We start from the raw sequence: 288,358 nt of genomic DNA on the forward strand, positions 1-288,358 counted from the left end.
AATGAGAAATCCACAGAGTCAGAGCCCTGACAGATGAAGAGGAGGGGGAGCCTGTGTGAAAGACATCTCAAGTTATTACCCGGCTTGTTTGAATGCTTGATTCTGATTGGTCAGTTGCTGAAATAAGCGGTCTGTTATTTCTGGATAACAGACCGCTCCGCTCTATAACAGACCGCTGCCTATCAAAGACTCAGAGCACCTGCTGCAGTAAAGCTGCAATGCGTGAATCTTGTGCTGTATCCAACATGTCAGCCATGTAAACAAACACACAGCGACATTTAGAACTAAACGTTGCTCTCAAGAATGTTTTAAAAAATATTTTAAGCGACCGTGTTGCGCTAGGGGGACGCCGCGTGATTGGAAAGGACACCCGGGCTCCAGGGAAACCCCGCCCACCGAAGCTTTTGATTGGCTGAAGCGGAGCTAGGGAGCGCTCAATTGTAGTCGCTTGGACAGGGCGTTTATCGTGGGCTTGCCCAGGCCTTACGGCCTGGGCATAAATATAACGATTGCATTCACCACGGCTTCGTAACTCGCGCGGCGCTCCGCCGGCCGCGCGGCCCTGGCCCGCTCTTCGCGGCCACTCGCGCCTGCGGCGCTCGGGGGCGAAGAGCAGGACCAAGGTCCGCTGGCCTTCGCGCCGCTTGCAGTGTCGTGGACAATCGAGCGGCTCCGTCTGGAGCCCGGGTGTCATTTCCAAATACGCGGGGACGCCCAGCGCAACACTTGTGGAACACTTCCAGCAGTCTGTAAACAAGGATATACTTTGTTTTGTTTTTAGTTTTGTGTCAAATTATTAATTTTATTTTGTAGCTGGGTAATAAGCAGGATAATGAATGGCTCCTTGGTGAATGACGATATATAACATCCCTTCGGCTGGCGCCTCGGGGAGTTATCAGGCCGTCGGTCTGTTATATATCGACATTCACCGCGGAGCCATTCATTATCCCTTACGTAAAACGCCATTCCCTCTGTTTCTGTTTAATTTCTGATTATCGTACAGATATGTGGTGCGATCATTACACCCAGCACTGGCACGCGCGCGCACACACACACACACACACACACACACACACACACACACACACACACACACACACACACACACACACACACACACACACACACACACACACACACACACACACACACACACACACACACACACACACACACACACACACACACACACACACACACACACACACACACGGTAAACGCAGCCGAGGTGGTTAATGTATTGTAGTTTTATTTTATAATTTATATATGCAAAGTAACAAGTAACTAATGTTTTCAAAATAATTGTAGTGGAGTAAAAGTAGAAAATTGTCCTCAAAGATGTTGTGGAGTAGAAGTAAAAATATTGAAAATTGGATATACTCCAGTAGTAAAAGTACATTTTGTACTTAAATACAGTACTTGAGTAAATGTACTTATAGTTACATTACACCACTGTGCAAAAGGTATCCCGCTGCATGCGAGTTGTGGAGTAAACTAAACTGGCCTGGTTGCAGTCAAACCCCCACCCTCACAACCCCCAGGTAACAGGCCACCTGGGAAAGAAAGAGAGAAAGAAAGAGAGAGAGAAAGAAAGAGAGATACAAGAGAGAGAGAGAAGCTGTCTTAAAGCCAGTGGGAAAAAAACAAACACATAAAAGGGAACAGGAGAGACAATGAAACAAAGAAACAGTGACACATACACACAGTTCACACGCATAGGCTACCCTCTCTCTCACACACATACGCACACACCTGCACTCACTCTCCCCCCACTCTCTCACGTGTGTGTGCATGCGTGAGCGCGCACGCACGCACGCACACACACACGCACACAACAAAGCTCCTTCTGCCCGTTCTCTCACGTAGTAGGGGTGTAACGATACATTCAATGGGGCTTTTAAGCCGTGACATCATTCTGTAGTCAGACCTCCAAGCAGATTTATTATCAATATCTGTCCCTCGCTATTTCAACAGATCCGAGACAAAAATAACGACTAAAGTATAATTACACTTTCCTTTCAACAACAGAGAGAAGAAAAATGTGTAAATAGTAAAAAGATTCACGGGCGCTGGGGCCTTTTGGCCCCAAGAGTTCTCCTCTGCCTACAAAATGATGTCAGACTTAACACCCCTACACATCACGATACATGGTTGACAATACAATACATGAACGATATTGGTTCATTCATGGCGATACGATACGATTCAACGATTTAAAATCGATATAGAAACTATTTAGCAAAGAAATTAAATCTGTGAAACGTGTCAATAGTGCAGGTTTTTAAGGGAAAAATCTATTATTATGGGTATAAATGAGTAAACACTGATTCTCTAGCAAATAGGGCATTATTTTTCAAGTCATACAGTATGGACAAACCCACCTTGACATGAACATAGAGATATTTATCGATTGACCAAGAGTAGCTATATGGAATAGAATTAGTAAAAAAAAAAGTAATTAGACACCTTTTTTATTTTCCCTCTTAAAATTGCTAAATACAAGGCAACATACTAACTTAGTTTCCATACAATGTATTATTTGCATTGCAAAACGATTAGATACCGATTATCTGCATAGTAAAACTATACAAAACGGTACGATATTTTGCTTTTGCATATCGATAAAGTAGATCGTTGCAAATTAAAATTGATTTTTCGATTCAGTTACTATATCGTTACACCCCTATCATGTACACAACTAAACTCCCTCTCCTCCCTCCTTCTCTGTGTCACGCATGCATGTACGTACGCACACCCACCAACACACACACACACACACACACACACACACACACACACACACACACACACACACACACACACACACACACACACACACACACACACACACACACACACACACACACACACACACACACACACACACACACACACACACACACACACACGCCACAGTGGAGGACAGAGCCCACATGCTGCGTATAATCTCTGTGATCCCAGCCTCCTCTCCTTTAATCAACAGCCAGGTGTTCCCTCGCTCCTCTCATCCCTCCCACACCTCCCACTGTCTCTCACCCTCCCTCCCTCGCTCTCTGCCTCTCTCTATCACTCTCACCCTCTTTCCTTCTCCTCTTCTGTTGCAAAAGATCTACATACACACAAACATAAAGACAAAAGTGAAAACATGCACAGCACCTGCACACATACCGTAGATAAAGACACACACACACACACACACACACACACACACACACACACACACACACACACACACACACACACACACACACACACACACACACACACACACACACACACACACACACACACACACACACACACACACACACACACACACACACAGGTGGGCTGGCGTATGACTTCCAACCTGTAATTAAATGCTGTGTCTCCCACCTGCACTACAGAGGCTGATGATCTGAGGCCAGGTAATTACAGACCAGCCAGGGAGCGAAACAACAGAGAAAAACACACATATCCACACACGCACACGCACATACGCACACACACACGCGCGCAAGCACAAAACATCAGCGCTGCAGGGGTTATCGCACTGACAACACGTTGATCAGTGTGTTCTGGATTCAGTATAGCCTACTCTGTGTTGGAGTTTTAGCGTGGATGAAATAGGCTCTCTCTCACTCGCCCTCCACCTCCCTCCCTCTTTCAGCTCTGGTCTGACATCACCCTCCCTCCCTATCCTTTTACACTGATACATACAGCCAATGATCAGTGCGATGACGCACACACACACCTGTTATGAGATACCCACAACAGAAAACCAGGGATGACAAAGCTCACCAAACTCTCACTGCTGCCCATGCATCCTCATTACATCATGTCTTGCCGTCTGCAACTCAAGAACACACAGTGCGTTATGCTGAGGACTCTCAAAACATTATATCAAGGTCCTTGATTTGATAAGATGCGTCCTCAGGGACATCACGTACAGCGAGGCTTTGTTTACCGCAGTGGTTCTCACAGTGGATTCCAGGGACTCTCTGGGTTCCTTTATAGGCGACTGTAAAAATGGAACCAAATGGACCCCAATGGATCCATTTGCACACTGTCAAAGTTAAGGGGAGGCCTTGAAATGTCAAAGTTTGAGAAGCAGTGGTTTATTGGATATAGTCTGGTGCAGATTCAGAATGTACAGTAGGTCTGATACAGAGATACAAAGTCATTATTACTTGCATAAGCAGAGCGTGCAAGTACTGCGATTGGTATGTATCGATGTATGTATGTACAGTATCTATGTAAAGTATGTATGCATGTATATATATATATATATTATATATATATGTGTCCCAGCACCCCCAGCAGCTAGTCATCTCGGGGACTGTCATTATTCCCTGTAGCCAAAATGAATTTTTTTTTTTTTTTTGCTCTTTTTTTTTTTATGCCACAACAGCATCTCATAATATCTAGGCTACATTTCACTTAAACGCCAGAGCTTAACTCTGCATGTAAATAAGACTTTTTTTAATTAATGTGAGAGATCGGTACATAATTCTGTTAGTCCTCCCAGTTTATATTAGCTAAAATGCTAACTAGCCAGCCTTTGTTAGCCGTTTGTAGCCAAATGCGGTAATATCGGGACTCCATTACTTAGCGAAGCAACCCACAGTATTTATCCCATTAATTTAATGCCACGTGTGTTCCAAATGAACAATTATTAACCACGTAATGTATGATTTTGTGTATTATTATTTATTATTCTTCCGCCGTTCTTGACTTCCGCTGTTTCTTCTTCTACGCTGGTGAAATGATCCTGGAGCGGCCTGGAGACGTCTGTGACGTATGCTCCGGTGCGGAAGCTTCCTTTGTCACTGAGTTAGCTTAGCATTGAATAGATCAGTGTCGTCCTAAACTATCTAATTCTAACGTTCAGGGTGTTTGTTTTTTTGGACAATAAATTGACAGCCAAGAAAACATGGATGGAATGCAATCGTTCACTCGCCGTCGGAAAGTTGACTTTAGAGTAGACTATTCTGGTTGACTGGCTATGAGTGGCTAACGGCTAACGCTAGCTAGCGTTAGCTAGCGCTAGCTGCAGCGCTAGCTGCAGGCTATAAACAAATAAAACGTGACCCAACTCTATTGTTGCTCTCTTCTACAAGCTCACAACGCGAGGCGGTTAAGCCTGTAGATTGTGTTTTATTATCAGGTCAAATAATCCTTCTGGCTGAAGTTACACAAACACTGATTATGCTACATTTAGCACAGTTAGCCCTGTTGCACACGTAATAGGTTCACTTCAACCTCGTGTTGAGCAGTTAATCCTATTTGCTACGTACGTCTACAAAAACCTTCATATTTCAAAGATAACGTGCTTACTGAAGTCTCACAGATGTCACAGTATGGTACGCTCAAGCAGAATTACCCGTATCTTTCGTATTGTTTAATAAACTGCATTTTAATCCGATCAGATGCCATTTTCTGTTGTTTTTCAGCCATGCGACCCCATCGGTTGCGAGGTGTACTGCACTTAGATACATTAATACCTTTTTAAGGAAACGACGACCGATCGGATTAAAATGCTCCTCATTAAATAATACGATCATTACGGGACATTCTGCTGGAGCGTACCCTATGGTGACATCTGTGAGCCTTCACTAAGCAATTTATCTTTGTAATCTGACCGTTTGTGTAGACGTATGTAGCAAATTGGTTAAACTGCTTCACGGTTGGCGCACTGTAGCGTCTTTACATTTAGCCCAATAATGCTTGAGATGCTGTTGTGGCATTATCTTTTTAGAGAGCAATAACTAAAGTTTAAAACATACATAAACCACTTTAGCCCTATGTTATACCAAGGCTATTTGAAAATAGACGATCTACAAGCTCACAACGCATTGCGGTGCGACGCGTTGTGAGCTTGTAGATCTGCTATTTTCAAACATTTTGTACTTTTACTTTTGGTACTTTAAGTACATTTGGATACCAATACTTTTGTACTTTTACTCAAGTACATTTTTTATTCTGGACTTTTACTTGTAACAGAGTGATTCTACATTGCAGAATTGATACTTTACTTTATTATAAAATGTTGGTACTTTTTCCACCACTGTGTAAACGTTTGTGTTCTCATGCCAATAAAGCTTCTTTGAATTGAAGATTGAATTGAAGATTGCTCCCCATGTGGCGGAGTCAGGTCATTGCAGGTTAGAAATTTATTTAAAACTTGAATATCTCAAAAGTACTATTTCAGCATGGCATCATTCTATAAGCCATATCTTCAAAACTGTTGGGTCAATCTCCACAACCAATATATCATTTTGTAGCTATGATCCCCAGCTTTCAAATGAAATGAAAAAATGAAAATGAAAAAAATTGCAATGACTGGCTCCTGGGGAGATTGGGACACATATGTACATGCATACATACATACATATACAGTATATAATATATATGTATGTATATATATATGCATGTACAGTATGCATGTATGCCGGTGTCCTCTCTTGTTTAAGACCACAGCCCAATCAGGGCCCAGCATCTCTGGCAACGTCATCATTAACAGCCAATGAGGGACCAGTATTCCTGGTGATGCCAGTGGTGATGTCACTGGCATACAAATGCCCATGCATCCTCATTACACCTCATGTGCACAAGTAGGCCTACAAGACGCAAGTTGGAACATCGACAGAGTGCATTTCTAGTTATACAATTTATCATGGGGTTGATTCTGATTCGATTAAATCACGTCGAATGCAATGGCGCAGCTTGCTTGAATGCATAATAGCAGCTCGTTGACCCATTGCTCCAATGGACAGCAGCAGTGATTTTTGTATTCCGACCTTTCCTTTAACGACCAAGTAACAAGAGTTGTTCATTCGTGTTACTTCCAGTTGAAGAGTATTGCCACAATTAAATTCTTTCCTGTCCACCACAGACCTTGAAAAGGTCATTCAATGCCTTTTATCTCATCAAGCTTAGATTACTGTAATTGCCTTTACTCTGGCCGTAGCAGAATGAGCTATAGTCCCAGTTACACACGTCGGACGTTCTGGTCCTCTATAGCGGCTATTCCCAAACCTTTCAGGTTGAGACCCAAAAGAGATGTTTGCCCGGGTCCCAAACTAGTGAAAATAGCAGATCTACAAGCACACAACACGGCTAATTATAACTAATTTTTATTTATGGAATCTCTTAGATTTCTTTGTTTGTTTTTGTATGTATATATATTTTTTATAATTATTTAAAAAATAAAATCTTTTGAAATACAGATCCATCCCATAAAATTAGAATATGGTCTAAAAAAAAGCATTGCAGATGCCATAGCACCCCAAATCATAACTGACTGTGGAAACCTCCACTGGAATTCAAGCAACTCTGACTTCATTAGGTTGACATTTCTCTATTATAAATCCTTGTTTTGAGTGGTCTTGTGTAATACTGTAATATTTTGAAATATTGACTTTTGATTTTCATGAGCTGTAGGGCATAAAGAAATCTAACTTTGAAAAAAAAAGGTTTGGAAAAAGTCACTGAATGTATCTAGAAATTTCAAGAAATATATGAATGTTTCAAGAATATTTGCTTTTACAAAATATTCAATTCTTTTTTTAGATGGATCTCTATATCAAAATTGGTCCGTGACCCCAAAAACGGGTCCCGGCCCACTGTTTGGGAAACAGTGGGAAACAGAAACTCTATGTGCCTGTGCTTAGCCTTAGCTCCTCAGGTAGGGTCCTCCTGGATGCTCACTCGCCTTGTTACCCAGGCCGGGGTGATCTAGCTTTTGCAGCCCGGGCACCTGCAGCAGTGGTTTTCAACCTTTTCAGGCCGCGACCCCCAAAATACTCATATTTCAACTGGGGACCCCAGCCTGACTAGCACTACTTGGAGTTGGAAGAGTTGAGGCATTATTACATTTAGTTCAACATTTGTCCTATTGTGAAAATAGTAGATCTAGCGCGAGGCGTAGTGAGCATGTAGATCGGCTATTTTCAACATTTCTGCCTCTAATATTTGACAATTCGGCCAATGTTTAGAGGCTTTAAGAAGGTCTTAAAAATCCTTAAATTGTCACTTTAGAAACGTGCAGATACCCTCTATAAACTTACACTGTATGTTGGTTTGTTTACTGCTGAGTGAGAAAACAATGTTGCACAATAATAAGTTAATCATCTGGGACCCCCACAAATAATTTGGGGACCCCCCCCCCAGGTTGAGAACCACTGACTTACAGTAGTCTCTGGATCCCCTGCCTGAGGATCTATGCCTATGTGCTTGCTAATTCAGTGCCTTCTTTTTCGCTTCTAAAAACACACTTTAAAGGGCTCTATTATGATCCAGGTCTTATGCCTTATGCCTTAACTTCTTTGCCTTTTTTTTTTACTACATATTCTTTTAATATTTCAAATAGCTGGTCTGCAAGCTCACAACATGCAGATGTAGATCAGCATTTGAAGTATTTAAAAATGTTTTTCAAAATAGTAAGAAAAAAAAAGGCAAAGAAGTTAAGGCATAAGGCAGGGGTCTTCAACGTTTTCAGGCCGGGGACCCCCAAACTGATGGGGAGATGGAGCAGGGACCCCCTACCACCTTGTAGGGTGGGGGGGTCGGGGCTACGACATATTTTTTATTTTAAACATGTACAAGTTACAGCGAACAGGGTGGGCCGTACCACTACCATTTCTAAACATACTACTTATTAACTGAGAACCAGTGTCAATAATATCAACAATCTGTCAATTGCATAGTAATCATGTATATAAGCTATTCAAAATGGATAGAATCATGATTTATTTTTTTACATAAATGTGAAGAAAAAAAAGAAAAAGAAAAAAAAACATTTTTTGAAATCTTTTTTTTTTTTTTTTTTTTTAAGCAATAATTTCGCGGACCCCCTGCAGTACCTCCGCGGACCCCCTAGGGGTCGCGGACCCCCTGTTGAAGACCCCTGGCATAAGGCATAAGACCTGGATCATAATAGCGCCCTTCCTGTGTTGTGTTTAGCTAAGATTCAGATCAGCTCAGCTCTAACTTTAATCGTTTTATCTGTCCGACTATGAACGCATTCAGATTTTTGCTTTGTTTGCCATATTCTATATCACGTTACAGAACATGTTAAAATCCGCAATGCAAATGAATTAATTATCATAATCATTACTTTGTGTGTGTACAGTACAGTATGTACTGTAATGCTTGTGCATGCCTGGATGACTCCGTCCGTGCGCAAGCATATGGCCCCATGTGACCGTGTCTGTGGGTGCTTGCATTCCTCTGTGTATGTGTACACTACTGCGTGTGTGCTGTGCATTAATGAATCCCTACATGGATGCCACCAGGGACGTGCAGAGAATGTTAGAGAGGCAGGGGCTGACATTTCAAAAGGAGCCTTTTGGTGTCAATATCGAAAATAGCAGAGCTCCAAGCTCAAAACGCATCGCAACGCGTTGTGAGCTTGGAGGTTGGCTATTTTCACTGCTTGATTTCTACACCGAGAGTCCAATTCTTTCAACATAAGATGCTGCATTCAAGTTCAGGAGTTTGGACAAGGCGAATCTCTTGAATGCTGCCTTCAGGTATGTAAAGTAGTAAAAAATCACACCCAATGTGAAGTGAGCGGTGGTCGTGCTTGCATAACGTCTTCAATTGGTAATTGGCTACACACACACACATTGCTATGGCAAAACGCTGAGGAAAACACATTGCTATGGCAAAACGCTGAGGAAAGGTGGCTACAGATAGTGGCTACAGATAATTGGTGATGTAATATGATGTAATATGGCTACGCACACACACATATTGCTATGGCAAAACGCTGAGGAAAACACATTGCTATGGCAAAACGCTGAGGAAAGGTGGCTACAGATAGTGGCTACAGATAATTGGTGATGTAATATGATGTAATATGGCTACGCACACACACATATTGCTATGGCAAAACGCTGAGGAAAACACATTGCTATGGCAAAACGCTGAGGAAAAGTAGCTACAGACACACGCACAGCCACTCTTAGGAGCGGTTTACCACCGCTCAAAAACTGCATTCATGGTCTGGAGAGGGCACTTTTTAACAGATTCAAGCCCCCTTTGATGTCTATATGTGCACGTGCCTGGATGCCACTGTGCACTTGCATTAGCGTGTGTGCTTCTGTGTCTGTGTATTGCGTCTGTACACTGTACAGTATGAGATTTGTATATCAGTGTCTGTACAGTATGATAATGCCTGTTATGAGTTTCGGGCGGCAGTGGGACTTGTCCTCCACAGATGGGGGCGGGTGGGGGGGTTTCTAGCGCAGTAATTCCTTAATGAATTCAATTACAGCAATGGGACAGTATAGATCAAACTGGAGCTCAGAGACAAACAGGGGGGAGAAAAAAGCTCATCGGTGGCCGCGGAGAAACAATTTGGAGCCTCTCGGCTCGTCTCTGGTGTGGTGTTTACTGAAGCACGCGCCCCGCCAGAAAACTTAAAGGATTTATGTCTGGGAACGGCCACAGAACTCTGGGGTGGAACCAGCTCTAGAGCAGGAAAAAAAAAGAAACACAGTAAAATCCTCAGTGTTCATTTCACACCGAGCAGGGGTGTCGCACCAAATTCTGGGCCCTGGGTACGAGGGTTCACTTCGGGCCCCCCATGAATGCTCTTCATAGGGGGTGGGGGTTTAACCCATTTAGACTGGGAACGCATTATTAGGCATTGTTTTGTGGTTCAACTATTGAAAAATAGCAGATCTACAAGCTCACAGCGTGGCACCGAGTGCAGTGCTGCGAGCTTGTAGATCTGCTATTTTTGAAAATCTTTGAATATATCAAAATCAAAAGGTTTTTTGAAAAACCTATGTTTCTATGTCAGTGGTCCTCAAACCTTTTCATGTGAAGGACCCCCAAAATGATATGTATTTGGCCACGGACCCCCATCTCAAAATATTTAGTTCCAGGGATCCCCCAGAAGCAAAGTTTGAGTTACAAATGTTCGCTTAAAAAATACGTACGGTATATACAAAGATTTGCACACATTTTCACGACTTTTCAAAAATAACAGATCTACAAGCTTGCAAGATGGCTTGTATATCTGCTGTTTTTCAATAGCTAAAGTATAGCTTAATAAGGCAACTCCACCTTGGGCCCTAGTAACCCAGTCCCACTTTCCCCACCACTTGTGACGCACCTGACACCAAGTGTACAAATGACACTCTCAGAGTTACACATGGATACATTAACACTAAGGATTTCACTGTTGTGCAGATACACTCGAGCCAAGAGTCATTTCTGTATTTTCTCAGCTTCTTCACTGCGAACGGGTTCAGTGAGCGACTTGTTTATTTTTACAGGCAAGACTCAGAAAGACTTTAATGCCAAGTAGGGAGGTTCATAAAAGGGATTATGTTCATCTTACTGTGCAGTGACAGCCGGCGATAAAAAATGGCACAACAAAAATCCTGTGTTCGTTTGATATATAAGGGATCTTATTTTTTTAATAGGCCTACTGCGTATTAGAGATGGGACGATATGAAAATGTCATATCACGATTATTATGACAAAAGAAATCGCGATTTACGATTATCCTGGGGTGGAACATTTGCCAAAAAATTGCAGATCTACAAGCTCACAACGTGTCGCGAGATTGTAGATTGTCTGTTTTTTTGCAAAAACATTTGATGGAGAGTACGGTAAAACAAAGACTGTATCAAGTACGTATATTATAAGTACCTTTTACCAATTTTAGAGGGTTTAAGAGGCTCGGCAAATAAAAGGTGAATTGATCCTAGTGCATGGCGGAGTACGATATCACGATAAATGAAATCTCCACCAGTGTTGATTTCGTCGACTAAAACTATGACGGAAAAAATGTTTGTCGACTGCGTTTTTTTCACTGACGGAAACTAAATAAAAACTAAGCTGTGATGACTAAAACTAAGACTAAATATATTAACAGTTTCGTCAACATAATAAAAACGAGTTGCTCTCAGGTGTTGCGTGCTGAAAATAGCAGATCTACAAGCTCACAACGCGTCGCGCTGCGACACGTTGTGAGCTTGTAGATCGTCTATTTTCAGCACGCAACCAAGTGTAAAATCAGTCATTATGATGCCATCAAGGCCTGCCAAAATACATAAAACTAAAGACTAAAACTTTTAAGATGACTAAATTATGACCAAAACTAAATGACATTTTATTCAAAAGACTATGACTGAAACTAAATCAAAATTTGCTGTCAAAAACAACACTGATCTCCACGATACGATTATCGTTTTTTAATCACAATAAACGATAATATCGCTTATCGTCCCATCCCTACTGCGTATTACCGCAGGACTGCCAACATGATAAATGGACGCACAAGACTGACACGAAGTGCCGATGACACACTGCAGAGCCTCCAGACAGTAGACTATACATTACACACCAGCAGGGGCGTCACACCAAATTCTGGGCCCTGGGTACAAGGATTTACTGCGGGCCCCCCATGAATGTTAACTATTGAAAAATAGCAGATATACAAGCTCACAGCGCGGCACCGAGTGCCGCGCTGCGAGCTTGTAGATCTGCTATTTTTGAAAAATCGTGAAAATGTGTGCAAGAAACCTGTCAAGGACCCCCAAGATGATATGTATTTGGCCATGGACCTCGATCTCAAAATATTTAGTTCCAGGGACCCCCCAGAAGCAAAATTTGAGTTAGAAATGTTCGCTTAAAAAATACATACATTCAAAGATTTTCACACATTTTCACAACTTTTCAAAAATAGCAGATCTACAAGCTCGCAGCGCGGCACTCGGTGCCGCGCTGTGAGCTTGTATATCTGCTATTTTTCAATAGCCAAAGCTACTAGGGCCCCTCCACCTTGGGCCCCAGTAACTCAGTCCCACTTTCCTACCCCTTGTGACGCCCCTGCACACCAGACTTGGTTCAGCAGCGAGTGTCACCGGATAGACCTGGCTGTCGACATGGCTGCGGAACATCACAAACCCACTGAAGCTGTCCTTGTCATTTTTCTGTATTCCCATGTACTGGTTCTCTGTCCCTGCCTTCATGGACTGGACCGATCGGGTGCTCTCGTCAGGCTTTAGCTACAACTCCTGAGGACAGGTACTGTCAGAAAATCTTCAAAGTGAAGGCTTTTCCCCCCCCTTCTTTCTTTTTTTGCGGCAAGTCACCAAAATAATAGTTGAAAAGTCACACAGTTCTAAGCCTCAAATTCAAAGTTGGATACGAACGATGTGACAACTGACAAAAATGGTTACTTTATCTCAGAAGGCAACGCATTTTCTGCCATTCACTTAGATGTTTTAGCAAGTTTGGCCACACATTTGGAATGTTCAACCCATTGACCTGCAAAGGGAATGGAACTACTAAAGCTCGGCACATTGTCTGCGATTCACTTTCGGCAGCCTTAGTTATTATTTTTCTGTATTCGGTGACGAGATAAGATGTCCCAGTTTGTACAGGACAAACTGGGACACCCAAGTTTGGGACACGCAGGTCTCAAGCTGGGTGTATAACACTAATGTCCAGGAGGTTTTCAACATTAACTACCAAAGAACCATCAATGGCACTAAGCACTAAATGAAATATAGCACTAAATTAAATGGTCCCCTATCTTGATGAAAAAGGTGTGTGGCGTAGTATACGTTGGTGCGCATACTGTACTTGTACACGTGCATTAACCCATTTACTGAAGGCCTACAGCGCGGCACCGAGTGCCGGTCTGCGAACTTGTAGATCTGCTATTTTTGGAATATATCTTTTAAAGTGAACATTTCTAACTCAAATATTTGCTTCTGGGTGGTCCCTGGAACAACATATTTTGAGATTGGCGGTCTGTGGCCAAATACATGTAATTTTGGGGCTCCTTGACAGGAAAAGTTTTGAGAACCACTGATTTAGAAGAAGGATTTACATGACATTTATAGAATCGGGTCAAAGATATTCAAAGACTTGCACAAAATGTTCAAGATTTTTTTAAAATAGCAGATCTACAAGGTCGCAGCGCGGCACGTATATCTGCTATTTTTTTAATAGTCAAAGCATCCAATAATGGTTAAAGTGGTTCAAATCTAAAGTGACACAGCTTTGAGTTCAGGCCTAAACGGCTTAAGCTGCAGTTCTTTTACAGGTCTCAGGTTTTGGGGGGGTTTTAATGAAAATATGATTAAACTGTGCATTAATGTGCTGCTTCCACTCACTGTACCACAGGCCATGCAGATGTATAATGCACTGAGGTGTGATACCACATCAGCCTGAAATGGGGATGGGTGAACACACTCACGCGCACACAAATCAAAAGTTGGGCAAAGTGACTTCACCCTCCGCTACCTTCACATCGCCGTACGCGCTGTCCAGGAACAACGCCCCGCCACTCCTGTCACAGACATCCATTCTGATGACAGCGCAGAGAACAGAATACCTCCATATCGTTATTACACAATGGAGCCCTGTAGCCCACAGCGGTGGGGGGTGGGGGGGTTTAACATGGTGCTGCAGAGAGACTATACAAAGAGGAACGGGGGGTGACAGAATCCCTCTAAGCCAAGGTCCCAGGAAATAATTGGGGTGAGGGGGGCTGGTAGCAGGGAGGGAGGGCGGGTGGGTTGGTGGGTACAAGCAGGGGGTAAAGAGGGAGAGAGGAGGGGCCTCGATACGCTGATGTAGGCAAAATATAGTGCGGAGAAAGGGAAGGGGAGTTGGGGGGCAAGCAGGCAGTGGTGGAGAAAAGTACAAACATGTTGTACTTAAGTACAAGTATCAATACTGCAATGTAGAAATATGTAGAAGTAAACGCCTGGAATTCAAAAATGACTTAAGTAAAATAACAAAAGTATTGGTATCAAAATGTACCAAAAGTAAAAGTACTAACATGTTTGAAAATAGTCTACAAGCTCGTAGATCTGCTATTTTCAAATGGCCTATGTAAAAAATTGGGCTAAAGTGGTTCATGTACAGTATGTATTTTAATCCATTACAATTATTTGAAAAGTTTTCAAATAATTGTAATGGGGTAAAAGTACAATATTTGCCTCTGTCATGTAGTTGAGAAGTAAAAGTATTGAAAGAAGAGAGAGACACTGGAGCAGCTCAGACAGCTCTAACCTTTTATTCAGGTGCCAGTATAGAGAAAATTGACTAACGTTTCGACGCTAGCTGCATCTTCATCAGAGTCAACATCATGACTCTGAGGAAGATGCATTAGAAACGTTTGTCCATTTTCTCTATACTGGCACCTGAATTAAAGGTTAGAACTGTCTGAGCTACTCCAGTGTCTCTCTCTTCTGCATGCATCCGTCCCTGCTCCTGTGATGCACCAGACTAGCCGTGTAGGCTGAGGCGCGCTGTAGAAACCCTTTGTTCTAAAAGTATTGAAAATTGGAAATACTCAAGTAAAGTACAAATACCTCAAAATTGTACAGTACTCGAGTGAATTTACTTTGGTACTTTACACCGCTGCAAGCAGGGTGGGATTATTAGGGAAATGGCTCTGGCGGTGAGGCAGGCAGAGAGAAAGAGAGAGAGAGAGAGAGAGAGAGACAGAGCGAGGTCTGAGAACTAAGGAGAGGCGAGCAAGGTGCCTTTGTGCCAGGCAGGCCCTAGGGTGGCATTAGCACCCTGGGGTGGCATTAGCACCCTGGGGTGGCGTCAGCACCCTGGCTAAACCACTGCTGTCAGAGAGAGGGAGAGCAATGGAGGAGAGGAAGGGCAGGCAAGAGAGAGAGAGAGAGAGAGAGAGAGAGAGAGAGAGAGAGAGAGAGAGAGATGGAAGACGGGAGTGAGAGAGCGAGGGAAAGGAGTGGAGAACAAGAGGGGAGTAGGAGAACGATAGAGAGGGCAAAAAAGGAGGGAGGAGGATAAGGATAGAGGGGAACAAAAGAAAAGAAAGGAGAAGATAAACGGATGGAAGGACAAAAATCCACTCGTCCCAGACAATTTGCCCTCCTGGCCCCCAAACTGTGGAATAAACTCCCTGTCGCAGTTTAGAACTAGAGATTCACTTCCTAGCTTCCGCCATGGACTGAAGACTCACCTCTTCAGACTCCACCTAAACCCATAGCACTACTGTAACACTCCCCCTTCCCTCAATGACCATACATGAAGCTAGATAGCATTTTTAGGTTTTAGAAACATTTTTTACTGATTAGGTGCGTGGTCTAGCTACTTTCTTGTTTTTCTAGATTGACATTCCTATGCATTTGTTATTGTGGGCTCACCGAAGGCGAGAACACTATGTTATCCTCATTATTTATAGAGTGAGTTCCGCCGCATATTTCCGCCGCATATTTGTGCCGCAGACAGTACAAAGGCAGGGCCCTTAGCCAATGAGGTGGAAACAAATCTGGGAGTGGTGTTAGCTGGAGGATTGGTTGAGCTTCACATGACAGTTAGCACGCTGCAGAATATAATCATGTTGGCAAACATAAGAAATGAAGAACAATTTATTTGATTAAGAGTTTTTATTTTAGTTATTGTTGTGGGTTTCGTAGGAACAGTATTTCTAGTATTGATGTCGATGTACTGACGTGTTATCTTCCTTATTATATTAATGTATTAGGCCTACCTGCTTATTGTCGCTTTGGATTAAAAGTTTCTGCTAAATGCCTAAATTGTGAGGATAATGAAGATGCAGATAAAAACTGCACTGGTACCCTCTTGCCCGGGGAAGATGAGATGAACACAGGAAACAAGAGAGCTGGGGGAAAACAAAACCAGGAAGAAGAGAAATACTTTAAAAACGGGGGAGTAGGGACAGGAAGAGGGGAAGAAGGATTCTCTTTTTTTACTGTGAATTTTCCCTCACAGCGCTGCTCGAGGCCCTGAAAGAAAAAGTCGACTTCAACAAAAGAAAGAAAAAGCCCAACCACTTAAAAAAAAGGCAAAATCCAGAGAGGTTTGTGTTGCCAGTGGTAACTACTGCAAAAGGCCAGTCGGGTCAGAAAAGCACCGCTAAAGCAAAAAACACACATTCTACCACTTTTTCGAGTCACGTGTTCAAATACTGGATTCTGATTGGCTAAATTCCGGAGGTTATGAGAGGACAACTGCCGCAAAGTTGTGTGTCCGAGATCAATGCGCCTCAGTGTACATCCGGGGACTTCAGGAGGTAGTCCCCCAACCAACAAATGAAGGTCGCAGCGGTCCTATGTTTACTAACGTGCGTACTATCGTCGCCGATTTATTTGGATCCAATGCAATCCGCCAACTTTAAAGCCCCTTTTCTCTGAACCTATGCCTTTCTGGAAGCGAACAGCCTCTATTTACGGCCGGAACGGTGCTTTTAACTGACGTTAGCTTAGCTGTAAGCTAGACGCATGGATTAGTATGGAGTTGGCGCCATCTGTTGGTGAGTAGAAGATGTTGTTGGTGGAACTATCTGCTGTCTCGCGGAAGTTTTATAGGCAATAATGATTGTAACTTAAGATCCTTGCAAGTTACAACTATGTGTTTTCTTTCATGTATACGGGAAAAAGTGGTAGAAAAGCTATTTACCACTCGGGGTCGGACATTATGCTCTCATAATGTCCTGAGTGAGTGTGTTATCGGACTCGGCTGCGCCTCGTCCGATAACACCCTCACTGCGGACATTATGAGAGCATAATGTCCTCTCACTCGGGGTAAATTGCTTACTTATTCCTTTATTGTTTCTACTGCGCAAGGGTTGCAGAAGTTTACATCTGTACGAGGGAGATTAAGTTTCAGAACCGCGGCATGACTCTTTGCAGAAGGTTTTTTTTTCGGGGAGGCGAAAACACTGAAAGCTGCGTAGGTACAGAAGCAGAGAGAGCCCCCAAGGGAGAGCGACAACACAGAGAAAAAGAGAGAGGGGGGAGTATGGGTGGAAATACGAGAAGACGGAGCTTACAAAGTTGACCTGACAGCACAATTACAGAGCATCATAAAGCATGAAATTATATTCCCGGCCTGAATTACACCAAAAAGAAAAAAAGTCACCCCGAAAAGAGGAATACTAGCGAAAGGGTTTTACGGCGGGTAATCTAATAGCTTTGAAATCACTGGGTCTCAAAATGCCTGCGGCTCTCTATTCTGTTCCAAGCTGGGGGTCAGAGGGAGAGAAGGAGATAGGGCGAGTGAGGGGGGCCAATAATAATTCTCTAAAATGACTCGAGGATTACTGGTGACATTTCTGTGCCTTCTAACAAGCTATTAATATAGCTAATTTAGTCTCACTTCAAAAGGACTGTGTAAAGCCAAGGGGTCTTCAATAGGAGTCCGGGACCCTTAGAGGGTCCTTAAGAGTTACTACAGGGGGGCCACCACATCCTTGTGTGATATGAATGATAATTATTTTAAATGAACAACTTGAACCCTCACATCCCTATTCCGAGAAGGACTTTAGCCAAAAATGGCAGATCTACAAGCTTTCGTTGAGAGCTTGTAGATCGGCAATTTTCGGCAAATAGGTTTGGTGGAGAGGTAAAAAAGTACATAGTGAGAGGTCAAATTTACAAAATATCGACGATTTAAGTGGTTAAATGTCCAACACAGACCGATGACAGTGCTGTCAAACAAGTCTATGAATCCATCTATGAAATCGATGAAAATCTCCATCACACATTTATACAATATGCAGAGGGGGTCCCTGCTTCATCTCTCTCTCAGCTAAGGGGTCCTTGGTCTGAAAACGTTGAAGACCCCTGGTGTAATCCGACTGCAAAGTGCTATTTTTTTTGGACTGGTAGAGTTTGATTTCCCATCCTCTCTTATATTCTACAACTTTTCTGCGACTGGAACATACAGTGCAAACTGCATACTCAGGGGCGTCACAAGGGGTAGGAAAGTGGGACTGAGTTACCAGGGCCCAAGGTGGAGGGGCCCTAGTAACTTTAGCTATTGAAAAATAGCAGATCTACAAGCTCACAGCGCGGCACCGAGTGCCGCGCTGCGAGCTTGTAGATCTGCTATTCTTGAAAAGTCGTGAAAATGTGCGCAGATCTTTGAATATTTTTTAAGTGAACATTTGTACGTAACTCAAATTTTGCTTCTGGGGGGGGGGGGGGGGGGGGGTCCCTGGAACTAAATATTTTGAGATGGGGGGTCCTTCACATGAAAAAGTTTGAGCATCACTGACATGAAAACATTGGCACACATTTTCACGATTTAAAAAAATAGCAGATCTACAAGCTCGCAGCGCGGCACTCGGTGCCGCGCTGTGAGCTTGTATATCTGCTATTTTTCAATAGTTAACATTCATGGGGGGCCCGCAGTGAATCCTTGTACACAGGGCCCAGAATTTGGTGTGACGCCCCTGAGCATACTAATCGTATCTATACTTTTCCAAAAACATTTTCCCCTCCAGAAAACCCCTAGTTTGACCTCTCACAAACCACTGTCTGGCCATCAACTGCTCACACCTGGGAGACGTGTGTGGCCAAGAATAAGGATTTCTGGCTTTCGGCATGACAGTTTGACAATTTGAGCGGTGGAAAAATATTGAAAGAACAAATTACCATAACTTTACCACCAACTTTTTTTCCTCAACCTTTCCAGGGTGTATAATCCAAATAGGCCAATATTTATGAGTTGAGATTGAGGTAGCTGTCGGACAGAAACCAGCCAACTCCAAAATGTAAATTTTTCAGGAAATGAAAAAGCATCCATCTCAAGTGGAGTTACGAACCAACACACAGACAAAAAGGGTGTTCAATCAAACATATAATTTTCCAAACTCACTCACGCTCTAACGCTCACGCTTATCTACGTTTATCTATTCACTCGCTTCAGCAACTGATCCCAAAGTGCACATGGTATTGGCCATTAGCATTATACCAACGCTGACGGAGCCCGAATTTCATTTCTCCCAAATTAAAGCTGTTTATTAGCGTTTTCTTTGCCTGTTGTCATGGTTACGGTCCATTCCTCCAGGCCATGGGATCTGTAGCCCCACACACACACCCCTCTCTCACAGTTAGGAATGTGCATTCTCTCTCTCTCTCTCTTTCTCTCTCTCTCTCTCTCTCACACCCCTCTCTCTCACAGTTAGGAATGTGCTCTCTCTCTCTCTCTCTCTCTCTCATCTTCCAACGGGTATGAAACTCTCTCTCTCTCTCTCTCTCATCTTCCAACGGGTATGAAAAAACTGTGGATCAAGCGCATACATTATGCCTTACATTATGATGCTCCCACATATTCTCACGCACGCACCAGTTACAGTAACTTTCCCCACAACCCACACTCTGCACATATTTTGGAGCACTGATTCATGAAAACCGAAGAGGGCTAAACTGGTGGGAGTTAGCTGGTTTAGCAGACAGAGTGAGGCTACAGACCAGACACCAATTGACCAATCACAGTCCAGACAGACGTGGGACTAACAGACAAAGCCAAAAATATGGAACCAATGAAAAGTAGTTAAAAAGCACTCCACTTGAGCTGGATGTTTTTTCCATTTACTGAAAAATGAACATTTTGGGAGTCTACAGCAGAGATAATAATAATATGTAGCTATATACTGTCAATGTGTTTATTTAGAGGTCTAAATAAACAGCCTGTTGCCTCTATACCCTGAACACCAGCAAGAAACAATATGAAAAAGCAGTATCTCTATGTTATCATAGCTTCAGCAGCCTGTACAGTTAGTGAACTGCCAGATTAGATAGATACGTATAACGATGATCAGAGCCTGATAACGCTGTTTATCACCATCTTATCGGTGAGATTTCTGTCCGTCTATCGGCCGAGAGAAAGATCATACTAGCCCTCAATCGTTTTGTGAGACATACTGTACTTACTGCCTTGAATGAAAGACATCCCTCACTCACACTTTACTGTACTACTTGCTTTACTATACATGTGAAGCTAGCTACAGCTACAATAGCTTCTACTTTCTCAACTTTATCCCTTATCCTAACTTTGACCATAGCCAAACCCACTAACTCTAAAATGGCTCCATTTCATCCATTTCAAAAGCCCAAACACAATCTCAATTGCATTTGACCACACATATACACACACATTAACAATATATCCTCTATTGCATTTGACCATACACCCACAACCACACACACACACACACACACACACACACACACACACACACACACACACACACACACACACACACACACACACACACACACACACACACACATGTTTGTTAACATCGATTATGGGGACCTGCGCAGGTTTACATCGATTATGGGGACACCACTTTCCTGTGGTCCCACAGGCCTGAAAAACTGACTTGAAGCCAACGTCATTGTATGCAAATATCGGACCTGTGATTGGCTAGTAGTGTGTGAATCTCTCATTCTCCCATTCTCTCACACACTCACACAAAAACTGCAGGGAAAAAAAAAAATTTGGGGGGGTCCCCACTGTGTTAACACACCTGTCATATGACATGAAAACGTGAATTGAGGGACTTGCTTAAAAAAAGCACCAGACACTCAGCAACACTGCCCCCTATCTCCCTGAATGATAATAATTATGGGGACCTACGATTTTGTCCCCACTGTGTCAGACGTCCCCTGCGCGTGGGTGTGTGAACATGCGGTTGGTCCCCATAAGTATAGCTAGACAAACGCACACACACACACACACACACACACACACACACACACACACACACACACACACACGTCATATTACCTCCTGCTTTGAAGAGAATGACTCACACCGTTCAATAGACCCTCACACTCGCTCGCCCCCATCCCCACCTTGAGATATGCAATATCTCTGTTAACCAACACCATCTTACACAATGCATTCATCAAAGTGTAACAGTGTACAGGCACCGACTAGGACAGCTGAAGCTCGTATCTGATCAAAAGCCTTGTTAGCTACGCTATAGGTGTCACCTCTGTCAAGTGTGTTGCCCTTTATCCTGGGAGAGAATCTGAGACAAAAGGGGAGTGAGTGGGGGGGTTCCACGCTGTGTGGCGGTCAGTTCTGTTGAAGGAAAAAAGTCCCAAACACCGAATGAAAAAGTAATTACGTAGGAGGGGGAACAATACAAATCTTTTGTTAGCGATTACAAGGAGACATGAAAGCGAGTTCCTTCTTCAATGTAGTCTTTTCATCTATACTAAATGTGAGAGAGAAAACAAAAAACTTTGATTCATGTGACCGGCATTTCCGTCATAGATATCCTTGAACTAGATTAAAGTTAAAGTAAATGAACGGATAAAAAAAAAAACATCAAACAGGTTTTAATATATTATGTTTGTGTTTGCTTGAGGATTATTTAATAGTAACAGCTACAAATACACAGTGACATGCCGGGTACAAATCCCAAACCTTAAAGTTAGTTGAATGAGAACATTACTGTGTACGCAATTATCAGATGTGTTTGATGTATTTGTAGCTCACGCTCAATTTGTGTAGGAATTGTGTAGCCTGTATATAAATGAAAGTTTGACTCACCTTAAAATTGATATATGAACACTTAACAACAAAAAACAAAGGATACCCAGCACAGATATTGTTTAGAGGAGTCTTTACTGTAGCAGCGAATGCACACATTCAGTGGATGTAACGTGTACGATAGCAGCAAAGTAGAGGTAGTCACGGTCACACACGCTACCTTGTTAAATATAAGCACTTTACATATTGGTCACTGTCGGGGCAGACACCTCGTATGTCAACTTTTTATGTACCGTCATAAATCAATGCCCCATCTTTTACTTTGTCGTATGCCAGTATTGTGAAAAAATAGCAGATCCAAAAGCTCAACAGCGCATTATGAGCTTGTAGGTCTGCCATTTTTTTATATATATATATTTGAAAAATAAGAATTTTGGACATACAAGGTTTCTACCCGCAATGATATGCTCTTACAGTATGTCAGTGTATTGTAACCTGTGTATGCTGCTGTACCCAGACACATCCTCAGTGTTTGATTAACTCAGAGAGTACAAATGGAACCAAATGGACTCTTACGCACCAACTTGGTTTCATTTGAGCACACTCACCGTTACACCGAGGAGTTTGCTGTGCATGAGAAGAACCTACAGTAGCACATAATGTACTTACTGTACCAGGGTTAGCCAGGATACCAGGATACGCTGTAGGTCAAGCAAGTATATCGTTGCTGTCAGGCAGAAACCTCTTATGTCCATATTTTTAACTTTTGATATTTTTGAATTTGAAATCTGAGATGTAACAGTTTTGGACATAATGGGGTTTCCACCCAACGATACAGGTTTAAGTTATTAATGCACTGAAATAAAGGCATTGGAAAAATAAAGTGAACAATCTCACCTCTCCCCCCCAAAAAATGTTTTTCAAACATAAAATGTTTCATACATTAAAAAAAAGAAAAAAATAATAATGATAACACAATTAATCCAGACTGCAATTAAAGCATTCATTTGGAATGGATAAAAATTGCATCGGATCCAAATATTCTTTTACAGCTCAAGGTCTGTGACAATATATTCTGAAGACTATTCTGTAATACTTGACATTTCAATGGCCTTATTTGAATTCAATAAATATTCTATTACCCTACCTAAAACTAAGAAGAAAAAAAAAAGAACAACACTATACTAATACTACAATACGGAAACTGTCCTTGCACTGATCTGATTATCTGAAAGAGATAATCTGCAAGTTACTTGGTTGAAACCCAGCATCCCTATATTCTGGGGGAACTTCACCAAAAATTGCAGATCTACAATTGCGTTCTGATGCGTTGTGAGCTTGCAGCTCGGGTCCGTTTTACTAAGAAGAGCATGTTAGCGTTCTGTTCTAGTGTTCAGCTTTGTTTTCTATCACTTAGTAAGCATGACAAACAAACATGATCATGAAGGCCATTGAAAAGTAAACAGTTCAATACTTTGAAATCATAAGGATAAAATATAACACTATATCAATTCAACAATATTAATGTCAAATGAATTCCCTCAAGAAAACCCTCCACACCATATACTTTAAATAATACCAAGTCATATTCCTATTCTCAGACACAACCATGAAATAAAATCTCTCCATTCAATTCTTCCCCCAGTGAAATGAACTTCCTCTCCCACACCAGCAAATACAAAAACCCTGAGTGTTACTCTGAGAGCAAAAAATACAATATTACAAGTGTAGACTTTCAGAGTAAAAGCAACGCTCTGGGTTTTGCTATGCATGTAACCTTGGGCTGTTCTCATGGTCGGCTGTGTGTGTAAAAGGCAACATTTCAGCAGATAGGCTACTTTGGCTTTCGGCACAAACACAGGAGCAGCAGTTCCACAAGTCTAAGGCCATTAATAAATACTTTAAGGTGGCGAATAAGGCTGTAGTGTAGAGGAATAAACAGTCAGAATCGTTATTGCCATTACAGATGTTACAAAGACTGGCATGTCATTTGTTAAATTATTACCTGGGCTGATTGCGAAGTTTGTTTTACTGTACAGCAGTGTTTCTCGAACGTTCACATTTCAAGGTCTACCCTTAACTCTGACAGTGTACAAATGGAACCAAATGAACCTGTTAGGGTTCATTTGGTTCCATTTGTACACTGTCAGAGTTACAGACTTGTATGGGTCAACTTAGACCCCCATAAAGGAACCCACAGAGTCCCTGGAATCCACTTTGAGAACCACTGCTGTACATGGTAAAAATGGCATAAGGGTGCAGTCATACCAAACTTCGATTCTGCCTATGTGGCGGAATCTGCCAATGCTTTTCAATCGTAACGTAGCAGGTTTTTGCCATTCGCGTATTTCTGCGAAAAAACTAGAAACGTGCCGTTCCTATTGAAAAGCATTGCCAGAATCCGCCGCATAGGCAGAATAGAAGTTCAGTGTGACCCTAAGGGTAAAAACATGGCAGGCTGGTACAGCAACGGCAGCTAATAAAATTAGTAATGGGCATGTTAGATTTAGGTGTGCAAGCATAGACAGCAGTTCAACAGTATTGTCAACGCTTGCACATTGGCACACCTAATCTAACACCCATTATTCATTGTATTAGTGGCAGATGTATCAGGTCAACCTTTTGCAGTCTGCTATGTCTGTACTTCTTCAGTAGTTTCTTTAGTGTTTAACCAGCACCGGAAAACAAACTACTGTAAAAAATAAACCTAGGGTTTCATTCTTTACTAAAATGTCTGACTTCTTCTCTTCAAGTCAAGGCATTTAAGAGTGGCATTTGGCAGAACAACTCAATCAGAATGACATCCATTGTGTACCACCACCATGTCTAATTCCTGTAGATTCGTTGTGTGTGGTGAACAAAGTAACACTGACATAGCTATGATATGTTATTTGATCATTTTAAAAGCTCGTCCTTAAATACTACGTTATGTGATTATGGTATAATCGTTATATTTGACAGTACAGGCAGCAGATCATCGGGCAGGCAGACACGCTACTCGAGTGTCATCGCTGTCAAGTGCAGGTTTAGGTACAATAAGTTAGGCTAAAGCTCGTCTTCCATACCTCTATTTGTTCTGTTTTTAGTTTTTCAACATTAGTTTGCACCAGTGGCTCGCAAACCCTGGTCCTTGAGGTACCCCAGTACCGGTTTTCAATCCCTGCAGAGGGTTAATTGCATTCACCTGATCACCTTGTTACTCTAGTGTCTAATCATTGGATAATGACAGCTGGAATGAGGACAGGTGATGCGATTAACGACAGGATAGGACAGAAAACCAAGGGGACCTGCAGGCCAGGGGTCTCTGAAGCATTAAACCATACGGTACATTAAAACATTCACATCAACAAGGCAGGCACATTTTCTATGTTCCGTCCACTGGGGCCACAGCGGTGTAAACTTAAACATATTAACAAGCAGCTGGCAGGTGGCTAAAAGCTCATTGCCCTGCTTGAATTATGCACCTTTCATGGCCACAGTCAAGAGACAAACTATTCGTACCTTGTTCATTTCACTCTGTCTGGTGGTAAACATCCTAGCAGTTTGTTTTCCACTCCAAGTCCATCTTAACACATGGGATGGATCAACTGGAACACAGCAATGTGATTTCTCCTAGATTTTTCATTCAGTGTTGTCTTTTTTTTTTTTTGGTAAATGAGGCACAACTCCCATTAACTTCTGATAAGATGAACCCCGTTTCCTGCTGATCACATCCCTGATTGGCTCATACGACAACCAATCCGCTTGTTTTTCTTTGATGATGCCCCAACTCCCAGTCGGTAGCCATTTTGCATCCGTGTAGGCGTTCAGTTCCAACTTAAGATGCAAAAACACTGGGGGCTAGAATCCGTCATCATAATCATCATTGCCATAATCTGGAGGGAGAGAGAGAGACTGAATTATTATAGATTATGGTCGATAAATGCCCAATTACAAATGGATAAATTAAGAGATTAGTTTGTGTAGAACGATTATTGAGTGATAGAGATACATTCTAGACTTAAACAAAGGTGTCGCTTGTCATTTTATTTACTGTCACTAGTTTTTATTTTATGGTCACCCTCATCACCTCAGGTGAATGACAGCAACACCTCAGAAACGCACATGCCCTGACCTAAGGGCAAGAAGCTACCTCGCCCTAAAGGGCCACTGTTATCATGGTTATACGACAGCCTCGTTGACGCATTGGCTCCAATGAACAGCCATGGCCAGCGCAGTGACTACAAGTGTGCATCTACATCTATGACCAGAATACATATCAGACTTAGGGCATTCACAATCACGAATAGTGATTTTTAGTATTCAAATTATTAGTCGAATATTCGACAGGACTGGCCAAACTGTCAAATATTAAGTAAGCAAGAGGCGAACATTGTGAAAATAGCAGATCTACATGCTCACATCTGCTATTTTCACAGTATTTATCTGCGGAACCGAGTCACATTAAATGTAATACCTACAATTCCAAGTGCTTGTCAGGGTGGGGGTCCCCAGTTCAAGTATGTTTATTTTGGGGGTCACGGCCTAAAAAGGTTTGAGAACCCCTGGTATAGAGCATTAACAGATTCATCCACCAAGGGCATTGATAACTCATTCTAAACAATACAAAAATAAAAAGAAGCGAATATTGACTTCGGTGAACAACTTCGAATAGTGATTTTGATATTCGAATATTTGGTGAATGCCCTAATCAGACTACAATAAACTAGAACAGACCGTTGCTCCCCATCAGCTCCATGGCGCTGACGCAAGGCTCATCTTCGTCCTCCTCCTCCTCCTCGCCGTCGTCGTAGACCACGGGACCGCTCTCCACCACGGGGCCGCTCTCCACCACCACCGAACTGGGCGGGGCTTCATCGGCCTGAGGCAGCGGGTTGCTGCTGGAGATCTGGAGAAAGGGGGAACCATGGGAAAAAGCTTGTGAGCGAGTGCGTGACGTGTGTTTGACCAAGGGTCTTCAACAGGGGGTTCGGGACCCCTAGGGGGTCCTCAGAGTTGCTACAGGGGGTCCTCCAGATCTTTGTGTGATAGAAACTTCTTTTTGCTCCATTTTTATATTAACCACTTGAACCCTTGCGTCCATATTCTGAGAACTTTAGCCACAAATAGCCGATCTACAAGCTCACAACGCCTCGCAAGAGCTTTTGGTGTAGAGGGGTAAAAGAGCACACTAAGTACAGAGTGAAAGGTCAAGTTTATTAAGTATTGACAGTTCAAGTGGTTAAATATCTGAAAATCCAAAATACATTGATCGTGCTGTCAAACAATGAAACTATATGGAATCTATGAAAAGGTTGTGGGGGTCCCTGCTTCATCTCTCTCTCTCAGCTAAGTGAAAACATAGAAGACCCCTGTGTTTGACTGTATGGCCATGTACAATGTGAGTGTGTTTTAATATCGTTGTGCAGCTCTATAATACAAATTTCCCCGTGGAACTTGACCTGGTAATATCTTTATTAATATTATTATTATTTCCTTTGGGATATAATAAGGATATAATAATAATATTATTATTATGGAGGGACAGGAGGTACATATATTTTATCTCACACTCCAATCTCAAATACAGAACCAAGGACAGCTTTACTTTCCTTTGAAACGGACAGATTCTCCAATGTCTCGTGTCCTGTGTTCCGTGTTCTTTATTGACTTCCTCAAGTCAATAAAGAGCATGGTGTCATTGTGCTGAACCAGAGCTTTGTTTATCTGGTACGTTCCCAGAGATCATGCACAGATGTGACCCGTCCTCACCAATAACCCAACTCATTGGGATGACTTCTCCTCCAGAGTGGGAGAGAGTCAATCTGTAATTGTATCTTTTGTTATATTTTGGAATACACATATCGTCGTTGTCGGATGAAAACCTTGTATGTCCAAAACCGTTCGTTTTGCATTAATCATTTTAAAAATGATTTAAACTAGTGAAAACAGCCGATCTACAAGCACTCAACGTCTCGCGGTGCGAGGCGTTGTGTGCTTGTAGATCTGCTGTTTTCACTACTTTTGTGCGAAGGCCTTGTACGATGAAGCAGGCCTTTACTTTGTAAAAAAACATACAAATTTCAAACTTGGAGATACGAGGTTTCCACCCGACAACGACGATATCATACTGTAGAGTGTAGCATGTTCTGCGCGTGTGTAACCTAAAGGGTCACATAATGATTGCCAAGGAAAACTAAGCAGAGATGAGTCGTTCCCGGGTTCGAATCTCACCCTTGAGCTCTGATATAATATCATGTAATTGCTCGTGTACAGTTAAATTGGTAGAGCCAGGAGGTTTTATTCCATTTAACAGGTAGAGCAAAGCATGAATACTGCCATAGCTTGGGATTCTTCTAGGTATAAGTGTTTCCTCTTCCCTGTTTTACAATCATTTGTGGCACGTTCTTATTATTGTTATATATTATTAGTCCAAAATAGTGATATTAGCTTTTTCCCATACTGTATGTCCCCCATTCCTACAACAGAGGCCGGTGGGAGAGCCTCATTCAGGCACAGTGTGGACTCTAAGCTGGCACTCGTTAAGCAGTCATCTCCCTCTTTGTTTCTGGAGGATTGTATCCTACGAGACCAATAAAACGCAGCGGGGGAGAGAGAGCACTTTCGTTAACACCACGGCCACCGGTAATCCAAAAATAAGCTGTTACTAAGAAAGGAGGGGGGGGGGGGCAGGGGGGCTCAGCCGTTTAGTTTCACAGACCATATGCTCCTAGTGAAAGCGAGGACCAGGGTTCAAATCCGACCCCCGTCTTGTCTCGTATGTCTCTTGGTTTCCTGTCTCTCTACACTGATCTAGCACCCCCCTCAAAAAAGAGAAGAGACTGAACAGGTTTCAGCCCTCAATGTGTCTTCCAACAATTAAATAATAGAAAAATTACTTGTAGTACAGCATTTTTTGGCATATTACATTTCCCATGTATTATTAATCTTAGTTAGCCCTAATAGTGAGAACACTGAGCTCTAAAGGTACCGTACTGTGCTCACCCAAAGTTTCAATCATTTCCATTTTCCTCCTATATAAAAACACAGGAGAGAACATGTTCTGCTCTGAATGGATCTGATCACCCTGCAATAAAATGTAAACTTCAGAAAACTATTTCATAGGACACAGGCTACTGTGTCCTTAGTTTTGACTGTATTGTATCAAGTACTTAAGTGCTTATGCACAGCGATGTTGACAATTATCCAATTTCATTCTTAGCATCCTATTGCTTGCTTGTGTCTGTGAAAAGATCCTGTCAAGTCAAAAGCAAGTAATGCTTGTACACATAGGGATATACCGGTAGTGTATATTTTTATTCACCAGTATCTAAACCAGGAATCTTCAACGTTTTCAGGCCAAGGACCCCTTAGTTGAGAGATGAAACAGGGACCCCCACAACTGTCTCAGAGATTCCATATAGTTTCATTGTTTCACAGCACAATCTTCTGTGTATTTTGGATTCATGTCAATTTGTGTTTTCAGATATTTAACCACTTGAACCGTCAATACTTAATAAACTTGACCTTTCTCTCTGTACTTAGTCTGCTCTTTTTCCCCTCTACACCAAAGCTCTTTGCCGAAAATAGCCAATCTACAAGCTCAAGCTACAAGCTTGTACATCTGCTATGTTTGCCTAAAGTTCTCAGAACATGGACACTAGTGTTTAAGTGGTTAATATAAAAAAGGAGAAAAAAACTTTCTATCACTCAAAGATTTGGAGGACCCCCTGTAGTAACTCTGACTACCCCCTAGGGGTCCTGGACCCCCTGTTGAAGACCCATATGACTTATGTTATCAGGAACAGGAATATGACTGAATTTGTTCCATAATTAACTTTTTTTTCCTCAATGGAATTAATTTAAAAGTATTGCATTTTTCTGATCTGCCATAAGATTTTATCGTCGTTACGATTTATTGTTTCTGAAAATTCATTAACAGTTTGGAACAGCCTCCTCACCGACGTGTGTTCTACATTGAATTAACACAAGATTAGTTTCACTGGTGAGACTAATGGAATAACACAAAACAAATCAACGTCAACACAGAAACCAGATACAAATCTCAAGCAGCTCTACCCGTTCAAATCAAAATTATTGATTGTCTTCATCCAGGGGCGTCACAAGGGGGGACAAGTGGGACTGAGTTACCAGGGCCCAAGGTGGAGGGGCCTTAATTATTTTATACTTTAGCTATTGAAAAATAGCAGATCTACAAGCTCACAGCGCGGCACTGAGTGCTGCGCTGCGAGCCTGTAGATCTGCTATTTTTGAAAAGTCATGAAAATGTGTGCAAATCTTTGAATGTATGTATGTTTTAAGCTGACATTTGTAACTCAAATTTTCGCTTCTGGGGGGTCCCTGGAACTAAATATTTTGAGGTGGGGGGTCCGTGGCCAAATACATATCATTTTGGGGGTCCTTCACACAAAAAGGTTTGAGCACCACTGACATAGTAACATAGGTTTTTTCCAAAAACCTTAGAAGGATTTAGATGCAATACTTTTAAATTAATTCCACTTTCAACCCAGAGTCAAAACCAACAAAGGGTCAAACTCTTTTTTCTGCTATACCACCAAAATGTGGAAAGCCTTACCGAAGGCCACAAAGGAGTGTGGATCACTAGCATCCTTTAAAATTGCCCTGAAAAACCACTTACAGGCAGCAGCCGTTCGAAACTGGTAAAAAAGAATCTAGCCCAACCCTACCCTCCCCTGCCCCTTCTTTGTATATACTGTTTGTTTTTGACTTACTGTCTTCTATTTTGTTTTTCTTTACATATCTACTGCATAGTACTGTGTTCTATTTGTCTGTCATTCAATGTTATATGAGATACTTCAATGGTTTCCAGTGGAAATAAGCTTAGTCTTTTCATGGATCTCCTTTTAGTAGACCTTGTACCAGTGAACTGTACCGTCATGAAACTGTACCTTTTCCTATGCAAACTTCTAATAAAGTCTTCAATCAATCAATCAAAGAAGACTTTATAAAATCTGACTTTTCACCCATTTTTCTAAAATAGCAGATCTACAAGCTTGCAGTGTAGCACTCGGTGCGGCGCTGTGAGCTTGTATATCTCCTATTTGTCAATAGTTAAAGCACAAAATAACGCGCAATAATGCGCTCCCAGTCTAAATGGGTTAAACCCCCTCCCCCTATGAAGAACATTCATGGGGGGCCCGCAGTGAACCCTTGTACCCAGGGCCCAGAATTTGGTGTGACACACCTGTCCATCCATCCACCCGTCCATTTCTTCATCTCTACCACCCAGTGTTGTTTTTGACAGCAAATTTTGATTTAGTTTTAGTCATAGTCTTTTGCATAAAATGTTATTTAGTTATAGTCATAATTTAGTCACCTGACAAGTTTTTGTTTTAGTCTAGTTTTAGTTGACTGAATATCAGAAGAAGATCAGAAGTTTTTAGGTGACTAAATAAGCAGTTGATTTAGTCAACTAAAATGTATTTTGGCAGGCCTTGATGGTATCGTAATGACTGATTTTACACTTGGTTGCGTGCTGAAAATAGCCGATCTACAAGCTCACAACGCGTCGCAGCCGCAACACCGGAGAGCAACCAAACATAAAATGACTCTTCTCCACCAGTCCCTCCCCAACATTTTCGTCTAGTTTTTATTTTGTTGACGGAATTGTCAATATATTTAGTCTTAGTTTTAGTCATCACAGCTTAGTATTTATTTCATTTTATTTAGTTTTCGTCAGTGACAAAAACACAGTCGACAAACATTTTCCGTCATAGTTTTAGTCGACAAAATCAACACTGGTACCACCCCACCCTCTCACATATCCCTCCTCCACCCCTGTCCATCCATCAGTCCCTCCCTCCCTCCCTCCTCTTCCTTCCACTTGCTTCATTATTTCTCCATCCCTCCGTCTCTCCACCCGCTCCATCCATCCATCCTCCCACCCTCCTTCTGCCTTTGTGTCTGAACATGTCTACGGTCTGCTTAATTAACCAGTAAAACAACTAAATGTAAAACCCAGTGTATGAACATGGGAGGGGGAGAGGCTCGTAACTAGGTCAGGATGGAGAGACAAGGGAGAGGGGGCAAGTGGTGTGTGCGCGCGCGTGCGTGCGTGCGTGCGTGTGTGTGTGCATTGCTATACTTGTGAGGACATCAGACTTTTAGGATAGTAATTGTTTTATGTTTTTTTACAACATTTTTGGAACTTAACCCTAAAGCCTGAGTTTTAACCGCCGGTGTGACAAACCCGAATTTAGCAGATCTAAAAAAGCTCAGAAGGCGTCACGCCTTCATGCGTTGTGAGCTTGTAGATCGTAACCATAGATAGCTGTATACTTCATTCATCCTGGAGGAAATGTGTTCTGTTGCCATACATTCATATATATTGGTCTGTAAAAGACGGGTTGATGAGTAGGCTATAAATCAATCCAAAAATGAAAACAATCTTTAACACTCAAACAACCATTTTTCTTGTGATGACCAGGAAAATGGTCCTCACAATGTCTATTTCTCTATAATAATTGTGGGGGACATTTGGCCCTCACAACTATAGTAATACAAGTACACGTGTGTGTGTGTGTGTGTGTGTGTGTGTGTGTGTGTGTGTGTGTGTGTGTGCGCTTGCGTGTAACAGAAAAACAGAGACACACACAGACAGACAGGCAGTCAGACAGACAGACAGAGGGATATGTCAGTCTTTGTGCGATTTTTCTGCTCTCCTCCTTCTCGTGAGCACTAAAGTCCAGGGTATCTAATCCAACAAGCGCACAGATATCTGGGATCAGAGTACAGCCATGGCCTGACTGTGTGCAAAGCTCTAGCCGTGTGGGGGTTCAGTCCTTGCTTTCTGTGGGAACTCCACTTCAAACAGACCAGGTCATTATCTGCCAACGCTGGCACTCAACAACAGCATCGACTCGCACACTCTCTCTGCCGTTCACTCCTTTTAGAGGATGGAGAGAGTAGGTGGTCCAGTCCTCCACTCTCTCTCTCTCTCTCTCTCTCTCTCTGTTCCTTTTCTTCCAACAGTGGAGGAGAGACAAAGAGATGAGAGGGAGACGGTGTAGGAGAGAGACCGGAGAGAATGATGCAGCAGACCCCAGACCAGTGGTGGTCCCCAAACTTTTTAGCCTGTGACCCAAAAGAGAAATCATCAGACATTCGGGCCGGGACCCAAACTATAGTGAAAATAGCAGATCTTTGCACCGCTTTGTGAGCTTGTGGTATTTTCACTACTTCTTAAACAATGAATTTATGGAATTTCTACGATTTTTTTAATTCATGAAAAATGTCGATTTTTTTTTTTTTTTTTTTTTTTTGGGGTGGGGGTGGGGGGGATTTTTCCAAAACATTTTAAAAACAAATGTCATGAATAATAATAATCGAAAGGATATTTTTACTCACAACCTATAAAAATGGACCCACAACCCACACACGGGTCCCAACCCACTCAGTAGAGACCCCTTTTCAGACCACATCACACTGACATCACGCAAGCACGCACGTATACTGTTAGGCAGGTTGCAAAAGAATAGAAAAGAAGTAATGGCACTCCTGCGTAAAAGTGGATCCCATCAAACTTTTGGCTGCGGTTTGCCTCCCAGTGAGGAGGCAGAAGGCCCAGAGTGTGTGCTGTGACCTCTTCTTTAAAACCCATTCAGAACGTTACACATTATTGTGTATCATTATTTTATGCTTTAACTATTGAAAAATAGCAGATATACAAGCTCACAGCGCGGCACCGAGTGCCGCGCTGTGAGCTTGTAGATCTGCTATTTTTGAAAAATTGTGAAAATTTGAATTTTGACCCGATTCTATAAGTGTCTTTTGAATCCTTCTAAGGTTTTTTGAAAAACCCATGTTTCTATGTCAGCAATCTGGCCAGCCATCGTCAAAGAAAGGTCCTTTTCACTTAGCTCAGTTAGTCTGTTCTTGAGAGACTACTATGTCAGTGGTGCTCAAACCTTTTCATGTGAAGGTCCCCCAAACTGATATTTATTTGGCCACGGACCCCACATCTCAAAATATCTAGTTCCAGGGACCCCCCAGAAGCAAAATTTGAGTTACAAACGTTCCCTTTAAAAATACATATATTCAAAGATTTGCACACATTTTCACAACTTTTTCAAAAATAGCATATCTACAAGCTCGCAGCGCGGCACTCGGTGCCGCGCTGTGAGCTTGTAGATCTGCTATTTTTCAATAGTTAAAGCATTCAATAAATCTAGGCCTAAATGGGTTAAATACATGCTCCGTGGTTTACTTCATGTGTAAGTTATTCCCAGACCAGTTGTCCTCAATACCCTGCCCCCGATTGCTGTGACTGACTAAGATGCGCAGAGGGAGCGCATGTCGTCGGCGCACAATGCCATCGGCTGCTCGGTATACAGGCACTTGTTTGCGCCTCAAATATAGCAGATCTACAGCTCAAAACATGTCGTGTAGCAGTACGTTGTGAGCTTGTAGATCGCCATTTTCTTCTTTTTTAAGATTTTTTGGGGGCTTATATGCCTTTATTGATAGGACAGTAGACTGACAGGAAATGGGGGAGAGATGGGGAGTGACACGCGGCAAAGGTCGTCCGGATCGGAAATCTAACGGGCGACGCCGCTAGGCATCCATGCCTATGTGGCAATGCCTAAGTGGCATGCGCCTGGACCAGTAGTCCAGCGGAAGCCCAAGATCGACAATTCTTAAATGTTCTATTTTTTGAAAAACATAATTGAATCAAAATGTTCAAATTGATTAGAATTCATTCAAAACTATTTGATGAAATAATCAGTCAAAACATTGGAAGTTGATAGCCTCAGACTCTGCAAATCTGACATTGGTCGGGGCTCCATTTTGTACACAAAGAATTGGTCTCTCTGGCGCCAAAGTTCAAACCTCTGTCACCGTCCCGTCTGTGCAAAGACATTGTCTTTAGGTTCAAACGATCTCGAGTGAAATCTCTATGCTTCATTCTCTACATGTGAGACTGTCTGTCTGTCTGTCTGTCATTCACTCTGAAGGCTGCGTTGAAAAATGTTCGAATTGATGCCGAGGTCAACGGAGGGGGCCGTGTGAGTGTGTGTGCAGGGGTGACAGACGACCGTACGGAAATGAGGTTCTGCTGAAAGAAGCAAACACGAGATTCAGTGAATGATGACGGCCAACACGCACGCACGCACGCACGCACGCACACACACACACACACACACACACACACACAGGATGTGTGTGTGTGTCTGTCAACTTCGACTCTGACAACATTACATAACAAGGATTCAGAGTGAGGGAGCGGAGCATGCCCAGTGAGCTCTCAGCCAATCGCAGCGCTCGCCCTGTCCCCGTTCCCAGGGGGAGGCGAGGGGGTTGCTAGGTAACTGGGCTTGTTGACCCGGCCCCCATCATGAGCCTGAACTGTTCTCAACAAAACACAGAGAGAGAGAGAGAGAGAGAGAGAGAGAGAGAGAGAGAGAGAGAGAGAGAGAGGGAGAGGGGGCAGTGGAAGAGAGAAAGATAAATGAAAGGTAGAGAAAGAGAGACAGATGTAGCGAGGAGGAGAAAGACAGGGATGGAGGATTGGAGTGGAATTAAGGAGCTAAGAGAAGGAATGTGGAAACAAGGCTAGGTGAAGCCTAGCGTATGGCTGGCTGGACCATGTCTGCATGCCCATGGGCATTGCGCCAAATCGTGGGCAATTTGTCAGAGGGATAGCCAGCGGTAGAGGTAATGTCTTGCACAGAAAAATGGTCCATGGCTCACATTTTATGGCTCTAGTACAGCGTTACTTTTCCTTTCTTAAACCCGTGCTGTTTGTTTTTATATCCACTGATATTATCTCGTATCTACAGGTATATAGCCTAGTGTTACTGTTACTGTTAGCACAGTCTGTGGTGCATGCCACACCAACATTTCACTGCTTATATGAGAGAAAGCTTTCTCTAGATGAAAAGCGCCTATTATTTCAGATAGGACTCATGGGGAAAATGCATTCTCTTTTAAGGCCACTTTCTAATACATTGGGGGTTAGACGGTGACGTCATGACGTTCACGGACAGTTTTCCAAAATCTGTAGGAGTAGTGTCCAAGAATGTGTTTTGCAAAAGTCGGCCTGATGGTGGCGCTAGAAGACGCCAATTTGAGAAATGAGTGGTTGAGAGGTTGTGAGTTGCCATCCAAGGAGTGTGTGTGCAAAGTTTGGCATGGATAGGGGCAACAGTGACGGAGATATGAGTAGGGCAAAAGTGTGACGTAACGGACAGACTGACTGACTGACAGACAGACAGACAGACAGACAGACAGACAGACAGACAGACAGACAGACAGACAGACAGACAGACAGACAGACTCTCTAATTACAATCTATTTTCAAACATGCACAGATTGTATTATGACCTGCACACCATCTTACACTTGCCAATTTCTTTTGTTTATATATTTTATTTAATAAATGTGTCGTTTCGGTCAGCGACCGCATCGTCGTTGACCGAAGCATTGCATTTATTCAATAAAAAGAGTTGTTTTGGCAAGTGTAAGATGGTGTGCGGGTCATATGTACAATCTGTGCATGTTTGAACATACGCTGATCCCTACCTACGCACCCATCTCTAAGCCTATATCAGGTGTGCATAAGACCATTGTGCCTCTAATTACAATCTAAAATATGAACCCTTGTGGTAAAAAAAACAAAGTTGTCTTTTAACTAAAGTTTACCTGATACAGAGTTACAGACAAAACTTTTTAACTTTTTAATTCTGACCCCCCCTCCGGTGCCTATGGAGAGGAATGAAGCCATCAACCTCTTATGGGCCTTTATATCAATATGTGATGTTGACTGAGACCGTTGTTATAATGTGTCTGCAAGTGTAGATACTCCTGTCCATATCTGGCCCTCATTTTCATTTTCGATATTTTCCAACCATAGCAATCGTCTCTGAACACAATTTAATTCAATTCTTTGTTTTACAGTGCTGGCAATGATATTGTCGGCACTGTAAAATGAAGAATGTAATCAAACATAACGTTACGTTGCATTTCATTTGTAAGACTTGCACATGAAATAAATAAGACCAGATGTCTCGATGAAAAGGTGTACTTGTACTATCGTCAGACCAAGCACGATGAATTTGAAAATGACATGGATAATTCAGTGACTGAAAGATAAAGCAGTGTGACATCAATGCATAATGTCTGCAATGCAAGCGTTTCAAGAATATTTGACCTAAACGTCCTTCTTGCACTCCTCCTTGCTGGTTCGCCTGCACACCCTCTATAGTCTATAACAAGGGTCTTCAACAAGGGGTCCGGGACCCCTAGGGGGTCCTCAGAGCTAGCTACAACAGGGGGTCCTCCAAATCTTATTTTTTTCTTCTTTTTATATGAACTACTTGAACCCTTGTGTCCATATTCTGAGAATTCTTGCCAAAAATAGTCGATCTACAAGCTCACAACGCATCACAGCCCAAGACGTTAAGACTGACGATTGTGCTGTCAAACAATGAAACTATGGAATCTATGGAAAGGTTGAGGGGGTCCCTGCTTCATCTGTCAACTAAGGGATCCTTGGCTTGAAAACGTTGAAGACCGCTGCTCTATAACAGTGGTTCTCTATATTTTAAGGCCGCGACCCCCAGAATAATCATATTGTAACTGTGGACCCCCCACCCTGTCGAGCACTAAGTTGAGGCATTACATTTTGTACAACACGGTTCTATTGTGAGCATGTAGATTGTTTTTTCAGTCATTTCATAAAGAAATAAAAAAATAAATCTAAGAAATTCCATCAATTAGAAAACAAATGTTTAAGTAGCAGTGAAAATAGCCGATCTAGAAGCTCTCAACACGGCGCAAAGCGACGTTGTGAGCTTGTTGATCTGCTGTTTTCACTAGTTTGGGCAAACGTCTAATCTCTCTTTTGGGTCTAGAGCTAAAACGCTTGGGAACCACTGCTCAGTAACCTCCATAATGTTCTATAACCCAACCAGAACACCACTGCACGCCTGGTCTTCAACTCTCCACAGGTTTTCTGCTTGCTGCTTACATACAATCCAAAATACTGGTGATGACCTACAAGGCGACCAAGGGCACGGCACCCCATCTACCTCCGGGACATGTTCCACAAACACCCCTCCCCCTTTCTGCAGAACTCAATCAGCAAACACAGGACATCTGTCCCTCCCGTCCCTATGACACCCTGGCCATCACTTCAATAACACACAGATGCCTGAGATGGCTTGGACATGTATTCAGAATGGAACAGGACCACACCACATCATAAAGGTGGCCTTGAGATGGACACCACCAGGCAAAAGAAAACCTGGGAGGCCTAAACCCAACTGGCGCAGAACTGTGACACATGGGCTGCGCCTCATGGGGAGAGGCGCAGCATGTGATCGAGTGTTAGGGATAGAATGCAATGGAGCCTTATGTCCACAGTAGTAAGTAAGTAAGATAGCCAACTAGTTCATGTAATTTGCTCTGATCTCATACTTTCTAAATCGCTCTGGATAAGGCTCTCTGCTAAACGCCTTCACGGTAAATAGAAGGAAGAGAACAGAGCATGATAGAGAGATAGACAAATGAGATAGAGCATGATGAAGATCTCTCTTTATCTCACTCCTCCGGGGGGATGGACAGAGACAGACAGACAAGACGGAGAGAGATGGATAGACAGACAGGCTGAGATGGACAGACAGACAGACAGACAGACAGACAGACAGACAGAGATGGAGAGACAGACAGAGTCTGAGATGGACAGATGGACAGACAGACATGAGTAATGGATGTTACCTGATCCAGGGCCATTCTCTTAGCAGGTTGTCCTGTAATGAACGGCTTCAACCTGAAAGACAGAGAGAATATGCTCATTACAGGTCAGCAACACACACACACACACACACACACACACACACACACACACACACACACACACACACACACACACACACACACACACACACACACACACACACACACACACACACACACACACACACACACACACACACACACACACACACACACACACACACACACCTGTGTCTCTCGAGTCTAGTGTACTAAAAGCAGAAATGCCTTACAAGAATAATAATTTGAATGAAATAAACCCTCTGGTGGTGTTATTGAATAAAGATACAGTTATTTGCTGTGAATCCATTTGTTGTTTTCCAGGAATGTACAGTAAGTTTCATCAGACTGTGTTTTTGGAGCTGTGTGGAACACAAGCTCCCTATACGTGGCCGTGTGTGTAGGTATGTTTGTATGTGGGTCTGTCTGTATGTAGCCTCAAGAATGTGGTGTAGTACCTTTTATGACCACACATGTTAAGGGAGGGGCGCTGTTTTCAACTGCAATACACACACACACACACACACACACACACACACACACACACACACACACACACACACACACACACACACACACACACACACACACACACACACACACACACACACACACACACACACACAGCTCCACTTTGAACAGAGGTTCGATTTTTATTAACTATTGAAGCCACAGAGACTGATCATTACGATTACAAAGACATCTTTACATTCTGCTGCTGCTTTCTTCGACCCGAGGCTACACAACTCCAAGAACTGAAGACAACTGACAAATCAGACAGTGTGTGTGTGTATGTGTGTGTGTGTGTGTGTGTGTGTGTGTGTGTGTGTGTTGAGGGAATCTCTTCCCAGACAAGAGATAAAACACTGTACCACATCTCCTCCAGCACTGATTCCTAAACAGAAATCTCTTCTCTTTTCAACATCCCAGTGGTTGAAATTAGCATGGTTCCCTTCTCCTCTCCTCTCTTCTCCTTCTACCCCCCCCCCCCCCCCTCCCTGGGGGTTTACTGTAAGTACTCAACTCTCACTGATAAGGGAGAGGAGAAGAGCCAGTGAGCTTTTAATTAATCGCCTTTAAGCAGAGGAAAAGAGGGGTGGAGGAGTTTGGAGAGGAAGAAAGAGAGAGAGAGAGAGAGAGAGAGAGGGGAGTGGGACGATGGGATTGTGCCACATTAAGCAAGACATCTTCACACACGCACGCACACGTACACACACAGACTTTTTGTTGGAAGGTCATTGCAAAGTATAAGTCATCGGCTAGCCGTGCAACCTGCCTGGAGAACGGCTCCGTGCTGAGAGACGTCGTTAAACAGACCGAGGGTCTGTATGACAAACTAGACTGGACCTGACCCCAGGGAGAAGAAGAGGAATGGACCTGACCCCAAGGTACTGAGGGAGAAGAGAGATGGCTGGACGGAGGGGTGGAGCACAGGCTCGTACCCAGTGTCGGAAAAACTACTCACGTAGTTTACTTGATGCGGGACGATCAGTCTTACACACCACTAATCACAAAGTCAAAGTATCACTACTGCAACATAGAAATACTCTGTCAAAACTACAACTAAAAGTCTGTAATTCAAAATGTACTTGAGTTACAGTATGAACGTGTTGGCATCAAAATGTACTTTACGTACCAAGAGTAAAAGTACAAAATGTTTGAAAATAGCACATCTACAAGCTCACAACGCGTCGCCATGCGACGCGTTGTGAGCTTGTAGATCGGCTATTTTCAAATAGCCACGGTATAAAATAGGGCTAAAGTGGTTTATGTATGTTTTATAATATTATAATTGTATCCGCAAAGTAACTAGTAACTCCATTTTCCAATTAAATGTAGTGGAGTAAAAGTACAATATTTGGATCCGAGATGTAGTGGAGTAGAAGTAAACATATTGGAAATTGGAAATACTCAAGTAAAGTACAAATACCTCCACATTGTACTTAACTCTTATTGTGCCTATCCCGAACTAGTTAGGCTTTATTTGGACCTTATCAGGGTGCCGATCCCGAACTAGTTCGGCTTTAAAAATAAAAAAATAAAAATATATATATATATAAAATATCGGCGGCCCGCGAGAGCGTCGCGCCGCCGATATTTACCATCCACTCCAATGCAATCCATGATCTTTAGAGCTCATTTTCTCTGTTCCATGCATATCCATGAGGTGTGCAAGGTTTAATCATGGCTAAATCGCCGAAAATAGGGCTTCTAAAATGCTTGGTAGCCAATAGCTAACTTCAAGCTAACTTCATCCTGTTCCTGTCCATGCACAAAGGAAAGTGTTCAGGCGAGGCACGTCATGGCTGCGCACAGCTTGTGCATATACAGCGCTTGTCTATGGTGGATTCTATGGCCATTGGGCGCCCTCTAGTGGTGAAAAGGTGGCACTGAAAGGGTTAAGTACAGTACTTAAGTAAATATACTTAGTTACTTTACACCACTGGAAGGAGAGAAGAGAGATGGAAGGGAGGAAGGGGAGCAGGGATGACAGAGAGAGAGAGAGAGAGAGAGAGAGGGAGAGAGAGAGAGAGAGAGAGAGAGAGAGAGAGAGGAACCACTCTGACCCAAGGTGTAGGACACGGTGTCAGAGCATGATGATGGAGAGCGGGAGTATGGAGAGATGGTGGGGTGGAGGAAGAAACGGTAAAGGGTGACAAGACAGATACAGGGTTAGGGCACAGGGAGAGAGGGGTAGAGAACGAGCGAGGCACATGCAGTAGCAGCCCTCCATACCTCCAGAACCTGATCAACCCCTACAACCCCACCCGTTCACTCAGATCAGCCAACGCAGGGATGCTGACACAGAACCCTCGCTAAAATCCCCAGGACAAAAATCCACTCGTCCCAGACAATTTGCCCTCCTGGCCCCCAAACTGTGGAATAAACTCCCTGTCGCACTTAGAACTACAGACTCACTCCCTAGCTTCCGCCGTGGACTGAAGACTCACCTCCTTCTGACTCCACCTAAACCCATAGCACTACTGTAACACTCCCCTTCCCTCAATGACCACACATGAAGCTAGATAGCATTTTTAGGATTTAGAAACTTTTTTTACTGGTTAGGTTTGTGGTCTACCTATGTCATTGTTTTTCTAGATTGATATTCCTATGCATTGTTATATTGCTGTTGATGTACTGACATATTATCTTGGTTATTATATTGATGTATTACCTGCTTATTGTAAGTCGCTTTGGATTAAAAGTGTCTGCTAAATGCCTAAACTGTAAACTGTAAACCGTATAGAGCGAGTAGGGGAGGAAGAAATCGAGGAAACAGTCACACCAGAGAGGGAGTGGATAGACAGAGAGAATATGTCCTCTGGGTAAGGGTTTTACACGCTTGTGAAGGCACTTGGTAAATGTTAGTGTTATACAACTGAAAGCTATTCATCATAAATCATTAGATTCTTTCCCCCCGCTAAACCACATTATCCGTCCGAAACGTGTGAGCTTGCAGCTATTTTAGTTATTATTTTTTTTAAACAGTGAAAAGTGGCATGGAGAAATGACTCAATTATCCACAATAATCCTTTCAAGGATGAAGGCAACGAGACAGAGGTGAGGCAGGAAGGGAGAAAGAAGGAAGGTCAAAGAAAAGGGAGAGAGAGAAATACTGTATGACAGAGGTCTTCAACAGGGGGTCCGGGACCCCTAGGGGGTCCTCAGAGTTACTACAGGGGGTCCTCCAAATCTTTGTGTGATAGAAACTTTTTTCCTTCTTTTTTATATTAACCACTTGAACCCTAGCATTCGTAATCTGAGAACTTTAGCCAAAAATGGCAGATCTAAAAGCTCACAACGCCTCGCAGAAGAGCTTTGTTGTAGAGGGGAAAAAGAAGTACAGAGCGAAAGGTCAAGTTTATTAAAGGCCCACTTCACCTCTGGGACAACCAGATCTTATTTTATTGTTGTTTGGGACACGATCAACACAATCCTGAGTTATTTTTTGTGTTCAATCTGTGTTTTTAGATATTTTGGTATTTCAGCATGTACTAGTGATGCATTTTGCATCATCAGTGATGCGTTTTGCATCATATGATGCAAAATGCATCACTAGTACATGCTGAAATACTAAAATATAAAAAAAAAAACAGATTGAACACAAAAAATTACTCAGGATTGTGTTGACCGTGTCCCAAACAACAATAAAATAAGATCGGGTTGTCCCAGAGGTGAAGTGGCCCTTTAAGTATTGACGGTTCAAGTGGATAAATATATGAAAACACAAATGGACATGAATCCAAAATACACTGATGATTGTGCTGTCAAATGACGAAACTATGGAATCTATGAAAAGGTTGTGGGGGTCCCTGCTTCATCTCTCTCTCAACTAAGGGGTCCTTGGCCTGAAAACGTTGAAGATCCCTGATAGATGGAGGGAGGGAGGAGGGGGGCGGGAAATGGGGAGGGTAGACGGATAGGTAGGTAGAGAGAGAGAGAGAGAGAGAGAGAGAGAGAGAGAGAGAGAGAGAGAGAGAGAGAGGGAGAGAGAGAGAGAGAGAGAGAGAGATGCAGACAGATAAAGGAGCAATATGCAAATTGGATTGTGGATAAAATTAGTTCCACGAGGACCAATGATATGAATAAATGATGATAATAATCTGGAGCTTCAAACTTGATTTTCCAGCTGGAGACGACGGTCTCTGAGGTAAAGCAACGTCCCAGCGCCGTGCACCCAAAACCCCCGGTGTTCTCACAATCCAATCATGCATAATCACAAATATACGGGAAAAGTGGGACTGAGTTACTAGGGCCCATGGTGGAGGGGCCTCAATTATTTTATACTTTAGCTATTGAAAAATAGCAGATCTACAAGCTCACAGCGCGGCACCGAGTGCCGCGCAGCGAGCTTGTAGATCTGCTATTTTTGAAAAGTCGTGAAAATGTGTGCAAATCTTTGAATACATTTATTTTTTTAAGCAAACATTTGCAACCCAAATTTGCTTCTGGGGGGTCCCTGTACTAAATATTTTGAGATGGGGGTCCATGGCCAAATACATATCATTTTGGGGGTCCCTCACATGAAAAGGTTTGTGCACCACTATGTAGAAACATGTTTTTTTTCCAAAAAATAAAAAACTTAAGAAGGATTTGATATATTCAAAGACATTTTCAAGATTTTTCCAAAGTAGCAGATCTACAAGCTCGTAGCGCGGCACTTGGTGCCGCGCTGTGAGCTTGTATATCTGCTATTTTTTCAATAGTTAAAGTACCCAGGGCCCAGAATCTAGTGCGACACCCCTGACAGCTACACACATACAATGTCACTATGGTGGCCCCTGCTGCCCACACACTTTCCCAAACGGGCACAACAGAGGCCAGTGTGTGTCCAGTTAGACACACAAAGGACGGGGAAAAAAAGTACACAAACAAACACATACAGTACATACGCACGCACGACTATCTCTCTCTCTCACGTGTTTGTACAATCCAGACTGGAATGCACATGGCATGTGAGCGTACACACACACAAATATGCACAAATACACACACATAAACACACACACACGCACGCACACATACACGCGTGCACTTGGGCTGAGTTCTGTCTATTCAGCATCACTGCATTGTGGGTTGTGCGTGGAGCTAGGCAATAAAAACTGATGTAGCCAAAGAGCTGATTGTGTTTCCTCTTTCTCCCAGACGCTACTGAGACACACACACACACACACACACACACACACACAGAGACAGACACACAGACACACACACACACACACACACACACACACACACACACACACACACACACACACACACACACACACACACACACACACACACACACACACACACACACACACACACACACACACACACACAGTACAATGTCAACATGGACAACACGTGTTGGGGGGGGATTTATGCTTAGTTGCATGCCAGTGTCGTGCACTCTGACAATAGCCGATCTATACGTTCGCAAACATGTTACAGTGCGATGGGTTGTGAGCTGGTAGATCGATTATTTTCAATTTTCAGTGTGCAACCAAGTGTAGTGGGGTATACAAATAAGGAGATGTCTACGCGCCTCAGCCAACAGTCGTTAGGACTCGGTGCTCAACAAGGACAAACTGTATCAAAAAGCATACCATCTGGGAACTTCATAAAAGACATCCCAAATAAAATAATGGAGCACTCGACTGGTCTGCACGTTCTAATTGCAGGGCGGGTGACTGGTGTTTCGATGTTTAACACATCTTCCTAATCAGTTTGACTCGGAGGAAGATTTGTTATATTGAAACGTCAGTCACCCACCCTGCAAGTATAGTGGGGCCTTTCCTGCCAGACTACATCAGGCTTTTCAAAGCTTGTGAAGTCGTGCGCGTGTGAGTAACGCGAGCCCCGCATACGCGGTCATTAAAATAGGACTGGATCTATAAGTGTTCCCACTACTCCAGCGACAGTTCAGATATCGTCGTTGTCGGGTGAAAATCTTGTATGTCCAAAACCGTTTGTTTTGCATTTATCATTTAAAAAATGATTTAAACTAGTGAAATAGCCGATCTACAAGCACACAACGCCTCGCATTGCGAGGCGTTGTGTGCTTGTAGATCTGCTGTTTTCACTACTTTTGTGCGACGGCCTTGTTTGATGAAGCAGGGCTTTACTTTGCGAAAGAACATACAAATTTGGAGATACGGGTTTTCCACCCAACAATGACGATATACTAGTGTTGCTGCTCTTATACCACCATTATTACTGGGGTTGGTGGGGGCATGACAGTAGCCCCCCGCGGGCCGGAAATGGCCTGCGGGCCGCCTATTGGGGAACCCTGCTGTACTGTCAAGAGACACAACAGAACAGTTACCTTACATACAAACCCACCACAATGGGGGCGGCAGTGGCTCAGGGGTAGAGTGGCCAGTAGAGCGGCCGGATTTAGAAGCCCAAGGTTCGATCCCGGGCTCCCCCAGAGTTTGTGTCGAAGTGCCCTTGAGCAAGATGCTTAACCCCTTGCTCCTGATGTGCTGGTTGGTGGCTTGCATGGTTTCCTCCGCCATTGGTCTACGAATGTATGTGATTGTGTGAATGTAATGCACAATCTATGGAAAACGTTTTGGAATAAAGCGCTATATAGATGCACCATTTACCACAATGGAAATGTATGCACAGGTTACACTCACGTCATGTTTAACTCAACGCAATTATTTGGAAGAGGAAAATATGTTGTACACATAAAACATGACACACACACACACGCACACACACACACAGTTTACTTTCAAGGGTATTCCACTGACCTATATATAACCCATAACGGCTGCATTTGCTGCTTTAAATTTAGGCCTAATGCTAAATTTGACAAAGAAATGGCCTCTTTTCAAACGGAATGGACAAAATGTCCTTACTTTGGGCCATTTGGACTCGCAAGGACAAGAAGACATGCTGGGATGAACGAACACACGCGCGCACACGCACACACACACACACACACACACACACACATACACACGAACTGAATAACCCAACTAGATGGAATATGATGACAGTACAAATGCGTGCACACTCACACAAACACTTTTAACCACTTATCCAACCAGACAATCCAACCACTTTCTCTCCCTTTCTCTCTCCCTCTCCCACACACACACACACACACACACACACACACACACACACACACACACACACACACACACACCCCAAGTTTAACAACCCAGATAACTCATCCATTTGGTCTGATGAGAGATGTGACATTTCACCGCATGCTAGGGATTTTCTGGGTCAGTTAGCTGCTTGCACACATGCACAGTTGCACACGCACGAACACAGAGCTGGAACCTGTCTCAGGGAAGATATTTTGGGTAAAGTGATGGGAGCCGTGGACACAGATTAGCGGTCCGTTCCCATGGGAGTACTGCCCTCAAAATGCCCCCCTCCCTCCTCCACATACACATTAAAGGGAGTGTGTGTGTGTGTGAGAGAGCGAGAGAGAGAGATAGACAGGGTGGGAGAGTAGCAATGAGATAGAGAGACACACAGAGAGATGGAGAGAGATAGTGAGAGAGTGCAATAAAGAGGTTCATAGCGTGACATCGCTGGGATGATCAGTCTTACACACCACTAATCACAAAGTAGAAGGATCAGATGTATTAAAACACACGCACACACGCACACGCACACACACACACACACACACACACACACACACACACCTTACCCCTGACGGATCAGAGAGCACAGCAGCGCAGGAGATGAAAGAGTTAACATCCCACACACGCCACAGGCCTACATCACAGCTACAACTTCAACAACATCAAACATGACTCCATGGCCACCCCTCTCTGCACCAGTCAACATGTCTACTGGAACGCTACTAGAGTCGGAGACCAACATGAACCAGTACGCATCACACCCAACACCAGTACGCATCACACCCAACACCAGTACGCATCACACCCAACACCAGTACGCATCACACCCAACACCAGTACGCATCACACCCAACACCAGTACGCATCACACCCAAACATGAGAACTTAAGACAACTTTCTCAGGTCACTGTAGATCGGGGGTTCTCAAACTGTTTAAGGCCGTGACCCCCAAAATAAACATATTTGAACTGGGGACCCTCACCCTGACAAGCACTTGGAATTGTAGGTATTACAATGTGACTCGGTTCCTCAGATAAATATTGTGGAAATAGCCGAACTACATGCTCACAACGCCTCGCACTGCGAGGCGTTGTGAGCATGTAGATCGTCTATTTTCACAATGTCCGCCTCTTGCTTACTGAATATTTAACAGTTTGGCCAGTTTGGTATTGGTATTGGTCTTGAAAGTCCTTAAATTATCACTTTATAAATGTGCAGATACCCTGTATACACTTATACTGTGTGTTGGTTTGTTTAACGTTGAGTGAGAAAAAAACATTACATTAAGCTAATCATCTGGGTCCCAACAAAATAATTTGGGGACCCCACTTGTGGTCCCGGCCCAAGTTTGAGAACCACTGCTGTAGATCATTAAAGAATGCGTTGTTCTTTCTACGTGGACGGGAAGGTGTTTGCTTTGTAATGGACTCAGTACTAATGCAGGATGGATGCAGCATGGAAGCATCCAGCGGACCTTTAAACCACTTACAGTAGGCTGCATTCACACTGGCAGCTACAAAGATGGAGAAATGATATAGCTGCTTATATCTAACCTTTATATTTTACCATCCCTTATAATACTTCTACAATAAATTATGATATTTGGTAGCTTGGACGAGCCAATAGGTGTTTCCACTAGGCCTGATCTTTTCATTTGCCCTTGAAGCAGCTACAGTTTAAAGGGCCAGTTCACCTCTGGGGCAACCATATCTTATTTTATTGTTGTTTGGGACACGATCAACACAATCCTGAGTTATTTTTTGTGTTCAATCTGTGTTTTGAGATATTTTAGTATTTCAGCATGAATGATGATGCATTTTGCATCATATGATGCAGCATGATGACTCATATGATGCAAAATTGCCCAAAATTGCCCTTTGCCCTGTGTTATTGTACTTCTCTCCATGATATCACAGACACAAAGCATAACCATCATCACCTAGAATATCGTCTCGACTCCTATTTGCCTCATCAATTGCTGGTTGATCCAGAATTCCACAACGCTACCTTTCTGTTTCAAGTGAACAAGGCAGCCATGTAAACAAGCAATGACATGTTACAGCTAAACAGCACACTAAAGAGATTTTTTTTGAAAACATCCAAAGCGAAAAACATTAATAAAAAAAAGGGTATAGAATATTGATTAATACATGCATAATCAACACTTCATACCAGAGGTTTGCTAGCCGGCCTGTTCGGCTAGATGCGCCTGGCATAATCTTTCTTTACCGTAAGCAATCAAATCTTTATAAAACTAATTACGTTGTTTTGTTGTTACATTTTCTGTCAATGTATTAATTGCTTCATAAAGTAGCCATGTCATAATCATATAATGAATGGATAGCAGGTGATTGTTTAGAAATAAACCCCTTCAGGGTGATAAGACCCTGATCACCCTTTATTACTCAACAATGACCTGCTATGCATTCATTATCTCTTGTATGTATAATGAACAGAGGGAGACACTGCTACACACACACACGTTGGTGATGTAAAAAAGACAAAACAAATCCCACATCTCCAGTCTGTCAGGTGCCATGGTAACAAAACATTGTTTTAGGACAGAGAATATCGCTACCTACCTCCTGGCCTCTCTGGATATCTTTCAAGACACACGCACGCACATGCACACACGCACAGCTCCCTCTCTCTCTCTCCACTGTTTCTCTGCGCCCCCCTCCCCTCCCCGACACCAAATCTCTCCTGAAACATCCACCGAGGGAGAATAAATCCTAACTGCCTCATCCAGATTAGGCATTGATCACTTCTAATCCTCAATAAATATTCAAAATTTCACATTGCCATGGCGATCATCTCCTCACTAGCCGCCTCCCATCCGTAGGACAGCATAGAGACTAAGGCTCTTCTACTGTGTGTGTGTGTGTGTGTGTGTGTGTGTGTGTGTGTGTGTGTGTGTGTGCATGCATCCACCCACATGCACGTGCTACACAGTGAACATATGCACTACCCTGATAGTCATTGATGTGTGTGGTCTGTGTGTGCAGTTGCATGTGTTTATCTTGAAGCACGTGTGTATACCCATGTGTATGTGCTTGACTGCCCTGTTAAATTGTGTGTACACACACAGCTGCATGCGTTTACGCATACAAAGTGTGTGTGTGTGTGTGTGTGTGTGTGTGTGTGTGTGTGTGTGTGTGTGTGTGTGTGTGTGTGTGTGTGTGTGTGTGTGTGTGTGTGCGTGCGTGCACTGAGTGGATGATATGTGGTGCACTACCCTGCATACTTACAAACTGTTGCGTTTGAAATCCTAATATTCACAATTGTAATTCCTATATTGAACTATATCTATGGTGGACAGTTAAAATTATAGTTATCAACCCATATTTGATGTGACCTCTAGGGCAATGGGCTGTAAGGGATATTTTAATAAGTGGTAAATGGCACTATATTCCAAAACAGGGTGTCGCCCCGTCTCTCCAGCTATTTGGTAAACAGAAAATTCATTTTCAGGTCGAGACATCAATTTGATCTAATCAGGAGAGAGAACTCATACGCATAAACAAGTGAAATTGAAAGTGATGAAACAAAACATTAGCAGGCAAAAAGGGGACTGGAACAGCTGAAATTATCCCCTCCCTCTAGGGCTGTCACGATATGACATTTTACATGACGATTAATTGTCACTCAAATAATTGGCGATTAACGATTTAATTGTGTATTTGTCGTTGATAATTACATTTCTGTTTGGCTTTTAGGCTTTGAAGTTGTACATGGTAGATATGACACATAACCTAAATATACAAATAAATTACTGACATATTTGACAACTTACTACTTAAAAAATAACATTGATAGTGGAAATAGCCGATCTACAAGCTCACAACGCGTCGCGATGCGACGCGTTGTGAGCTTGTAGATCTGCTATTTCCACTATTTCTGACATTTTTCAACATTCACGATTATGACAAAATAATTGCGATAATGTCAAATAATTACGATTAGACGATTATGTAATAATTGTGACAGCCCTACTCTCCTCATTGGACCAAATCGATACCCCAACCTGAAAATGTATTTCCTGTTTATTAGAGCTACAGATACGGAATTATTTGATTACTGAATAATCACTCTATTGCAACGATCATGTTTTAACGAAATGTTTTTCTGGTTACAAAAACATGCGAGTTATATGTCATAGTGTTTTTGAGACCCAGTGAGATTGAGACCAGGAGTGCCTGTTTTCTACTGACCATGACGGAGGCACGCCATCTCAGGCGACCTTGAGACACTGCCGAGCAAGCGATAGCGAGAGTGTTGCCTTGTCAAGTGTAGCGAAGGTTGCATGAGCCGACTCAGCGCTGTTAGAATGTGTAAACCAAGGGGAAAGAATAGTAAATATTGTTGTGGCGCAAAGGGAGTAGCTGCACTAGAAAACGTCTCAAAAACACTGTAACATATATATATATATATATATATATATATATATATATATATATATATATATATATATATATAGGGGTTAACTGTGCAGCGTGCAGCTGCGCGCATGTTGTGTTGTCTGTAAAAGACCCTGGTCCATACGTCATACCGTGGCTCGCAGAGAAACAAAATGGATGGTCTAGGCTGCATTGACTTCCATTCTAGGCTGAAACATAAAAACAGCTTCATCTATGAATAAGGTGCAAAGAACGCCAGGGAAGCAGAGATCTGCCTGTTTTCACGGCAACACTTTACCGTGATGGTCGGCCCCGGTTTGGATTTTAGTTTCGCGAGCGTTTGTAAACAAATGGATTATCCTCCTCAATCGTCAGTGGACACTCACGTGCACACGCACAAAGCTTCCGAGGCTCTTCAAAATTAAAGTGTAAGTGAACAACGGCAGCAGCAACAGCTAGAAATGTTAGAAACCTTGGCTTCCCATGTGTTAAGAGAGGAGAGTTGTATGTCAACAGCAAAAATGGAAGATGTACAAGATCACAACGTGTTGTGAGCTTGTAGATTGGCTATTTTTGCCGAACTGGCACATATTTTCAACAAAGGTTCATTCATTTTTGCCAGATGTTTGTCTATTTTCGCCTATTGACATGGCCTGAATAGGGATGCAAGGGGTGTACGTATGTGGCTAAACCCATTGATGTTGTGTGTTGGGCTGTGACTACACGGGACAAACATTAACCAGGCCATCTACAGATGTGTTAATGATTCTCCAACCGGACCGTCTTCATAAAACTGTCTTCATCCATCCTCTAAACCAGGGGTCTTCAACAGGTGGTCCGGGACCCCTAGGGGTACTCAGAGTTCTTCCAATCCTTTTTATATTAACCACTTGTATAAATAACCTAGTGTCCATATTCTGAGAACTGTAGCCAAAAATAGCAGATCTACATCGGCTATTTTCGGCAAAGAGGTTTGGTGTAGAGGGGGAAAAGAGCAGACTAAGTACAGAGTGAAAGGTCAGGTTTATTAGGTAGTGACGGTCTCAAGTGGTTAAATATCTGAAAACACAAATGGACATGAATCCAAAATACACTGATGATTGTGCTGTCAAACAATGAAACTATATGGAATCTATGAAAAGGTTGTGGAGGGTCCCTGCCTCATCTCTCTCTCAACTAAGGGGTCCTTGGCCTGAAAACGTTGAAGACATCTGCTCTAAACCTCACCGTCGGTTCATTCCTTTTTCATTATAAATGAAGACCCACGTGGTACTTTATGGATTGAGTAGGCCAATTTCTCTTCTTAAGACCCACTTCATATGATGGGTGGAGAAAATAGCAGATCTACAAGCTGACAACGCATTGTGATCTGACGCGTTGCGAGGTTGTAGATCCGCTATGCGAATTTCAGAAGAAATTAGTTTATAATGACAAACCCCAAAATAGAGACGGCAGGTTGAAAGTGATTAAGCCTCGAATAGCTGTCTCTTTTTTTTGGACACGCTGCGTTTTAGATCTGACGGCAGCGGATAATGACGTCCCGCCAGGGGAACGCTGGAATGGACTCCTTAGGGGTCGGGGGTCAAACGGGCGTCAATAGTGTACCCCGCGGCTCGCGGCGACAGACTTTTCGGCAGACCCCCCGTTTCCATGGCAATTGTTTACAGCAGCGGGGAGTGGCTCCTGGCCTCTCGTCCGCCGCGGCACCCCCCACCATGTGGCACGATGGCAATGTATAAATCACTCTAGTCTGAAGACAATAGGACCATATGTAGCACGACCACATGTGGCCTGCCTGGGTCACTTCGGTTTTAAAAGAAAACCACAGTCTCCTTCTCTCCGTCTCATTCTCCTGAGTCCCTTCCTGCACGACTTTGCTGTCGTTTCCAGTGCAAAGTAAAATCCTCAAATGTGCACCAAATGGCCACGGTGGATTTGACTGTGTAAGGGTAATGTTCAAACTAGGCTTTTATGAAGAAACTGAATCATCTATAGCGCTTATCTTTTGCTGAAAAAGCAAAAAAAGAAGTGGGGCGAGGGTAAAGGGAATGAGCCTTGTACTGTCGACAGGAACATATGTTCAGTATAACTCTTTGGAAAGAACATAATATTGATAACAAAGTTTTAAACTGGTACGTGCAGATGTGAATAAAGATTGAGAAACATATTTATCAGCTCAAATGTATTGATCTTTAATAGACGAGCTGTCAGACGGACATCGACTGCCTGTGTTTCTCCTAACTTGGCTGTCTCCGGGCTCGCTCCGTACATACAGTAGCAGTGGGCTGACACTGCTATCTTCCTACACATCTGTCTGTCTCTCAGGCAGCTTTATACTCTGTCGGGGGAAGACTGTTCAGCTAGTGTGTGCATTGATTACTGATAATTGCATCTGCGGACAAAGCAAAGCAGCCACATGGGAGACAATCCATATTTTAGGATAAATCCTGAACACACCGAGCATCAGGATTGGCTGCGTTCCAACCTGTTGCCCATTGGAAGGTGAAGTGTCTCCTACGTGTCACTTCCTGTGTTTCCGTGTTTGCTTCCCTCACAGTCGATGGACATGAGGAGGTACGAGGAGCTCAAACAAACATCCACATTGCGTATACACGTGCCTCTGAAATGGTATGCTGTGCAGTGTTCAACCTACTCCTTCACCTCTACACAGTAAAACAGTGCACACATGTAATCAAATGGATTTGTAAGGGTCCATTTGGTCACATTTTGTACACTCTCAGAGTTACAAGTGGACAAACGAACCCTGAGGATTGTACTGTGTACGATGTCACTAGCCTGGTTCCAGCCCCTGAATCGCTAGCCACTCACATTAAAACATTTGTTTAGGCGATTCAGGGGTCTGGTGACTCTCTCAATGCTCGGTTGAAAATCTGTACGGCAAATCAGCGTCGCTTCAACTCGATGACGTCAGGGCTTCTGAGCAGCGTGGGTGGGGTTTTCCAAGAACTCATGTCCAAATAACGCAGCGCCAGACCGTACCGCACATTCCCAAACATAAACAAACGCTGCGTCACCCGCCGCGGTAACATGCGATCCTATCGATCTGGCTATGAAACATCAGTAGCAGACATGTTTTACTGTGTTTGATTACTAGTTAGTAGGGCTCCTATTCTGTCAGATTCTTTGATTAGCACCAATATGAGTCGCTTAACAACGACGTCATCTGCTTTGCTACTGTTGTGATTGATCAGGCGGTGAACCAATCGCAGAAGACTGCAACTTTGGCAACGCCCATCCCAGAAACGGCTGCAGTAGGAAGGGCTTTCAGACTGAATAATGGAGTGAAACGAAATGTAAATTCAGGCTGAGTGTCAGGCTGCAATGTCACCTGAACGAGTTTTCTTTGTGTCTCACACACACCTACAGTAAAGTACAGTACCTCTGCTGTAGCTGCTGTCTTTTGGCCGTGTTTACCTACATTATTTCCTTGTTCTCTTCTAAGAGGTCACGGCAAGGAGGACACTGCTACTGCACCATCTCTCTGCCCCTCTGTTTGTCTCACTCTGTTTACTGGCCTTCCTCCACCGGTGGAGAGGTCAACGTAGTGCGACCATCTTCCTGTCTCTCTCGTTGACCATCTGGCCGAAGGAGTCTCTCTCTCTCTCTCTCTTTCTCTTTCTCATAGCCTGTTTTCCTCTGTCCTCAACTCAGTGAGAGGTCACACTGAGGAAAATGTTGTCACTTCCTTTCCCCGTCTCTCTCTCTTCTTTCCCAGCTGCTAAAGGTCTCTTTCCTTCTTTTTCTTTGTTAAAGGTTTTCTCTCTTGATCTTCCTGCATCTTTATGGAAGATGATAGAAGCACTATCTCTCTCTCTCTTACCACCTGCTATGGCTCCCTCTGTATTCGATCTCACCTTGTTATAGCCTATACCAGGGGTCTTCAACAGGGGGTCCGGGACCCCTAGGGGGTCCTCAGATTTACTTCACGGGGGCCGCCAAATCTTTGTGTGATAGGATCATGTTTTTTACATTAACCATTTGAACCCTAGCATCTCTATTCTGAGTTAAAGCTTACAACTCCTCGCAGCGAGGCGTTGTAAGCTTGTAGATTGGCTATTTTTGGCAAAGAGGTTTGTAGAGGGAAGAGAAGAGCAGACTAAAGTATTTGACGGTTCAAGTGGTTAAATGTCTGAAAATACACATTACTCCAACATGACGACAGTGCTGTTTAACACGTCTAAGCTGTCTACGAAATCAATGTTTTTTCTGCAACACAATTTTATATAATATGTAGTGGGGGTCCCTGCTTCATTTCTATCTCATCTAAGGGGTCCTTGGCCTGAAAACTTTGAAGACCCCTGGCCTATATGGTCTCTTTCAACCAATTAACTTCTAGATTTAAGACATGTATTTGTTACATCTCATATAATACAGTACTGGGAGCGAAGAGTCAAATTCCTTGGTTTTGGCTCCTTGATAAAGGAGGTCACACTAGAAATATGTCCTTCCTTTCTCTCTCCCACGATATTGATCCTTCATTCTCCTTCTGCCTTGTAAAATTTCCATCATTCAGCAGACCTTTTCGTCCAGATGGACTTACCCTGTGGGTACGGGGCTCGGGTGTCTTGCTCAAGGACACTCTCCACAGGGCACGTGGCTGCGGCGGGAGTTGAACAGGGCTGCAGCAATCGATTGTTTCCTTGGTGTGTATTATATCGTTTACTTTTCAATGCGTCGCAATCTTGTAAAGCTTGTAAATCGTCTATTCGCTTTTTTTTTTATAATCAACTAAATCTATTAGTCGAATTACATTTTTGGACCTAAACCTGTTCAATTCATTCAAAACATGAATCTTGTCACTGTGTCCTCCAGCTTCAATCTTATTACTCACAACCCACACCCTTCTTTCCCAATTTGTCTCCACTGGTCTCTCTCTTCAAATCTCTCTCCTAGTCTCCGTCTCTGTGTGCCGCTCTCTCCTCGTCTCATTGATAGGGTAGAATTATGATACATAATTCTCTGGTTTGTGTATGAGGCTCATATGACCATATAAGGATATATTATGAACTGAACTTACAGTATAGGAGACCACATTTTGGTCGGATACTGTAAGCTCAGGCTAATAGATTACAGGTCATAGTAACTTTGGTTGCCATGTTTTGGTTTATACTGTATGTCACTAGTGGAAAGTTACCAACACTACGTGTCACTGTCTTCCTTGTTATGATCTGGGAACGAATGAACGAGTCCCACGACTTATACTGTTATAACTGTACTCTTTATATACATGTTAACTTCCATCTTGGAAGAGAGAGAGATTTAGAAAGCTACCACTATGGTATGCTCACTGTATTGTCTCCTTTTCTGACTCTCTTCAAATACAGCAATCTAAGATATACGTCCTTTGTCTCGTCTCTCTTATTTTGGTTATGGATTTTATCCATATTCCATACTTATTTAACTTTATTAATTATTTACATTTCACTCATCTTCTCATCTCACCTCTCCTAACCCTTTCTCTCCTCATCTCTCCCCCAGTCTATCTCCCTCTCTCCTCCCCTCATCCCCTTCTATCTGTTTCCTTCTCTTCAATCTCTCTCTCTCTGTTAGACCAGAGGTCTTCAACAGGGGGTCCTCATAGTTACTACAGGGGGTCCTTCAAATCTTTGTGTGATAGAAACTTTTTTCTCCTTTTTTATATTAACCATTTGAACCCTAGTGTCCATATTCTGAAAACTTCAGCCAAAAATAGCAGATCTACAAGCGCACAACGCCTCGCAGCGCGAGGCGTTGTGAGCTTGTAGATCGCTATTTTCTGTAAAGAGGTTTGGTGTAGAGGGGAAAAAGAGCAGACTAATTACAGAGTGAAATGTCAAGTATTGATGGTTCAAGTGGTTAAATATCTGAAAACACAAATTGACATGAATCCAAAATACACAGATGAGCGCGTTGTCAAACAATGAAAATATATGGAATCTATGAAAAGGTTGTGGTGGGGGTCCCTGAACCCTGCTTCATCTCTCCCTCTCAACTAATGGGTCCTTGGCCTGAAAATGTTGAAGACCCCTGTGTTAATCTTCATCTCTTAACACTACTACTATCTGTGCATGCGTGTTCACATGCAGGCGAACCCCTGCCACCTGGAAACGTGAGTGCCATTTAAAGTGCTTGTGAGTCTTGCTGGTCTGCTTTCCTGATGGTTACCTTAACGAAAGGTCATAGAAAACGGGCAGTATAACCACAAGTCTCAGGTCAGATGCACCTCAGGGCGCTCTCTCTCTGTTAATCTGCGTTCACCTCAAGAAGAGGTCAACGCTTAGAACCTCAATCTCTGGCACTCTTTCACCTCAATCAACTGCTGTAAGACCGTTTCTCTCTGTTGTCTTCGTTCTGTCTTCGGACTTCACCTCAGTGAAAGGCCAGGGCAGGTATCTATGAGTCACACTTTCACTACTTCAGCCACCTACGGTTATTTGACTCTTTCCTTTACTTTCTCCCCACCTCCCACCTCCTCCTGTCCATGTCTTTGTGTATTTATTGCATCACCACTCCCTTCTCATTCTGTTAGACTGTTAATCTGTCCGTCTTGAATCTTTCAATCGCTCTCCTCACTTCTATCCCCTTTCAATGTCTATCTCCTCTCTCCTCTTTCTCTACCAAGGTTATTCAAGTTTTTGTATTTTTCAATTTAGTTTGGTTTCAGTTTGATTAACAAGTGGGTACATTACTTTCAGTTTAGTTTTAATTGTTTACAATGTTTTGATTTTTATTAGTTTGTCTTCAACGGAGGGTCGTAGTAACCCTAGGGGGTTACTACAGGGGGTCCTCCAAATCTTAGTGTGATAGAAACTTTTTTTTCCCTTTTTTATATTAACCACTTGAACTCTAATGCCCATATTCAGAGAACTTTAGTCAAAATTGTGAGCTTGTAGATCGTCTATTTTCGGCAAAGAGGTTTGGTGTAGAGGGGAAAAACAGCAGAGTGAAAGGTCACATTTATTAAGTATTGACGGTTCAAGTGGTTAAATATCTGAAAACACACATTGACATGAATCCAACAATGAAACATTATGGAAACTATGAAAAGGGCTGTGGGGGTCCCCGCTTCATCTATTTCTCAACCCCTGCTCTACATCCTGTGTTAATTGAACTGAGAGACAAAAACAATGGGCCCAAATGGACATTTGGATAAAATTGTACACTCCCAGAGTTCAATTAACAATGTAGATTTGACTGTACGTCCTCTCTCTCTCCATCTGTATCTCTGTATGTCTCTCTCTCTCATCCTCCCTCCTCCACTGCCCCCCCCCCCCCCCCCCACTCTTTCTCTCTCTCTCTCTCTCTCTCTCTCTCCCCCTCTCTCTCTCTCTCGCTCTGCTGGCCTATCAGTCTCTGCCGGGCTTAACGGCTCGCTGCTAATCAGCTTACCGCAGATGAGAGTGAATGAGAGTGAGCCGAACTGAAAAAGACGATTTGAGGAGACCGTTTAGCCTCTGTCTGACAACTGCCAGTGGCTTGGCAGGGGGAGGGGCAGCCCAAAAATAAAATCTCGCCGAGCGAGGGCTTAAGAGAGTGGAGAGAAAAGACCGGAGAGTCCAGAGAGACGCAGAGGGGACAAAGAGTGGACGACAGAGTCGTTTGTCTCAGTGTCGGGCGGCACAGGGGGAAGTTGTTGGTCGGTCTGCTTGGTTTAAAGGCGGGCGTATTTACATGGTCTAGCAGCAGACAATCCATCCTCGCTGCTCCAGGGAGACCATTCATCCTGCTAAGCTAGGTGCTGCAGCGCCGCAAAGCCGTGATCTCACCCCTCTTTTTTAGTGTCAACAGTTTTAGCGTGCCGTTTGTGTGTGCTTTAACAGTGGACATGTGTGTGTGTGTCTGTGCTTGTGCACGAGTGTGCACAAACATTGCATTCAAAGGTAGTGGTGAATGTGCATGTGTGTTTATGCATGTCTGCAGGTTTTTTGGGGGCCTATACATCTGAGATATACAACGGATGGAATGCATTCTGAATGGCCAAGTTCAGAGCAAGTCTCTCTACTGTTCCATAAGTTAAAGTGAAGGGGAGGAGAGGAGGGCAAAGCTTTGGCCGCTGAAGGCCTTTTGGGAAAGCTATAGCAGAGAGAAAGCCGCCACTGATGTCCACAATGTTTCCTCTGTCTGTAATAAGACGTCCTCAAGCCTGGAGTCCCAGACCACTGCCAGATTTATATTCTACTCGATGGTTAACTGCATTCACCTCATGTCCCAAAGGTGAATGGTTTGAATGGTAAATGGTCTGCGTTTCTATAGCACCTTTTGTCCAAGGCCCTTGGCAATGTGTGCTACATTCACCCATTCACACATGCTCTCCTAGACCAACGGCAGAAGAAAACCTACAAGGCACCGACCTACTGCTCATGGGGGTTTGGGGTTCAGTGCCTTGCTCAGGGACACTTTGGGTTCAGTGTCTTGTACGAGTACCCTTTGACACTAAGCCAGGAGTCTTCAACAGGGGGACCCCTAGGGGGTCCTCAGAGTTACTACAGGGGGGCCACCAATTCTTTGTGTGATAGGATAATTCTTTTAAAGTTAACAACTTGAACCCTCGCATCCCAATTCTGAGGAGAACTTTAGCCAAAAATAGCAGATCTACAAGCTCTCAACGCCGAGAGCTTAGATCGGCTATTTTCGGCAAATAGTTTCGATTTGGAGGTAAAAAAGTACAAAGTCAAAGGTCAAGTTTAGTTTAAGTAACAATGATTTAAGTGGTCAAAAGTCAGAGAAAAAGAACATATTAACACGAACCAAACCCACTGATGACAGTGCTGTGCTGCTGTCAAATAAGTTTATGAATCTATATCTATGAAATCAATGAAAATCTGTATCACACATTTATACAATATGTAGAGGGGGTCCCTGCTTCATGTCTCTCTCAGCTAAGGGGTCCTTGGCCTGAAAATGTTGAAGACCCCTGTTGTACAAGTACCCTTTGACACTAAGCCAAAGTGAGCCGGGTATCGATTCGAAATGGCAACCTTCTGTGACCCAGATGTCCGCTTTACCTCCAGGGTCACTGCTGCCCTATAATTAACGATTAGAATAGGTACTACAGGAAAAGAGCTGAGAACCACTGGTCTATATGTACATGTAGTACCACAATCACAGCTGACTTGAAGGTTCTGAAAGGTTCTTGACAATAGCCATGTTTCCATAAACCTATTCAAATTAGGGAAGCGAATGATCAGAAATGCGTATTAAGACAAAGCAAATTTAGCCTGTTTCCATTTGCGGGTGTCATTCGAATTAGCGACGGTCGCATGGGTTGACAGAGTGCTCATCCTGCAAGTTTCAGCGTCCTCTGGAAGGTGGCTGATCTGCAAGCTCACAGCGTGGCGCGGAGACGCAGGCGCGAGCTGCTGTGAGCTTGTAGATCGGCAACTTTTGGCACGCAACACTGTGTGATGAGGAAGGGTTAGCCACGGATGGCTTGACTCCGGGAGGTGAAAACGGGAGGAATTTACACACAGTCCGTGTCACTCCGTGTGTAACAAACAACTGTTTTGTTTTGTGGGCTATAAACGCTATACAATGGACGTTAAGCGGCAGGGGAAAGTGTTAAGTTGGAGGACGATATGGACCCAGAACGTCATAATGTATTCGCATTTATTGTCTGACCCGTTTCCATTCACAAATGCGCATTTCGTTTATTCGATAAAGCCTCAAAATCCACCTCCTCCAAGCGGATAATTTTTTTTGCGGATAATGAAAGTTTATTCGCATTTTGAAGTGTTTCCATAAAAAGATTTTGCGAATAAGCCTTAAATGCGCATTAAGAGGCTTTATGGAAACGCCACAAACGACTGCAGCTGCAGCCGTTGTTAAGAACACTAAAAACTAAAAGTGAACGCAGATATTTAGCTGAATCTTAACTAGAGCAACTCTATCAGCCATTGAAGGATCTGTGTATTGCTCAAGGGCACTTCAACAGGACACACACTGTAGCTGTAGTCGAGACATTCATAATCCACCCTGCAATGCATTTTGCAATATCGTCTGTTGGAATTTCAGAGCACAATCTCTATAGTTAATTCCTGAAAATCTGTGTCTTTCAGTCAGTCAGCAATATGTGTCACATCACATGGGACAGCTGAGACGGATGGTGGCAGGGCACTGTATACAGTGTGTGTGTGTGTGTGTGTGTGTGTGTGTTTGTGTGTGTACACTGTACGCTCGTGTGTGCACATAAAGGAAAATGGTGTATGCATGTGCATACAGTATATGAAGTTAAGTGTGTGTGTGTATGAGTGTGAGTGTGAGTGTGTGTGTGTGTATGTGTGTGTGTGTGTGTGTGTGTGTGTGTGTGTGTGTGTGTGTGTGTGTGTGTGTGTGTGTGCGTGCGCGCGTGCGTGCGTGCGCTCGCATGTATGTGAGTTTGTTTAGTGGGGAGGGGGGGGGGGGGGGGGATTAGCGGTGACACTTGGGACACGTTTCTCTCTGCGCTAGCTAGCTCCAGTGAGAACGCACCCTGGCCAACCAGCCGTACAAAGGGCTGATTGGTCACAGCGAGGGGAGGAGGGGCGAAGGGTGGGGGGGGAGGGGGGACGACACCACAGACTGAAGGGAGGGGCTCTTCTAAACCACAGACAAATTATACACCCACCCCTAACACAGCTGGCTCTATCAGCAGCAAAAACATCCTCTCAGATCCAAGAGAGAGAGAGAGAGGGACAAGAGCAGGATTTGTGACAGACTCTTTCAGTTACTGTCAAACACTTTGTGGGGGACGGCGTCTGAAATATTTTCTTAGAACAGGGGTCTTCAATGTTTTCAGCCCAAGGACCCCTTGGTTGAGAGAGATATGAAGCAGGGACCCCCACAACCTTCTCATAGATTCCATATAGTTTCATCGTTTGACAGCAGTCATCAGTGTATTTTGGATTCATGTCAATGTGTGTTATCAGATATTTAACCACTTGAGCCGTCATTACCTAATAAACATGACCTTTTACTCTGTACTTAGTCTGCTCTTTTTCCCCTCTACACCAAACCTATTTGCCGAAAATAGCTGATCTACAAGCTCACAACGCCTCGCAGCGTGAGGCGTTGAGAGCTTGTAGATCTGCTATTTTTAGCTCTCAGAATACACTGGACACTAGGGTTAAAGTTGTTAATATGAAAAGGATTGGAAAATTTGGAGGACCCCCTGTAGTAACTCTGTTGTAGTAAACCTGTCTTAGAAAAAAAAAAAATACAAAATAAGAATACAAATAGCAGCCTCTTGCAATATGGATATTGTGTTGATAACGTGAATGTGTCATACCCTCTATGGCAACAACGCCTGTCTATTAGTGCATATGTACGAGTCCTTAAAAGCACACTACATGCCATTATCACATGATATGGTTGCTGAACAGATAGCCAAGTCCAACTCTTATCCTAATTGGCCAATAAAACATTTCAGCAGAAGGAAACAAGTAATTAACATCATTACTAACTGCAAACAGTCTGTTAGTAGGGATGTCACCGAATAATCGATTTTCGAATATTCGTTAGATTAATCAATATTCGATTTTAATATTTCATAATCGAAAATCGTTTTTTTTTTTTTTTTTTTTTTTAATACTATTTTTTGGCTTAGTTAGTTAGTTTCAACCAATATATAGAATATAGGCTAACAATAGTATTAATGATAATAGTAAATGGCCATTGATTTATTATTCACACCAGCACCAACTGTAAACTGTGTAGACAGAGTGAAGGAGCACAGCAGAGTGGCAGCTGCCTGCTACACACTCCCCTCCCCCCCTGTCTCAGACACAGGTGTGATTGATTCAGGCTTGATTGTTTGGTACTTGGTGGCCATCATCAAAGAAAAGGGAAAACAGCGTCCTCTGTATTGTAAAGCATCACAGAATCTGTTCTTGAGAGATTAGGTGAACAGTACACTGGCACACTAAAAAGAAAGATGAAGAGTAGTAGTTAGGCTACCAATTACCTGAAGAGCCATGTTGTACATATGTAAATGTGCATTGAAATCCAGTAAAAAAAAAGAAAAACAGAAGAAAAAAAAATGTTTTTTTTTTTTTTTTTTTTTTATTAAAAAAAAAATAATAATATTTAATTATCGATTTTCGAATAATATTCGATTATTGCTATAGAATAATCGATTTTGATAAAGGTCCATTTTTGACATCCCTATCTGTTAGTAATTTGCTAAAAGTCGAAGATGAGTGCCCGTATAGCCATTTTAGAAGCGAGTTTACGTTCAATGTATGAAAGATGCAATAGATATAAAGTGCATCAATCTAACATATAATTTAGCGAATGTCTGAGTGTCTGAGTGTCTCAGCGTTTCTCCTCGGTGGCTGGAGCAATTGATCTGAAATTGCATCACCATCAGCATATGAACACACCTGACATAACTGTGAAGCCCGTTTGTCACTTTCACAAATCGTATGCTGTATAATAGCATTTTTATGGTGTATCTATATCTATTTAGCCTACAGTACCTTTTGTGACCACACATGTTAAGGGAGGGGCGCTGTTGTTCAGGCCATGCACAATCACACACAAAGGGGGAGTGTGTGTGTGTGCAGGCGGGCAGGCGGGAGGGCGGGCGGGGGGAGGGGGGGGGGGACAGTATCTCTGGAGCCATTAAAAGAAACGGGTTTCTTACATTGATGCTCCTACATCATGCAAGCACCAGTTAAAGTTACTTTCCATCCCTCATATACTGTGTGCACAGTGCACATCCCATAACCCACACACTGCACATCATTTGGGAGCTCATATCTTTGAACGGGTAAGGGCTAGTTATTATAACAAGAAAGACTCATATGGACTCATAAGAGCCATTCTTTAATGTAGTGGTTCTCAAACATTTTCAAGGACCACCAAGTTTTGGTATGCATTAGGCCACGGGCTCCCATAGCTCTGAGAGTGTACAAATGGAACCAAATGGGTCCATTCGCTTCCATTTGTACACCCTTGGAGACACAAGATATCGCGTCAACCTTGCGTCCAGCCCCTCGCACATACATGTACACACATTCACATGTGTTTACCAGCTTGCGAAGCTGTTCTACATCGTCAGCCACTTAGCTGCCACAATATGCCAAGATCTCCTGATTTCTTGACCATGTTATTACCATTTACCATTGGGTAATAATTCAAGAGAACCAGTGTGAATGTATATAGTATTAGATGTCGCGTTACTTTCTCCTCATTGTTCTCGGTGACGTCACCACCTCAGCAAGGCCTGTCCACAAGGCGCGAGCTGGTATAAAAGGACTGTGTCATTTTTCTCCAGTATGGACATGCTGGTGCCTCTTCAGGTTACCTATATGACTGAAACCCTTGTCACACTGCTTACACACAAAGGGTTTTTCTCCTGTGTGGACACGCTGGTGCCTCTTCAGGGTATCTAACACACTGAAACTCTTGTCACACTGTTTACACACAAAGGGTTTTTCTCCACTGTGGACACGCTGATGCTTCTTTAGGCTACTTAACAGACCGAAACTCTTGTCACACTGTTTACACACAAAGAGCTTTTCCCCTGTATGGACACTCTGGTGAATCTTCAGGTTACCTAGATGACTGAAACTCTTGTCACACTGTTTACACACAAAGGGTTCTTCTCCCGTGTGTACACGCTGGTGAATCTTCAGGTTACATAACACACTGAAACTCTTGTCACACTGTTTACACACAAAGGGTTTTTCTCCAGTATGGACACGCTGATGAATCTTCAGAGTCCCTAATTGACTGAAACTCTTGTCACACTGTTTACACACAAAGGGTTGTTCTCCAGTATGGACACGCTGGTGAATCTTCAGAGTCCCTAATTGACTGAAACTCTTGTCACACTGTTTACACACAAAGAGCTTTTCTCCTGTATGGCCACGCTGGTGAATCTTCAGAGTCCCTAATTGACTGAAACTCTTGTCACACTGTTTACACACAAAGGGCTTTTCTCCTGTGTGGACACGCTGGTGCTTCTTTAGGCTACTTAACAGACTGAAACTCTTGTCACATTGTTTACACACAAAGGGTTTTTCTCCAGTGTGTGTACGCTGGTGTGTTTTCAGGCTACCTAGCTGACTGAAGTCCTTGCCACATTGTTTACAGTGGAATGCTTTTTCTTTGGTGTGGACATGCCGGTATTTCTTCAGAGTCAATACCTCAATGAAGCTCTTATCACACATGAGGTTTTCGTTCCTGTGTAAGTCATCAGATGTTTCTGTTCTTCCCCTGGATGAGATGAAGTCCTCACATGATCTTGGTTGGTCTGTGTCTCCTTGTTCCTGGCTGGTTACAAAGGGAGATACTGGGAGCTGTACACTGCTCATCATTTGACAGTAGAGGTTGTTGTGGCTCCTCTTCATGTCCTCATGGAGGAGGACCTGAGATGTGGAGGCGTATCAGAACAGGAGACCTACCTACGTCTTGGAAGATTGGTTCATGGACACCGCTGCCGGTACTTGCACTGTTAATTGGGAGGCGTTTCTTTGTCTATTGTGGGCTGGAAAGATTGGTTTTGAATATACATGTATTCACTGTCAACCTCTGTCTCCCCCTCTAGTCTATATATATCTCTGTCTCACTGACTCTTGCAGTACACTTTCTGTAAATAATCTCTTTTGGTTGTACTCATACTAAATGTGATGTTTAACAATCGTGTCACATCCTATTCAGGCTGACCAGAGCTCTGGTCTGACATCACAAAACACAAACCGTTGCCATCATTCCTAACAACACCGATTTACCCAGACACAGTTGTGATTCATCCATCAGTGACTTTGGCGGCGTACACATTTCTCGCTTAACAATTATGATAATAGAAGCTCGGCCGCCCGAAGTCGGCGACCTGGTCAACTCGGGAAGGATGTAAATAGAGAATGAATGCCCCGCCCTTTAATGCAATCCCCATTATACCTGTTGTCATAGGACCCGTGTTGACCATCTGTTTGACTGTGTCCATGTATGCCCATATATGGAGATATCTGTCTGACTGCGTCCAAGTTATGCCCATATATGGAGATCTCTGTATCTGCCTGACAGTCGGCCGAGCGTCTAGTCAAGGACCGGCCTACTCGGGAACGATGTAAATAGGGAATGAATGCCCCACCCTTTAATGCAAACTCCATTATACCTGTTGTCATAACCTGTTTTGACCTTCTGTTTGCCTGTGTCCATTTATGCCCATATATGTAGATATCTGTATCTGTCTGCCTGCGTCCATTTATGCCCATGTGGGGATCTCTGCAGACACAGTGCCGGTTCTGGAAAACACTAATGTCAGACATTAGCTCCGCATACGGAGATTCCGGGCCTTTCGCTCTGGTTCCGGATAACCGCATATCAGGTCAGGTCGAGGCCGGGCACTGCACTCCCTGCTGCGGTGGGGAACGCATGTGCCGAATTCTGTGTAATGCAAACCCCATTATACCTGTTGTCATAGGATCCATTTTGACCATCTGTTTGCCTGAGTCCATTTATGCCCATATATGGAGATATCTGTATCTGTCTGTCTGCGTCCATTTTATGCCCATATATGGAGATCTCTGCAGACACAGTGCCGATTCCGGAAGACTCTGATGTCAGACAACAGCTCTGCATACAGAGAATCCAAACTTTTTGCGCTGGGTTCCGAAAAATCGCGTATCGGGTCGGGTTGAGGCCGGGCACTGCACTACCTGCTGCGGCAGGGAACAAGCGTGCTGAATTTGAAGCTGGTGGGACGAACGGTTCTCAAGATACGCGGATTACATACATATACAGTATATACATACATACATACACACTCAGAGATTTTTTGTTGACTCATGTGGCGTATGTGATGTCAGAGCCTTTTATGAAGTGATGTCACAATGAGTCAGCGCTTGCTCCGGAACGGCCCGATGTCAGTCATCTCCGCATACGGAGATTCCAAACCTTTCGTGCCGGATCCGAAAAACTGTGTATCGGGTCGGGTCAAGGCCTAGCTAAGAACGTAGGCAAAGGTCTGAGCTATCTGCGTGCGAAATTTGGAGTCCGTAGCACCAACCATGTGCTGTCAGGGCTCTTTCATGCGATTCGGGCCAATTCGGATTTGCGTCCATTGACTTCAATTAGTAGTCAGGACTCTGCATATGGAGATTCCGAACCTTTGGCGTTGGTTCTGGAAAACCACATATAGGGTTGGGTCGAGGCCTAGCTAAGAACGTAGGCAAAGGTCTGAGCTATCTGCGTGCGAAATTTGGAGTCTGTAGAACCAACCATGTGCTGTCAGGGCTCTTTCGTGCAATTCGGCCTCGGCTTCAATTAGTAGTCACGATTATGGTATTCATAGCGAATGTGGGATTAACTTTTGGGTAACCGTCCATTACTGGTTACCAGTGCATTTACCCATGTGGTCACAATAGGGAAGGGACGATAATCGTTATTGTTTATCGTGGTAAAAAAAAACAAAAAACAATAATCGTATTGTGGAGATTTAAATTTATCGTGAAATTATCCTCCGTCATGCACTGGGACCAATTCAACTTTTATTGGCCGAGCTGCATATCTGGTAACGCTTAAACACTATAATTGGTAAACGGGACCTGGAAATAACGTACTTGATTTTTTTCTCCGATCTACAAGCTCTCACATGTGAGCTTGTAGATCGTCTATTTTTGGGCAAATGTTCCGCCCCAGGATATTGCATGTTAGGGATATTTTGATTATTGCGAATCGCGATAAGATAATATCTTAAATTGCAATTTCTTTGGTCACAATAATCGTGACATGACATTTTCTACAAGTTTATAGATAAACTATTTTCAGCATGCAACCAAGTGTAAAATCAGGTATTACGACACCATCAACCACCAAAATAGATTTTAGTCGACAAAATCAACTAGTTTTAGTCAACACAAGTCTTATGTTATTCAGTCGACTAAAACTAAACTAACACTAAAATATGACAAAAGCTAAATGGAATGTTATTCAAAAGATTATGCTAAAACCCAATCAAAACGTGCAGTCAAAATAAACACTACATCGAAACTCCCTGTATAGGAGTTTCAATCCAGGGATCAACCCAAACGCCAAGTTTGCCTACCACCTAGGGGTGGGCGATATGGAAAAAATACATGTTGTTTTTATGGTTATTTTTCAAGTTACTTAACAGTACAACCACCTACAAGGTAACAAAAACTAAAAGAAAAGGGAGTAACAGACCATTTAGACCAGTGGTCCTATGTGGGGTCCAGGGACTCTGTGGGTTCCTTTTGGGAGGTTTAAATTTGACCCTTACAAGTATGTAACTCTGACAGTATACAAATGAAACCAAATGGACCCGTAAGGGTCCATTTGTATACTGTCAGAGTTAAGGGGAGACCTTGACATTTTAAAGTTCGAGAACTATTGATTTAGACAGAAAATGCAGGTTTAAATGAATTCTGCAATGAATCTCTGTATTAACAATACAGAGATTATTATTAGGATCCCTCCTGAAGTTTTAAAACTATGGTATTGATCTGACATTTGGCCAAAAAGTCAGAAATTGGAATGATTGGAAATTGGGTTTATGCTACAACCTACTGCAATAGAATGAGGTTTTATGACTATGGTACATTTATCAGGATATATATACGATATCTCTGAAAAGGCATATCATGGAGACATTATATCGTCTAAATCAGGGGTCTTCAACGTTTTCAGGCCAAGGACCCCTTAGTTGAGAGAGAGATGAAGCAGGGACCCCCACAACCTTAAGTAGATTAGATTCCATATAGTTTCATTGTTTACAGCACAATTGTTGACAGCACAATTGTCAGTGTATTTTAGATTCATGTCAATTTGTGTTTCCAGATATTTAACCACTTGAACCGTCAATACTCACTAAACTTTACATTTCACTGTACTTAGTCTGCTCTTTTTCTCCTCTATACCAAAGTTATTTGCCGAAAATAGCCGATCTACAAGCTCACAAGGCGTTGTGAGCTTGAAGATCTGCTATTTTTGGCTAAAGTTCTCAGAGTATGGACACTAGGGTTCAAGTGGTTAATATATCTATCACTCAAAGATTTGGAGGACCCCCTGTAGTAACTCTGAGGACCCCCTAGGGGTCCCGGACCCCCTGTTGAAGAACCCTGGTCTAAATGATATTCATCACCATATCGCCCACCCCTACTACCACCACCCACGGCAGAAAGCCAACAGGCAGGTGAAATGTCATTCCTCCCCAGGCCAGGACACCTGCTCCCCGACCCAGGCCAGCTGGGTCACCCCGACCCAGGCCAGCTGGGTCACCACCACAGCGGTGGCAGTGGGAACACTGGGCTGGAAAAGTGCTGAGTACTCCGTCTTTCCCAGAGCTGGCAGCGACAAACTCTACAGGGTCAGAGCTACATTTCAGGAAAACCAACACAGACCAAAACTATCGCGCGCGGCTGCGCGCGCACACATACGTACGCCACACGCACGCACGCACGCACGCACGCACGCACACACACACACACACACACACACACACACACACACACACACACACACACACACACACACACACACACACACACACACACACACACACACACACACACACACACACACACACACACACACACACACACACACACACACACACACACACACACACAGCTCCCTCCCACCCGCGCTTTGAGAAAAAATGCAGTCAGGAATTCTCTCTTCCCAAAAAGAAAAAAAATCCTGGAATGAGAGAAAGTTCTTAAAAAGAAAAGGGGAGAAGGACAAACCAAGAGGGACTTGAGGGGAAAGAGACAGAAGAGTATAGAGGAGGAAAATGAACACTGCACATATTATCTCAGCTATTACTGGACGAGTGTTTCTGGAAGGCGAAAAGGAACAGCTAGGAGAGAGAATCTAGCATCTGGATAGAAGGGGAGATGAGGGGAGAGATGGAAAGATGGGGGGAGGAGGGATTAAGAGCGGTAATGATAGACAAATAGAGAGATAGGAGGGGACACAGTTGGCAGAGTATACAGCATAATTATGTACAGTACACTAACTACATCTGACCAATAGCACACTGAATATATCTGTCTGTCCAATAGTACACTGTAGTACACAACACCAAGTACACTCTCCAAATTACAATTTAGGCATTTAGCAGACGCTTTTACCCTACCCGTAACCCCAAAGCGACTCACAATAAGCAGTTAATACATCAATATAATAAGCAAGATAATATGTCAGTACATCAACAACAATATAACAATGCATAAGAATATCAATCTAGAAAAGCAATAACATACAGTAGGTAGACCACGCACCTAATCAGTAAAACAAACGTTTCTAAAACCTAAAAATGTTATCTAGCTTCATGTGTGGTCATCGAGGGAAGGGGAGTGTTACAGTAGTGCTATGGGTTTAGGTGGAGTCTGAAGAGGTGAGTCTTCAGTCCACGGTGGAAGCTAGGGAGTGAGTCTGTAGTTCTAAGTGCAACAGGGAGTTTATTCCACAGTTTGGGGGCCAGGAGGGCAAATTGTCTAGGATGAGTGGATTTTTGTCCTGGGGTTTTTAGCGAGGGTTCTGTCAACATCCCTGTGTTGGCTGATCTGAGTGAACGGGTGGGTTCCAATAGTATACTACTGTAGGTGCACTGTCTAATTGTACACTAAAGATGTGTTCACAATGTCATTTTGTAATACCATAATTTGTAAACTAATGTGTTCTGTATTAGTATGACCTATAAATGAGCTCGTTAGCCAGCTAAAAGGATGATGCAAATGACATAGCCATCAAATTCTGCCATAACTTCTTCTAGTTTGCCGCCATGAAGCCGGGACAAACTGGCTGAGTTCTCCCAGTGAGCAGATCTGCATTTCCACATAACGGCAAAGCACTCCAACGTCCTCTTTACCATACACTCCGCAATTACCACTGTCCAATAGTACAGAGGTTCCAAAACATTTTAGCTTGAGACCCCAAACATACTGTTGGTGTCTTCCCCAGGACCCAAGCGTACAACAATACAGTCAATATAGCCGGAAGCTCACAGTGAGTTTGTAGATCTATTTTCACTTTCACATCTATTCACAACCCATAGAAATGTGTCCCGAACCCAGTGGGACACGCGTTATAATAGGACAATAGGTACACTAAGTAGACTGTCCAAAAGTACACCAAGGACAGTTGACCAACAGTTCACTAAGTACATCGGGGCCTTGGTGACTGTGTGTGAAAGCTGTGAGGAGACAGCTAAAAGCCTGTCCCGTAGGACAGATGAGAGGAGGACGTGAGAAAGTAGGAGAAAGGGAAGAGGGGGAAAAAAATAAAAAGGTCCAGGGAGACGGAGAGAGGACAAAAGGACAAGAGAGAGAGAGAGAGAGAGAGAGAGAGAGAGAGAGAGAGAGAGAGAGAGAGAGAGAGAGAGAGAGAGAGAGAGAGAGAGAGAGACAGAAGGGACTGGGTTTAAGAGAGAATATCCAGAGAGAGAGAACAAGGAGAGGAAGTAGAGAGAGGGTAAAGCCTAATTTATGCTGCGTCGTACGATGGTGTCACCCGCCGAGAATACCAGACTCGTGGAATGAGCAGCACTGCTAAGCGTGTAGGTAGCACTCCCCCAAAGAATGTGCCAAAATGGCCTGCAATACCGTTCTGCTGGCATTCACTATCATTTTGGGCTTCCCTGACACAGAGTGTAAAATTAACTAGAGAAGATGCAATTGGAAATTACAAGTGTGGTTGCTGACGTGACTATATTCTGCAGTATTGATTGATTGATTGATTAATTAATTGATTGATTGAAGTATTTATTAGAAGTTTGCATTAGAAAACGGTACAGTTTCATGACAGCACAAATCACTGGTACAAGGTCTACTAAAAGGAGATCCTAGTAAGCCAAGGCTTATTTCCACAGGAACCACACTTTATGTATCTCATAGAACATTGAAAGACAGACGGATAGAACATAGTACTTTATCTAGGATAACATCAATTTCAAAAGCAGAAAAAGCATAACATCAAAATAAATACAATGGCAGAAAAAAGGGGGGTGGGAGCGTGGGGGCTTAGTCTATTTAAGCCGCCTGAAGGTGACTTTTCATACCAATTTTGAAGGAGTAGGATTACTGTCATGTGAAGCTCGACCAATTGATTCCCTATTAATTCTCACTCCCATTGATTCCTGTATTATGTATTTTAAGCGCGTGTTGGGGGGCCCAGAATGTGTCCACTAAGTAGAGTAAGCTTTCAACTGTGTCCACTGATACTTTTGGTTTGGTGAGAGGCGACAAAGTTTTTGTTATATTTTCGGACCAGACAAGCAGGTTTTCCGGTTTTGCCAAGGAGGTGCGGAGGTAGACGAACAGTAGACGAACATAGCGTTAGGGAGAACTCCACTAACGCTATGGACCAGAGCTAGAGAGCACTGGTAAAGCAGTAGTGGCAGTGCCAGTGGCAGTGCTCGCAGCAGGATTAGCATCGGTAGCTGTAGTGGGAACAGCAGTAGCGCTGGCAGCACAATGCCCCAGTGTAGCCCCCTGAGCGAGGAGGGCCTCAAGACAAGGCACAATGGGCTTACTGTCAATGGCTTCTCTCTCTCTCTCTCTCTCCTACAACTTTCATAGGTCTCCCTGTCACTGTGTCCCCCTCCCCAACCCCCATCCCCTGCTTTTCAATAACCAACACAACAACCTTTTCAGGGGCCCTGAGCAACGGCCCCGTTCCTCTGCCCCGGGACTGAAAGGGGCCATTCTAACCCTCAGCATCCACCGTTGGGACTTTGTGTAAAAAAAAAGAAAGAAATCGTTGCAATGCCACAACCGAGCGAGCTGGTATGAGAGAGAGCGAGAGATTATCACTGTTGTTGCTAACACGGGAGGCTCGGAGGTCCAGAGGTTTCTGTCGTTGTTGTTGTTAATGGATTGGAGTGGAACTATTAAAAATAAAAGACCATCACAAGGGCTGGGAAAGTTTTTGTTGAGCAAGCGATAAGCGCAGAGTGCACCGTTCAGCTTTTCTTTTTATGGTAGATAAATGGATGGAAGGTTTTAAAAGCTGCACTACCTCCTTCCCACTCTCGCTCTCTCTCTTTCTGTTAACGCTGTTCTCCCTCTCCATTGAGGAAAGAAACCAAATTGCTCAGTGTACAATGAATGATTCAAAAAAACAGCAACATGCCATCAATGATTCATTGACCAAAGAACATGAATGCGTTCTTAAAAGATTCCAACGAGGCAGACGTCCATTCTTAAGAAAGTCAGGGAGAGAGGCCTCTTCAGACAGACATCAAACAGAGGCGCAGATGCTCATTCATGTATTCAGCTTCCCATGTTAGAGAGCTGTCAATCTGGCTGCAGCCATGAGCCAACTGGAGCTACGCAAACATGACTAACACACACACATACTGTACATAACAACCCTACTAACATGGTTATTAGAAACAAACGCACACACTGAAACCCATTTCTAACCAACATTAACATAAATGCATGTGTGTATCTATACACAACTGGCCTCTTTGTCTCTCGCACACGCACACACAATTCACCACTTGAACCCTAGCCTCCCTATTCTGGTCATGATGTCATAAGCAAAAATTCCACTAAAATAGACAAACATTTGGGGCGACCGCTGGCCTACTGATCCAGGCGCATACAACTTAGGCATTGCCACATAAGCATTGATGCCTGACGGCGTCGCCGGTTCGATTCCCGATCCGGACGACCTTTGCCGCTTATCACTCCCCATCTCTCCCCCCATTTCCTGTCAGTCCACTGTCCTATCCAATAAAGGCATAAAGCCCTAACAAAATAGACAAACATTTGGTAAACATTCAGCAAAAAGATTTGGTGGAGGGGGGAAAAAATTATGGACCACAGTTGGACTATATAAAGAGGTAAAGTGGTAAAGATGCCAACAGTATGTCCCTTCTCAATATTGCTGGGTTTCAAGAGGCCATGAGTAGAACATTATATTGTTAACAGTGTGAAAATAATTTGCTTTGACACATTTTTTTATCCCGGCAAATCAATCTCCTTTTTCAAAGAATGACCTTGGTCATCTTCTTTAAGGACCATTTGCGGACCTCATCTCCGAAACAAGTTTAGTTCCCCCCCCCCCCCCCCCCCCCCCCTTTTCCATCTACATTTTTGTCATTTGCCACTGGCCTCTGTAGAAGCATTTTTATTAATGTGGAAACATTTTCATGAAAGGATCTTTGTTGATAAATCTCAAAAAGATAATAGCATTGGAGTCAGTGTGTCAGCCTCTGTGTCAGCCTCTGTCCCTGGGTGATGTGTAAATCAGATGACTGGAAATACTCATATTGGGGTGGATTGTGTGTGTTTGTGTGTTAGTAAAGGTATACATAAGATTGTTTAGCGGCCATACTGTAGCTGAATGGCTAGCGAGTGCCTAGGACTCCGGAGGCCCATGAGGTCCCAGCTCCCAGCTCTCAGCAATTTGTTTCCCTGAGCAAGACGCATGTATCTAATACCCATAGGCGATTCTAGCCTCTTCCAGCAGGGGGTGCACAACCTCTATTACCTCATGCACGCGCGCGCGTGCACGACGCTCACGCGCGCGCTTAGCGGTTTTGTAATGTTGTTTTAGCGGATTTCTGCAGTTAATTTTGTACCCAAATGTAACACAATATAAACAAAAAAAGTGTAAAACAGGTGCTTCTTTTTCTAGACACCATGAGCATATGTCTATAGGATTTATTTACTTATTTTGCAGACAGAGGCAGCACAGCCAGGACATATAAAGCCAAACATCAAGTTAATCATCATTCATCAAGCAATCAAGCAGTCATTTACATTGGTGGTGTGGCACAACCACACCACCAAAGATCCATAACCAGCAGCTACCAATATTTACAAGCAAGCATGCTCGCGCGCACGCGCGCGCGCGCGCACACGCACACACACACACACACACACACACACACACACACACACACACACACACACACACACACACACACACACACACACACGGAGGAGAAGAAAACAGGCTGGCTAACTCCACAGTGAACAGATAGTTAAATAAAGCCATGTCTTACCTTAAGAAAATGACAAGAAAATATCCAATGTTATATTGAGGTGCCCAGAAGAAAGTGTTATTCCTTGGAGGCACAGAACACATCGTGTAATCCAGCCTCTTTGAGCAGCGCCGAAAACTTTAGTTCACGTATGGTAAATATAAAAGCTATCCACATGTCCTATGGATGTCTGTAGTTAACCCCAGGTAGCATATTCCACTGTGAAACAACTGTTTAATTCTGTTATTTAGATAAATCTGCAGGTGTCATCATCTGCCGTTTGTTTTTTAGCGGTGCTGTCAGAGACGTTCAGACAGTCACTGTGATTGGTTGAGAAACCAGTAGTCCTATTACCTCCCGCCCCCCATTTGCTGTGATTGGTTTAGAAGTCATGCTATGGGTGCTTCAAAGGGTCAAAAAAGGCGAATTTGAGATGTTCTTCTTCTTAATCATATTGCGTGTTTATTATGATAAAACAAAAACAAAATGGCCGCCTGGCGGGCCAGGGGGTGCACGTGCACCCTAGGACACCCCTTAAAATCGCCTATGCTAATACCCACCAGGACACAGTTAAGATCCACCCCACGGAAGCTTCTGATTGGTTGAATCGGAGGTAGGGAGTGCTCCGTTGTATCCACTTGGACCGCACGTAGGTGCCGAAAGTCAGGGGGGACGAAGATTTACTATTCTGTCTACAGTATATCATGACATATCTCGGACGGCGCTGAGTCGGCTCATGCGACCTTTGCAACGCTCGGCGCGGCGACTCGCTCGCTACTGCTCGCTCAGCGGTGTTTCACGTGGATCAAGGTCGCCTGAGACGGCGCACCTCCGTCATCTCCACTGAAAACAAGCGCTCCGTTACAAGAACCTAACTGAACCCTGGTGGTTATAGGATTCACGTGAGCAAGACACCTAACCCCTAACTGCTCTCCCCTCCGCGCTCCTCTGTGGGTAGCACTCAGCTGGGTGAAGCTAAAGACCAGGGACGTGCTGGGCCCCTGATTCAGCCCGGGAAAAAGAGTTGGAGAGGCCCTCATTGCGCTATAGAGAGAGATCTCTCTATAGCGCTGCTGCTACTCAAATATTTGCCATTTCAGATCATGACAAGTGACAAGCCAGTGGGCCAATTACATGAGTTATATTTCGTAGTTGTCGGGTGGAAACCTTGTATGTCCAAAACCGTTTGTTTTGTATTTATCATTTAAAAAATGATTTAAACTAGTGAAAACAGCCGATCTACAAGCTTGCTTGTAGATCTGCTGTTTTCACTACTTTTGTGCGACGGCCTTGTATGATGAAGCAGGGCTTTGCTTCGCGAAAAAATGTTTCTGCCCGACAGTGGCGATTTACTTTGTTGGCCGCCCAGCCCCCAAAATGGAATGAAGGCCGACATTTTATTATTATTTTTTTCCTAATGGCCGGCCTGGAATGAACCGGCCGTTCGGTAGTTGTCCCGCTTTTCCCAATGGCCAGCACATCCCTGCTAAAGACTGAAGTTCCCCTGTGGGATAAGTTAGGTACTGTATGTAAGATAATGTGCAGATGGTGTATGTGTGTGGTCATGATGTGTATTAATGCGTGTGTGCGTGCATAATTTGTGTTGGCAGTCCTAGAGGTGTGTATGTGTGTGTAGTAGGGTTAGCAATACTGGCAGTGTATTGTATATTTGTGTGTGTGCGCAGTCTGCACACGCACACACACTTGCTTGCATTCCCTTAATCACGCCGCAGATGCTCCTATGCGACTCCCTGTAAAGCTTCAAGATGTCTCCTAAAAGCCAACGTTAAGTCCAAGGAGCTTTAAACGTCCAGAGGAAAACCAATCCCTCCTTCCAGGGAGAAACTCCATTAAAAAAGCTGAAAAGAGATGCTGTGAAAGACTGGCAGGGAATATTAACCAGGATAAGATTCTGCAAGGGAATGGAGGGATATATATACTCTTTGTGTGAGAGTGTGAGTGTGTGTGTGTGTGTGTGTGTGTGTGTGTGTGTGTGTGTGTGTGTGTGTGTGTGTGTGTGTGTACACTACACTATATATACGTATCGACAGACAGAGAGAGAATGAAGGAGAAATGATGGGTTAAGAATAAGAGAAAGTGAGAGTAAGGGAGGAAAGCGAAAGCAAGAGAGAGACCGGGTAAGTTAGATGGGGAAGGACAGAGAGAAGTCTGCAGGTCACCAAAGTGATTGAACACCCAGTTAGTGAAAGATGAGAGGTCTGGCAGGAAGAGAGAGGGAGAGAGAAAAGAGGAAAAGAGATGAAGAGCAGAGACATGGAGAGATTGAGAAAATGAAAAGAAGAGGAGCAGAAATGCAGGGAGAACAAGAGAGCAGAGGAATGGAGAGGAAGCCAGCTTATGCATCTGTGCGGTTGTCACTAAAGATATAAGTCAGTTTTTATCAGCACACCCTGAAATCACACCAACACAAGAAATCAGCATCACCAACAGGAGCACGTTTGCTACTCTGATTGACCTTAAAAGTGGGATCTGTGGACACTTTATTAATGTGTTGGAAAAGAGAGGGATGCAAAGAAGCCAGTTGCTGATGTACTGATTAAGAAGCAAGAACTTCTGTCGAGCGTCTCCCTCTCTTTCTCTCTCTCAGCCTCTACTCGGACAGATCCGTCTTGATCACATGACTGTAGAGATACTGTGTACTGATTTGTGTGATTTTTGGACAAAATCTGTAGGAGTACTGTCAAAAAATGAGTTTGACAAAAGTTGGCCTCATGGTGGCGCTATAAAAGGCCCATGTGAAAAATGTGGGGAAGAGGTTATGAATTGGCATCCAAGGAGTGTGTGTGCTCAGTTTGGCCGAGACTGGGCCAACGGCACCAGAGATTAGCTGGTAAAAGACAGATGGACGGACGGACTCACACACGCATGCACGGACGGACGGAGAGGGGCTAAAACATAGTCTCCCCATGCCTTCGGGCTGGTGGAGACAATAATGGCCAATATAACGGCCAAACCGATCAGTTTACTCTACTCTGCATAACAGTATGTCCTAACTGTGATAAACCTACCTTTTACCCAGGGAGGTGAGAGGGGTGGCCAGGCTGAGGGGCGTGTGGGTGGACCTGGGCTTGCGGACGACTGGTTTCCTCGGTGTCTCGGTTGCTCCTCCCTGTGTCTCGGCGGGCTGGCGTGCAGGGCTGGAGACCCCCAGGTCCTTGAGGACGTCGTAGTTGATTTTGGAGGAGAACTTCTTCTGCTCCAGCAGCTTCTCGATGGCCTCCTGGCCTGTGCTGGCGCGGATCGGAGCCCTGCGCGTGCCCTTCTTCTTTTGCTGCCAGGGGAGAGTTTACACCACACAGGACATCAGTCATTCAGGGTCAAAGGGGGTCAAAAAGGGGCTGTGGGGGTTGACCAGATATTGGAAACATTACAGGTTTGATTTCGGCTTTGACTCATGTCATTCTTCATCTATTCATACTTTTCTGTCTCTCATCGCTGTCATGTCTCTATAAATTAAGAAATTGTGACAGTTATATATATGTAACAGAAAGAGCCCTCTATCTCAATCACTCCTTTACTAAGTGGATAGAACGGGCATTATAACAACCACCAGCCACTTCCATTATTCCAAAACTTTACAAAGTCTGCCCAAGTAGGAAGATAGAGGGGTCCATTTTTACACTCAAGTGTTAACTAACACTGAGGATGTAGCTGCAGCACGGCTGGTCGGGTCGCGTGTCAGACAGACGCTGCCTGGTTGTGAATCTGTTGAGTCCAAACGTCTGAACAGATGTTGGAGCTAACAAAGGACCCTCGCCGTGCCAAAACCTGGGCTGAAGAATGAGAAAACGGGCGTTGGAACACGCGTTGTTGACACAAGGGCTTAGTGCTCTGTCGGTCTGTCTGTGTGATAATCTGACAGGATTGCCTGGCTGTCTGTCTGTCTATCTCAGTGGCGTCAGTTCAGAAAAAGTTAAGGTATGGCAACATGACTGGTGTCTTGCACGCGCGCGAAGGCGCGTGTGCAAGACATCAGTCATGTTACCATACCTTAGCAACAGGCATGATACATTTATTTTAAGAAGTACATTCTATTTTTTTCCCCAAAAAATTTCTATGATTTCTTGGGCTGGATATGGGAGTCTGGAACAGTTGTTCAAGTGCGGCTAAACTTGCCATAATATAGTAAACATGACACAATTAACAATAATGAATTGCACCTGTGCAGCTGACCTGCGGAACCTGGGAATATACTATTGTCAAGATGGGGTGAATAAAAGTGTGGAGAATATAATTAAAATACCTTGTTACATTTTGCATTTGTAGTTATTTTAATGTAATTTAACAACATAACCAGCACAGATAGACAAAGAGACATTCATGGATTTATATTTTAAAGTAACTTGTATTCTCCCCCCTGGACCCAGGTTATGGCAGCTGCATAGTGCATACCCCTGCCATACCCAATTGACGCCCCTGGTCTATCTATCCTGTGAGGGGGATAGATTTGCCTGTCTGTCTGTGTATGATTTTGTCTTGACTGTCTACGGTTGAGACATACAGTGGTTCTGTCGTTGAGACTGCATGTCTGTGTGTTTTTGTCTGTCTGTCTGCTGAGTCTAGCTTTAAGAATCTGGCTTGCTCTCAGGCAGACAGCTGTTACTGTTGAGAAAGGAACTGGCTTTAGTATTTGTTCTTTATCGAGACAGACAGGGAGAAATCTTAAAGGTAGCTAGCGGAGGAAGAGTGGAGGAGAGAAGACTAGTTGGCGCCTTGGCGGGCTGGAACTTTACCCCTGTGCCACCTGAGCACCTCGTAAGTAAGGTTTGTTATTAGTACACATTTATTTGGAGTAAAGCTGATAATTACCAGTACATGACAGGGAATAGAGCTTATAATTACCAGCACACCATGACTGGAAATAAAGTTAATTATTATTACAAGTAAACCATGACTGGGAATAAAGTTGATTATTACTACCGGTAAGTACACCATGTTTGAAAAAATTTAAATAAAAATGTTTTTACCTTCTTTTCTTTGTAGATGCCCAGCTCCTTCTCCTTTGCTATCCTTGCTTCCTTTTCTAAAGGTGGAAACAGGAAATGGTCAGCGATAGGACAGGAAACAGTCATTGTACAACCAACATATGGTGATATAGATAAACCATGTGCAGAACACAAGCATGTTGTATAGAAGACATATTTGGTTAGAAGTCCGAATTCTCCGTGCGTGCAACCTTATTCGTCAATTCAAATTGATTGTGTGTTGAATCTGATGCACATGCATGCACAGTGTGGAGGCCAAATGGTATACTCAGACTTATAATTAGATTCATAATCCATTTTCAGTCCATCACTGTACCTTTCTGCTCTTTCAGGTAATCGGAGTTCTGAGCCATCCAGAGTGCAGTCTTAATCTTAACCTCACTATCGTCGAGAAGATACTGCACAGAGAGGGGGAGAGAGACACGAGACATAACCAAGAATAACTTTATTCTAGTGTGAATTCCAAAGACTTGCATTTCATTTGAATTATTAAGGGAACACCAACTGTAGTCATGCAAACCAGGCATACCCGTTGTCAAAATAACAGTGGCCCGATACATACACACTCAATCTCGTCGTCGTCGATTCCATTCAGGTCCAGTTCGCCGTTGTCAGCACCGGCGCCATCTGTTACAGAGACATGGACATTGTCACAAACTGCTGGCTAATGCACTTGTTCCAGCCAGCAGCTATATCTCCAGAGAGGGAGGGGGACAGAGGAAGCAGATAGCCTTAAATCCCTTTTCTTGGTACGCCGGCAAGTCAGGGCATATTAACCGAGCATGGATGTATTTTTACAGCGACGCCCCGGCTTCACACTTTACCGCTTCCCCTACACATGGGAGCTGCCCCAAGTACAACTACCGTCTCCTCTTGTTGGCCACTTGGAACTGCCAAGTACAACCACAGTGTTTTACTTTTGTCCCCCGAGAGTTGCCCAGTACAACCAGTGTTTTACTGTTTGGCCACTGAGAGTTGCCTAGTACAGTGGTTCCCAAACTTGGGGTCGGGACCTTATTCTGTGGGGTCCCCAGACGATTAGCTTAATGTAAAAAAAATGTCTCACTCAATGGTAAACAACCCAACACACAGTGTAAGTGTATGGGAGAGTGTTTTCTGCTGGTGATTCAGACAGAGTGTATCAAAGGGTGCGTTCGTAAATGCGCAGCGGGTGTGGTTAGGGTTAGGGGTTATGGTTAGGTTTAGGCATAGTTTTACTGAGGTTAAGGTTAGGGTTAGGGTTGGGCATAGTTTTACTGAGGTTAGGGTTGGGATTAGGGTTAGGCTTAGGCACTCACTACACTGAGCACACACCGGTGCGCAGAAAACACCATCCCTTAAGTGTATACTGGCCAAACTGTCAAATATTAAGTAAGCAAGAGGCGAACATTGTGAAAATAGCCGATCTACATGCTCACAACGCCTCGCGTTGCGAGGCGTTGTGAACATGTAGATCTGCTATTTTCATGTGAATTTCAGGTGAATTTCGGAGTGCGTGAATAAATAAATCAACCTCACATTATGTCCTGAAAAACGCATTTCGCAACGAAAAACGCAGCAGTGTGCAACCACCTTTACTGTTGCCACTGGGAGCTGCCCAGCACAAGCTTTCTCTGTTTGGCCACTGATTACATTTCTCATTCATTAATGCTCCTCCTCCTATACAGTTCTATTTTTATTCACAGTGTGGCCTCTGCTGTATTTTTATTCTTCATTCATTTCCCCCCCACCATGATTTGCTCAGCCAGACCAGATCACGGATTCAAGCCCCTTTTCCCCCGTCCTCTGGAGAAGCAATTATTTGCCTGGAAGTTCTAAGTGTTGTGGAACATTTCACGGTGTGGTTCATCAGTAAACACGCGGCGTCTCCTGATAAGATGCTAATAGGCTTAACTGGCATTTAAGACGATCTACCTTAAAACACACCCCTCTTTTTCCAATTACGATACGCTTCCCAGATTGCGGCGCGCTGCTTTTTCACAGACGTGACACCGAAGCGGCAATTTGCATGTTTTTTTTCTTTATCGACTGCAAACCTAGACGGCCTGAGAATCACTTCGGTTTTCCTTTTCCTTATCGCCCTTTCGTCTCAGTGTTTTGAACGGACTGACTGAGTGTGAATCGACAGTTGATAAAAGACACAGAATTCTGTACACTTATGGGAACCATTTACTGTGATTTTGCCTAATCCTAACTTCAAACCTTATGTTAATTTAACACAAGTGGCTCTCAGCCGTCCAATATTCAGGACCCTAACCTGGATATGTCATAGCGCAATTGTGAGCTTGCAGATAGGATTTTTTGTCATTCGACACCAAATCGGGCTGAAAACTGTTTCAACTTGTTGCAAATCTTCTTGGGTCTGAACTAGGCTTAACATTAAACAAACAGGCATCTAGCAAATGCACCACAGGCCTAGTAGTCCTCCCGGACATGCTTGCACCTGTACAAATTCAAATGAGAGAACTTTAGTCGACTGGTAATCTCTGACTGATGATTTGAGGGAGCCCTAATTTCTATTGGCAGTGAATGGCTAGCAAATAGGCATAATTCGTTTTGGGTTAATTGCAATTTAATAGAAATAGGATGGTTAAAAGGTCTTTATAATTATGTAATGTGACACAATTGGGTGACCTGAAAAGGAACCATTACATTTGTTAACACGCTATTGAAATTAGGTGTTGCTTGTGAGTGGGAGTGAGCTGTATGCACCTGCATGCATCAATGCACCCGTTTTATGTGCAACAATATACCATCAATACATTTCAATTAAAACAGATAATGTTTAACCTGGAACAACAAAGAGACATAAAAATGTTGCACTGTTGCAATGATTTTTTTTAAAAATCAATCTCTGTCGAGAAACAATAAAAACGGCACGCATGGTGCTTCCGTGTAAATGATGAACAAGCTCTCAGCCTCGAGCATCAGAAGACGCTCACTCGAAAGATAACGAATGCGCGGCAAAAAAAAACGTGTGTACACGCATGGACGGACTTAGCAGCAAGAGACAACATTGTGTTTATTAAAAATGTCTATGCACGAATACACAGGCACGCATGTCGAGCATGTGCTCTATTATTAGCCTGTCATTTATTTCAGGGAGCTAAATATACAGGAAAAGATACATTTATACAGACAGAAGAAACTCAGGGTAAGGATGGGACGATAATCGTTATTATCGCTTATCGTGATAAAAAAAAAACAATAATCGTATTGTGTGGAGATTAAAATTGGTTGTGTAATTATCCTACGACCTTTGCCATGCACTGGGATCAATTCACCTTTTATTTGCCGAGCTGCATCTCCGGTTCCATTTAAACCCTCTAATAATTGGTAAAATGGACCTGGAAATAACTTGAGTCTTTTTTTTTAGCTTGTAGATGTTTCGCCCCAGGATAATGGATGTTGGGGATATTATGACATCCAAATAATCGCGATAATATCGTAAATCGAATTTTCATTTCTCAAATGAGGTTTTCTGTGTGTTGCAGAGGAGACGAGCTCCCTGTATTTTGAAGCCTGTCGGTGCTCCTGTTTCTGCAGCTGTGTGCTAGTAGCTGTGTGGCTGTAATACCAACATGTCACCTAATATCCTCATCATTTCTTCTACTCCACAGAGGACATCTGGCCCCACAAAGGAGAAGTACGGGAGCGTGTGCATATCGTCGTTGTCGGGTGGAAACCTCGTATCTCCAAGTTTCACATTTGTACATTCTTTCGCAAAGTATAGCCCTGCTTCATCATACAAGGTTGTTGCACAAAAGTAGTGAAAACAGCAGATCTACAAGCACACAACGCCTCGCGGTGCGAGGCGTTGTGTGCTTGTAGATCGGCTGTTTTCACCAGTTTAATCATTTCCAAAATGACAAATGCAAAACGAACGGTTTTGGACATACAAGGTTTTCATCCGACAACGACAATATACTGTACAGTATTCAATTTTGGAAGCACAAAGGGATAAATAGCAGCAGCAAGGCAGATGATTACATTTGATAAAAGGGAGGTAGGTGTGCATGTGTGTGTGTGCGTGCGCGCGCGCTCAAGTGAAAATTAAATCAAACCTCAACAGCTTTCACTCCAAAACATTCCCTGTGTGTTGATTAGTCATTCTCAGGGAGACAAAGCTATGAATGCTGACATAAGGCAGACAATCAAACAGGCAGAGAACGGAGCTGAAGAGTCTTAAAGGAGAGGTGCAACGCGGCAAGATTGCACAGAGGCATTTCCCTTCTGTCAGGCGTTTCTGGCTTTGAGGCATTCAGAGTCGCCACTCACCTTCTCTTTCCTGAGTGCCTCTCTCTCTCTCACACACACACACACACACACACACACACACACACACACACACACACACACACACACACACACACACACACACACACACACACACACACACACACACACACACACACACACACACACACACACACACACACACACACACACACACACACACACACACACACACACACAAAAGGAGCACCAGGTCCACTGGCAGGTTTACTGCTTAATTCAGGAACAGGTGTGCAGAAATGCACATGCAGAAACACACGCACGCAGGTGTGCAACTGTGCGTGATGCGGCTGCAGGCGGGTGATACTGGTGTATCAGAAGCTGTTCCACACTTCGGAACAGTTTTCAGCTGGCCATGAGACTGCTGAACAAGCACAGAGCTGTGTCGCCAGCCAAGTTGTGTTGCTGCCACAGACAGTCCAGCACTCAGGCATATCACTTAGTACACCACACTACACATGACTATGTCTGCACTCTCTGCTGTGGCATTAACACCATCGGTTAGTACGTACATACTTATAGTTGATATCGTGTTGACTCAATACCCGCTGCTATTGTTGGGTTTTTCTTTAGCCGAGCACATGAAACAGTGATTTGAAATGAAGATGATATCTCATTGTTTGTTAACAGGATGGCACTGCAGACTCTAGGCGGAGCCCTCGTTCAGTGCCATCTAGACTATACTTGCACTTTATCGTGCACTAGCATTGCCACAATGCTGAAGACAAGATTGCAGACCTCCCAAAATAAGCTTGCGAGATTGCTACTCATCTTGCTCCCCAGGGCTGTGCATCATCCATTTTTAACTGTTCTTTTAGAAGTTGTCAATAAAATATTTCAATCAATACCTTGTTCTATTTGATCAATTTGACTGTGTCTTCCAGTTATTTGATTGTTTTCTATTCTCTCTTCCCTATTCTAACTCTTCCTATAAGTGGAATGTTGTGAAAGATTTCACCCTCTTGCATTTGATGCAACACTAAAGTTTATTCTGATTCTGCATACCTAAGACCGCACACACAGACAGACACTTGCACTCTTGTTCACTCACTCACACATGTACAAACACAAATAGCCACACACACACACACACCCTACTTTTTCACTGAAGGATCCCCTGCAATGACCCACAGTAATCTAGCCAGCCATTCCCGCTCCTTTTAGGAGATTGTGTACCCCCCCCCCCACCCCTAAAGAAAAGAAAAGAAAAGAAAAAGAACTTCAAGAGTGAAAGAGACAGGTCAGGGCAGCTATCTGCAGGGCCAGCCCCTGTAAGAACTTCCCCCTGTGTGAAGTGTGTGGCAGAAGATAAGAGAGAGAGAGACAAGCCCTGGGAGTGCTCAGGAGAACAGACAGCCTGGGAGAGAGAGAGAGAGAGAGAGAGAGAGCGCGAGAGGTTGGGAGACAAGTGCACTGATAATCTACTCTACCTACCCCCCACCCCCTCAACCCAGAGAGAGAGAGAGAGAGAGAGAGAGAGAGAGAGAGAGAGAGAGGTTGGGAGACAAGTGCACTGATAATATCCCCCCCCCCCCCCCCCACCCAACCCAGAGAGGGGTTGGGAGACAACTTCAACCCAGAGAGATAGAGATGGGCGGCAAATTAAGGGCTTATTCAGTAGCTCGTCTGATATACTGTACATGTCTACATTAACTAATTTGATTGGAAACCACTGAAATGTAGGGAGTTGTGTGTGTGTGTGTGCGCGCGCGCCTGTGAGTATCAAGGTGTTTGAAAGATGTTAAGAGTGGCTTTTAGCTCAGACATGGTCTTCTGCTCTCCCAGTTCATAAATGGTGAAAAACAGAGAGCTGGGTTGTTGCCTGTATCACACACACCTCTCTCCACTGTACTGCCAAAAGGAGAAATTAAAGTGGTGCTGTGTGTGTTTAGGGCCTGTAGCCTCTGGAAAAAACCTTCACCCCTGCTGGCCTGGGTTCAAATCCCACCAGGACCTCCTCTACCGTCTCTTTTTCACTTTGGACCACTTTCGGATTTCCTATTGTCTCAAGTTAACCAAGGGAAGAAAATAAACATGGAGTACTGGCCGCTCAATAAAATAGCCCAAAAGACATCAATTGTGGCAATCCTGGCGTTTCTATCAATAAATAATAATCAATATTAGTAATTTATCGCCAGATTAGCAAAAACACTACATTACCCATAAGCCTCAGCGGTGCTCGCTGTGATGACGCGCGCTGGAGACGCGCATCACGCGCGCAGATCGCTGGTAAACAGAGGCTCATTCTGCTCCCATGTTATGTGAACGGGGCCTGCCCCGCAATGATAGCTCGATCGAGCGACTCGGTTACACAATGAAATGGATTATACAAGACCACGTTAACGTTATGATGCGGGACCATCACCCGAGCCGATGTATGCACGCACGTCGCGCGCACACGCGCCCCGGTGAGTTCCATTAACCCTATGATGGCATCCTATGTGTAAAGAGATTCATAAGAAAAATGAATAAAAACAAGCTAAAAATAAAAGAAAGAAATCTTGTTGTCAACCAACTTCTGTGTTTTCTGGTAACAATGGCCCCTCCAGGCCAGGAGTGGTGACCTGGCTCTTACTGTAGCCTCAGGTCTTTTGGCAAGAGGCTCGCTTACAACGCATATCCCAGCATGCCTTGCTGCATATCAATACGTCCTCCCCCAGGATTCCCCAGGACAAAGGAAACTCCTCTTCTTTTTATGGAAACCCCCACTGGAACCAGATTCCCTGAACTGATAAAGAAGGAAGAGAGGGGGAAGGAGGAAGGGAGAGAGGAAGGGAGAAAATGTTGGGAGTCGCAGATTGAGAGAAGGAAGGTCGGGGGTGGGAAACGTAGGCGAGAGAGAAGGCTGCGTATGCGCCATACATGGGCAACTGGCGGCCCGGTGGCCACATGCGGCCCCCACCTTCACTTAATGCGGCCCACAGGTTAATACCGGAATACTGATATATTATTGATTTCAGCTGTTATAATTTCAAACATGACCTGCTTTAATTCCATAAGTCTATATCAGTAGCTTAATGACTAGTATAGTAGTAATACAATGTTTTTTTTTTTTTTTTTTTTTATGTCCAATGTATTTGTATTTATGTTCATAAAGTTAACATGAGTACCGTATATAACTAAATGCGTTTGAAAATAAATCAAATCGATACATTTCAGGATTCCAATTAAAAAAAGAACAAAAAATTATTCAGGATTCCAATTCAAAAGAAGCAAAAATAGCCGATCTACAAGCTCAAAACGCATCGCAGCGCGATGCGTTTTGAGCTTGTAAATCTGCTATTTTTGCTTCTTTTGTACGAGTTACTAGAATGACAAAGTAGGAAGTAGCAATATGCATTGTGGCCCTCTGGAGTGAAGGTGGAAATATAGTGGCCCTCGCCATCATCAAAGTTGCCCACCCCTGCGCTAGGAGGAAGTGATGGAGGTAGGCAACTGACGACAGAAGATGAAAAACAGGATATGAAAGACAAAAAGGTCAAGGAAAAATTGTAAAATGTGTGAAAAGGGACGGAAAGGGACAGAAGGAGAGGTCCCTCCAGCTCTTGATTAAAACACAATATAGATTTCCAGGTTGGGACACCAATTTGTATCCAATCAGGAGAGAGAACTCACACAGGAACAAGTAAAATTGGAATTGTAACACAATACAATTGAAGCTGATGATTGGCTGAAGATTTGCCACCAATTCCTAACCAAGGAATATCATTTGCCCCACCTTTAGATGGGGTGCCATTAAGGGGTTGATTCTATGATGTGTAATGCTAACTTCATAGCCACATACAAAACAGAAAACAAACAACAAAACTATGGCACCACCTCTTTAAGAAACACAGTGAGACACCTTTGAAAGGTGAAGTGAGACATTATTTCAGATACATCTTTAAGAGACACAGTAAGACTTCCTTTAAGAAGACAGCAAGACAGTACAGCAGCAGTCTGATATATAAGTACACGATACACCCCCAATCTGAACATCTACCAACCCACCAGAACCTCATTACGGAGAGGAAGGAAGTGAAAGGGCCAGAGCTTGGCGGTGAAGGAGGGTTTGGAAGATGAAAGGTGAATGAAAAAATAGATAAAAATCTATGTGTCCCCCCCAAAAAAGGTTTAAATCTACAGGATGGAGGAAAGTGCTATGGATAATACCTCCCATCCCAGCCGGAATAAAATGAAACATTTCCTCCGACATGAAACTGGATTTGATGCTTGGTTTGGGAGGGAGAGAAGGGCGTTTAAGAAGGGGTGAGGATGAGATGCAGGGAGGGGGGGGGACGACATAAGATGAAAAAGAGAGGATTAGAGAGACAGAAGAGGTGAAGGAAGAACTGACGAGAATGTGTTTTAAAGGGACAGAATGGGAGAGAAGATAAGAGGGTGGAGGTGAAGAGGGAAGTATAGAAGGAGAGATAAAAGAGATTTAGGAAAATCTCTTCTATTCACAAATCACTATTTGGACAATGTCTGTCCATCCTGAATGTCCAATATATCTTTAAGACACAGTGAGACATCATTCAGTGAGACAGTGAGACCTGTTTAAGACACACGGTGAGACAACTTTAAGAGATGCAGTGGCTCATCTTTGAGAGACGCAGTGAGACAGCATTAAGAAACGGTGATACAGTACATACTTCAAGAGACACAGTAGGACATCCGTAAGTGAGACAGGGAGACAGCACGATGACAGTACAGCAGCAGTCTTAAGGGGAGCACACACTGAACGTGGACGGCTGCGCAGCGTCGCATCGCGGTATCGACGCGGTAACCCCAACTGGACGCGGCGCGCTGCCACACAGCACATCCATTTCCCCCGGTGGGGAGAAGCATGGGAGAACATGTTCAACGCGCGGCAACACTGGACAAATAGAACAGTGGCGTATCTGCGCGGCAGACGAGGCGGCAGACCCGCGGTTGCGCGCGTCTGACGCCGCCGGTGTGGGTTAGTTCATTGAAAATAACGGGGCCGTATTTTTTGACGTGCCGCTTCCGCGTCCAGTGTGTGTTCCCCTTCATTAAACCCACAAACTGAACATCTACCAACCCATCAGAACCTCATTTACAGAGAGGAAGCAAGTGAAAAGGGCAGAACAGGACTGTGAAGGAGGAGGAGAAGATGAAAGGCAGGATTAAAGTCACCAAAAAAAGTAGATAACAGAGTTTTAATACATCTTTTCCAAAAAAGGTTTAAAATTACAGGGAGGGGAAAGTGCTATGGATGATACCTCCATTACCTCGGTAGGGTTATCTCACCTCAGCTATGCGTATCAGGAGCATGACGTAGCAATAAGGAAACAAAATGCACTTAAGCACACAGGCAGTTAAACACATTTTATTGCAGGCGCAGACTAAAGTTTCGATTATTACATCTTCTAATGAAGATGCAATAATCCAAACATTAATCTGCGCCAGCAATAAAAAAGCATTTAACTGCCTGTGAGCTCTGGCTCATTTTGTCTTCTTGACGATACCTCCCGTCTCAGTAATAAACAGTTCAACAGAATGAATCATTGGAATAAAAACAAACAGAATAAAACATTTCCTCGATTTGCAGACCTGAGAACGTGCCGTTTTCCTAACATTGTAAAAATATATTTTTTTAAAGATATTTAAGCCTCAGTAGAAGTAGCGTACCAACACATCTACTAAGAGTTTGCAACTGACATGCCCTGAAACTACACAGTAGCTCGAGACAGCCACTTCTACCTGGTGAGGTGAAGGCGGGTGAGGGAGAGGAGGGCTAAGACGAAGGAATGAGAGACGAGGAGGAGTAAAAGGATGAAGGAGAGAGTTACAGGGCAAAGCAGAGAAGCAGGCAGAAGTTGGAAATGGTACATGTTCAGGATGCAAGTAGTCACTTATCCAACGCTTTTATCCAGAGACGTGTGTAGTGAGCTGCCGGTACAACTGGCAGATCACCCACATCGGCTGCAGTGATGTGTACAGCGATCCTTGAGGCTCACCTAAACAAGGAAGCATGCTAGTGTGAGAGCAAAGTACATAAGCAGGGATGGGACGATAAGCGCTATTATCGTTTATCGTGATAAAAAACACTCACGATAATCGTATAGTGGAGATTTCATTCATCGTGAAATCGTCCTCCGTCATGCACTGGGATCAATTTTATTTGCCGAGCTGCAAATCTGGTACCATTTAAACCCTCTATTGGTAAAACGTTAATTCTAATATAGGTACTTGATACAGTCTTTTTTCACTCTATCAAATCTCTTTGCCAAAAAATAGCCGATCTACAAGCTCACAACGCAACGCGGTGTGAGCTTGTAGATCGGCTATTTTTTGGCAAATGATCCGCCCCAGGATAATGGATTTTGGGGATATTTTGATTATCGTGATAATATCGTAAATCGAGATTTCTTTGGTCACAATAATCGTGATATGAAACGTTCATATCGTCCCATCCCTATACATAAGGCAGGAGAAAATGCACTCTCTCTCCTCTCAACCGTAGCTCCACCTTTGGCACGGAACAGGGGAAGGGAGGGGGAAGGAGCGAGGGAGCGAGGGGGAGAGCGAGAGAGAGGGGGGGCCGGGGGGAGGGCAAAAAGGTGAAGAAATGAGGTAAGGCAGTTAGAGGAAGGAGAGTAAGTGCAGTAACCGCTTTTGGTGCCCACTAGCTAACACCATTCTACCAGTGTCCCCAGAGAGAGAAGCAGAGAGAGAGAGAGAGAGAGGGCGAGGGGGGGAATGGCCTAACCTTCTAGATTTACACCTCCTCCTATCTCCACCTCTCCCTCCCTCTAGCCTCGCTCTCCTCTCCCTCCCACACACACGGTCCCAGGAGGCTGTGGGCTGCCTGCGTGTGTGTGTGTGTGTGTGTGTGTGTGTGTGTGTGTGTGTGATAGGGATGGGATGATAGGCGATATTATCGTTTATCGTGATAAAAAACACTCACGATAATCATATCGTGGAGATTTAATTTATCGTCATATAGTCCTCCGTCATGGACTGGGATCAATTCACCTCTTATTTGCTGAGCGGCATATCCGGTACCACTTAAACCCTCTATAATTGGTAAAAGGTACTTATAATATACGTACTTGATACAGTCTTTTTTTCATTCTCTATCAAATGTCTTTGCCAATAAATAGCCGATCTACAAGCTGCGACGCGGTGCGACGCGTTGTGAGCTTGTAGATCGGCTATTTTTTGGCATATGTTCCGATAATGGATTGTGATAATCGTGATAATATCGTAAATTGCGATTTCTTTTGTCACAATAATCGTGATATGACATTTTCATATCGTCCCATCCCTAGTGTGTGTGTGTGTGTGTGTGTGTGTGTGTGCGCGCGTGCGTGCGTGCGTGTGCGTGTGTGATGTGGTCAGAGTGGCAGAAGAAGATGAAGATGTGTCTGTAGCGCAGCGGCGGCGGCTCTCTGATGGCTCCCACCAGCATTAGGCTGCTTGTACCTTGTGTGAGTCAGCGACAAATGAAATCCCTCTCCATTCTTCAGAGAGGAGGAGGAAAGGCGACGAGTCTGTGCCCCTAAGCTAGATGCAGAATAGATATTCCAAGACCCAAATCTAGAGTGAACATTTTTAACTAAAATATTTGCTTCTGGGTTCCCTGGAACTTAAAAACTCACTCACTGCCAAAGTAAATGTAAGCAATTTACCCCGAGTGAGAGGACATTATGCTCTCATAATGTCCGCAGTGAGGGTGTTATCGGACGAGGCGCAGCCGAGTCCGATAACACCCTCACTCAGGACATTATGAGAGCATAATGTCCGACCCCGAGTGGTAAATAGCTTTTCTACCACTTTTTCCCGTATACATGAAAGAAAACACATAGTTGTAACTTGCAAGGATCTTAAGTTACAATCATTATTGCCTATAAAACTTCCGCGAGACAGCAGATAGTTCCACAAACATCATCTTCTACTCACCAACAGATGGCGCCAACTCCATACTAATCCATGCGTCTAGCTTACAGCTAAGCTAACGTCAGTTAGAAGTACCGTTCCGGCCGTAAATAGAGGCTGTTCGCTTCCAGAAAGGCATAGGTTCAGAGAAAAGGGGCTTTAAAGTTGGCGGATTGCATTGGATCCAAATAAATCGGCGACTATAGCATGCACGTTAGTAAACATAGGACCGTTGCCACCGTCATTTGTTGGTTGGGGGAAAGGTGTTCCGACTACCTCCTGAAGTCCCCGGATGTACACTGAGGTGCATTGATCTCGGACAAGTCCTCATACAACTTTGCGGCAGTTGTTTTGTCATAACCTCCGGAATTTAGCCAATCAGAATCCAGTATTTGAACACGTGACTAGAAAAAGTGGTAGAAACATAAATAATCCAGCTCCTGCCAGCAAAATCAGCGTTTTCCTTATAGTCCAGGGGAGTTTTTTCCGCAAAAAATATCTAAAAAATTACTTTTTATAAAAAAGTTGATAAAAGTTGATCGGCAGGGAACCCCCTAGTTAAATTGTTGATCAGGCAGTCTTCTAAATACTAACTAAATACTTTATAAATAAATAAAAAACATATGTTGCTATATATTAGTGGTTCTCAAACTTTGTCATGTCAAGGACCCCCAAAATCATAAGTATGTGGCCGCGGACCCCCATCTCAAAATAGTTTGTTCCAGGGACCCCCAGAAGCAAAGATTTGAGTTAAAAATCTAGATTTGTGTCTTGGAATATCTATTCTGCATCTAGCTTAGGGGCACAGACTCGTTGGCAAACGCTAGGTCGCGGAGGAGAGAGAGAGAGACGAAGAAAAGAACCTGCCCCCGGGCAACAAAACCCTACCAGGTGGAGAAGAAGAAAATCTTTTTTGAAGAAGAAGAAGAGAACAAAGAGGAGGAATGGAGGGAGAGAGAGATGAAGAGAGCGACAGAAGTAAAACAAAAAGACACAGAGAAATGAGGTAGTAAAAAATATGAGAGAGAGAGAGAGAGAGAGAGAGAGAGAGAGAGAGAGAGAAAGAGAGAGAAAGAGAGAGGGGGGGGAGGATCTCAGAAGTTCAGTGATCTCTTTAATCCTGAGCGGTATTTAATTTCACTGCACTGGGGGAGGAGAGAGAGGTCTAGGCAAGGAGGAAAGATCAAGATGGATAAATGAAAGACAAACGTTGTGGGCCTTCTTACCCTGACAACCCCCTCCTCTTTCACTCAGACACACACGCATGCACGCACGCACACCTGCATGTGTGTGATCTTCAAAGTGTCTGAAGGCTCAGCCGTCATCTTCACATCAAAAGGTTTCTCCATTAGCCTGATCCAGGATCAGTGCTACACATCACACACTGGGAGATGTTCTGGGCTTTTAGAAGTGTCCTGGTATGAACAGAACACACAATGCTGTATTAAGTTTCAATGTGTTTTGTTTCTTTGTGATGTCACGTGAAGCTTGACCAATCCTCAAGCTCGCACCACTCATCCATTGGAACTCAGGGGACTTTTGGCGTTTTTGGGGTTACTCTTGAAACGAAAATAAAAATCACACCCAGTGTGAAGTGTATCGCTCCAATATCGCATATTGGAGCGATATTAGCACAAAAACGGATATTGGATCTGCTCATAAGGGAGCAGATCTACAAGTTCACAACATGTCATGCTGCACTGCGTTGTGGGCTTGTAGATCGGCTATTTAAAAAGAAATGGAACAACTAGAGGAAAAATAATTAAAAAAAAGTTACAGGTATGGTCAGTGCGATATGAAACGTAAGTTTACCATAATCACAGTAATCCTTAATCATTTTCAATCATATTCAAGGGCTTTTGCCATTTAGAGAGAAATGAGACTTCAGCCACTTTTAGAGCACTGCAGAGGGAAGGTTTGTGTGTGTCTGTGTCCAGCTGATGCTAGTAAGTAGTTGACGCGCTCGTTAACGCATCAAAGGAAGGCAATTATGTCTCTGCACTGTCAACTGGCTGCTCTTATACAGATGCATAGGCCTACTTTTCAAGCAGAGTGGTTAATTGGTTTTTAACTTATTTGTTTTAACTTTAAGGAGTGCATTGGGGAAAACTAATTGGGAAACCCAATACTATAGTGTCAGGTGATTTAATGTGGGCAACCATACTAATGATTGTTCACCAATACGACCCAACTAATAATGCGAGATTAGCTCCAGACCAGACAAACACACACACACACACACACACACACCCCATGACCTTATAGACGGCCAGCCTCCAGCAGATCCATGCCATAAAAATGAAGACGTCAGACGTGTGATGTTTGCTGGTGTTAGGGTCTGATCAAAGGCCGCGCTGATTCATTCCTCATGATGTCAGATTACATTTGAGCCATACATCGCCCCCGATAAATCATCGCTTCGGGTCATCTCAAAACACTAGCACGTCTTCTTAACCATTAAAACGCATCACCAGGTCTTATGACATCAAATTTCATTATTTATTATTATTTTTTTTTCCTCAAGTTTCCTGACCTCAATTACACACACACACACACACACACAAAAGAACTTTCAACATTCAGTGTTTTTTCTGTAATCTGTCGTTTTTTGAATAATTAGGCTTTATTAGAAAGGTGAGTTATTTGTCTCTGGATGTACGCATCATCAACCAGGGGAGGGTGTGGTTGTAGGGGAGGGTGAACTCAACAACCAAAGTGGTGAACGGTAAATGGTATTTGGACAGTGCAAACACAATGTAATGTAACAGCAAAGGTGATACACCCTCCCCTTCAACCACACCCTCCCCTGGATGATGGTGCATACGTCCAGAGACAAATTAACTCACCTTTTGAAGCCTAATTATTAAAAGAAAAAAACTACAGATTACAGAAAAAAAAAATGAATGTTAAAAGGTCGGGTTTCTTTTGGTGTAATTAAGGTCAGGAAACATAAATAAAGTCTAAGAATAAAATAAATAAAAAACTGATGTCACAAGACCTTTAACCCCATTAGACCAACCTGTTAAAAATACACCCAGTCCAGACACTTTTGAGTTATTTGTACTTTACTTGATTATTGACAATTTCTAATACTTTTACTTCTACTCCACTACATCTCAGATCCAAATATTGCACTTTTACTCCACTGCATTTATTTCAAAACTTTAGTTACTAATTACTTTGTAGATTTGGATTATTACAAAACATACATTAACCACTTCAACCCTATATACCGTACATTTCGGCCATTTGAAAATAGCCGATCTACAAGCTCACAATGTGTCGCGATGCGACGCATTGTGAGCTTGTGGACCTGCCATTTTCAAAAGATATTTATACATTTGAAAAATTCAAATGGGACATTCTGCACAATGAGTACGTTTACTTCTAGTTATTTTTAGTACATTTTGATACCAATACTTTTGTACTTTTACTCAAAGTAAATGTTGAATTCTGGACTTTTACTTGTAACGGAGTACCTCTACATTGCAGTATTGATACTTTTACTGTACTTAAGTAACAATTGTGAGTACTTTTCCCACCCACTGGTGCCAGCCCAGCCCAGCCCAGCCTGCTCTGCCCTGCAGGGCTCTGCAGACCCAGCAGGCCAGGCAATAAATAGAGTGTGAGATTCTCGCTGACACGGGCGGCCTGGACCACACCATTAAAACCTGACCCCTGTGACCTCTGGAGGAGCCCAGACACCGTGCACTCCCACACAACCACCTGCTCCTTTAAACGGGCCCTCCCTCCTTCCTCCACAGAGCGGGGGAGTTGGGGGGGGGGGGGGGGGGGGGCATGGGGCATATAGTGGGAGGGAGCGCTTGCTTGGAGGCACAGACAGTGGAGTTCAGTGGTGTAAAGTAACACAAAGTACATTTGCTTAAGTACTGTAGTTAAGTACAGTTTTGAGGTATTTGTACTTTACTTGATTAAATCCAGTTTTTACTTCTACTCCACTACATCTCAGAGGCACTACAATTATTTGAAAACTTGAGTTACTAGTTACTTTGCAGAAATAAATGATTATATTATAAAACATACATTAATCCACTTTAGCACTATTTTATACAGAGGATAATTGAAAATAGCCGATCTACAAGCTCACAACGCGTCTGCTATTTTCAATTTCTTTTTTTTACATGCGATGGTGTCGCTCGCCGAAGACGGACGATCTGCGCGATGTGTTGAGACGAGTTGTGAGCTTGTCGATTGGCCGTTTTCGGGCCGAGTAACACTGTTGGTTTGATTTGATTTGATAACCTTTGTTTTGAACTGACAGATAAAACCAGATAAAACAAACTACAATGAATGCTACAAAATATATTCGTATAAATAAGTAGTTAACTGTAACTATTTAAAAAAAGTGATCGTTGATCCTCCCCAAGATGTTCAAAAAGGAGTAGGAAGAAGTAAAGACTTGTACATGTTTGTACAACAGAGTATAAATTAAGCAATAAACTGTTGAGGTACTGAAAAAAAAAAGTAGAGAGGCTTTGAAGTCTGTGAAGCAGTTTTCATACATGGTTGGAGCTCGGTAAGTGAACAGATCGGCAATAATTGCTTTTATATTAAATTAGAATTTGAAATGTAATTACAACACGATAAGCCAAGTAATCTATCTATAAATGCGAGAAGTCTCTGCGTGTGTGTCTGTCTGTCTGTCTGTCTGTCTGTGTGTCTGTAATCCGCGTATCTCGAGAACCGTTCGTCCCACCGGCTTCAGATTCGGCACGCGCGTTCCCCGCCGCGGCACTGAGTGCAGTGCCGGGTCTCGACCCGACCCGACGCGCGGTTTTCCCGAACTGGCGCGAAACGTTCGGAATCTCCTTATGCGGGGTTGATTGTTGACATCAGGCTGTTCCGGAGGAAATCGGCGAAAGCTCTGACTCATTGTGACATCACTTCATAAAAGGCTCTGACATCACGTACGCCACATGAGTCAACAAAAAATCTCTGAGTGTGTATGTATGTATGTAATCCGCGTATCTCGAGAACCGTTCGTCCCACGGGCACGCGCGTTCTCCATATATGGGCATAAAATGAATGCCCCCATATATGGGCATAAAATGGATTGCAGACACAGATACAGATATCTCCATATATGGACATAAATGGACAGAGGCAAACAGATGGTCAAAGATCTCCATATATGGGCATAAAATGGACGCAGACAGACAGATACAGATATCTCCATATATGGGCATAAATGGACACAGGCAAACAGATGTTCAAAACGGGTCCTATGACAACAGGTATAATGAGGTTTGCATTAAAGGGGGAACCGGCACTGTGTCTGCAACACAGTTGGAGGCACAGACAGATACTCCATATATGGGCATAAAATGGACGCAGATAGACAGATATCTCCATATATGGTTATAAAATGGACCCAGAACTATAACTGCAGTGATCTCCATATATGGACATAAAATGGACGCCGACAGACAGACAGACAGATACAGATATCTCCATATATGGGCATAAATGGACACAGGCAGACAGATGGTCAAAACGGGTCCTATGAAAACAGGTATAATGGGGTTTGCATTAAAGGGCGGGGCATTCATTCCCTATTTACATTGTTCCGAGTTGGCCAGGTCGCCGACTAGACGCTGGGCCGCCCGAAGGCGGCCCAGCTTCTAGTAACGTTAATGAGCCATTAACGTTACTAGAAGGGGGGGGCATGGGGCATATAGTGGGAGGGAGCGCTTGCTTGGAGGCACAGACAGTGGAGTTCAGTGGTGTAAAGTAACACAAAGTACATTTGCTTAAGTACTGTAGTTAAGTACAGTTTTGAGGTATTTGTACTTTACTTGATTAAATCCAGTTTTTACTTCTACTCCACTACATCTCAGAGGCACTACAATTATTTGAAAACTTGAGTTACTAGTTACTTTGCAGAAATAAATGATTATATTATAAAACATACATTAATCCACTTTAGCACTATTTTATACAGAGGATAATTGAAAATAGCCGATCTACAAGCTCACAACGCGTCTGCTATTTTCAATTTCTTTTTTTTACATGCGATGGTGTCGCTCGCCGAAGACGGACGATCTGCGCGATGTGTTGAGACGAGTTGTGAGCTTGTCGATTGGCCGTTTTCGGGCCGAGTAACACTGTTGGTTTGATTTGATTTGATAACCTTTGTTTTGAACTGACAGATAAAACCAGATAAAACAAACTACAATGAATGCTACAAAATATATTCGTATAAATAAGTAGTTAACTGTAACTATTTAAAAAAAGTGATCGTTGATCCTCCCCAAGATGTTCAAAAAGGAGTAGGAAGAAGTAAAGACTTGTACATGTTTGTACAACAGAGTATAAATTAAGCAATAAACTGTTGAGGTACTGAAAAAAAAAAGTAGAGAGGCTTTGAAGTCTGTGAAGCAGTTTTCATACATGGTTGGAGCTCGGTAAGTGAACAGATCGGCAATAATTGCTTTTATATTAAATTAGAATTTGAAATGTAATTACAACACGATAAGCCAAGTAATCTATCTATAAATGCGAGAAGTCTCTGCGTGTGTGTCTGTCTGTCTGTCTGTCTGTCTGTGTGTCTGTAATCCGCGTATCTCGAGAACCGTTCGTCCCACCGGCTTCAGATTCGGCACGCGCGTTCCCCGCCGCGGCACTGAGTGCAGTGCCGGGTCTCGACCCGACCCGACGCGCGGTTTTCCCGAACTGGCGCGAAACGTTCGGAATCTCCTTATGCGGGGTTGATTGTTGACATCAGGCTGTTCCGGAGGAAATCGGCGAAAGCTCTGACTCATTGTGACATCACTTCATAAAAGGCTCTGACATCACGTACGCCACATGAGTCAACAAAAAATCTCTGAGTGTGTATGTATGTATGTAATCCGCGTATCTCGAGAACCGTTCGTCCCACGGGCACGCGCGTTCTCCATATATGGGCATAAAATGAATGCCCCCATATATGGGCATAAAATGGATTGCAGACACAGATACAGATATCTCCATATATGGACATAAATGGACAGAGGCAAACAGATGGTCAAAGATCTCCATATATGGGCATAAAATGGACGCAGACAGACAGATACAGATATCTCCATATATGGGCATAAATGGACACAAGCAAACAGATGTTCAAAACGGGTCCTATGACAACAGGTATAATGAGGTTTGCATTAAAGGGGGAACCGGCACTGTGTCTGCAACACAGTTGGAGGCACAGACAGATACTCCATATATGGGCATAAAATGGACGCAGATAGACAGATATCTCCATATATGGGCATAAAATGGACCCAGAACTATAACTGCAGTGATCTCCATATATGGACATAAAATGGACGCCGACAGACAGACAGACAGATACAGATATCTCCATATATGGGCATAAATGGACACAGGCAGACAGATGGTCAAAACGGGTCCTATGAAAACAGGTATAATGGGGTTTGCATTAAAGGGCGGGGCATTCATTCCCTATTTACATTGTTCCGAGTTGGCCAGGTCGCCGACTAGACGCTGGGCCGCCCGAAGGCGGCCCAGCTTCTAGTAACGTTAATGAGCCATTACTACTAGAACTTGAAATATTAGAAAAAACTAAATAATGGATGATGAAAAAAATAAATCACAATCATTAGGCAGAATACATGTTAAAAGTTAGAAAATATTGAATAATATTGGTTTAATCACGATTTTAAATTCTGGCCTCTGACAGGCAGTGCAATCCATAATCTGTGCACATATTCCAGTCACGAATGACTGCTAATAATTATTTTACAAAGCTGAACGTTACAAAATGTATCCACTTTCAAAATGTACATCTCATCACAGGAGCCCAATAAATTAATCATCATCTTCTCTTGATGGTCTGAATTTCAACCATAAGAGGCTCATGTTACCACGTATTCAGAAGACAGAGAGGCGCATGCCATGCACGACTTCAAAGAACCGAGAACAACCCTTCCTGGTTCATCATGGTAATCCCCTTGTGGTACGCCCAAGATGGCTACCAAAAGAATTCGGACAATGTTGCCGTGGAAATGAGCTTTGTTTAATGTGTGGACGGGCGCATGCAGGGGTGTCTACTGCACCAAATTCTGGGCCCTGGGTACAAGGATGATTCACTGCGGGCCCCCCATGAACGCATTATTATGTGCTTTAACTATTGAAAAATAGCAGATATACAAGCTCACAGCGAGGCACCGAGCGTGTAGATCTGCTATTTTTGAAAAAATCGTTTGAAACCTTTGAATATTTCAAATCGTTATAAGGTTTTTTGAAAAACCTATGTTTCTATGTCAGTGGTGCTCAAACCTTTTCATGTGAAGGACCCCCAAAATGATATGTATTTGACCCACGGACACCCATCTCAAAATAGTTAGTTCCAGGGACCCCCCAGAAGCAAAATTAAAAAAATACATATATTCAAAGTGTTTGCACACATTTTCACGACTTTTCAAAAATAGCAGCTCTACAAGCTCGCAGCACGGCACTCGGTGCCGCGCTCTGAGCTTGTATATCTGCTATTTTTCAATAGCTAAAGTATAAAATAATTAAGGCCCCTCCACCTTGGGCCCTAATAACTCAGTCCCCCCCCCCCCCCCCCCCCCCCCATTGTGACGCCCCTGGGCGCATGAGACCCACACGCTGGGAATGTTAGACACAAGTGCCACAGGAATGCCCGGGCCAAATGTTGCCTTTCACCATGGTAATGAACTGGGACTGCGCATCTCACGCACCAAACCACTGTCCATTTACATGAAAACAGAATCAAACGTTCTATGGGGAGCTGCTTCTAAACAGCACCGGCCAAATTGCCATTCAGGAATGCTGACCTGAGTAGGATCGGCTTTCCAGAGCATTCATTCAAGCCTATTGTGGTCGAGAGAATTTTGTTCAAGGGATAATTAGACGCACGTCAACAGTGAGCTAGATGGGCAACAATGCACGTAGGGGTAAGATCCAGAACGTTTAACCTGGTTTCCCCATTTTGGGCATGCCATTATAGAGCATCGCAGTGGAAGTGGTTTACTGGTCCCACAAAAAAATCTCCCATTCATTTTCCCCATAGACTTTTACAAAAAATATTTATAACGATTATGTTAAGTGGTTAATGTTCCAAAATATACTGTACATTTATATTATTTATTCATTCTTAGACCAAGGGTCTTCAACAGGGGGTCCGCGACCCCTAGGGGGTCCTCAGAGTTACTACAGGGGTCCTCCAAATCTTTGTGATAGAAACTTTTTTCTCCTCTTTTATATTAACCACTTGAACCCTAGCGTCCATATTCGGAGAACTTTAGCCAAAAATAGCAGATTTACAAGCTCACAACGCCTCGCGCTGAGAGGCGTTGTGAGCTTGTAGATCGGCTATTTTCGGGCAAAGAGGTTTGGTGTAGAGGGGGAAAAGAGCAGACTAAGTACATAGTGAAAGGTCAGGTTTATAAAGTATTGACGTTCAAGTGGTTAAATATCTGAAAACACAAATTGACATGAATCCAAAATACACTGATGATCATGCTGTTAAACAATGAAACTGGAATCTATGAAAGGGTTGTGGGGGTCCCTGCTTCATCACTCTCAACTAAGGGGTCCTTGGCCTGAAAACTTTGAAGACCCCCGTCTTATAGACTAATGGTTCAATCTGGGGTCTTTGTCAGGTGTTTTCCGTCTTTCTGTGTGGGTTTGAGAATTATTACCCTCCTCCTGGCAATGCCATGCTGACCGAGACGAGACGGTGATCGAGTTACGAGTGATCCCGTCCTGTGCCAGACACCCGGGCCGTGCATGGCTCCTGCGGCGCGCTGCTGTTTAGGAAGGTCAACTTGACCTGAAGGCTTTGAGGGAAAATGGATTTGAATTGATCCAAGGGCGCTGGGAAAGTCTGATGTGCGGTAAGAAAACATGTCTCTCATGAAATTCAGACCGCCTGCCTACCGCGCACCCGGGGCCCAGGCTAAGCGCCTCCAGCTGCCTGCTTCTAAATCAAATCATTGTAGGAAAAAATGGGTACATCTCTGATCTATGAGACACTAATGGTCGGATGTAATGCGGTGCAACAATTACGAGATAATAGGAAGTATTGCCTGAGAAAATGGAAAGGTTTATCTCAGGGAGTGAAGCACCGACATGCTGGTGACATCATGGGTTTGAACGGGCGCGTATAGCGTTGTTCGAGGCTGGTGAATGCTAACCTGCCGACGCTGGTGAATGCCAACCCTAACCCTAAACTCACTGGGACTAATGGGACCTCAGACTATCGAGATTTTACCCCGTTTGAACCCGAGTCGTGACCAATGTCACATTTCATTCCCCTTCTCGCCGCCTTCTGCGTCAACATCATGGCCTCGTACTCAGCTTCCTCAGCTGTTTGTTAAGAAAAGATACTAATTGTTGAGTTAAAGGAGTAGTTCACCCCCAAAATGCCTTTTTTACTATTGATTACTCATGCCATAGAGACTTGAGTTCAATAATATTTATTTGTATTTGTCGCATTCCTAAGACAAAAATGTGATTATAGTACTTTTTTTTTTTACATATAACACACAAAGACAAAGACATTCACACACATACCACCTGCACATGCCTATTTCTTTTCTTTTTTTTCTCTTTTTTTATAGTACATTTACTGCCATTGATTCTGGATGGGAACCCAAATGCATGGCACTGGATGGGGAAACCGTCAGGGTAAGTTATCAATTTTTTGTCTTAGGAATGCGACAAAAAACAACAAAATATCATTGAACTCAAGTCTCCATGGTGTGAACTACTCCTTTAATTCATCTTTTTTGTAACTCAAGAGTATATCAATGTAAACAAACAGATCAGTCTCCAAGTTATCTTCACGAGGCGAGTGAACCGCTAACAATTACCTGCTCGCTGTAAGTCAATCTGGATAAGGAGGGCCGAGGGATAACATGCTAATGTAAAAAGCATACGAGGTGGGAGGAGGTATAAAGTGGTTGTGTGAGTGACATAACAGCTAGAAGGCCTCGGCCAGTAAACGGTAGCCATCATCTCCAGTCAGGGCTGGAGGAGGTTCTGGAGACTTGGGGGGAGAAAAACGTCTTCCCTTTCCTTCTCAGGCCAGAAGACTCACATCAGCTCCAATCAAAGCCCGCTGCGCTGACAGCTGCCTGCAGACTGGGAGCACAGCAGCCATGTCTGGGTGTCTGGGAAACACACACACACACACAAACACACACACACACACACACACAAGCGGCTGTCTGCCGCGACTGGAGGGATCCGGCAGCATCTATATTGTCCGGGAGACACTGACACTGCAGCTACTGCAGGTTCAGCATTATGATGCAAAAACACACAATTCAATGCACACACTCACGCACACGCACACACACACACACACACACACACACACACACCCCCAGGGAAAAAGCCAGACACCGCTACTGTTGCTGCTTCAGCGATACACATGGAAGCACAAAGCGTACGCGCACACACACCCGACAAAAGTGTGCATGCTCATGTACGTACAGTATGTGCGCGCGCACACACACACACACACACACACACACACACACACACACACACACACACACACACACACACACACACACACACACACAGGCTTTATCTCATATTCTTCTAACACAGTGTGACAGGACACGTTGGGAGACGAGCCCGGGACTGGCAGGGAACATACAACTGTCTGTCCGCGGAGAGAGGGACGCCTTTAAAATAAACATTAGACTGTTGTAGCTGCTGTACCGTCGCGTCAGTGTCACCCATCTTGCGTGTGCTGCTGTCATCGACCTGTCTGTCTGTCTGTCTCCTCCTCTGTCCTCTCTAATCCAAGGGTCTTCAACAGGGGGTCCGGGTCCCGTATGGGGTCCTCAGAGTTACAACAGGGGGTCCTCCAAATCTTCCAATCCTTTTTATATTAACGACTTGAACCCTAGTGTCCATATTCTGAGAACTGTAGCCCAAAATAGCAGATCTAAATGCTCTTAGAGCTTGTAGATCGGCTATTTTCGGCAAAGAGGTTTGGTGTAGAGGGGAAAAAGATCAGACGTAAGTACAGCGTAAAAGGTCAAGTTTTTAATGACGGCTCAAGTGGTTAAATATCTGATAAAAACAAATTGACATGAATCCAAATACACTGACGATTGCGCTGTCAAATAATTAAACAATATGGAATCTACGAAAGGTTGTGGGGGTCCCTGCTTCATCTCTCTCTCTCACAAATAAGGGGTCCTTGGGCTGAAAACGTTGAAGACCCCTGCATCAGACTGCTGTAGCTCCTGTCAGTGTCACCCGTCTCGCGTGCGCTGTCATTGACCTGTCTATCCGTCCGTCTATCCGTCTGTCTCCCTCCTCCCCTGTCCTCCCTAATCACTCATTCACTCTCCTGCTCTCCTGGGACGGGTTAGGTTAGGTCCTATCCTGCCATCTGTCCATCAAGCACCACTGTACCCCCCACACCCCCACCCCACCCATCCCCCCGGGGGAGCTGTAGTAAACATTGCCCCACGCATTTCCTCCTGCTCTCCCGTCTTATCCTCCACCAGCCCTCCTTCTCCTTCTCTCTACCCGTTCTGAGCCTCCCCAGCTGTCCCCAGTTAAAGAGTGTAAATGAGCAGAATGAACCAATGTGTGACGGTGGTGTGAATACAAAAAATACGATCAATTATAAATGAAACTCTGGATTTAATGAGGAAGGGTGGGGTTTTCTTTCTTTTTGTGCATTTTCTTCAAGGTTGCCAAACACTCCTGAATTTGGCAGGGAGTCTACTGGATTTTGACCCCATCTCCGGCCATGCCATGAATTTCTCCTGGATTGGAGGATGTCCGTGGCTTTGCGTGGCAACAACACGTGTCCTTTCTCCTGGATTTGGTATCAAACTCCCAAAAAATCACCAGAACACTGGACATTACATCTACTATGTTCAAAAATAGAACCCCCCCTTAAAGGGCCAGTTCACCTCTGGGGCAACCAAGATCTTATTTTATTGTTGTTTGGGACACGATCAACACAATCCTGAGTTATTTTTTGTGCTCAATCTGTGTTTTGAGATATTTTAGTGTTTCAGCATGAATGATGATGCATTTTGCATCATATGATGCAGCATGATCGTGTTGTGTTGATCGTGTCCCAAACAACAATAAAATAAGATCTGGTTGTCCCAGAGGTGAACTGGCCCTTTAAGGGTTATCAGCAGTGCATGTAATCATAGTGAGATATTCACTAACAGTAAGTAGGAAATATTAGTACAGATGGGTCTTACATTGCTTGAGTTATCAAATCAAATTATGTACACCTACGTTTTGCGTTTTAATTGCTGAAATTGTACCCATCATTTTCCAATTAGAGTAAAGCAAGCCTAATAAAATGATCAAAATCGGAGTTCCATGTCCCCCCAAACTACCCCCCAAAAATCTCCTGAATTTATTCTGACTGTCCAATGTTGGCAACCCTGATTCTCTGCAACATCCTGTATCACGCGTAGAAGTTATATACGTTTTGATTGTTGTGACAGCGAGTGCCTTTGCTCAAGTGTGTCTTGACAGACATCGTTATGGCAGCGTCTGCGCGAGGAGCTTGCAGTGACAGCATGAGTGATGAAGTAAAGAATCACCTTAAACTTTTATCTTGTCCTGAAACAGTCTTTGACTGTTTAGGAAATAAAATGAAAGCGATAATTATATAATTTGTTTGCCTTTATTTCTAGCGTTTCTATTATAGGGCAAACAATCGCCAATGATTGCTGATCTACAAGCTCCGGTTGATCGTGAGCATGTAGATCTTCTATTTTAGGAAAGGAGATTTGGTGTAGATCAAAGGGTCCTCAACAGGGGGTCCGGGACCCCTAGGGGGTCCTCAGAGTTACTACATTGGCTATTTTCGGCAAAGAGGTATTGCCAGTTCAAGTGTTTAAATATCTGAAAACACAAATTGATATGAACCCAAAATACCCTAATGATTGTGCTGGCAAACAATGAAACCATATGGAATCTATGACAAGATTGGGGGGGTCCCTGCTTCATCTCTCTCTCAACTAAGGGGTCCTTGGCCTGAAAACGTTGAAGACCCCTGGTGTAGATGGACAAAACAAGAGGGGTCTAGTAAAGAGCCCTGGGGGACTCGGGTCCACAAAGTACGTATACAGGGTTTAAGTGATTACGTGTATTTTTCACTGAAGCTGATGGGAGACAAAAGTTTCGAGTTCTTCTTCAACCTTGAACGACTCCTCTGTGGGCAGATATCACTTTGCCCCATGACTGAAATACAACGACTGAATCAGCAGAGATGCTGTCAGCGCAGCGATCCGTCAAGCGGAGCTCCCCGCGCCCCACAACGCTTACAGCTAGGATTTACTCCAGTAATTGCAGTTCATGTTCGGAGTTTGAAAGAGAACGGAGGAGGTGTTTTTTTTTTCTTTTGTTATTTTTAGGACAAAGGCTCCTTGATGGGAGAAACAGCGTAGGTAGGGTTTTCAGCCGCGAATCCAACGGCAATAAAATAAGAACAGCTCTTTTCTATCCTGCTTGCTCCACAACATTGATTCCGCACTTTGAAACAGCCATCTTTTCTCCCCGATGCTGTCAGTTCTTGTAAATGAAAAAAAAAAAGGGGGAAATCAGCCAAGAACTGAAGTAGAAAACCGAGAGCTGCGGCTTAGCAGTGGATGCATAGTGAGCCAGTTAAGGTCAGAGCAAAAACCACTGTCATTGATTGAGCTAAGTGCTCCGTTGAAAAACACTGTAACCTCAATCAATGTCGCCTCTAATGGCACAGGGCTGCGCTCCCAGAAGACCTGGGCCGTGGACCAGGGCGGTGTGACAAAGTCATCTGGAGGTGCCGGGAATCACACTCACATACGTTCAGGGGTGTCGCACCAAATTCTGGGCCCTGGGCCTGGGTACAAGGATTCAATGCGGGCCCCCCGCACTATTATTTTGTGCTTTAACTATTGAAAAATAGCAGATATACAAGCTCACAGCGCGGCACCGAGTGCCGCGCTGCGAGCTTGTAGATCTGCTATTTTTTTTTAAATCGTGAAAATGTGTGCAAGTCTTTGAATATTTCAAATCCTTCTAAGGTTTTTTTGAAAAAACCTATGTTATTAGGTCAGTGGTGCTCAAACATTTTCATGTGAAGGACCCCTCAAAATGACATGTATTTAGCCACGGACCCCCATCTCAAAATATAGTTCCAGGGACCCCCCAGAAGCAAAATCTGAGTTAATGTTTGCTTAAAAAATACATATTCAAATATTTGCACACATTTTCACGACTTTTCAAAAAAAATAGCAGATCTACAAGCTCGCAGCCACTGTGAGCTTGTAGATCTGCTATTTTTCAATAGCTAAAGTATAAAATAATTCCAGGCCCCTTCACCTTGGGCCCTAGTAACTCAGTCCCACTTCCCCCCCCCCCATGTGACGCCCCTGCATACAGTACACCACCCTTTTTACAGTACACCACCCTTTTCTGGTGCTGCTAGACTGAGTGCTGGGGAGCAGGCGTGTTTGACAGCCAGGGTAAATGAAAACGCCATCACTCCCAACAGCCCATCGACGTGATTACAAGGTGAAACGGGTTGAAAGGGGACAAGGAAGGAGAAGAAGAAGTATGACATTCAGAACGGGTACACATATTGTGTATCATTATTTTATGCTTTAACTATTGAAAAATAGCAGATATACAAGCTCACAGCGCGGCACCGAGTGCCGCGCTGCAAGCTTGTAGATCTGCTATTTTTGAAAAATCGTGAAAATTTGAATTTTGACCCGATTCCCCAAGTGTCTTTTGAATCCTTCTAAGACTTTTTGAAAAACCTATATTTCTATGTCAGCAATCTGGCCAGCCATCGTCAAAGAAAAGGTCCTTTTCACTTAACTGGAGATCAGTTAGTCTGTTCTTGAGAGACTACTATGTCAGTGGTGCTCAAACTTTTTCATGTGAAGGACCCCCAAATGATATGTATTAGGCCACGGACCCGCATCTCAAAATATCTAGTTCCAGGGACCACCCAGAAGCAAAATTTGAGTTACAAACATTCGCTTTAAAAATACATATAGTCAAAGATTTGCACACATTTTCACGACTTTCTCAAGTCTCTTCGCTGGTTAAAGCTTTCAATAATCCTAGGCCTAAATCACTGCTATTTGCTTTTCCACTGCCAACGCAGCCTCTAAAACGAAACCTTTAACAAAACAAGCACTAGGATACATGTATAATATAGCTGCAAGTACCCTCTAATAGTTTTTACCTTTAGAATTACAGTACATGTGGGTAGGGTACACATTTAGGGTACAACGATTTGTGATAAGGTGGAGGGATTTCTCCAGCTTGACTTACTGCATAGTGCATTAGGGGTGGGCGATATGGTTATACATATCGTTGAAACGATACAATGTCTCCATGATATGCCCTTTCAGAGATATCGTATATATATCGTGATACAATGAGGGAGAAAAATCCTGTTGAATTAAAAAAAAAATCCTGTTGAATTGTTAATACAGAGATTCATTGCAGAATCCATTTAAACCATTTTGGTCTAAATCAGTGGTTCATACTTGTAAGGGTAAAATTTAGACCTCCAAAAAGGAACCCAGAGAGTCCCTGGACCCCACTTTGAGGACCACTGGTCTAAATGGTCTCCTTTTTCTTTTAGTTTGCACTGTTAAGTAACTTGAAAAATAACCATAAAAAACAACGTGAAAAAGAATCGTGATAAGATCGTGTATCGTGATACAGCTTGGGAAAATATTGTGATATTGTATTTTTCCATATTCCCCACCCCCATAGTGCATAGGAACAGAACCCCTAAACCCTCGACGAGATTGAACAGTCTTCCAACTTCAAATCTACACAGGACAAATAATGAGCCGATAAGATTGTTTCACTTCATTTTTGAAGACCAATATCCAACACCAGTATCAGTAGCAGTGACTGATCTCTGTTCATATCTCACAGCTGTCTACCACCACACCATCCACTCTTGAGTTTTGTCTACTTTGAGCTAATGTATGGTCCCCAAACGTCCCTTTTTTCCACTTCATTTGAGTCGTGTACATGCATATCGTCGTTGTCGGGTGGAAACCTTGTATGTCCAAAACCGTTCGTTTTGCATTTATCATTTTGAAAATGATTTAAACTAGTGAAAACTGCCGATCTACAAGCACACAACGCCTCGCACCGCCTCGCACCGCACCGCGAGGCGTTGTGTGCTTGTAGATCTGCTGTTTTCACTACCTTTGTGCGACGGCCTTGTATGGTGAAGCAGGGCTTTGCTTTGCGAAAAAAAACATACAAATTTGAAACTTGGAGATACGAGGTTTCTGCCCGACAGTGACGATATACTTTATGTTGGCTGTTGGGTGGGTGCAAGTAGAAACCACATACCTTCAGCATAAATAGGTGTTTCTGATTTCAGACTTGTCATTTTGTCCAACACATTCACTCTTTTAATTTAACATCAGCTCATTGCTTAAGTTTGTTTTTTCAAATTCTAATTCATACATTGTCGTATGGCAGTGGTCGCTCGCCAAAAATAACTCAACTAATTTCCAAAAGATTTCCTTAAAGCAGGAAATGAAGTTATTTTTGGCAAGCAACACTGTCGCACTCCCAAATTACCCAGAGCCCCCAAGCCCCTGCACTTCCTCCCGCTCCCTGCCCAAAACTAACAATGTCCAAAATTACTCACTCACAGTCACACACACACACACACACACACACACACACACACGGATGAAAGACACAGCCCTAATGACAAGGTACCCTGTTCGCTTAATACTTCAAAGATTGAGCTGGGGGTCCAAATGAACCTCTGCCCCTCCCATATCCACCACAATTAGCCGGGGCTAAAAGCCGACCACAGCCGGCCTGCCTCCCTGCCGGCGTGCGTGCCAGGCTTACTGGCGGACGGACTGACGGACTGACTGACTGGCTGCGCCCACACAAGCCAACATAACCATCTGCATACAGCTCCATGGCAAACTGACCCATACGACAAACACACAGAGGCAGGGAAATGATGAGTGTGCACAGACGTGTATGTATAATAGGGATGGGACGATATGAACACTTCGAAAGAAATCGTGATTTACGATATTATCGTGATAATCGGAATCCATTATCCTGGGGCGTAATATTTGCCAACAAATAGCAGATCTACAAGCTCACAACGCGTCACGTTGCGACGCCTTGCGTCGCCTTGTGAGCTTGTAGATCGGCAATTTTTTTGGCAAAGACATTTGATAGAGTGAAAAAATACGTATATTATTATAAGTATCTTTTACCAATTATAGAGGGTTTAAATGGTACCGGATATGCAGCTCGGCAAATAAAAGGTGAATCGATCCCAGTGCATGGCGGAGGAAGATATCACGATGAATTAAATCTCTACGATACGATTATTGTGAGTGTTTTTTATCACGATAAATATGTATATAATGTATAAATATGTATAATATGTATACACAGCACAGCACACACAAGCTTGCACATCTCGCATTGGTCACGGGAACTTGTGTGTAGACAGACACACACAGGTACTGTGGTTAAGCGCACAAACACAGATGCACTTGCATAGATGAAAGTGCAGACAAACAAACACAGGAGAGACAATACACAGTTTAAATACAAACACGCATACGCGTGTGTGTGTGTGTGTGTGTGTGTGTGTGTGTGTGTGCACGCGCACACACAGAGACAAACAAGCGCATATATAGTGAAGACGAGTGGTTTTGCTAATCATCCTCCCTCGCCAATGACATCATCAGCCTCGATCTTTCATCAACGGACTGAAATGGAAGGGTACGGTGGGGGAGACAAAAGTGCCATTTTCCAGGTTCTAGCTCGCGTTTCTTCGCTGGAGACCACAGGGTCTGTGGTGGTTGATCCATCCACTTATTGAGATGACTCAAGCTCACGTCACTCCGTTAAAGAGAAAGACAGAAAAAGAGAGAAAACTAGACCACTCTGCCCATGATGATTCAGTCTAATCTGGTAATGGCATCTCTTTTCATTGTGTCGCCCCTCTCGTCGTCTCATTCCCCACCCCCTGGGAGTCTGGGACAAATCTAAGGTCAGAGGCCTTCTGGGAAATCTCCGTCACATTTATGGGTGGTTTGGTGACGGTCTGACCACACTGGGGAGGTGCCACGCGGTGGGCCTGGTTGCTCCAGAGACCGGCCTGTGGAGCAAAAGGTTACGTGTAACATCCCGGTCGAACTGCCCTTGAGCAAGACGATTAACCACAACCTGGTGGTCTCCAGGGGCGCCCTTGCAGTCTGACCTCATAATTTGTCTACATGAGCGAGGGGGAGGAGGAGCTCTTTGCATTTGAGGCCTTAAAGGGACTACACCATGAATTTAAAAATGTTCAATTTTTTATAGTTTTTAAGTCTTCCCAGTGTCTCTTCAAGCCCCCCAAAAAAACTATTCATTAACTAAGCCTTGACTTTAGTTTCAGTGATTTTCTGAATGTGCGTGTCTGAACGGGACTCTTTTGAAATCGGCCCCATTCTATGTCACAGGGGACTCATTTCCATAGTACCGCCCTTCCACTTCAGTTTCCTGGCAACTGAAGAGAAGGGGGCGGTACTTTTGGGGTGGATTCTATTGAGACTATGGGTTGGGCGGGGTAAAGTGGTGCTAAACTTGGAACGATACAGGGAAGATTATCATGGTGCCATGCTAAAATTGGAACGATACATTTCTATCGTTCCAATTTTAGCTCAAAGACATCGCCCCGTTGCCAACAAAGGGCATTTTGGTATTCAATTTAAAACGGCTTGGAATTAGAGACAGACAGAACATGAATTTTCAATATCTGAGTGGTTGTTTAGGCTAAAACCTGTATAAAACCGTATTATGGACCAACATGTATATAAAATATATATTTTTAGAAGCATGGTGTGGCCCCTTTAAGCTGTTACTCCTATCCTAAGGGATTGAATTGCAGTGAATTAGACGCTACAGTAGGATTTCACCATCTAGCTCAAGGACACGCCGGCACGGCAGGCCATACGGACATTGATGGACATAAAATGGCTTGTTGCAGGGCTTGGACCTGTAGCCTTTCAGTTACAGGACCGTCCAACCATTAGACATCCTCTCCATCCATCAAAACTCACAGCACCCTCCCAACCCCGTCCTCTTGTGACACATCCCCCAGTCAACCACTCACATATGAAAACACCCATCATCATCCACCAATTGATGGCAATACATCTGTGTTACATACAGGGCTCAAACCCACGACCTTTCTGTTATAGTACGGCCCTTTTAACAATTACAGACACACGCACCCCAACCCACACTCCATCCATCAAAACATACTTCACCTTCCCGACCCTGTCCTCCCGTGACACCCAGTCACCCACTCAAGAGTTATAAAAAGCAGCCATCCTCAGGATAAATGTACCGACATCCTGACACCATTACCTCACGCGCAGCCATCAATACCTCCCGATACCAATAGCAGAGACGGCGAGAGAGAAGTAGGGATGGGACGATATGAAAATTTCATATCACGATTATTGTGACCAAAGAAATCGCGATTTATGATATTATTACGATGATCAAAATATCCTCAACATCCATTATCCTGAGGCGGAACATTTGCCAAAAAATAGCAGATCTAGAAGCTCACAACGCGTCGCGACGCATTGTGAGCTTGTAGATCGGCTATTTTTTTGGCAAAGAGATTTGGTAGAGAGTGAAAAAAAAGACTATCAACTACGTATATTATAAGCACGTTTTACCAATAGAGGGTTTAAGTGGTACCGGATATGCAGCTCGGCAAATAAAAGCTGAATAGATCCCAGTGCATTTCACGATAAATTAAATCTCTTTTTATCACGTCTTTTATCACGATAAACAATAATATCGCGTATAGTCCCATCCCTAGAGAAGAGAGGGAGGGAGTGACTGGAGAGCAGCTTACTGACATAAGGGTGTAATCATGAAAAGGAGTTTATATGTATCTGCCAAACTAAATGAAAACACCTTAGTAAATCATGGAAACAAAGCATACGTCGAAAACCAAGGTGCATGACAAAACTTCACATCCGTCAATGCCTCCGTTAATCACTGCCATTGAGTTTTCCAAGTAGTAGCAGAAGTCCTCTCCCACTTGCACGTTATTCCTTATCGAGAGACAATAGGAAAGGTGAGAGATACAGTGTAGGAGAGACAGACATTAGGGAAGCTGAAAGGAAGACAGTGTATGACACAGACAGTAGAAAAGCTGAGAAGGATACAGTGTATAGCAAGGGTATTCAACAGGGGGTCCTCAGAGTTACTATAGGGGGTCCTCCAAATCTTTGTAGATTGGTTATTTTTTGGCAAAGAGCTTTGGTGTAGAGGCAAAAAAGAACCGACTGTGAAAGGTCAGGTTTATTAAGTATTGACAGTTCAAGTGGTTAAATATCTGAAAACACACATTGACATGTATCCAAAATACACTGATGATTGTGCTGTCAAACAATTAAACTGCAGGAAAGCTGAGAGGGAGACAGTGTAGGAGAGACAGATGGCAGGAAAGCTGAGAGGGAGACAGTCTAGGAGACAGACTGTAGGAAAGCTGAGAGTAAGAAAGCGAAGGAGAGGCTGAGGAGAAAATGCTGTGGAAGGATTCAATCCTTCACATGGAGTGTGTGTGGTTCCAGAGGCAAACGTCTTAACCACTACACTACATAATTACACAGTTGCACGTGACTGTGTAATTATGAGGAAAGTACAGGTCGCTGCCAAAATAAAGTCAATGCCACGGTACATGGGAATTACAAAGTGCACTGAAAGCATGGCTCCTGTAAGTCTTTTAAAAGCAGCATTTGCATTTTCCCAGCATGGCAAATGCCAATAACTAGGATTCTGAGCGCCGACATGCCTCCTTTATGTTCCCTCCATCAAGACTTCTGCACATTAAAGAGTAGGGATCTCCCGATCGGATCGGGAGATCAGGAATCGGGGAGATCGGGGCAGATTTCAAAAGATCGGAATCGGGAGAAAAGGATCGGGAAACACCTTGTCTTAATATATATAAAAAATATATAAGCTGATGAGCTTTATTTTTAATTTGTTTTGAAGAAGCTTGGATAGAATGGATACTGTTATTTAAATTTAAAAAACAACCTTAAGGGACAACATAAAAGCATTTTTTATTTTATTTTTCCTTTATGCAGTGCCAAAAGATCGGATCGGGAAGGATCAGGATCGAATCGGGAGCAAAAATATGTGATCGGGATCGAGAGCAAAACAACTTGATCGGGACATCCCTAATAAAGAGCAAGTGGCCGTTCGTCAAGTCCCGCCTGTGGTTGCGGTTGCTTGCCTGGACAAAAATCCACTTTCTCCATCCACTAACATTGAAAAAATATATATAATAATCTGGAAACACACATTGACATGAATCTAAAATACACAGGCGATTGTGCTGTCAAACGATGAAACTATAAGGAATCTATGAAAAGGTTATGGGGGTCCCTGCTTCCATCTCTCTCTCAACTAAGGGGTCCTTGGCCTGAAAACGTTGAAGACCCCTGCTGTACACATACACTTTAGTCATGGTTATTCTTTAATCCAGACAGCAAAGACAGGGACTTGGCCGTCCTGCCAACAAAAATATGTGAACCAGAAAGTGTTAGTGTTTGCATTATCTTGCACTACCTGCTCAGCGGTGTGTTACACTGTATTTTATGTGCTACAAGAGAACAACATTCTGCCACAGTCAGCACAGAATCCACAGAATAAAGAACATCTTTTCATAATAAGCTGTCATAACTCCCGTTAAGACAAACCACAGCTCACTTTAAACAGGGATATGAAAAAGCCCTGTTTTAACTTGTCTCCTCTGGTAAGGCTATTAGGTTGCCTTCTAGACTGAAGTGAACTCAACAGGTGGAATTGATAAGTGGTTGCAGCTTTCAACCTGGAACCACCTTGCAAGTCACTTCGTGGACACAGCTGTTTGGTCATGATTATGTGTAATTAATTTAGGCAGCTTGTTGAGGGTATAAATGCAGCTGTTTGGTATGCAAGGAGGGGTCCTTGAGATGTCTGACATTTCAGCCCTATATATTATGTCTTAACTAATGAAAATAATAATTGATCTAGACATTCCACAAGTCTCTGTGTATATCTGTCCTCCGAATAACTGGTGAACTGCTCAACAAATCTCATTATTATTGTAGTAGTGCAGTAAACAGTCAAATAAAGTTGGTGAGTTGCCGAATGAAAGGAATGACAGGCAGATCTGAGCCTGAGGGTACTGCACTAGGAAGGTTACACAAAACCCTTCAGACTTTCACAACTCAATAGAACAAAAGGAAAGCACATGAAAATTATTATTTCAGAAAGCCTGGTTTTAAACAAAAATCCGGTGTTGATAAAAAGGTAAAGGTCCCTGTGGTACAAGTGAGCAAGTACTTGAAAAACTCAGCTGCCGCTGCTGCAAGCTTGTATATCTGCTATTTTTCAATAGTTAAAGCATTCAAATAATTCTAGGCCTAAATGGGTTAAAAAGAACTTACCGTTCTCCTCTCCCAGTAGGTCCATGTTCTCTGTGAGCCCCAGGCTGGCCGCCGTGGGCATGGGCCCCAGGATGGACTCCAGCGACGGGCGGCAGATCTCCTGGTCGTCCTCCTCTCCCTTGGCCACCGGCGTCTCCTCCAGCTTCCTCAGAGCCTCCATGGTCAGCTCGCTCATCTCCTTGCCAAAGTGCCGGGCCACGGCCAGCAGCTCCTCGTCCACCTCCGGATCCAGGTCGTCGGACGAGTCGTCGTCGTCGTCTCGGAGCTTGCTTTCTTGGAGCTGGTTTTCAGCGAGCTGGTTTTCAGGGTAGAAAGCGTCTGGGTAGAGAGAGGGGCAATACTTACAGGTTATGTATCGTTGTTGGTGTGGTGTGGAAACTAGGGATGGTCCGATCAGGTTTTTTGGAACCGATCACCGAGCACCGATGACAAAAGTTTGATCACCCGATACCGATCAATCACCGATCCGATCAAGTTATTATTTATATATTATTTATATTTTCTAAATGTTAATGTTTTAACTTTAATTAATTAATTCACTCATGAATTCATTTATATATTTGCCTTACAGTTATTTACCAGCATTACTATGTATTTATTATCATAGCAGTAACTTTTTATTCCTTCAGCACTGTGGAAATCAATACCCCAAAATGGCATCAATACCCCAAAAGTGGGCATACTGAACGGCTGGTTGATCGGATGCACCGATCGGATTGGATCGGTGAATTTACCTTTTGATCTAAACCACCGATTATCGCCGATCACGCTTTGATCGGCCCGATCCGATCCATTGCCGATTGATCGGTAACATCTCTACTGGAAACCTCTTATTTGTATTTATTGAAGACTTAATTAGAAGTTAGCATAGGAAAAGGTAAAGTTTCATGACAGTACAGTTCACAGGTACACGGTCAACTAAATGGAGATCCTGGTAAGCTTTTCGGCTTATTTGTATCTCTGTCTGTCACGCCTGACACTGTGGTTCAATGGGGTTGTCGCTCTGACATCATGCTCTGACGTCACTGTGATGTCAGGGCAACCACTCTTAACAGAATGGGTTTGCCGCTCTGACATCACGCTCTGGCTTCACTGTGATGTCACACTAAGAGAATCACTTTTATGCCCATGAATGGAGTTCCCTGATGTCATCAATATTAAGCCCATATCTAACAGGACCTCAAATGGGAATGCCCATATATGGAGGCCACATACCACACTAACAGAATCCATATATGGCCAAGACAGCCCATAACTGTGCGGCTGGTTCAACAGACAAGGATCTCCATATATGGGCATAAAAGGGTAAGGTGTCAGATGTCAAAGACATCATAGGACTTTCACATAACGAATAACTGAGTAAGCATGTTGGGGCTCTCACAGCATATCTCCATATACAGTACATGGACCTCCATATATGGGTACCAGGGGTCTCCATATATGGGTAACTGGTCCGATATACATCACTGGCCAGATGGGCGAGGTTGCATGTCAGCCTGAGGCGTCTTACTAGTATAGAGACTAGTGTTTAATTTCATAGTTACACAGTGCACAACAACATTCTCCATGGTCAAACTGTGCATGGGAACGTTCTGCACTCTGTCACTCAACATTTCCTGTGTGTCGTGTTGCACACATATTGAACTCACAATACAAACAATACAACACCATGTAAAGGATTTGCAGTGTTCACGTGTGTGGAACAAATCAATTCATTTGGGCGCACACAGAGTGTGTGTGTGTGTGTGTGTGTGTGTGTGTGTGTGTGTGTGTGTGTGTAGGAATGATAAACGCAAGACAAGCATATAATAGCTTTCACACAGTAGTGAAACAAATCACGTCATTGACCCTTCATGCAACTACAGCAAGTGTGTGTGGGAGAGGGGGAGAGAGAGGGGGAAGGAAGGAAATGGAAAATGAAAGGCAAAACAAAAGAAGACTGAGCTGAGAAATTGATAAAGGGAACATCTTGTGTAACAGATATAAAGAGGTGGACACGTGATGTGTGTGTGTGTGTGTGTGTGTGTGTGTGTGTGTGAATGTGTGTGCGACAGCGCGAGTGAGCTAGTACTGACATTAATTCAGAGTGAACGCGTTTCACCCAATGACAGACACTAGAGAGAAATTACATCAGATAAAGTGTCAGCCAGTGACACAACGTCAACAGAATTGTCCCCCGCGTAACTGGGCGTCCCGTCTCAACAATAGACGCTCAAGTGAACGTGGCAGTTCAAAGGAGTTCTTTTGAACTTGCTTTGGGAGATGGGCAGCCCTCCGCACTACAGGAGTCTTGTAGAAGAATGGGTATCATACGATTGCCTATTTAAAGAATATTCGTTCAGCTAAGCCAGTGGTTCAATACCCCTTTTCCTGGATTTCTGAATCCCTATGCGTACCTGAATACATTTTTCATAGAAAACTGCATAACCATAGCTAGCAAATTATGCCATGAATGAAAGATATCCTAATCTCGTCTTTATTGCAAGCACAACGCACTTATTACACAATAAAAATGCTCAGTGTTAATTTATCAGTTTGTAACTCTGAGAGTGTACAAATGTAATGAAACTACATTTGAGTTTACAGTCTATGTGAAGTCCTAGCCTGACACTCAGCCTGAATTGTCATTTCGTATTCAGTCTGAATTTGCTTACATTCACAGCAGTTTCTGGGATGGGCGTTACCAAAGAGGCAGTCTTCTGCGATTGGTTCACCGCCTGACCAATCACAACAGTAGCAAAGCAGATGACGTTATAGGTGTTGTTATGTGGCTGGCTAGTGGCTAGCCTGTTGCTTGCTACTTGTTAACCAAAGAAACAGGCAGAATAGGAGCGCTACAAACTAGTAACCAAACACAACAAAACATGTCTGCTACTGATGTTTCATAGCGAGATCGACACGCTTGCATGTTACCGCGGCGGGCGACGCAATGTTTATGTTTGGGAATGTGTGCTGTGGTCCGGCGGCGGCGCTGGGTTACTTGAAATCGCACATGAGTTCTGGAAAACCCCACCCATGCTGCTCTCAAGCCCAGACGTCATCGAGTTGAAGCGACGCTGATTGACCGTACGGATTTCCAAACGAGGAAAATCTCTTCAATGAGAGCACTGCCAGACCCCTGAATCGCCGAAACAACATTTTAAAGGGGTGTGGCTAGCAATTCAGGGTCTGGAACCAGGCTAATGAAATCCTGATCTCAGTGGCATTTTAAGATTCCAGGTGATTAATTTCTATCCTATTGACCGTCTATATTTCCGTGTTATACCTTCTTTGGTGTATGCAGCGTACACTCCTCTCAGCTTGGGTCTGCACCTCTCCAGTTCTGTCTCAATGGCATCCTGATAGTCCTCAATTTCATCTGTTGAGTCAAGGGAAATGAGAAAAAGACAAACAACAAAACATTAACATGAAATACAGCAGAACTGACAGATCATCTTATATATTTATCTATAAAAGCAGGAATCGTTGAAGTACTTTTGGAGTTGCAGTAAATTCAATTCAGCGTCGGCTGTCAATAGTATTTTGCTGCAAACAAGCATTCCAAACAAGGTATGTCAAAATAGTGTAGACGCCACAGGGTGATTGAGCGTAAACAGAGAAGTTGGTGAGCAGTAAGCACATACTGTACATAAGGATTAGCTGCCATTTCAGGATAGTTCTGTCATCATGCACACCTTCACTAACCAAGAAACCATTTCTCTTTGTCACAGGCTGAACAGGTGGCGTGATCTCGTTTTTGTGACAGCCAGGTCAAATTGTAACCATTAAAAACTTGAACCCTATACTTTAGCGTACAATGAATAGTGGAGCATGGAGCCCTGCCAAGATTGAAAGAGAATAATATCCACTAAGTTAATATGGTGACATGCTATTGCTTCCTGTGCTGTCAATGTAAAAACAGTGGCTGGTCACAATGCTTTCACATTTTTGTTATCATTACATGTTTTATTGTTTTCCACATTATATAAAAAACAATAATAACAACATATATCACATAGTAATCAATGAACTTCAATCCCAACCCACCCCTCCATTGTTTAAATATAACTCACACTTTCGATCCATAGTATTATACTTACAGCAGGTTTTTCAGTTCAGATATCTGGTCCGTCCACAATGTTAATGTTAATATAAATATACAAATACTTTTTAGGTCTTTATCCTTTGCTGAGTTTCTTTTTAAATATTTGTTTCACTTTTATCTATATTTTGTTGTTCCAAATATTCCTAACACTGTATAGTATGTAACCGCTAATTCCTACAGTTGGTCATCGCCAGCCTTCGTGTGATCTTAATTGACTTTAGTTTGAACGCACAGCCAAGTCAGAAGGCAACGCAACAGGTTCATACCTTCCTTTAATGAGTTCCATCAACTGAATTTCCCCTGTATGATGAAGCCGGTCTAATTATCATTATCTAGGAATGAAATGCCCATTGGCAAATGTAGAACGGAGTGAAAACAACGTTCTGATTAACAATCATTCAAGGTCTGACGACTGACAAGTCTTTCAGCATCCAAGAGGTTTTACATAACTTTCCCTTGTACACAGTGAAAGCAAGTCTGGTTCAAATGAAAAGCCAAGTGCCAGTCACCTCGCTTCCACTCCATGTACAATATAAGTGTGGGTTTGGCTGAGACGAAAAAGATGATCACCTTCACACAGAGAAGAGAGAGAAGAGAAAGGAGTCGGGAATTGGAGCTGCCTTTGCAGCAGCAGCGGCGGCAGCAGCAACACAACAAGGATATCACATTCATACCTTGTACATCATCCATCTTCTTCTCCAGCTCAAGCTCCAGCTAGAGAGAAGGGGAAAGAAAAGGGGCAGACAGATAAGGGAGTGGAATTGAATGAAAGGAATGAAAGATAACTTGGTTTCATAATCAAATAGTGACCGCAGGGCAGGGGGTGTTACAAGGTTAAACATGATCTCACAGGAAGGACCAGTATACATCATCACGGACGGGTGGGAGTAAGACAATGGATGCATTTACAGTAAACCTTTCGTCACTCTCATAGAATCAAATGTAATAATCATCACCAAAACTTTATAGAGCAATTTAACACGAAATGTGTTTTCAAGGAAGAATAAAGCAGAATACATGAATACATAAAAGTGAATAAAAAGTGCAAAGACTTCCCCCCAAAAAAACAACGTCTATGTACCGTTTATTTGTGATATAGATTGAGTACATTTCATATTCCATTGCACTAGATAATGTGACTAAGGAATGTTTGGGAAAAAGTGCACAAAAAACGTGATGTATTTTGGTCTGAATGGAACATGTTGAAAAGTATTTTCAAAGAGCAGTTTTTTGTTTTGGACAGATTCACACAGAAGGCTTGAAGGAGAAGACCGGGAATGTTATACTGCTAAAATAGTGTAGGCTGGTGTGTGTATTTTACACCACAAAAACAGTGTAGGCAGGCATTTTGACTGTATATGGGATTACTTTGGATCTTTCTGTTTGTGTAATGAAATGACTGCATGTGTTGAACATACTAAATTGTAGGCTTTACAGGGTCTTATAAGCTCATGTGGGCTGGGTGGGCACTTTTGGTGCAACACACTTTAATGAAACACATCAAATAGACAATAAAAACAGGCCACTAAAACGCATCACAACCAAGTCAGAGAAATAGGCAGTGCAAGGAAGACATCAAATAAATAAAAAAAGCTCAATAAAATGATAGTGCTTTTGCAAGCCTCAGCTACTTGGACACCATCTAAAGTTTAGGAGCCTGGATGGCAAAGTTCCAATACTGGATCGTGTTCTGGCTCATAGGGCATGTGTCTTCAACAGGGGGTCCGGGACCCCTAGGGGGTCCTCAGAGTTACTACAGGGGGTCCTCCAAATCTTTGTGTGATAAAACTTTTTTTCCTCCTTTTTTATATTAACCATTTGAACCCATGGTCCATATTCTGAGAACTTAAGACAAAAATAGCAGATCTACATTTTCAGCAAAGAGGTTTGGTGTAAAGGGGGAAAAGAGCAGACTAAGTACAGAGTGAAAGGTTAAGTTTATTATTGACTGTTCAAGTGGTTAGATGTCTGAAAACACACATTGACATGAATCCAAAATACACTGATGATTGTGCTGTCAAATAATCAAACTATGGAATCTATGAAAAGGTTGTGGGGGTCCCTGCTCCATCTCTCTCTCAAGTAAGGGGTCCTTGGCCTGAAAACGTTGAAGACCCCTGTCATTGGGAGTTTAGCATACAAAGGATGTGTGTGTAACCATGTCTAAATAAAGTATGTCAATGTTTGTATAGATGCACAGTACTAGGTAATGTGCATGTATGTATTCAAACCTCTTGAAGGACAACTTTGAAGGACAAGATTGCATCTTGGGAATGGGCTTATTGTGTCTAAACATACATATTCTACATGCTCACAACGCCTCTGAATATGAATATATTTAGAGGTATTAAAAAGCCCTTAAATTGTCACTTTAGAAATGTGCAGATACCCTCTATAACAGGTCTGGAATTTCGTAATTTGAGGGGCAAGGACTCTTGGACTTTGGTGTTGTCATTTTTTTGGGGCTCAAAGGCCAAATGCCAGGGCAGGAAGGCCATCAAATAAAACAATATTTAAGTCCATTGAAAGAATTTGTTGAATTTAAATGTTAGGGATGATAAACTAATCTGCAGTGAAATAGATAAATGATGGTATTTACAATCTGATGCATGCTCAGCCCTGCACCAATCAAAGTCAGATGGGACTTCAGGGAGTTAAGATTTCAGATTCTCAACAAAAGACACTGGTGTCTACATGACAATGAAGAGACATCGGTGTTTACCGTCTACATATTGACAATAAAGAGAGAGGAGAAATTGGTACAGTCAGCTGGGGCATTAAGGCCACTGTGGCCTCAGGTCATGCCATTGGTTTGAGGGGCAATAGGCCAAACTGACGGGCAACGGCGGCCATGGCCTTCATGGCCTCCATGAAATTCCTGCCCTGCTCTATACACTTAATCTTTATGTTGGTTTGTTTACTGTGGAGTGAGGAAACAATGTTGCACATTAAGTTAATCGTCTGGGGATCCCCCCCAAAATAATTTGGGGACCCTCCTCCCTGGGTCAACCCACAGGTTGAGAACCACTGCAGTACAGTACATCACCTGTCAACCGTACCTGCTTGATCTTCTTCTTCTGCTGTCCCTTTTGGAAGGAGGGAGGGTCACACTCATGGGCCAGTTCTTCTGCATTCAAGAACTCTGCACAGGTCATGGCACTGGTGGGCGTGTCCTCAAACTCTGTCAGTCTAATCCGGGGAAACATAACATAACAGAGCCAAGTTTAACCACTTGAACCCCGGCATCCAAATTCTGGTGGGGGGGGGGGGAGAGAACGCTAGCCATAAAATAGTAGCTCTACAAGCTCAAAGCGCGTTGCAAAGTGGTGAAGTTGTCCTTTAAATTGTTAAAGGGATATTCCACTTTCAACAGGGAAACATCTTATGGGCCTTTCTCCACACACACACCCATTGTAACTTCAAACTTCATTTTAACCATGAAAGATTCATCAAAAACACCCATTATCTTTTCTGGTCATACTACCCTCCTAATATGTGAGCAGGCTGTGTTTTCTCTATAATTTTTTTATTTATTTTTAATAATTATTTGGGAAAATGGAAAAAATGTAATACAAAAAATAATTATCAAAAATAAATGAAAAAAGTAATTGATAAAACACGGCCTGCTGAAAAAATAATGGGTGTTTTTAATGAATCTATCATGGTTAAAATGAAGTTTGAAGTTACAATGGGTGTGTGTGGGGAGAGACCCTGGGCCTGGAGGGCCTGGTAACATTTACATCAAATATCTAAATATTGAATCAAGCAAATTAAAAACTGTTCAGGGTGTTCATGAAAGCCTGATTAGACGATAACATTACAAAACGTTTTTTTGAAAGTGAAATATCCCTTTAATTAAAAAGGAAAGTGATGGGGCGCCCGCTGGCCTGGTGGTCAAGGCGCATACCACATACTAGGCTATGATGCCTGCTGGCGTCGCCGGTTCGATTCCCGATCTGGACGACCTTTGCTACATGTTGTTCCCCCATCTCTCTCCCCATTTCCTGTCAGTCTACTATCCTATCAAATAAAGGCAAAAAAAAGCCCCAAAACAAATCTTAAAAAAAAAAAAAAAAAAAAAAAAAGGAAAGTGATGACATTTGAATGAACGTGTAATGAAATCACAAGTGTTTCAGTGACGTCACCCACCTCTTTCTGAGTGTGGCCTCGCACACCTTCACCACGTTGATTATTTCCTTCATGGTCCGTCGGAAATCATGCATGCGGGCGGCGACCAGCAGAGCTGAGGAGGACATCAAAACATTCCATTCAAAAAATAAATCACACAAAAACACCCTTTTCTTTCCTTCATTCACTACATTTTTCTGTTTGGTCAAAATGTGAGCTTTGCGCCTGTGTCAATGTGTGTGGGTGGATGTACTTGTGCGTGCGAGCGTGCATGCGCATGCATGCACACGGAGTGCAACTGGAGGTCATTTGTCTCTATGGATTATTATTGCTGTTAAGCTGTATTGCTCATATTTCTTTGTTGTTTTGGTTTTCAAATCTGTTTTCTAGTAAAGCACAAGCAGCTGTGCGTGAAAGATGTTTGTAAAAAAAACATTGTTTGAAGGGCATGGGGAACCGGATGGTGCATCTATACCACATGGTTTCGGCGTCCCTAGTTTGGCACTGACCGGAGACTTGTGTTGCATATCGCCCCCCCATCTCTGCCCTCGGCTTCCTGTCTCACTATAATCTCATCATGTACTGTATAAACAAATGAAAAACATGCCCAAATCAACATGTTTGATTTAGGAAATGCGTGAGGATCTGTCTTGATAACACCGATTCTAGAACGCACACGCACGCACGCACGCACGCACGCACGCACGCACACACACACACACACACACACACACACACACACACACACACACACACACACACACACACACACACACACACACACACACACACACACACACACACACACACACACACACACACACACACACACACACACACACACACACACACACACACACACACACATTTTGCTGGGGACCCCTTGTAACCCCCTCAAGGACCCCTGGGGGTGCCCAGACCCCACTTTGAGAACCACTGAAGAACTATTATATAGATCATGTTTTCATTAGGACCGAGTGAGACGAGGGGATCAGGCTGTTATAGCTCAAGTTCACAATGCTTGTAGATCGTCTATTTTAGGCAAAGGGGTTTGGTGCAGAGGGGAAAAAGAGAAGACTAAGTACAGAGTGAAAGGTCAAGTTTATTAAGTATTGTTCAAGTTGTTAAACATCTCAAAACACAAATTGACATGAACCCAAAATACACTGATGATTGTGCTGTCAAACGATGAAACTATATGGTATCTAAGAACAGTTTGTGGGGGTCCCTGCTTCATCTCTCTCTCTCAACTAAGGGGTCCTTGGCCTACAGAAGTCCAACAGAAAACACCCCAACCCCGCATCACTCTTCATCCCCATCATCTGGGGAAAGCACACCCCAGATTAATGCAAGTTTTTTTCCGAGGTGGACTTTTAGTTTTTTTCAGTGCCATGCTCGCAATTATCATGAATTCCCTCTCAGCGGTTATGATCACTCGTACGCAGCCAAAAGGTTGATGCCCAGAAACGGCTCAAACATTAAAAAACAACAAATAAAAGCAGTCTCTGCAGACCCAGACTACAAATGGGCCATTAAGTAATTTGGCTGATTCTGATACGTTTTAGGAATAGTTTATATGCCATTTCAAGGGGTGGTGTAAAATATTTGGAGTGTGTGTGTGTGTGTGTGTGTGGGGGCGGGGGCGGGGAGAAAGTTCCATCTTTCTCTAATGATGATGAGACTGAGCAGAGCAGGCACGGCAACAAAGGCCCTGGACGGGATTTGAACTCACGGCCTCAACAGTACATGGCAAACGCCTTAAGAGCACGAATACAACAGGAACAGAAGCCCAGGATACAGGAACACGAGAGGAGACAGTTTGAAAAAAGGAGAACTACGGGACTGATATGATGGAATACGTTGCACTGTGAGGCTTAAAGCAGAGCGGTTATATAATGGTCATTAGCCTTGCTGCGCTCGACAAGCCTTTTAAAAGATGGATGCGTGCTCCCGCTTCTGCATGCAGTCCTAACAGCCCTCAGGACGGCGGAGGCCTGCTTTTAGTCCAGACGGGCTTTGTCAAACATATACGCTAAAGCTGCAGTTTTCACGGAGGAAACACTTCGCTACAATTTTTATGACTCATTCTTCTTCTTGTAAGTTGAAAGTTTAACCACTTGCTGTTAGCCCTATTTTCCAAAACGTCAAGAAAAGAAATCGAACATTATTGAAGATGTTCGCCTGCTCTATGACGTGACAATCTTTTGTTCAGACAAGCTCACTATGCGTCGCGAAGCTTGTAGATCTTCTATTTTTTTTTTAATTGTGAAATGTTTTGAACACTTTTATGGCATGCCCAAAATAGGGTTAAAGTATGGATCTACTGAGCAGGTTTCATGACACAGCCTTCCTCTCAGCCAGGGACATGCAGAGAATGTTAAAGAGACAGGGGCTGACATTTCTAAAAGGGCCTTTTGGTGAAACAATTGAAAATAGCAGACCTCCAAGCTCACAAGGGGCGGCATAGCTGAATGGTTAGGGAGCCTGCCTGGGGAACAAAAGCCCCTGGATCTCCTTGGTTCGATTCCAGGCCAGGGTAGCAATGTCGATGTGTGTCCCTGAGCAAGACTCTTAACCCCTAATTGCTCACGTGCTCCTTGTGGGCAGCGAATCAGCTGGGTTGGGATTGAAAATGCGTAATTTCCCTTGCGGGACGAAATAGGTATATATTATTATTACAACGCGTGAGCTTGGAGGTCGGCTATTTTCGGTACTCGATACCACACCAAACTAAGCATGATCAAGTGAATACTGGAGATGTGCAACATAACATGCTGCATTCAAGTTCAGGAGAGTTTGGACAAGGCAATTCTCTTGAATGCTGCCTTCAGGTATGGCATGGAAAGGGGGCATTTGCATTTCTTTCACCATAGTAAAAACTGCATTCATGGTCTGCAGAGGGCACTTTTTACGGACGAGTAAAAGGGCTCTGAGATCTTCCTCTGGTTTTGTCCTCACTGTCAGAAAACTTTTAGTTTGCACACGATGGTCCAATGACAACGATACTGCCATCATATAGGGTAACAAACTTTGCCTTCCTCTGATGTGTAAGTGTATCCTCCTCAATAATTTATGATCAATTAATTATTCAGGCAATGCAGCCGAGGGAATAGAGACGAGCCGAAAAGTAACCTGGGCGCACCAGCGGACACGTGGCAGAGGAAGAAAGTTATTTGATTTCAGGACATCGTTGCCAATCGGAAAACATGTCCAAAAGCGTTACTTTGGACACACATTCCAATGGATCCAAGGTAGTCATTATTTAGTCAAAAGCTTGTTAATACTGTTCATCGATTACATATTTATAAAACTCCAGACTTAAGCACAATCATTTAAAAAAGAAATAGTAAAAATTGTGTTGTGAGGCTTTAGATTCAGTAATTTTGTGTGACACACAATTTAGGAGGAAAAAAATACAAATATGGGGATACAAGGTTTCTGCCCAACAGCTGCCTTATGTTTGTTGTATTGTATTGCTGGCAAGATTTCTCCCTGTATCCGGGGAACGTATGATTGGACAGCGATGCCAACGTATTGCAATGGCCTGATTACAATCACGCAGCTTCACCATTTGCCCAGGACAACCGCAGTCTTCCTCCGTTCGCCACTGATGAGCTTCAACTGGAGCAGCTGGGGGTAAACTGCTCAAGGGCACTTCGACAAGAGTTGTTAGGGAGTACAAGGCGACGGGAGACATGGTTACTTAATGACCACCCAAATCTTTTTTTCCCCCAGCCGGCACAGACACTTTAAACCAGCAAATCTCCAGGCACGAGCCACAACTGTTAATTACCCATTACATCCAGTACAGCGCTGTGATTTTTTACCGATCTATGATTGCATGCGTGTTGTTGTTATGTCACAGTCAAGTCACTGTCGCAGCGCGAGGCATTGTGAGCTTGTAGATCGGCTATTTTCGGCAAAGTGGTTTGGTTTAGAGGGGAAAAAGTAGCAGACTAAGTACAGAGTGAAAGGTCAAGTTTATTAGGTATTGACGGTTCAAGTGGTTAAATATCTGAAAACACTGGCTGACATGAATCCAGTCATGGACATCATTCAAAGTAATAGGGCAACGGAATATAACCTGGTGGCTGCGTCTATCGAGTTCAATGGAGTTCAAGTCGTGCCATGTTATATTGTTCCTCAAGCTATAATGGGTTTGGGTGGATAAAATACCTAAATATTTATATTGTGAAGAAATATATTTTGACCATAATATAGTGATATAATTTTTATTTTTATTTAAAAATGGACAATGAATACCCAGAAAAAGTGAGGACATTTTTTGCCGGTCCACACTTCACTGGAAGCTATTTTGAGGCTAGGGACTTAGATTTAGAGTTCAGGTAAGGGTTAGATTAGGCATGCAGCAGAGAGATGCCCTGAGGCAGGGGAACGGGAGTCGATGTGGTGAATGCAAACTAAAGGACGCTTCCTCACAAGTGGAGCCGACTCCACACAAAACCCTCAGAGTGTGTCCGTCATGGTTACCTGCAGGGGCGTCACAAGGGGGGGACAAGTGGGACTGACTTACTAGGGCCCAAGGGTGGAGGGGCCTTCATTATTTTATACTTTAGCTATTGAAAAATAGCAGATATACAAGCTCACAGCGCGGCACCGAGTGCCACGCTGCAAGCTTGCATAGATCCGCTATTTTTGAAAAATCGTAAGAATGTGTGCTTTGAATATATGTATTTTTTAAGCGAACATTTGTAACTCAAATTTTGATTCTGGGGGGGTCCCCGGAACTAAATATTTTGAGATGGGGGTTCGTGGCCAAATACATACCATTTTGGGGGTCCTTCACGTGAAAAGGTTTGAGGACCACTGACATAGAAACACAAAAAAACACAAATCTTCATGATTTTTCATGAAGCTTACAAGCTTGCAGCGCGGCACGCTGTGAGCTTGTAGATCTGCTATTTTTCAATAGTTAAAGTGCAAAATAATGTGTCTAAATGGGTTAAAACCCCTCCCCCTATGAAGAACATTCATGGGAGGCCCGAAGTGAATCCTTGTACCCAGGGCCCAGAATTTGGGGCGACACCCCCTGGTTACCTGCACCACACAGCCGGTTACCTGCACCACACAGCCCAGTCATGGTTACCTACACCACACAGCCCAGTCATGGTTACCTGCACCACACAGCCCAGTCATGGTGACCTGCACCACACAGCCCAGTCATGGTTACCTGCACCACACAGCCCAGTCATGGTTACCTGCACCACACAGCCCAGTCATGGTTACCCCTGCACCACACAGCCCAGTCATGGTTACCTGCACCACACAGCCCAGTCATGGTTACCTGCACCACAGAGCCCAGCAGGCCTGCGTCCCGTGTGCATCCAGTCTCTCTTCATCCTCTGGACCAGCCGCATCGCTGTCATGGTAACCTCGCGGTTTTTATCACCAAACTCCAGCAGCTGGGCGAAGCGGGGAATGTACAGACATGGATCTGGTGTGTGTGGGGGAGACAGGAAGAGTACATGGGTTAGACAGACTGATACACCATACTATAACACAAGGGTCTTCAACAGGGGGTCCTCAGATCTTTGAGCGATAGAAACGTTTTTTTATACTTCTTTTTTATATTAAGCACTTGAACGCTAGTGTCCATATTCTGAGAACTTTAGCCAAAAATAGCAGATCTACAAGCTCACGGCGCCTCGCAGCGCGAGGCGGTGTGAGCTTGTAGATCGGCTATTTTCGGCAAAGAGGTTTGGTTTAGAGGGGAAAAAGTAGCAGACTAAGTACAGAGTGAAAGGTCAAGTTTATTAGGTATTGACGGTTCAAGTGGTTAAATATCTGAAAACACTAGCTGACATGAATCCAAAATACACTGATGATTGTGCTCTCTCTCTCTCGACTAAGGGGTCCTTGGCCTGAAAATGACCCCTGCTATAACATATGGATGTTTCCACTTATATATATATGTCATGACAGACACAGGACAGCTAGTGACAGACTTGTTGGACCGAGTGGGTGGTAATCGTGGATTCACAGTAACGGCAAGGATGGTGCATTGGAAATATGGTATTTGTTATGCTGCTATATGCTCTGCTACCCCTGAACAGAAAATGCATTCAAAAGCAAACGTGTGGAAAAATACTGTCATCCTGCAACAAATGCTACTCAAGGGACAGCTCCACTGAGGGGGAAAAAAAGTATATGTCTCAGACTGTACATTTAACTCTCTGTACATTTAACGTCTGGCCAACAGGATAATCAAACTTAAGTACTTCAGCCACTGCAGCAGAGACTTCCACTGCCTTATGGTGGATGTGATGACCATAACCACTTAAACCTACATACTTAGTTGACTGGGGTCTACCAGGGGTATACTCTACACTACATCCACTCCTTTCCCCTCAACACCAAACCTCCTAGCCCAGGGGTCTTCAACAGGGGGTCTAGGAACCCTAAGGGATCCTCAGAGTTACTACAGGGGGTCCTCAGAGTTACTACAGGGGGTCCTCCAAATCTTCCAATCCTTTTTATATTAACAACTTGAACCCTAGTGTGCATATTCGGAGAATTGCAAGGCGTTGTGAGCTTGTAGATCAGCTAATTTTTAGCAAAGAGCTTTGGTGTAGAGGGGAAAAAAGAGCAGACTAAGAACAGAGAGAAAGGTCAAGTTTATTAAGTATTGATGGTTCAAGTGGTTAAATATCTGAAAACACAAATTGACATGAATCCAAAACACACTGAAGATTGTGCTGTCAAACGATGAAACTATATGGAATCTATGAAAAGGTTGTGGGGGGTCCCTGCTTCATCTCTCTCAACTAAGGGGTCCTTGGCCTGAAAACGTTGAGACCTCTGCCCTAGCCAAAAATAGCCCATCTACAAACTCACAATAGTTTGCGGCATTTGTGGGTTTTGTAGATCTATCATTTTTGCTGAATGTTCGCCTATTTGTTTGACATTGAGGGTTTTACTTTGTAGCAATTCAGTTTTGAAAGGACATGTAGCTATTATTGGACTACAACTGCTTGTTGTAGGGATCAGACCTGTGGACTTTCCAGATTACAGGACAGCCATTTAACCAGTATGGCCCCACGGCACCCCAACGAAACGCTAGCCACCAGCAAAAACCCTGGAAAACTTCTTTTTTTTCCGTCTGTAGCTGAGGCTGGTAAATCTGTCATTTTCTGCTAGACAGATTGGCAGGCAGCCAGCTCAGCTTCTGTCTTTTCTATTATAAAACAAAAAGTACTTGAAACTAAAGCTATGAAACTAAATTGTCTGGTGAAACTGTGAACCCTGCTTGCCATCGGGGGGCCAGTTGACAACAAAGAGATAGGTTTCGTGCACTTGGTTATGAGAGCGGAGTCAAATAACTTTGATCTTAGTGACGGTATTTAAAGAGCCCTCGGTTGCAGAGCTGGTGGAGTCAGCTGGTAATAAGATCCAGCAGGGCCCTTCCCCCCTACGTACCGTGTAATGATACGTCCATGAAAACTAGCAGTCACTGCTCCAGGCTGGCTGCAGTGGACCATCTATAGCACTGGTTCGGGACACATTTGTGGGTCGATCACAGACCAATTTGTATGGGTCACGACTAGATGAAAGAACTTCCATAAATAAAAATGTACAATAATTAGGAAGTAGTGAAAATAGCCGATCTACAAGCTCACAATGCGGCGCGAAGCAACGCATTGTCTGCTTGTAGATTTGCCATTTTCTCTAGTTTGGGTCCCAGGAAAATGTCTATTTTCTCTTTTGCGTTAAAACGTTTTAACAAACCACTGATCTATAACACTGTTTCCCAAATTTCCCAATTTATTTCCTTAATTAAAATAAAAACGTTTGGGAACCACATATCTATAAGGCAGCTGTACGGGTCGGCAACTATCTATTATATCACACGGTCTTCTTCTGCACAGCAAAATCCTGAGAGTTAATTTCACTCAGATGATCTGGACACTGCTCTAGGCTACAGAACAATATCTATGGAACTGCTACAGCGGTCACACTATGCAGTAATTATAATAATAATCAACTTCATTTCTATGGCGCCTTTCATGTGTAGAATGTAGCTCAATGGGTTCAATGATGTTGAGGACAATAAAGAAATGAGTGTAATGCGTGTGCATATGTCCAGCCACTGTCTGTCACTGTCCATGGCTGTGGAAGAGAATCTACGGCATGTAACTAACAGTGTAATATCTACTGAAGTACTAACGATATGTTTTACATTCTCATGTACTGCCTGTGTACTAGCAGCAACCGAGTTGTAATGATGCGTTTAATGAGACCGGTGTAGCATGGTGTCCTATATGAATGACTGTTGAAGTACATTAGTCCTGACGAAGAAGAGTGTATCAATCATTTATCTAATGAAAATTGAAACTCTTGATTGAAAAGTTTCCCTATCGCCAACCCCACCTAGGGTGTGGGCGATAGGGCCTTTCTGTGTGGAGTTTGCATGTTCTCCCCGTGTCTCCTAGGGTTGATACCCTCACAAAAACATGAACAAACTCCCCCCAGAATGACAACAACTAGAATCGTCAGAGAAACGCTGTGGTTGGCCAGATGGTCAAGAATTGGCGCACACCCTCAGGTGTCTTACTAGTAGTATACAGTACATTGTGTCTACTACTGTGGTACAGTATCTTTGATACATGCAGTCACTGTTCTTCAATCAACTATATTATCTGTTATTTAGACGTCACTGTGCTCGGCTGTTAGTCGAGCATAATACACAACTATTCCTCAATGTTCTCTAGAATCTACTGTAGTGCTCAAGGAACTAGACACTTCTAGAAACTTTTGTAGTTTTGTAGGACTTGAACCTAATTTATGTCATCTGCTTAAAATATGATTTAATTGCATAAAATCTGTTCTTGGCAAGCGACACTGTCGTGTGACAAAGAAATTAGGCTTAACACTCATCCGTTCTACAGTCTGATAAGAAACTTCTGTACTATTCACTGTTCTAGGATGCAGCATAGCGTCTTGTCTCGCAAAATAAGTACAAGTTCTACTGAGTGTCTAATCAATGCATATCAAATGTGTAACTGTCAATTTTTATTTTGCTACAAGGACTTCCTTAGCCCCATATAGAACCTCACCCGTCGCTGCATGCTGTTGTGCTCCGAGATGAGGTCCTAAAAAGATGGCGTAGCGATCGCTGGGACTGCCGCAACAACGAGTTGGAAAACACTCAAAACGACATTTTATCCAAAAAGTAAAGGTAGCCATCTTTTTAGGACCTCATCTCGGAGCACAACAGTATGCAGCGACGGGTGAGGTTCTATATGGGGCTAGGACTTCCTATGCTAACAATGCCAGAAATTCTGACGCAGAGAGACACCGGGCAAAGTAGAGGGGCAACCATGCCTGAGGACACTGCTTAGCATTGTTGCTGCATCCACCGCGCAAGGACTTCTGTTTGCCAGGAAAAATATAAATAGACTTTTGACCCAGACTCTCCCATTGTTTCTTGCCAATGGGAAGATTATTACAAAAAATCACACCCGTGTGAAGTGGAGCTGTGTGTGTGTGTGTGTGTGTGTGTGTGTGTGTGTGTGTGTGTGTGTGTGGATCATGTGTACCGATTTTTGTGACATTTGAAGAAAATATGTAGGAAAAGGAGCAAAAAGTGTGTTTTGGAGAAAATTCAAGATGGCGGAAAATCTATCATGGCGCAAATGGGCGTGGCCTGTATGGGGAGATGCGTGATGACCCAAGGAATCCAGGGAAAAAATATTTTTGACCTATGGTTCAAGAGTTACAGGCCAAAACGTAAAGTGGGGTGTTATGGCGCCACCATGCGGCCAAATGACACAATTATTTTTTATTTAATCCTTGAAATCATTATGAACCTCCTCTCCAAGTCTTGAAACTCTAGCCCCTATGGTTTGCGAGAGACAAATAATTGAATGTGAGTTTTTGCGATTCCCATTATAAGTCAATGGGGAAAATTAATTCACTAATAAATTAATATCAATTAAACTATAGAACCTTTCTCTTAGAAAAGTAATAGCCCACGATTCCCGAGTGGCGCGAGTGTGTGGTGGCAAAACTGTGGGACTAGTGGCGTGCCGAAGTTTAGGAAGTTCAGGCTACATACAGACAGACAGACAGACAGACACACAGACAGACCCACCCACACGGCCACGTATAGGGAGCCTGTGCTTCACACAGCTCCAAAAAAGGTTGTGTACGAGTACCATAACATAACCCATGCTAGAGGGTAGATTTCTTTTTTGCAGGTTTTAATTTACTTTTTTGGGAGCAAGATAATGTCAAGAAGCACAATGTGGAGCAAATGGTTGAACGGCAGAGGAGATGGTGAACACGACTCAAACCCATGCCTCAAAAAAGACGATAACTACTGTAAGTAAGTCTGTGCCTGCAGCGTAACGTACAGTAGAATCATAAGGTACAGTATGTGTTCTAAGTTGGCTGAGCCACTAGCAATTATCAATTCAACCCACAGCCTCAACTTGGTTTGTATCCACTGAGGCACCAAGTACAAAGGTAGTGCATTGTGAAATGACCTTTTGTGGAAACAATCTTCTCTTAAACAGTTGACAGATGCCAGAATATGTGCCTAATCTTATACTTAATCACTCTTAAGCTGTGCATATAATCATATAGACAATGTTTTTGCATGTGGACTACTCTCCTTGTCACCAACCTATCAGGGGACAAGCTAACCCAAGGGACAAGCTTGTAGGGGTGAAGGAGGAGAGAAGGAAGCATGTTATGTTGCATTGTTGTGTTGGCATAGTCTCTGCAGAACCTGTCCAACCAATATTTCACTGCTTGTACCCGTACAAGTGACAAATGACTCGACTATTGATTGTTGACATGTCATCTCAAAGTGAAAGTGATGCCCGCCTACTCAAAGTGAAAAATGTATGTACAGTAACAGTGAAAGTGTATACTGAAATACTGAAAGTGAAAGAGTGTTTCGTGCCTCGAGGGTTCTAGGGGTGTATTCTCTCTGGGATTATGGCTGCTGGCTCCAATTGTATCATTATGACATACTAGACTTCCTTCCTGTGCATGTCTATTTTGCAACGGGCCACCCGGCAAAGCTCGTTTGTCCCTCACAGGGACGTGCGGGGCCCCTGATTCGGCCCGGGAATGGGAATTGGAGAGGCCCTCATTGAGTGCGGCCGGTGGTCGCGCACCAGATTTTTCCGCCTTCCGGACGTGCAACGAGGCCCCAAATACTAACCGATGAGCGGTTACTTTTAGGTCTCAACGTTTTTCTGGTATAAAGAGAGTCTAATAATGTTGTTTGTAGACCATCTAGGAGTAGTCAAAGAAGCTAAGAAGTAAGAAGTAGTGGGCCGGTATTCAAATAATAGACAAGCCAGTGGGGCCAATGTGATGGCTCTGTGGGCTGCTGCTACTCAATGATTGGCCATTTCAGAACATGAGAGACAAGCCAGTGGGCCAATTACATGAGTTATATTTACTTTGTGGGCCAGCCATTTTTTTAATGGCCGGCCTGGACCGGCCGGGAATGGACCGGCTGTTCGGGAGTTGTCCTGCTTTTCCCAATGGCCAGCACGTCCCTGTTTTGCCCAACTCAAGCACCTGCTTTCGAATATGTCCTGGGAGGACGGGAGAGAGCTCCCTGTGGTGAGCTCATGACCTCTCCACCTCCCGCAGCACTCGTAGGTCCTGGGAAGAGCTCTTTCCACACTATATGGAGATGGCCCCTAACAGGATGTTCTGGGTTGTAGCAGAGTAGAAAGATTTCAGGACCTTCTCTAACACCTCTAATTTCCTCAGCTGCCTGAGTCTTTGGCTTTGAGTAGCGTAAAGGTGCAGTTTGCATGCCAGATGCCAAGAGTGCAGTTTGAACTGTGTGCTGCATATCATACTGTATTGTCTGTTGCTGTCCCGCCCATCCTTTTTTATTCTAATTTTGTATAATGTGTATATATTCTCTCAGGGGTCTTCAACGTTTTCAGGCCAAGGACCCCTTAGTTGAGAGAGTTGAAGCAGGGACCCCCACAACATTGTCATAAATTATAGTTTCATTGTTTGACACCACGATCATCAGTGTATTTTGAATTCATGTAAATTTGTGTTTTCAGATATTTAACCACTTGAACAGTCAATATTTAATAAACTTGTCCTTTCACTCTGTACTTAGTCTGATCTTTTCCCCCTCTACACCAAACCTCTTTGCCGAAAATAGCCGATCTACAAGCTGCTGGCTAAAGTTCTCAGAATATGGACGCTAGGGTTCAAGTGGTTAATATAAAAAGGGCGATTTTTTTTTTCTATCACACAAAGATTTGGAGGACCCCTTGTAGTAACTCTGAGGACCCCCTGTTGAAGACCCTTGCACTATGTGCTTAATAAACATCGGAGTCTCCAGAGACAAGGCTATGTGGTTGTCATTTTGTTCTCAGAGTGCACCGTTCATTTGCTTACAGAAAGTGTTTCGACTGAATTACCACATGTCACCACCTGTAATAGAATAAAGCTTTTAAAATCCCTGCAGGGATTCTAAATCACAGTACATATTTTTTTCCAGCAGTTTGAAGTTATGTTGAGAGACAGTGGTATTTAATGCAATAATTATTAGAGGTTATATTTAGGGATAAATGAGCTATAATCAGTTGCATTCAGTCTAACTCCAGATTTTGTGAGATGTGTTTATATTGCATTGATTTTTGTCATTGATTCTTGTCACTTTAAATACAGAGGTTATAATGTGGTAATGCAACTGCAAATGTCACTTTCACTGTGATCACAACACAACTTCTGTGATATATTATATCATTTGTCTATATTTGCAACATTTTCTTTTTTTTACCCGTCTGAATGAATAGCCTAATATTCACAATCGTCTGAAAACGAGACGGAGAGAGATACGAGGGGTTGCCCTGAATTCAGAATCATTTCGGAAGCAGCGAACATGAGAACAATTTGCATAGTGTGTATGTGCATGTGTGCGCTGATGCACTGCGTCAGCGACACACACACATGCACACACACACACACACACACACACACACACAGTGGTGTAAACTAAGTAACTAAGTACATTTACTTAAGTACTAGTGCAATTGAGGTATTTGTACTTTACTTAAGTATTTCCAATTTCTGATACTTTTGCTTATACTCCACTACATCTCAGAGGCAAATATTGTACTTTTACTCCACTACATTTATTTGAACACTTTAGTTGTGGATTTTGATTATAATTACAAAACATACATGAACCACTAGCAATGCGACACATTGTGAGCTTGTAGATGTGCTATTTTCCAAAGATTTGTATACATTTGAAAACTTGAAATGGGACCTTCTGCATAATGAATACTTTTACTTTTGGTACTTTAAGTACATTTTGATGAGAATACTTTTGTACTTTTACTCAAGTATATTTTGAATTCCAGGCTTTTACTTGTAACAGCAAGGGTCTTCAACAGGGGGTCCGGGACCCCTAGGGGGTCCTCAGAGTTACTACAGGGGGTCCTCCAAATCTTTTTGTGAGAGAAACCTTTTTTCTCCTTTTTTATATTAACTACTTGAACCCTAGTGTCCATATTCTGAGAACTTTAGCCAAAAATAGCAGATCTACAAGCTCACAGCTTGTAGATCGGCTATTTTCAGCATAGAGGTTTGGCGTAGAGGGGAAAAAAGAGCACGCTAAGTAGCTACAGAGTGAAAGGTAAAGTTTATTAAGTAGTGACGGTTAAAGTGGTTAAATATCAGAAAACACAAATTGTCATGAATCCAAAATACACTGACGATTGTGATGTCAAACGGTTTAATTATAATCTATGAACAGGTTGTGGGCGTCCCTGCTTCATCTCCGTCTCAACTAAGGGGGTCCTTGGCCTGAAAACGTTGAAGCCCCCTAGTGTAACAGAGTATTTCTACTTTGCAGGACTGATACTTTTACTTTGAGTAAAACATGTGAGTACTCTTTCCACCACTGCACACACGGGGGTGGCGCTTAGTGATTCTACTCTGACGTCCGCTCCGTGCGTCAATCTGACTGGTCGACAAAACCAAACTGGGCGTGGAGGAGGAGATTACAGCGAGAGGAGAGGAGAGAGGAGGAGAGAAAAAAAAAAGAAAAGAAAAAAATAGACCCGGACATAAAAAAAGAAAACTCTCCGACAAATTACTATTCACATTATATTCACACGGTGGTCGACACGGCAACAACATCTCCTCCGCCTCGTTTTAGGTCGATAGAAGAAGCTTTTGGAAGGAGGGGGAGAAAAACATCTGCCGGGATTAACGCTGGTTGAGGAGGAGAAAAACGAGGACTATACGATACGGCTCTACCTCTGGATTACACATTCTGTGCTGCTGAAAAAAGGGGGAAAATAAAGCGATTGCTCCGTGGAGTCGTGGACACGTCTCTCCCCCGTCCGAACCCGACGATGACATGAGCACGGAAAACGGGCTGAAAGCGTTCACATATTTGACGCGAGTCAGTCGCGGCGGTGGACGGAGGAGGTCGAAAACGGTTCTCCGAAGCTCCGACACAGCGGGGTTTGTTGATGTCGCTCGAATATAAGCGATCCGCGTTTCGTAAAACTTGAACATTGACCTGCATTTTCTGTGCATCGCATTGAGGGGACCTGGATTGGCAACAACACACAACCCACCACCGAGCAGTAGCACCAGTCATTTGAGTGTTTATTATTAGGGGTTGTTGGGGACAGCAGCAGCCAGGCAGGACCAGCGGCCAAAGCGCTTTGCTTTGCTTGCGGGCGCCGATGCCAACGGCAGACTGCAGGTTGCTTCACCATGGCCGGATCATGAGGTGCCTGACCTATCTGCTCTTACTCCCCGAAACGCTGAAGAAGAACTCCAGGAAGGTCGCCGCCGGGAACAGAGTCTCGGGAGTGGGACTCCCGCTATGCTATGAGATCCTAACTTTGTCCTTGAGCAAAAAGAAGCAGAAGCAGAACATGGCTGCGGAGCTGTACCCTCCCGCCGCCGTAAACAACAGCCAACAGGACCTAGTAGTGGCCGGCGGCGGTGGCAACAACGGCACCACCACCTCCTTGACGACGCCGGGGACCGAGAAGCCGTCGTCGGCCGAGGTGGAGGTCAGTCGGTCCGCGGGCAGCAGCACCGCCACGACCCCGACCTCCTCCACCTCCTCTGGCTCCGCCGCACAGCAGAACATCAACAACAACAACGTCGATCCGCCCAGCTGGCAGAGCAGCCACCCGACGCTACGGGAGAGGTAGGGCTGGCTATTTTACCATTCAGCTGGGGTTGTTGCAGTCACGGTGCCGTTGCACGGTCAAACGACGGCGTTAGCGAGCGGTGCAACGACACTGTGCCTGCAACAAACCCCCCAGCACTGAGCACAGCCGTTGTTGAGCTAAACTCCGAAGAGTTTTTTTCTTTACAAATGTACACATTGTACCCTCCGTGTTGTTGTGGGTTTTTACAGCGTAGGAGGTGGCAGATTGTAATGGTGCAGTCACAGAATTCGACTGGTCACGGGTTTCAGTGCGGTGGTGGCCTTGTCGAATTGATTGTGCGCCTTCAAAGATTTTATTCTGATTTTGGGGACGCACGTTAGGTTGTTCTTTCCAAGGTCTATTCAGCTTAAAAAAAACAACAACATAATAGTGAGTCCCAATGATAAACTAGTACAAAAACAATAACAACAACACTGTAGCCACGAGATGTCCACTTGATAGTAATTGTATATTCTGCAAGTGACTTTAGATATTGTTGTCATATTATGTGTTCGTACAGTGCTGCATACAATGTGATGGGTAAACTATTTCAGAGCCATGACATTGTCGTGTTGATGATCTTTTATCAAGAACTTGTGCAGATCAAATGCAAAAATATAGCCTATCTCGGCGATGCATGGGTACAATAATCTATACAGCAATAAGACCCACTTAGGCCAATTTAATTAGCTTTGCAGTTGTTAAATGACAGGCTGTAATGAAATAAACGACGCGTGATATTTCCTGCACATAAGACAAATTGCGCCGCCTCACGGCTAAGTGATTGTTTTGGGACCTATGGCGTTTTGAGAGCTATAGCGAGAGACTGTTCTGTGCTCACAGATATTACATAACACCAGATGCGTGTACACTGATGGTTAATCGTAAATATTCTTGCTTTCTTAAGGAACGCGTTGATGTTTAACAATGAGCTGATGGCTGATGTCCACTTTATTGTCGGACCCTTGGGGGAGTCTGAAAGAGTTCCAGCACACAAGGTAAATGGGGGGAAAAAACACTTTTCTTTCTTTAACCAACTATTGTTGAACGCATATAGAAAATAAATGTATACGATTTTTTGGGTCAGTGGTCCTACACTGTTACTATGCAAGTTGCTAACATGTCTCGGCACTAACACTACCAGGGCAAATTCCTTTGCATTTATTGCACTTGGCGGAATCAAGTGATTCTGATTGCATGTGTCACTGATGCATCTGCCTTTTTTTGTCCGTCCCTCCTCTCTCCATATCCGTCCGTCCCCCTTCTCTCTCCCTCCCCTCCAGTATGTGCTGGCCGTGGGAAGCTCCGTCTTCTGTGCCATGTTTTATAGCGATCTGGCCGAGGAAGAGTCGGAGATCCATATCCCAGATGTGGAACCTGCTGCATTTCTAATTCTGCTGAAGTAAGCCACTCCGCCATCACTCATCTTAGCGAACCGAGCGAGGGAGGCAGAGAGGAGACGACAAGCCCAGTCTGTCACTTCAAAGGATGTTATTACTCATCCGAAAAGCTTAAACCAGAGTCGAATGCCAGGACGCTAGGAGCGCCAGAAGGAGCATGGTGACAGAAAGCACAGTGCTCTGTAATTGCTGGTTTCTCTGTGCTCTTTGTTCAACTAGAAATGCCCCCCTCTCCCCTCCTCTTGTCTTTGCCTCATCCTCAAGCCTGACAATTTTCTTTGGGGGGGTATATGCATACTGCAGGGATATAAATAGCCTGCCTTTGTTGCTCATTCAATAGCATTGCCTAAGCCGGGCACCATGGATTGTTGTGCTTGTTATCCTGTGTGAGAAATAGGCTAGGATGTGTCAAGTCATTACCCAACCCTCTTTTAGGGAGAGCAGAGCGATCATAATTTACTAAGTTATGGTTTCCTTGTGTTGGTCTGTTAGCAGATGTAGCTACAATTACTAGTGTGACAAATAGAAACATATGGAGAATTTCATTACCCACATTCTATGCATGTCATTAAGTACAATAATACAAAATAAGTTTAATAGTAATAAGTAAATAAAGGGCAATGCTTTTTACTGATCACTCTTTTGTCTCTCTCACAGGTACATGTACAGTGATGAGATAGAGCTGGAAGCAGACACGGTGCTGGCCACCCTGTATGCCGCCAAGAAGTACATAGTTCCAGCTCTGGCCAAGGCTTGCGTTAACTTCCTCGAGACGAGCCTGGAGGCCAAGAACGCTTGCGTCCTGTTGTCTCAGAGCCGCCTGTTCGAGGAGCCAGAGCTGACGCAGCGCTGCTGGGAAGTGATCGATGCCCAGGCGGAGCTGAGTCTGTGCTCCGAGGGCTTCTGTGAGATTGACCTCCAGACGCTGGAGATCATCCTGAGGAGGGAGACGCTCAACACCAAGGAGGTGGTGGTGTTCGATGCCGTCATGAGCTGGGCTGCGGCCGAGTGCAAGAGACAGGGCCTGGGGCCCAACACGTGCAACAAGAGGGAGGTACTGGGCAAGGCCCTGTACTTGGTTCGCATCCCCTCCATGAGCCTGGAGGAGTTCGCGGATGGGGCGGCGCAATCGGACATCCTGACACTCGAGGAGACACACGACGTCTTCCTGTGGTACACGGCGGCCAACAAGCCACAGCTGGGCTTCCCTTTGACCCCCAGGAACGGTCTGAAGCCCCAAAGGTGCCACCGATTCCAGTCCTCGGCCTACCGGAGCAACCAGTGGCGCTACAGGGGCCGCTGCGACAGCATCCAGTTTGCGGTTGACAAGCGGATCTTCATCGCGGGACTGGGGCTGTACGGGTCAAGCGGCGGAAAGGCCGAGTACAGCTGCAAGATCGAACTTAAGAGGCAGGGCACGACGCTGGCGCAGCACGTGACCACATTTGTGTCGGACGGGTCCAGCAGCACCTTCTCTGTGTGGTTCGAACACCCGGTGCAGGTGGAGCAGGATGCATTCTACACAGTCAGTGCCGTGCTGGACGGCAACGAGCTCAGCTACTTTGGACAGGAAGGAATGACAGAGGTGCAGTGTGGGAAAGTGACTTTTCAGTTCCAGTGCTCCTCGGACAGTACCAACGGGACGGGGGTGCAGGGCGGGCAGATCCCAGAACTGGTGTTCTATGCGTAAGCTGCACTGGACTGAACTATTGGTGGAATATAATGTACAACCCCCTGCCCCCCACCCGATGCTCCCCGAGCCTTCAAAGTAATGTAGCATTAAAGACTATAAGGAGAAAATAATGTCACACTAAATGGCCTGATAGTTCGTCAAGAGAGACTTATTTTGAAACAAAGTAAAGGAAACATTAGTTTTTTTATCTTTTATCTTATTTAAGTTAATGTTATTTTTTTAATTTAATTATTTGGTTACATTTAACGTTATTTTTCGTTTTGTTCTTCTGACATCCCGTGTGTGGAGGGCTGCGGCTGCTGTAGGAACAACATTAGCATAGTGCTTTTTGTGGTTATGTAATCAAGCTGAGCTCCATAACTGGAAATCAAGTAGGAGCTGCTTCTAAGTCAGGGTGGGAGCCAGAGAGACACGATGCTGGTACATATTCTGCTGTGGCAGGGGAGTTCTGTCTACGCTAACAGCCACTTTGGCAGACAGACAACCACCATCCGGAGCCTCTATTCTGATCTTAAAAAAATCAAAGTTGGCTTAGTCATACTGCTTCAAGTGGCTGATGAACATTGTGATTTAAGAACCACTGTGGCCTGTTAGTAGAGAGTTTGTTCCATGACCCCTGCTTCGAAATTGTGCGATTGCAAGTCCATACGATCGATGTTGTTGCTATAGTGCAAGCGGCGATGTTACACGAGGAGCAAACTTTATGTATGTATGTTATGATTAACAATGCAAAAAGTAGTAATTGTAAAAAGAAAACAAAAACAAGTCGTTTTGCACTTGAGAGGATGGCCTCCGCAACGTTGTGTCTTTTTTTGTAAAATACAGTTTAACTGTACAGCTTGATGCTGTTGAAACCCAAGAAATGTCCTGTACAAGAATGCTTATGATGAAAAAAAAGAAAGAAAAACAGATAAAAGTTATAATGTGACTGAAGCTTGAAATGTTCAGTTGTTTTGTCATTGCTGTGCCTTGTTCCTGTGAGTGGTCATTTGAGGGATAACAGCACCCTCTAGTCATCCTTAGGAGAAGTGCATGCCGGTCATTATTAAATATAAACCCCAGCCAAAGCTGCTTTAATTATTTACACATACACAAGGATTCATAATAAACCTGAAGTAAATTAAATCCCAGTAATCCGATTCGGTCATGAATTTGCCAAGTGAAAAATCAAGTCACATCTTACATAGGTGCTACAGTTAAATAGGTAGACCTTAGCAATATATCACCCCATTAGAGCTTTATTTACCATAATAGGCTTCATGGGTAGAGCTTGGCTTTAACACTACCAGGGCTAAATGTTCCATTCCCTGTGTAATGGTGAGAGAGCGGCACTAACACAGCCAGAGTTAAGGACTTGCATTTGCTGTGTAGCTCCGAGACTAGACTACAGTATGGCACTAAAACTGCCAGAACGAGTTTTAAAGTCTATATTCCCACTGGGGCCTACCATGCTAAAAATGCATACACTCATGGTATTGTGAGACATTTGGGATAAAAGCATTCTACCCAAATGGCACATACTGTAACTGTAGGGAGCTTGGCAGGAACAGAAACTCCAGAGCTAAATTTAGGTACTCATTTGTTCCACTGAACAAACAGCAGCCTGGCTTACAATCAGAGCTTCTCTGACAGTCTAAGAGTAGACGCACACATAGATTTCAATCCTCGTTCAACCTTAACCCATTTAGGCCAAGGATTACTGAATGCTTTAACTATTGAAAAGTAGCAGATCTACAAGCTCACAGCGCGGCACCCAGTGCCACGCTGCGAGCTTGTAGATCTGCTATTTTTGAAAAAAAGTCGTGAAAATGTGTGCACATCTTTGAATATATGTATTTTTAAAGCGAACGTTTGTAACACAAATATTTGCTTCTGGGGGGGTCCCTGATACAATATTTTTAGATGGGGGTCCGTGGCCAAATACATATCATTTTGGGGGTCCTTCACATGAAAACGTTTGAGAACCACTGACATAGTAGTCTCTCAAGAACAGACTAACTGAGCTCCAGTTAAGTGAAAAGGACCTTTTCTTTGACGATGGCTGGCCAGATTGCTGACATAGAAACATAGGTTTTTCAAAAAACCTTAGAAGGAATCAAAAGACACTTATAGAATCGGGTCAAAATTCTAATTTTCACGATTTTTCAAAAATAGCAGATCTACAAGCTCGCAGCGCAGCACTCGGTGCCGCGCTGTCAGATTGTATATCTGCTATTTTTCAATAGTTAAAACATAAAATAATGATACACAATACAGTGTACCCGTTCTAAAAGTCCCATACAAATTTAGAAAATTAGGGTGAAAATACCGTGCTGTAGTTTTACTCTCCAAGGCTTTCGGACTAAAAAGCTTACTTTGGTCAGCAACAAGCAACATTTAGGGAAATGTACATATGTATCTTCAAAATAATCCATAACGGAAATGGAAGTAGGTATAGTGTTGGTTCGTTGTTACCTATGGCAGGAGCGTTGATGCACAGTTCTCTGGCCAGGACGAGGAATGTTTTCCCCAGAATGTAAACGTTCACCTGATGGAGGAAATCACAGTTGTTGTAATGAGACACAAAAACAACATTTTAAACTTTTTAGCTTTAACTTATAAAGCAAGGGTCTTCAACAGGGGGTCCGGGACCCCTAGGGGGTCCTTAGTTACTACGTCTACAGGGGGACCACCAAATCCTTGTGTGATAAGGTAATTCTTTTAAATTAACAACTTGAACCCTCGCATCCCTATTCCAAGGAGAACTTAAGCCAAAAATAGCAGATCTACAAGCTCTCAACGCCTTGCGCCGCGAGGCGTTGAGAGCTTGTAGATCGGCTATTTTTGGCAAACAGGTTTGGTGTAGAGGTAAAAAAAGAGCTGACCAAGTACATAGTGACAGGTCAAGTTTACAAATATTTAAGTGATTAAATGTCTGAAAATACACATTAACATGAATCCAACAGACTGATGACTGCTGTCAAACAAGTGAATCTATCTATCTATGAATCTATCTATGAAATCGATGCAAATCTCCATCACACATTTATACAATATGTAGTGGGGGTCCCTGCTTCATCTCTCTCTCAGCTAAGTGGTCTTTGGCCTGAAAACGTTGAAGACCCCTGTTATAAAGTATATAACATTGGGCGGGAGACAGTGAAGAGGAAGACAATATGGAGGAAGGTACTGGTGGGATCTAAACGTGGACCCACCAAGGCCATGTGGTCTGAAGGAGGAGGTTTCAACTATCAACGAGTACTTCAATCAAACACTGACATTTACAGAAACATGGCCTTCATTCACCCCTGTAAAACTCAAATGTACCTGCCTGGGCACAGGTTTTAAGTATACATTGTAACGTTTAGCAGACTGAGTGAGGCAGTTCGCCTCCAACCGGTACGCGAACCCCAGCCCCCCACTCAGCAGACAAGGCAAGCAACCCACAACGCCAAGAGAGCTAGCTTGCTTGGCACAGCGAGTTACGGCCCGGTCTCTTGCAGGGTCGTTACAGTATACATTGTGTTATATTAACAAGAGAAATTCTAAGCGAGACTGAGCAGATTGGGAGAGGAACCCGTTACATTACAATCAGGTAGAAGTTCCAGTTACTTATTACATAAGTCATATTGTAAGAAAAACTTCCAAAATATATGTATCTGCTATTTTTGATTGTGAAGTTTTAATCAAATGTTTTATTTAGACAGTTTCCATTTATTCCTCATTATCAAATCAGTAACCCAGTGCCATCTCTCTCAAACACACACACACTTCTTTGAAGCTTCATTATCCCCCTATACCTTGTGCTACCAAGTAAGGGAGAGGGACGGAATGGAAGCATGATTTAGATGATGGGGGAGAGGCGGGAGGGAGGCTGACTGCATGCACGTGATTGATGTCACTTCCACTTGAGCTATTTAGCCCGATTGCCTATGCAGAAGCCTAGTTTAGCAGTAAGGAGAAAGGGGGGGTTGGGTGGATGAAAGAAGATGTCATTGGGGTTATCAAGCCCAGGGAACCTCCCATCACAGATGTTTCATTGTTGTGGTCCCCAGGCCAAGACACCTCCAGAAGGCTCTTCTGCAGTAAACTCTGCTATGGCAGAAGCCAACCCCTCCCTTCCATGAAAAAGACAGGGGGATAGAGTCGGTAATGACTAAGGAACAATGACACCACAAGTAGGGATGCACCATCGGTATCGGACGATATTTGCCATTTTCGGTCAATATCAGTAGCGGTAAATAAAGCTGACATTAACTGATCACAGCACATGGTTGGTTCTACAGATTCCAACCTTCGCACTTGGATAGCTGAGATCTTTGCCTACGTTCTTAGCTACTTCCCCTGCCGTTACTGTACTTTGCATGATGTACAGTTGTACAAAACAACACTGACACGCATGAACTTGGTCCTACTGATGCTGTCAGTGTTCTCCCTATACATGAATCTCCATATATAGCTATCAGGGATCTCCATATATGGGTATAAAAGGGACAAGGATGGGATTAATTTGCAAGTGTGACTATTGATGACATAAGGTATCTCCACATATGGGCATAAAGGGGATTGTATGACGTCAGACATCAGAGGTTTCACATAAATGGCCGTTCATGATCGAATTTACTATCATATGAACATCACAAGCACATTAGATTCAAAAGGACCTACACGTTGATTACAGACACACGCTGAGCAACACCTCACTGTTTCTATGTCCCAAATGCTCACATTGCGGTGCCTTTGTATAGAAAGAGGAGAGAAAGGGTTTCAAGATGTATCTGTTTCCCTGGCACAAAAGGGGGAAATAATATATATATTATATATAAACAAATATCGGTATTAGTATCGGTTACATTTCCATATCGGTGCATCCCTAACCCCAATCATTGGTATCCTCTCTATGTCTGACATACTTTATGTAATGTTCCTCCCCCAGTTATCAAAATCAAAGCAGAGAAAAAACTAGAAGCAGTGCTCTTCCGAGCACAGGTCTCCACCAGGCCACACAAATCGGCCTGTTATAGCGCCACCATGAGGCTGATTTAAAAAATGTGGGGCAGAGGTTCTGAATTAGCATCCAGGGAGTGTGTGTGCTCAGTTTGGCAGCGATCGGGCCAACGGCGCCGGAGATTAGCTGGTAACAACCAGGCCACACAAATCGGCCTGTTATAGCGCCACCATGAGGCTGATTTGAAAAATGTGGGGCAGAGGTTCTAGATTGGCATCCAGGGAGTGTGTGTGCTCAGTTTGGCAGCGATCGGGCCAACGGTGACTGAGATTAGCTGCTCACAAACTGCGAGGACGCACGGACGCACGCACGCACGGACGGACGGACGGACGGACGGACGGAGGGGAAAACATACTCTCCCTCAGCCTTCGGCTGGTGGAGACAACTAGTGGTTTTCACTCTAAAAGACACGGTGGCCATTTGGTGGCTAGAGCAGGGGTGAAAGCTCGGTGACCAGGTCACGATCCCCATGTCAGCTTTCTCCCGTTCCTCTCCGGACCAACCCTTCACATCTCAGGGGGTGGTTTGGTTTGGGGTCCCCACCCGGGTAGACAGACAGTGAGATGGACCATCAGTCAGGCATGGCAGGCAGACAGATGGAGGGACCGACAGACTCTCACTCTCAGCCTCCCGTGGAGCCAGGCCGGCCCGCAGCCTCACCCCGTTCTATTCTGGGAGTCAGATTCCATTCCGGAATTCAGACAGAAAAACAAAAGAGGTGGTACGATATGGAACAGAATGGAACGGATGTTAATCTGGCGTCAGGCTTTGGCAGATTTCATTTGTATAATATCGTTGTTGTCGGGTGAAAACCTTGTATGTCCAAAACCGTTCGTTTTGCATTTATCATTTTAAAAATGATTTAAACTAGTGAAAACAGCTGATCGACAATTACACAACGCCTCGTACCGCGAGGCGTTGTGTGCTTGTAGATCGGCTGTTTTCACTACTTCTGTGCGACGGCCTCGTACGATGAAGCAGGGATTTGCTTTGCGAAAGAACATACAAATTTGAAACTTGGAGATACGAGGTTTCCACCCGACAACGACGATATCAAATCTTTTACTTTCGCAGTTGGTTTCCGAGGATAATAGCATTTTAACGGTATCAACAAGTCAAATTGAAAGGATAAAATGTTGATACGCTATGGAAACTATGAAATGTGAACTGTGGATGGAATGTTAACTACAAGATGCAAGGGCAGCAAAATAACTTTGTTCTCTCCTTATGATTACACGCCATGCAGCAAAACTAATCAACTAATCAATTCAGCTGTAGTTTCAGCCAAGCCAACAAGAGCTTTTAAAAATGAATGCCAGAGGAACCTCCAGACATTTTTCAACAGTAAGCAGTGAGGCAAATGCACCTGTTTAACATCCACTTAACCTCTATATATTTAGTTGACGGGAGGCCCCAGGGGTCTATAGTAGGCTGCCTCCTTTATTCCCTCTACACCAAATATCACTGAAAATAGCATTTTCTGTAAGCCCACAATGCGTCATGTATTGACGTGTTTTGAGCCTATGTCTTATGTTTGCTCCTTATGTCTAACCTTATCTACTACAGTACATACCTGCTGCTTTTTATGCAATATGTATATCTTAGATTTATTTCTTGACATGTTTTTCTTTTTCTGTATTTCTCCTTCTCTGCCCTGGCTCATTTTCTTTCTTAACTCAAAACAACAATAGCAAAAACACAAATTTCACACACTGATTCACACCTGTAAATCGGTGATGTGACAATAAAACTGATTCTGAATATTTACTCCAGAATAGGGACGCTACGGTTCATAACAGTTTGAGATGAAAAGCTCATTGTGACTCAATGTCACCATGACCGGTTTTATAATGTAGGCAGTAGTTACACTAGAGAAGATTTAAAGTACAATAGACCCAAGAGTCCAATCAATATCAGGACATAAATAATTCTCTTAGCCAGAAACTGCCCAGTGGGAGGACATACTTTATGTACGTGCCAATCAACCTAAAGGCATCCTGGGAATGGCACTCGATTCTAGAATTCTTATGTAATTAATGTAGATGACGATGGTACATAACTTACACAAAAATATAATAACTTCATGTCTGGAAATATTGATCATTTTCCATTGCCATTTTCTCTCCAGGCCAAACATCAGAGAATTAAACGTTCATACAGCCAGGACTAGTCTGGAAGGATCAGCTTGTTAATACACATACCACATAGGCAGGCACAGACCTAATCATGATGCCATGTGTTTCAATCTGGCATGCCATCGCCTCCCCTCTACACTCTGGCTGTGTTCCAAATGGAAGAAATGCGGTTGGCATTAGGCAAGGCATCAAGGTCTCTTCCATTCAGAAGTCAAGTCATGTCTGGGCCACAGTGTAGTGGTCCAGGCACCTAGGCTGGTAATCCAGACCAGCCTTGCAGCGTCGCAGGTTCGAGTCCCGATCCTGACGACCTTTGCTGCGTGTCACCCCCCATCTCTCTCCCCCGTTTCCTGTCAGCCTACTATAAATCTATCAATAAAGGCAGAAAAAGCCCCAAAAAATATTAAAAAAAAAAGAAGACAAGTCATGTAAAATTCTGCCTGGTAGTGATGCCTTGGCCAATTCATAAGGCAGCATTCAAGTATATTCCACAATTATGTTCAAACACTGTCACATTTGTTAAATGTGATGTTATTTTCATTATTATATGTTATATTAGCTACTGAATAAAGGTGGTCACCCAAGCAAGCCAGAGCAAGTGTCCCCCCTGAGCGTGATGACCATCTTGTCTACTCAGTGCTAGTAGTACAAGATGTTAAAGGAGGACTTTGCCACTTTTCAACCTATCTTCATATAATAGGTCCTCACTAATGTTCATAATAAAATTACACACAAAAAAAAAAGAAAAACAATTCCACTCGGTCCAAGTCTCTTTGGAGAGCTGTGGGAAGTTCAGAAATCCATAGTCTTGTGACATCATCGTTTGACAGATTTTTTTTTAAACATTTAAAAAAATGCATTTTCTATTAGCTTGGATTCTCCATCGATGATGTCACAAGACTATGGATTTCTGAACTTCCCACAGCTCTCCTAAGAGACGTGGACCGAGTAGAATTTGTTTTTGCAATATTATTATGAACATTAGTGAGGACCTATTATATGAAGATAGGTTGAAAAGAGGTGAAGTAATCCTTTAAGGAAGGGTGATTCACTTTTCTTTCACAAATGTTTTAGTGTCTCTTGCAATGATTAATTACAAGCTGCTAGTTCGTTTAAACAAAAGATATACAATTCTTGTCAGTATGGTTGAAGGAGATACATTTAAATGAGCAGTAAGTCTAACTTTTTTTTTTATACCACAGCCAACGTTAGCCGCCAAGAAGGTTGCTTGATTATGTAAACAAGTTCAATACAGCTGTGTTTGTGCATGAGCCGTTCATGATGAGCTTCCTGTCTTGAAAGCCTGTTTCAATCATCACTTTCAATTCCAGGAGTCTCCACACTAACACTTTGCCTTTGAAGGATGGGGGCCTAATCAGGCAGCTGCCCTCCGTTTGAGACACAGGAGAGGCAGTGGCTCAGGAGGTAGAGAGGCCGCTTGGGAATCGGAATGGTTCCGTATTCGATCCCCGGCTCCCCGTGGGTTAGTGTCGAAGTGTTCTTGAGACACTTAACACCTAATAGTTACGATGCAAGGCACCAACCCGCTCCTCCACTGTCCGTGTGTGAATATTAAGGCATTCAGAACGGGTACACATATTGTGTATCATTATTTTATGCTTTAACTATTGAAAAATAGCAGATATACAAGCTCACAGCGCGGCACCGAGTGCCGCGCTGCGAGCTTGTATATCTGCTATTTTTGAAAAATGGTGAAAATTAGAATTTTGACCAGATTCTATAAGTGTCTTTTGAATCCTTCTAAGACTTTTTGAAAAACCTATGTTTCTGTGTCAGCAATCTGGCCAGCCATCGTCAAAGAAAAGGTCCTTTTCACTTAACTGGAGCTCAGTTAGTCTGTTCTTGAGAGACTACTATGTCAGTGGTTCTCAAACGTTTTCATGTGAAGGACCCCCAAAATGATATGTATCTGGCCATGGACCCCCATCTCAAAATATTTAGGTCCAGGGACCACCCAGAAGCAAAATTTGAGTTACAAACGTTTCGCTTTGATATATTCAAAGATTTGCACACATTTTCATGACTTTTTCAAAAATAGCAGATCTACAAGCTCGCAGCTGTGAGCTTGTATATTCTGCTATTATTCACTGGTTAAAGCATTCAATAATTGTAGGCCTAAATGGGTTAAGGCACAGGCACACTGTCATCCCAGAATAGGGATGCCAGGGTTCATGTGAGGAAAAAGCGAAGAATTTCTATATTTTATTCGCCGGCTATTAGGCACTAGTCTACCCAACATCTGTCAACTTCAACAAACAATTCCCAGAAGCCAGCAAGTAGGGGACTGAGACCGAATCTTGTGATCTCATTATGTATAAAGTGTGGAGCTGAGCCCACAGACTGGACTCACAAAATGTATTCTGAGGTTTTAAAACCCAACTTATCTTTGTACTGCATTAGTGGAAATGATGGGATGACCAACAGTACCAGATGTTCTGAGCTCCTATTTTTACTAGACTTTTACATGAATGAATGGGCTCAGACCTGGTCCCTGCATACCGTGTACCCCTCCCAACACATGCACGCACGCGCACGCACGCACGCGCGCACACACGCACACAGGGTGTGGGCTGGGTGGGACCCCACAAATCATAGATGGGAGGAGCCCCATCACCCCGCAGAAGACTGGACATTAACAATCCAACCACAATACCTCTCAAACAGACACACACACACAGCGACCCCACTCCCCTCCAAGCCACACTCCACTCACTCCCACTCAAACCCACATATACTGTACACTCCAAACCCCATGACCTAGCCCACTCTCCCGCCAACACACACACGCACACACACACCCCTCCCTCTTATTACACACCCACCCAACTCCACTCCCATCATCCAAATACCACAAAGGGGGGGGGATTGGGACAGAGCTTCCCAAGGACAGCTGGGAGCACAAAAATAAGGTCTCCAGACCAGCTGTGACGGTGAGAAATGTCCCCTCCACCCACCAACCCCACCCTGAGTCACTGTGAATCAGCAGCGGACTCTATTTATATCATCTCATACAGGACTTTAATGACACATTTTAGAGTCACGTCCACGACTTGCTACTCTGATGGGACGAGGGCATGCAGGTTGTGATGGGTTTAGAGCAGGGACCCCCACAACCTGTTCATAAATTCTATATAGTTTCATTGTTTAACAGCACAACAATCAGTGTATTTTGGATTCATGTCATTTTGTGTTTTCAGATATTTAACCACTTGAACCGTCAATACTTAAGAAACTTGACCTTTCACTCTGTACTTAGTCTGCTCTTTTCCCCCTCTAAACCAAACCTCTTTGCCGAAAATAGCCGATCTACAAGCTCACAGCGCCTCGCAGCGCGAGGCGTTGTGAGCTTGTAGATCTGCTATTTTTTACTAAAGTTCAAAAGGAGAAAAAGGTTTTCTATCACACAAAGATTTGGAGGCCCCCCTGTAGTAACTCTGAGGACCCCCTATGGGTCCCGGACCCAGTGTTGAAGAGCCTTGGTTTAGAGGTTGCATGTGTGTGTGCGTTATGTAGCAGCAGCAGGAGCAACAGACAGAAAAGTTAAATTAGCATTTTGTAAAGCAGGGGTGGAGGAGTAGTTGCAGTAGCTGCACCATCTTTAAACCACTTAAGCTGTATTTTATACTTAGTCGTACGCCAGTGTTGTTTTGCAAAAATAGCAACATCACATTGTAGATCTGTTATTTTTTGCAATCTCATAAACTTTTTTTTTTTAATGCCCATAATAGGGATGCCGGGGGAAAGTGGTTAACAAGAGCATTAGTAGTTAGGTGCCCAGTAATAGTAGTCAGGGCAGGAATTTCATGGAGGCCATGAAGGCCATGGCCGCCGTTGCCCATCAGTTTGACCAATGGCATGCCCTGAGGCCACAGTGGCCTTAATGCCCCAGCTGACTGTACTTTCTACTCTTGTCTCTTTCTGGTCAATATGTAAACATTAGACACCAGTGTCTCTTTCTGGTCGTGTAGACACCAGTGTTTTTTTGTTGAGATTCTGAAATCTTAACTCCCCAGAGTCCCCATCTTTAAACCAATGCAGTGAACTTTGATTGGTACAGGGCTGAGCATGGATCAGATTGTAAATAGCATCATTTATATATTTTACTGCAGATTAGGTTATCATCCCTAACCCTTAGAATCAACAAATTCTTTCAATGGACTAAAATATTCTTTCATTTGATGGGCTTCCTGCCCTAGCATTTGGCCTTTGTGCCCTCAGAAAATGGACACACCAACTCCAACACCAAAATGGACACACCAAGACTAAAGGCCAAGTGGCCTTGCCCCTAAAATGATGAAATTCCAGGCCTGATAGTAGTAGTGATGTGTCGTTCATGAGTGATTCGTTCATAAGATTCGAATCATTAGCATGACTCGTGAACGATTCGTTCAAATCCCTGAAATGGGTCGTTCACACTTTCGTTCACACCCCCGCACCTCCCCCTAAAAGCCCCGGCCGGCAGACAGGACGCGACTGCGGGCTGTACTCGCGACGTAATAAAAACGCTCCCGCGATTGTGTTTTTCACGGGACGGTCGCGCTATGAACGAATCGTTTGAACGGATCATTACCGGGAACGAAATGATCCGTTCACTGAAATGAACGGGATTGCCCATCACTAGATAGTAGTTGTACCAATAGCAGTAGGATTACTGACAGAATTACTGAGGTTGTGAGACGTACCTGCAGAAGGTCACTGAGGTCCAACAGCATGTCTGGAGAGGTTGTTAAGGCAACTGAACAATGGAATGGAAGGAATAGACTTCTATTTATATGATGCACACAAATGCCATTATGTGGGGGTTGAATGCGTAGAGCCTGTGAATACAAAACATACTCAAAATTGTGTCCTGAAAATGAGTTTATAGCCTTGGCCTAATGATGGCGCTAGAGAATTCACCAGAGAAAGGGTGAATGACAAGAGCTTGGGGACCGTATGGGGCTGAAGACAAAAGAATGACATGTGTGGGGAAGTGGTACATTTATTTTTCCAAAACATTAAATAATAAAATAGCAACTGGCACTTTAAGACACATCTGATATAAAAACCTAACATCGTGTCTGTGTCATCAGCATTCAAACACAATAAGATGAGGATATTTTAAGACATCAGACATGTTAGAGCAGGTGAGGCCGTTTCTACTGACAACCAGACGAACCTGGTTAGATCAATCAACTTAGAAAACAACCACAAATGAGTGATGCTGAAACATTCGGCTCATAACCGGCAATGCGTCTACCTCACTGACACACTCCTTTTTTTCACTCTCTACCAAATCTCTTTGCCAAAAAATTGTTGCCACGTGTTGAGCTTGTAGATCTGCTATTTTTTGGCAAATGTTTCGCTGATGTTGGGGATTTCTTTGGTCCAGGTCACAATAATCGTGATATGAAATGTTCATATGGTCTAGGGATGGGAAGATATGAAAATATCATATCACAATTATTGTGACAAAATAAAAAGCGATTTACGATATTATCACGATAATCTAAATCCATTATCCTGGGGCTTAACATTTGCCAAAAAATAGCAGATCTATAAGCTCACAACGCGTCACAAGAGCTTGTAGATCGGCTATTTTTTGGCAAAGACATTTGATAGAGAGTGAAAGAGAGACTATCAGTAAATTATAAGTACCTTTTACCAATTATAGAGGGTTTAAGTGGTACCGGATATGCAGCTCGGCAAATAAAAGGTGAATTGATCCCAGTGCATGACGGGAGGACGATATCACGATGAATGAAATCTCCACGATACGATTATCGTGAGTGTTTTTATATCACGATAAATGATAATATCGCATATCGTCCCATCCTTTATATGGTCCCATCCCTAAAACACACCCCATGTATGCGGCCTCAGCCACCAGCCACCTCCTGGTGTCCGGCCCTGGCTGGCCACGCTGGTCTCCGTGGCGACAGCAGCACCTGCCTCCAGGCTGTCAGGGTGGATTAGTGACCCGCAGTTTAAAAAGGCATCAGAACGGAATTAGCAAACAGCGCAGATCAAATGGGATAATCTCGGCGCAACGGCGTCTGGAGATCACACACACATACAATAAATCCCCCCCACCACACACACACACACACACACACACAAAGCTCCACCGTAATCAGCAAAATGACAGGGGGGGACAGGGAGAGTCCACCGTGCACATCTGGGTTTGCCTAAAGGGTGGGGGACACACAGTTCTACGGTTAATAACGTCTTTTCATCTTTTTTTAAATGGAGGAGGGGAGGGAAGGGAAGTGCAACTTTTCGCCATCAATTATCATTTAAATTTGACATTTTATTTCACAACAAAACAATGTGGCATAAGTTCAAACACAATGCGACCAGTGTTTTTTTTTTTTTGGTGTTTGTTTCCCAAATTGAAAATTAGCACTTCATTTGACATTTTTTACAACAACAAAATGGCATCCGATGGCATTTTCCAACAAAGTTTGGCCTTTGCAGATCGTAATTAGACTAGTCGCGTTTTAATGTCAGTTACATCAGTAGTTGAACACATCTCTATAGGTGATATTATGTCCTTATTGTAGTCGATGTCCACCAGGTTGTATCATAGAAAAACCTAGACTAAGGAACATCTGGACAGAGAAGAAATAAATCTACTGCTCCACATTCTGGCTTTTACAACTGAAATGTGAAATATGCAGTAAACGCTGACCGAAATGAAAGAAAAGACAAAGGATAAAAGAAAAACAAGGATGAAAGGGAAAGTGGAGACATGGAAGATGGAGGAAAGGTCCAGAGCGTTTCGATACCGTCTTCACCATCCAAGCGTTCTGGTTCTAAACTATACAGATTATCACCATAAAGCACAGCTCTGAAGCCCCCTGTAATAAAATTACACGCCTAGTCAGCTGTGGAGCAGGAGCAATTTTGGCGTGCACGCACACACAGGTTTGCAAGCCTACCTTGTGGGGACATTACACATAGTCTACTATCTTTGTGGGGACCTTCCATTCATTTTCTGTGGCCTTACCCTAACCTCTATCCCTAACCCTAACCCTTAACCTAACCCCTAAACCTAACCCAAAAACTTGTGGGGACATGTGGTCCCCACAAAGTAATAAAACCTGTTCACACACACACGCACAAAACTACAGTATACAAAATTACAAATCCATAGCTAAACACATTACACACACGGATGAATTAAGTTCAAACAAAGGGACCCCAATGCAAACAAGCCCAACATCTTTCTTGTGGTCTTCATCCTTTTAGTTGACCTTGTATCAGTGAACAGTACGGTCCTGTACTTTGCAAACATCTAATAAAGTATTCAATCAATCAAAACACAAACACAAACCTGAACACAAACACACACATAAAGTGCACCAGCACCAATATGTGCTGTACACACCCTCACACACCCACAAGAATACATAAGCCCAGTAAACAGTGCATGTGTGTAGGCTGCGTTTCATTAGCTAAAGACTGGCTGCACTTCTCTTCTCTTACGTAACAGACCCAGAGTCAGTAATAAACCAAACAATGACACGTTGAGTGCTGCGCAGAACCACAACACACACACAGGCTCTGGTTAGAGGCATGGTTATAATCACTATGATGCAACTCTCCAACGTCTGAGAGGGGATGAGTGGAGATTATGAAACGCACTGTAACACTCACAGAGAAGCAGAAAACACAGGTCGCCCGCGCGTTTTATCATCACTCAAGCCTATTGTAACGAAGTAACCCATTTAGGCCTAACATTAGTGGATGCTTTAACTATAAAAAAAAATAGCAGATATACAAGCTCACAGCGCGGCACCGAGTACCGTGCTGCAAGCTTGTAGATCTGCTATTTTTGAAAAAGTCGTGAAAATGTGTGCAAATCTTTGAATATATGTATTTTCAAAGCGAACGTTTGTAACTCAAATTTTGCTTCTGGGTGGTCCCTGGAACTAAATATTTTGAGATGGGGGTCCGTGGCCAAATACATATTATTTTGGGGGTCCTTCACATGAAAAAGTATGAGAACCACTGACATAGTAGTCTCTCAAGAACAGACTAACTGAGCTCCATTTAAGTGAAAAGGACCTTTTCTTTGACGATGGCTGGCCAGATTGCTGACATAGAAACATAGGTTTTTCAAAAAATCGTACAAGGATTCAAAAGAATCGGGTCAAAATTCTAATTTTCACGATTTTTCAAAAATAGCAGATCTACAAGCTTGCAGCGCGGCACTCGGTGCCGCGCTGTGAGCTTGTATATCTACTATTTTTCAATAGTTAAAGCATAAAATAATGATACACAAAACGTGTACCCGTTCTAAATGGGTTAATTTACTCATTGGATAGGATATCTAGTGATAAAGGGTTTTCTATAGCAGGGGTCTTCAACATGGGGTCCGGGACCCCTAGGGGGTCCTCAGAGTTACTACAGGGCGTCCTCAAAATCTTTGTGTGATAGAAGCTTTTTTTTCTCCTTTTCTATATTAAAATTGAACCCAAAATACACTGATGATTGTGCTGTCCAACGATGAAACCAAACTATATGGTATCTATGGGTTGTGGGGGGTCCCTGCTTCATCTCTCGCTTGACTAAGGGGTCCTTGGCCTGAAAACGTTGAAGACCCCTATTCTATAGCTTGACATTATAGATCAAATCTGAATTTATTCCCCTTTTTGATCGACTAAATCACACTCACAATCATATCTGTCTAAATGGACTGGTTTAAAAAAAAAACTAAAAACAATGCAAACAAGCCTAACAGCTTTCTTGTGGTCTTTATTCTTTTAGTTGACCTCGTATCAGTGAACTGTACTGTTCTGTACTTTTTACTTTGCCAACTTCTAATATAAAGTATTCAATTAATCAAAACACACACAAAACCTGGAAACAAACACACACACAGAGAGAGTGTACCAGTAGGTACACACCCACCAGAACACATAAGCCCAGTAAACAGTGCTGTGTGTAGGCTGCGTTTCATTGGATAGGATTTTTCTATAGCTTGACATTAGACATTAGACTAAATCACACTCACAATCAGATTCTGTCTAAAAGTTGGACTGGTTTAAAAAAAGAGATGGCCATGTATTCTAGTAGCCTAAACTATACGTTTCGATGTTCTCTCCATATCCTCATCTTGTTATAATCATACTTTTGAGAACATAGGCATACTATAGCTGGCAGTTCAGCGTTCATCTTGGTGAGAATGATCAGTATAGGCTACCCTGGAGAGCCGATTCAATTTTGGGGGGAAATGTTCAAGGTCTCTATAGAGGTACAACAAGATGGGTTTGGGCAGGATTTGCACCCCAAGGTGCCATTTAAAAGAAGAAAGAGACACTTTGGCTTCTCCCCTGGGTCTCCCCCTGCACCGCCTCCCTCTTCCCTTCACCTTCCTAGACTATAAAATCCTGAGTGATTTATTAACAAGTTTGTAAAGATTGTAAAGATGATGTATACACTCTCCGAGCTACAAATAGATAAATTAATACTTTACCATGTACGGCAGGGTTCCCCAATAGGCGGCCCGTGGGCCATTTGCGGCCCGCGGGGGGCTACTGTCTGGCCCACACCAACCCCAGTAATAATGGTGGTATAAGAGCAGCAACACTAGTATATCGTCGTTGTCGGCTGGAAATCTCGTATCTCCAAATTTGTATTATCTGTGTATTATTATGAAACTGTTTATCAAGTCTATTTCCATATACATTCTTGTTTTTAGTCTTTTTCAAATTTTTCTTCTCTTTTCTTTCTTCTTTTTTTTCTTTTTTTGATGAAAAAAAATAAGAAAAATAATCTGAACACTCTTATAACTAATCAATGTCTTAATTCATGAATAAGTAGCATAGGCATTCACAAGCTTTCAGCTTCAGCCTATTCCTTTTTATCACCTGTAACAATGATTATATGAATGTATGACCTGTATGAAAATATGTGATGATCAAATAAACTAAACGTACGTTCTTTCGCAAATCATACAAGGCCGTCGCACAAAAGTAGTGAAAACAGCCGATCTACAAGCACACAACGCCTCGCACCACGAGGCGTTGTGTGCTTGTAGATCGGCTGTTTTCACTAGTTTAAATAATTTTTAAAATGATAAATTCGGTTTTGGACATACAAGATTTTCCCCCGACAACGACGATATCTGAACTGTCGCTGGAGTAGCAGGAACGCCTCCGTCGCCCCCTGCAATGCTGTGGCCCTCGGCTTGGTACCCTAGACATAATTCGGCCCTTGGGGAAAACTAATTGGGGAACCCTGATGTACGGTTTGCATCACTATAGAAAATATACGAATGTAAGAGGGGTATAAAGATGAATAGAAAAAGAGAATGGGACAAGGATGAAAAGAAAGAAAGTAAAACAAAGTAATGGAAGCGCAGCGTTATCAGAGACCCAGTAAGGAAGGATACGAGGCGTCCCCTCCGTGCGACAGACCAGGTAGAGACAGGCAGCGAGGACGTGGGAGGACTTGCGCCCGCAGGTCAGGTGTTTGGACAGGGCCATCTTGTAGAAGTTGTAGGCCGTGTCCAGACAGTGTTGGTTCATCTGCAGCCCACGACCCAGCACGTTGATGTTGCGCTTTGCTGGACAGGGAGACAATAAACACATGTTACACACATGCACAGAGACAGACACATACACACTAGGGATGGGACGATAAGTGGTATTATCGTTCATCGTGAAAAAAAAATCGAACCTCTGTTCGAAGTGGAGCTGTGTGTGTGTGTGTGTGTGTGTGTGTGTGTGTGTGTGTGTGTGTGTGTGTGTGTGTGTGTGTATTGCAGTTGATGCTCAGGGCAGGCTAGACTCAACAGCACCTCTCTGGTCACCCAGGGTTACTACATACAGGCTACATACAGACCCACAGACCCACCCACCCACATACCCACATACCCACCCACATACCTACACACACGGCCACGTATAGGGAGCTTGTGTTCCACACAGCTCCAAAAAAACACTCACGATAATCGTATCGGTGAGATTCAGGCCATGGCTACACGGAGTTGGATATTTCATATCCAGGTTTTTCAGATATCCACATAGAAAAATATCTAGGTCCACACAAAGCTGGATATTTCATATATCCCGGTTTTTCAGATATCCACATAGAAAAATATCTAGGTCCACACGACAAAGATATCTAGGTCTAACAAGCACACACACAGTAAAGTCTTCAGAGATATCCGGGTTCTCCGTCTACACGGATCCAGTGAATCGGATATTTTTCAATGTCTTCACTTATTTATCCGGTTTAAAAAATATCCAGCTTTGCGGCCGAAATATCCAGCTTCATGTGGCTGCAAGCCCCAACAGCACAAAAAAATGTCTAGCTTCAGAAATATCCAGCTCTGTGTAGCCATGGCCTTAATCTATCGTGATATCGTCCTCAGTCATGCACTGGCATCAATGTACCTTTTATTTGCCGAGCTGCATATCCGTTACCACTTAAATCCTCTAGAATTGGTAAAAGGTACTTTTGATACTTGATACATTCTTTTTTTCACTCTCTATCAAATGTCTTTGCCAAAAAATAGCCGTCGCGAGACTCGCGTGTGAGCTATTTTTTGGCAAAAGTTCCGCCCGAGGATAATGGATTTCGTAAATCGTGATTTCTTTTGTCACAATAATCATGATATGACATTTTCATATTGTCCCATCCCTAACACACACACACACACACACACACACACACACGTACATGCCTACACACAACACAAGTACTGTAGAACCTGCTATTACACACTCATTGCCCCACACATACGTGTACAGCACAGACCTAACTTCTCCCAAGAAATAAGTTTCAGAGCAATTGCATAAAAACACTGGCACCATATACGTATATGCAGTTATGCACATGGCACATACACACTAAAGCAAACAGCTTGCAGACAAACACACACACACGTTAAGTATGTCATCCGTATACAAATGGTTACAGAGCAATGTCATTACACACACACACACACACACGTTTCAGATGTAGGCAGAGGGCAGGCAGAGCTAAAGAAAAACAAAGCAGGGTGTATAATTACACCAGCAGAGGTGCAGGTGTGACAGAGTTCACGACCTTCCTCTTCTGTCTGACGACCTCAGCTCATAAGCATTCTAATACTCACAAACAGATGTCCTCCTGATCCCCTCCATGAAAGCTCATGTCTGGGACTGGAAGAGTGAAGTCTGACGTATACCTTTTTATGTGCGGGTGTCTGTCGCACATGTGCACAACGAACCAACATAGCAGATCTAGAAGCTGACACCGTGTTGCAATGAGACTAGTTGTGAGCTTGTAGATCTGCTGTTTTTGGTGCATGTCACCGGCAAGCAACAACGTAGGAATGAGGCATTAGGAGGAGGTTCTCTCCCTAAATTGTGCCTCTACGTTTTTGTGGCAAAGGTGATGTTGTTGCCGGTGACTGACAGTTCCATACATAAAGGAGGATATGGACAGCGAACCGTGTAAGTTTGAAAGTTCGGTTATCTCTGTCAACTTTCCTCTTCAGAAGTCTTTTTCACATACGTTAAACAAAACACTGTTTCACTCCGTTCTAAGAAGAGACCTTGAACCATGAAAGAGCACTTGTTCGAAAAGGAGTATGACTATCTCCAGATCAAAATGACTTTTTTTCCTACTGATTACTCGCACCATGGAGACTTGAGTTCAATAATGTTTGTTTGTATTTGTCGAATTCCTAAGACAAAAATTTGATTCAGGATGGGGACCCAAATGCATTTGGGAATGTGACAAAACCCAAAGTGGGATTTCAAACCCAGACCCACAGAGGCTAGAGGCATAACCACACTGACCCTATCTGTGTGCAAATAAACATTTCTATGTATTCCCATTGGAGTTTTGTGTTATCATTTTGTCCTCCTCCACAGAGAGATTAAAGGGGACAGTCAGACACAGAACAAGCGTGGTGCTCAAGGACACTCCTGCAAGGCACAGTACATGTTAGGGGTGGGCGTCTGGGCGATAGGAAAAAATACAATATCACAATATTTTTCCAAGCTGTATCACGATCTTATCACAATTCATTTTCACGTTGGTTTTATGGTTATTGTTTAAGTTACTTAACAGTACAACCACTACAAGGTAACAGACCATTTAGACCAGTGGTCCTCAAAGAGTGGGGTCCAGGGACTCTCTGGGTTCCTTTTGGGAGATCTTTTCAAGTTTTGGGAGATCCTTTCAAGTAAGTAACTCTGACAGTATGCAAATGAAACGAAATGGACCCGTATCCCGTAATCTGTCAGAGTTAAGGAGAGACCTTGACATTTTCAAGTTTGAGAACTACCGATTTAGACCAAAATGCAGGTTTAAATGAATTCTGCAATGAATCTCTGTATTAACAATTCAACAAGATTATTTTATAAGGACCCCTCATTGTATCATGATATATATACCTCTGAAAAGGCATATTGTGGAGACATTGTATCGTGTCACGATATTTATCACCATAACACCCACCCCTAAGACTAAGTTGAGCTACTGAGGTGGGGTAGGGAATGGGATCAAACAGACGAGCTTCCCAGTAAAAGGGCGGTCTGACTCTGTCTTTCACTTCCAGACTTCCCAGCTGCCTGCTCATGATAGTGTCATACAGCCCCCCTCTGGTCGTGTCTCTGCTGGCTCTGAATCACAGCATAAACCCGGCTGATGCAGGACCTCATGCAAGAATAATACACAGGAAATGCCTACGGAATACATTGTAAACTGATCCCATGTGTTGTGCCAGTAGCTGATGAGTTAAGACTGCTCTACCAACCACTTTGGTATGGAGCAACCCCTCGTTTAGAGTTAATATTTGATTCTGAAAATCTTAATTTGTCGAATGTACCAGCTACTTTGCCAGGCAACCCAGTAATATTCAATTCTAAGAGGATTGTGTCGTTACAAGCAAATGTAGCAATGATACATAACGTAGACATGTATGTATAAAATGGAGAATTATATTCAATAGTGTCATCAGGTCAACCAGCAAGATTGATGAACTAGGGCTGATATTGAAACCAAAATAGAACCTCGAATTGACTCAATAATCGAGCAATTTCTTTTTCTGATGATTTTTAATTTAATTATATTCATTTCTTAAATACTGTATCCTCCCAAAAATGTCCGAGCTCTGAAGCGTGGCCTACAGCTGGCCTACATCTTGGCACAAAGCGCTCCACGTTTGTTGTATGCCCAGGGTCATATTGGCACCGCTCACTTCACACTAGGTGTGATTCTTTCAACCATCTCGTTGGTTGTTGTTTAAAACTAAGTCACCAGTTACGTTGTTGCCAGGTTATCAGCCACCACCCTGTTCTAAAGATAAGATAGGATAGGATAAGAACCCATGGGTAAACGTTTAAGTAGAGCAATAAGTGACACTACAACTAAAGTGGAACAGCTTTCATCAGGCTTCCTACCTCAGTCATAGTGCATCTGGAGGCTTCACGTGGAAGTAAATATCACCACATAACATTTATAGAGACAAACTGGGACACCTTGAGGAACTGCCACCCTGTCAGGCACCCTCCAAAACACACAACTCTGATTTAAACTATGTCTGGCTGGGCTTCTCCCATGTGATATACTGTATATGGAAGTGATAAAGAAAAACTGTCTTTATAGTGTGTGCGTGCGCGCATGCATGTGTAGGGGTTCTAGAGACCACCTCTCCTCCTTATGCATCAACCCTAAAACAGCTGGGCATCTCCACAGAAAATACACAGCGGAACTGTGAAATCACACACAGATACACGCACGCACGCACGCACGCACACACACACACACACACACACACACACACACACACACACACACACACACACACACACACACACACACACACACACACACACACACACACACACACACACACACACACACACACACACACACACACACACACACACACACACACACACACACACACACACACACACACACACACACACACACACACCGTAAAACACACACACACACACAGTATGGTAGACAACAATAACAGACACAGTCAGACACACAGCATGGTGAAACTATTTCCCCAACAACGCAGTCGACACACTCAAGAATAGTATTGTATAAGCACTCTAACACACGCACACACCTTTTATCCCATTAGTCAGTGTCTGCTGCGCAGTATGAAGGGATACACGGCCACCCATGCACACACACACACACACACACACACACACACAGTGAGTCAACTAAATGATGTGCTTTGACTCCCCTCAAGCTACAATAAACAGACTTTGACTCAAAAGCCATCATTGGGTGTACCCAATGAATGGTGTGGTTAAGACAGACACTCACTTCCGCATCCACATGTACCCCTGCAGGCCTGGGGTTGAACCCCCATACGCTTTGTCCCCTGATCAGCCGCAACTCTCCAGCTGTCTGTCTCAAAGACAATACCAACAGGAATGTACTACCAGCTCCCTTTAAAAACTAATGGTTGGATGGACTGCACCACATGGCCATTACGTCATGACAAAGGTTTTGGGTTCGAGTCTCGCTCATTGATGACCAATGTCATTCTCTCAAACGATATCACAATGTCATTACAATAGGAAATATAGGCCACACAAGCATTAAAGGAGTAGTTCACCCAAGAATGACGTATTTTCTACTTCTTCTTCTTGGATTTGTGGAGATTTTTTGTTTTTGTCGGCCTTCGTCAGAAGAGGCATGACGTATGGAAGTGAGACATGGGCCCTGAAGGTGGAGCATGAAGACAAGCTGAACAGAGCAGAGATGAGGATGATTAGATGGATGTGTGGGGGTGTCACTGAGGGACAGAAAGACCAGTGCAGAGCTGAGACAGAAGATGGGAGTGGAGGCTATTGCGGATGTGGTGAGGAGAGGCAGACTGCGATGGTACGGACATGGACAAGTGAGGAAGGACGATTATGACTGGGTGAAGAAAGTAATGTTAACATAGAGGGGACAAGAGTCACAAGACCCAGTGGCCGGGCCTAAGACGACCTGGCAGATGACCGTGTTGGCTGACACGAAAGCACTCAGCATCGACCATGAGGTGGCCGTGGACCTGGTGGAAGAAAGCCAACCCAGTGGTGCCTGGAATGCGGACTTTAAACCGATGATGATGATGATGTTGCATGCCTGAGCCAATAATTTAATCGGACATCAAACTATTGGCTTATGAATGCGACAAAAACATTCTCATGGATTCAAGGCTTCGTGGGCTGTGTAATTGATAGAAAATAGAAAATAAGTTAACTCCTTCAAGCTCCTGTTTTACACAGTTACAAAGAATCTTGTAAGCGTGGGGAACATAAGGGCTGTCACAATTATTACATAATCGTCTAATCGCAATTATTTTGCACAATCGTCATAATCGTTTCCATGTTGAGAAATGTTAATGTAGTTTCAAACACTTTCAAAAAGTAGTGGAAATAGCAGATCTACAAGCTCACAACGCGTCGCGGCTTGTAGATTGGCTATTTCCACTATCAATGTTATTTTTTAAATATAAATTTGTCAAATATGTCAGTAATTTCTTTGTACATTTAGGTTATGTGTCATATCTGCCATGTGCAACTTCAAATCCTAAAAGCCAAACAGAAATGTAATTGTCAACGACAAATACACAATTAAATTGTTAATCGCAATTATTTGAGTGACAATTAATCGTCATGTAAAATGTCATAATCGTGACAGCCCTAGGGAACATTGTTGTTTACTATCATCAACACCTTAGATTTTACTGCGTTTGCAGCTGTGTCTTGATAAAGCATGTTGTAGATGGCATTGGCAACATGTTTCATCATCTGCATTTATCCTGAACCTGAGCTGCTCTTAATTTAGGTTTACTTGGGGGGGATTTATGCAGTGAATTATGCAACATGTTGCGTCTGCCTCGATAATTTGACATTCATTTGGCATTAGTGGGGATTAAATTGACTTGACGTGTGTGGTCATCACTTGCAAAATCAATATTAATCAACTTTCAAATCAAAGAAACATCATGATATGCCACAGAAAGAAGGGACAATTTCCATTTTAAAAGTTAACAATTTATTTTTTAACAGGTTAGTTAACTTCGTTTCATTACACATTCACACGACAGATCAGTCTGAATAAAAGGATTTACAAACCACCGGCTTCTTTTAGACTGAGGTAAATCCATGTGATTAAAGCTGTGATCTCAATCGAGTATCTACAAACGACGCTGACAGTCTAAGGCCCCAAGTATCATCAAGGATGCCTCCCACCCCAACAATAGACTGTTGCACCCCTCCTGTTCACAGAGGCACCACCCCTCCAAAACACACACACACACACACACACACACACACACACACACACACACACACACACACACACACACACACACACACACACACACACACACACACACACACACACACACACACACACACACACACACACACACACAGACTTTTTAATGTTTATTTGTTTATTTTATGCTGCTACAACATGCATTGTCGCTCCTTTTGCATTGGATTGATGCCATCATCAAGTACACTCTGTTGTGCACTTGTGTTCAGTGACAAAATAAAATCATCCATCCATTCATCCATCCACCAAAAATATGAATATTTACCATTGATATATACACTTGCTACTAAACATAACCTTTGACTCATTGTATGTTTTGCAGATGGGTTTTTAGAAATGTGGATATGGATTCTACAAACATAGCTATCTGTGATACATTCATGGATATCAACACTTTACAAAGGGAACTGGCGCCCCCTGCTGGTCACTCACCATTGGCCAGGGTCTGGGCTCTGGACTCCCTTCCAGATCCTGTGTAATATCCCTCGCCAAACGTAGGATTCTTGCCACCGTCTGGGGACAAGGAAGGGAAGGGTATTAACAAAAAAAAAAAAAAAAAAATCACACCCAATGTGAAGTGAGCGGTGGTCGTGCTTGCATAACGTCTTCAGACAAGGATTTGAGTCTAGGATGTACAGGGTACACGGAGAAAAAGGCTACAGACATACGACATATGACATCACTAGACAAACATGATGCTACGTACACACATGTTACTATGGCAAAACTCTGAGGAAAAAGGCTATAGACACACGCACAGCCACTCTTAGTAGCGGTTTACCACCGCTCAAAAAAAGGTTACAGGTAGGGCTGTCACAATTACATAAAATCGTCTAATCGCAGTTGAGGTAATTGAGGTAATCGCAATTATTTTGCATAATCGTCCTAATCGTTTCCATGTTGAGAAACATTAATATAGTTGCAAACACTTTCAAAAAGTAGTGGAAATAGCAGATCTACAAGCTCTCAAGGCATCGCGACGCGTTGTGAGCTTGTAGATCGGCTATTTCCACTATCAATGTTCTTTTTTTAAGAATAAATTGTCAAATATGTCAATAATTTCTTTGTATATTTAAGTTATGTGTCATGATTGCCATGTGCAACATAAAAGCCTAAAAGCCAAACAGAAATGTAATTTGTCAACAACAAATACACAATTAAATCGTTAATCGCAATTATTTGAGTGACAATTAATCGTCATGTAAAATGGCAGAATCGTGACAGCCGTAGTTACAGGTTACATTCAAGGTGTCCAAATTCATTTAAAGGACAATACCATTCACAGCATCAATAGGCATTGTTGCTCATTTACATCTTTGGCCATTGTGTGTTTAACAAGCCATGGACATTTCAATTGAGTTCAAATGTCAATCCGTTCTGTTTGTTATTGTTCTGTTGTTCATGACTCGTGTAAGTACGTATGCATGTGATCATCCACATGTGCCCAAGCAAAAAACTATATTCTTGCCTATTGAAAATGGTGCGTTAAAGTATATTCTCTCACATAATGTATATATTGCCGGTTTAAGTAATAGATTTGTTTCTGTGAGGGCATACTTGCAATATATCTTTGTATTATCCACGGGACCATTGCAGGTTTTATCCCATCTTGTCTTTGGTGGATCACCATATTTGGGCAAGACTCACATGGAATTACAGGCATGGCTGACATAATGATGGCATCACAGTGACACCACAACGAGCATCGAACCGGGCTTAAAACCTGGACGCAGTGTACATATTGATTGTGCCATCTCTTGAGACGGTTTCAACTGTTTACACAGCCTTAAAGATATTAAATCAAAGTTTACATCTCACTCAAGCAGTAGGGTTCACGGTTCAAGGAGATGATGGATGGGGGTTCAATGAGGTTCAGGGAAATAGGAGATAACGAAGAAGAAACGTACAAGCTGTGGAAGATCCGTAAAACAATCATGCAGCTGTGCCACGACAGGGGCTATCTGGTGACCCAGGACGAGCTGGACCAGACCCTCGACGAATTCAAGAGTCAATACGGGGACAAGCCTAGCGAGGGTCGCCCCAGACCCTCGGACCTCACCGTGCTGGTTGCGCACAACGACGACCCCACTGACCAGATGTTCGTCTTCTTTCCCGAGGAGCCCAAGATCGGCATCAAGACCATCAAGACGCACTGCCAGAGGATGCAGGAGGAAAACATCACGCGCGCCATCATCGTCACCGAGTCGGGCATGACGCCGTCGGCCAAAGACGCCCTGGTCGACATGGCGCCCAAATACATCCTGGAGCACTTCCTGCAGGAGGAGCTGCTCATCAACATCACGGAGCACGAGCTCGTTCCAGAGCACACTGTCATGACCAAAGAGGAGGTGACGGAGCTGCTGGCCAGATACAAGCTCAAGGAGAGTCAGCTGCCTAGGATCCAGAGAGTGGACCCTGTGGCTCGCTACCACGGCCTGAAAAGGGGACAGGTGGTCAAGATCCTCAGACCTAGCGAGACGGCTGGCCGGTACATTACATACAGACTGGTACAGTGAGTGATGGCAAGTTATTTGTTCTCATAGTAAAGGAGAATTGGTTTCATTTGTCTGTTTTCCTTTGTAAAACTAGAGGTTTATAAGCCGCTCACCTACGTCGCACCGCCCATCTGACTGATATGCCCATATATGGACAGGCCTGATGTCATGAGCATATGCCCATACAGTATATGAGTATGCTGATATGGCTATTCATGGGTTGCATTTGTAGTCCTACACCAGCCATTTTGAGGACCAATACAGGTGTTTTGATTTATGTAGAACATTGGTTCTATGCCAATCAGACACATTAAACACCTGTATTGGTCCTCAATATGGCCGGTTTAGGACTACAAATGCAACCCATGAATATATATGATGCCGTGACGACACATGGATGTTTTACAACACACTCCATATTTGGGTATAGCTGCATTGGCCCTCCCCAATTTTAATATATAAAACATTATATAAAAAATGATTTTTTTGTTTCGTTTTTCAACCCATGCTTAAAAATGCATTTGTTGCATTACCTTTATAGTTGCAAGTCTCTACATGTTGAGCTTTACAAATGAATATAATCCAATAATGTTATATTTTTTGCAGATCCATCCAATGGGAACATTTACTGTATTTCATGAATTGCTTCAAACCCATTCTGGACAAACGTTTAGGCTAAAACTCCCTGAGAAGGTAAGTGGGATAAGCTGTCATGCTTGTCATAATTTAACACCTTCTAAGCCTGGCCGCACTCCCTCGGACTTCCTACTGGGTCCCATCAGCCAATCGTCTATTCCCGTACTTCGCCGTAATTTATGAAATTAATCATAATTTTTTGAAAAATACAGTCGCAGGTCGTGCTCTGTCTCTTTAAGAGACGTTGTGCAATCTGATCACGTCAGAAATGTGATGACGTCATCGGCTGGCTCTGCCACTGGCTCCACGAGCGGCCATTACGTTCCCCTTCACTGTGTGTGCTGCAGCCTGGTTTAGCCCATCCCCTCGTATTTTTCGACCAGACGACAGGCGAAATCAAGGCTTCGGAATGAGTGGAATACATGGAATTAGATCGATGTGCGTGCGACGAGGACGTAATGTACTTTCGAACGCTGTTTTTTCTCGCGGATTACCCCATCTCGCTCCATGCAAATGAACGGCAGAAATACAGCCAGCAGCAGCTTCTAAGTAAGTGGCCGCCCAAACACGTAGTGTGTGCACGTCCTGCTGGCTTGCACTGAACGACCCGCGCGCGTTGTTTATCATTTGGTGTGTTTGTTTTTTAAAATATGTTTATAAATAAAACGCTGATTGCACGGCAGTACCGGGGTTCAGGGGGTTCTGCCGCGGCTTAGAAGGTGTTTTTAAGGTAAAAAGTATTAAAACATTAAATCCTTACAATGGGTTAATTGAAACCTAAGAATAAAACCCTCACCGTCTTCAGTAGGGCTGGGACAATAACCACATTACCACCAGTAAGACTCCCAAATCGGGAGATAAGCGACCGTCAGGTCGCATGTACACACACTGCAAAAAGCAATCTCATGGTGGCGCTAGAAGAGGGGAATGTGAGAAATCAGGGGTGGAGGTTGTGGTTTGCCAGCCAATGAGTGTGTGTGCAAAGTTTGGCATGGATAGGGGCAAGGGTGCCGGAGATAAGAGTAAGGCCAAAAGTGTGACGTGACGGACAGACAGACAGACTGACTGACGGAGGGACTGACAGACAGCCGGTGGAGGTTTTCATAGTAACTGTGAGAGTTCATTCACAGAATATGTAAGAAATTGTGGTTTCTTAATTTATTTTTTTGCTGGTGAAAGTTTCAAGAGTGAATGTGATATGAAGAAATGTAAGCTAACCATCAACACAATAATCATTGTTTATTCTATGTTCAAGGGCCTTTGGGGAGAGAAAGAAAGAAAGAAAAGAATAACAGTTCGCTGGCTCCGTCACCTTTTCTGTGGCTCTATAGAAGGTGAGCTGTCTAGAAGAGGGTCTGTCTGTGAGCCTGGGTGTTTGTTTGTCCATCTCACAAACCGTTGGACTAGTGTCAAATATATTGTGTACACTGCTAACTAGTAGGTGAAGGAAGTATTGCTTGATGTGTTTATGCCCGTAGCCAATCAGGAATCCTGGTGACGTCACCATCAACAGCTATTGAGGGACCAGCATTCTTGGCGGCATCACCAAGACCTGAAATAAATAACAAGCGAACAAGTGGGCCATACATGGCCACGAGTGCACAACGCACAAGTTGGCACCTCGACAGACTGCAGTCTAGTTATAATGGCAGTCGAACTGGATTGAAATCTTGCCCAAATATGGATAGGCCAGTCAATCTGAGGTTTGACCCAAAATAAATTGCAATAGTAATGATAGTTATGATCCTTAGGGTCATCCCAAAAACATGTTAAAAGTTTCCCATATTCTTAGTGGATCAAGGTGAATTCAGGGGGTTCAAGTTTTGGTTCCATTGCAAGCATTTGTTTTGCACGAAAGAACATTCCTCAGGCTAAAAACGGACCCCACAAAACTGAGCTGACCCCAGAAAAGTGACTCATCAACCATAATGTTGTGGGTCCATTTTTAGCCCTAGGATTGTTTTTTGTGCAAAACAAATGCTTGCAATGGATTCAGGATCATGAAAAAAACCCTACTTAGATCCCTCACATGCAACTCAAAGAAGATTTTTGGGGGGGTCTTTTTTTTCTGTATAGTAAGTGAAGGGACCCAAACTTGAACCCCCTGAATTTACCTTGATCCACTAAGAATATAATGGGAATCTTTTAACGTGTTTTTTTGATGACCTTAGGATCATAAAAAAAAACCTGAATGATTACTATTGCTCTTTATTTTGGGTTATGATAGACAACTGACCACATTGCAGACAGAAATTCAGGTGGGAGCCATCATGTACATCATAGTTAACACTGCCCTCTAGTGGCAGGACAGAGAATCTTCAACCACAAAGGCCCTCTCAGGCCCTCTCTGGTCAATGTCTTGTTCATGCTCAGCGAAATGAACGTGTCAGTCTGAAGGTCGGAGCTAATCATGAAGTCTATGTTGTGAATAGAGATAAGTGGCTTTGGGGGCAGATACCCGTGTTGTGCACGTGCATATTAGCAAAAAGCACTGCAGTTGTTTACGCTATAAGCTTGAAATGTCACATGTTGGACACTGGTTTGTGATCTTTGTTTGTTGTGTCATTTTCTTTCTCACTCCCATAACCACTTACTTAGTTGGCCAGGGGGCCCCAGGGCTCTATTATAGGTCCGCTATTATTTCCCTCTACCCCAAACCTTTGCCAAAAATGGATCTTAAAGCTCACAACGCTTCCCAAAGCAACACAACATACAGTCACAACGTCACAACGCATTGTGTCGGTTAGTATGTTTGTAGATCTGCTATTTTAGCCGAATATTCGCCCCAGAATAGGGACACTAGGGTTCAAGTGGTTAAATCCAATGTATACTCCTCATGACAATGAGAAGATCTACAATCTCACAAAGCATTGCATGTTGTAGATTGGCCCCTGTCTGCGAATAACACGTCGTATGATGTATGAGTATAAATTAAGCTTTAGTCTTTAACATATTATGTTCTCTGTCTCTTTCATATTGCTTTCCACTGTACACCCTTACTGATATTGCTTTCAACTGTATAACCCATTACTGAAGAAATACTATTAACAAAAAAAAGACCCTAGTATAAGGTAAATGTTATGAATGGAGAAAAAGTGCCTTCAAGGCACAAACCTGAGTTGTGCAATTAATAAGAGCATCAGCTCATCTCCTTCATGGACGATTTAGTATGCTTCAGAGAGCCATTACATACATGTTCATTCTCTGAGTTCAGAGTTTCTGTTTTAATAACTGAGTCGAGGCAGTCTGCCAGCATTCTGCCAGCATTCTGTCCAAGCAATTTGTTACCAAATGGACCACAACCAAAATAAATCTGTTGGCTTTTGTCATCCTTGGAGCATTTTAATACACTTTATTATGGGTGTTAGACCTCATGTTGAACACAATGTCTTTATGCTATATACATTAAGACTCAAGAGTCAGAAAAGACATGAGACGCGTCATACGTTTTGACCTGGGTTCTAAGCCAGGATGTTATATTTATGTGGTCAGCACCACAAGTATATTTACTCAACTCAAGTACTATTTTGAGCCACTTTGAGTACTTTTACTGAACTACAATTATTTAGTTATTACTAGCTTCTCAGTAGATTAAAATTATTAATACAAAACAAATTAATTGAGAGGTTAAGCTACCCAGCAGCAGTATAAAGTAATAAAAATCATCCCCAACTTTAAACAAAACCATTTATGCAACAGTAATTACAATCAATATGATTGTGAAAAGGGCCTTCTGCATGTGTACTTACTTCTCAAGTAAACCTTTGAACACTAGACTTACAGTATATCAGCAGAGCTTAGTATTTTTATATTGTGGTAAGGACAATGTCAGGAGCCAGCCAAGGAACCCTTGCTATACCAACCAGACCCATAGGCTGGACTGCTCGGCATGTACAGTATCTCCGCGTTGTTGTCTCAATCTCTCCATCCACTGATAACAGTCTACCCTTACAATCACAAATACCATAAAAGCATGCAGCCCAGTGGTTTTCAACCTCTTTCATATCAAGGTCCATTATTTATTCGGAATTTGAGCCATGGACCACCAGTTTTAGTTTTAGCCTCTCAGACCCAAAACTTAGAATATTGTTAGTGTTGGATGAGATTTTGAATTCCATGCTGTATTGATGTTGGTTCCACAGGAGAGATGAACAAGCAACCGTTGATCAAAATAACAATTCTACTACATTCTTCAATTGTGTAGACTTCTTGTGAATTAAGCAATGCAGGTGTTTAACAATGATTTAACTCTTGAGAGCGTGAAAAGGAAACCAAATGGACCGGAGTATACCAACTCATAATTTAGCTGGGGACCACCTGGAACCCCCTCAAAGACCACTGGCGGTCCCCGGACCACTGGTTGAGAACCACTGTTGTAGCCGATAATAATCGATAACCGTCCGTCACTCGCTCACCGTCTCTTCCGACAAACTGTCCCACGGCCTGCGATGCCCCGCCTCCACTGGACTCCATGAACTGGACCTCGGAGACGATGATGTTGTCCTCCAGGACGGAGCCGCAGCCCATGCAGACGGCATCGCCCCTGGACTGGTCCACGTCCACGTCCGAACTCCCACAGTTCTTACACTTCATGGTGATGCCTTGGACAGCCGCTGACGCTCAGTCACACCGCAGAGCCTGGGGGAGAAACATGAACCCATTTAGACCCAGAATGATTTGATTCTTTAACTACTGAAAAGTAGCAGATATACAAGCTTGTAGATTTTGGATATCGTAACATCCCGTGTGATATGGTATATGTGTCGTCTTTTACCGTTTTTTAAATCACGCAAGCCATATTTTATACTTTCTAAAATCGTCCAAAAGCTTTAAAACAACAGCAGAAATAGACGATCTACAAGCTCAGAAAGCAATACAACACCTGCTTTTGCCAAATTAACTTTTTATGAAACGATAAAACTAAAATGTATATCGTCACAACAATACCATATCATCACAATACCAACACCCTAACCCTATTTGGTCAAAAATATAGTGACATTATGTTTTCACATCACTCAGCCTTAGATCTGACATGGGCCCTCATTATGCAATTTTAGATCTCCTGTGAAACTTAATTAACATTGAGGCTCAATCTTATCATGGGGGGAAGCGCGCAATTCAGGCATATGATTCTTTAATGTTTTCTTCCGGAAGTTTGTGGTTGCATTTTATGATGGGAGATAATAGTTCTCCCTATTTGCTTTGCGGTTGGGTGATCCAAATAAATTCTGAACCATTAATATGCATCATCTGCAATCTGCATAAGTTGCAAAAGGTGAAAGTATCCTCACGCGGCATTCATTATTCAGACTCGAAGTCTGATACTACTGTATGTGAATGCATATGTAAAATATGTAAATGAATGTAAGAATGTCACATGACGTCCTGTGTGTGAACAGATGTACAACACACTGATGGCACGATTAATGACTGACAGAAATAATTGCTTCGCCAATATGCATCATCAATACTTAACTTCTTGAAGTAGCTCAATGGTCTCATCAACCATGTAGATTTATTTTAGAGTATTGTAGCGGTCAAATAATTTTTCACTTTGTCACTTGACAAGTTTGCAGGTGTAAAATTAATGGGTGGGGAAAAAAGGTTCAAGCTACCTATGATTTTGCAGTTACAAACTCAGACAGTCAGGGGATATTTAAAAAACTTAGAATAAATTCCTTCCCAAAACATTTCTTCACCAATGTTTTTTCTTCCCCCCCCCCCCCCCCCCTTTTTCCCACCAATGTGTTTGTAAAGGTGTCTAGAAACACACCTTGCAGCTGTCTGTGACAGCTGAAGAAAGGTGGGGTAAAACAGGGACAAAGTTTGGGTTGGGTTTGTGAGGGTTTTTTCATGATTCTGAATCCATTCCATTTGTATTGCACGAAACCTTGGGCTTAAAAACGGCCCCACCACACAAAAAATATTTGTGATGACATGGAAAAGTGGCCATGTCATCACAAATTCTTAGTCCAGTGTTTTTTCGTGCAAAAGAAATGCTTGCAATGAAAAACCCCTAGTTTGACCCCTCACATGATGCCACAAGCAGATTATTATTTTTGTACCCCCAACTTTCAGCAGCTCAGCTGTCACAGATTCCCTTAGTAGGGAAAATGAATTTCAATCTTTGAGAGATGTGTATAACTTTACAAACACATTGGTGAAGAAATGTATTGGTAAAGAATTTATTGCAAGATTTGACATTATTCTTTCTGATAATATTCCTCTATGTGTACAAATTAAACTGGAGTCCAATGCTATCACTCTGGGCTCAGATTGCCAATGGCAACGGTTACACCACACATCTGCCGGCTACTACTCTTCTACATTAGCTGGCTAAGCTACGTGGCATCGCTCTGCAGCCCACCGGCACAGAATAAGCCCACTAGACTACTCTGTACATTTTACCAGCATTTTAACACAACACTCAAACACTGCGTCTTGTGGACAACATGAAGTCCCTGACTGGTCTGGTGAGGTGTAAACTGAACTAAAAGGTTACGGGGGAAAGAAAATATAAAGCAGCAAACCTGTTAGTTTGGGGTTGTTGTTAGTTGTTGTTACACATGGAGAGTTGGACACCCACACATGCACGCCACGGCTGATAGCTGACCCGGCAAGATGATGAAGCTAAAGCTACAGCCCAGGCAGTGTTACATCGGAATTGGTGACCCACCAAATAGACACCAAGACACCAGCCCGTTTCTCTAGAGGTCGCTGTTGTTCAACTGCCTTGCAACGTCATTTGAAATCTGGTTTCGTGTTTAAATGAAATTTCCCAGTTAAAACGACGACTTTATTTAATTTATATGAACCAATTCAACTTGCTAGGACGAGTAGTATGCCTATTTAAGAAGTATACCGATTTAACGAATACAGAAACAAATGTCAATCAATGATCTGATGAAATGCCTTGTATCGACTTGACAGAAATGGCACAACTGCGACCTCTAGGGTCACATAAATATATGGGTAACCGAATTCTGTGTAACTACTAGCCGGTTACAGTTATTTGAATGAATCCACACTGATTGACACTGGCCGTGTCTGAATGAAACAACCAGCTAAATAGACTGCATGTATTCTACGGACTGACTGATTGCTGTTACAGTAGCGTGTATACATACCAGAAGGATATTTAGGATAATATTCCACACCCAACAGTTGTTGCTGGTGGTGACCACGCTTTGCTGGCACCTTGGTTGGACCTCGTGTCAGCTTCTTCTCACAAACCAAATCCAACTGTCTTTTATATAAATGTTAATTTTTAATGTATTATTCATTGAGCCTACAACTTATTTATTTACTGCATACAGAGCACATACCAGTAAAGGAGGGTAGTTCAGCACTACATGTGCATTAAGACAACACAACACACGCCCTACACGTGGGTTAAGATGCTCGTGAGACGGGCGAGACCAAAGTAACCACGGGGGGTGTGTCGGGGTGGCACATTGATCCTCCACCATCATGTAATCTTGATATCCCAGACCATTGTTCACTTTTTATTTTCTCACAAATTCAAGGTTATATTCCGATTCCTATGGTATGGTAATATGAAACCGTGGCGTGAACCCATAAGAAGAATATCGATGTAAACACATAGGATGTCAAGTCACCCCCACTTGCCTACAAGTGATATTGTCCAAAATGACACGCTGGTGCGTGGAATCGGACGCGCTGAGATTTTTAAAGGGACAAGAAAATGTATTATTGACTGTTGCAATGCATTGATTTCATTACTGTGTTCCAGGAGTGTAAAGAGCATAATTATAGGCTATAGCCTTGGATCAAGACGATCATAGATGTATTTTATCTATTTAGACAATTGCATATCTAAGTAAAAGTCAGACTCGATAAAATACATAGATCTATTGATCCAAGACTATAGCACAATATTTGATATAGAAAGGTGAAGACACAATATCTTGTGACCTGTGCAGTACATTGGCTGAGCCTGAGCCATAAGGACAGTGTTGTTGCTTCAAAGTACTGTAGGATATCTATTGAAACAGATGTTATTGTTAGCTGTGCCAACACTGCAATAATGTGCCAAAGCAGTTTTCCTCCTGTGAACGCAATACTTAATAAAGCAATATGATTCTTCTTCTTGAGTGTGTCAGCAGTCTGTGTAGAATATATGGTCTCCACTTGACAAGGTTATTTTATTCTGAATCCCAGTGACACAAAATATATTCGTTGCGGTCCGGCAGAAACCGGCTAACTCAATTTTTATTTCTCATAAATCAGTGCTATTGAACACCCTTACGTCTGTGTGTCGTTTAAAGAATATTGAATCAATGAAAAGTAGTAAAATGCGTTTCGGCCAAAACCTCCAAACTCCACTTTGAGATGGAGGATTTTTCATTTCCTGAAAAATGAACATTTTGGACTTGAGCTGGTTTCAGTCCGACAGCAGAGATAATACCTTTAGCTGTTCCACTCAATCAGAATGAGTCTGGCTCAAGGACACCTCAATTATTGATGACATTTAACCTACAGTGAACCTTCCAGCTACAGCCCAGAACAATCCTGGCTTGAATGACACAAAACAAGACCACGCCATTATAAACACATCCTTTATTCTTAACAGGATAATCAACCAAAAGGGTGAACATTATTTTCAGCATCATAGTAAATGGAAGCAGAGGGACATGGTTGGAGGACAGTAATCGGGGGGACCATAAAGTGCAGGTACCAACACTGGTTGAGGTGGGGAATTGGCAATGCTCAACGTAGTGCAAACTTCCCATTTTGAACGCATAGGTTCTCTATGAATTCACTTATGCATTAACATCGTCAGTGAGAACGGAGGGTACCGTTCTCACACACAGATAATCACACACATAACGGTTGAACACTGGTGTGTATATACTGCCCTACAGAGGCAAACAGCAGCAACTACTTCTGTGTGTGTTTCAATGATGATGTCCAGGTGGATGTTTGTATGTTTTTTTGTGCATTAAACGTCTCAAGATTATGTGCAGGTTTTGTAGGTTTTAACACAAGTTAGATGTATGCACATACGCCATTTTGTTCTACTTCCGGGTGTCTTTCGACTTCCTTCACAGGTGTTACCAATGATACTAATGAAGGGTCTGTTCCATTCTGGTCAAACAGAGTCAGGGTGATGATATTGTGAATGTTGGCTCATTGGAAACACTCTGCTACTACACCAGTGGGTCTCAAAGTGTCCTTGAGTGGGTTCTAAATGTCCCCATACAGGTGTGTAACTCTGAGAGTGTACAAATGGAAGCAAATGGACCTGCAAGGGTCCATTTGCTTCCATTTGTTGATTCCATTTGTACAGTTTATGGGGGTCCTTGAAATTAAAGAACCACTGTACAATAAATCAAACAGAGCCTTAATTAGTATCATCAGTAACACCAGTGAAGGAAGTCGAAAGACACCCGGAAGTAGAACAAAATGGCGTATATGCAAGGGACACTGCAGTTCCCCCGTGTAGCTACTCAAGCGGTTCGTCTTTGTACAGAAGTATAAACACACCAGCTCAAAACAAATGAGAACCAAGGAAACACTAAAAATTGCATAAATTCCTAATTCTACACAAACCAGGGATGACACTAACATTAATCACACAGACTTGTTTTTTTTTTTCTTTCTTTTGTTACACAAACCCTCAAAGTCATACTCGGTGTACAGTGACCCAATCAAACCATCAATCAAAAAAAGGATTCCTGGGTGAGCAGCACAAGACAAAAAAGGGAAATATTTTATGTTATAGGTCAGAGTGGTTCCCAGCCCCTGGACCCCTAGTACTCCTACTAGGCCTAGAATTATTGAATGCTTTAACCAGTGAAAAATAGCAGATATACAAGCTCACAGCGTGGCACCGAGTGCCACGCTGCGAGCTTGTAGATCTGCTATTTTTTGAAAAAGTTGTGAAAATGTGTGCAAATCTTTGAATATACCGAGTGCCACGCTGCAAGCTTGTAGATCTGCTATTTTTTGAAAAAGTTGTGAAAATGTGTGCAAATCTTTGAATATATGTATTTTCAAAGAACGTTCAAAACTCAAATTTTGCTTCTGGGTGGTCCCTGGAACTAAATATTTTGAGATGCTGCTCCGTGGCCAAATACATATCATTTTGGGGGTCCTTCACATGAAAAGGTTTGAGAACCACTGACAGAGTAGTCTCTCAAGAACAGACTAACTGAGCTCAAGTTAAGTGAAAAGGACCTTTTCTTTGACGATGGCTGGCCAGATTGCTGACACAGAAACATAGGTTTTTTCAAAAAGTCTTAGAAGCATTCAAAAGACACTTATAGAATTGGGTAAAAATTCTAATTTTCACGATTTTTCAAAAATAGCAGATATACAAGCTCGCAGCGCGGCACTCGGTGCTGCGCTGTGAGCTTGTATATCTGCTATTTTTCAATAGTTAAAGCATAAAATAATGATGCACAATAATGTGTACCCGTTCTGAATGGATTAAAGCTACAATCCAGGTTCAAGAGGGTGTCAAGGGACATCAAACTCAAGATTGTAGCTCTAATTGCACTCACCTGGTGTCTCATATCAATGTAAATAAATGCAATGATCTTGCTGGTGGATCATTGCTGGTGGGATGGAAAACCAGCAGTACCAGGGGACCCCGAGGATGGGGACCAACCGTCATATCAGATATCATATGACATTAAAGTTAACAAGGGTTGCAACGATTGATTCTTTTCTTAGCAAATGTTCTATCGATTACTTTTTTGATTAATCGAATAATCGAAAAGCGTGTTTAAATAGAGTTTAAATATATCAACGAATCGATGCAAAAGAATTCGAATAGACATTTTATTATAGACTAAACCAATATTCAGATTAAACACTTAAACCCTATTGTATGCTTTGTCCTACAATAGTGTCACGCAAAAATAGCGAAATTGGCGATCTACAAGCTCACAACACACCATGAGCATGTGGATCTGCAATTCTCTCTATAAAAGAAGCGAAACGTCGATTTGATTTGTTACATCCCTATTGTTAACCTAACAGAGTTGTGAAATGGCTACAGACTCAGAGACAATAGACCCATGCAATGTTAGTGTTACAGTCAACTTTATGAAGTAATATTGAACTTCAAGGCAGTTGGACATGGCTGTGGCTCTGCAAAGCACTTATATATATATATTAAAAAAAAAGAAATAAGATAAAGTGATCACACAAAGTTAAAACAAAACGTGTAGGCCTTCTGAATAGGAAAGTAAGGGTAAACTGTATACAAGTGCTACAAAAACTATAGGAATACTTCAGCCATAAAAAGTATGCGAGTAGATACAGAGCATTTCTGTGTTAAAATAGGAATATTTAACAAAATAGTTTATACAAAAATTCGATACATGAGACTACATTTAAAGCATTTATCAAAGTCTGTATACGTTTGTAAGCTTCACCAGAATCAGTGAAAAGTCGGTCGTTTCCTTTGGCACAGAAGCCTAAGGACTGTAATAATCTGCAAACACTTAAGCAGAAAGCCAAGTTATAAACAGAATGTGTAAAACAAAAACACACTTCAACTTGAACCTGTTATATAGTAATAGGCTCCTTTATCGTAAAACTTCCAATAGGTGTTCCATTTTAATTAACAGCCTGTATCATATTCATTCATAGATTGTGTCCACTAGAAGTTTTGTCAAAGCTCTGGCACCTTTCTTTCATTGGTTTTTAGGGCAAAAGCATATGCAACTGCATCTAGAGCAGCGTATCTGGTTGGTTGAGACCCAAAAGCAGACACATTCTGACAAGGCTTTGGGTGAAAAACAAACCACTTAAACCAGGGGTCTTCAACGTTTTCAGGCCAAGGACCCCTTAGCCGAGAGAGAGAGATGAAGCAGGGACCCCCAGATTCCATATAGTTTCATCGTTTGACAACACAATCATCAGTGTATTTTGTATTCATGTCAATTTGTGTTATCAGATATGTAACCACTTGAACCGTCAATACTTCATAAACTTGACCTTTCACTTAGTGAAACCTGTACTTAGTGTGCTCTTTTTTCCCCCTCTACACCAAACCTCTTTGCCAAAAATTGCCAATCTACAAGCTCACAACGCCTCGCAGTGCGAGGCGTTGTGAGCTTGTAGATCTACTATTTTTGGCTAAAGTTCTCAGAATATGAACGTTAGGGTTCAAGTGGTTAATACTGTATAAAAAAGGAGAAAAAAAGTTTCTATCACACAAAGATTTGAAGGACCCCCTGTAGTAACTCTGAGGACCCCCTAGGGGTCCCGGACCCCCTGTTGAAGGCCCCTGACTTAAACCCTATTTACTTCATTGACCGGGGTCCCCCAGAGCTCTATCCTTGGACCCCTCTAAACACCAAATCTCTTTGCCAAAAATAGCCAATCTACTGCACAACCTCTTGTATATCTGCAATTCTTCCTCTCTGTGTGAAACCAGTGTAGTAAGAACCACTTCACTGAACATAGCACTGCACCTAGCTTCCCTTTCAGAGAACCGTCTCTCCTTGCATTTCAAAAGTGAAACTATTTAAACTAGGGCTTTGACCATTAACGTTTACGAATGTCGAAGTTAAGAAAAGAAATTACGGAATTCATGTCAAAAAATGATTCGTGTGGGTTTTATTTTGAAGAGTAATCCGGAAGTGTTGTTTGTTTTTTGCTATGTGAATGCACAGATATAAAAAGCTAGATACCTCCTCTGGTGTGGGGCGTTGGTCTAAGAGGACTGGCAAGCCTCCCAAGAACTCTATGCAAGCCTCCGGAATTCTGAGGCGGGGCTCTTGGGAATTCTGAAGGACGCTTCCTTGTGCGTCACAGAATGGGATGCTTGTCAGATGCAGGACTCCCTCTTTCCCATTGGAGGGGGCAGAGTGCCTTCCGCAATTCCACAGTTACGCACTTCCGCCAGTCCTGTTTTACCAGTCGCGCCAATGAACTGCAGCGGCGGAGGAGGTATCTAGCTTTTTACGTCTGTGTGTGAATGGGTGCTGGTCAGGAAGTGGGACATAACGGTGATCCGGAGACAGTTTTAGTATTTTTCAGGGATTATCCTTTTTTAACAAAATGAGAGAAATACTGCTTGAAACATATCACACTCTCTGTTTTTTCACAGTTTGTTTAAAATGTACTGTGTTTAACTTAAAGTCTGAAACAGACATTTGACTGTCAAATGGACTGAGTATGTTTCCATGTGTGGATCAGAGCTGAGTCCAAAGAAGAAAAAGACAGTTTGGAGAAGAAACCAAATTCTGTGGTCTTCAACTCGAATTGTATACGTTCTATTAAACAATAGTATTTCATTTGATATAAGTCTTTTGTGTGGATTCCTCATTAATATGCTTTATTGTAGTGTAATATGGTTGGTAGTATGCGATTGAAAAAAAGATGAATCACAGCAATTCATGCGATTCATTTGTTATTGTTTGTCAGACTAATTTTAACTCTTCAAGGTAAGACGCTGCATATTTTCTTTTAGAATGACGCCTACATGTCCATGGTTCACATGAGACCACTGGACCAGTTGTTTAGAAGAAAAGAAAAGAAAAAAAAATAACGTTTTCTCTTGTATTGAGCTTCAAATCAAACCTTCAGCTCTGTCTGAAACCTTTCACTCCGGTTCAGTGTGACTTTTCGAATTCTTGTCCCCAGAGTCAGGCCTAGGGTAGTCTCGGGTAGTCAAGACTCTCAGAGAGAGGTAGGCAGAGCTAGGGGGAGATCATCCCATCATCTGGCTATTCAAGACTAGGCCTAGGGTTGAGTCCTACACTGTAAAATCCTGTTAATTTATCCATTTGTAACTCTGAGCATGAGCTAGTATGAGAAAACTTAACAACTTGGTTACATTTGTACACACTGCATTTTACTGTGTACTTATCCTCTTAACTGTGTTCCCCTTTTTACAATGTTTAATTATAAAAGAAAAATCCAATGGGAAGTGGGCTGCCTTCACAAACTAAATACCGACCTGTGACTGACACACGCACACACACATACAAAAGAAGTTCTCTCCAGCAACCTGACAGCCAAAACCTTCTAATGGACACACAAACAATCCTCAGAGTAACCCGGGAGATTTGCGTATTCTAAGATATATATTCTTTTGAACATAGACCGACAGTTAGAACTTGTACTGCATGACATCAGTGATGATGACACCATTAGAGTTCAAGTTAAGGTGTGAGAGAACAGACTGTAGGCATTAGGAGATATCATGTGAGGCACGGGGGTTTGAGTCTCACAAACCAATTCCAGTTCCGCATTGAGAAGAATGGGATTAGAACTGATAAACATAATTCTGCATCAAAAGGCATCAGAAAACTCTCTATTCCAGCTGTCTCACACTTCAATTCGTTGCAATGTTGCTCCAAGCCCTGCATTTTTAAGTATTCTTTAAGTATTAAACAAATCTGAAGAATGAACACTCTTTGAAAGAGATTAGACCTAATTGTGCTAGTTTTGAAAGCTCATAATAATGATTTGTTTGTTCTAATATAAACCACTTTCAAAATATACCCACGACGGTGATAATAATAATCATCATCATAGGTATTGAGAAATGACAACGAATCGATAGCCAGAACTGGAACAGCTAGGATTTAAACCATACCCAGCCTTGCTGAGGGTACGAGAGACTTGGATGTGTGCTGTGACTGCTGTCGGGTGTTGAGTTCCTCTGTCTGCTTGGACAGATCACTGGTCCCTGGCTTCATACAACAACTTGGCTGCCTGTGTGCGGGAAATAAAAGAGAGTTAGAGAGACAGGGGGGCCGGGTTTGGAAAGAGAGCAAGGGAAAAAGAAAGAGGGAAGAAAGAGTGCGGGGCGTGAGAGAGAGACAGACAGACAGAAAGAGGACAAAGATGGGGATACTGATTCTGAGTGTATCAGAAAAAGAATCATTCTTATTGACAATATAAACACGCACACATTTTTTGGGAAACAGTGCAGTAGAGGCTAGTATAATAGTGTAGGAAGATATGTAAATATTAGGCTGATAATTGGTACAATGGCTGTTGTGGGGATTGAACGTGTGACCTCTCTCTGAACACAGAACCTCCCACAAATAATAATCCCTGGACTGAATGACACAAAGTCATAAACCTTTTACACACAACAGCTTGTCTTGCTTCATGTGGAAGACAAGAGGCCAAATGTGAGTTCATAATAACTGGTTGTCAGACGGTGTCAACTCAAACCCTGGTGCACTACACCAGGGGTCTTCAAAGTTTTCAGGCCAAGGACCCCTTAGTTGAGAGAGAGATGAAGCAGGGCCAGGGACCCCCCACAACCTTTTCAGAGATTCCATAGTTTCAGTGTTTGATAGCACAATGATCAGTTTATTTTGGATTCACGTCAATTTGTGTTTTCAGATATTTAACCACTTGAACGTCAATACTTAATAAACCTGACCTTTCACTATGTACTTAGTCTGCTCTTTTCCCCCTCTACACCAGACCTCTTTGCCAAAAATAGCCGATCTACAAGCTCGAGCTTGTAGATTGGGAGCACTCGGTGCTGCACTGTGAGCTTGTATATCTGCTATTTTTCAATAGTTAAATAACTCTAGGCCTTAAATGGGTTGATATTGTTATTATTATTTCCTTATTACACCCAGTAACATCACCATTATCCTCTTTGTATTTGTGTACCTTGTGCATGGCAGCCAGCCACGTCGACGCCACCTTTTTGTCCTCCGCCACTTCCATACGAAGCTGCTGGGCGTCCTGGGAGCCCATTGCCTTGTAATGGAGCAGCATGCCGCTGGCCCGCGAGGTTCCCCCTGGACGCACAGTACACACACAGAGAGAGATGAACTGGTATGGCAGAGATAAAGAGTGTCTGATGATAATGACTGTCTAAATTACCTGTCAACTAAATAGGATTAAATTGTCAAAGAGGCTCTACAATTGAATATAGCAGGGGTCTTCAACGTTTTCAGGCCAAGGACCCCTTAGTCGAGAGAGAGAGAGATGAAGCGGGAACCTCTTTGCCGAAAATAGCAGATCTACAAGCTCACAACGCCTCGCAACTTGTCGCAACTTGAGCACTAGGGTTCAAGATGTTAATATAAAAAGGTTTGGAAGATTTGGCAGACCCCCTGTAGTAACTCTGAGGACCCCCTGGGGGTCCCGGACCCCCTGTTGAAGACCCCTGGAATATATAATTTGTCTGTCTCTTTAGCCATAAAAGAAGACAGCAAACTGGCTTCACTTTAGATGTCTACCATCAAAGGCTACCATGACATTTTGTGGAAGATTACACGGAATATGTGACAATTTACAAGGTAGTCTGGTATTTTCTTTCTGGCACGATCCAAAAATAGTTGATATAAGAAGTTGCTGGAACTTCAGTTCACTGAATGGAAATCACTCAACTGAAACCGCACTCGTTCCACAAACTTCAAGCTAGATATTTAATATTTAAGTAATGCTAATGATTTGAAGAGGCCACTTTAAAAAGGTACGTCAGAGGACAACGGATCAAGTGTCGTATTCTCTAAATACGAGAATGACAATTGTCCAGGAAAGGACAACAAGCTGTACAAAATGCCACGGTATCCATTTACCAATATCGGCTTCCTGTATCAGCTTATATTCCAGTGAGAACAGGATTCGTCATTTTAACTGTATAATATCACTGATGTAGTAGGCAAGACAGACAGTTCAAACGTGAAAAAATAAACTTTTTGTTTAACGTAAAGTAAAGTATCACAACCAAACCAAACCAAACCAATGCAGTGTTGGAACATGCACAAACAAAAAGATGCAGAGACAAATGGATGTGCAACATTTAAATAAAAATAATCTAATTCATCTGAATTTCTGTCCAGTACCAAACCAAACAGAATAAAACACAAACACACACTGTCTTCAACAGAAGGTGAAAGGAAGAGATGGGTGTCTGCTCTTTTAGATAGTCAAATACTAAATGCAAGGCAGGCGATGTGGAAAGGACTCACAGTGGGAAATATCATAGACAGTGACCAGACTGACCACATGAAGGTGCTCAGTGTTGTGGTCAAAACTGTTTTTTACATTTAATGTATGATTAAGGACACACATGAAAACCATACCATGCTGATCACAAGTCAGGGCTGTGGTTTCCAAAAGCAATATTTTTGATGTACTACATGAAGAACAGGCCATTTTTTACATTTTCTGTTCACTTTTCAACTTCGGTTTATTTGTATGGTTAGGGAACGCCTACACATTGCTTGTGATCATCACTTATTCTCTCCCAAAGCCAGGAACCAAGGGACAAGGACTTGATCCTAACTCTCGTTACTTTATTTAGAATTTGGCAAAAATTGGGGGAAAAAAACGTGACTGGGAGGTCATCCAGGAAAATTTCTTCCAGGGAAAAGAATCCACAATTTTTAGCTCAGAAGTTCAGAAAGACTTGACAGAGAGGTGTCTTTCCAAAAGGCTCTTTTGGAAAGACACCGAGGGGAGAGTATGCCACCAGGGGCGGTGACGTTTCAATATTCAAATGGGTGCTCGTTTTTGACCCCGCCCCGCCCCCCCCCCCCCCTCCCCCCCCGCCCTCCCCCCCCGCCCCCGCCCCCGCCCGCCTGCTCGGCCAGCCGCTTAGACAAAATGATAATGACCATTGCTATGTTTGGCCACTAGAGGGCACTGAAAACCCACAACGCTAATATGTTCCCCATTTTCAGCAGTTTTGTGACACTTTGGTATCATGCCAATAAAGCTCCTTTGAATTTAATTGAAAACCAATGAAACAGAGCAGCCTGAATTAAAAATGCAGACAGGCCTATACTTGAGTAACTGTAAATGTACAAACGTATTGGTATCAAAATATCCCATTTCATGTCAGCAAAAGAAAAGGCATTTTTTTTTCCATCATTGAGTACTTTATTTACAGTTTGCCAATAGTACAGTGGTACGATAACGATGTCATAAAATGAATGCACTGTAGGAATTTTTTATGACACACGAGCAATAGCATAGTACTGTGTTCTATTCGTCTGTGTCATTCAATGTTATATGATATACTTTAATGGTTTCCTGTTGAAATAAGCTTAGTCTTTTCAGGATCTCATTTTAGTAGACCTTGTACCAGTGAACTGTACCGTCATGAAACTGTACATTTTCCTATGCAAACTTCTAATAAAGCCTTCAATCAATCAAATAGGCTTTAGGCTACATCAATTATATGTAATTCAAAGGAGCTTTACTGGCATGATAAAATACTATAATGCCTCATTCACATAGGGAGCAGCAAAGCTAAAGTTTAGCTTGCTTGGTCAATGTTATCTCAATGGAAACCAGCTTTAAAGCTTTCAAAGCTTTGTTCTGTGTATCTCCTGTATCTTTAAAGCTGGTTTCCATTGAGATAACATTGACCAAGCAAGCAAAACTTTAGCTTTGCTGCTCCCTATGTGAATGAGGCATAAGAACAGTTCAGTTGAGATTTTTTTTTTATTATTTTGGAGGTGGGGGTAGAATACTGTAGAGCTACATGGCTACATCACACAGAGTAGACATACAGCCAGGATGTGGAGGCGGGCTATGACGCTGGGTGACGCCCTCGAAAGGGACAAAGCCGACGTGTGATATCGGCCGAGTGCCAGGAATGCAGTTTGGCCAGTTTGGGGCGAACGACTGAGAATCAATGGGCTCTCATAACAGTACGCTCAAGCACTCACGCGCCCCCTATGTTCCCGCCGCTGTATGCCACTATGGAATTAACCCATTCAGAAGGGGTACACTATATTGTGTATCATTATTTTATGCTTTAACTATTGAAAAATAGCAGATATACAAGCTCAATGAAAATTCGAATTTTGACCCGATTCTATAAGTGTCTTTTGAATCCTTCTAAGATTTTTTGAAAAACCTATGTTTCTATGTCAGCAATCTAGCCAGCCATCGTCTTTTACTTAACTGGAGCTCAGTTAGTCTGTTCTTGAGAGACTACTGTGTCAGTGGTTCTCAAACCATTTCATGTGAAGGACCCCCAAAATGATATGTATTTGGCCACGGACCCCCATCTCAAAACATTTAGTTCCAGGGACCCCCAGAAGCAAAATGTTAGTTACAAACATTCGCTTTGAAAATACATATATTCAAAGATTTGCACACATTTTCACGACTTTTTTCAAAAATAGCAGATCTACAAGCTCGCAGCGCGGCACTCGGTGCCGTGCTGTGAGCTTGTATATCTGCTATTTTTCACTGGTTAAAGCATTCAATAATTCGGTAGCACTTTATAATAAGGTGCCATTAATAAACACTTATTAACAGTTAATAAGATACTTATTAACTTGTTATTAACTCTAATAAGAACGTTATTAAACCTTAATAAACACATAATAAACTATATAATAAGAGTCTTATAAACATTATTAAACTACTTATAAGATACTTATAAAACATAATATACTTAATACTGCCTAATAAAAGATTAATAAGAACGTTTTAACAACTTAATTAGACATGTATACAATGTCTAATTAAACATTAATAAACAACGTATAAGTCATCTATAAACCTTATTATATGAGTTATACATGTTAATAAACGTCTAATAAGAAAGCCAATTCACGTTAATTAAGACCCAATAAACTATACGAAAAGATCCCTTACTAACGGTTAATTAACAACTTATAAGTAACCAATAAGCCTTATTATATTTTAATACAGGTTAATAAACCATCTTAATTAATATCAATATTCTATCAACTATTCATAAGACACCTAATTAACAATTAATAATCTACTAATAAGATACTTATTATATCATAACAATTATTAATAAATGCATTATGAATACTATATAAGAATATATACATTGTTAAGATACTTAATTAACAACTGTTTTAAGTGGAATAATATTGTATAAACATTAACAAGTACTAAATAGATTTCTTATTAACATTGAGACAGTGCATGATTAACATTAATACATTCTTTATTGAGCATTCATTAACACATTAATTAGGCATTTTGTGGGTACCTGTTGTAAAGTGGGAACATGTCTTATAAACATCAACAAATCCTTAATAAAGTGTCTTATTAATGTTGAAAGAGTTTTATTTACTTCAACAAATCGTTAATTAGGCATCTATTAACACGTTAATTAGGCATTTTGTGGGTACCTTTTGTAAAGTGGGAACATGTCTTATTAACATCAATAAATCCTTAATTAGTCATTCAATAACATGTTAATTAGGCATTTTGTGGGTACCTGTTGTAAAGTGGGAACACGTCTTATTAACATAAACAAATCCCTAATAACATGTCTTATTAACATTGAACGTGTATTATTAACATCAACAAATCCTTAACAATGTGTGTTAACATTGAACGTCTTATTAACATCAACAAATCATTAATTAAGTATTCATTAACACATTAAATAAGCATTTTGTGGGTACCTTTTGTAAAGTGGGAACATGGCTTATTAACATCAACAAATCCTTAATTAGCCATTCAATAACATGTTAATTAGGCATTTTGTGGGTACCTGTCGTAAAGTGGGAACAGGTCGGATAAACATCAACAAATCCTTAATAAAGTCTTATTAACATTGAACGTGTATTATTAACATCAACAAATCGTTAATTAGGAATTCATTAACACGTTAAATAGGCATTTTGTGGGTACCTGTTGTAAAGTGGGAACATGTCTTATTAACATCAACAAATCCTTAATTAGTCATTCAATAACATGTTAATTAGGTATTTTGTGGGTACCTGTCGTAAAGTGGGAACATGTCTTATAAACATCAACAAATCCTTAATAAAGTGTCTTATTAACATTGAGCGTGTATTATTAACATCAACAAATCGTTAATTAGGAGTTCATTAACACGTTAAATAGGCATTTTGTGGGTACCTGTTGTAAAGTGGGAACATGTCTTATTAACATCAACAAATCCTTAATTAGTCATTCAATAACATGTTAATTAGGTATTTTGTGGGTACCTGTCGTAAAGTGGGAACATGTCTTATAAAACAAATCCTTAATAAAGTGTCTTATTAACATTGAACGTGTATTATTAACATCAACAAATCGTTAATTAGGAGTTCATTAACACGTTAAATAGGCATTTTGTGAGTACCTGTTGTAAAGTGGGAACATGTCTTATTAACATCAACAAATCCCTAATAAAGTGTCTTATTAACATTGAAGGTGTATTATTAACATCAACAAATCGTTAATTAGGCATTCATTAACACCTTAAATAGGCATTTTTCAGCTACATGTTGCAAAGTGGGAACATGTCTGTAAAACATTAACGACTTACTATTTATCTTTCTTTTCACTTTAGGTCAATAAAAGGAGGTAATTAATTCTTAAATGAAGGCTGTGCACAAACAGAAGTAGTAATGTTTTAGGGCTAGCGATTCCTTTGCAGCTTATGTAATATCATTCCAGTTTATGTACAACTTCTTCCTCCTCCTGCCATCGCTTGAAGACAAAGAGCTTGAGGAATTTGAGGCAAAGGTGGTCGAGTAGCTGGACTTTGATGGTGACTTGACAGAGGTTGGAGACTCATTTCTTGATGCTGTAAAAACAAAATGCAAAATGTACGTAAATAGGAGGTTAGGCATTTTAGACATGTTTTGTTCATAAAGGGGATACAGTGCACTTATTGTAAATAATAATAAAAATAAATAAATGAATGCATAAATAAATAGGAGCAGCGCTCTTCCGAGCACAGGTCTCCAATGTGATAGGCAAATGTGAAAAGAGTGCCATATCATCTGTGGCCTGTCATGATTTGAGGCATTTTGTTCCAAAGATGTGTTTTGCTCAAATTGAGCTGCTGGTGGCGCTATAACATTCCAATGTGAAAAGGGTGGTATTTGTTCCTTGACCTATTGGGACTGTACGTGCAAAATTGCACGATAATCACAAGCTGCTTTTATGATATAAGGCATTTTGTTAAAAACGGACCAATCCTGGAAACTTTGGAAGCCAATCTAAGCCAACTAGGATGGAATATGAATTATCGGACAGCTCAGTCTTGATCACTTGCCTATAGCGATACTCTGTACTGATTCCCATGATATGAATTATCGGACAGCTCAGTCTTGATCACTTGCCTATAGTGATACTCTGTACTGATTCCCATGATGTTTGGAACAAATCTGAAGGAGTAATTTAAAAAAATATGTTTTACATAAGTCAGCCTCCTGGTGGCACTATGAAAAGCAGATGTGAGTGCCCATACAAAGTTTTACACTGATCGGTGGAGTTATTGGTAAAAACACGAATCGGCCCGTTATAGCGCCTCCATGAGGCTGATTTGAACATTTTTAAATGGCATTTCTTCCTCTGCCTAGTGGGAATGTCACTCAAATCGCACTCTGTGTTCATGATTTGAGGCATTTCGTTCAAAAGGGAGCACATTTGCAAAAGCCAGTCTTAGCCAATCAGGATGGAATTAGAAAAATCTGAAAGACCTGTTTCGTTTAATGACCGATTTGCGTGACTTTTGGACAAAATCGTTAGAAGTACTGTCCAAAAATGTGTTTTGCACACATCCGCCTCCTGGTGACGCCATAGACCTTATTCACATTGCGGCCATCTTGGATCACATGTCCACATGGGGTGGCAGCCTGTATTACAATCCATTGTAAACAATGGAGCGATGGTCCCAAAATATGAGTTCTGTTCAACCAATTTCTTTTGACCAAATCGACAAATGGGCAGAAGACAATTTGGATTAAATAGATGGGTACATCCACAATATTCATGGCAGTTAGGTTCCAATGTTACTCTGTACAAAGACTTGCTACCGTATCTGTGCAGACTAGTGCTTGCTCTGCAATCATATTAACTTACTGTATCATGATTTTTGCATATTAATCAGAAACAAGAAATTGTTAATATGATGGCGGAGCAAGCACTGCAAAGACTGCAAGTCTTTGTACACATTAAGGTTGCAACCTAACTTGAATATCGTTACCGTGGATGAAATCAATCCAGTTACTGTAGACCTTCTATTTTAAGCTCACATGTCTCACATTGCGAGCTTGTATATTTACTATTTAAAAAATATTGAGGAAATAAAAACTAAAATATTTTGAATATTTTTGAAACATTTTAACAACACAAATCTGTGTGGAGGTCCCTGGCACCACATATTTTCAGATGGAGGTCTGCGACTGTGGACAAATAGGTAAATCTGGGGTCCTTCATATGAAAAGATTTGGGAACCACTGGTTTAAAAATATTAGAAAGTAAGCCCAATAAGCAACTACACTATTTTCCAATACACAAATTGCTTATTATAAGCAGACATGGCAACACAAGTTCATTCAGAGCCCAGAATGACCCTACTGACATTTTAATGCAAAGACACAGGAAACCCAATGATGTTTTTCAGCCTCTTTCAGGATATGAACAAGAAGCCAGGGGGCGGGGCCAGGAATAAGGTGAATAACAAGCCCATGCTAAAAAATTGGGGCAGAGGTTCTGCTCTGGCACCCAGGGAATGTGTGTGCTCAGTTTTGGCCTGGCAGAGACAAAGGGTTTGCAAAAATCTGCCTCCTGGTGGCACTATAACAGCAGAAGTTCACAGCAATTTTTCATCTTCACCTTCATTTTTCATCTTCCTGCTGGACGGAAGCGCAGCAGGACCATTTTAGTAATACATTTTGAAAATGAATAATAATAAAAACAATCTAAGACATTTTAAGTGTGCCTGCAGCTAGCTAAGTGTGTGCAACCTTGTGTAGTGGTTGGTGTTAGCATTAGCGCTATTATTTTTTGTTAGCATTAGCGTTAGATTTTATAACATTACCATTTTTTGCATTAGCTTTAACATTATCGTCTGTACGACAAACGGTTCATGAGATATAGAGGCACTTCCTGTTTGACGAAGGGCACTTCCTGTTTGGCAAAGGAAGCACCAATTAAGGTCTTAATAAAGTCACACACGTCTGTACGACAAACGGTTCATGAGATATAGAGGCACTTCCTGTTTGGCGAAGGACACTTCCTGTTACAGAGGGGGAGGGGCTTAATCAATTACAGCTCATCCCTATTGGCCGGACAAAGTCCAAAGTCGTGTGTGCATTTTAAAATTCAAATCACGTTGCTAAGCAAAAGAATGGCAGAGTTTTGTGGCGCCAAATTCTCCCATTCAAAGTCAATGGGGTTTTTGCACTAATCATGTGACGGTTTAATTTTTTTTAAACCGGTTCGGTAATTAATTAAAAACCGGACCGAACCGGTAATACCGGATGATGACCACTTGGGGGCGCAGATAGAAGCGGACACATTTATGGTGCCCATTTAGCCATTAATTATAACTCTTGTAGAGTCCTCATAATCAACAGCCACCTGTTATTTTATATACATCTATATGGATCTTCTCAGTGAGATGTCTCCTGTTTGTACTATTACTGCTTCTGTGGAATGGGGGAAATGCTCTCTGCCGTGTTTGTGTTTTCTCTGCTGTACAGAGAACCAGTGAATTGGGTAAAAAACAGTGGATTGGGATTGCTTGTAGATCAGCTACTTTTTGTTTTGATCCTAGAGGGACGTGCCGCCCCTCTACGAATCCGGGAGGGCAAAGCACAGGCGGTCGTGGTGGTCTGCGGCCCCGGCGGACCACCAAAGGGACGGCGCCGCCACGAAAACGCTATAATCAATCAAACAGCTAGGCTAGGCTACATACATACTGTCTCAGATAGCATACATGCTTGGCTAGCTTGCTTCCTCCGTGTTGTAGTTGAGCCAATAAAGGTTATTTGACCACGTTCACCACAACGTAAATCGTCGCTATTGTTGTAAAGACGCAATGAAGACCTGTGTGCCAGTGTGTGGCTTCTAACACGTTGTCCAATGTCCACCGCATCTATAAACAATAGCGCGTGTATCCAGTTGTTATTGAATGAAGAGGACAGGGGGAGAGGAGGCGGGGTCGCTGTCTGAGCAGCCAGTGAGCTGTCAACAGTAGCAGATCTGCGCTCCACTGACACTCAGTATACTGTATACACAAACATAATAAATACAATACAGAATGAATTTAATGCTGTCGGAAAATACACGTGACGCCGTCAGCAAACGTTTACATTTGTAAAATATATTTTAATTGGATACTTTTCTTTTTTTTTTTTTTACTCGGTTTAGTCGGTATTCATAAACTGAACCGGTATCATCAAGTAAACCGGACCGAACCAGTAAAACCGGAAACCGTCAGACTATTTAGCGCATAGTTTTTTGGCGAATTACGTCCGTCGCCATCGTAAGGCGGATCGGAAAGAAAAGTAATAGCACCCCATTCCCGGCCGAGCCACACGTTTTGATGTATATATTAAGGGGGTGCCGTAAATTGTGCGGAGGTTATTACCTGCCAAAATTTTGTGGCGACATTATAAGTATGGCGGATCACAATAAGTGTTTTGCCATTGCATTGCATTGCAGGCACACTTAATAATAATAATCCAGCAACAATTTCATGGACCCCCTGCAGTACCTCCGTACCCCCTAGGGGTCGTGGACCACCTGTTGAGGACAGGGGTGTCGCACCAAATTCTGGGCCCTGGGTACAAGGATTCACTCACATTTTGTGCTTTAACCATTGAAAAATAGCAGATGTTCAAGCTCACAGCGCAGCACCTAGTGCCACGCTGCGAGCTTGTAGATCTGTTATTTCAGACAACATTTTTCATGGGGTCTTTGAATATTTCAAATCCCTCTATGTCAGTGGTGCTCAAAAGCTTTCATGTGAAGGACCCCCAAAATGATATGTATTTGGTCACAGACCCCATCTCAAAATATTTAGTTCCTCCCAGAAGCAAAATTTGATCTAAAAATGTTACCTTAAAAAATACCCATATTCAAAGATTTCCACACATTTTCATGAGTTAAAAAATAGGAGATCTACAAGCTTGCATCGCGGCACTCGGTGCCGCTCTGTGAGCTTATAAATCTGCTATTTTTCAATAGCTGAAGTATAAAATAATAAAGGCCCCTCCACATTGGGCCTAGTAACGGTGCCGCTCTGTGAGCTTGTAAATCTGCTATTTTTCAATAGCTGAAGTATAAAATAATAAAGGCCCCTCCACATTGGGCCTAGTAACGGTGCCGCTCTGTGAGCTTGTAAATCTGCTATTTTTCAATAGCTGAAGTATAAAATAATAAAGGCCCCTCCACATTGGGCCTAGTAACTGAGTCCCCCCCATAGCAATGACTGTGCAAAAATAGTAAATAGAATAATACAAATTTTAAACAACAGTTAGCAGGTTGAAAACCTGAATGTGAAATACCCCTCTTCTTTCAGGAATAAAATCACTACTGTAAGTAGAAAAAAAGTAAAAAAAAAAAAAAAAAAGCAAAAAGTAATATTACCTTCTCAAAAGCTCCAAACTCAGTCACTCAGGCACAGGTCTAGCAGCAGGTTAGCACATCACAGTCCGAACACAATCTTCTCATCCCACGTTGCCAGAGAACTATAAGTGAAGCTCTGGTTGTTGTCTGGATTGTCCAATGCAATGTCCAGTGCAATGAACTGACTCTAAACTCACTGAGCTTGTTAGCTTTAGCGTTAGCTTGTAGCAAAACAAAACAGTCTCTGAACCTCGTGAAGAAATTCCTCTTCTCTTGCCAAACGTGCAGCTTTTCCTCCTCCCAGATAGTTGTGTAAACACTCACAGGACTCCAAACTACAACTGGTTTGTGCACAGCAAACACTTTGAAATGATATAATACAGAACGTCTCACTCTGAATCACTGTTCACTTGTCTTCATGTTCCCTCTCTCCGCTCACGTGATCTCTCTCCCTCCCTTCACGTCCGGGCTGTGTTACGCTGACAACTGTCCCTGCAGAGTTAACCCAATAAATGCTGATACAGATCATAACAGGAAAAACATTGCTTTTAAAATAAAAAACAAAACAAAACAAAACTCCTAATGAATTAAGTATGAAATGCAGATTACGTTTTTACTAAAACACATCACACTTTTTAAAGGCTTTAATGATCAAAGCCTTAAACTAAACCTCATTTAAATGTTTTTAATACTATTTAAAGCAAACCATTTTTACTTCAATACGTTTATCTGAACACTTAGTAGGCTATAGTACTAGTTTATATGAATAGCCCGTTACTTTGTAGATTTAGATTAGTATTACAAAACATACACTAACCATGTAGAGTAGCCTATATTTGAAATTAGCCCATCTACAAGCTCACTGTGCGCTTGTAGATCCGCTATTTTCAAGTATTTGAAAACTTTTTTTGCCCAAGACTTCTGTAGGCCTAATTTTACTCAATTACAATAACTACGGTATTTCTATATTGCAGTATTGATACTTTTAATTGCGACTGTCAGGTGCAGTTACTATCAAAACCTCCACCGGCTGTCTGTCTGTCACACGTCACGTCACACTTCTGCCCTAATCATATCTCCGCAACCGTTGCCCCTATCCATGCCAAACCCCTCAATTCTCACATAGCCCTCTTCTAGCCACCATGAGGCCGATTCTTGCAAAATACATTTTTGGACACAGCTCCTACAATGTGTGCCGTAAAATCACGTAAATCTGTACACAGTATTTCTAGGCTCATGTCATCAACATGGGTCTGTCTCATTTAGCGCCACCTTCAGGCCGATTTTTAAAACACATTTTTGGACACTGCTTCTACAAATCTTGCCCTAAAATCACGCAAATCAGTACACAATATGTCAAGACTCATGTCATCAACATGGATCTGTCCCAATTAGCGCCACCTTCTGGCCGATTTTTTAAAACACATTTTTGGACACTGCTTCTACAAATCTTGCCCTAAAATCACGCAAATCGGTACACAATATGTCAATACTCATGTCATCAACATGGATCTGTCCCAATTAGCGCCACCATCAGGCCAATTTTACATGCGACCTGACGGTCGCTTATCTCCCGATTAGGGAGTCTTACTGGTTAAGTAAAACATTAGGTTTCGTATGAAACCTTTGTTGCGACCGTCAGGTCGCAGTTACTATCAAAACCTCCACTGGCTGTCAGTCCGTCTGTCTGTCTGTCCGTCACGTCACGCCACGCCACGTCACACTTTTGCCCAACTCATATTTCCGCCACCGTTGCCCCTATCCATGCCAAACTCTGCACACACACTCCTTGCCTGCCAAACAACAACATCCAACCTCTCACATGGCCCTCTTCTAGCGCCACCATGAGGCCAATACTGGCAAAATACATTTTTGGACACTGCTCCTACAAATTTTGCCCTAAAATCACGCAAATCGGTACACAGTATGTCTACACTCATGTCATCAACATGGATCTGTCCCAATTAGCACCACCTTCAGGCCGATTTATACATGCGACCTGACGGTCGCTTATCTCCCGATTAGGGAGTCTTACTGGTTAAGTAAAACATTAGGTTTCGTATGAAACCCTTGTTGTGACCGTCAGCGTCAGGTCGCAGTTACTATCAAAACCTCTACTGGCTGTCAGTCCGTCTGTCTGTCTGTCTGTCCGTCACGTCACGCCAAGTCACACTTTTGCCCAACTCATATCTCTGCCACCGTTGCCCCTATTCATTCCAAACTCTGCACACACACTCGTTGCCTGCCAAAAAACAACCTCCAACCTCTCACATGGCCCTCTTCTAGCGCCACCATGAGGCCAATACTGGCAAAATATATTTTTGGACACTGCTCCTACAAATTTTGCCCTAAAATCACACAAATCGGTACACAGTATGTCTACACTCATGTGTCCCATATAGCGCCACCATTAGGCAGATTTTTTTAAAACACATTTTTGGACACTGCACCCACATATTTTGTCTAAAATCACACAAAGTGATACACATTATGTCTAGTCTTTATTGTCACACTTTCAATTCATATTCCTTCCTATGGGATCCATAGACTCTCAGAAGCGACGACGACCAACACCTGATCACCCAAATACCCACCTGCATGGTGAAGACCACGCCTCCTTGGACGTGGCTTCAAGAGACCCTGACATGCCTGCCTCATAAGGACCTAATAGACTAAATGTGCTGCATAACCAATGAGTAGAATAAGTCCGCCTTATAAGGTAATGACCAAACAAACCCACTGGTCATGGAAGGAAAACATTGGAAGGACTGTACCCACCATTCCAATTGCCACTTGGAAAAAGTGAAAGGACTGTACCACCATTGTCACTTAAGAAGAGGAGGCCACCTGTAACACTGACTGTACGCCAACAACGCGGGAACCACGTCCAGGTGATAATAAGCTGCAAACGTAGATGGCGACGCCCAATTGGCCGCCATGCAAACCTCCATGGAGACCCCCTGAGAGAGGGCCCACGAGGTCGACACCCCCCTGGTGGAATGTGCCTAAAAGTCCTCCGGCAGAGGAACCTGAGCACTATCATAGGCTTCCCTGATAGCCTCCACAATCCACCTAGAACTAAAGGCCTTAGACACCTCTTTTCTCTTAGGAGAGTTGCTAAAGGAGACAAACAGACGTGATGACTGTCTCTCATTCCTAGTCCTCAACTAACTAGTATGCCTTCAAGGCCCTCGCTGGACAGAGGCAATGCAGATGCCAGTCCTCCTCCAATGCAAAAGGAGGAGGGTGAAAGGCGACCAACTCGACCGGGTCCCTAGTCGCAATCCTGTTCTTTGGTACAAATTGGATATCGGGCTTAAGCAGAACCTTACGGTCACTGTTAGCAAACCTCATACAGTCCACTGACCCTTTTGGCTGTAGTCAACACCAATAAGAGCACAGTTTTGAGACTTAGATGTCTCAAAGAAACCTTCCCCAAAGGCTCGAAAGGGCCTCATCTCAAACCCCTCTAGACCACCTCTAAATCCCAGGCCGTGAAGAGACCTGGCCGTCTGACTGGTGCGCTTGGCACCAGCCCTAAACAAGGCCACAAAGGGCCTTTGAGGGCATATCACCATTGACACCTAGGTGACAAGCATTAATAGCCACCATATAGCCCCTGAGTGTAGAAGGTTTCATGCCTCCACACTTGCGAAGAGGCTAGGAGAAATCTACTTCTTCGGCACTCAACATATTGTTAGCTTTAGGTAGTATACAGGGGAAGGGCTTGGTTAGCCGTTAGCTGCTACACAAATGCTTGGCTAGCACTGCTAATCCTACCGGCTTAAGCACAGAAGTCGGCGGTGGATGGGATAAACCAACGGAACGTAGAACTTTATGAGTCACAGCACCTGTGGACGAATCATTCTCCATCGTTTTAGGCGAATACTGTAACAATTATATCTTAACCAGTAAGACTCCCTAATCGTGAGAGAAGCGACCGTCAGGTCGCATACACAGACTTTAGAAGGCAATCGTAACCAGTCAGGAGGGAATATGGAAATGGGACAGATCCATGTTGATGACGTGAGTGTAGACATACTGTGTACCGATTTGCGTGATTTTAGGGCAAAATTTGTAGGAGCAGTGTCCAAAAATGTATTTTGCCAGTATTGGCCTCATGGTGGCGCTAGAAGAGGTCCATGTGAGAGGTTGGAAGTTGTTGTTTGGCAGGCAAGGAGTGCGTGTGCAGAGTTTGGCATGGATAGGGGCAACGGTGGCGGAAATATGAGTTGGGCAAAAGTGTGACGTGGCGTGACGTGACGGACAGACAGACAGACAGACGGACTGACAGACAGCCAGTGGAGGTTTTGATAGTAACTGCGACCTGACGGTCGCAACAAGGGTTTCATACGAAACCTAATGTTTTACTTAACCAGTAAGACTCCCTAATCGGGAGATAAGCGACCGTCAGGTCGCATGTAAAATTGGCCTGATGGTGGCGCTAATTGGGACAGATCCATGTTGATGACATGAGTCTTGACATATTGTGTACCGATTTGCGTGATTTTAGGGCAAAATTTGTAGAAGCAGTGTCCAAAAATGTGTTTTAAAAAATCGGCCTGAAGGAGGCGCTAATTGGGACAGATCCATGTTGATGACATGAGTCTTGACATATTGTGTACTGATTTGCGTGATTTTAGGGCAAGATTTGTAGAAGCAGTGTCCAAAAATGTGTTTAAAAAAAAACGGCCTGAAGGTGGCGCTAAATGAGACAGACCCATGTTGATGACATGAGCCTAGAAATACTGTGTACAGATTTACATGATTTTACGGCAAACATTGTAGGAGCTGTGTCGAAAAATGTATTTTGCAAGAATCGGCCTCATGGTGGCTAGAAGAGGGCTATGTGAGAATTGAGGGGTTTGGCATGGATAGGGGCAACGGTGGCGGAGATATGAGTAGGGCAAAAGTGTGACGTGTGACAGACAGACTGACGGACTGACCGACAGACAGCCGGTGGAGGTTTTGATAGTAACTGCGACCTGACAGTCGCAATTAAAAGTATCAATACTGCAATATAGAAATAGTTATTGTAATTGAGTAAAATTAGGCCTACAAAAGTCTTGGGCAAAAAAAGTTTTCAAATACTTGAAAATAGCTGATCTACAAGCGCACAGTGAGCTTGTAGATGGGCTAATTTCAAATATAGGCTACTCTACATGGTTAGTGTATGTTTTGTAATACTAATCTAAATCTACAAAGTAACAGGCTATTCATATAAACTAGTACTATAGCCTACTAAGTGTTCAGATAAACGTATTGAAGTAAAAATGGTTTGCTTTAAATAGTATTAAAAACATTTAAATGAGGTTTAGTTTAAGGCTTTGATCATTAAAGCCTTTAAAAAGTGTGATGTGTTTTAGTAAAAACGTAATCTGCATTTCATACTTAATTCATTAGGAGTTTTGTTTTGTTTTGTTTTTTATTTTAAAAGCAATGTTTTTCCTGTTATGATCTGTATCAGCATTTATTGGGTTAACTCTGCAGGGACAGTTGTCAGCGTAACACAGCCCGGACGTGAAGGGAGGGAGAGAGATCACGTGAGCGGAGAGAGGGAACATGAAGACAAGTGAACAGTGATTCAGAGTGAGACGTTCTGTATTATATCATTTCAAAGTGTTTGCTGTGCACAAACCAGTTGTAGTTTGGAGTCCTGTGAGTGTTTACACAACTATCTGGGAGGAGGAAAAGCTGCACGTTTGGCAAGAGAAGAGGAATTTCTTCACGAGGTTCAGAGACTGTTTTGTTTTGCTACAAGCTAACGCTAAAGCTAACAAGCTCAGTGAGTTTAGAGTCAGTTCATTGCACTGGACATTGCATTGGACAATCCAGACAACAACCAGAGCTTCACTTATAGTTCTCTGGCAACGTGGGATGAGAAGATTGTGTTCGGACTGTGATGTGCTAACCTGCTGCTAGACCTGTGCCTGAGTGACTGAGTTTGGAGCTTTTGAGAAGGTAATATTACTTTTTGCTTTTTTTTTTTAAACTTTTTTTTCTACTTACAGTAGTGATTTTATTCCTGAAAGAAGAGGGGTATTTCACATTCAGGTTTTCAACCTGCTAACTGTTGTTTAAAATTTGTATTATTCTATTTACTATTTTTGCACAGTCATTGCTATGGGGGGGGGACTCAGTTACTAGGCCCAATGTGGAGGGGCCTTTATTATTTTATACTTCAGCTATTGAAAAATAGCAGATTTACAAGCTCACAGAGCGGCACCGTTACTAGGCCCAATGTGGAGGGGCCTTTATTATTTTATACTTCAGCTGCGCTGTGAGCTTGAACATCTGCTATTTTTCAATGGTTAAAGCACAAAATGTGAGTGAATCCTTGTACCCAGGGCCCAGAATTTGGTGCGACACCCCTGTCCTCAACAGGTGGTCCACGACCCCTAGGGGGTACGGAGGTACTGCAGGGGGTCCATGAAATTGTTGCTGGATTATTATTATTAAGTGTGCCTGCCATGCAATGCAATGGCAAAACACTTATTGTGATCCGCCATACTTATAATGTCGCCACACAATTTCGGCAGGTAATAACCTCCGCACAATTTACGGCATCAAAACGTGTGGCTCGGCCGGGAATGGGGTGCTATTACTTTTCTTTCCGATCCGCCTTACGATGGCGACGTAATTCGCCAAAAAACTATGCGCTAAATAGTCTGACGGTTTCCGGTTTTACTGGTTCGATCCGGTTTACTTGATGATACCGGTTCAGTTTATGAATACCGACTAAACCGAGTAAAAAAACAAAAAAAAGAAAAGTATCCAATTAAAATATATTTTACAAATGTAAACGTTTGCTGACGGTGTCACGTGTATTTTCCGACAGCATTAAATTCATTCTGTATTGTATTTATTATGTTTGTGTATACAGTATACTGAATGTCAGTGGAGCGCAGATCTGCCACTGTTGACAGCTCACTGGCTGCTCAGACAGCCACCCCGCCTCCTCTCCCCCTGTCCTCTTCATTCAATAACAACTGGATACACGCGTAGGGGTGGGCGATATGGCGATAATTATCGTCTCGGCGATACAGCTTTGCCACGATATGCTATTTCAGATTATCGTTTCTCTCGTGATACAGTGAATGCACATTCTGTGAGTCGCATTTCTATACTTTAATTTATACTTCCATGTACGACGGTTTCGTTTACAAAAAAGAACAGATCTACAAGCTTCCAACTCGGTGCGACGCAACGCATTGTTTGCTTGAAGATCTGCTGGCTTTCCACACACGCTGCTTACGTCCCCGCCCCTTCTTGCCAGAGGGGGAAACTAATGTCAGACGCTGCCGCGGGCACAAAGAAACAGCAACAATGGACAACGGGGAAGATTACGCAGATGAGGATGCATTTGTCCCCAAAAAGAACAGTACGTCGGTGGTATGGAACTACTTTGGCTTCTCCACAACAGACAGGGACCAAACAAACGTAATTTGCAAACTTTGCAGAAAAGATAATCTGCCAATGAAAGATGGCAACACGACGGGGATACGACACCACCTCAAAACAAACCACGAGAAAGAATATGCAGAAATGCAAACATTACAAGGGCCTCGCCATGCAACGCCTGCAGCCACACAAGCTCAACCCAAACAAACCACATTAAAACTGGCATTTGATAAAGGCATTCCCTATGAGAAGAGCAGCAAACGCTGGAAAGAGATCACCGAGGCGGTGGCATATTATATCGCCAAGGATATGCGCCCAATAAAGTCAGTTGAAAACAAGGGCTTCGTCAGGTTGCTGAAAATACTCGACCCACGGTATGTGTTGCCCAGTCGCAAGCATTTTTCCAAAACGGTCATTCCCAAACTTTACACCGAAACCCGTGAGAAGACAGAAGAGCAAGTTCAGAAAGCCCTGTTTTTTTCAACAACGAGTGATCTATGGTCTAGCCTCACGTCGGAGCCATATTTAAGTCTGACCATTCATTTTATTGACGGCTGGAAGCTGAAAAGCGTGTGTCTCCAAACGATATACTTCCCAGTAGACCACACAGGGGAGCTCATCGCATATGGCCTAAAGAACCTGCTCCAAGCCTGGGGACTGAACGAGGACAACATGACGTGCATGACCACAGACAGCGGGTCAAACATGGTGAAAGCTTTGAATGAAAACGGCTGGACTCGCCTGCAGTGCTTTGGACATCGACTTCACCTGGCCATCGGTGAGTAGAATGTTGCCACTGGCATTCAGATACGGGAGTTTTATCATAATACTTTAATTAATATATGACGACAACGAGAGAGAGAGAGAGAGAGAGAGTGTGTGTGTGTGTGTGTGTGTGTGTGTGTGTGTGTGTGTGTGTGTGTGTGTGTGTGTGTGTGTGTGTGTTAGGGCTGGGTTCGGTAACCGCCGTACCGCCGTATCGCGGTATACCGCGGCCTACCGCGGTGTCAGGGTCCTTACCGCGGTCAAAAAAGACAAAAAAATAGGCTATTTTTATTGAGAACGAGCGAGTTTTAAAACGGGGGAGAAGCGAGGACCGCATGCGCTCCATGCCGCTCTGCTCTGGGCCGTGTACCACACGTTGGAAGCCGCCCACATTAGGGCTGCACAATTAATCGTTTTTAAACCGAAATCGCGATTTGGAACCACGCAATTAGCAAAATCGCAAAGGTGCAAATAATCGCAAAAGTGATTTCTGTGTGACGGTGGCTCCCCTCCTCCGTCCCCTGCATACATGTGAAACTTATAGTGTGTCTTAGGGTGCATTTTTTTGCCTTGATGAAAGCAAGGCAGCGACATACGGTACTTTATTCCTTGACAGAATCAAACCATTTGCATGATTGCCAATTTGCCTAGTTATTAATAATCAGTTTCTTTTCAAAAGTATGTACAATAAATATTCTACAGAGGCTTTGGAAGCTTGACTTAAGATAGTGAAGTGATTTTATTTGGTTAAAATAATTTATTATATCAACCTTTTAACAAAAAAACATTGTTTTAACAAAAAAAAACTATCAGTAATCCTACCTTAAAATAAATATATAAATATCGCGAATAAAATCGCAATCGCAATGTTAGTCCGAAAAATCGCAATTAGATATTTCCCCAAAATCGTGCAGCCCTAGCCCACATACGTCACTCACACACACACAGTGCACGCAGGGCAGTAGAGTACGGAGCACAACTCTATGACGGAGCAGCAATGCAGCATATACTTTCTCTGTAATCCACTCGACACAAGGATGTTAATACATGCCTTGTGTTGTGGCATATCTTTTTTTATTCATACGGATTACTGGCGGAGCGCGGGCCGCGTGGACAAAACCGAAAATGAAACTATTTTACTTTCTCCAGCTCCACCGCGTCGCACGTTGTGCTCCGTCCAGCGGCGCGTCGGCGATTTTATAACCTTTTCTGTCAAGTCTTGTAACTAAAACCTGTATATAGCAGCACTCAATCACTGTGATTTGAGAGTTGAGACGTGACGTGAGTTTACAGAATCACTGTACACGATCTGACTACCCTTCCTCTTCTGGTTTGTTCACATAGCTGTTTGTGTCTGAAAAGCCCAAGTAGCTAGCCTACGTTACTATGGTAACCCGACAGTGCAGATCTAAAAGCTCAGAACGCATCGCGGATGCGATGTGGTGTGAGCTTGTAGATCTGCTCCTTTGAAAGCCAGACCCGCTGTGCTGTACGGAGAAGTATATCTCGGGCAGTCAGGCTGTGTCGCCTCTCCACTGTGGAGAGGCGACTTTTGGGAAGATGATTGCAATATTTTGGCTTATCGCCGAACCTTAATTAATAGATACGGGGGTGCGGTAATTACCGCAGTACCGGCGGTAAATGGGAAGACGGTAATCGCGGTAACAAAATGTCCATACCGCCCCAGGCCTAGTGTGTGTGTGTGTGTGTGTGTGTGTGTGTGTGTGTGTGTGTGTGCGTGCGCGCGCTTGTATGCGTGTGCAAGTCAGATGCGGGAGTTTTATCATAATACTTCAATTAATATATGACGACACGACAACGAGTGTGTGTGTGTGTGTGTGTGTGTGTGTGTGTGTGTGTGTGTGTGTGTGTGTGTGTTGTTTGTGACACTTGCTTTGGCAATGTGCACCAAAACAATATAAATATAATTACAAATATGAATAGTTTAATGAAAACGAATTGTGTGATTAACCAATGTGAAACCCTATTTAAATACTAACAATACTATTAGTAATACTTTGTCTAAATGGCCTACAAGTTAGGCCACATTTTCCCTAGTTTGCATTTTTTGGGAAAATAGTTGGCAGAGGTTAAATCAAATTAATAAATATATTCATCTTCTATTTCTTAGAAAATGGTGCCAAAGACCCTCGTGTTGATCGCACTGTATCCATCTTGAAGAAGGTGGTCAGTGCTTTCTCCTTCAGCTGGAAGAAGAAGAGGGAGCTGGCTAGGCTTCAAACAGAGATGGGGCTACCTGAACACAAGCTGAAAACCGACTCACCAACTCGATGGGGTTCCAAACTTGCTATGGTTGAGAGAGTGTTGGAACAGGAAAAGGCCCTTTCTGTGATCCTTAAGGCAGACAAGAAGACAAAGTCTTTGGCCCCTGGTTACAACGAGAAGGATGTGATGGAGTCCATGGTGAAGGCCCTTGGTCCACTGCGGCACTTCACAGATGCACTCTCAGGTGAGGACTGTTGACTGTGTGTCTTTATTTTAATTTTGTATGATTTTAATATTTTAATTGGAAAAGTGGCAACAACTCAATATACTAAATAATCATGATAAAATAAATAACCTGTTATTTGTTTGTCTTTTATTTTATTGTTTAGGTGAGGACTATGTGAGTGTGTCTTACGTGAAGCCAGTCCTTCACCTGTTCAAAGAAGACCTGTTGAAAGCGGATGATGATGACACAGACCTCTCCTTGAAAATGAAGACGACCATTCTCGATTACCTGGCTGAGAAATACAGCAATGCCCACACTGATGACCTGCTGGATATGGCTTCGCTTGTTGATCCAAGATTCAAGACGCAGTACATTGACAGTGACAAGAAAGAGAAGATACTAGCCAGAGCTGTGTCTGAGCTTGAGTCCTTGCTGACTGTCACTGAGCAAGCACAGCGTCCCACAGCATCAGCTCAGCCTCAGCAGCCTGGCCTTCCATCTACCTCCACATCACAGAGCCCTGAGGCAGAAGCACCCCCCGGCCCCCAGGCCCACCACTTCCCCCCCAAAAAGAAAGCTAAGAAATCACTGGCCAACTTTTTGATGACCTCTGCTGTAACTGCAGCCGTCACATCTGCTCCTCCTCCCCTAAAAGAAGCAATAGAGGGAGAATTGAAGTCTTACCTGTCTCTACCAAATTTGCCAATGGCCAGAATTGTAGAAGGGGAAACAATTCCAAATGATCCTCTGGAATGGTGGCAAAAACATGAGGCAAACTTCCCAAGAGTTAGCAAACTGGCTATAAAGTACCTGTGCATTCAAGCAACCAGTGCTCCCTCAGAGAGAGTTTTCAGCACTGGTGGCAATATTGTCACATGCCAAAGGGCAACTCTCAAACCAGAGAAAGTTGATCAACTGATTTTCCTAGCAAGAAATCTGTGACTGTTCTGATCTGTCATAACAAAAAGAGAGAGAGAGATGCTCTAAAGCCGAAAAAGACAGACAGAGAGAGATAAGATGCCCTAAAGAACTAGTATTCAGTCCTAGAGACCATTCCTCAGTGATTTTTATTTTACTGTTACTCTCCTTGTCATGTTAATTAATGTTACATTACTGCCAGACAGTGCTACCTACTCTAAAACAGAAAGTGAATTGTTTGTTAAGCTGTGCCTTGAATATTTTATTTTATTTAGCAAGAGAGTGCACTTTACAGTATTTAGTTAAGTTGTCTACATGTGGTGAAGAAATGTATTTGTTTTACTGAGAAGTGAGAAACAGTGCCTTGAATTTGTTTTACTGAGAGAAGTGAGAAACTGCCTTGAATATATATATTTTTTATTTTCTTTAGCAAGAGAGTGCACTTAAAGTTTTAAGTTGTTTACATGACCAGAGAAAGTTGACCAACTGATTTTCCTGGCAAGAAAGCTGTGACTGTTCTGATTTGTCATACCAAAAAGAGAGAGAGAGAGATAAGATGCTCTAAAGCTGTCTAGTCAAGACAAGGTTGCACTTGCACACTGGTATTTGGTGCCTTGAATATATATATATATTGTCCTATAAAAGAGTGCCCTTGTTTACAGTTTTAAGTTGTTTACATGTACAGTAAGTTTACATGAGAACTGTGCCTTCAATTCAATATTTTTTTGTGCACTTGTACACTGAATTGCAGAATTCATTAAAATCTGCTGCTTGTTGAAAGTTGAAATGGTATTTTGGTCTAAATGGTCTGTTCCGTTACCTTGTAGGTGGTTGTACAGTTAAATAGCTTTAAAAAATCCCATAAAAACCAACATGAAAACGTATCGTGATAATATCGTGTATCGTGATACTGCATGAGTCATATCGTGATAATGATTTTATCCATTATCGCCCACCCCTATACACGCGCTATTGTTTATAGATGCGGTGGACATTGGACAACGTGTTAGAAGCCACACACTGGCACACAGGTCTTCATTGCGTCTTTACAACAATAGCGACGATTTACGTTGTGGTGAACGTGGTCAAATAACCTTTATTGGCTCAACTACAACACGGAGGAAGCAAGCTAGCCAAGCATGTATGCTATCTGAGACAGTATGTATGTAGCCTAGCCTAGCTGTTTGATTGATTATAGCGTTTTCGTGGCGGCGCCGTCCCTTTGGTGGTCCGCCGGGGCCGCGGACCACCACGACCGCCTGTGCTTTGCCCTCCCGGATTCGTAGAGGGGCGGCACGTCCCTCTAGGATCAAAACAAAAAGTAGCCGATCTACAAGCAATCCCAATCCACTGTTTTTTACCCAATTCACTGGTTCTCTGTACAGCAGAGAAAACACAAACACGGCAGAGAGCATTTCCCCCATTCCACAGAAGCAGTAATAGTACAAACAGGAGACATCTCACTGAGAAGATCCATATAGATGTATATAAAATAACAGGTGGCTGTTGATTATGAGGACTCTACAAGAGTTATAATTAATGGCTAAATGGGCACCATAAATGTGTCCGCTTCTATCTGCGCCCCCAAGTGGTCATCATCCGGTATTACCGGTTCGGTCCGGTTTTTAATTAATTACAGAACCGGTTTAAAAAAAATCAAACCGTCACATGATTAGTGCAAAAACCCCATTGACTTTGAATGGGAGAATTTGGCGCCACAAAACTCTGCCATTCTTTTGCTTAGCAACGTGATTTGAATTTTAAAATGCACACACGACTTTGGACTTTGTCCGGCCAATAGGGATGAGCTGTAATTGATTAAGCCCCTCCCCCTCTGTAACAGGAAGTGCCCTTCGCCAAACAGGAAGTGCCTCTATATCTCATGAACCGTTTGTCGTACAGACGTGTGTGTGGCGTTATATGGCTTGATTAAGAGTCCTTATTAACCTTAATTGGTGCTTCCTTCGCCAAACAGGAAGTGCCCTTCGCCAAACAGGAAGTGCCTCTATATCATGAACCGTTTGTCGTACAGACGCGTGGGTGGTGTCATATGACTTTATTAAGAGTCCTTAACCTTAATTGGTGCTTCCTTTGCCAAACAGGAAGTGCCCTTCGTCAAACAGGAAGTGCCTCTATATCTCATGAACCGTTTGTCGTACAGACGATAATGTTAAAGCTAATGCAAAAAATGGTAATGTTATAAAATCTAACGCTAATGCTAACAAAAAATAATAGCGCTAATGCTAACACCAACCACTACACAAGGTTGCACACACTTAGCTAGCTGCAGGCACACTTAAAATGTCTTAGATTGTTTTTATTATTATTCATTTTCAAAATGTATTACTAAAATGGTCCTGCTGCGCTTCCGTCCAGCAGGAAGATGAAAAATGAAGGTGAAGATGAAAAATTGCTGTGAACTTCTGCTGTTATAGTGCCACCAGGAGGCAGATTTTTGCAAACCCTTTGTCTCTGCCAGGCCAAAACTGAGCACACACATTCCCTGGGTGCCAGAGCAGAACCTCTGCCCCATTTTTTTAGCATGGGCTTGTTATTCACCTTATTCCTGGCCCCGCCCCCTGGCTTCTTGTTCATATCCTGAAAGAGGCTGAAAAACATCATTGGGTTTCCTGTGTCTTTGCATTAAAATGTCAGTAGGGGCATTCTGGGCTCTGAATGAACTTGTGTTGCCATGTCTGCTTATAATAAGCAATTTGTGTATTGGAAAATAGTGTAGTTGCTTATTGGGCTTACTTTCTAATATTTTTAAACCAGTGGTTCCCAAATCTTTTCATATGAAGGACCCCAGATTTACATATTTGTCCACAGTCGCAGACCTCCATCTGAAAATATGTGGTGCCAGGGACCTCCACACAGATTTGTGTTGTTAAAATGTTTCAAAAATATTCAAAATATTTTAGTTTTTATTTCCTCAATATTTTTTAAATAGTAAATATACAAGCTCGCAATGTGAGACATGTGAGCTTAAAATAGAAGGTCTACAGTAACTGGATTGATTTCATCCACGGTAACGATATTCAAGTTAGGTTGCAACCTTAATGTGTACAAAGACTTGCAGTCTTTGCAGTGCTTGCTCCGCCATCATATTAACAATTTCTTGTTTCTGATTAATATGCAAAAATCATGATACAGTAAGTTAATATGATTGCAGAGCAAGCACTAGTCTGCACAGATACGGTAGCAAGTCTTTGTACAGAGTAACATTGGAACCTAACTGCCATGAATATTGTGGATGTACCCATCTATTTAATCCAAATTGTCTTCTACCCATTTGTCGATTTGGTCAAAAGAAATTGGTTGAACAGAACTCATATTTTGGGACCATCGCTCCATTGTTTACAATGGATTGTAATACAGGCTGCCACCCCATGTGGACATGTGATCCAAGATGGCCGCAATGTGAATAAGGTCTATGGCGTCACCAGGAGGCGGATGTGTGCAAAACACATTTTTGGACAGTACTTCTAACGATTTTGTCCAAAAGTCACGCAAATCGGTCATTAAACGAAACAGGTCTTTCAGATTTTTCTAATTCCATCCTGATTGGCTAAGACTGGCTTTTGCAAATGTGCTCCCTTTTGAACGAAATGCCTCAAATCATGAACACAGAGTGCGATTTGAGTGACATTCCCACTAGGCAGAGGAAGAAATGCCATTTAAAAATGTTCAAATCAGCCTCATGGAGGCGCTATAACGGGCCGATTCGTGTTTTTACCAATAACTCCACCGATCAGTGTAAAACTTTGTATGGGCACTCACATCTGCTTTTCATAGTGCCACCAGGAGGCTGACTTATGTAAAACATATTTTTTTAAATTACTCCTTCAGATTTGTTCCAAACATCATGGGAATCAGTACAGAGTATCACTATAGGCAAGTGATCAAGACTGAGCTGTCCGATAATTCATATCATGGGAATCAGTACAGAGTATCGCTATAGGCAAGTGATCAAGACTGAGCTGTCCGATAATTCATATTCCATCCTAGTTGGCTTAGATTGGCTTCCAAAGTTTCCAGGATTGGTCCGTTTTTAACAAAATGCCTTATATCATAAAAGCAGCTTGTGATTATCGTGCAATTTTGCACGTACAGTCCCAATAGGTCAAGGAACAAATACCACCCTTTTCACATTGGAATATTATAGCGCCACCAGCAGCTCAATTTGAGCAAAACACATCTTTGGAACAAAATGCCTCAAATCATGACAGGCCACAGATGATATGGCACTCTTTTCACATTTGCCTATCACATTGGAGACCTGTGCTTGGAAGAGCGCTGCTCCTATTTATTTATGCATTCATTTATTTATTTTTATTATTATTTACAATAAGTGCACTGTATCCCCTTTATGAACAAAACATGTCTAAAATGCCTAACCTCCTATTTACGTACATTTTGCATTTTGTTTTTACAGCATCAAGAAATGAGTCTCCAACCTCTGTCAAGTCACCATCAAAGTCCAGCTACTCGACCACCTTTGCCTCAAATTCCTCAAGCTCTTTGTCTTCAAGCGATGGCAGGAGGAGGAAGAAGTTGTACATAAACTGGAATGATATTACATAAGCTGCAAAGGAATCGCTAGCCCTAAAACATTACTACTTCTGTTTGTGCACAGCCTTCATTTAAGAATTAATTACCTCCTTTTATTGACCTAAAGTGAAAAGAAAGATAAATAGTAAGTCGTTAATGTTTTACAGACATGTTCCCACTTTGCAACATGTAGCTGAAAAATGCCTATTTAAGGTGTTAATGAATGCCTAATTAACGATTTGTTGATGTTAATAATACACCTTCAATGTTAATAAGACACTTTATTAGGGATTTGTTGATGTTAATAAGACATGTTCCCACTTTACAACAGGTACCCACAAAATGCCTATTTAACGTGTTAATGAACTCCTAATTAACGATTTGTTGATGTTAATAATACACGTTCAATGTTAATAAGACACTTTATTAAGGATTTGTTGATGTTTATAAGACATGTTCCCACTTTACGACAGGTACCCACAAAATACCTAATTAACATGTTATTGAATGACTAATTAAGGATTTGTTGATGTTAATAAGACATGTTCCCACTTTACAACAGGTACCCACAAAATGCCTATTTAACGTGTTAATGAATTCCTAATTAACGATTTGTTGATGTTAATAATACACGTTCAATGTTAATAAGACTTTATTAAGGATTTGTTGATGTTTATCCGACCTGTTCCCACTTTACGACAGGTACCCACAAAATGCCTAATTAACATGTTATTGAATGACTAATTAAGGATTTGTTGATGTTAATAAGCCATGTTCCCACTTTACAAAAGGTACCCACAAAATGCTTATTTAATGTGTTAATGAATACTTAATTAATGATTTGTTGATGTTAAGACGTTCAATGTTAACACACATTGTTAAGGATTTGTTGATGTTAATAATACATGTTCAATGTTAATAAGACATGTTATTAGGGATTTGTTTATGTTAATAAGACGTGTTCCCACTTTACAACAGGTACCCACAAAATGCCTAATTAACATGTTATTGAATGACTAATTAAGGATTTATTGATGTTAATAAGACATGTTCCCACTTTACAAAAGGTACCCACAAAATGCCTAATTAACGTGTTAATAGATGCCTAATTAACGATTTGTTGAAGTAAATAAAACTGTTTCAACATTAATAAGACACTTTATTAAGGATTTGTTGATGTTTATAAGACATGTTCCCACTTTACAACAGGTACCCACAACATGCCTAATTAATGTGTTAATGAATGCTCAATAAAGAATGTATTAATGTTAATCATGCACTGTCTCAATGTTAATAAGAAATCTATTTAGTACTTGTTAATGTTTATACAATATTATTCCACTTAAAACAGTTGTTAATTAAGTATCTTAACAATGTATATATTCTTATATAGTATTCATAATGCATTTATTAATAATTATTATGATATAAGTATCTTATTAGTAGATTATTAATTGTTAATTAGGTGTCTTATGAATAGTTGATAGAATATTGATATTAATTAAGATGGTTTATTAACCTGTATTAAAATATAATAAGGCTTATTGGTTACTTATAAGTTGTTAATTAACCGTTAGTAAGGGATCTTTTCGTATAGTTTATTGGGTCTTAATTAACGTGAATTGGCTTTCTTATTAGACGTTTATTAACATGTATAACTCATATAATAAGGTTTATAGATGACTTATACGTTGTTTATTAATGTTTAATTAGGCATTGTATACATGTCTAATTAAGTTGTTAAAACGTTCTTATTAATCTTTTATTAGGCAGTATTAAGTATATTATGTTTTATAAGTATCTTATAAGTAGTTTAATAATGTTTATAAGACTCTTATTATATAGTTTATTATGTGTTTATTAAGGTTTAATAACGTTCTTATTAGAGTTAATAACAAGTTAATAAGTATCTTATTAACTGTTAAGTGTTTATTAATGGCACCTTATTATAAAGTGCTACCAATAATTCTAGGCCTAAAATAATTAATGTAAATGTCCACCACTCCCAGGACGCACTGGCTATGACATGAGACGCACACAAGATGCATGGGAATAATATGAGTGATTTGGAGAGACACTTGATGGAGTGGGACAGGTCTAACCTTCAGAGATATACTGACTGTCCAGTAGACTGGTGTAAGTGTGAATGTCATTCTCTAAGCCCAGTAGGAGAAGAAAAGACCCCCGGCCACCGTGAGTCAAAGCAGTACAAGAAGGAGAAAGAAGGTTGTTAATATAAAAACAGAAGACATTATTGTTAGAATCATAATTCATGTTAGCTGTAGTGACACTCCATCATGTTAGCTGGTAGGGCTGTCACAATTATTACATAATCGTCTAATCGCAATTATTTGACATAATCGCAACTATTTTGTGATAATCGTCATAATCGTTTACATGTTGAAAAATGTTTATATATGTTCAAACATTTAAAAAAATAGTGGAAATAGCAGATCTACAAGCTCACAACGTGCCGCGATGCGACACGTTGTGAGCTTGTAGATCGGCTATTTCCACTATCAATGTTCTTTTTAAAGTGTAAAGTTGTGAAATATGTCCTTAATTTATTTGAATATTTAGGTTATGTGTCATATCTGCCATGTGCAACTTCAAAGCCTACAGGCCAAACAGAAATGTAATTGTAAAAAAAAACAAAAAAACAACACAATTATCTGAGTGACAATTAATCATCATGTAAAATGTCAAAATTGTGACAGGCCTATAAGCTGTAGTATTTCTGCTTGGTCACCATTAGTAGCATCAGGTTGCATCGTTGGAGCAGTGAGGAGCCTGTGCCTTACCTCCTGGACTGGTGCCGTCTGTCAACACCTGCATGCTGGAAATACGAGACAACTCCACCTCAAAATGACTCTCTCCATCTAGGAACAGATACCTGATGAGGGATGGAGGTTAGGGAAGGAGGGTGGGAGGGACAGAGAAAGAGAGAGAGAGAGAAAGAGAGGTGTTGGGAGCTTGTATAAATCAGGCTTCATTGTGGCTAGTTGAGTTTTACAGACCGCCACAGGTCAGGAGTCAATTGACCCTTTGTCAAGTCCCACGCCTCTTCACACGTCACCCATTGGTTGCTGTGTCTTGGTGGGACACTCGGTGGGACACTCCATCCACTACCATTTTAATTCAGTTGCTTCGTATTGTTATTCTGTATGTTCAATTCAAATTTCAAACTTGGTTTCAATCAAAATGGAGCTGCTCAGTGGCAGAATAGTGACTTAGCATGTTTTTAAATGTTTTCATTACTCCAAAAAATATGTTTTAGCAAATTCAACATAAATAAGGCGGAACCAGGGCGGGACAAGGCAGATAGAGCCTGCTGGTTGGTCAATCAGGTACCAACCAGAAGGCTAACAAAGGGCGAATTCTGGACGGTGTCTAAAGAAACAGTGACAGCACAGTACCTGTGGTTATTGGAGAGACGACACATCATGGTCTCAGACTTGTCTGTTGTGCCCAGAGTGACCACAAATGTCCCGCCTAAGAATGAACAGAACAAAAACATTGCTGAAACACCCATTTTCAACTTCGTATAATCCGTCCTCACCAATGCTCATTAGTACCATTTCTGTCTACTCACTCAGTGGCTCAGAGATGGGCTGTAGACGGTTCAGCAACCTGCCGACCAATGATATCACCCACCGGTGGGGATTCTAAGCTAATGGAAACTACAGCCGCTGTCTTCACAGAAAGTTAGCGCGCTGAAATAGAAGCCACTGTTCTTGCTTCTATAAAAAGCTAACCTCTGAGATGCTGACCGACTAGACAGAAGTGGCACTTTCTTTGGCTTCTTATAACGATTGCAATTAGAACTGCAGACTCACTCCCTTGCTTCAGACTTCACCTTAGCCCTAAGCACTTACCATAGCACTTACCGTAGCTCTAATTGCCTACCATCAACAATGACCATACATTTAATTTAGATAGCAGTTCTTATATGTTTTGATCTTTCATAGTTTTTCTTTTTACTGAATAGGTGCTTGGTCTACCTACGTTTCTCTTAGATTATTATTTCTATGCATTTAATGTATTGATGTTGATGTGCTGACGTTTTCTTATTGTAAATCGCTCTGGATTAAGAGTGTCTGCTAAATGCCTAAATTGAGTATTAGTGAGGACCAATTACTGTATACAAAGGTTGAAAATGGGTGAATTGCTCCTTTACTAAATTGAATTTAGTAGAAATAGAAAGTTCCATATAAGATGTACACTGCAGTCCAGCACAATGAAATCTACCAAAGCCCTGTTCCACTGAGCTATTGATAATAATGTCACTATGAATAAAGCATATGAGGCCAACCCACTCTTCCCCATGGAGCACCATACATACGGCTAATGGATTTTTCATTAAGAGCCTGGCTGAGTGACACGGAGTGGTGGCGAAGGGCCTTATTTATAACCACAAACTGAACTAAACCAGGCCAGACCATGCAGGCACGAGGATGGGTGTATATACTGTCATGAATGGTATGAAAAAGCAGCGGTTTACCGCTCACCATTTTCAATACTTGAATGCAATCTTAGATTAGATTAACATGTGCGGTGAATATTATTGCCTCACTTATGTGCAACACTGGCTTGACAATGTGGCTTAGAAACTGAAGTTAATGTCAGCTAGCATCGACCATATAGAATAATGTGTTCGCTATAAACACTTGCTATTTAAAACACTTGCTTAAACTGTTTACTGTTTAGGCTTCTGTTTGTGTATTCTGTGTGCATATGAACTTTATCTGAAGATAAGCAAGAACTCAAGACTAGAATAATCGGACACACAAAAAACAATGATGATCCCTAAACATATCTAGTAGTCTCATATCATATCAATATAATATTGATATAAAGCCAAGCACTACCTACTGTAGGTGCACAGTAAAAGAAATGTTTTACGGTATTGCTGGATGATTATTAGAGTGAATGGCAATAAGATGGAGGGAGCAGAGAGGTCAAGAGAAATGCAGTTACAGTAGGTCAGTGCTTGTGGTAAACACACACTAACATGGTTAAGTCACCAGGACAACCAACAGAAGGCTTTCCATTGATTATATGATGCGTTTCAACACGCTATTGTAACTAGTGTGTCCTAAAACAACAGATGAAAGCAGTTTAGAGAACTTTCTCTGTTTGTACTATAGTAATCCAGTTCAATGCCGTTCGCGATTTTGGAGAGTCCTAGCCCACCGATATTTTGTCACAAAGTTGCTGAATGGATTCCAGTCAATTTGAAAAACATACGTTTAAAAAAAATCTAAAAAGCTGATACAATCATCACACAATGCTTCAAAGGATTTGAAAACCTATACATCGGTCAGGCTCTACTACATTATGATAAAGCTGCCCTGAAGCAAGATATAAATGAAAGAGTTCCACAAACCCACAGTATTAGTCTGACTTTTAAACAGGGATTCAATCTGACAATACTACCTATTAACAACCATGGTGCCAAACTCGTTCAGTAACGAGTTAAGGCCACTAGGTGTCACCATGCCAAAAGGAGTTGTCTCGTCCAGAGACGAGACAACGAAGGGTTAACTGTAAGTGCTGCTGCCTGCCCTCTGAATGACCCGAGTCCATACATCACCCCGTAGCAGAGAGAGAGAGAGGGAGAGAGGAAAAAAAGGCACACGCTGGTTGCATTGTTTTCCATTCTACTCTGAAACATAAAAAGGGCTTTATCTCTGAATGAGGTGCAAAGAACGCCAGGGAAGCAGAGACTCCTGTTTGGATTTTAGTTTCGCGAGCTTTTGTAAACAAAGGGATTATCTTCCTCAATCGTCAGTGGACACCCACGTGCACACGCACGAAGCTTCCGAGGCTCTTCAAAATAAAGCGTGAGTGAACGGCGGCAGCAGCAACAGCTAGAAATGTTATAAACCTGAGCAGCCCATGTGTTAATAATATGTATCATACACAATGTGTATAATGGATATGTTATTTTCTGTGTGTGAAACCAACGTGCAACTAAGTATAAATACAATTTTACCTTTCTGACCAGTATCGGGAGATAAGCGACCGTTAGGTCGCATACATAAACTTTAGAAGGCAATGGTAGCCAATCAGGAGAGAATATGCAAAATGGGACAGATCCATGTTGATGACATGACTCTAGACATACTGTGTACCGCTTTGCGTGATTTAGGGTAAAATCTGTAGGAGCAGTGTCCAAAAATGTGTTTTGCAAGAATCGGCCTCATGGTGGCGCTAGAAGAGGGTCATGAGAAATTAAGGGTGGAGGTTGTGGTTTGGCAGCCAAGGAGTGTGTGTGCAAAGTTTGGCATGGATAGGGCAACGGTGACAGAGATATGAGTAGGGGAAAAGTGTGACGTGATGTGTGACGGACAATGACAGACTGACAGAGTGACAGCAGTGGAGGTTTTGATAGTAACTGCGACCTGACGGTCGCAATCAATTCAAAATTCTGCTCACCTCCCATGAGCACTTTGAGCTGTTTGTCATAGAACTCCATCTCTTTGTGAGAGACGAGGCTGCACTCTGCACACTGCCTGACAGGATCCACAAAGCACATCCTGGGCAGGGCCACCTTCCTGCTGCAGCATTTGTCACAGAAACAGCGGCCACACCGACGACAGTGGTGCTGTGGGAGACAAGCAAGACACAGCCACTACTATTAGTACTATTACTTTAGTCGTGCGCACTGCGTCATGCACTAGAAATTGCCAATCTGTTGTGAGATTGTAGATCGTCTATTTTCAGTGCGTGAAACCGGCACGCATATCAGGCCTTACTGTTAGTAATAATAATAATACAACATTCAGGCATTGACACTAAGGCTTGCCCACCTGCCCCCGGCAGGTAAATAAAACGTCAGGGCAGGCGAAGTTGGCTTTCAGGTTGCCCGACCGGGCAAGTGCTCATTTGAGAGGGGACACAAATGTCTATAAACACAACACGAGATATCTGTCTAAACACCTGAACGTGGCCAGTGCGCTGTGTCTTCTGGTCTGTGGAATGTAAAATAAGAGCTCTATTTAGCTATAATGTGCTGTTTTTACTGTTGCTACATTTAAAAATATAAAATAACAAGTGTGAAACCATAGACATATTCAATCATAGCTAAAGTATTTGGTATTTGGATTTGGAGGTATTGAGGTATGACATTTTAATCGCACAGCCCCAGAAAGTAAAGAAATAAGTGTTAAATTGAGCGTTAATTAAAATCGTACCTATCATTTTATAATGGACGATTTACTTTTCGGGCAAGTGGGCATTACCTTCGGGCAAGTAGAACATGACCTGTACTTGCCCGATGGGCAAGTGCCTCTGAGACCTTAGTGTCAACCCCTATGCATTTGTGTCTGACTTTTAAAAACTTTGTGAACTTTGTGTCACAGTTGATAAAAAAAAAGGAATACAACCAAGCTTTGTGATTAAACCAGGAAGAGGGGACAGAGCCCTCTATCAGTTTAGAATGGTAAAAAACAACAACATAAGGGCGCCCGCTGGCCTACTGGTCCAGGCGCATACCACATAAAAAAAATCTTTAAAAAAAAAGAAAAGAAAAAAAAAACATAAAAAACTTCAGAAAACCAGGCCAATCGAAGAACCTTTGTCTGCCTATCATTAAGATCGTCAACCAATCACATTCTTGTATTGACTGTTGCTGACATTTCATGAGGCATACAGAAATATAAATGTAGGTGTAGGGGCAGAGTTATTACTATGTATGATTCCGTTTATCTTGGAAAATCCTCGTATCTCCAAGTTTCAAATGTGTACGTTCTTTCGCAAAGTAAAGCCCTGCTTCATCATACAAGGACGTCGCACAAAAGTAGTGAAAACAGCAGATCTACAAGCACACAACGCCTCGCGGTGCGAGGCGTTGTGTGCTTGTAGATCGGCTGTTTTCACTAGTTTAAATCATTTTAAAAATTATAAATGCAAAGCCAATGGTTTTGGACATACAAGGTTTTCACCCGACACCGACGTTATATTTCCTCGCTCATAGCTCCTCAGAGATGCCTCCTAGTCCTCACTCCACACTCCATGGAGCAGGACTGGCACGACTGTCAAAATTGCAGGCCAAATTAAACTTCTGGTTCAAGTGAGGATAGAGGAGTGAGGAAACATCTGGCCAGAGACTTACATATATTAGAATGTACCCAAAGAGACACTATGTTTGTGTCTCAAACGGCCCTAACAAGAGGATACATAACATCTCTCATCTCACTGGCCATTTAATTGTCTAATTGCGATTTGCAACATAATGTGCTATCATCACACAGTCAAATTAAACAAGAATATCTATCAGTCAGAGTTCTCCAACCTGTTTAATTTATGCTGCTCATTGTTGAAGGGAAGTCACCGCACACTCGCACAGCCCTAAGGGTCTGTCACCGAGTACGTGGATGGAAGCCCATCCATCCGGTTTCACAACAGAAATTATGCTTCTAGTGTTGCAAGTGTAATTTTTGTCTAACTTTGTGGCTTTTTCCATATAAACTCATACAACAGTGACTTGCACCCACAGCAGTGTAACAAACAAAACACAGTAACACACCTTTCTTGTGATGAAGTCAAACTTGGCATCACACTGCATACATCTGGGACACTGGAAGGAAAATTGAAAACAGGATGTTATGCAAGCTATGGTGCTGCTGGCTGGATTCAAGTCCAGCTCCAAGCAGCTCAACAGGGCAAAAAGGTGCTGAATCACACAAAATGTTTAAGCGGAAGATATTTCCTCACGTGTTGAAATAGACCCAGGAAACTGAAATACAAGAGGTCGGTATGCCAGCACAGTTACTTAAATTACAGATATATGATTACAGTTCTAATATTTAGTCCAGCCTTCTTTCTTTTCTCTGTGATATAAGAATTTATATTCAATAGAATATTGAATAAAACTTTTGTAGCACACAATCCTGCATCATTACATTGGAAGTAAACATATTTTTTTCTTTTTAGGTCAAAACTAAGACATTTGCTAGTTACGGTCATTGACAGTCAACTGGCCTTAGAAGAAGCAATATTAACTGCACAGACTTCCAAAGAACCTGCAAAGTGGCTGGAGTATTAAACTGAGAAATGTCAACAGCACTGACTCCACACCAATGTGAACTAGACATGTCTTTCCAGCCAATCCGTGTTTTACAGCTATCATTACAGCGGGGAAAAACATCCTGTGTATGGGAAAACAAGCAGTTAAATAATCATTAACTTGACTGGGTGAGCTCACTTCTGTGCCAAAAGCTTCTCTAAAGCAACCAGTGCAAGCAAGCACTCCACTCCGCTCCAGCTACAGACAGTTCAGTAGGCAGCTCGCATTTCTCCTCCCCAAACCACATAGTGTATTTTATCTGCTTGTATGATGCCATAACCTCGGTCAGCCAAGACAAACCAGGGGGACAGAAGAGGGCTATCGTTACTGAATTGTAGATCAAGGCTTCTCACACTTTCCAGGCCGTGACCGGCGTTGTGAGCATGTAGATCGGCTATTTTCACAATTTCTGCATATTGGCCAATGTTTAATTTGTCATTTTAGAGGTATTAAAGTCCATAAAGTGTCACTTTAGAAATGTGTAGATACTCTCTATACACTTAAACTTGATGTTGGTTTGTTTACTGTTGAGTGAGAAAACAATGTTGCACATTTTTAAGTTAATCATCTGGGGGACCCCCAAAATAATATGGGGACCCCCAGACCCACAGGTTGAGAACCACTGTAAAACGCCTTGCCTCCACTCAGCCAGTCAACAGTCTGTACACCGTTTAGTGGATGCGTTGTTGCTTATCACTACATGCCGCTGGGATAACATAGTAATTAATTATATGAAAACACGTTTTGAGGCGTCATCATGAACTTGAACATGTTATAACGATTTGGCAGACAGCTTAATAAGTTGCAGTTGAGGAACATAGCTGTTAGTGTTAGCTGTTGCTTGCTAGCTCGAAATGAGTTATCTTGACAGGCTGTTACACCCAGATTGGTGACATATCGTAGTATGTGACTCCAGGGTACCACTTGCTTTATAAAAGGCGTTTGGTTATTTCAATAACATAATAGTGTACATGATGACATATTCTCTTGTGAAATTTTGAAACGAAAAGTCAAAAGGTCTCAAATCACATAAATATAGTTTTAATACCTAAAAAAAACTTCAGGCTGATAGTAAGTCAATTAAGTCCCATTATTGTTGTCTACGGTTTCTCACAAAAAAATATATAAACAATAATTTAGATCGAATCATTAGTCAAACAGAGAAGACGTTTTGATAAGGCAACACATTCCATAATAACAAAAACATCGTCACAGAATCAGATAGGTCGCCACTTCTGCAGTAACACCAGACGTGCCTACTATAACAACAACGCCCAGGTCCGACCCAGTGTGGGACCAATGTGGCAGGATGCCATCGTCCTCTCTGTAAAAACACAAAACAAAACAGTACAAACCCCCCAAAAAACAACCGCTACCACCGTACCTCTTTATCCGGAACCCACTGGGGCTCGTCCAGTGAGAACGGACTGTTGAAAGCTCCGTTCTCCGGGATCATGCGAAGGCCACTCGGGCTTCGGACTAATTTTTTGCCATCAGGCACTGAAGACATTTTCCAGCAACAACAGACAGTGCGCCGCGCCGTGCAGTACAGTGGAGCTTCTTTCCGACACAAACTCCCAGACACACCCACAAAACAGTTGATCGACAGGACTCTCGTCAAATCACTGTGGACCATTGGTGACACCACACCACGTGACGTGACCAGTGGAGGTGGTGGAAAAATAACAGTTTTTTTAATTGAGTAAAAGTATCAAATACTGCAATGTAGAAATACTCTAAAAGTCCAGAATTCAAAATGATACTTGAGTAAAAGTATGAAAGTATTGGCATCAAAATGTACTTAAAATATCTAAAGTAAAAGTATAACATGTTTGAAAATAGCAGATCTACAAGCTCACAAAGTGTCGCTTGTCGATCAGCTAGTTTCAACTAGCCAGGTATAAAATAGTGGTTAGAGTGGTTAATGTATGTTTTATAATACTATAATTTAGCCTATATCGGCAAAGTCACTATAACTAAAGTTTTCAAATAAATGTAGTGGAGTAAAAGTACAATATTTGGATCCGAGATGTAACGTATGTTTTATAATACTATAATTTATATCTGCAAAGTCACTAGTAACTAGGCCTAAAGTTTTCAAATAAATGTAGTGGAGTAAAAGTACAATATTTGGATCCGAGATGTAGAAGTAAAAGTATTGGAACTTGGATATACTCAAGTAAAGTACAAATACCTCAAAATTGTACTTAAGTGTAGGCCCTACTTAAGTAAATGTACTTAGTTACTTTACTTAAGTAAATGTACTTAGTTACTTTACACCACTGGACAGTGGACGTGACACAAGGCAAAGGGCAGACTCTTGATCCCATCCCCCCATCCCATAGCCTGGGGGGATCATGGGCATGGCGTCATGATTGGGCCAGAGGGCCAGGGGTCATCAACCTACTGGGCTTGTGATGATGGACATTGGACATACAAAATGAGTGGTCAATAATATTTACCATAAATAAAATACAAAATGTATGGCATGTAATAGACACGATGGAGAATGGAGACACAATGGAGTTTTTAAAGAGGTCCTCATCCCTTTCAACTTTATTATATTTTATTAAGATAAGATGGTAAGTAGGAAAGCTGAGAAGATGTAGAAGGATCCACAGGTAGCCCAATCTGGGAACCCAAAAAAGAAAAAACAGGGTCCTCTGCAGTTTATTTCCTTGAGCCCCGAACTGCCTTGAGAGATTACAGCAGCCTAATAGTTTACACAATATTGCAATTTGCACCACTTTTTATTAATCAGAACCAGCCAAATTATTGTCAAGTAGGCTACATGTACACATTTTCCCCAAACATAGTCGTTAAGTCACGTAATCAAGTCACTTGTTACGAGCCTACGAACATTTTCACCTATATCCAAGCTGCATGTGCACCCCGGGTTGAAAGTGATTAATGCCCACAAAGGTTGATCATGCCAGGCCCCCTGTTGGTTCCGAGACAACATTTCATAGACTATTCACAGACTTGGAATGTTGGAGAAGGTCATTTTGGTTCACCAGTGCATTCTGTAGAAGTACAGTATATGCTCAGAACTCATTAATGTGCCAACCTTAGAACTCAAAACTCATAAGTTGACTTCACAACAAACAGACTTCCAACAGCTCCAAACTGCCAGTCTGTTGTAGTCTGCTCTGCAAGCCACCATCTTTATCTGGAGAACATGTAGTTACTTAAAGGCCCCCATAATGGAAAAGAAGAAGAAGAAAAAAGAAAAGGTTAACAACGCTGCTCTTGAGCCCTAAAACAAGCATATATAGCCTACAGTAGATTTTTTTAAATTAAACATGTAATTTAAACGTGTTAAATTTGTATTGCTCAATTTAAATTTCCTGTCTGTTAGAAAGTCCAAGTAAATAGGGGCACGGTGGCGCAGTCAGTAGTGCTGTCGCCTCACAGCTAGAAGGTCCTGGGTTCGATTCCCGCCGGGGGACACTGTGGGTGCTGGGGGCGTGTTCCCTCCTCCGCGTCATCAGTGCCCACACCCTAGGTGGGGTTGGCAAAAGGGCCTTTCTGTGTGGAGTTTGCATGTTCTCCCCGTGTCTCCTAGGGTAGATACATACCCTCACAAAAACATGCAGTAATCCTGGTCTCTATAAAGCCTCCCCCTGGCCAGCCGGGGCGCCTGATGGAGGGGAATGGAACTAGTTGGAATAACGTGTTCCTTCCACGCGCTACGTCCAACCGGGGAAGCTCCCCCTGTCAGGTGATAAGAAGCGGCCTGCTCACTCCTCATGCATTGAAGGAAGCATGAGCTCAGTTCGGGGCCCTCCCCAGGCTGGCAGAGGGAGAGTAGAGCCCAGGATCACAGCTTAGGCAATTGGCACCGGGTGAAAAAATGGGTTACAAAAATCGTGGGATAAAAATGTAAAAAGAAAAAGAAAGTCCAAGTAAAAAAGAAAAGTCAAATGTTAAAGTCACAGATAGACGAGTCCAAGTTCAATCCCAAATCACAGGTTATTGTTAATGTGAATGAAACCAGACTTCAGTCCGAGACATGACTGCTTTCTGCAGACTGCAGGCATGCTGACTAAATTATGTCCATGGCTTATGGGGTGATTTTTCAGAGTCTGGCATTATCCTTCTCCTGTAAACAAAACCCTCTTATGGTCATCCCTTGAGACAATATGCTGACTGGTGTCTGTTCAGCATGTGTCATTTCAGTTGTCAGTGAAGCGGGCTAATCCTCCAGATTGCTGAAAAGGACTATTGATCTGTACCTCTCAGTCAACAGGTACATACGATAAGTGTTATAGCCAATTTGATCATTGTGATTGCAATTTATTGCGACCGTAGGTCGCATTTAATATAAAAACCTGCCATCCTGGCAGAGATATGCATTCCACTGAGTGCACCTTTTCTAGTTGAACAACTTGATGTAAATAAGGTGTCAAGGATTTGGGGCAACCCGCCTTTCAAGAAAAGATCACAACTTCATATAACCTTCCTGTGTGTATTTAATCAAATGCCTCTGGTCTTGCTAATTGTTTTGTTTCGGTTGATTGAGATGTGGATCACAGTGAAAGATGTGTGGGCCTTCATTGTGCCTTCCCTGAAGAGTGCTGGGAATCACAACTATTTGCAGACTATGCATGTTTTGTGTGAACATATTGGTGAACAATTGGACTTTTTCTGCTTTGACATTTTCTTATAGGATACTGTAAGTTATCATTGTGTATATGTAAATATATATTCTGGGCTGGCAGCAGCAAAAGCACAATTGTTCAGTTTGTATTTTACGTTATAGTTTTGTACCTACAGTATTGATTGCAAAGTTGCAGTGTTACACAGCTGTTTTCACATTTCTTTATTCCATAGGGCTAAATTAGGCCTATATGTTTAATTGTAGGCCTACATAATTACGCCACACTCAATCAGAGGGATAACAGATACACCCAGATACACCACAATCAGCAGTCAAAAATGGAAATATAATGTGTGCAATTAAAAGCAGCAAGGAAATATAGGGACAGTTCCCCTAGCTTTTTATAACCCAACCAGTCTATAAGCAACCACAAATGTCTCAACGCAAAAGGTGCTATAAAGTATATTCTGAAATCACATCAATGTCACTCCAACAATCAAAAATCACACCCGTGTGAACTGAGCGGTGGTTTACCCACCAACCCCCCCCCCCCCCCCCCCCCTCCCCTTGGGCCGCAAAAGTCTAGAGTTCAGGCCGCTTTGTGTGTGTGTGCCTGGTCTGGCCTGGCCTGAAAACAGCGCCCCTCCCTTAACATGTGTGGTCAGAAAAGGTACTACACCACAGGCTTGAGGCTACATACGGACGGACGCACCCACATACATACACGTACGTCTACACACACGGCCACGTATAGGAGCGGCGTGACTACCGCTCAAAAAGTGGGATGATAGCACACACATTACACTGCAAACCTCAAGTGACACTTGTGCTCATCAGAAGGGGGCAGCAAAAAACACTTCGGACAATCCCACAATCCCACATCCCTGTGAGTAGCCTCTTCTAACAAGTATGCCTTACTGTCCCTATGCTACTGGGGCTACTTGTTGGCCCTTCGTATGAAAATAATTATGTGTATCCAGGACCGTCACTAAACTCAACAAGTCAGATTCTGTAACACACCCAGCCCAGACAAAGCGCACTTTCTGATAATGCGCTCCACAATTAGTTTTAATCGCAGTAAAACATCCTGTGTGTGTGTGTGTGTGTGTGTGTATGTGTGTGTGTGTGTGTGTGTGTGTGTGTACGTTGTATACTCACTGTCAGCCAGCGTTTGCACCTGCTCCCCCAGAGTCTTAAAGTAGGGATGTCCCAGAGCATCTTCTGCAGACACACGCTTCTTAGCCTCAAACTGGAGAGAGATAGTTTATATTAATTTATATTATTTATAAAACTGATGGAAAATACATAAGTCAGGGGTCTTCAACGTTTTCAGGCCAAGGATCCCTTAGGTGAGAGAGAGAGATGAAGCAGGGACCCCCCCCCACAACCTGTTCATAGATTCCATATAGTTTCACGGCCCCATATCAAATATCAAACGTTCGTCTGAGATTATCTTTGGCCTTGTGAACATGTCAGAGATCAGCTTTTAGCTTACCTTGTCTTATGGAGTGAAATGATCTCAAATGCCTTCAGATCTAACGCAACTTCTCTCCATCTTCAAGTTCTCATCAGAATTTCAATACTCCTCTTCCATCACTCAGCTTCCCTTCTTCTCTATTTCAGCCTCTGCCTGTAAAATTACACACAAAATAAAATGATTATGAGAAAACACATTAAAAACAGAAAGCACAAAACACAATCAAATATACATTTGAAAACAATACAGTTAAGTGGACAATGTTTCATACTGTACCTTACCTAGATCACACCTACGTAAAGAGGGATTAGGTCCCACTTACCTTGTTACAAACACCAAGCGCAAAACACAATGAAATATGCTGGATGTTGAGAAAAGGGCAGGTGTCGGCGAGGTTTCTTAGATGTCGAGAGGAGGCCCTTCAGCTCTATCACACACTCAGGTGTCGTCGCGTTTCCCTGAATGTCGTGGAGGGAACCGCGACAGTCCTTGGATGTCGAGAGGAGGGCCGTCTACTCTACCATACAATCAGGTGTCGTCGAGGTTCCCTGGATAAAACATGCATATGAAAACAATACAGTTAAGTGGACTTATATCGTTGAATAAGGGGCCCGTTGCGACCGCATTTTCTTGCTGACGTCGACCCTGGCTGCGTTGAGTTGAACCCACGGCGGGAAAGGCGTGTGCTCTAACCGCGACACCAGGGCAGCCCCATATCAAATGCCTAGAAGTAGTGGACTAAAAACGTAGGTAAACCAAGAACCTATTCGTAAAAATCAATGAAATCCAAACATCAATAATCTGCACATCAAAGCGATGTACGATAATACGATAGGATACAAACACATTAAAATACAAATCAAAATCATATTTTCAGACACTCTTAATCCAGACAGATTTACAATAAAGGGCCCGTTGCGACCGCATTTGCATGCTGACGTCGACCCCGGCTGCGTTTGAACCCACGGCGGGAAAGGCGTGTGCTCTAACCGCGACACCAGGGCGGCCCCATATCAAATATCAAATGTTCGTCTGAGATTATCTTTGGACTTGTGAACATGTCAGAGATCAGCTTTTAGCTTACCTTGTCTGACAGAGTGAAATGATCTCATCCTCTTTGGGTCTTCTTGAACCATTCTTAGTCAGGCCCCTCGCCAGAGACCAATTTGCCATGGGAGACCCTTCCAGGAGCACTAGGCACCAGACAACGCAGCTCTCAGGTTCATTGGGGCACGCAAACCTCTCCACCACGATAAGGTGATGGTTCCTTCGGAGAGGAACCTGTAAAAAAAAGAAAAGAAAAGTAGATTGGATACAGTATATATTAAAAACAACAAGAATCCAACAAGTCAGAAATGAAATTTAGAACAATACAGTTAAGTAAACATTGTTTCATACCTTACCTAGATTATACCTAGATAAAAAATAAAGCAGGTGCGTAGTACTGTAGTGAAGGGAAACATTCATGATTACCAGTTAACAAGCTACAGTAAGAGGTATTATAACAAAAATATTTATTGTTGTCTAAAAACAATGATGAAAACAATACAGTTAAGGACAGATTATTTCCCACTTAACTAGTTATCAAGCTAGAAGGAAGAATTATAAAATGTTCGTCTGACGATAGGATGCCTATCATAGGAACACATTAAAATACAGATCAAAGAAAGAACGTAAAATAAACAATAAACATTTACAATATTATGTAGGAATCATCTCCTGGATGCGCTGCAACTGTATATGACCTGTAAGTAAAGGGGACATCTTTCCATGCTTACTCAGTTAATACTTACGTGAAAATCAGGCACGCATCCAACCTCATTAACATTTACAATACATATTTACAGAATTGTACAATTACAATTTAAGCATTTAGAAGAAGGTCTTAATCCAGAGCGATTTACAATAAGGGGCCCTTTGCTCAAATGCCTTCAGATCTAACTAATACGCAACTTCTCTCCATCTTCAAGTTCTATCAGAATTTCAATACTCTTCTTCCATCACTCAGCTTCCCTTCTTCTCTATTTCAGCCTCTGCCTGTAAAATTACACACAAAATGAAATGATTATGAGAAAACACATTAAAAACAGAAAGCACAAAACACAATCAAATATGCATTTGAAAACAATACAGTTAAGTGGACATAGTTTCATACTGTACCTTACCTAGATCACACCTACATAAGGAGAGATTAGGTCCCACTTACCTTGTTATCAAGCTACAAGCACCAAGCGCAAAACACAATGAAATATGCTGGATGTTGAGAAACGGGCAGGTGTCGGCGAGGTTCCTTGGATGTCGAGAGGAGGCCCCCTTCAGCTCTATCACACACTCAGGTGTCGTCGCGTTTCCCTGAATGTCGAGGAGGGAACCGCGACAGTCCTTGGATGTCGGAAGGAGGGCCGTCTACTCTACCACACACTCAGGTGTTGTTGAGGTTCCCTGGATAAAACATGCATATGAAAACAATACAGTGAAGTGGACATTGTATCAATGTATCATACTGTACCTTACCTAGATCACAGCTACACAAGGAGAGATTAGTTCCCACTTACCTTGTTATCAAGCTAGAAGGAGGCATTATAAAAATGTTCGTCTGAAATTATCTTTGGCCTTGGAAACATGTCAGAGATCAGCTTTTAGCTTACCTTGTCTGACGGAGTGAAATGATCTCAATGCCTTCAGATCGAACTAATACCTCAACTTCTAGCCACATTCAAGTTCTCGTCAAAATGTCAATACTCCTCTTCCATCATTCAGCCTCCCTTCTTCTCTATTTCAGGTTCTACCTGTAAGATTACACAAAAGTCACAAAATGAAATGATTGTAAGAAAACACATTAAAAACAGCAAGCACAAAACACAATCAAATATGCATTACAGCAAGCACAAAACACAATTAAATATGCATTTGAAAACAATAGAGTTAAGTGGACATTGTTTCATACTGTACCTTACCTAGATCACACCTACCTGTACATAAGGAGAGATTAGGTCCCACTTACCTTGTTATCAAGCTACAAGCACCAAGCGCAAAACACAATGGATGTTGAGAAAAGGGCAAGTGTCGGCGAGGTTCCTTGGATGTCGTGAGGAGGCCCTTCAGCTCTATCACACACTCAGGTGTCGTCGCGTTTCCCTGAATGTCAAGGAGGGAACCGCGACAGTCCTTGGATGTCGAGAGGAGGGCCATCTACTCTACCACACACTCAGGTGTCGTCGAGGTTCCCTGGATAAAACATGCATATGAAAACAATACAGTGAAGTGGACATTGTATCAATGTATCATACTGTACCTTACCTAGATCACAGCTACATAAGGAGAGATTAGTTCCCACTTACCTTGTTATCAAGCTAGAAGGAGGCATTATAAAAATGTTTGTCTGAAATTATCTTTGGCCTTGAGAACATGTCAGTGATCAGCTTTTAGCTTACCTTGTCTGATGGAGTGAAATGATCTCAATGCCTTCAGATTGAACTAATACCTCAACTTCTAGCCATATTCAAGTTCTCGTCAAAATGTCAATACTCTTCTTCCATCATTCAGCCTCCCTTCTTCTCTATTTCAGGTTCTACCTGTAAAATGACACACAAGTCACAAAATGAAATGATTGTAAGAAAACACATTAAAAACAGCAAGCACAAAACACAATCAAATATGCATTACAGCAAGCACAAAACACAATCAAATATGCATTTGAAAGTAATAGAGTTAAGTGGACATTGTTTCATACTGTACCTTACCTAGATCACACCTACCTGTACATAAGGTGAGATTAGGTCCCACTTACCTTGTTATCAAGCTACAAGCACCAAGCGCAAAACACAATGGATGTTGAGAAAAGGGCAGGTGTCGGCGATGTTCCTTGGATGTCGTGAGGAGGCCCTTCAGCTCTATCAAACACTCAGGTGTCGTCACGTTTCCCTGAATGTCAAGGAGGGAACCGCGACAGTCCTTGGATGTCGAGAGGAGGGCCATCTACTCTACCACACACTCAGGTGTCGTCGAGGTTCCCTGGATAAAACATGCATATGAAAACAATACAGTAAAGTGGACATTGTATCAATGTATCATACTGTACCTTACCTAGATCACAGCTACATAAGGAGAGATTAGTTCCCACTTACCTTGTTATCAAGCTAGAAGGAGGCATTATAAAAATGTTCCTCTGAAATTATCTTTGGCCTTGAGAACATGTCAGAGATCAGCTTTTAGCTTACCTTGTCTGATGGAGTGAAATGATCTCAATGCCTTCAGATCAAACTAATACCTCAACCTCTAGCCATATTCAAGTTCTCGTCAAAATGTCAATACATCATTCAGCCTCCCTTCTTCTCTATTTCAGGTTCTACCTGTAAAATGACACACAAGTCACAAAATGAAATAATTGTAAGAAAACACATTAAAAACAGCAAGCACAAAACACAATCAAATATGCATTACAGCAAGCACAAAACACAATCAAATAAGCATTTGAAAGTAATAGAGTTAAGTGGACATTGTTTCATACTGTACCTTACCTAGATCACACCTACCTGTACATAAGGAGAGATTAGGTCCCACTTACCTTTTTATCAAGCTACAAGCACCAAGCTCAAAACACAATGAAATATGCTGGATGTTGAGAAAAGGGCAGGTGTCGGCGAGGTTCCTTGGATGTCGTGAGGAGGCCCTTCAGCTCTATCACAACCTCAGGTGTCGTCGCGTTTCCCTGAATGACAAGGAGGGAACCGCGACAGTCCTTGGATGTCGAGAGGAGGGCCGTTTACTCTACCACACACTCAGGTGTCGTCGAGGTTCCCTGGATAAAATATGCATATGAAAACAATACAGTGAAGTGGACATTGTATCAATGTATCATACTGTACCTTACCTAGATCACAGCTACATAAGGAGAGATTAGTTCCCACTTACCTTGTTATCAAGCTAGAAGGAGGCATTATAAAAATGTTCGTCTGAAATTATCTTTGGCCTTGGAAACATGTCAGAGATCAGCTTTTAGCTTACCTTGTCTGATGGAGTGAAATGATCTCAATGCCTTCAGATCGAACTAATACCTCAACTTCTAGCCATATTCAAGTTCTCGTCAAAATGTCAATACTCCTCTTCCATCATTCAGCCTCCCTTCTTCTCTATTTCAGGTTATACCTGTAAGATTACACAAAAGTCACAAAATGAAATGATTGTAAGAAAACACATTAAAAACAGCAAGCACAAAACACAATCAAATATGCATTACAGCAAGCACAAAACACAATTAAAAATGCATTTGAAAACAATAGTTAAGTGGACATTGTTTCATACTGTACCTTACCTAGATCACACCTACCTGTACATAAGGAGAGATTAGGTCCCACTTACCTTGTTATCAAGCTACAAGCACCAAGCGCAAAACACAATGGATGTTGAGAAAAGGGCAGGTGTCGGCGAGGTTCCTTGGATGTCGTGAGGAGGCCCTTCAGCTCTATCACACACTCAGGTGTCGTCGCGTTTCCCTGAATGTCAAGGAGGGAACCGCGACAGTCCTTGGATGTCGAGAGGAGGGCCATCTACTCTACCACACACTCAGGTGTCGTCGAGGTTCCCTGGATAAAACATGCATATGAAAACAATACAGTGAAGTGGACATTGTATCAACGTATCATACTGTACCTTACCTAGATCACAGCTACATAAGGAGAGATTAGTTCCCACTTACCTTGTTATCAAGCTAGGAGGCATTATAAAAATGTTCGTCTGAAATTATCTTTGGCCTTGGAAACATGTCAGAGATCAGCTTTTAGCTTACCTTGTCTGATGGAGTGAAATGATCTCAATGCCTTCAGATCGAACTAATACCTCAACTTCTAGCCATATTCAAGTTCTCGTCAAAATGTCAATACTCCTCTTCCATCATTCAGCCTCCCTTCTTCTCTATTTCAGGTTCTACCTGTAAGATTACACAAAAGTCACAAAATGAAATGATTGTAAGAAAACACATTAAAAACAGCAAGCACAAAACACAATCAAATATGCATTACAGCAAGCACAAAACACAATTAAAAATGCATTTGAAAACAATAGAGTTAAGTGGACATTGTTTCATACTGTACCTTACCTAGATCAAACCTACCTGTACATAAGGAGAGATTAGGTCCCACTTACCTTGTTATCAAGCTACAAGCACCAAGCGCAAAACACAATGGATGTTGAGAAAAGGGCAGGTGTCGGCGAGGTTCCTTGGATGTCGTGAGGAGGCCCTTCAGCTCTATCACACACTCAGGTGTCGTCGCGTTTCCCTGAATGTCAAGGAGGGAACCGCGACAGTCCTTGGATGTCGAGAGGAGGGCCAACTACTCTACCACGCACTCAGGTGTCGTCGAGGTTCCCTGGATAAAACATGCATATGAAAACAATACAGTGAAGTGGACATTGTATCAATGTATCATACTGTACCTTACCTAGATCACAGCTACATAAGGAGAGATTAGTTCCCACTTACCTTGTTATCAAGCTAGAAGGAGGCATTATAAAAATGTTCATCTGAAATTATCTTTGGCCTTGGAAACATGTCAGAGATCAGCTTTTAGCTTACCTTGTCTGATGGAGTGAAATGATCTCAATGCCTTCAGATCGAACTAATACCTCAACCTCTAGCCATATTCAAGTTCTCGTCAAAATGGCAATACTCCTCTTCCATCATTCAGCCTCCCTTCTTCTCTATTTCAGGTTCTACCTGTAAAATGACACACAAGTCACAAAATGAAATGATTGTAAGAAAACACATTAAAAACAGCAAGCACAAAACACAATCAAATATGCATTACAGCAAGCACAAAACACAATCAAATATGCATTTGAAAGTAATAGAGTTAAGTGGACATTGTTTCATACTGTACCTTACCTAGATCACACCTACCTGTACATAAGGAGAGATTAGGTCCCACTTACCTTGTTATCAAGCTACAAGCACCAAGCTCAAAACACAATGAAATATGCTGGATGTTGAGAAAAGGGCAGGTGTCGGCGAGGTTCCTTGGATGTCGTGAGGAGGCCCTTCAGCTCTACCACACACTCAGGTGTCGTCGCGTTTCCCTGAATGTCAAGGAGGGAACCGCGACAGTCCTTGGATGTCGAGAGGAGGGCCATCTACTCTACCACACACTCAGGTGTCGTCGAGGTTCCCTGGATAAAACATGCATATGAAAACAATACAGTGAAGTGGACATTGTATCAATGTATCATACTGTACCTTACCTAGATCACAGCTACATAAGGAGAGATTAGTTCCCACTTACCTTGTTATCAAGCTAGAAGGAGGCATTATAAAAATGTTCGTCTGAAATTATCTTTGGCCTTGGAAACATGTCAGAGATCAGCTTTTAGCTTACCTTGTCTGATGGAGTGAAATGATCTCAATGCCTTCAGATCAAACTAATACCTCAACCTCTAGCCATATTCAAGTTCTCGTCAAAATGTCAATACTCCTCTTCCATCATTCAGCCTCCCTTCTTCTCTATTTCAGGTTCTACCTGTAAAATGACACACAAGTCACAAAATGAAATGATTGTAAGAAAAACAGCAAGCACAAAACACAATCAAATATGCATTACAGCAAGCACAAAACACAATCAAATATGCATTTGAAAGTAATAGAGTTAAGTGGACATTGTTTCATACTGTACCTTACCTAGATCACACCTACCTGTACATAAGGAGAGATTAGGTCCCACTTACCTTGTTATCAAGCTACAAGCACCAAGCTCAAAACACAATGAAATATGCTGGATGTTGAGAAAAGGGCAGGTGTCGGCGAGGTTCCTTTGATGTCGTGAGGAGGCCCTTCAGCTCTATCACAACCTCAGGTGTCGTTGCGTTTCCCTGAATGACAAGGAGGGAACCGCGACAGTCCTTGGATGTCGAGAGGAGGGCCGTTTACTCTACCACACACTCAGGTGTCGTCGAGGTTCCCTGGATAAAATATGCATATGAAAACAATACAGTGAAGTGGACATTGTATCAATGTATCATACTGTACCTTACCTAGATCACAGCTACATAAGGAGAGATTAGTTCCCACTTACCTTGTTATCAAGCTAGAAGGAGGCATTATAAAAATGTTCGTCTGAAATTATCTTTGGCCTTGGAAACATGTCAGAGATCAGCTTTTAGCTTACCTTGTCTGATGGAGTGAAATGGTCTCAATGCCTTCAGATCGAACTAATACCTCAACTTCTAGCCATATTCAAGTTCTCGTCAAAATGTCAATACTCCTCTTCCATCATTCAGCCTCCCTTCTTCTCTATTTCAGGTTCTACCTGTAAGATTACACAAAAGTCACAAAATGAAATGATTGTAAGAAAACACATTAAAAACAGCAAGCACAAAACACAATTAAAAATGCATTTGAAAACAATAGAGTTAAGTGGACATTGTTTCATACTGTACCTTACCTAGATCACACCTACCTGTACATAAGGAGAGATTAGGCCCCACTTACCTTGTTATCAAGCTACAAGCACCAAGCGCAAAACACAATGGATGTTGAGAAAAGGGCAGGTGTCGGCGAGGTTCCTTGGATGTCGTGAGGAGGCCCTTCAGCTCTATCACACACTCAGGTGTCGTCGCGTTTCCCTGAATGTCAAGGAGGGAACCGCGACAGTCCTTGGATGTCGAGAGGAGGGCCATCTACTCTACCACACACTCAGGTGTCGTCGAGGTTCCCTGGATAAAACATGCATATGAAAACAATACAGTGAAGTGGACATTGTATCAATATATCATACTGTACCTTACCTAGATCAAAGCTACATAAGGAGAGATTAGTTCCCACTTACCTTGTTATCAAGCTAGAAGGAGGCATTATAAAAATGTTCGTCTGAAATTATCTTTGGCCTTGGAAACATGTCAGAGATCAGCTTTTAGCTTACCTTGTCTGATGGAGTGAAATGATCTCAATGCCTTCAGATCGAACTAATACCTCAACCTCTAGCCATATTCAAGTTCTCGTCAAAATGTCAATACTCCTCTTCCATCATTCAGCCTCCCTTCTTCTCTATTTCAGGTTCTACCTGTAAAATGACACACAAGTCACAAAATGAAATGATATAAGAAAACACATTAAAAACAGCAAGCACAAAACACAATCAAATATGCATTACAGCAAGCACAAAACACAATCAAATAAGCATTTGAAAGTAATAGAGTTAAGTGGACATTGTTTCATACTGTACCTTACCTAGATCACACCTACCTGTACATAAGGAGAGATTAGGTCCCACTTACCTTGTTATCAAGCTACAAGCACCAAGCTCAAAACACAATGAAATATGCTGGATGTTGAGAAAAGGGCAGGTGTCGGCGAGATTCCTTGGATGTCGTGAGGAGGCCCTTCAGCTCTATCACAACCTCAGGTGTCGTCGCGTTTCCCTGAATGACAAGGAGGGAACCGCGACAGTCCTTGGATGTCGAGAGGAGGGCCGTTTACTCTACCACACACTCAGGTGTCGTCGAGGTTCCCTGGATAAAATATGCATATGAAAACAATACAGTGAAGTGGACATTGTATCAATGTATCATACTGTACCTTACCTAGATCACAGCTACATAAGGAGAGATTAGTTCCCACTTACCTTGTTATCAAGCTAGAAGGAGGCATTATAAAAATGTTCGTCTGAAATTATCTTTGGCCTTGGAAACATGTCAGAGATCAGCTTTTAGCTTACCTTGTCTGATGGAGTGAAATGATCTCAATGCCTTCAGATCGAACTAATACCTCAACTTCTAGCCATATTCAAGTTCTCGTCAAAATGTCAATACTCCTCTTCCATCATTCAGCCTCCCTTCTTCTCTATTTCAGGTTCTACCTGTAAAATGACACACAAGTCACAAAATGAAATGATTGTAAGAAAAACAGCAAGCACAAAACACAATCAAATATGCATTACAGCAAGCACAAAACACAATCAAATATGCATTTGAAAGTAATAGAGTTAAGTGGACATTGTTTCATACTGTACCTTACCTAGATCACACCTACCTGTACATAAGGAGAGATTAGGTCCCACTTACCTTGTTATCAAGCTACAAGCACCAAGCTCAAAACACAATGAAATATGCTTGATGTTGAGAAAAGGGCAGGTGTCGGCGAGGTTCCTTGGATGTCGTGAGGAGGCCCTTCAGCTCTATCACAACCTCAGGTGTCGTCGCGTTTCCCTGAATGACAAGGAGGGAACCGCGACAGTCCTTGGATGTCGAGAGGAGGGCCGTTTACTCTACCACACACTCAGGTGTCGTCGAGGTTCCCTGGATAAAATATGCATATGAAAACAATACAGTGAAGTGGACATTGTATCAATGTATCATACTGTACCTTACCTAGATCACAGCTACATAAGGAGAGATTAGTTCCCACTTACCTTGTTATCAAGCTAGAAGGAGGCATTATAAAAATGTTCGTCTGAAATTATCTTTGGCCTTGGAAACATGTCAGAGATCAGCTTTTAGCTTACCTTGTCTGATGGAGTGAAATGATCTCAATGCCTTCAGATCGAACTAATACCTCAACTTCTAGCCATATTCAAGTTCTCGTCAAAATGTCAATACTCCTCTTCCATCATTCAGCCTCCCTTCTTCTCTATTTCAGGTTCTACCTGTAAGATTACACAAAAGTCACAAAATGGAATGATTGTAAGAAAACACATTAAAAACAGCAAGCACAAAACACAATCAAATATGCATTACAGCAAGCACAACACACAATTAAAAATGCATTTGAAAACAATAGAGTTAAGTGGACATTGTTTCATACTGTACCTTACCTAGATCACACTTACCTGTACATAAGGAGAGATTAGGTCCCACTTACCTTGTTATCAAGCTACAAGCACCAAGCGCAAAACACAATGGATGTTGAGAAAAGGGCAGGTGTCGGCGAGGTTCCTTGGATGTCGCGAGGAGGCCCTTCAGCTCTATCACACACTCAGGTGTCGTCGCGTTTCCCTGAATGTCAAGGAGGGAACCGCGACAGTCCTTGGATGTCGAGAGGAGGGCCAACTACTCTACCACGCACTCAGGTGTCGTCGAGGTTCCCTGGATAAAACATGCATATGAAAACAATACAGTGAAGTGGACATTGTATCAATGTATCATACTGTACCTTACCTAGATCACAGCTACATAAGGAGAGATTAGTTCCCATTTACCTTGTTATCAAGCTAGAAGGAGGCATTATAAAAATGTTCGTCTGAAATTATCTTTGGCCTTGGAAACATGTCAGAGATCAGCTTTTAGCTTACCTTGTCTGATGGAGTGAAATGATCTCAATGCCTTCAGATCGAACTAATACCTCAACCTCTAGCCATATTCAAGTTCTCGTCAAAATGTCAATACTCCTCTTCCATCATTCAGCCTCCCTTCTTCTCTATTTCAGGTTCTACCTGTAAAATGACACACAAGTCACAAAATGAAATGATTGTAAGAAAACACATTAAAAACAGCAAGCACAAAACACAATCAAATATGCATTACAGCAAGCACAAAACACAATCAAATATGCATTTGAAAGTAATAGAGTTAAGTGGACATTGTTTCATACTGTACCTTACCTAGATCACACCTACCTGTACATAAGGAGAGATTAGGTCCCACTTACCTTGTTATCAAGCTACAAGCACCAAGCTCAAAACACAATGAAATATGCTGGATGTTGAGAAAAGGGCAGGTGTCGGCGAGGTTCCTTGGATGTCGTGAGGAGGCCCTTCAGCTCTACCACACACTCAGGTGTCGTCGCGTTTCCCTGAATGTCAAGGAGGGAACCGCGACAGTCCTTGGATGTTGAGAGGAGGGCCATCTACTCTACCACACACTCAGGTGTCGTCGAGGTTCCCTGGATAAAACATGCATATGAAAACAATACAGTGAAGTGGACATTGTATCAATGTATCATACTGTACCTTACCTAGATCACAGCTACATAAGGAGAGATTAGTTCCCACTTACCTTGTTATCAAGCTAGAAGGAGGCATTATAAAAATGTTCGTCTGAAATTATCTTTGGCCTTGGAAACATGTCAGAGATCAGCTTTTAGCTTACCTTGTCTGATGGAGTGAAATGATCTCAATGCCTTCAGATCGAACTAATACCTCAACCTCTAGCCATATTCAAGTTCTCGTCAAAATGTCAACACTCCTCTTCCATCATTCAGCCTCCCTTCTTCTCTATTTCAGGTTCTACCTGTAAAATGACACACAAGTCACAAAATGAAATGATTGTAAGAAAACACATTAAAAACAGCAAGCACAAAACACAATCAAATATGCATTACAGCAAGCACAAAACACAATTAAAAATGCATTTGAAAACAATAGAGTTAAGTGGACATTGTTTCATACTGTACCTTACCTAGATCAAACCTACCTGTACATAAGGAGAGATTAGGTCCCACTTACCTTGTTATCAAGCTACAAGCACCAAGCGCAAAACACAATGGATGTTGAGAAAAGGGCAGGTGTCGGCGAGGTTCCTTGGATGTCGTGAGGAGGCCCTTCAGCTCTATCACACACTCAGGTGTCGTCGCGTTTCCCTGAATGTCAAGGAGGGAACCGCGACAGTCCTTGGATGTCGAGAGGAGGGCCATCTACTCTACCACACACTCAGGTGTCGTCGAGGTTCCCTGGATAAAACATGCATATGAAAACAATACAGTGAAGTGGACATTGTATCAATGTATCATACTGTACCTTACCTAGATCACAGCTACATAAGGAGAGATTAGTTCCCACTTACCTTGTTATCAAGCTAGAAGGAGGCATTATAAAAATGTTCGTCTGAAATTATCTTTGGCCTTGGAAACATGTCAGAGATCAGCTTTTAGCTTACCTTGTCTGATGGAGTGAAATGATCTCAATGCCTTCAGATCAAACTAATACCTCAACCTCTAGCCATATTCAAGTTCTCGTCAAAATGTCAATACTCCTCTTCCATCATTCAGCCTCCCTTCTTCTCTATTTCAGGTTCTACCTGTAAAATGACACACAAGTCACAAAATGAAATGATTGTAAGAAAACACATTAAAAACAGCAAGCACAAAACACAATCAAATATGCATTACAGCAAGCACAAAACACAATCAAATATGCATTTGAAAGTAATAGAGTTAAGTGGACATTGTTTCATACTGTACCTTACCTAGATCACACCTACCTGTACATAAGGAGAGATTAGGTCCCACTTACCTTGTTATCAAGCTACAAGCACCAAGCTCAAAACACAATGAAATATGCTGGATGTTGAGAAAAGGGCAGGTGTCGGCGAGATTCCTTGGATGTCGTGAGGAGGCCCTTCAGCTCTATCACAACCTCAGGTGTCGTCGCGTTTCCCTGAATGACAAGGAGGGAACCGCGACAGTCCTTGGATGTCGAGAGGAGGGCCGTTTACTCTACCACACACTCAGGTGTCGTCGAGGTTCCCTGGATAAAATATGCATATGAAAACAATACAGTGAAGTGGACATTGTATCAATGTATCATACTGTACCTTACCTAGATCACAGCTACATAAGGAGAGATTAGTTCCCACTTACCTTGTTATCAAGCTAGAAGGAGGCATTATAAAAATGTTCGTCTGAAATTATCTTTGGCCTTGGAAACATGTCAGAGATCAGCTTTTAGCTTACCTTGTCTGATGGAGTGAAATGATCTCAATGCCTTCAGATCGAACTAATACCTCAACTTCTAGCCATATTCAAGTTCTCGTCAAAATGTCAATACTCCTCTTCCATCATTCAGCCTCCCTTCTTCTCTATTTCAGGTTCTACCTGTAAAATGACACACAAGTCACAAAATGAAATGATTGTAAGAAAAACAGCAAGCACAAAACACAATCAAATATGCATTACAGCAAGCACAAAACACAATCAAATATGCATTTGAAAGTAATAGAGTTAAGTGGACATTGTTTCATACTGTACCTTACCTAGATCACACCTACCTGTACATAAGGAGAGATTAGGTCCCACTTACCTTGTTATCAAGCTACAAGCACCAAGCTCAAAACACAATGAAATATGCTTGATGTTGAGAAAAGGGCAGGTGTCGGCGAGGTTCCTTGGATGTCGTGAGGAGGCCCTTCAGCTCTATCACAACCTCAGGTGTCGTCGCGTTTCCCTGAATGACAAGGAGGGAACCGCGACAGTCCTTGGATGTCGAGAGGAGGGCCGTTTACTCTACCACACACTCAGGTGTCGTCGAGGTTCCCTGGATAAAATATGCATATGAAAACAATACAGTGAAGTGGACATTGTATCAATGTATCATACTGTACCTTACCTAGATCACAGCTACATAAGGAGAGATTAGTTCCCACTTACCTTGTTATCAAGCTAGAAGGAGGCATTATAAAAATGTTCGTCTGAAATTATCTTTGGCCTTGGAAACATGTCAGAGATCAGCTTTTAGCTTACCTTGTCTGATGGAGTGAAATGATCTCAATGCCTTCAGATCGAACTAATACCTCAACTTCTAGCCATATTCAAGTTCTCGTCAAAATGTCAATACTCCTCTTCCATCATTCAGCCTCCCTTCTTCTCTATTTCAGGTTCTACCTGTAAAATTACACACAAGTCACAAAATGAAATGATTGTAAGAAAAACAGCAAGCACAAAACACAATCAAATATGCATTACAGCAAGCACAAAACACAATCAAATATGCATTTGAAAGTAATAGAGTTAAGTGGACATTGTTTCATACTGTACCTTACCTAGATCACACCTACCTGTACATAAGGAGAGATTAGGTCCCACTTACCTTGTTATCAAGCTACAAGCACCAAGCTCAAAACACAATGAAATATGCTGGATGTTGAGAAAAGGGCAGGTGTCGGCGAGGTTCCTTGGATGTCGTGAGGAGGCCCTTCAGCTCTATCACAACCTCAGGTGTCGTTGCGTTTCCCTGAATGACAAGGAGGGAACCGCGACAGTCCTTGGATGTCGAGAGGAGGGCCGTTTACTCTACCACACACTCAGGTGTCGTCGAGTTTCCCTGGATAAAATATGCATATGAAAACAATACAGTGAAGTGGACATTGTATCAATGTATCATACTGTACCTTACCTAGATCACAGCTACATAAGGAGAGATTAGTTCCCACTTACCTTGTTATCAAGCTAGAAGGAGGCATTATAAAAATGTTCGTCTGAAATTATCTTTGGCCTTGGAAACATGTCAGAGATCAGCTTTTAGCTTACCTTGTCTGATGGAGTGAAATGGTCTCAATGCCTTCAGATCGAACTAATACCTCAACTTCTAGCCATATTCAAGTTCTCGTCAAAATGTCAATACTCCTCTTCCATCATTCAGCCTCCCTTCTTCTCTATTTCAGGTTCTACCTGTAAGATTACACAAAAGTCACAAAATGAAATGATTGTAAGAAAACACATTAAAAACAGCAAGCACAAAACACAATTAAAAATGCATTTGAAAACAATAGAGTTAAGTGGACATTGTTTCATACTGTACCTTACCTAGATCACACCTACCTGTACATAAGGAGAGATTAGGCCCCACTTACCTTGTTATCAAGCTACAAGCACCAAGCGCAAAACACAATGGATGTTGAGAAAAGGGCAGGTGTCGGCGAGGTTCCTTGGATGTCGTGAGGAGGCCCTTCAGCTCTATCACACACTCAGGTGTCGTCGCGTTTCCCTGAATGTCAAGGAGGGAACCGCGACAGTCCTTGGATGTCGAGAGGAGGGCCATCTACTCTACCACACACTCAGGTGTCGTCGAGGTTCCCTGGATAAAACATGCATATGAAAACAATACAGTGAAGTGGACATTGTATCAATATATCATACTGTACCTTACCTAGATCAAAGCTACATAAGGAGAGATTAGTTCCCACTTACCTTGTTATCAAGCTAGAAGGAGGCATTATAAAAATGTTCGTCTGAAATTATCTTTGGCCTTGGAAACATGTCAGAGATCAGCTTTTAGCTTACCTTGTCTGATGGAGTGAAATGATCTCAATGCCTTCAGATCGAACTAATACCTCAACCTCTAGCCATATTCAAGTTCTCGTCAAAATGTCAATACTCCTCTTCCATCATTCAGCCTCCCTTCTTCTCTATTTCAGGTTCTACCTGTAAAATGACACACAAGTCACAAAATGAAATGATATAAGAAAACACATTAAAAACAGCAAGCACAAAACACAATCAAATATGCATTACAGCAAGCACAAAACACAATCAAATAAGCATTTGAAAGTAATAGAGTTAAGTGGACATTGTTTCATACTGTACCTTACCTAGATCACACCTACCTGTACATAAGGAGAGATTAGGTCCCACTTACCTTGTTATCAAGCTACAAGCACCAAGCTCAAAACACAATGAAATATGCTGGATGTTGAGAAAAGGGCAGGTGTCGGCGAGATTCCTTGGATGTCGTGAGGAGGCCCTTCAGCTCTATCACAACCTCAGGTGTCGTCGCGTTTCCCTGAATGACAAGGAGGGAACCGCGACAGTCCTTGGATGTCGAGAGGAGGGCCGTTTACTCTACCACACACTCAGGTGTCGTCGAGGTTCCCTGGATAAAATATGCATATGAAAACAATACAGTGAAGTGGACATTGTATCAATGTATCATACTGTACCTTACCTAGATCACAGCTACATAAGGAGAGATTAGTTCCCACTTACCTTGTTATCAAGCTAGAAGGAGGCATTATAAAAATGTTCGTCTGAAATTATCTTTGGCCTTGGAAACATGTCAGAGATCAGCTTTTAGCTTACCTTGTCTGATGGAGTGAAATGATCTCAATGCCTTCAGATCGAACTAATACCTCAACTTCTAGCCATATTCAAGTTCTCGTCAAAATGTCAATACTCCTCTTCCATCATTCAGCCTCCCTTCTTCTCTATTTCAGGTTCTACCTGTAAAATGACACACAAGTCACAAAATGAAATGATTGTAAGAAAAACAGCAAGCACAAAACACAATCAAATATGCATTACAGCAAGCACAAAACACAATCAAATATGCATTTGAAAGTAATAGAGTTAAGTGGACATTGTTTCATACTGTACCTTACCTAGATCACACCTACCTGTACATAAGGAGAGATTAGGTCCCACTTACCTTGTTATCAAGCTACAAGCACCAAGCTCAAAACACAATGAAATATGCTTGATGTTGAGAAAAGGGCAGGTGTCGGCGAGGTTCCTTGGATGTCGTGAGGAGGCCCTTCAGCTCTATCACAACCTCAGGTGTCGTCGCGTTTCCCTGAATGACAAGGAGGGAACCGCGACAGTCCTTGGATGTCGAGAGGAGGGCCGTTTACTCTACCACACACTCAGGTGTCGTCGAGGTTCCCTGGATAAAATATGCATATGAAAACAATACAGTGAAGTGGACATTGTATCAATGTATCATACTGTACCTTACCTAGATCACAGCTACATAAGGAGAGATTAGTTCCCACTTACCTTGTTATCAAGCTAGAAGGAGGCATTATAAAAATGTTCGTCTGAAATTATCTTTGGCCTTGGAAACATGTCAGAGATCAGCTTTTAGCTTACCTTGTCTGATGGAGTGAAATGATCTCAATGCCTTCAGATCGAACTAATACCTCAACTTCTAGCCATATTCAAGTTCTCGTCAAAATGTCAATACTCCTCTTCCATCATTCAGCCTCCCTTCTTCTCTATTTCAGGTTCTACCTGTAAGATTACACAAAAGTCACAAAATGGAATGATTGTAAGAAAACACATTAAAAACAGCAAGCACAAAACACAATCAAATATGCATTACAGCAAGCACAACACACAATTAAAAATGCATTTGAAAACAATAGAGTTAAGTGGACATTGTTTCATACTGTACCTTACCTAGATCACACTTACCTGTACATAAGGAGAGATTAGGTCCCACTTACCTTGTTATCAAGCTACAAGCACCAAGCGCAAAACACAATGGATGTTGAGAAAAGGGCAGGTGTCGGCGAGGTTCCTTGGATGTCGCGAGGAGGCCCTTCAGCTCTATCACACACTCAGGTGTCGTCGCGTTTCCCTGAATGTCAAGGAGGGAACCGCGACAGTCCTTGGATGTCGAGAGGAGGGCCAACTACTCTACCACGCACTCAGGTGTCGTCGAGGTTCCCTGGATAAAACATGCATATGAAAACAATACAGTGAAGTGGACATTGTATCAATGTATCATACTGTACCTTACCTAGATCACAGCTACATAAGGAGAGATTAGTTCCCATTTACCTTGTTATCAAGCTAGAAGGAGGCATTATAAAAATGTTCGTCTGAAATTATCTTTGGCCTTGGAAACATGTCAGAGATCAGCTTTTAGCTTACCTTGTCTGATGGAGTGAAATGATCTCAATGCCTTCAGATCGAACTAATACCTCAACCTCTAGCCATATTCAAGTTCTCGTCAAAATGTCAATACTCCTCTTCCATCATTCAGCCTCCCTTCTTCTCTATTTCAGGTTCTACCTGTAAAATGACACACAAGTCACAAAATGAAATGATTGTAAGAAAACACATTAAAAACAGCAAGCACAAAACACAATCAAATATGCATTACAGCAAGCACAAAACACAATCAAATATGCATTTGAAAGTAATAGAGTTAAGTGGACATTGTTTCATACTGTACCTTACCTAGATCACACCTACCTGTACATAAGGAGAGATTAGGTCCCACTTACCTTGTTATCAAGCTACAAGCACCAAGCTCAAAACACAATGAAATATGCTGGATGTTGAGAAAAGGGCAGGTGTCGGCGAGGTTCCTTGGATGTCGTGAGGAGGCCCTTCAGCTCTACCACACACTCAGGTGTCGTCGCGTTTCCCTGAATGTCAAGGAGGGAACCGCGACAGTCCTTGGATGTTGAGAGGAGGGCCATCTACTCTACCACACACTCAGGTGTCGTCGAGGTTCCCTGGATAAAACATGCATATGAAAACAATACAGTGAAGTGGACATTGTATCAATGTATCATACTGTACCTTACCTAGATCACAGCTACATAAGGAGAGATTAGTTCCCACTTACCTTGTTATCAAGCTAGAAGGAGGCATTATAAAAATGTTCGTCTGAAATTATCTTTGGCCTTGGAAACATGTCAGAGATCAGCTTTTAGCTTACCTTGTCTGATGGAGTGAAATGATCTCAATGCCTTCAGATCGAACTAATACCTCAACCTCTAGCCATATTCAAGTTCTCGTCAAAATGTCAACACTCCTCTTCCATCATTCAGCCTCCCTTCTTCTCTATTTCAGGTTCTACCTGTAAAATGACACACAAGTCACAAAATGAAATGATTGTAAGAAAACACATTAAAAACAGCAAGCACAAAACACAATCAAATATGCATTACAGCAAGCACAAAACACAATTAAAAATGCATTTGAAAACAATAGAGTTAAGTGGACATTGTTTCATACTGTACCTTACCTAGATCAAACCTACCTGTACATAAGGAGAGATTAGGTCCCACTTACCTTGTTATCAAGCTACAAGCACCAAGCGCAAAACACAATGGATGTTGAGAAAAGGGCAGGTGTCGGCGAGGTTCCTTGGATGTCGTGAGGAGGCCCTTCAGCTCTATCACACACTCAGGTGTCGTCGCGTTTCCCTGAATGTCAAGGAGGGAACCGCGACAGTCCTTGGATGTCGAGAGGAGGGCCATCTACTCTACCACACACTCAGGTGTCGTCGAGGTTCCCTGGATAAAACATGCATATGAAAACAATACAGTGAAGTGGACATTGTATCAATGTATCATACTGTACCTTACCTAGATCACAGCTACATAAGGAGAGATTAGTTCCCACTTACCTTGTTATCAAGCTAGAAGGAGGCATTATAAAAATGTTCGTCTGAAATTATCTTTGGCCTTGGAAACATGTCAGAGATCAGCTTTTAGCTTACCTTGTCTGATGGAGTGAAATGATCTCAATGCCTTCAGATCAAACTAATACCTCAACCTCTAGCCATATTCAAGTTCTCGTCAAAATGTCAATACTCCTCTTCCATCATTCAGCCTCCCTTCTTCTCTATTTCAGGTTCTACCTGTAAAATGACACACAAGTCACAAAATGAAATGATTGTAAGAAAACACATTAAAAACAGCAAGCACAAAACACAATCAAATATGCATTACAGCAAGCACAAAACACAATCAAATATGCATTTGAAAGTAATAGAGTTAAGTGGACATTGTTTCATACTGTACCTTACCTAGATCACACCTACCTGTACATAAGGAGAGATTAGGTCCCACTTACCTTGTTATCAAGCTACAAGCACCAAGCTCAAAACACAATGAAATATGCTGGATGTTGAGAAAAGGGCAGGTGTCGGCGAGATTCCTTGGATGTCGTGAGGAGGCCCTTCAGCTCTATCACAACCTCAGGTGTCGTCGCGTTTCCCTGAATGACAAGGAGGGAACCGCGACAGTCCTTGGATGTCGAGAGGAGGGCCGTTTACTCTACCACACACTCAGGTGTCGTCGAGGTTCCCTGGATAAAATATGCATATGAAAACAATACAGTGAAGTGGACATTGTATCAATGTATCATACTGTACCTTACCTAGATCACAGCTACATAAGGAGAGATTAGTTCCCACTTACCTTGTTATCAAGCTAGAAGGAGGCATTATAAAAATGTTCGTCTGAAATTATCTTTGGCCTTGGAAACATGTCAGAGATCAGCTTTTAGCTTACCTTGTCTGATGGAGTGAAATGATCTCAATGCCTTCAGATCGAACTAATACCTCAACTTCTAGCCATATTCAAGTTCTCGTCAAAATGTCAATACTCCTCTTCCATCATTCAGCCTCCCTTCTTCTCTATTTCAGGTTCTACCTGTAAAATGACACACAAGTCACAAAATGAAATGATTGTAAGAAAAACAGCAAGCACAAAACACAATCAAATATGCATTACAGCAAGCACAAAACACAATCAAATATGCATTTGAAAGTAATAGAGTTAAGTGGACATTGTTTCATACTGTACCTTACCTAGATCACACCTACCTGTACATAAGGAGAGATTAGGTCCCACTTACCTTGTTATCAAGCTACAAGCACCAAGCTCAAAACACAATGAAATATGCTTGATGTTGAGAAAAGGGCAGGTGTCGGCGAGGTTCCTTGGATGTCGTGAGGAGGCCCTTCAGCTCTATCACAACCTCAGGTGTCGTCGCGTTTCCCTGAATGACAAGGAGGGAACCGCGACAGTCCTTGGATGTCGAGAGGAGGGCCGTTTACTCTACCACACACTCAGGTGTCGTCGAGGTTCCCTGGATAAAATATGCATATGAAAACAATACAGTGAAGTGGACATTGTATCAATGTATCATACTGTACCTTACCTAGATCACAGCTACATAAGGAGAGATTAGTTCCCACTTACCTTGTTATCAAGCTAGAAGGAGGCATTATAAAAATGTTCGTCTGAAATTATCTTTGGCCTTGGAAACATGTCAGAGATCAGCTTTTAGCTTACCTTGTCTGATGGAGTGAAATGATCTCAATGCCTTCAGATCGAACTAATACCTCAACTTCTAGCCATATTCAAGTTCTCGTCAAAATGTCAATACTCCTCTTCCATCATTCAGCCTCCCTTCTTCTCTATTTCAGGTTCTACCTGTAAAATTACACACAAGTCACAAAATGAAATGATTGTAAGAAAAACAGCAAGCACAAAACACAATCAAATATGCATTACAGCAAGCACAAAACACAATCAAATATGCATTTGAAAGTAATAGAGTTAAGTGGACATTGTTTCATACTGTACCTTACCTAGATCACACCTACCTGTACATAAGGAGAGATTAGGTCCCACTTACCTTGTTATCAAGCTACAAGCACCAAGCTCAAAACACAATGAAATATGCTGGATGTTGAGAAAAGGGCAGGTGTCGGCGAGGTTCCTTGGATGTCGTGAGGAGGCCCTTCAGCTCTATCACAACCTCAGGTGTCGTTGCGTTTCCCTGAATGACAAGGAGGGAACCGCGACAGTCCTTGGATGTCGAGAGGAGGGCCGTTTACTCTACCACACACTCAGGTGTCGTCGAGTTTCCCTGGATAAAATATGCATATGAAAACAATACAGTGAAGTGGACATTGTATCAATGTATCATACTGTACCTTACCTAGATCACAGCTACATAAGGAGAGATTAGTTCCCACTTACCTTGTTATCAAGCTAGAAGGAGGCATTATAAAAATGTTCGTCTGAAATTATCTTTGGCCTTGGAAACATGTCAGAGATCAGCTTTTAGCTTACCTTGTCTGATGGAGTGAAATGATCTCAATGCCTTCAGATCGAACTAATACCTCAACTTCTAGCCATATTCAAGTTCTCGTCAAAATGTCAATACTCCTCTTCCATCATTCAGCCTCCCTTCTTCTCTATTTCAGGTTATACCTGTAAGATTACACAAAAGTCACAAAATGAAATGATTGTAAGAAAACACATTAAAAACAGCAAGCACAAAACACAATCAAATATGCATTACAGCAAGCACAAAACACAATTAAAAATGCATTTGAAAACAATAGAGTTAAGTGGACATTGTTTCATACTGTACCTTACCTAGATCAAACCTACCTGTACATAAGGAGAGATTAGGTCCCACTTACCTTGTTATCAAGCTACAAGCACCAAGCGCAAAACACAATGGATGTTGAGAAAAGGGCAGGTGTCGGCGAGGTTCCTTGGATGTCGTGAGGAGGCCCTTCAGCTCTATCACACACTCAGGTGTCGTCGCGTTTCCCTGAATGTCAAGGAGGGAACCGCGACAGTCCTTGGATGTCGAGAGGAGGGCCATCTACTCTACCACACACTCAGGTGTCGTCGAGGTTCCCTGGATAAAACATGCATATGAAAACAATACAGTGAAGTGGACATTGTATCAATGTATCATACTGTACCTTACCTAGATCACAGCTACATAAGGAGAGATTAGTTCCCACTTACCTTGTTATCAAGCTAGAAGGAGGCATTATAAAAATGTTCGTCTGAAATTATCTTTGGCCTTGGAAACATGTCAGAGATCAGCTTTTAGCTTACCTTGTCTGATGGAGTGAAATGATCTCAATGCCTTCAGATCAAACTAATACCTCAACCTCTAGCCATATTCAAGTTCTCGTCAAAATGTCAATACTCCTCTTCCATCATTCAGCCTCCCTTCTTCTCTATTTCAGGTTCTACCTGTAAAATGACACACAAGTCACAAAATGAAATGATTGTAAGAAAACACATTAAAAACAGCAAGCACAAAACACAATCAAATATGCATTACAGCAAGCACAAAACACAATCAAATATGCATTTGAAAGTAATAGAGTTAAGTGGACATTGTTTCATACTGTACCTTACCTAGATCACACCTACCTGTACATAAGGAGAGATTAGGTCCCACTTACCTTGTTATCAAGCTACAAGCACCAAGCTCAAAACACAATGAAATATGCTGGATGTTGAGAAAAGGGCAGGTGTCGGCGAGATTCCTTGGATGTCGTGAGGAGGCCCTTCAGCTCTATCACAACCTCAGGTGTCGTCGCGTTTCCCTGAATGACAAGGAGGGAACCGCGACAGTCCTTGGATGTCGAGAGGAGGGCCGTTTACTCTACCACACACTCAGGTGTCGTCGAGGTTCCCTGGATAAAATATGCATATGAAAACAATACAGTGAAGTGGACATTGTATCAATGTATCATACTGTACCTTACCTAGATCACAGCTACATAAGGAGAGATTAGTTCCCACTTACCTTGTTATCAAGCTAGAAGGAGGCATTATAAAAATGTTCGTCTGAAATTATCTTTGGCCTTGGAAACATGTCAGAGATCAGCTTTTAGCTTACCTTGTCTGATGGAGTGAAATGATCTCAATGCCTTCAGATCGAACTAATACCTCAACTTCTAGCCATATTCAAGTTCTCGTCAAAATGTCAATACTCCTCTTCCATCATTCAGCCTCCCTTCTTCTCTATTTCAGGTTCTACCTGTAAAATGACACACAAGTCACAAAATGAAATGATTGTAAGAAAAACAGCAAGCACAAAACACAATCAAATATGCATTACAGCAAGCACAAAACACAATCAAATATGCATTTGAAAGTAATAGAGTTAAGTGGACATTGTTTCATACTGTACCTTACCTAGATCACACCTACCTGTACATAAGGAGAGATTAGGTCCCACTTACCTTGTTATCAAGCTACAAGCACCAAGCTCAAAACACAATGAAATATGCTTGATGTTGAGAAAAGGGCAGGTGTCGGCGAGGTTCCTTGGATGTCGTGAGGAGGCCCTTCAGCTCTATCACAACCTCAGGTGTCGTCGCGTTTCCCTGAATGACAAGGAGGGAACCGCGACAGTCCTTGGATGTCGAGAGGAGGGCCGTTTACTCTACCACACACTCAGGTGTCGTCGAGGTTCCCTGGATAAAATATGCATATGAAAACAATACAGTGAAGTGGACATTGTATCAATGTATCATACTGTACCTTACCTAGATCACAGCTACATAAGGAGAGATTAGTTCCCACTTACCTTGTTATCAAGCTAGAAGGAGGCATTATAAAAATGTTCGTCTGAAATTATCTTTGGCCTTGGAAACATGTCAGAGATCAGCTTTTAGCTTACCTTGTCTGATGGAGTGAAATGATCTCAATGCCTTCAGATCGAACTAATACCTCAACTTCTAGCCATATTCAAGTTCTCGTCAAAATGTCAATACTCCTCTTCCATCATTCAGCCTCCCTTCTTCTCTATTTCAGGTTCTACCTGTAAAATTACACACAAGTCACAAAATGAAATGATTGTAAGAAAAACAGCAAGCACAAAACACAATCAAATATGCATTACAGCAAGCACAAAACACAATCAAATATGCATTTGAAAGTAATAGAGTTAAGTGGACATTGTTTCATACTGTACCTTACCTAGATCACACCTACCTGTACATAAGGAGAGATTAGGTCCCACTTACCTTGTTATCAAGCTACAAGCACCAAGCTCAAAACACAATGAAATATGCTGGATGTTGAGAAAAGGGCAGGTGTCGGCGAGGTTCCTTGGATGTCGTGAGGAGGCCCTTCAGCTCTATCACAACCTCAGGTGTCGTTGCGTTTCCCTGAATGACAAGGAGGGAACCGCGACAGTCCTTGGATGTCGAGAGGAGGGCCGTTTACTCTACCACACACTCAGGTGTCGTCGAGTTTCCCTGGATAAAATATGCATATGAAAACAATACAGTGAAGTGGACATTGTATCAATGTATCATACTGTACCTTACCTAGATCACAGCTACATAAGGAGAGATTGGTTCCCACTTACCTTGTTATCAAGCTAGAAGGAGGCATTATAAAAATGTTCGTCTGAAATTATCTTTGGCCTTGGAAACATGTCAGAGATCAGCTTTTAGCTTACTTTGTCTGATGGAGTGAAATGATCTCAATGCCTTCAGATCGAACTAATACCTCAACTTCTAGCCATATTCAAGTTCTCGTCAAAATGTCAATACTCCTCTTCCATCATTCAGCCTCCCTTCTTCTCTATTTCAGGTTATACCTGTAAGATTACACAAAAGTCACAAAATGAAATGATTGTAAGAAAACACATTAAAAACAGCAAGCACAAAACACAATCAAATATGCATTACAGCAAGCACAAAACACAATTAAAAATGCATTTGAAAACAATAGAGTTAAGTGGACATTGTTTCATACTGTACCTTACCTAGATCAAACCTACCTGTACATAAGGAGAGATTAGGTCCCACTTACCTTGTTATCAAGCTACAAGCACCAAGCGCAAAACACAATGGATGTTGAGAAAAGGGCAGGTGTCGGCGAGGTTCCTTGGATGTCGTGAGGAGGCCCTTCAGCTCTATCACACACTCAGGTGTCGTCGCGTTTCCCTGAATGTCAAGGAGGGAACCGCGACAGTCCTTGGATGTCGAGAGGAGGGCCATCTACTCTACCACACACTCAGGTGTCGTCGAGGTTCCCTGGATAAAACATGCATATGAAAACAATACAGTGAAGTGGACATTGTATCAATGTATCATACTGTACCTTACCTAGATCACAGCTACATAAGGAGAGATTAGTTCCCACTTACCTTGTTATCAAGCTAGAAGGAGGCATTATAAAAATGTTCGTCTGAAATTATCTTTGGCCTTGGAAACATGTCAGAGATCAGCTTTTAGCTTACCTTGTCTGATGGAGTGAAATGATCTCAATGCCTTCAGATCAAACTAATACCTCAACCTCTAGCCATATTCAAGTTCTCGTCAAAATGTCAATACTCCTCTTCCATCATTCAGCCTCCCTTCTTCTCTATTTCAGGTTCTACCTGTAAAATGACACACAAGTCACAAAATGAAATGATTGTAAGAAAACACATTAAAAACAGCAAGCACAAAACACAATCAAATATGCATTACAGCAAGCACAAAACACAATCAAATATGCATTTGAAAGTAATAGAGTTAAGTGGACATTGTTTCATACTGTACCTTACCTAGATCACACCTACCTGTACATAAGGAGAGATTAGGTCCCACTTACCTTGTTATCAAGCTACAAGCACCAAGCTCAAAACACAATGAAATATGCTGGATGTTGAGAAAAGGGCAGGTGTCGGCGAGATTCCTTGGATGTCGTGAGGAGGCCCTTCAGCTCTATCACAACCTCAGGTGTCGTCGCGTTTCCCTGAATGACAAGGAGGGAACCGCGACAGTCCTTGGATGTCGAGAGGAGGGCCGTTTACTCTACCACACACTCAGGTGTCGTCGAGGTTCCCTGGATAAAATATGCATATGAAAACAATACAGTGAAGTGGACATTGTATCAATGTATCATACTGTACCTTACCTAGATCACAGCTACATAAGGAGAGATTAGTTCCCACTTACCTTGTTATCAAGCTAGAAGGAGGCATTATAAAAATGTTCGTCTGAAATTATCTTTGGCCTTGGAAACATGTCAGAGATCAGCTTTTAGCTTACCTTGTCTGATGGAGTGAAATGATCTCAATGCCTTCAGATCGAACTAATACCTCAACTTCTAGCCATATTCAAGTTCTCGTCAAAATGTCAATACTCCTCTTCCATCATTCAGCCTCCCTTCTTCTCTATTTCAGGTTCTACCTGTAAAATGACACACAAGTCACAAAATGAAATGATTGTAAGAAAAACAGCAAGCACAAAACACAATCAAATATGCATTACAGCAAGCACAAAACACAATCAAATATGCATTTGAAAGTAATAGAGTTAAGTGGACATTGTTTCATACTGTACCTTACCTAGATCACACCTACCTGTACATAAGGAGAGATTAGGTCCCACTTACCTTGTTATCAAGCTACAAGCACCAAGCTCAAAACACAATGAAATATGCTTGATGTTGAGAAAAGGGCAGGTGTCGGCGAGGTTCCTTGGATGTCGTGAGGAGGCCCTTCAGCTCTATCACAACCTCAGGTGTCGTCGCGTTTCCCTGAATGACAAGGAGGGAACCGCGACAGTCCTTGGATGTCGAGAGGAGGGCCGTTTACTCTACCACACACTCAGGTGTCGTCGAGGTTCCCTGGATAAAATATGCATATGAAAACAATACAGTGAAGTGGACATTGTATCAATGTATCATACTGTACCTTACCTAGATCACAGCTACATAAGGAGAGATTAGTTCCCACTTACCTTGTTATCAAGCTAGAAGGAGGCATTATAAAAATGTTCGTCTGAAATTATCTTTGGCCTTGGAAACATGTCAGAGATCAGCTTTTAGCTTACCTTGTCTGATGGAGTGAAATGATCTCAATGCCTTCAGATCGAACTAATACCTCAACTTCTAGCCATATTCAAGTTCTCGTCAAAATGTCAATACTCCTCTTCCATCATTCAGCCTCCCTTCTTCTCTATTTCAGGTTCTACCTGTAAAATTACACACAAGTCACAAAATGAAATGATTGTAAGAAAAACAGCAAGCACAAAACACAATCAAATATGCATTACAGCAAGCACAAAACACAATCAAATATGCATTTGAAAGTAATAGAGTTAAGTGGACATTGTTTCATACTGTACCTTACCTAGATCACACCTACCTGTACATAAGGAGAGATTAGGTCCCACTTACCTTGTTATCAAGCTACAAGCACCAAGCTCAAAACACAATGAAATATGCTGGATGTTGAGAAAAGGGCAGGTGTCGGCGAGGTTCCTTGGATGTCGTGAGGAGGCCCTTCAGCTCTATCACAACCTCAGGTGTCGTTGCGTTTCCCTGAATGACAAGGAGGGAACCGCGACAGTCCTTGGATGTCGAGAGGAGGGCCGTTTACTCTACCACACACTCAGGTGTCGTCGAGTTTCCCTGGATAAAATATGCATATGAAAACAATACAGTGAAGTGGACATTGTATCAATGTATCATACTGTACCTTACCTAGATCACAGCTACATAAGGAGAGATTAGTTCCCACTTACCTTGTTATCAAGCTAGAAGGAGGCATTATAAAAATGTTCGTCTGAAATTATCTTTGGCCTTGGAAACATGTCAGAGATCAGCTTTTAGCTTACCTTGTCTGATGGAGTGAAATGATCTCAATGCCTTCAGATCGAACTAATACCTCAACTTCTAGCCATATTCAAGTTCTCGTCAAAATGTCAATACTCCTCTTCCATCATTCAGCCTCCCTTCTTCTCTATTTCAGGTTATACCTGTAAGATTACACAAAAGTCACAAAATGAAATGATTGTAAGAAAACACATTAAAAACAGCAAGCACAAAACACAATCAAATATGCATTACAGCAAGCACAAAACACAATTAAAAATGCATTTGAAAACAATAGAGTTAAGTGGACATTGTTTCATACTGTACCTTACCTAGATCAAACCTACCTGTACATAAGGAGAGATTAGGTCCCACTTACCTTGTTATCAAGCTACAAGCACCAAGCGCAAAACACAATGGATGTTGAGAAAAGGGCAGGTGTCGGCGAGGTTCCTTGGATGTCGTGAGGAGGCCCTTCAGCTCTATCACACACTCAGGTGTCGTCGCGTTTCCCTGAATGTCAAGGAGGGAACCGCGACAGTCCTTGGATGTCGAGAGGAGGGCCATCTACTCTACCACACACTCAGGTGTCGTCGAGGTTCCCTGGATAAAACATGCATATGAAAACAATACAGTGAAGTGGACATTGTATCAATGTATCATACTGTACCTTACCTAGATCACAGCTACATAAGGAGAGATTAGTTCCCACTTACCTTGTTATCAAGCTAGAAGGAGGCATTATAAAAATGTTCGTCTGAAATTATCTTTGGCCTTGGAAACATGTCAGAGATCAGCTTTTAGCTTACCTTGTCTGATGGAGTGAAATGATCTCAATGCCTTCAGATCAAACTAATACCTCAACCTCTAGCCATATTCAAGTTCTCGTCAAAATGTCAATACTCCTCTTCCATCATTCAGCCTCCCTTCTTCTCTATTTCAGGTTCTACCTGTAAAATGACACACAAGTCACAAAATGAAATGATTGTAAGAAAACACATTAAAAACAGCAAGCACAAAACACAATCAAATATGCATTACAGCAAGCACAAAACACAATCAAATATGCATTTGAAAGTAATAGAGTTAAGTGGACATTGTTTCATACTGTACCTTACCTAGATCACACCTACCTGTACATAAGGAGAGATTAGGTCCCACTTACCTTGTTATCAAGCTACAAGCACCAAGCTCAAAACACAATGAAATATGCTGGATGTTGAGAAAAGGGCAGGTGTCGGCGAGATTCCTTGGATGTCGTGAGGAGGCCCTTCAGCTCTATCACAACCTCAGGTGTCGTCGCGTTTCCCTGAATGACAAGGAGGGAACCGCGACAGTCCTTGGATGTCGAGAGGAGGGCCGTTTACTCTACCACACACTCAGGTGTCGTCGAGGTTCCCTGGATAAAATATGCATATGAAAACAATACAGTGAAGTGGACATTGTATCAATGTATCATACTGTACCTTACCTAGATCACAGCTACATAAGGAGAGATTAGTTCCCACTTACCTTGTTATCAAGCTAGAAGGAGGCATTATAAAAATGTTCGTCTGAAATTATCTTTGGCCTTGGAAACATGTCAGAGATCAGCTTTTAGCTTACCTTGTCTGATGGAGTGAAATGATCTCAATGCCTTCAGATCGAACTAATACCTCAACTTCTAGCCATATTCAAGTTCTCGTCAAAATGTCAATACTCCTCTTCCATCATTCAGCCTCCCTTCTTCTCTATTTCAGGTTCTACCTGTAAAATGACACACAAGTCACAAAATGAAATGATTGTAAGAAAAACAGCAAGCACAAAACACAATCAAATATGCATTACAGCAAGCACAAAACACAATCAAATATGCATTTGAAAGTAATAGAGTTAAGTGGACATTGTTTCATACTGTACCTTACCTAGATCACACCTACCTGTACATAAGGAGAGATTAGGTCCCACTTACCTTGTTATCAAGCTACAAGCACCAAGCTCAAAACACAATGAAATATGCTGGATGTTGAGAAAAGGGCAGGTGTCGGCGAGGTTCCTTGGATGTCGTGAGGAGGCCCTTCAGCTCTATCACAACCTCAGGTGTCGTTGCGTTTCCCTGAATGACAAGGAGGGAACCGCGACAGTCCTTGGATGTCGAGAGGAGGGCCGTTTACTCTACCACACACTCAGGTGTCGTCGAGTTTCCCTGGATAAAATATGCATATGAAAACAATACAGTGAAGTGGACATTGTATCAATGTATCATACTGTACCTTACCTAGATCACAGCTACATAAGGAGAGATTAGTTCCCACTTACCTTGTTATCAAGCTAGAAGGAGGCATTATAAAAATGTTCGTCTGAAATTATCTTTGGCCTTGGAAACATGTCAGAGATCAGCTTTTAGCTTACCTTGTCTGATGGAGTGAAATGATCTCAATGCCTTCAGATCGAACTAATACCTCAACTTCTAGCCATATTCAAGTTCTCGTCAAAATGTCAATACTCCTCTTCCATCATTCATCCTCCCTTCTTCTCTATTTCAGGTTATACCTGTAAGATTACACAAAAGTCACAAAATGAAATGATTGTAAGAAAACACATTAAAAACAGCAAGCACAAAACACAATCAAATATGCATTACAGCAAGCACAAAACACAATTAAAAATGCATTTGAAAACAATAGTTAAGTGGACATTGTTTCATACTGTACCTTACCTAGATCACACCTACCTGTACATAAGGAGAGATTAGGTCCCACTTACCTTGTTATCAAGCTACAAGCACCAAGCGCAAAACACAATGGATGTTGAGAAAAGGGCAGGTGTCGGCGAGGTTCCTTGGATGTCGTGAGGAGGCCCTTCAGCTCTATCACACACTCAGGTGTCGTCGCGTTTCCCTGAAAGTCAAGGAGGGAACCGCGACAGTCCTTGGATGTCGAGAGGAGGGCCATCTACTCTACCACACACTCAGGTGTCGTCGAGGTTCCCTGGATAAAACATGCATATGAAAACAATACAGTGAAGTGGACATTGTATCAACGTATCATACTGTACCTTACCTAGATCACAGCTACATAAGGAGAGATTAGTTCCCACTTACCTTGTTATCAAGCTAGGAGGCATTATAAAAATGTTCGTCTGAAATTATCTTTGGCCTTGGAAACATGTCAGAGATCAGCTTTTAGCTTACCTTGTCTGATGGAGTGAAATGATCTCAATGCCTTCAGATCGAACTAATACCTCAACTTCTAGCCATATTCAAGTTCTCGTCAAAATGTCAATACTCCTTCCATCATTCAGCCTCCCTTCTTCTCTATTTCAGGTTCTACCTGTAAGATTACACAAAAGTCACAAAATGAAATGATTGTAAGAAAACACATTAAAAACAGCAAGCACAAAACACAATCAAATATGCATTACAGCAAGCACAAAACACAATTAAAAATGCATTTGAAAACAATAGAGTTAAGTGGACATTGTTTCATACTGTACCTTACCTAGATCAAACCTACCTGTACATAAGGAGAGATTAGGTCCCACTTACCTTGTTATCAAGCTACAAGCACCAAGCGCAAAACACAATGGATGTTGAGAAAAGGGCAGGTGTCGGCGAGGTTCCTTGGATGTCGTGAGGAGGCCCTTCAGCTCTATCACACACTCAGGTGTCGTCGCGTTTCCCTGAATGTCAAGGAGGGAACCGCGACAGTCCTTGGATGTCGAGAGGAGGGCCATCTACTCTACCACACACTCAGGTGTCGTCGAGGTTCCCTGGATAAAACATGCATATGAAAACAATACAGTGAAGTGGACATTGTATCAATGTATCATACTGTACCTTACCTAGATCACAGCTACATAAGGAGAGATTAGTTCCCACTTACCTTGTTATCAAGCTAGAAGGAGGCATTATAAAAATGTTCGTCTGAAATTATCTTTGGCCTTGGAAACATGTCAGAGATCAGCTTTTAGCTTACCTTGTCTGATGGAGTGAAATGATCTCAATGCCTTCAGATCAAACTAATACCTCAACCTCTAGCCATATTCAAGTTCTCGTCAAAATGTCAATACTCCTCTTCCATCATTCAGCCTCCCTTCTTCTCTATTTCAGGTTCTACCTGTAAAATGACACACAAGTCACAAAATGAAATGATTGTAAGAAAACACATTAAAAACAGCAAGCACAAAACACAATCAAATATGCATTACAGCAAGCACAAAACACAATCAAATATGCATTTGAAAGTAATAGAGTTAAGTGGACATTGTTTCATACTGTACCTTACCTAGATCACACCTACCTGTACATAAGGAGAGATTAGGTCCCACTTACCTTGTTATCAAGCTACAAGCACCAAGCTCAAAACACAATGAAATATGCTGGATGTTGAGAAAAGGGCAGGTGTCGGCGAGGTTCCTTGGATGTCGTGAGGAGGCCCTTCAGCTCTACCACACACTCAGGTGTCGTCGCGTTTCCCTGAATATCAAGGAGGGAACCGCGACAGTCCTTGGATGTCGAGAGGAGGGCCATCTACTCTACCACACACTCAGGTGTCGTCGAGGTTCCCTGGATAAAACATGCATATGAAAACAATACAGTGAAGTGGACATTTTATCAATGTATCATACTGTACCTTACCTAGATCACAGCTACATAAGGAGAGATTAGTTCCCACTTACCTTGTTATCAAGCTAGAAGGAGGCATTATAAAAATGTTCGTCTGAAATTATCTTTGGCCTTGGAAACATGTCAGAGATCAGCTTTTAGCTTACCTTGTCTGATGGAGTGAAATGATCTCAATGCCTTCAGATCAAACTAATACCTCAACCTCTAGCCATATTCAAGTTCTCGTCAAAATGTCAATACTCCTCTTCCATCATTCAGCCTCCCTTCTTCTCTATTTCAGGTTCTACCTGTAAAATGACACACAAGTCACAAAATGAAATGATTGTAAGAAAAACAGCAAGCACAAAACACAATCAAATATGCATTACAGCAAGCACAAAACACAATCAAATATGCATTTGAAAGTAATAGAGTTAAGTGGACATTGTTTCATACTGTACCTTACCTAGATCACACCTACCTGTACATAAGGAGAGATTAGGTCCCACTTACCTTGTTATCAAGCTACAAGCACCAAGCTCAAAACACAATGAAATATGCTGGATGTTGAGAAAAGGGCAGGTGTCGGCGAGGTTCCTTGGATGTCGTGAGGAGGCCCTTCAGCTCTACCACACACTCAGGTGTCGTCGCGTTTCCCTGAATGTCAAGGAGGGAACCGCAACAGTCCTTGGATGTCGAGAGGAGGGCCATCTACTCTACCACACACTCAGGTGTCGTCGAGGTTCCCTGGATAAAACATGCATATGAAAACAATACAGTGAAGTGGACATTGTATCAATGTATCATACTGTACCTTACCTAGATCACAGCTACATAAGGAGAGATTAGTTCCCACTTACCTTGTTATCAAGCTAGAAGGAGGCATTATAAAAATGTTCGTCTGAAATTATCTTTGGCCTTGGAAACATGTCAGAGATCAGCTTTTAGCTTACCTTGTCTGATGGAGTGAAATGATCTCAATGCCTTCAGATCAAACTAATACCTCAACCTCTAGCCATATTCAAGTTCTCGTCAAAATGTCAATACTCCTCTTCCATCATTCAGCCTCCCTTCTTCTCTATTTCAGGTTCTACCTGTAAAATGACACACAAGTCACAAAATGAAATGATTGTAAGAAAACACATTAAAAACAGCAAGCACAAAACACAATCAAATATGCATTACAGCAAGCACAAAACACAATCAAATATGCATTTGAAAGTAATAGAGTTAAGTGGACATTGTTTCATACTGTACCTTACCTAGATCACACCTACCTGTACATAAGGAGAGATTAGGTCCAACTTACCTTGTTATCAAGCTACAAGCACCAAGCTCAAAACACAATGAAATATGCTGGATGTTGAGAAAAGGGCAGGTGTCGGCGAGGTTCCTTGGATGTCGTGAGGAGGCCCTTCAGCTCTACCACACACTCAGGTGTCGTCGCGTTTCCCTGAATGTCAAGGAGGGAACCGCGACAGTCCTTGGATGTCGAGAGGAGGGCCATCTACTCTACCACACACTCAGGTGTCGTCGAGGTTCCCTGGATAAAACATGCATATGAAAACAATACAGTGAAGTGGACATTGTATCAATGTATCATACTGTACCTTACCTAGATCACAGCTACATAAGGAGAGATTAGTTCCCACTTACCTTGTTATCAAGCTAGAAGGAGGCATTATAAAAATGTTCGTCTGAAATTATCTTTGGCCTTGGAAACATGTCAGAGATCAGCTTTTAGCTTACCTTGTCTGATGGAGTGAAATGATCTCAATGCCTTCAGATCAAACTAATACCTCAACCTCTAGCCATATTCAAGTTCTCGTCAAAATGTCAATACTCCTCTTCCATCATTCAGCCTCCCTTCTTCTCTATTTCAGGTTCTACCTGTAAAATGACACACAAGTCACAAAATGAAATGATTGTAAGAAAAACAGCAAGCACAAAACACAATCAAATATGCATTACAGCAAGCACAAAACACAATCAAATATGCATTTGAAAGTAATAGAGTTAAGTGGACATTGTTTCATACTGTACCTTACCTAGATCACACCTACCTGTACATAAGGAGAGATTAGGTCCAACTTACCTTGTTATCAAGCTACAAGCACCAAGCTCAAAACACAATGAAATATGCTGGATGTTGAGAAAAGGGCAGGTGTCGGCGAGGTTCCTTGGATGTCGTGAGGAGGCCCTTCAGCTCTACCACACACTCAGGTGTCGTCGCGTTTCCCTGAATGTCAAGGAGGGAACCGCGACAGTCCTTGGATGTCGAGAGGAGGGCCATCTACTCTACCACACACTCAGGTGTCGTCGAGGTTCCCTGGATAAAACATGCATATGAAAACAATACAGTGAAGTGGACATTGTATCAATGTATCATACTGTACCTTACCTAGATCACAGCTACATAAGGAGAGATTAGTTCCCACTTACCTTGTTATCAAGCTAGAAGGAGGCATTATAAAAATGTTCGTCTGAAATTATCTTTGGCCTTGGAAACATGTCAGAGATCAGCTTTTAGCTTACCTTGTCTGATGGAGTGAAATGATCTCAATGCCTTCAGATCAAACTAATACCTCAACCTCTAGCCATATTCAAGTTCTCGTCAAAATGTCAATACTCCTCTTCCATCATTCAGCCTCCCTTCTTCTCTATTTCAGGTTCTACCTGTAAAATGACACACAAGTCACAAAATGAAATGATTGTAAGAAAAACAGCAAGCACAAAACACAATCAAATATGCATTACAGCAAGCACAAAACACAATCAAATATGCATTTGAAAGTAATAGAGTTAAGTGGACATTGTTTCATACTGTACCTTACCTAGATCACACCTACCTGTACATAAGGAGAGATTAGGTCCCACTTACCTTGTTATCAAGCTACAAGCACCAAGCTCAAAACACAATGAAATATGCTGGATGTTGAGAAAAGGGCAGGTGTCGGCGAGGTTCCTTGGATGTCGTGAGGAGGCCCTTCAGCTCTACCACACACTCAGGTGTCGTCGCGTTTCCCTGAATGTCAAGGAGGGAACCGCAACAGTCCTTGGATGTCGAGAGGAGGGCCATCTACTCTACCACACACTCAGGTGTCGTCGAGGTTCCCTGGATAAAACATGCATATGAAAACAATACAGTGAAGTGGACATTGTATCAATGTATCATACTGTACCTTACCTAGATCACAGCTACATAAGGAGAGATTAGTTCCCACTTACCTTGTTATCAAGCTAGAAGGAGGCATTATAAAAATGTTCGTCTGAAATTATCTTTGGCCTTGGAAACATGTCAGAGATCAGCTTTTAGCTTACCTTGTCTGATGGAGTGAAATGATCTCAATGCCTTCAGATCAAACTAATACCTCAACCTCTAGCCATATTCAAGTTCTCGTCAAAATGTCAATACTCCTCTTCCATCATTCAGCCTCCCTTCTTCTCTATTTCAGGTTCTACCTGTAAAATGACACACAAGTCACAAAATGAAATGATTGCAAGAAAACACATTAAAAACAGCAAGCACAAAACACAATCAAATATGCATTACAGCAAGCACAAAACACAATCAAATATGCATTTGAAAGTAATAGAGTTAAGTGGACATTGTTTCATACTGTACCTTACCTAGATCACACCTACCTGTACATAAGGAGAGATTAGGTCCAACTTACCTTGTTATCAAGCTACAAGCACCAAGCTCAAAACACAATGAAATATGCTGGATGTTGAGAAAAGGGCAGGTGTCGGCGAGGTTCCTTGGATGTCGTGAGGAGGCCCTTCAGCTCTACCACACACTCAGGTGTCGTCGCGTTTCCCTGAATGTCAAGGAGGGAACCGCGACAGTCCTTGGATGTCGAGAGGAGGGCCATCTACTCTACCACACACTCAGGTGTCGTCGAGGTTCCCTGGATAAAACATGCATATGAAAACAATACAGTGAAGTGGACATTGTATCAATGTATCATACTGTACCTTACCTAGATCACAGCTACATAAGGAGAGATTAGTTCCCACTTACCTTGTTATCAAGCTAGAAGGAGGCATTATAAAAATGTTCGTCTGAAATTATCTTTGGCCTTGGAAACATGTCAGAGATCAGCTTTTAGCTTACCTTGTCTGATGGAGTGAAATGATCTCAATGCCTTCAGATCAAACTAATACCTCAACCTCTAGCCATATTCAAGTTCTCGTCAAAATGTCAATACTCCTCTTCCATCATTCAGCCTCCCTTCTTCTCTATTTCAGGTTCTACCTGTAAAATGACACACAAGTCACAAAATGAAATGATTGTAAGAAAAACAGCAAGCACAAAACACAATCAAATATGCATTACAGCAAGCACAAAACACAATCAAATATGCATTTGAAAGTAATAGAGTTAAGTGGACATTGTTTCATACTGTACCTTACCTAGATCACACCTACCTGTACATAAGGAGAGATTAGGTCCCACTTACCTTGTTATCAAGCTACAAGCACCAAGCTCAAAACACAATGAAATATGCTGGATGTTGAGAAAAGGGCAGGTGTCGGCGAGGTTCCTTGGATGTCGTGAGGAGGCCCTTCAGCTCTACCACACACTCAGGTGTCGTCGCGTTTCCCTGAATGTCAAGGAGGGAACCGCGACAGTCCTTGGATGTCGAGAGGAGGGCCATCTACTCTACCACACACTCAGGTGTCGTCGAGGTTCCCTGGATAAAACATGCATATGAAAACAATACAGTGAAGTGGACGTATCAATGTATCATACTGTACCTTACCTAGATCACAGCTACATAAGGAGAGATTAGTTCCCACTTACCTTGTTATCAAGCTAGAAGGAGGCATTATAAAAATGTTCCTCTGAAATTATCTTTGGCCTTGGAAACATGTCAGAGATCAGCTTTTAGCTTACCTTGTCTGATGGAGTGAAATGATCTTAATGCCTTCAGATCAAACTAATACCTCAACCTCTAGCCATATTCAAGTTCTCGTCAAAATGTCAATACTCCTCTTCCATCATTCAGCCTCCCTTCTTCTCTATTTCAGGTTCTACCTGTAAAATGACACACAAGTCACAAAATGAAATGATATAAGAAAACACATTAAAAACAGCAAGCACAAAACACAATCAAATATGCATTACAGCAAGCACAAAACACAATCAAATAAGCATTTGAAAGTAATAGAGTTAAGTGGACATTGTTTCATACTGTACCTTACCTAGATCACACCTACCTGTACATAAGGAGAGATTAGGTCCCACTTACCTTGTTATCAAGCTACAAGCACCAAGCTCAAAACACAATGAAATATGCTGGATGTTGAGAAAAGGGCAGGTGTCGGCGAGATTCCTTGGATGTCGTGAGGAGGCCCTTCAGCTCTATCACAACCTCAGGTGTCGTCGCGTTTCCCTGAATGACAAGGAGGGAACCGCGACAGTCCTTGGATGTCGAGAGGAGGGCCGTTTACTCTACCACACACTCAGGTGTCGTCGAGGTTCCCTGGATAAAATATGCATATGAAAACAATACAGTGAAGTGGACATTGTATCAATGTATCATACTGTACCTTACCTAGATCACAGCTACATAAGGAGAGATTAGTTCCCACTTACCTTGTTATCAAGCTAGAAGGAGGCATTATAAAAATTTTCGTCTGAAATTATCTTTGGCCTTGGAAACATGTCAGAGATCAGCTTTTAGCTTACCTTGTCTGATGGAGTGAAACGATCTCAATGCCTTCAGATCGAACTAATACCTCAACTTCTAGCCATATTCAAGTTCTCGTCAAAATGTCAATACTCCTCTTCCATCATTCAGCCTCCCTTCTTCTCTATTTCAGGTTCTACCTGTAAAATGACACACAAGTCACAAAATGAAATGATTGTAAGAAAACACATTAAAAACAGCAAGCACAAAACACAATCAAATATGCATTACAGCAAGCACAAAACACAATCAAATATGCATTTGAAAGTAATAGAGTTAAGTGGACATTGTTTCATACTGTACCTTACCTAGATCACACCTACCTGTACATAAGGAGAGATTAGGTCCCACTTACCTTGTTATCAAGCTACAAGCACCAAGCTCAAAACACAATGAAATATGCTGGATGTTGAGAAAAGGGCAGGTGTCGGCGAGGTTCCTTGGATGTCGTGAGGAGGCCCTTCAGCTCTATCACAACCTCAGGTGTCGTTGCGTTTCCCTGAATGACAAGGAGGGAACCGCGACAGTCCTTGGATGTCGAGAGGAGGGCCGTTTACTCTACCACACACTCAGGTGTCGTCGAGTTTCCCTGGATAAAATATGCATATGAAAACAATAGAGTGAAGTGGACATTGTATCAATGTATCATACTGTACCTTACCTAGATCACAGCTACATAAGGAGAGATTAGTTCCCACTTACCTTGTTATCAAGCTAGAAGGAGGCATTATAAAAATGTTCGTCTGAAATTATCTTTGGCCTTGGAAACATGTCAGAGATCAGCTTTTAGCTTACCTTGTCTGATGGAGTGAAATGATCTCAATGCCTTCAGATCGAACTAATACCTCAACTTCTAGCCATATTCAAGTTCTCGTCAAAATGTCAATACTCCTCTTCCATCATTCATCCTCCCTTCTTCTCTATTTCAGGTTATACCTGTAAGATTACACAAAAGTCACAAAATGAAATGATTGTAAGAAAACACATTAAAAACAGCAAGCACAAAACACAATCAAATATGCATTACAGCAAGCACAAAACACAATTAAAAATGCATTTGAAAACAATAGTTAAGTGGACATTGTTTCATACTGTACCTTACCTAGATCACACCTACCTGTACATAAGGAGAGATTAGGTCCCACTTACCTTGTTATCAACCTACAAGCACCAAGCGCAAAACACAATGGATGTTGAGAAAAGGGCAGGTGTCGGCGAGGTTCCTTGGATGTCGTGAGGAGGCCCTTCAGCTCTATCACACACTCAGGTGTCGTCGCGTTTCCCTGAATGTCAAGGAGGGAACCGCGACAGTCCTTGGATGTCGAGAGGAGGGCCATCTACTCTACCACACACTCAGGTGTCGTCGAGGTTCCCTGGATAAAACATGCATATGAAAACAATACAGTGAAGTGGACATTGTATCAACGTATCATACTGTACCTTACCTAGATCACAGCTACATAAGGAGAGATTAGTTCCCACTTACCTTGTTATCAAGCTAGGAGGCATTATAAAAATGTTCGTCTGAAATTATCTTTGGCCTTGGAAACATGTCAGAGATCAGCTTTTAGCTTACCTTGTCTGATGGAGTGAAATGATCTCAATGCCTTCAGATCGAACTAATACCTCAACTTCTAGCCATATTCAAGTTCTCGTCAAAATGTCAATACTCCTTCCATCATTCAGCCTCCCTTCTTCTCTATTTCAGGTTCTACCTGTAAGATTACACAAAAGTCACAAAATGAAATGATTGTAAGAAAACACATTAAAAACAGCAAGCACAAAACACAATCAAATATGCATTACAGCAAGCACAAAACACAATTAAAAATGCATTTGAAAACAATAGAGTTAAGTGGACATTGTTTCATACTGTACCTTACCTAGATCAAACCTACCTGTACATAAGGAGAGATTAGGTCCCACTTACCTTGTTATCAAGCTACAAGCACCAAGCGCAAAACACAATGGATGTTGAGAAAAGGGCAGGTGTCGGCGAGGTTCCTTGGATGTCGTGAGGAGGCCCTTCAGCTCTATCACACACTCAGGTGTCGTCGCGTTTCCCTGAATGTCAAGGAGGGAACCGCGACAGTCCTTGGATGTCGAGAGGAGGGCCATCTACTCTACCACACACTCAGGTGTCGTCGAGGTTCCCTGGATAAAACATGCATATGAAAACAATACAGTGAAGTGGACATTGTATCAATGTATCATACTGTACCTTACCTAGATCACAGCTACATAAGGAGAGATTAGTTCCCACTTACCTTGTTATCAAGCTAGAAGGAGGCATTATAAAAATGTTCGTCTGAAATTATCTTTGGCCTTGGAAACATGTCAGAGATCAGCTTTTAGCTTACCTTGTCTGATGGAGTGAAATGATCTCAATGCCTTCAGATCAAACTAATACCTCAACCTCTAGCCATATTCAAGTTCTCGTCAAAATGTCAATACTCCTCTTCCATCATTCAGCCTCCCTTCTTCTCTATTTCAGGTTCTACCTGTAAAATGACACACAAGTCACAAAATGAAATGATTGTAAGAAAACACATTAAAAACAGCAAGCACAAAACACAATCAAATATGCATTACAGCAAGCACAAAACACAATCAAATATGCATTTGAAAGTAATAGAGTTAAGTGGACATTGTTTCATACTGTACCTTACCTAGATCACACCTACCTGTACATAAGGAGAGATTAGGTCCCACTTACCTTGTTATCAAGCTACAAGCACCAAGCTCAAAACACAATGAAATATGCTGGATGTTGAGAAAAGGGCAGGTGTCGGCGAGGTTCCTTGGATGTCGTGAAGAGGCCCTTCAGCTCTACCACACACTCAGGTGTCGTCGCGTTTCCCTGAATATCAAGGAGGGAACCGCGACAGTCCTTGGATGTCGAGAGGAGGGCCATCTACTCTACCACACACTCAGGTGTCGTCGAGGTTCCCTGGATAAAACATGCATATGAAAACAATACAGTGAAGTGGACATTGTATCAATGTATCATACTGTACCTTACCTAGATCACAGCTACATAAGGAGAGATTAGTTCCCACTTACCTTGTTATCAAGCTAGAAGGAGGCATTATAAAAATGTTCGTCTGAAATTATCTTTGGCCTTGGAAACATGTCAGAGATCAGCTTTTAGCTTACCTTGTCTGATGGAGTGAAATGATCTCAATGCCTTCAGATCAAACTAATACCTCAACCTCTAGCCATATTCAAGTTCTCGTCAAAATGTCAATACTCCTCTTCCATCATTCAGCCTCCCTTCTTCTCTATTTCAGGTTCTACCTGTAAAATGACACACAAGTCACAAAATGAAATGATTGTAAGAAAAACAGCAAGCACAAAACACAATCAAATATGCATTACAGCAAGCACAAAACACAATCAAATATGCATTTGAAAGTAATAGAGTTAAGTGGACATTGTTTCATACTGTACCTTACCTAGATCACACCTACCTGTACATAAGGAGAGATTAGGTCCCACTTACCTTGTTATCAAGCTACAAGCACCAAGCTCAAAACACAATGAAATATGCTGGATGTTGAGAAAAGGGCAGGTGTCGGCGAGGTTCCTTGGATGTCGTGAGGAGGCCCTTCAGCTCTACCACACACTCAGGTGTCGTCGCGTTTCCCTGAATGTCAAGGAGGGAACCGCGACAGTCCTTGGATGTCGAGAGGAGGGCCATCTACTCTACCACACACTCAGGTGTCGTCGAGGTTCCCTGGATAAAACATGCATATGAAAACAATACAGTGAAGTGGACATTGTATCAATGTATCATACTGTACCTTACCTAGATCACAGCTACATAAGGAGAGATTAGTTCCCACTTACCTTGTTATCAAGCTAGAAGGAGGCATTATAAAAATGTTCCTCTGAAATTATCTTTGGCCTTGGAAACATGTCAGAGATCAGCTTTTAGCTTACCTTGTCTGATGGAGTGAAATGATCTCAATGCCTTCAGATCAAACTAATACCTCAACCTCTAGCCATATTCAAGTTCTCGTCAAAATGTCAATACTCCTCTTCCATCATTCAGCCTCCCTTCTTCTCTATTTCAGGTTCTACCTGTAAAATGACACACAAGTCACAAAATGAAATGATATAAGAAAACACATTAAAAACAGCAAGCACAAAACACAATCAAATATGCATTACAGCAAGCACAAAACACAATCAAATAAGCATTTGAAAGTAATAGAGTTAAGTGGACATTGTTTCATACTGTACCTTACCTAGATCACACCTACCTGTACATAAGGAGAGATTAGGTCCCACTTACCTTGTTATCAAGCTACAAGCACCAAGCTCAAAACACAATGAAATATGCTGGATGTTGAGAAAAGGGCAGGTGTCGGCGAGATTCCTTGGATGTCGTGAGGAGGCCCTTCAGCTCTATCACAACCTCAGGTGTCGTCGCGTTTCCCTGAATGACAAGGAGGGAACCGCGACAGTCCTTGGATGTCGAGAGGAGGGCCGTTTACTCTACCACACACTCAGGTGTCGTCGAGGTTCCCTGGATAAAATATGCATATGAAAACAATACAGTGAAGTGGACATTGTATCAATGTATCATACTGTACCTTACCTAGATCACAGCTACATAAGGAGAGATTAGTTCCCACTTACCTTGTTATCAAGCTAGAAGGAGGCATTATAAAAATGTTCGTCTGAAATTATCTTTGGCCTTGGAAACATGTCAGAGATCAGCTTTTAGCTTACCTTGTCTGATGGAGTGAAATGATCTCAATGCCTTCAGATCGAACTAATACCTCAACTTCTAGCCATATTCAAGTTCTCGTCAAAATGTCAATACTCCTCTTCCATCATTCAGCCTCCCTTCTTCTCTATTTCAGGTTCTACCTGTAAGATTACACAAAAGTCACAAAATGAAATGATTGTAAGAAAACACATTAAAAACAGCAAGCACAAAACACAATCAAATATGCATTACAGCAAGCACAACACACAATTAAAAATGCATTTGAAAACAATAGAGTTAAGTGGACATTGTTTCATACTGTACCTTACCTAGATCACACTTACCTGTACATAAGGAGAGATTAGGTCCCACTTACCTTGTTATCAAGCTACAAGCACCAAGCGCAAAACACAATGGATGTTGAGAAAAGGGCAGGTGTCGGCGAGGTTCCTTGGATGTCGCGAGGAGGCCCTTCAGCTCTATCACACACTCAGGTGTCGTCGCGTTTCCCTGAATGTCAAGGAGGGAACCGCGACAGTCCTTGGATGTCGAGAGGAGGGCCAACTACTCTACCACGCACTCAGGTGTCGTCGAGGTTCCCTGGATAAAACATGCATATGAAAACAATACAGTGAAGTGGACATTGTATCAATGTATCATACTGTACCTTACCTAGATCACAGCTACATAAGGAGAGATTAGTTCCCACTTACCTTGTTATCAAGCTAGAAGGAGGCATTATAAAAATGTTCGTCTGAAATTATCTTTGGCCTTGGAAACATGTCAGAGATCAGCTTTTAGCTTACCTTGTCTGATGGAGTGAAATGATCTCAATGCCTTCAGATCGAACTAATACCTCAACCTCTAGCCATATTCAAGTTCTCGTCAAAATGTCAATACTCCTCTTCCATCATTCAGCCTCCCTTCTTCTCTATTTCAGGTTCTACCTGTAAAATGACACACAAGTCACAAAATGAAATGATTGTAAGAAAACACATTAAAAACAGCAAGCACAAAACACAATCAAATATGCATTACAGCAAGCACAAAACACAATCAAATATGCATTTGAAAGTAATAGAGTTAAGTGGACATTGTTTCATACTGTACCTTACCTAGATCACACCTACCTGTACATAAGGAGAGATTAGGTCCCACTTACCTTGTTATCAAGCTACAAGCACCAAGCTCAAAACACAATGAAATATGCTGGATGTTGAGAAAAGGGCAGGTGTCGGCGAGGTTCCTTGGATGTCGTGAGGAGGCCCTTCAGCTCTATCACAACCTCAGGTGTCGTCGCGTTTCCCTGAATGACAAGGAGGGAACCGCGACAGTCCTTGGATGTCGAGAGGAGGGCCGTTTACTCTACCACACACTCAGGTGTCGTCGAGGTTCCCTGGATTTTATCAATGTATCATACTGTACCTTACCTAGATCACAGCTACATAAGGAGAGATTAGTTCCCACTTACCTTGTTATCAAGCTAGAAGGAGGCATTATAAAAATGTTCGTCTGAAATTATCTTTGGCCTTGGAAACATGTCAGAGATCAGCTTTTAGCTTACCTTGTCTGATGGAGTGAAATGGTCTCAATGCCTTCAGATCGAACTAATACCTCAACTTCTAGCCATATTCAAGTTCTCGTCAAAATGTCAATACTCCTCTTCCATCATTCAGCCTCCCTTCTTCTCTATTTCAGGTTCTACCTGTAAGATTACACAAAAGTCACAAAATGAAATGATTGTAAGAAAACACATTAAAAACAGCAAGCACAAAACACAATTAAAAATGCATTTGAAAACAATAGAGTTAAGTGGACATTGTTTCATACTGTACCTTACCTAGATCACACCTACCTGTACATAAGGAGAGATTAGGCCCCACTTACCTTGTTATCAAGCTACAAGCACCAAGCGCAAAACACAATGGATGTTGAGAAAAGGGCAGGTGTCGGCGAGGTTCCTTGGATGTCGTGAGGAGGCCCTTCAGCTCTATCACACACTCAGGTGTCGTCACGTTTCCCTGAATGTCAAGGAGGGAACCGCGACAGTCCTTGGATGTCGAGAGGAGGGCCATCTACTCTACCACACACTCAGGTGTCGTCGAGGTTCCCTGGATAAAACATGCATATGAAAACAATACAGTGAAGTGGACATTGTATCAATATATCATACTGTACCTTACCTAGATCACAGCTACATAAGGAGAGATTAGTTCCCACTTACCTTGTTATCAAGCTAGAAGGAGGCATTATAAAAATGTTCGTCTGAAATTATCTTTGGCCTTGAGAACATGTCAGAGATCAGCTTTTAGCTTACCTTGTCTGATGGAGTGAAATGATCTCAATGCCTTCAGATCGAACTAATACCTCAACTTCTAGCCATATTCAAGTTCTCGTCAAAATGTCAATACTCCTCTACCATCATTCAGCCTCCCTTCTTCTCTATTTCAGGTTCTACCTGTAAAATGACACACAAGTCACAAAATGAAATGATTGTAAGAAAACACATTACAAACAGAAAGCACAAAACACAATCAAATATGCATTACAGCAAGCACAAAACACAGTCAAATATGCATTTGAAAACAATACAGTTAAGTGGACATTGTTTCATACTGTACCTTACCTAGATCACACCTACATAAGGAGAGATTAGGTCCCACTTACCTTGTTATCAAGCTACAAGCACCAAGTGCAAAACACAATGAAATATGCTGGATGTTGAGAAAAGGGCAGGTGTCGGCGAGGTTCCTTGGATGTCGTGAGGAGGCCCTTCAGCTCTATCACACACTCAGGTGTCGTCGCGTTTCCCTGAATGTCGAACAGGGAACCGCGACAGTCCTTGGATGTCGAGAGGAGGGCCATCTACTCTACCACACACTCAGGTGTCGTCGAGGTTCCCTGGATAAAACATGCATATGAAAACAAACAGTGAAGTGGACATTGTATCAATGTATCATACTGTACGTTACCTAGATCACAGCTACATAAGGAGAGATTAGTTCCCACTTACCTTTTTATCAAGCTAGAAGGTGGCATTATAAAATATTCAACTTTGGCCTTGGGAACATATCAGCCATCAGCTTTTATTTGACCTTGTAATGAGGGCTTGAAATGATCTCAATGCCTTCAGATTATACCCCAACTTTTCTCCATCATCATAATACCAGTAACACCCTTTAGGCCTAGAATTATTGACTGCTTCAACTATTGAAAAATAGCAGATATACAAGCTCACAGTGCCGCACTGCGAGCTTGTAGATCTGCTATTCTTTTAAAAGTCGTGAAAATGTGTGCAAATCTTTGAATATATGTATTTTCAAAGTTTGTAACTCAAATGTTGCCTCTGGGGGGTCCCTGGAACTAAATATTTTGAGATGGGGGTCCGTGGCCAAAAAAATATCATTTTGGGAGTCCTTCACATGAAAAACTTTGAGAACCACTGACCTAGCAATCTCTCAAGAACAGACTGACTGATTATGTGAAAAGGACATTTTCTTTGACAATGGCTAGCCAGATTGCTGACATAGAAACATAGGGTTTTTCCAAAAACCTTAGAAGGATTCAAAAGACACTTATAGAATCGGTCAAAATTCAAATTTTCATTATTTTTCAAAAAAAGCAGATCTACAAGCTCGCAGCACGGCACTCGGTGCCGCACTGTGAGCTTGTATATCTGCTATTTTTCAATAGTTAAAGCATAAAATAATGATACACTATAATGTGTACCCGTTCTAAAATGGGTTATAAATACAAATATAATCTATAATGACAGTACAACACCAGCACAATACAGATAAAAGTGAAACATTAATTAGGTACAGATTACAAGACAAATAACAAAATGAACACTTGAAAAAAACATGAAAACCGTTGTTAAAAATGTGATTATGCATAAAGATGAAATATGACCCATTAATCTAGCCTCAACAACACATTAACTAGGTCAAACCATCAACCAACCGTTAAGAGGATCTAAACGATTCCAAACTTATTTAACCATGTCCAACAACCAACCATTAATAAGATCTTAACCAACTAAAAAGTCTTACAGCACAGCTGTTATTAGCATTTTTCTAACGTGATACAAGTGAGAACTTTAACGCCCTCCACTGGTCAAACGAGCAGATCCAGATAAGAATGGAACCAAATGGGTTAGGGTCCATTTGGTTCCATTTGTAGTGCACTCTCAGAGTTAAATTAACATTGATTTTACAATATAAATAGTGCGCCAGAAATATAAATAGGCTACCATTAAATGGGGGTCCGTAACGTAGCCTAATACATGTCAAACTGGGGTCCATGAAATTGAAATAGTTGAGAATCACTGCTAGAGCTGTAAAAATCTTCTCTTATGGGGGTCCCTCGCTTATCTTTTCACATGGGGGCTAGTAATTAGCAATTTGGGGGTCCTTGACATGAAACAGTTTGAGAACCAGTGGATTAAATGAGTAGATCCTTAATATTTTGATTATTTTACCTTCATTAGGTGGCTATCGCTGTCTCAGTGTTGCTTGCCATATTTAGCTGGTGAAATAAGCAACCAAGTCCACGAAAACAAGCGACTACAGGCCACGTGAAGTGACGTACTTTTTTTTCTCTTTTTCGTTCTGTTGTTTCCCCTTTTCTTTTTTCAATTTTTACTTTATTTTGCCTTGTTGTATTTTATTCTCCACTTGTTTGACAGAGTGACCCACTCAGGCGCTGCTTGCTTAGGCACAGCAGCTGCCAAAATCCTTAGTTTTATTTTTCTTGCTCTGTCTGTTCAAGTGGGGAACCATGGTCAAATTACTATGCCGTAATTAAATAAACTGAAGTAACTTTGGATACCTTAAGCTACAAAAGGCTATATATGTTTCCTGTTCCCTTTCACACTTTTTCCTTTGTTTTGGCTATTTATTTTAATGTAACCTAAGTGGATGTAAGAGAACTAATTTAGCTTCAAAATGAAGGTTAAAAATAAAAATAAATAAAAAAGAGAAGAAAAAGGTACTTATAGGGGGAGGAACAGGGGGGGGGGGGGGTGGAGAGGGGTGAAAAAATGCCCTTAACCAGTACTGAGTTTAACCAGTACGATTATAGAGTGAACCTGCACACACAACATTATTATGACTTAATTGAATAAAATGAAGTAAACCTTTAAATATCTGGTGGTCACAACACATCCTTTGCTCTGCTCTGAATCCTTTCTTTGTCTTCCCCCCTTATATTTTTTTTTATTTTTTCCTATTGTAATCTAAGATTATGCTAGAGATTTAATTAAAGGGCGTTTAAAAAAGAAAAAAAAAAAAAAAAAACCCTAAGAGGGATTATTATTATCATTTTCTGAATTGTTCTGCTCCTGTATCTCATGTGATCGCACATGATTATTTCAGTTATTTTACATCTGAAGAGCAGTATATTCCTATATTATTTCAATGACATTTTTGTCCCTTTTTTTTTCTTTTTCTCTCGTTCTCATTTTCTTTTTCTTTTTTTTCCCCCCTTACAGTTCACAGGGAATAGCATTAATATTACCATTAGTGGTGTATGTGTGTGTATGTATACGTGCGTGTATGTGTACGTGTGTGCACATGTACATATGTGTACGCATGTGCGTGTGTGTGCATGTGTATGCGTTATACATATATATACATATACTATTATGATTTTCTGTTTCTTTTTGCCTTAAGGTCTAAGTCTATAACTCTATATGTACATAGAAAACTTGGGAGCCTCTCCGCATTAGGTTAGTCAGATCTTTCACTCAGTCACCCCGGAAGTTAGTAAGAGAGGTGTTTACCTGCAGTTCATCAGGGGGAGGATGAGCATAGGTACTCGGGGTGCACCAGGGGTGGGGGTGGGGGCGGGTTGGATGGAATGTATTTGTACTATTGTTTTGTCTTGTTATTCTATGTACCATGTCAAGTTTGTCTGTTTTTTGTGGGGTTTATTTCGGGGGTGGGCAGGCCCTGGGGGCGGGAGATTGATCATTATTATTTTCTCTGTTCTGTTTTTTGGGTACTATTTTTGCTTTCATAGGTTAAGGTGGTATTTTTCTTTTATTGCTATGGCAGGTCGCATAATATTTAAAACAAACATTAATTTAACTGCTACACACTTTATAAATGGTTACCATGGAGGTCTCTGGTCTTCCTGTTAGGGTTGTTACCTGGAATGTTCGAGGCCTGGGGGGACAGGTTAAGCGCGCAAAAGTATTTTCACATCTTAAAAATCTCTCTGCCGATATTGCCTTTCTTCAGGAGACACATCTTCGCACTGAGGACCACGGTAGGCTCCGCAAACCTTGGGTCGGACAAATATTCCACTCTAACTTCAATAGCAGGTCTAGGGGCACCGCCATAGTAATACATAAACGTCTTAAATTCATCCCAGATCAATTATTTTCCGATCCTGGAGGCCGTTATATTATAGTCTCAGGCATCCTCCACCAAACACCTGTTGTTTTGGTCAACGTTTATGCACCAAACTGCGATAATCCTAGTTTTGTGTCAACCCTGATTTCTCGTCTGCCAAACTTAGATACACACCACCTAATACTTGGTGGCGACCATAACTGTGTGATTAGCCCACGTATTGACCGCTCCAACTCTAAATCTTTAATTCCATCTGCAATGGCTAGAACTCTCTCTGACCTTATGTCTCATTTAGGCTGTATCGATCCATGGCGTTTTCTGCACCCTACTGCCAAAGACTTTTCTTATTTCTCTACAGTACACAAGGCATTTTCGCGCATCGATTATTTCTTTATTGATAAAGCCCTTTTACCCTTCGTTAAGTCCGCCGAATATACTGCTATTGTAATCTCTGACCATGCCCCACATATACTGGACCTTAATCTTCCGTCTCGATCCAATAGACATCAGGGGGGATGGAAATTAAACCCAGGATTGCTGACTAACACAGAGTTCTGTGACTATGTTGCAGAAAACATAAACTTTTTTTTAGAAACGAACAGGGGCGACCAGGTATCGCCGTCCCTTCTATGGGAAACATTTAAAGCATTTATTCGCGGACGTATCATTTCATTTAATGCACACCTGGTAAAAAGCAGAAGGGAGAGACAACAGCATCTCTTAGACGCCATCCTAGACGTGGACAGACAGCAGGCTGCTTCACAGAGTCCAGAATTGACAGTTAAACGTTTACAGCTACAAACTGAATTTGATCTACTATCAACGGGTAAAGCAGAATACCAGATACAACAGACCAGAGCTACTTATTATGAGCATGGGGACAGGTCGAGCCGCCTTTTATCCTCTCAAATAAAACACCAACAAGCCTCACATTTAATTTCACAAATTTACGACTCATCTCATAATCTGACCATAGACCCTGTTAAAATAAATGCTGAATTTTCCTCCTTTTACTCTAACCTTTACAAGTCACAACCCCCTCCCGATTCAGAGGCTATGGATTCTTTTCTTAATAATCTGAACATTCCAACCATAACTGCGGCTACAGCTCAACGGCTAGATATGCCACTGTCCCTAACTGAAATTACCTCCTGCATCCTACAGATGCAGAGCAACAAAGCCCCTGGCCCAGACGGCTTCCCTGCTGCCTTTTATAAGAAGTTTTATCCACAACTAGCACCTCTCCTTTTAGAGGTCTTCAACCACGCATTAGAATTGGGTACGTTACCACCTACTCTAAACCAGGCTTTGATCTCTGTTATCCTGAAGAAGGATAAGGACCCAAAACTCTGTAGTAGCTATAGACCCATCAGTTTGCTGAACAATGACGTGAAGCTACTCGCAAAGGTGCTGGCTAGCCGACTTGACTCATGCCTTGCCAGTGTTATTTCCCAGGACCAAACTGGATTTGTCTCAGGCCGGCAACTGTCATTCAGTGTTCGCAGGCTCCTGAATGTTGTTCTGTCTCCCTCAACCTCCATAGTACCTGAGATAATTATATCACTCGATGCGGAAAAGGCATTCGACCGTGTCGAGTGGCAATACTTATTCTCAGTCCTTCAGAGGTTTGGCTTTGGGCACACATTTATCTCTTGGATCCGCCTTCTATACTCGGCCCCATCAGCTAGTGTTAAAACCAACAATGACATCTCTCCTTCCTTCGCTCTCACACGCGGTACACGCCAAGGCTGTCCTTTATCACCTTTACTGTTTGCACTAGCCATAGAGCCTTTGTCAATAGCCTTGGCAGGGTCAACACTTTTTTCAGGTATCACTAGAGGAGGGATCGAACACAAAGTAGCACTGTACGCAGACGATTTACTCTTATTTATTCAGGATCCAGTCAACTGCGCACACAACATTATAAGCCTATTAACAACCTACGGTGAATTCTCAGGCTATAAACTTAATATTCCAAAAAGTGTATGTTTCCCTGTCAATACTCCAGCCAAATCCATTCCCCTTGGTGTACTACCGTTCCATCTCTCTCAGAGCTTCAAATATTTAGGCGTTGTCATCACACACTCTTTTAGCTCGATTCATAAGGAGAACTATGGTAAACTTATTGATCAAATCAAAATCGATGTTCAGAGGTGGAATAAGCTGCCCCTCTCACTGGTGGGTCGGATCGAAACAGTCAAAATGAACATTCTACCACGACTTCTTTTTCTTTTTCAGACTATCCCCCTTTTTCTGCCCAAATCATTTTTTAAATCTCTCGATTCAACTTTACTATCCTTTATCTGGGCCGGTAAACCACAGAGGATCTCAAAAACAACTCTTCAGAGACCCAAACAAGACGGTGGCTTTGCACTACCAAACATGTTACTCTATTATTGGGCTGCAAATTTGCAAATGATAAAAAAATGGTACCACTCCCCCGATACAAATTGGTGTAATATGGAAGCTCATTCCTGCACCACATCCTCTCTTCCCGCGCTACTTTTCGCCCCTTTACCAACGCGATATTCTCAGTATACCAATAATCCTGTAGTTCTTTCCTCTTTAAAAATCTGGAATCAATTTAGACTACATTTTGACTTGAAATCCCCCTCAGTTCTCACCCCTATCTGTAATAACCACCTGTTTCTACCCCCCACCTTTGACTCAACCTACATTAAATGGAAAGAAAATGGCCTAGTCTCGTTTAGCAACCTATACACTAATGGATTGTTTAGGTCATTGGGAGATACTACCTCTGCATTTGTTCTACATAATTTCAGCTTTTTCAGATTCTTCCAACTACGTAACTTTGCAAACACTCACTTCACTACCTTCCCTAGCTTACCTGTAAAAACCATATTAGAATCTATAATGGCACCTTCAGATTCCTTGAACAATATCTCTTCTATCTACAGTTCTCTTATCACATCTAAATTATCTACACTGTCCGAGCTGAGACATACATGGGAGGGAGAACTCAGGACAGAGTTAGAGGAGGACTGGTGGAGCGAAGTGCTAACTAGGATAAACACTTCCTGTGCATGTGCCCGTATGTGTCTCATTCAATTTAAAGTGGTCCATAGGACACACTACACTAAGGCCAGGCTGAGTAGAATGTTTATAGACACTAACGACTCTTGCAACAGGTGTTCTTACTCACCTGCACACCATACACATACGTTCTACTCCTGCCCAAAACTTGCCTCCTTCTGGAAACACTTCTTCGATACTCTTTCTGCAGTTTTTGGCTTCTCGGTGCCTCCGTGTCCCCTAGTTGCTATTTTCGGTGTGTCTCCTGTGAAGGGCAGATTCAGTAGATCCCAGGCAGATGTAGTTGCGTTTTCCTCTCTCATAGCGAGACGTCGCATTTTGCTTCATTGGAAAAATCCTACTCCCCCCGACTCGACATCTTGGCTAAAAGACCTGTCATCCTTCATCCACTTAGAAAAAATCAAATACACAACTAGATGCTGTCTTAATAACTTCTCTAGAACTTGGGACCCCTTTCTTTTATTTATCAACTCGTTAACTGAAATTGACTGATCTTTTCCCTTTGGTTATTTATTACTATTTACTTATTTTATTTTTATTTATTTCCTTGCCTAGAAGCTTAATTTAACCAAAAAACACTATACATATTTCCTTTCTTTTTCCCCATACTATGCATGTATGTGTGTATGTATGTGTATATGTATATGTATATGTATATGTATATGTACATGTGTATGTGTATGTATATTCTCTTTTTTTAATTTTCAATTACTCCCCCCAGGGCTGGCGGGTGGGCGGGTGGATGGGTACATGTTAGGTTTTGTTTTGTCTTGTATCTTGTTGTATGTGTTGTTTTGTTTCTCGATGTGCTGTCTTATGTATAGTATCCCTGTATGTCCTGTATGTTAAAGTGGGAAAAAAATCAATAAAAATATATATAATAAATAAAAAGAAAAAAAAAAAAAAAAAAAAAAAAGAAGTGACGTACTGTACATAGCAACCACCATAGCAACGGCGCAACGGCCCGTGGAAACGCGAACGCTTTGAAGATAAATAGCCAATCAAACAAGCTCACGCTTTTGAAAAACAACAACTTAACAAGTACCAATCATTTACAAAATGTACAGAAAAACAAGTCCAACGTCGCTTAATAAGGGGACATGGCAACCCGACCCGTTGTGACCGGAAGCGGCCGAAGTTTCCCGAACCTTCACCGCAGTGACGTCACCGTGGCGCACGTCACTCTCATTGGTCCGCCAAGTTCAAAAACATACACGGTGCGGTAACCATAGCAACCAAGCAACGGGCCTCTGCGACGTTTTGAAAGTATTACCTTTACGTTGATATTATTGCAACTGACAGTAAATATTAACATTTATTAGCCTAATTGAATCAATGTTGTTCAAAATAATAACGTTTTGTCGTTTAACTTCCGGGTTTCAACTCAGAGATCAGTTGTCTTGTTTTAAATAGGCTTTGGGAATCAATGGGGACGGACAGTTGAACGTAATTGTTTACAGCAGCAACTGCTAGCTAGCTAAGCTAACTCAACAGCTAAATATGACACGAATCACACGAGACACGACCAGATGACTGTGATCAACTGAAAAGTCGATGGTGCTGTGTGGCCTCCAAGGCTAAATTACTAGTAAATGTAAACACACAAACACCACATAACCATAAACCATAACGTGCCGAATTCCTAACAACAACAACAACAACAACAACAACAACAAAAACTAGTATTTACCTGTATAGTTGTGACCACAATGTGAATTTCACAGGTCTAGTAGCCTAGTAGTGAAGGAACGTCGATTGATTCCTACGCTTGGAGGGCCCTCTGCTGGCCACAGTGGAGAGACGAGCCGTTGCATCATTCATCCCTTCAGGAGTTCAAGTTGATGGTCGGAGGCCGGAGAACATCGTTGTTGTCGGGGTGGAAACCAAGTCCAAACCCTTAGTTTTTATCATTTTAAAAATTATTTGAACTAGTGGAGGGGGGAAAGTGTAGATCTGCTGTTTTCACTGCTTTTGTGAGACAGTCTTGTGTGATGAAGCAGGAAAAAGGAAAAAAATAAAATCCAAATTTGAAGCTTGGAGATATGAAGATAATGAAGTGACATGATGTTGTTGACTGTTGACACTTGAGAGTGATGGTATGTTGTTGATCTTCTGCTGCTGCTGCTGCTGCTGCTGCTGCTGCACGCGGCCGCCGTCTGTCCGCTCAACTGCGCGACTGCCCGTTCTGCGTCTGAGCCGGGTTTATGTCTAGTGTACGCAGCGCAGAGCCAATCAGCGTGCGCGCGGCTGGCTCGCGCGTCACGCTCATTGGTCCGCTCCAAAAGCTCGCAAACTGTCATGACGATCTGAAACACTTTGAAAGTAGTTTGATATTACCTGTATATTTAGATGTTATGATAGGGACATTGATTCATAATGTATGTTACCTGTATATTTAGATGTTATGATAGGGTAATTGATTCATAATGTATGTTAATAACTAAAACAGATTGGCCTTTTCATCCAGTGGTGGAAAAGTAGCTAAGTAGCCTAAAAGCTACTGGGCTAGTGAGCTACACTTTTTGTCTCAGAGAAAAATATTGTTTTTTTTTTAAATGTAGTTACTACTTTGTATATTTTGATTATTATTACAAAACATACACTAACCACTTCAGCCCTGTATGCATTTCGGCCATTTGAAAATAGCAGATCTACAAGCTCACAGTGCTTCGCGATGTGACGCATTGTGAGCTTGTAGATCTTCTATTTTCTATTAGTTTCCAAACTATATTGTGTTCCACACATGTCCACCAGGCGGGAGTGCAGCTCTACTGTGTTCCGGACGCGACAACAACAACAGCTGACAGGCAGGCCACACAGTCCTGACAACAACATGGCACTTTATAACTTCAAGAAGATTATGGTGGTTCCCATCGCAAAGGTACGTTGTTTCGTTCACACTGGCGTTTCGTAGACCGTCGGAGACGTTGGTTTCTTTATTTGGTTTAATGCCTGTGATCATGATGTCATCAGAGCTCAGCTGAGACACAGACCAGTGTTATATCAGTGTGTTGATGTGAACGGACGTTTAAACCAGTGATTCTCAAACTTCCAAGGTCTCCTCTTAACTCTGACAGTGTACAAAATGGAACCGATGTTATTTGTACACTGTCAGAGTTACAGAATTGTCCCTGGAATCCACTTTGAAAAACGTAAGTAAAGTAAAAGTATCAATCCTGCAGTGTAGAAATACTGTTTCAAGTAGAAGTTCGGAATTCAGAATATACTTGAGTAAAAGTACAAAAGTATTGGCATCAAAATATAGTTAAAGTACCAAAAGATAAAGTACTCATTGTGCATAATGTCCTATTTCAAGTTATCAAAAATGATACATTTTTTGAAAATACCAGATCCACAAGCTCATAACGCTGGTGAGCTTGTAGATTGTCTATTTCCAAATGGCTGAAATGTATAACTTTAAAGTAGTGGCTTGCCAAGCTGTCTAATGATGTGGCTTTTGACTGTTGTGATGTAATAGAGTAGCTATATGGTTTAAATTCTCCGATTGGGTATTGATGTTGAATTATGTTGTGTATGTGTATAATATACACAACAACATAATTCATGTGGATATTATATTATAATATCCACACATAGTCTACTCATACACACACAAACATCATCAAAGATCCTGTGGCATGCTAACTGCAAAAAGACTCAAACATTTAATTTAGATACTCAAAAATGTGTTCCAACTGGGTTCCAGTATTGTTATACAGACTGTACATTAAATTATAACCATTAAACATTGAGGTCTTTTTTGGGTGTCTGTTGTCCACTTATGACACTTACAAGTTATCAATGTTGTACTTTATTGTTACATCTTGTTTACCGGTACATAAGAGTAAACTTATTTTGGTTTGGCTTCCTTCAGACAATGCTGCAGCTTAGATAATAACAATAGCATAATAATGACGCAAAAAAAGAGCAAAGAGTAAATAAGAGCATCAAATGTACATGTGTATGACAGCAGTTATGAGCCCACTCCTATGCTTGCAAAATGTTGGAAAGGTGGAAACTACAGATGTAAACTCCAACACAGGGATGCTGACAGAACCCTCGCTAAAAACCCCAGGACGAAAATCCACTCGTCCTAGACAATTTTCCTTCCTGGACCCCAAACTGTGGAATTGTAGATCGGCTATTTTCGTCAAATAGGGGGGGAAAAAGAGCAGACTAAGTACGGAGTGAAAGGTCAAGTTTATTAAGTATTGACGGTTCAAGTGGTTAACTGTGGAACTCCCTGTCGCACTTAGAACTACAGACTCACTCCATGGCTTCCGCCGTGGACTGAAGACTCACCTCTTCAGACTCCACCTAAACCCATAGCATTAATGTAACACTTCCCTTCCCTTGATGACCACACATGAAACTAGATAGCATTTTTTTTTAGGTTTTAGAGTGCTTAGGTGTGTGGTCTACCTATGATTTTGTTTTTCTAGATTGATATTCCTATGCATTTGTTGTATTGCTGTTGATGTACTGACATATTATCTTGGTTGTTATATTGATGGATTACCTGCTTATTGCAAGTTGCTTTGGATTAAGAGCATCTGCTAAATGCCTAAATTGTAATTGTATGTACATTTTAAGATTACATTTAAATCATGAGCTCTGACCATGACATAAAGTGGTAGCTGCTGTTCAGCATTGCTAGTTGTTCACCGGGGCAGCAACAAGCATCATTGTCACCCATCTAATGCTGCTCTCCTTCCTCCATACAGGAGTTCATCGACTTGACTTTATATAAAACTCAGCAGAAGACTCCCACAGTGGTGCACAAACATTACCAGATCCATCGCATTCGACACTTTTACAGTACATGCGGAGAGTCAAATTCACACAGCAGAACTACCATGACAGACTCATCCTCACGACTTCCCCAAGCTGGATGTACTGTAAGTTAAATCAAAAGACACAACGTTTACCCCTCTCCTTTCTCTACCTTTCATGTGAGTGGTTAAAGGAGTAGTTTACCCCAAAGATAACTTATTTTCTATTGATTACTCACCCCATGGAGACTTGAATTCATGGATATATATTTTTTTTGTTGCATTCCTAATCCAATAATTTGATGACCAGTAGTGGTTCCCTATGGAGACACAAAGAGCCTGCTTTGTTCCCTATGGAGATCAAATTATTGGCAAAGGAATGCGACAAAACCCCCCAAAAAATCATGAATTCTCGAAAAGTCTCCATGCGGTGAGAAAAAAAGTTGGTTTGTTAAGGGCTATACAAATAAATTGGACTCCACTTTCAGTTTTCCCTCATTATAGTGTATGTTTTGTAATAGTAATCAAAATGTACAAAGTAACTAGTAGCTAAAGTTGTCAAAGAATTGTAAAGGAGAAGTACAATATTTGCCTCTGTGTAGTGTAATACTTTATAACATTTATTTTAAATTGCCAACGTTGCACTGGTAGAAAATCCTCCCAGGGTGTTTTGTATTCAATGAGCCATGCATAATTAACTGCTCTGAGATTGTCTATTTGTTGCTAGGAAGCTTCATTAACAGATACAACAAGGCTTTGAATCTGATAAAGGCGACGTATACATCAATGTGATCGTTTAAGGGAGATGAGTGACAGGTTATATGACATTAGGTTATTCTGCATCAGTCCTCAATCTGACATGATTCTTTTTTAATCAATTATTTTCTATTTGACTAGTAACGGTGTGATTATCCAACATTTCCCGAATCCAATTTATCAATAGAGCAGAGAAGTATTGTGATGTTTTAGGAATGCAACAAATAATGATGAACAATGAATGATAATATCTAATATAATAGCAACCCTCCAGTCAATCCTCCAGTTTTAGGCAACACAGAAGGGGGGGACTTTTTTCTTATTTCCACATAACAACTCAAAGGTATATTAATGACAGTTCAAATTGAAAATGGGTGATTTTCCCCTTTAAGTTTGTCTGCAAAATGCCTAAATTGTAAATTGAAACACACATTTAGTAATCAGATTTTAAATCACATTTCACTCCATCAAATTATATCTGATGATTCCATGATGCTAATTATTTCCATTCTGGATATTATAATAATAATCAGATTTGGGCTGACAGTGAATACAGGTTCAGTGAACCTGTCTGTGGTTAAAATAAATGTGCAGAGTATTTGGAATTGTATGCAAGCAGTATTTTAAATAGTGTTTGTTTGTTCCAGTCTACTATGGAGATGCACACGATGGATCTGACACTCCTCGACCACCGGCCGTCTGAGATCGCTGCTGCTTCCCTGTTCCTCTCCCAGCTGCTGCTGGATGGCCTGTCATGGGTGAGTTGACTAGGACCAATGGAGGGACAGGGATATGTTGGCTTATATATTAGTACAGATGGCTAGCTGGACACTTTGTCTTTTGGTTCTAGTTGTTTTTGCTTCATGTGTGTTACGGACTCCTACAGAGCAGTTCTACACCACATAATGACGAGGCTCACCTACAGCCAATCATGCAGCACATCGCCAAGAATGTAGAGGTCGAGTGGAAAACAGAGCTCCAGGTATGTTGGAAAACAAAGGCATTTGGAAGTCGATTGACTAATTGTATACTTTATGAAACTGTTTGGTAACTGTATGACAGTACAGTAAATGAAAACACAGACAAAAAAACAACAACTCTGCCACTCTCTAGTGTTGCGTGACAAGCGAGACTAAACTAATTGATTTGCAAAAAAACAATGCAACAATGCAACGCCAACCGGAATCAACTACCGGAAGCACAGTTATTCTTTTACCCCTTTTTTTCTAAACTGGAACTCACGGACAGTTTTAGAACACTAACAGGGGTCTTCAAGAGGGGGTCCGGGACCCCTAAGGGGTCCTCAGAGTTAGTACAGGGGGTCCTCCAAATCTTTGAGTGATAGAAAGTTTGTTTTCTCCTTTTTTACATTATTAACCACTTGAACCCTAGCGTCCATATTTGAGAACTTCAGCCAAAAATAGCCGATCATCAAGCTCGGCTATTTTCAGCAAAGAGCTTTGGTGTAGAGTGGAAAAAGAGCAGACTAAGTACAGAGTGAACCGTCAAGTATTGACAGTTCAAGTGGTTAAATATCTGAAAACACATATTGACATGAATCCGAAATACACTGATGATCGTGCTGTCAAACAATGGAACTATATGGAACATGTTGTGGGAATCCCTGCTTCATCTCTCATTCACCTAAGGGGTCCTTGGCCTGAAAACATTGAAGACCCCTGCACTAGAATACTAGGCTTTCCCCCACACAGGTGATAGAAGGTTAGTTGGGCATGGCTATGTGATGGGTATGGTTACTAATGCTCATGTTCCCTCTCCTCTAGGTGGTCGAGAGAAAGTATTCCGGGAGCTGATGAACATCTCTCTCCTCTCTGAACTGCAGTCTCCTCAATGCTAGACTACTGCAACACACTTCTCGTCGGGATCGCTAGCAAGAGCATCCAGAGGCTCCAGTACATCCAGAACAGTGCAGTTAGGATCCTGATGAGAGTGCGGAAATATGACCACATCACACCTACTTCATTCCCTACACTGGCTCCCTGTCGCCTTAAGGATAGAATACCAGGTCCGCCTCCTTACCCACCAATGCATCCACAGCAACGCTCCCTCCTATCTCAAAGAACTCATTGAACCCCCGACCTCCACCTTCGCTCCGGAAATACATGTACAAACTCACTAAAGGGCAAAAAGACTAACCTCTGGACAATGGGGGACCGGGCATTCTGCCCAGCTGCTCCTCTGCTGTGGAATGCCCTCCCTGACCACCTGAGAGCACCACAGTCAGTCGAGGCTTTTAAAAGGGGACTAAAGACGTTTCTTTTTACCAAGGCATTTGCCTAGAAAGACTTTTGAATGCTTTACATGTTTCTAACTCTTTCTGCGTTGTGTAATAATAAGTGATCACTGTGTGCTTTTAATGTCTTTCTGAGTTGTATTTAATTAGGTGTGCACTGATCTGAAGTAACTAATGTATACAGGTTTATTTTAGTCCTTTTAAATGTTTTTAGCTTTGTTTCTTTGACCTTTTGAATGTAGCACTTTGACATTTGTCACAAATATAAAGTGTGTTACAAATGAAATGTATTATTATTTATTATTATTGCAGTCTCCTGCTGTGAACAACCTGCCTGCTCCTCCACTACTGGACA

The 288,358-nt window shown here is 42.4% G+C and overlaps 5 protein-coding genes across 5 annotated transcripts in view; 3 read left to right on the top strand and 2 right to left on the bottom strand.

Moving 5' to 3' along the window:
* Positions 1-26,019: 26,019 nt before the first annotated feature.
* On the bottom strand, positions 26,020-174,308 carry brf1a (BRF1 general transcription factor IIIB subunit a; the record flags this gene model as incomplete). Its single annotated transcript, XM_080751130.1, has 18 exons — positions 26,020-26,123; positions 26,965-27,136; positions 38,986-39,037; positions 78,008-78,270; positions 79,967-80,022; positions 80,301-80,382; positions 80,547-80,611; positions 115,660-115,977; positions 118,925-119,017; positions 120,418-120,457; positions 122,803-122,932; positions 123,893-123,986; positions 129,177-129,326; positions 144,613-144,685; positions 153,984-154,015; positions 159,680-159,853; positions 167,017-167,097; positions 174,131-174,308. 18 exons carry the CDS (start codon positions 174,306-174,308, stop codon positions 26,089-26,091), a joined length of 2,088 nt encoding a protein of 695 aa, XP_080607256.1. The 3' UTR covers positions 26,020-26,088.
* On the top strand, positions 138,020-143,022 carry LOC308305782 (BTB/POZ domain-containing protein 6-B-like). Its single transcript, XM_080750652.1, has 4 exons — positions 138,020-139,061; positions 139,973-140,063; positions 140,349-140,467; positions 141,123-143,022. The coding sequence occupies exons 1-4, from the start codon at positions 138,586-138,588 to the stop codon at positions 142,153-142,155; spliced, it is 1,719 nt and encodes a 572-aa protein (XP_080606778.1). The 5' UTR covers positions 138,020-138,585; the 3' UTR covers positions 142,156-143,022.
* LOC308305869 (DNA-directed RNA polymerases I, II, and III subunit RPABC1-like) lies at positions 168,747-169,100 on the top strand (the record flags this gene model as incomplete). Its single annotated transcript, XM_080750759.1, has 1 exon — positions 168,747-169,100. The coding sequence occupies one exon, from the start codon at positions 168,747-168,749 to the stop codon at positions 169,098-169,100; it is 354 nt and encodes a 117-aa protein (XP_080606885.1).
* Positions 174,309-182,038: 7,730 nt separating the features above from the next.
* On the bottom strand, positions 182,039-222,667 carry zfyve21 (zinc finger, FYVE domain containing 21). Its single transcript, XM_080750758.1, has 7 exons — positions 222,540-222,667; positions 220,616-220,666; positions 218,524-218,692; positions 215,502-215,577; positions 214,887-214,978; positions 185,340-185,470; positions 182,039-184,418 (listed from the first exon to the last, which is right to left on the bottom strand). The coding sequence occupies exons 1-7, from the start codon at positions 222,663-222,665 to the stop codon at positions 184,383-184,385; spliced, it is 681 nt and encodes a 226-aa protein (XP_080606884.1). The 5' UTR covers positions 222,666-222,667; the 3' UTR covers positions 182,039-184,382.
* Positions 222,668-283,013: 60,346 nt separating this feature from the next.
* The window catches only part of LOC308305592 (G2/mitotic-specific cyclin-B2-like), a 5,436-nt gene continuing 91 nt past the window's right edge, over positions 283,014-288,358 (top strand). The window contains exons 1-5 of the mRNA XM_080750411.1: positions 283,014-283,102; positions 284,946-285,119; positions 286,397-286,507; positions 286,636-286,731; positions 287,534-288,358. The exon at positions 287,534-288,358 is cut by the window's right edge and continues 91 nt beyond it. Of these exons, the coding sequence (XP_080606537.1) occupies positions 283,055-283,102; positions 284,946-285,119; positions 286,397-286,507; positions 286,636-286,731; positions 287,534-287,563 (459 nt within the window). The 5' untranslated portion in view covers positions 283,014-283,054 and the 3' untranslated portion in view covers positions 287,564-288,358. The remainder of the gene's footprint in view (positions 283,103-284,945; positions 285,120-286,396; positions 286,508-286,635; positions 286,732-287,533) is intronic.

The sequence above is a fragment of the Nannobrachium achirus genome (genome assembly GCF_963921795.1).
Source record: "Nannobrachium achirus genome assembly, chromosome: 20".
Taxonomy (NCBI): Eukaryota; Metazoa; Chordata; class Actinopteri; order Myctophiformes; family Myctophidae; genus Nannobrachium; species Nannobrachium achirus.

Coding starts and splice junctions, on each gene's coding strand:
- LOC308305782 (XM_080750652.1), top strand. CDS start 138,586: ATGCCAACGGCAGACTGCAGGTTGCTTCACCATGGCCGGATCATGAGG. Junction 140,064..140,348: donor AAAGAGTTCCAGCACACAAG/GTAAATGGGGGG, acceptor CCTCCCCTCCAG/TATGTGCTGGCCGTGGGAAG. Junction 140,468..141,122: donor GCATTTCTAATTCTGCTGAA/GTAAGCCACTCC, acceptor TCTCTCTCACAG/GTACATGTACAGTGATGAGA.
- zfyve21 (XM_080750758.1), bottom strand. CDS start 222,665: ATGTCTTCAGTGCCTGATGGCAAAAAATTAGTCCGAAGCCCGAGTGGC. Junction 220,667..222,539: donor AGTGGGTTCCGGATAAAGAG/GTACGGTGGTAG, acceptor TTTTCCTTCCAG/TGTCCCAGATGTATGCAGTG. Junction 184,419..185,339: donor GGCTGGCTGCCATGCACAAG/GTACACAAATAC, acceptor TCCCGCACACAG/GCAGCCAAGTTGTTGTATGA.